This window comes from Mauremys mutica, chromosome 15 (assembly GCF_020497125.1).
Source record: "Mauremys mutica isolate MM-2020 ecotype Southern chromosome 15, ASM2049712v1, whole genome shotgun sequence".
In the NCBI taxonomy this organism is placed as follows: domain Eukaryota; kingdom Metazoa; phylum Chordata; order Testudines; family Geoemydidae; genus Mauremys; species Mauremys mutica.
The window spans coordinates 38,592,179-38,814,269 of NC_059086.1; the positions used below are offsets into that span (position 1 = coordinate 38,592,179).

At 63.8% G+C, this 222,091-nt stretch overlaps 9 protein-coding genes across 13 annotated transcripts; 5 read left to right on the forward strand and 4 right to left on the reverse strand.

The window, feature by feature from the left end:
• Positions 1-219: 219 nt before the first annotated feature.
• Positions 220-3,336, reverse strand: LOC123350049 (cation channel sperm-associated protein subunit gamma-like). The gene is made up of 3 exons (XM_044988378.1): positions 3,121-3,336; positions 1,895-1,948; positions 220-420 (listed from the first exon to the last, which is right to left on the reverse strand). Exons 1-3 carry the CDS (start codon positions 3,334-3,336, stop codon positions 220-222), a joined length of 471 nt encoding a protein of 156 aa, XP_044844313.1.
• A 2,061-nt stretch (positions 3,337-5,397) lies between these two features.
• LOC123349873 (26S proteasome non-ATPase regulatory subunit 8) lies at positions 5,398-14,028 on the forward strand. The gene is made up of 7 exons (XM_044988137.1): positions 5,398-5,582; positions 8,361-8,433; positions 8,864-8,966; positions 10,231-10,396; positions 11,007-11,107; positions 12,508-12,619; positions 13,352-14,028. The coding sequence occupies exons 1-7, from the start codon at positions 5,427-5,429 to the stop codon at positions 13,487-13,489; spliced, it is 849 nt and encodes a 282-aa protein (XP_044844072.1). The 5' UTR covers positions 5,398-5,426; the 3' UTR covers positions 13,490-14,028.
• A 2,659-nt stretch (positions 14,029-16,687) lies between these two features.
• Positions 16,688-21,135, reverse strand: LOC123349821 (gametogenetin-like). Its single transcript, XM_044988037.1, is given in 4 exon segments — positions 16,688-17,132; positions 17,971-19,483; positions 19,486-20,313; positions 20,993-21,135. Coding segments are annotated over 3 exon segments (2,457 nt in total). The 5' UTR covers positions 20,300-20,313; positions 20,993-21,135; the 3' UTR covers positions 16,688-17,002.
• Positions 21,136-24,980: 3,845 nt separating this feature from the next.
• LOC123349850 (sprouty-related, EVH1 domain-containing protein 1-like) lies at positions 24,981-46,001 on the forward strand. Of its 2 annotated transcripts, XM_044988091.1 has the most exons (7): positions 24,981-25,032; positions 27,630-27,681; positions 39,709-39,883; positions 39,972-40,140; positions 41,990-42,060; positions 43,685-43,855; positions 45,243-46,001. In XM_044988091.1, exons 3-7 carry the CDS (start codon positions 39,713-39,715, stop codon positions 45,918-45,920), a joined length of 1,260 nt encoding a protein of 419 aa, XP_044844026.1. In that variant the 5' UTR covers positions 24,981-25,032; positions 27,630-27,681; positions 39,709-39,712; the 3' UTR covers positions 45,921-46,001. The 2 variants fall into 2 exon arrangements, with proteins under 2 accessions (XP_044844026.1, XP_044844025.1); XM_044988090.1 differs by lacking the exons at positions 24,981-25,032; positions 27,630-27,681 and adding an exon at positions 28,869-28,929.
• A 6,334-nt stretch (positions 46,002-52,335) lies between these two features.
• LOC123349861 (protein FAM98A-like) lies at positions 52,336-61,538 on the forward strand. The gene is made up of 8 exons (XM_044988106.1): positions 52,336-52,452; positions 53,906-54,051; positions 56,540-56,674; positions 57,066-57,250; positions 58,218-58,301; positions 58,705-58,821; positions 59,915-60,082; positions 60,395-61,538. Exons 1-8 carry the CDS (start codon positions 52,433-52,435, stop codon positions 60,527-60,529), a joined length of 990 nt encoding a protein of 329 aa, XP_044844041.1. The 5' UTR covers positions 52,336-52,432; the 3' UTR covers positions 60,530-61,538.
• A 289-nt stretch (positions 61,539-61,827) lies between these two features.
• Positions 61,828-76,405, reverse strand: LOC123349823 (RAS guanyl-releasing protein 4-like). The gene is made up of 17 exons (XM_044988042.1): positions 76,294-76,405; positions 71,198-71,388; positions 70,476-70,581; positions 70,201-70,263; positions 69,794-69,922; positions 68,885-69,026; positions 68,192-68,365; positions 67,551-67,667; positions 67,037-67,309; positions 66,287-66,367; positions 65,628-65,732; positions 64,642-64,751; positions 64,310-64,454; positions 63,644-63,680; positions 63,205-63,339; positions 62,451-62,671; positions 61,828-62,256 (listed from the first exon to the last, which is right to left on the reverse strand). The coding sequence occupies exons 1-17, from the start codon at positions 76,314-76,316 to the stop codon at positions 62,056-62,058; spliced, it is 2,253 nt and encodes a 750-aa protein (XP_044843977.1). The 5' UTR covers positions 76,317-76,405; the 3' UTR covers positions 61,828-62,055.
• A 4,296-nt stretch (positions 76,406-80,701) lies between these two features.
• On the forward strand, positions 80,702-94,334 carry LOC123349822 (rho GTPase-activating protein 11A-like). 4 transcript variants are annotated; one of them, XM_044988038.1, is made up of 14 exons: positions 80,702-81,100; positions 83,107-83,279; positions 84,257-84,351; positions 84,902-84,998; positions 86,150-86,406; positions 86,694-86,851; positions 87,588-87,731; positions 88,006-88,068; positions 89,450-89,555; positions 90,314-90,393; positions 90,679-90,802; positions 91,317-91,419; positions 91,889-92,042; positions 92,897-94,334. In XM_044988038.1, the coding sequence occupies exons 2-14, from the start codon at positions 83,175-83,177 to the stop codon at positions 93,712-93,714; spliced, it is 2,304 nt and encodes a 767-aa protein (XP_044843973.1). In that variant the 5' UTR covers positions 80,702-81,100; positions 83,107-83,174; the 3' UTR covers positions 93,715-94,334. The 4 variants fall into 4 exon arrangements, with proteins under 4 accessions (XP_044843973.1, XP_044843975.1, XP_044843974.1 ...); XM_044988039.1 differs by lacking the exon at positions 80,702-81,100 and adding an exon at positions 82,661-82,767; XM_044988040.1 differs by lacking the exons at positions 84,257-84,351; positions 84,902-84,998.
• Positions 94,335-97,537: 3,203 nt separating this feature from the next.
• On the forward strand, positions 97,538-216,951 carry LOC123349812 (ryanodine receptor 1-like). The gene is given in 103 exon segments (XM_044988008.1): positions 97,538-97,660; positions 106,488-106,607; positions 106,929-107,033; positions 111,137-111,211; positions 113,513-113,591; positions 114,697-114,809; positions 115,227-115,320; positions 115,897-115,993; positions 116,276-116,350; positions 117,397-117,553; positions 119,052-119,216; positions 119,970-120,091; positions 124,706-124,892; positions 125,294-125,429; positions 125,627-125,722; positions 126,835-126,953; positions 127,296-127,429; positions 128,530-128,771; positions 130,125-130,317; positions 130,968-131,032; positions 131,035-131,183; positions 131,605-131,709; positions 132,801-132,904; positions 133,256-133,339; positions 134,118-134,277; positions 135,260-135,407; positions 136,824-137,029; positions 137,358-137,532; positions 140,257-140,465; positions 141,683-142,050; positions 142,347-142,476; positions 143,508-143,668; positions 143,947-144,112; positions 144,235-144,321; positions 144,972-145,198; positions 146,378-147,170; positions 148,576-148,776; positions 149,539-149,650; positions 150,080-150,226; positions 150,918-151,191; positions 151,754-151,868; positions 153,958-154,090; positions 154,362-154,456; positions 154,759-154,894; positions 156,095-156,281; positions 156,925-157,036; positions 157,117-157,237; positions 157,927-158,096; positions 159,283-159,503; positions 160,173-160,263; positions 161,037-161,177; positions 161,478-161,641; positions 161,920-161,998; positions 162,480-162,569; positions 162,858-162,998; positions 163,614-163,691; positions 163,985-164,060; positions 164,174-164,297; positions 164,606-164,721; positions 165,107-165,174; positions 168,332-168,453; positions 168,928-168,977; positions 169,320-169,380; positions 170,289-170,527; positions 170,826-170,907; positions 172,386-172,516; positions 172,819-173,133; positions 173,529-173,769; positions 174,124-174,211; positions 175,234-175,326; positions 177,326-177,496; positions 177,775-177,834; positions 178,203-178,340; positions 178,582-178,694; positions 179,336-179,432; positions 179,854-179,960; positions 180,338-180,389; positions 181,438-181,509; positions 181,591-181,690; positions 181,807-181,886; positions 183,167-183,243; positions 183,642-183,715; positions 191,571-191,651; positions 193,234-193,322; positions 193,588-193,716; positions 195,274-195,378; positions 205,735-205,816; positions 206,022-207,331; positions 207,788-207,861; positions 209,318-209,495; positions 209,598-209,684; positions 210,070-210,309; positions 211,159-211,289; positions 211,688-211,730; positions 212,599-212,729; positions 212,996-213,056; positions 213,572-213,718; positions 214,560-214,694; positions 214,858-215,014; positions 215,424-215,488; positions 215,663-215,763; positions 216,090-216,141; positions 216,553-216,951. Coding segments are annotated over 103 exon segments (14,943 nt in total). The 5' UTR covers positions 97,538-97,612; the 3' UTR covers positions 216,649-216,951.
• A 1,714-nt stretch (positions 216,952-218,665) lies between these two features.
• Positions 218,666-221,603, reverse strand: LOC123350677 (mitogen-activated protein kinase kinase kinase kinase 1-like). The gene is made up of 6 exons (XM_044989353.1): positions 221,411-221,603; positions 220,973-221,041; positions 220,492-220,581; positions 219,931-220,001; positions 219,490-219,545; positions 218,666-218,998 (listed from the first exon to the last, which is right to left on the reverse strand). Exons 1-6 carry the CDS (start codon positions 221,544-221,546, stop codon positions 218,935-218,937), a joined length of 486 nt encoding a protein of 161 aa, XP_044845288.1. The 5' UTR covers positions 221,547-221,603; the 3' UTR covers positions 218,666-218,934.
• Positions 221,604-222,091: the final 488 nt, after the last annotated feature.

Genomic DNA, 222,091 nt, shown 5'->3' on the forward strand with positions numbered 1-222,091 from the left:
GGTGGATTCCCAGCAAGGTTACGGACTCGGCTCTGGGGCCTGGCACAAAGCCTGATGAGCCATTTAAGTCCCATTTAAACCCTCAAAAGGAACCTTAAGCAGTGCCTGATCCTTGGCCAATCTCTCAGCCCCCGGGGGTGGGGGGCACGGGGTGGTAATTTCACCTCCTAGAGCAAAGTTAACTCAGGTAACAAGCCTGCCAGGCCGTAATACCAGCAATCACCTGCAGAGGGAACCCCTGTTATTTGCACTGAAATGGAAGAGAAGCAGGGTACCCTGGAGCCGGTAAGGGGCGCCTTTCATCTCAATCTGCAGCTCCTCGGGTTTCTGACGCTCTGTATTGACAGGCGCTTCAAACGTTACGGTCACAATAGGCCTCAGCCCCGTCAGGTGAGCATTGCGAATGACCTTCCCTGCATCCTGGAGAGAAGGAAGAGAGGAGAGAGAGGAGCTACCGTGCTGAGGGGCTGAGCTCCCCGCCCGAGCACTGAGCCAGCGCAGCTGTCGTCGGCTTGGAGGATCACATGCAATCGCTGCTTGAAGCCCTCTGGTGCAGTTCTTGGGGGGCGCTAGCCTGGGATGCTGGAGCCATGGGGTCAATTCCCTGCTCTGCCACTGCCTTGCTATGTGGCACCGGGCAAGTTGCTGCTCTGTGCCTCAGTTTCCCCACACATGAGATGAGGATCGAGACACTTACCCTTGTTGGTAAAGTGCCCTGAGACTGATGGAGGGGAGGAAGGAGGGCCAAGTGGTATGGGCAAAGACCTTAGCTAGGACTTGGGAGACATGAGTTTTGGTCCTGGCTCTGCCACAGACTCTTTATGTAACCTTGGTCAAGTCCCTTAGCTGCTCTGTGCCTCAATTTCCCCATCTGTACAATGGGGAAAATAGCCCTTCCCTGCCTCATAGAGGTGTTGTGGGGATGAACACATTAAAGATTATGAGATGCTCAGATACTCCAGTGATAGGCACCATATAAATACCTGAGGCCAGGCCATGCGGGTGGGAAGAGGGCTGATCCCTGACTGACAGAGTTGGGCCAGCAGAAGTCACTAGCGTAGATACAGCTCTGCCAACAAAACCATTCCCTTCCCACTACAGCCTGCTTCCCTTGCCGGCGGTGGTGGGTTTACTGTAACAAAACACAGCTCTGCCAGTATAGCTGCATCCACACTACAAGCGCCTTGTTGGTGTTGTGGACCTGTATTCCTATACTGTGGCGCAGGGGTAGACAACCCATGGCACGTGAGCCGAAGGCGACACGCGAGCTGATTTCCAGTGGCACTCACACTGCTCGGGTCCTGGCCACTGGTCCGGGGGGCTCTGCATTTTAATTTAATTTTAAATGAAGTTTCTTAAACATTTTAAAACCCTTATTTACTTTACATACAACAATGGTCTAGTTCTATATTATAGACTTATAGAAAGAGACCTAAAAACATTAAAATGTATGACTGGCACGTGAAACCTTAAATCAGAGTGAATAAATGAAGACTCGGCACAGCACTTCTGAAAGGTTGCCAACCCCTGCGTGGTGCAAAGCACTTCTAGCATCGACCGGGCCTGAAACCGATACCTCCAAAGAACACCAGGTGGGGCTGTTTTTTCAGTCATTTCCGGATTCACAGTGTTTTGCGGCCAGAGCAAATTCCCAGCCGCCGCAGTTGTGACAGTTAAAATGTTAGACTAGTGAGAGTCCAGTCACATGGTTATCTGGAAGTGTCATGTAAATAAAATAACAAACCCTTCCAGTGTAAAGAATAACATGTACTATGAATTATACCACAAACGTTTCACGGTTATTACTAATTATACCAACTTTTAAAAACAGCAGTGGCATGTGAAGACCCTGGTGGCTGCACACTCCAATTGCAAAGCAATCTCTTTACTGTACCTGAGTGATGCAGGTTAGACTAATTTTCAAGTAGTACGGGAAGCCCAGGTAGTGCTGTCAGAAAGGAGAAGCAGACAGTTCAGAAAAAAGCTTTGAAACTTTGGGTCGACAGGTGCTAACCAGGACTTTTCCTCTAGTTCAAAGACAAATTGCAGGGCTGTTTAATGGTCAAGGTGAAATTGGCTGTTGGTTCTCTGTCCACTTCCCAGCATCCATACCACGCTGCCCAAGTCATCAGAAGAGCTGGGAATAGACTCTGCAAATCCTGACTCCCGTTCCCCTGCCATGGACCACTCTCCTTAATACATCCTACTCCCCTGTTCCAACTAACAGACCACACTCTTCTCCAGTGGATCCCCTTCCACCATTCCAGTGGCAGAACAGGAACCAGAACCCAGGAGTCCCCCGCTCTAAAAACAGGCTTGGCAGAATTCGATTTTGATTTCTTTATAATTTTGACGGATAATATCAATGTGGATTTTTAAGCATTTTAAAATTTTTATTGATTTAAATTTTCACAGCTGCGGGAAATTACGGGAGGTCAACCAATGGGGCGGTCAGCCAATAATTACTTAATGACAGTAGATGTTGAGATTCAAAACACTGAAGCTTTCTAGCTGTTAAAACACAAACTGTCAACGTCACATGTCCAAATATGCAAAGTGCGTAGCCTTACCCCAAACTCCAACAAGTTCTCAAGCAGCTTTTTTCTTACTCTGCTGGTCTGTAAATTTCGATGTTATCAATGGCTGGTTTTGTCAGTTTATATGTGCATGATATTTACATTTATTGACATTTACCAACAGAAAATGAATCCTTCCAAGTCTATCTAAAAACTACACAGACCACACTGATCCTGCAGCCATTGTTAAGCATGAAGACTACTGGCGAAGCTTCTCCATGCTGCCACAGAAAAAATAAACTTTCAAAATCAATGACTTTTCGGGGGCTGTCACAGTTTTATAGCAGTGTAACTCCATTGACTTCAGTGGAGTTACTCCTGATTTACACCAAGGTAAGCGTGAAAAGAATCAGACTCCAGCTTTGTTCAAGAGTCAGGTAGGTAAAATTTACTAGTGGGAAGATTTAAATCTTACACAGGTAAATTTGCCTGTACAAAAATGGAGTATTAAGCCCAATGGATCAGAGCTGATGTGAGAGCAGAATCAAGCCCTGTGCTATATCCCTCATCCCCCCGCCAAGCCTTCTGAAAAAGTCACACTCACCGAATTTTTATCATTCAGGTCTATGGCCGAGTCCGTCAGATTCTGGAACACAGACGCTACGCTAGTGACCGGGTGCTGCCTAAAAAACACAGCTTGGTCCCCACCTAGATTATCAAAATCATTGAGCACAACTTTCCACTCACAGTCCTTCAACAGCAGGCAAACCTGCATGTGCAGCAGCACCAGCAGGACAAAAAGACGCTGCATATTCGGCATCTCTTGGTTTCTACACAGGGACCCTGAAGAATAAACGAAACATTGAAGCTTTCTGTCCACTTCATTGAGAATAATCATATTTAACCTTGATATAGTAAAACACTTGACTGATCTACCTATGAAACTGATATAAATACAGGGATTACTTCACACAGCACCAAAATGCAACCACCTCTGGAGTGGGACGTGGCAGCTCTTCTAGAAGGGAGCACTTTATCTACTAGTGAAAGGCAGTAGCTGTTTACATGGGTGCTCTCCCAGCAATGAAATGTAGCCAGCTCTGGGAGGGAGCATAGCAGCTGTTTTTACCAGCACACAGCAATAATACACAGCCGTTTGGGATGGGAAGTGAAGAAGAATGCCACTCTATCCAGCTGAAAGTGCATGAGGCTTTTTGGGAGGCAGTGTTTAAATACTGAATTGGAATGCAGTCAGGGAAGAGTTTCAGAGTGAACTGGAGGTCACAGCTTGGAAGAGTCTTTAGGCACTTAACCTAAATACTTCTGTGCATCTGGGCCTGGATTTAGAATTAACTGCCTCCCACTCCCTAGGATCCCCAGAGGGATTTCAGTTTTGGGGCCAGACGCTCAACTGGTGTCAATCAGCACAGCTCTATTGACAGCAATGGACCTATGTCAATTGACACCAGCTGGGGTTTGTGTTAAAACCATGAACACCCAGTTCTAGCTGGGTTTTGTCCTGAAATCATTTGAATTTAAACTCCCCTGTGTCTCAGGGGCTGTGAACCTAAACTCATCAAAAGCCCATGTGACCCTAAACCAGCTCTAAACTGGAGTTCTACATAAATCTTGTGGCTCTTTTCTAGGGATCAGAAACAAACCTCATACTGTGGTATTGGAGGGTGTTAATACAGGAGATAACTAAGCAGCACAAGTGTGTGAAATCCACTAAGTATTGGAAGATAGGAAGTTTTATATGAAATCTTCCCTACGGGTATGTGCAGAGAGCAGCTAGAATCAGGTGGCTGATGTTACGGCAGGTATGGGACGCCACCTGGTGGAAAACCATAGCGGAAAGACCAAAAGGAGATTCCGAAAAGTGTAGTTACAATGACAGCCTCAGTATCTCCCACCCAAGGGACCCAATACACCTTATAAATATTTAAGGAATGCAGCCTCACAAAATAATTTGGCATAGCACAGGATTAAGAGGGCACGTGTTGTACAGGTTAGAGCCGGGGGTTGGAACTGAGACTCCTGGGTTTTCTTCCTGGCTGTGCCACGGACTCAGAGACCCAGAGAAGGCAAGTCACACACACACCCTGTGCCTCAGTTTCCCATTGTGCTAATTCTCACAATTTCATCATGAGTCTCATGATAATTTATTAAAGCCCCTGGTCCTGAAGAATGGACTTACAGGAGAATCTCCACTTTCATTTTTAAAAAAACCCATTTTTAGCCTTCGCTTGTGGAGAACAGCTTGAAAGTGTGACCAGCGCACCTGCGATAGGCTCAAAAACTGCAGGAGCCCAGTAATTATCATTTCAAAAAAAGGTCATGATGCTCTGAAGCTGGATTCATGGTTTTGCAATTACCCAACATGATTATGCCCTGTGCCTCCCTATGATGTCACATCCCCTCCCCTCATGACATCACATCCCCCCTCCTTTCCATGTCACATTCCCCTATGACATCACATCCTCTTCCCTTCTGACACCAGCTCATCTCCCCCTCATGACATCACACCCCCTCATGACATCACATCCGCTCCCCTTAGGATCCCCTCAGGGTATTATTCCCCCCCTCTTTTCCCGCCCAATGATGTCACATCCGCTCCCCTCACGGTGGCACATCATATATGTGACGTCACACACTGCCCAAAAATGTGTCACACCCCAAGGCAAATGACTTCCTGCTTTCACTCTGCGCGCGCGCTCAGCGCCCGACCCTTTTTGATGACGTCAGACGCCGTGCGGGCTAGATCAGGCGTCTTCGTTGTGCGTCACCGAGGCGCCCGGCCGCCCTGTTGGCTGCCGGCCGCGGTTGCCATGGGGGGGGGCGCGGCGGCCGTAAAGCAGCGCGGCGCCGGCGGCCGTAAAGGGGGCGGTGCCGCGGCGCGGCTGCCGATTCATGGCAGCGATGGCGGCGGCCGGGCTGGTGGTGAACGGGGCGGACGCGGCCGCGGGGCTGAAGGCGGCGGCCGGGATGTACGAGCAGCTCAAGGGCGAGTGGAACCGCAAGAGCCCGAACCTCAGCAAGTGCGGCGAGGCGCTGGGCCGCCTCAAGGTGCGGGGGGCGGGGGGAGGGAGGTAGGAGCTGGGGCGGGGGGAGGGAACTGGGGGGGAGCTGGGGCCGGTGGGGGGGAGAGGGAAGGAGGAGCTGGGGGCCATGGGGGGGAGAGGCAGGATGGGGGGAGCTGGGTGGGAGGATGGGGGAGGGGAGATGGGGTGGGGAGGAGCTGGGAGGGAGGATGGGGGAGCTGCGTGGCGGGGGGAGCTGAGAGGGAGGATGGGGTTGGGGGGAGCTGCGGGCGGGGGGGAGGAGGGGGGGAGCTGCGGGCGGGGGGGAGGATGGGGGGAGCTGCGGGCGGGGGGGAGGATGGGGGGACCTGGGGGCCATGGGGGGGAGGGAGGGAACTGGAGGGGAGCTGGGGGCGGAGTGAGGGAAGAGCTGGGGGCCATGGGGGGGGAGAGGCAGGATGGGGGGCAGCTGGGGCCGGAGAGGGGGGGAGGAGCTGGGTGGGAGGATGGGGGAGGGGAGATGGGGTAGGGAGAAGCAGGAGAGAGGATGGGGGAGCTGTGTGGCGGGGGAGCTGAGAGGGAGGATGGGGTTGGGGGAGCTGTGGGCGGGGGGGAAGAGGGAGGGAGGATGGAGGGACCTGGGGGCCATGGGGGCGGAGGGAGGGAGGGAACTGGGGGGAGAGCTGGGGTCGGGGGAGGATGGTGAGGGAAGAGCTGGGGGCCATGGAGGGGGAGAGGCAGGATGGGGGGAGAGGGAGGGAAGATGGGAGGAGCTGGGGGCCATGGGAGGGAACTGGGGGGGAGAGCTGGGCGGGAGGATGGGGGAGGGGAGATGGGGGTGGGGGGAAGTGGGGGAGCTGCGTGGTGGGGGGGGAGCTGAGAGGGAGGATGGGGGGGGGGAAGCGGGGGGTGCAGGGATAGGGAGCCTGATTGGGCGAGGGGTTTTGGAGCTGGGGAGTGGGCTGGAATCCCCTGAATGGGGGGAGGAGGTGTCGGGTCTGGACTCCCCCCACCCCCGCCCTGGGATGGAGCTGGCTTATGGGGAGGTGCCGCTCCTCTGCCGAGGGGGAGGGTGGGGACTGTTCTGCCGCTGGAGGGGAGCCGGGGAACCCAGCAGCAGGGACAGGGGAGAGAAATTCTGGAATCTTCTAGTGGGGCGCAAGGGGGAGCCTGGAAACCTTCAAGCTGGAGCGATTGGGATGCCTTAATGGGGAACCCCCCACCTCACTTTTCCCCATTGGGGGCCCTGTTGTCATGCTCTAGGGGCTGGCGTCTCTCCACCCCCTGGGTTTATCTTTGCTCCTCTGTACCACCTTCGGCTTCACCCCTGTGATTTTGCCACTGCCCCAGTGGAGGGCAGGGTAGGAGGCTGGTGGGGCTCCTGGTCGGTCCTTGGCAGGGTGCTTGCCCCTCAGAGTAGTGAGGCTGGATGGCAGGCAAGGGAGAATTGGGACTGTGGGTTAGTTGGGGAGAGGGAAAGGTCATTGGGGAGGCAGTAGGAAAGAAGCCGTCTTGGGGGGTAGCATGTCTTGAACACATGGGGTCCAGGCAAGAATATTAATGTGGGCATCCACTGTGTTGTAAAATCCTCTGGCCCTGGTGTGGCTGCTGCTTCCGGGACAGAGTCTGGGTCCCAACAGAAGACCCTGTATATCCTGTGTTTCCGTAGGGTCCCTTGGACCGAACGATCCCAGAACACTGCGTGCAAAGTCCACTGAAATGCAGCCACCTGTGGGGTGGTAGCTGTTGAGCGACCCTATGGCAGTGCAGCACGGTAGCTTAGGACATGGGAGGTGAAGAAGAATCCTGTATTGGACTGAGGGCGAGCAGAATTTAGGGAGGCCAAGATGGAACTTGGAATCTGAGCTGGAACTTGGCCCAGTTGATTCCTTCTTAAAATACGTCTGAGAGATTTGGTGAATGATCCTCAAAGTGCCTCTTTTCCAAAGAGACTTGGCACCTTTGTCTCCACCTGAGCAGGCCAGAGCGTAGAGCTGTAGCCCTGTGTCAGAAATGGGGTGGGGGGAGAATTGTGGGATCCTGCAGGAGGTGGGGTTGGTGAGTCAGAAGGTGTTGTCTGCTTCCCACGGGCCATTTGTGCCTTAATATTTACAAATCTCTGCACAAGTGCTGCTGTCGTGCCCGCTGAGTCACTAGTGAGCCCAGTGCACCAGCATCATGCTAAGGTAGGATTGAGGCGAACCCAAGGTTGGGGCCGCCTGTTAAAGATCCCAAGGGACTGTTTGTAAGAATTGGGGTGTTTCCCAGGTTGGAATTCAGACAGGATTACTGTAGTGCTGGTAAGTGACTGTAGCGTTCCACCCCAGAAGTGGCTGACGTGAAGGAACCCCTGGTATTGCTGTAAGCGTTTGAGGCTTAGGATTATTCCGCAGAACTGAGGGCTTTGAAGAGGCCAGCTTTAAACAGAAAGCTGTTCTGCACCTCCGCTGTAGCAAGGCTGGTGCTTCTCCATAAGTGTGTGTGTGTTAAAGCTTCGGTTGAACATAGTGCTGCTGAAAGGGGCGAGTTGAGCGATACCAAGGACGGGTACAGCCAGCGTAAGCATGCCTGCCGTCCACCCCCTCCGCCAAGAGGGGCCCAACCTGGCAACTCCATTGCCGAAGACTCTGGTGTACTCAGCCTTAGCCTGCCAACCAGTTGTGTGGAGGGAGTCTCACGTGGTGGCCACCTGGGCTGCAAGGAACTGGAGTGATCCCCATTGCAGGAGAATGCGTTCCGGCCCCCACAGCCCTTGGTGGAATGCTAAGCCTTGGTTGTCCTAGCGTCCGGTGTCGTGTAACGCGTCTCTCCTTTTCTGTTCCAGCTAGCCCTGCTGGAGCTCAACTTCCTGCCTACTACAGGCACGAAACTGACGAAGCAGCAGCTTATATTAGCCAGTGAGTATCATCTCTGCATTCCCTAGAAGGAGCTGGTCCCGTCCTGTCTCTCCAACCCTTCTCTGCCCCCCGCCCCCCCCCCCCCCCGGCCCCAATAGCAGGCTGTGCGACTTAGCTGCAGTTTGTCTCTGTGTTGCATGGCAAATGGCCAGAATGCACTGGGTCTAATATCAGCCTCCTGACTGATCCTTCTAGTGAAAGGGCAGACTCCCCGATGAAGGGGGCTGGCTGCAGTGCTATATGTGGTGATGGTGATTTCCTTCCTGACCATGGGCCCCTGGCGAATGAGATTTGTTCAGCCCTGGCGTCGCTGCAGTGCTGTGAATAGAAAAGGGAGCCTTTTGAGATCTTGGTGAGGCGAGAAGCCCCACTGCCTGCTCTCCACCAGTCAAGCTCTCTTATTCTGCCTTTCCGTCTCTCTCTGTGCCAGGGGATATTCTCGAAATCGGAGCCCAGTGGAGCATCCTGAAGAAAGACATCCCATCATTCGAGAGATACATGGCTCAGCTGAAATGCTACTACTTTGACTACAAGTGAGTGTCGGACCCCTAGCGTCTTGTAGGGTAACCACTGACCCCTGTGGGGTGGGAAGCGTTCCCATCATACAACACCCGGTTGTACTGACCTCCTTAGACTGTCCTTGCTGGTAGTGTGAATGTGCATGGTTTGGTTCAGCTAGTCTGGTATATTGGATGCCAGTGGCTCCTTTGGTCCTAAATCCTGTCTCCTGCCATGCTGGATTGGATCCTGGTGGCGGCTCTGGTCCAATCTCCTGCTGCAGTGATTGGCTCAGATCAGTGGGCCCTCTAGTCAGGGAGCCCGTCTCTGATAGCAGCCCAGGAGGGGTGCCCCCCAAACAAACCCATTGCACGGGCACAACACAACTAGCAGCACCATGCTGTTCCCTGGGAGCGATCCTTTCCCAGTCCCGGGGTAATCAGGCCCCGGTAAGTCTCCCAGATATCTTAGTCCTCTTTTAATAATGAATGTTCTAAATGGGTGCAAAAAAGCCGAACAGAAAAACTGAATTAGACCAAACCCAAAGCTTCCTGCTATCGCTCAAGGACTGTGTTGACATAATGCCTGTTGAGCGAGAAAACATGGGCCTGGAATTAATAAAACCAAAATTGGTGTGTTGGAAACTAGTCCTAATTGGTGGCCCAATTAACGAGGGGATGGGCTATTCCACCCGTCATTCTCTTTCTTGGTCCTTAAAGAAAGAGATGGGGGCGGGGGAGAAAAAGGGGGGAATAAACAAAAACAGACAGAGGCTATTGGAGCGAGCTTCATCATAGCTGGTACCCCAGGGCTCCTCCATCCTGCTCCTGAGAGATGGCCGGGCTAGATAATATCACCACCTCTACCAGCTGCTGGAGCCCAGCCGCTGCCTGGGGTAAAACAGGATCAGACTTTGGCAGCGGCGGCGACTCCAGCACATCTCAGCGAACATCTTTGCTTTTCCCAGAAAGGACCGTTACCACCTACGATAGCGTTAAAAAACCCGGCTGAGCGCCTCGTTCCTTCTAAAAACTCTCCGGCTAGAGGCAAAGGGACCAGGGGATGCTGCTGGAATGGAAAGCCTTATTGAAAGCTTTACATTTCCAAGGCTTTCACGGTTTTTCCTTTTATCTGTACCAAAAGGTTAACAGGCTGCTTAATGGTGTGTGCGCCAGGGTACTAAGCAGGCTGGGCTCTTGGGATCCCTACCCCAGAGCCTTGTTTAATGTTAGACAGTGACTGGGTTCTGTTAACATCTTTGGGCCTCTGTTGAAATTCCTACACCGCTGTTCCTTGTAGGGATGAGTTGCCGGAGTCCGCTTACAAGCATCAGCTGCTAGGACTGAACCTGCTCTTCCTGCTGTCCCAGAACCGCGTGGCTGAGTTCCACACCGAGCTAGAGCGACTCCCAGCGAAGGACATCCAGACCAACGTGTACATCAAACACCCCGTCTCGCTAGAGCAGGTAGCTCCCGCCGCGGCCTGCTCATCCCGCCGCTGGCCCTGCCACTGCAGCGCTGGTGGCCTAACCCCTTTCTGCCCGTGGCTTTGGGTTACTGTTGTTTGTTGGCCTTTCCAGCCTACAGTGGGCTGGCATCAGGGCGTGGCTGTGTCCCTGCATGGATGGGAGCCATCCAGCCAAAGCCTGAGGGGTACTAACACAAGTAGCAGCTGCCTGGCAGCAGTGAGCCAACACCCCAGCCTGGTGCTAGGGGACACGGTGCTGCTACAGCTGCCAGCTTTTTGGATGAGCTGTAAAACAGGCCCTGACCGCTTATGAAAGATTCCCAGCATGCTCTTGGGTAGAACTGGAGCATTGCCCCTCAAAATATAGTGCCATCCTGCTTCCCTCGCTGTTTCACTGAGTCCTAGCTTCTGGGCCAGTGTTGTTGTGCGCCGTTAAACAGCAGCCACGCTGCAGCCTAGAGGTGGTTGCATCTTAGCGGTGGGTGGAGGCACGTGCGTGCATGGCCTAACTCCATTGAGGAGTAAGGTTAAAATGGGCCTGGCTCCAGGAGTGACTAATCCAGCCCCCGAGACAAACACCTTGAATCTCTGCTTCTCTCCCGGGCTAGTACTTGATGGAAGGCAGCTACAACAAAGTGTTCCTGGCCAAAGGCAATATCCCTGCTGAGAGTTACACTTTCTTCATCGACATCTTATTGGACACCATTCGGTGAGTCTTCCTTTTCCTATTGGCTGCTTGGATCCACCCTCAGCGTGGGCTGTTAAAGAGAAGCCATTAAAGGGAACCCAGAGCATGCAGGAAAGCACCTAATAAGATGAAGAGCAGCTAACGAGCTAGGGCATCGGCGTCTTGCCATCATGAATCAGTCCAGAGGAATTTATTTTCCCATTGGAACGTGTTGGGGAAATTGGAATTTTTCCAGGTGGTTGCAAGGTGCACGCTGCTATGGAAGTGGCTTCTCTTCCATTAGGTGTATTATGGTAGCAACGAGGTGCCCGAGTCATGGATCACTGTGCTAGGAGCTGTACAAACACAACAAAGCCCCTGGTCCTAAAAAGCATACAATCTAGCTGCTGTGAAGCAAACTCACATAGGAAATAGCATGTAATACATACTTCCTGTAACCTCCTAGCACTTTCCAAATCACCATCCCCTCCCGCCCAGCACATGCCCACAGCTCAGAAAGGTCTAACCTCAGGGAGCCCAAGCATGGAACGATCTAGGATCTGAGAAAGTTAGGAGCGGCTGGAATGCAAGGGTGGAGGGAGATCCTTTCGACTGGAAAGTACTTTAACATAACTGTGTGAATCCTGCCACAGCAGTATGGCAAAGATTCTCCTAAGTGCCCACTGATTCTGGGTGACCCACCTGAGCCCCCTTTTCAAAGGGCCCTTTAAAGTATCTGTCCATATCTGTGGTGTTTTTCTGGTCCCTTTTACCATAGTGTCTGAGCACCTCACAGGCTGTAATGGATTAATCTTCACATCCCCCCTTCTGGCAGGGCTGTTACCCCGGTGTTACAAATGGAGAAACTAAGGCACTGAGTGATTGAGTTCACGCAGCAAGTCTGTGGCTTGTGTTTCAGCCAGACACTGGGTCAGGAAGGGATTATTTTTTCCCCTTCTCTGGTGTGGGGTGTGGGTTCCTGGCCTGGTTTATCTGGGTCTATCTCAGTCACTTCGCTGCCGTTGCAGGGGCCTTGGGCTCTGATGCCCTCCTCTGGTACGCAATAGTTTAGTCTTCTATGGGCTGAGATACTTTGGTCTCATTTTGGTGTGTGCTGCTGGGTGGGGCTGAAGGCCTGTGCTAGACAGGTCAGACCAGCTGATCTAGTGGTCCTGCCTGCCCTTAAACCCTTTGACTGACTGAAAGGAATTGAACGCCAGTTTCCTGAGTCCCAGGCTAATCCCCTAACCACTGGGCCATCCTTTCTTGTCTCAGGTTGGGCTCTCCAAATCACCCCGTGTGTGTGAGCCTCTTGGCCTAGCTGCCTGCCTGCCTCCCCGCCTGTAGAAATCCAGAAAGCCCACTGAGTTCTGTTGCTGCTGTATGTCTCGTGCTGTTTTCGAAGGCAGAGATCTAACCACCTTGTTTCCCTCTGGTGTCAGGGATGAAATCGCTGGCTGCATCGAGAAGGCTTATGAGAAAATCCTCTTCAACGAAGCCACCAGGGTTCTGTTCTTCAACACCCCCAAGAAAATGACGGAATACGCCAAGAAGGTGTGTGAGCCACTGTCGCTGAAGAGAACCCCCGTCAGCTGACCTGCGGCCGTGTGGGCAGCAGAGTCCGACCTGCTGGCTTCGTTGACCAGTCCATTTCTCCTATTCTTTATTCTCGCTAGTCCTCTAAAGCTGCCACAGCTCTGGCAGGCTGAGCCAGATTTGAGCCTGACTCGTACATCGGCAGGATGGTTAGCCAGTAGAGCTGGCGGGAATACAGGGCTGTTTTTTTCCCCACAAAACACTTGGGCCAAAACCTTCTATCAAAACCAGTGCTGCAGTGCCTCATGGGAGTTGTAGTCCAGCCAGAAAGCCTGGCCCACATAGGAGGCTGGGAGCAAAAGACAGGCAAACTACACCTCCCATGATGCACCACTACCTCCCCTCTTGGTAAGGAGTGGTGAATTGCAGGAGTACCTGGCTGTGGTGTATCATGGGAGATGTAGTCCAGCCAGACTACTGAGCCATGAGCAGTTCCCCCTATGATCCCTGATGCTGACACAGAAGCCAGGATGGTGGTTCTTAAGATCTGAAATCCCCATGGTGTAACCTATCTGGAAGGGTTGAACTGGCTGGGATTCTGGCCTGCACCTCCTGGAAGGTGGAAGGGTTTCAAGCCACCCTCTAAAGAGGAAATAATGCACCGCAGCGAAAGCCTTGAAACCCATAAACCATGAGAGGGCTTGAAACTCTTAAAATTCTAATAAAATGTTCTTTTTCCCTTTATTTTAGCGCGGTTGGGTTCTGGGTCCACACAACTACTACAGCTTCAGCAGCCAGCAGCAGAAACCCGAAGATACCACCATCCCGTCGACAGAGTTAGCTAAACAAGTCATTGAATACGCCAGGCAGCTAGAAATGATCGTCTAGCTGAGCTCCGCCAGGACTCTTTCCCCACCCCCGCCCTGGTCCCCTTGTTGTTTTAGTGTCTTACTCCTGTTCCCAGCAACCTGTCCATTTTTTAAACTATTTAAAAGGTTTCTCCGGGACAGCACAGTTACAAATGGTGAGCAGCCAGCCTGCCTCGTTCCCTTATGCAGACATCTGTCCCGTGAGCAGGGAGGGCCCTCAGGGGTCACACTGCTGTGGGCTTCTCTCGTTCCTCGGCGTGGGTGGAGGGCAAGACCCTTTTTAAAACCCTTCTAAACCCAAACTCTTCTCCATGTGGTGGACCCACTTTCCAGCCCACAGCCATTAACACCCGTGTTCTGGATGCTGTGATACGGGTGATGGTCTCTATTCTACCCACCTCCATCGAGCAGGGTAGAAGGGGCACGTCAGATTCTAGTCAACAAATGGTTAAGCAGCCCCCGAGAGCCAACATTAAAGTGTTTTGCTTCGTGTTCCCTGCTCCAGTTGAGTCATTTAACGGGACTGTGTCAGTTTAAATAAAATGATCGTTTCTTGTACAGATGCATTTCTTCGGTTGTGGTAGCACGGAACCCCCTGAGCTTAACACTCCATAATGATAAGGTTGAAGAGAGTCGGGCACCCAGTTGACATGACTGGCAAGCAGACATCTAACACTTTAGGTGGCTGTGAAAGGTCAGCCTGGAAATCTCTGCTGCTCCCTGTTTGATCTTGTTTCTCTGGGCAATGAAATGCGACTCTAGAGGAAGGATGGTCTGGGGGTTAAGGTGCTTGGCTGGGATGTGGAAGACGCAGGTTCGTTCCCTGCTGTGCCACAGAATCCCTCTGTGACCGTGGCCACTTCACCTAAATACACCTTTTGAGGGGCTGGGCCTCAATGCCCCCTTTAAAAGGGAGATCACAGCGCTGCCCTGCCTCAGGGGTGGTGCGGGGCTCCGGGACTACGGTGACAGGGACCACGTAAGTACCGGAGATAGCTAGGCCAGTTCTCGGCATTCTCCAAGGCTGCAGGATTTGGCTACAGCAAGCACGGGGTCATGTTTCTAGCCAGACAGACTGGAGGAGTGTTTTTGTGGGACTTAAAATAAATATTGGAAATATTTGTGTTTGTAAAATCTTCTAGAGTTAAAACCTAACCCCCAAGCAGTCCTGGCTGGCTTCCTTCACAGTGTGGCAATCTGGCTCTGCCCAAACCATTCCTAGCGGGAATGCCAGACCGTAGCTTGCCCCCTCTGAGTTAACACACGAGTTTCAGCTAGTGCCCCTTTGCTGGGCCAGTTTCCTAGAGCTGGTGCCTTTCTCTGTTTGTCACATGACTAGACAGAAGGGAGGGGGTTTGTGACCAGGCCACAAATTCAGTATCAAATACAAGCGCAAGGGGCAGTTGTCTTAATTGTTCTGAGGGAGGGTGCTAATACCCTGGCAGGGGAAAGCTGCATGCATCAGATTACAGCCTTGGTTCGTGTAGGAGCTGCCGTGTCCAGCTGCAGAGCTCCCAGGGGGAGGCTGTACATGGCTACATCCACCCGGCATACACGGGGGTAAAGGCCCGACAGCACAGGAGCCATCCCCAGGTGCGCACCTTGCCCAGGCGAAAGCTAGTTACTCCACGACTGAATTTCACCTTGAGTCTGAAGATGAGTGTGAGCTGGCGTCTTCATTAACAGAAGGGGAACAAACCAGCCATCCTCCTCCTCCCCGTGAGGGCAGTTTCAAAGGACCTATCGTTTATTAGCTCCCTGTCTCTCTAAAGCACCTTTGCACGGGCACCTCTGTCACTCAGGTACTGCTGTCTGTGGTGCAAGGGAGCAAACACAAATTGCCGCTGTTAAAAGTCAGGCGTCCTGCTGAGGCAGAAACCTCACTGAAGGGAGCAATGCAAATGTTTAACTAAACTTTGGAACTCACCCCTGTGTGGAAGTAGCGAGGCCCAGAGGTTAGCAGGATTTTCACAGCATGGACCCAGCAAAGCGGGTGTGAAATGCTCCGTGGTCAGAAGTCACACTTTTTGCATGGGTGTCAGTGACTGCACCGGAGAACTGCTTCCCACTCCCCCACGATGCTGCAAAGAAAAAATTCAAATCCCCCCCCCCCCCATTTCAGTGAGATTTAAAACTGAAAATGTGAATCCTAAGGAGGTAAGTTCATCTGGGATAGGGCGTTGCTCCTTGGTCTGTTTGTACTACCACGGCTGGGTCCTAGCGGTCGTAGCTAGCAGGTGTGGGACTGAGCAGCTGAAATAATAATGCCTAGCTCTTATCTAGCACTTCTCAGCAGTAGCTCTCAAAGCGCTTTTCAGACTTTAATGTATTTATTCAAGCCTTGCAGCGGGGGAGAAATCTGGTATAACTATTGGAGGGGTAGCGGGGCACAGGGCCCCTGGCAACTGGGCCGTTATTCTGGAATAAAGTCACTTAGCCTGGAGTAACTACTCTGCTTTTATTCTGGAGCAGCGCCCACACCGTAGAGTGAACAGCAATAGCAGAAGAACTATTTTTCTATATTTGTGCTGGGAAATCTCTCCGGGTGGACACGTGCTTTGAAAATTCAGGCCCTTTTCAAGATCTTAAGCCAAAATGCAACATGAGGCCTGATTGTTTAATAAGGAGGTTTGCCCTGGGCCGTTGCGCTTTCCCTCTTTGCCGCTGGGGCGTGCTGCAGCTCTGTGAGAACAGCTGGGACTCCTGCCTAGGCCATGCAGGAACTTGTGCTGGGCTGAGAGGTGGTTTTAGCAGGTGGGGGACAGCAAGACTGGAGATTGCCCTTGCCTAGAGCTGGGTGCAGCTGGGCAAGCTTCTACGGGCTGGTTCTGCGAGTGCTCCTCACTCCCAACACACAGCCCCAGCTACGCCAGTCCCGGGCCCCAAAATGTCCCCGTTGCACCGTTCCTGCCTGGTCGGTTCTGCCAATGCACCTTCAATTCCCATTCCAGCACCTCCCACTGGGGGGGGGGGGGTGTCCCACGCTTTGTGGTGTCTGTCAGCCAAGCGCATTGCATGCACCTGGGGATCCTCCCAACCCTTCATTCCCTCCACAAGCCCCCTGCGTACCACCCTCCATTCCCCCTCTATTGCAAGGACTGCCTGCACCGCCCATGTCCCCAGGGACTGTGTGTGCCCCCATCTTCCCCTGGCACGGGCTGTATCCCCCATGTCCTCTCCCGCTGCCCCCCAGGGCCTCTGTGTCCTTCCCTTCCCCTTCCTCGTTCTCCCCTCACCAGGGTTTCTGTGTCATCATCCTCCCCGACGTGGCATCATAAGGGGTGAGAATTGCCAGGGGGCTGTTTCCACCCACTTTAAGACCCCTTTATATGGCCAGGAGTGGCCCAGCGGGGCCACTGTAGCTGAGAATCAGGCCGGCTGTCTCTGGGCTAGGAAAGTCACGTGAGGGGGAATTCACCCAAGATCCGTCCAGCCTGCTGCTGCTGCTGCTCCCACGCAGATGGGCGCGTGAATGAAGCCAATCCACAGAGTTGGCCCAATGCGGTTTATTGGCGGGAAAACTGGGGGATTCTCAGTCGTCGTCTCCTGTCTGCTGCTCGTATGAATCCAGGAAGAACCTGGTGCCGGCAACCAGCGATCCAGCCAGAATGGCAGTGGAGACCCAGGGCGGCTCAGCCAGGTGGTTGGCAGAGGGATTCAGCCTGCATTGAAGGGTTAAATGAGAGAACAGGCAGGGGCAGTAGTTTGGGTAGGGCGGGAACTCAGTCATCGCTGATCTGTCCCCAGGCACACACCCCCCACCCCCCAGTTCCACCACCTCTAGTGCTTTTTCCATTCGGGGCAATGTTGGCAAACACACATTTTTGCCAGTGGGAGCTGCCTCTCCAGTAGGATGGTTTGCCGGTCGAGCTCTATCAGCAAAGCTTTCCTGGTGCAGGCCTGGTCCCGCTCCCCATCAAGCCGGGGTGGTATCGCCAGGATCAGAGTGCTAGAGACAGGCCAGACAAGATTTCTGCTCCCCAGCTATCAGGGGGGCTGCTTGGCCAGCTAGGCCATTGTACAGCAGTCCAGGCTGCTTCTCTGCGAGCGTGTGGCTTGAAGGGATTGCTAACGGGCTAGTGAGCCTTAGAACGTAAGAACGGCCATACTGGGGCAGACCAATGGTCCAGCTAGCCCCGCATCCTGTCTCTGACAGCGGCCAGGGCCAGAACTTCAGGGGACTGGCTCCCTGACCATCCTCCTATTCAAGTCCAGCCAAGCTCCATGGTGGCTGAAAACCAGAGCTATCTCCGTGTGTGAAATTGTTTACCTGGGATTTTCAACCATGACCCCCCTGGGTTGGATCTGAACGGGCGACCTAGGGGTTATGGGTTCCCCAGTCTCCAAGGCCCAGATCCTCAGGTATTTAGGCGCCTACCTCCCATTGGCTTTGAGGACGTGGGCCCGGGTCACTGGCTCTCCTCCTTATGGAGGCAGGGCTGGGAGCAGCCGGCTCCGAGCGCTGGTGGTGTCTGGGATCCAGACCCCACGCCCACTCACCACGCAGAGATGTTCCTGGGCAGCTTCCTCTGATCCTGGTGCTTGCAGTAGCACTTCCTGGGGCACGAATCCATGATCTGGAACGGCGGCCAGTGGCGAGCGGACGCCTGGGGCTTGTCGTGCGAGCCATCTGGACCCTGCTCTGAGGCCGCGTCCTGGCAGGGCTCAGCTGGGGCAACCTGTGGCTCCGGGGTTTCCCGCCCCTGCCTCTGCGATTTGATCTTCTGCGCTTTGGCCTTCGGCTGTCCGTGGGCCTTGAGCTTCTCCTGCGGCTTCTGGACGGGGGGCTGCCACATGGACCGGGGCTGCAGCTTAGTCATGGCCTGTTTCCTTGCCTTCGGCCCGACATGGCCTGGCGCCCCTTTGGAGGCGCTGCTCTGCTCCAGTGCTGCCTGGCGCTGAGCTCCCACAGGGCAGGAGGGGCGGGGAGCCGCTGGGCACGTCCGCACCGGAGGGGCAGGGGTGGGAGGAATGGTCTCCTGCCCAGGCAGGGCCATGAGTTGGTCCTCTCCTTTGCCAGGCTGGACTGTACTGGCAGCTACAGCCCCTCCCGAAGGCAAGGCGGGCGAGTCTGGTGTGGGTAGACCAGGAGCCCTCGCTGGTGGATTTGCCTCTGGGGACGGTGTCTCTGGCTTCCGCTGCTGGGTCGCTCCAGCTTGTATTAGCTGCTCCGGCTCTGCCACGAAGGCAGGGCTAAGTTGAGGGGATTCTCTGGGAGGTTCTCCGTTGGGACCCACGTCCTTCCTAGTGTCGTCAGCCAGCCAGGCCCTGACGGGCTGCGGGTGGCCCTCGTCCTGCCTCAGCTCATCAAGCTTGGGGCCGTTGCCCAAGAAGGACGCCAGCCGAGACACGTCTGATCCGAACCTGGGGCTGTTTCTGCCCTGGCCTTTGCGCCGCTGCGGGTACGGGGTGGGCACTCTGGGCTTCTGACCCTCCAGGCTCCTGAAGTTGAAGGAGGTGAGGTCGTCCAGGATCTTGACCAGATGCAGCTGCTGCTTGGCCTGGCTCTGGGGCTGGGTGGCGGGTGAGGCCTGCTCCTTAGTGCCCATTTTCTGGAACTGCTCCAAAAAGGCCTGGGTCAAGGAGCTGAGATCCTCCTGATCTCTCCTTTCCAGCCCCTTGACTGATGGCAGCTTCTCAGCCACCTTGGGCGACCCCGAGACACTGGACGGGGCCTTCTTCTGGGGACACTGCTTCAGGGCGTCGGCATAGGAGATGCCGGAGGAGATCAGGCCGGCCCGGTGCTTTATCGCCTTGACACTAGGTGGCCGCTGCCCAGGCTGGATGGTGACCTTGTACAGGAAGCTCAGGCCATGTTCCAGCAGGGCCTGCACCCCCTCTGCGTTCACTCCATCCTCCTCACTCCCTGGGGGCTCCTTCGCTCTGCTGCCCTGGGTCTTGGCCTGGCCGGTGGGCGATTGGCAGGGACTGGCGGGTGCCTTTGAGTCACCGTGGCTGCCAGGTGAGCCTTCCTCATGAGGCGGGGGCTGTTTCTTCCCTCCTGACCCAGCCGGGGCTTTGGGGGAGCTGTCCTGGTCGGGTTCCTTTCTGCTGCATCTTTAGGCCCGCCCTGGTCACTGGGGTTTGGAGCATCCGAACGGGCGGGGTTGTCCAGGACTGAACTCTGTGTCTGTGTCTTGGTCAGGGCCGGCTGGCTGCAGCCGTCTGGTCCCGACGTGCCCTTGGGCATGCCGATCCCCTGTGCCCGCTCCAGCAGCACTGGGGCAGCGGCACTCTTGCCTGGAAGGTCGCCCTGGCCTCCTTGCTTCATGATGGAAACGGTCTCCCCTTTGCTCCTCCCCTTGGGCACTGGCTTTTTGGACCTCAGCAAGTCTTGCTCGGGGGGCAGGTTTTGAGACCTGGATGTTGCCTTCTGGCTCTTGGGTTCCCCTTGGTGGGTGCCTGGGATGCCCAGTGCCGGGCTCGGCTCTGTGGCCAAGCTGGCATCGCCACTTAGGCAGCTCAATCCGGCTTCCCCTGCCTTCCCTCGCCCCAATTCCTGAGCAGGGTCATTGTCTCCAAGGCCTGGTCCTCTGCGGAGGCTGCTGGAATTCTGAACCCCCACGGAAGGCAGCTTGAGCTTGGAGCAATTCTTGCAAATCTCTGAGGAAGCCGCCTGCTTTCCTCTTCTCGCCGGCTCTCTGTTGAGTGGCTGGGAAGGCTCTTTCGCTGCCAAGGTTTCGGGAGGAGGCGGGAGGGCTCCCGATTCGCTCCTGGCCCCGCTCGGCGTGCCAGCCAAGCACCCGTCGTCCGCTCCTGGCTTGCCTTCCTTGTCTTTGCCCTGCGCGGGGTCTACGTCTTGGGATGCTTCCGACTGCACGTTGCCCATTTTCAACGTTCATCCTGTGAGCGGGAGAAGAGAGAATGACAGCGCCGCCTAGCAGATGAAGACTTGGGAGGTGTGCAATCGAGTCTCACCTCTGCCCCTGGCCTGTCGAATGACCTTGCCTAAGTACTGTAGCTTCTCCTCCCCAGGCTGAGGCTTCTGATTCCCCTCCCTGCCCTTGTCTAGTTAGATTATTAACTCCTGCTCTAATGGGTCCCTTCTGGCCATAAGCTCTGTGAAGCTTGTGGGCAGAGACTGTCTCTTCCTAGCAGAATTGGGCCCGGAGGGCTGGTTATTTATCTGTCTACCGAAGGTACTTATATGAGCCCTGTCCCACTGTATCTGAGCTCCTTTCCATCTGTAACGGATTTATCCTCACAACACCCCATTGTGCAGATGGGGAAACTGAGGCACGCCATGGCTAAGACCCAGATCCTCACAGGGATTTCAGTTCAGTAGGACTTAAGGCCCCTAGATCTGTGGTAGAGCAGAGACTCAAACTCAGGTCTCCCAAGTTCCAGGTTCTTGCCCTAATGCTTGGGCAACCCTTCTTCTCTTGGGCGGAGCGGATACGCCCTTCTGGAATATACACAAGAATGACAATGCTAGTAGAAAACCATTCCAGCTGAGCACCTCAAACAGAAAGAAGGGGCACATTTTTAACAGGAAAGGCAATTAGCCAGTGGAACAACCTACCAAGCGTCAAGGCGGATTCTCCATCCCTGGCCATTTTGAAATCAAGACTGGCTGTTTTTCTACAGGATTAGCTCTAGTTCAAAGAGGAATTAATCCAGGGCAGTCCTATGCCCTGGGCTATGCAGGAGGTCTGACTCCTGGCCTTAGAAGCTATAAACAGTAATGAATTATGCCACCCAGGTCACAACAGCCACCCCCAGTTTACAGAGGGGGAAAATGGGGTGAACCAACTTGCTCGAGAGCAAAACTGTCACCCAGGTACTATGAGATGGTAGGAAGGTTAGACACAGATGTAGGGCAGGATCTGAAGCCTATTCAAATCCAGGGCAAGCTTTCCATTGACCTCCATGGCCACTGGATGAGGCCCAGGCAGAGTCACCATCCCCAGCGTTGCTCATTTTGCCTTATTTCAAAGGCAGATTTTTAAACTAACTTCCTCTAGCAAAAGGGATTCCTGTTATTCTTATTAGGTATATTACGGTAGCTCCTGGGAGCCCCAGGCATGGACTGGGACCCATTGGCTATTAGGTGTATTATGGTAGCACCAAGGAGCCCCAGGAATGTACCGGAACCCCACTGCGCTAGGTGCTGTACAAATACACAACAAAAAGATGGTCCCTGCCCCACAAAGAATTTACAAATGGGGTTCCACCCCTGGTTTGGGGTGCAAAGGATATTTTACAAACAGAAACTTTTTAGGGTCAATGTTAGGTTAAAAAAAGCAAGTTCGATTCTACCATAAATTACACTGGTGTCGCTCAGGAGTGACTCCACGGCAGCCAAGTTACACTGGTGTAAACCCAGCGTAAGGGAAATGATAATCAAGCCCCATATATAATCATCACAGGAGCTGGTGAAAGCTAGGGAGGCAGTGTTGCCTAGTGGATAGAACCCTACCCTGGGAGTCAGGACACCTGGGTTTTATTCCCAGCTCTGGCTTGCCGGGTGTCCTGGGGCAAGTTACTTTCCCTCTCTTGTGCTTCAGTTTCCCCATCTGTAAAATGGGATAATGAGCATTTTAGGGATAGTGAGTGGTTTTGTACAGCACTTTGAGCTCTCCCGATGATACAAACTAGGGATTGTTACGGGCGATTAACACCCTAGATTGTTACAAATTAAAAATCTAATTTCTTTCCCCACCTCCAATCCTCACCTTTCTTCAAGCCATTTTTTTTTAACCTGGGGAGGAGGTGGTGGTTTGTCTGTTGTTTGCATTTCTCTTTGCTTGGTAGAGACTTTTTGTCTCAGGGTTCTCTCACGGGGGGGCAGCTGAGCTGCATTGCCAATGGGGGGAGAAAGGTTACTTGTTTACAAAAAGAAGTTTGGTGATTAAAATTAAACCTGGCAACAGTTAGGCCGCTGGCGTGCTGGGACCACCGGTCGTCACCCAGACCACTGTGGTCTGTTTCCTTGTACTCCCGTCTGTCTGTCTGCACCTGCGGACTCTTGTCTTACACTTACATTGAGAGCCCTTTGGGGGCCAGGCCCATGTGTGTGTTGTATGTTTGTTCAGTGCCAGAGATTCCTAGGCACAACAGTGATACAAATAAATAATATAATGGGAACAATTTCTGCTGAGGCTTAGGTTTTGAAAAGCTGGTTTTTAACCAACCCTTCCACCCCTCATGTTAACCCATATTTGACCTTTTAAATATCAATCTGAATTATTATGAATGTATTGACTCCTATTATGTGTATGCTAGGCCAACAGAGATGGGGAACCCATTGGGATGGGCGCTACAGGGTAAGAGACAGTCCCTGCCCCCCAAGAACTTACAACCTAAAGAGACAAAGGGTGGGAGGGGAAACTGAGGCACAGAGAGGCGAGGGACATGCTCTAGGGCACCCAGCATGTCAGTGACAGAGCTGGGAATAGAACCCAGGAGTCCTGAGACTCTGAACGCTAATTATTATTGGATCACTCTGTAAGTCTGGCTCTCCATCATTCTCCTGTCTTGACGCCAGGGTTGAAAATGCTGGGGACTAGAGAGTGTGAATGCACATCCCCCTCCCCGGGGTAAGAAATGCCTTTTCCTCCAGCCGCCCGTATCCACCCCAGCCGCCCGTTCCTGAGCGAGCTGCCTCTGCCCCCAAACCCAGAGGGAAACAGCCTTGGAACCACCCCCCAACTCCAAGCTTAGTGCGTCTGCTGCCGGCCACCTGGGTACTGCCCCCAACGTAGACTGCCTCCCCCTGGCTGCGCCCAGATCCCTGCCCTGGCTCATAACCTCCGACCCCCCCCTTAGTGCCCCCGACTCCCTCTCCAGGGAATGTCCCCTTCCTGCCCCAACCCCTCCCTCAATCAATGCCCTCTGACCCCTCCCCCAGTTAATGCCCCCTGACCCCTCCCCTCTGACCTCTCCTCTGGTTAATGCCCCTGACCCCTCCCCTCTGACCCCTCCCCCAGTTAATGCCCCCTGACCCCTCCCCTCTGACCCCTCCCCCAGTTAATGCCCCTGCCCCCTCCCCCAGTTAATGCCCCCTGACCCCTCCCCTCTGACCCCTCCCCCAGTTAATGCCCCCTGACCCCACCCCACAGACCTCTCCTCTGGTTAATGCCCCCTGACCCCTCCCCCGCACTCACCGCCCGGCCGGGGGCTCTGTCCGGCGGCGCAGGGAGCGGCCGGGTCGGGCCGGAACCGCCGGGAGGCTGAAACCCAACGGCCGCGAGTCCCCTTCGAGCCCCGCCCCTCAGAACCCCCGCGAGCCCCCCCGAACCCCCCTTCGAGCCCCGCCCCTCAGAACCCCCGCGAGCCCCCCCGAACCCCCCTTCGAGCCCCGCCCCTCAGAACCCCCGCGAGCCCCCCCGAACCCCCCTTCGAGCCCCGCCCCTCAGAACCCCCGCGAGCCCCCCCGAACCCCCCTTCGAGCCCCGCCCCTCAGAACCCCCGCGAGACCCCCCGAACCCCCCTTCGAGCCCCGCCCCCTCAGAACCCCGCGAGCCCCCCCGAACCCCCCGCCTTCGAGCCCCGCCCCTCAGAACCCCCGCGAGCCCCCCCGAACCCCGCTTCGAACCCCCCACGTCCTTCGAGCGCTGCCCCTCTGAACCCCCATGACCCCCCCGCCCCCCAAAGCCCCCTTCGAACCCCCCACGTCCTTCGAGCCCCGCCCCCTCAGAACCCCCATGAACCCCCCGCCTCCCCACATCCTCCTTTGAACCCCCTTCGAGCCCTGCCCCCTCACAACCCCTGTGAGCCCCCCACCCCCTCACAGCCCCCCGGTGAGCCCCCCTGTGAGCCCCCCACGTCCTTCGAGCCCCACCTTCTCACAGCCCCCGCAAATGCCCCCTGAGAACCTCCCGTGTCCTGTTAGCTCCACTCCCTCAGAATCCCCCACACCCCGTGAGCCCCCCCTTTCAGAACCCCTGCAAGCCCTCCACCCCCTCAGGCCCCCCATGTCCTTCCAGCCCCCGCTCCGAATCCCCACAAGCCCCCTCCACAGAGCCCTCCTGCGACCACCCCCATCAGAACCCCCCTGCCCTCCAAGCTCCCCCTGCCTCTATAGCCTCTCTGCGAGCCCCTCACAGCCGCCCTGCCCCCTCAGACTCTCCCCTCACTGGCTCCCCCACCCTTTCAGCATCCCCTGGGCACCACCCAGGCCAGAGCCCCCCCTTCATGCAACATGCCTGAGCCAGAGCCCCTCCTACGGTCCTCCTGGTCCAGAGCCTCCCCCCATCCTCAGAGTCCCACTTCATGCAGCCCCCTCCCAGGCTAGAGTGCCCCCCTTCCATGCAGCCCCCAGGGCACAGCCAGCCCCCGCCCCCCGTGTGTCCTCCCCACCCCTTGGGGGCAGAGTTGCCCCTCATGTGACTCCTGCTCAACTCCGGTGTTGCCCACCCACAGCATCCCCTGGTGCACCCTCTCCTGGGGGGGAAGGGCAATCCTCCCCCCAGCAAGATGCAGACCTCCCCCCAGTATCTTCCTCAGGACCAGTTACCACCCCCCAAGTATTTCCTCTCCCCAAATGCCAGACGTTGCCCCCCTCCCCACGAGCACAGCGCATCTGTCTGCCCTTCCTGGAAGATGACTCCCGCCTTCCAGGTAGGTGCACCCCCTCTTGTTCCCTCACGGTACAGACACCCCCATCCCAGGACCAGGTGCATCCCCCTATACAATGAGACTGACCCCCCCGAAGTCCAGTGCAGTCCCCCTGCATCTGCCCTTCCTTGGGCACCAGAGACAGGAGATCCCTCACCCAGTGTAAAATCCACCCCTTCCCCAGAACCATCTCCTCCACATTACAAAGTCCCCGGGGGCTGTGTATCCCCCATACAATGGCCTGCTGCCCCTGCCCCCCACATCCCATGCAGTGCCCAGGGCACCATGGACAGAAGCTTTCCACCCCAGCCAAGACCACAGCAGGCAGCACTAACTGCGGGGAGGCGTTAGCTGCATACTGGCTGGGGAGCCACGCCTGGGACAGCAGATCCAGGGAAAGTGCAGCTGCTCGGGGGAAGACGTTCGCCTGGGACTTGGGAGGCCGGCCTTGGGTTCCCTGCTCTGCTGTACACCTTGAGCAGGTCCTTCAAGGCCAGATTTTTAAAGGTATTTAGGTGTTGCAAGGCCTAGAGGATTGGATATAGGCTCCGAAGCGCCGACACGATGATGAGATACGGGCTCCTGAATCTGCAAGGTATTAAGACACCGTTTACAATCTGGGCTGTAACCTTCTTGTGCCTCGGTTTCCTCATCTGTACAATAGGGATAATAGATCTGTCCTGCCTACCAGGGGCATTGTGGAGCTAACAAGAGGAAAGATTGTGAGGTGCGCAGGTACCATTGGGAGGAGGAGGAATGTGTAATACAATGTCTGTACTTTGACCCATCAACCTTTTACCTCCCGCCGGGGATATTGCAGATTATGTATTCCTTATGCCACCTGATCTTAAACCAAACTTTGCACCCTCTGATAACCAGAAACTTCTATGCTTAAACTCTGTACCGGTCACTTTTTTTAACATCATCTTAATACATTTTTAAAATCCCCAACCCTTATCAGTAGATGTTGATACTGATCTCCTTTGTGAAGTGCATTATTATCCCTATTTCATGGATGGGGAAACTGAGGCACAGAACAAGGCAGTGACTTGGCCAAGGTCACCCAGCAGGCCAGTGCTAGGAATAGAACCCCGGTCTCCTGCCTCCTCGTGTAAGCACCGTGGGTAGGTAGCCAGATTGTCCCGGGCAGTGTTAAATGCCAGGCTAAATCTTTTGCCCGCTCTAAGCACACCCCTGTGAATCCATGTGGTTCCCCAGTAGGAACATCAAGTCCCACTCATTTAGCCCTCTCCCGGGGCTTCGACCCTTGTTGTGCCAATAACCAAACCTCCTGTTCTTCTTGTGCGTTTAAAAGAAAAGAGGATTTGGGGGTTGGTTTGTTTAGAATTTAAATTCCCCTGAGGGGCTGAGAATCTGGGTTAATTTTTTTCAGTTGATCGATTTAGTATTAACAGGAGCTGGAGACTGGTCTAGGGTCCTAGGCGCAAAGCCTGGATCTAGAACCAAACTTTCCCACTGCTGGGAAAACCAGTTTGGCTCATGAGTTGCAAAATTAGGATCAAGGTAGGTTCTTCTCTGGCATCACCATAGTAACCAAGCCTCAGAAACACTGATGGGTTTATCCTCACACTCCCTCTCTGAAGGGACTCAGCTTCACTCTCTCGGTTTTATAGCTAGGGAACTGACGCACACAGAGAAGCCCAGACTCAGGAAGCTACTTAAGCACATGCCTGCTGTCCTTCAGCAAGTCTGTAGCAACACCTGGGCAGTGAACCCAGAGCGCTGGTGCCCAAGTCAGTTCTTTACCCACAGGACTGTCCTTCCTCTTGCATGAGAAATTTAATTCCGATCAGGCATGTTCCGGGCATGTTCCGGGCCACAGTTCCGGTTCTGGCCTGCTAGAGCTGGAGATGACATACAAAATTTGGATCGGGACTTCCGTTTGCATTCCGATCCACTCCATCGTTTGGATCTAGTGCTTCGGTACCAGCCAGTTAGAGATAACAAGACAAGCTGTGAAATTCAGACTGGATCCGGGTTTGCAAGCTGATCCCTCCCATTGTTCTGACCTGGGATTCTGCTTTGGCTTGTTGGGACAGGATATAGAATCATAGAAATGTGAGGCTGGAAGGGACCATGAGAAGTCATCAAGTCCAGCCTCCTATGCTGAGGCAGGACCTTGTAAACCCTAGACCATCCCTGACAGGTGTTTGTCCAACATGCTCTTGGGACATTAGAATTTGGACTGGCTCTGGGTTTGCGTGCGGATCCTCCCCAGTGTTCTGATCTCGGATTCTGCTTGGGCTCAGTGGGACGAGAGATGCGACTGGGATCGGATCTTGGTTTGTGTCCTCCCTCAACTTCAAACCCGAGATTCTGGTTCTGGCCCATTATAGAGCCAAGGCGAGAAATTCAGCGCTGGATCTGGGTTTGCTTGGCAATCTGCCCGAGGCTCTTCTGATCCCGGTTCCGACCCACGTCCTCTTACCTCCGTAACCATCGACTGATGATTAATGTTCAGGCGCGTTGATTTCTCCTCCCCTAATCCTATAGGGGCATTAGGACCAAGTGGAATCCACTTTTCTCTGTTCCTTTTCCCTTTTCCCAGCTCAGCTTTGGATTCTCTCTTCTCTCCCCAGCTCCTGGTTCTCCACTCCCGGTGTAAGAAATCAGTCCAGGCCCCCAGCTGTGGTCAGTATTAACCAAGGCAGGTGCAGTGCGGGGGAGGGAGGGTGGGTTGGGAAGGTGGGGGGTAGGAAAAAAGGGGAAGGAGGGATTAGAAATGTTACTTGCTGAAAAATGGCTGCTGGATCTTCATTCTCCTTATAATGATGAACAACGAAAAAGAAAAGAAATTTTTAAAAAATTGAAAATCCTGCCAACATATAAAACACGCACAAGCCACACACACAGAGCAGCTGCACCAGCCATGGAACTAGAGTGAGTCGGTCTTCATCCACCATCTGCCCCCCCCCCCCATTAAAAAAAAATCCCCATAAAAGCAAGAAGGGGGGGGGGGATATTTTAACCCAATTTATGCCCCTCCCCTTTTTTTGGCAAAACAATCGAGATTTTAAAATTTTGTTTTGCTGCCTAAAAAAATAATAATTTTCATTTAAGGAGGCAAAATAAAATGACATCTCTAAAAACATCCTGCATACTTTCATTTCTCCATTCTCCTTCTTCCCAGCTGCTGCTGCTGCTTTTAATTTAATTTCTTCTCTCCATCCTCTTTTAGTTTTAATCATTTTTTAAAGCCCAAACCATTTTATTATGATATTTTTTATGAATGAAATTAGCTGTCCCCCCTCCCTAAAAGGGGGGGGGGATGTGAAGGGTATTTGTTTGTGAATCAATCCTATTTGCATCTGGATTCATTCATAAAAAAAAAAAAGACAGGGTTCACCTAGAGGATCCATCATGGTGGGTTTAATTTCCTTCCCTTCTTGGCATGTCAGTTTTTTGGTTGGGGAGGGGGATGTAAGGAGGGGGAGGGGGTCCTTTAAATCTGGCACTGTCACACAGTGGGAATTGGTGACTGTTTAAAAGGGAGATGTGGAGTGAAACTGACACATCCTGTGACTATATTTCCCCCCTTATATATCTTGGATTCTTTTTTTTTCTTGTTCACCTGTTGTTTATTGAAGGGAGAGGGACAAAGAGCCTAGCTTGGGTCATGTGACCCTCCATTCACAAAAATCCCATGGTTTCCATTGAGATGGGCTGAAAGGATCAAGCAGTTGGGCCATAGATAAGCATTTTCAACATACCTTTTTGCATGCATGTTGTCCAGTGCCTACAGCATTGGCAGAGGGGAAGCCAGTGGTGCTGGGGGGTGGGGGGGTTACAGATCACATCTGGGGTGTTTCTTTCTACAAAATAAATCCTACTGTTTTGATTCCATAAATATATGCACCAGCAGACAGCTTCTGCAAGAAGGTTCGCAACTGGACAGTATGTATCTGGGCATGATCTGTATCCATTGTATGTTTGTTTGGGTTGGATTTTGATTTGTGTGTGTGTGTTGCAGGAAAAGAGTGCTTAGAAGATGCTGTGATGGTGAATTTTAAAATATTGTGATCTAGGAATATTTCATGTATTTGTTCGGAAGGATGTGGGATTTTTTTTTTAAATGTAGTTCCTGCAAATAGGGAGGCCAGGGTATGGGTAAGAGAATCGACTTTCCAATGTGTATTATACAGGTCTATAATTTTAGGCTTTGGTTGTGTTTGGGGCGGTGGGGGTGGGGAATGAGACATGCATTTTAAGCCCTGGCAAAAGGTCTGCTTGATTTTTAGTCATAGTGGGTAATATGTATATTTAATTCATGGTTGTGTGAGCAGAAGGGTTTGGGTTTATTTATTTATTATTTTAAAATCTTCCTCCCCGTGTTAAATAAATAAAAACCCTGCAGTGAAAAACCCCAGATCTGATATTTTTTTAATTATTATTTTTTTGAAGTGTTATGATGGTGGGGCTTAGAGAAAAATGCTCAGTTGTGTGGACTGGAAAATGGGGAATGGCTGCCTTGGGGTGTTTGTAGGGATGTTTTATGTCTTTGAACAGTGTTGTCCTTTTCGTGTCTGTAGCCCCCCCATTTCTCCCTTATTTTCCTCCCCCCACCCTCCTAAAAACCAGGAATCTGTAGATCCACTTTGCTTCAGCATCTTTGATCTTCTAATACATAATGTCGTTTCCCATGGCAACGCATTGTGATGTCATGTATATGCTTAAAACACTCTTAATTATTGTATTATTATATTTTTAGAGGGGGCAATCTGGTGTTCTTTTCTGATTTTTGACTTTATTAAGGAGATGGTCTTAAAAGGGTCTTCATTCATATTCGGAATTATTGGAAATGCATTGCACTGTCTTCTGATTGGTGGAGAGAGCTTCTTTCATTACATACTGGTGGTCTGTTGATTTTATTTAAGCAGGAAAGTTTTCATTCTTGTTTTTTTGTTACAAAAGTTGACCATTTATTTCAGAGGAAAATTGAGAAGCAAATTTGTGTGCGTATGTGTGTAATGAGGCAAAATATCAATAGCTGCAAAATGTAACTTTTTCACAGAGGAGTGGGCTCTGCTGGATAGAACAGGGGTGGGACTGAGAATCAGGACTCCTGGGTTTCATTCCCAGCTCTGCCACAACTATGCTGCGTATCGTTTAGTGAGCCAGTTCCCCAGCTCTGTGCCTCAGTTCCTCCATCTGTAAAATGGAAATAATGAATCTGATCCATTTCTCAGAGGAACCAGGAGCTCTCAGCCACTCAGAGGGAAGGGACGTTCACCACACTTAGCGCATTTGTGGCTGGCAAAGGGCATGCCTGCTTGGCTACAACTTGCAGCACCTCCTGTTGGCTCTTCTGTCATCAGGCGTTCTTGCTGTGGGAGGGGTGGGTCAGCCTTGCTATTTCCATTTTATAGATGGGGAAATGGGGACAGAGCTGGGGAAGGTGACTTTCTCGACAATGCCTAACAATGGCAGAGCTGCGAATAGATTTGAGGAACCCTGACTCCCAGATTCCCTTGCCCAAACTATTAGACCCCATTCCTTCCCCAGTGCTGGGACAGTACCCAGGAGTCCTAGCTCCCAACTCCCCTGTCCTAACCACTCCTCTGCTCCCAGAGCTGGGGATAGAACCCAGGAGTCCTGACTCCCAGCCCCCACTGCTCTAACTACTAGACCCCACTCCCTTCCCAGCACTGGGACAGAACCTAGGCGTCCGGACTCCCTGTCTCCCCGCTTGTTAAACAGTAAACCCAGAAAAAGCATGCAGCATTTATCCCAGTAGTAGGCCCTACACTTTTCCATTCTGGGAGCCCCCTCCTGTATAGCCCAGCCCTCCCCTTCCCAGGTAACGATAAGAGACCCCTGAAAACCTGCTTGCGACCCTAGCTGGGTAACAATCATTGTAACATTTGCCCAATTGCAGGGGGTTTTATCTGATTGGTTTTGTAGGGCCCTTTGGTTTAGCATGAAATGATACAAAGCCATCCCAAACGTCATTCTAAACTTGACGCAGCAATCTGTATTCTTTTAATACACACCTATATTTTAATATGATTTTATTTTAAGTAAAACAGTCATAGCTGGTGAATAAAGACAAATGAGTAATTGCTGTTGGGTTTTAGCAGGGGGGCCTGTGTCAGATGGATCATGTGAAATATTATTTACGCCTCCAGCTCCATTAATGTGTTAAAGGCAGAGTGGGGCAGTGGTTAGAGTTCTGGATGGGAAGTCAGTAGGCCTGGGCTCTGTGCCTAGAAATGTCGGCTAGTGGTTAGAGCAGGGCGGGCCTGGGAGCCAGGACTCCTGGATTCTGGGAGAGGTAGGGGGGTCTAGTGGTTAGAACATGGCGGGGCTGGGAGTCGGGACTCTTGTGTTTTATTCCTCCTTCTTAGAGGGAAATAGTGAAGCCTGGGAGTCAGGATGCCTGGGTTTTTTTCCTGGAGTAGGGGTCTGAGTTCCGATCTGGCTCTGGGGTGGGAGTGGTTAGAGTGGGGGTGGGGAGTCAGGACTGGTGGGTTCTATCCTGCTCTGGGAGAGGAGTGGGGTGTGTGGGACTCAGGGCTCTGGGTTCTGTTTGGCTTCGTGGGAATCACTTCCCTTCAGTGTACCTTTCCCTGTCTGTAAAATGGGGATAATTACATGATCCTCCTTCCTAAAAGGTTTGAGAGACTCCCATGAAATTGGGCTGTGGAAGCCGAGTGCAATTGTTGTTATCGTATTTCTAGAGAAATACAACACGGCCCCTGGCCGGAGGAGTTTACCAGCCAAGTTAAATAAGGAGCAGTGTGACAACAGAGGACTTGCACAGGATGAGAACATGAGGTAGTGGATTTCTTACTTGGATGGCAGCATGATTGAGTGGTTAGAGCAAGGCACGGTGATGCTATTCTCTGTCCTGGGTGCTGTCCCTGGCTTTGCCCCTGATTCACTGTATGGGTTTGGTAAATCACTCCCACTATGTGTGTCTTGGGAATAGAGACTTTGTGACGTGCTTCGAGATCCTCGGGTGAAAACCTCTGCATAGATGTAGAGAATCATTATTGTTGCACTGTGTGAATTGTGTGAGCGTTCAGTAATAGCCTGTCGTCTGCCTTAGTATTTATCCTTTGTTTTACAGTCGTGCGTGGGCACCCCCCAGCCATAGACAAGGACCCTGTTGCACTAGGTCCTGACCCAATGCAGAACAAAAAGATAGTCTCTGCCCTCGATGAGCTTCCAGTCTAAGTATCCCGTATTACTTCTGTCTAATCAGTGTAATATAACCTTTATCTTTATAAATGTCTAATACTTTTTTTTTTTTTGCAATCCTGCTAGGCTCTTTGGCCTTCAGGATAATCTTGTGGCAATGAGTTTCACAGGTGAACAGTCCATTGTATATAACAATGCCTTTCCCAAGTATCAGCTTTACATTTGTCGCCGATCGCTGTCCCCTTATTCCGCTGTGACAGGCGAAAAATTGGCACGGTGAACTGGGGGTTGATTTCCAGAGGAAGCCCAAAAGAGCTAAATCTTCCTGGTCTTGGTAGCTGGCAGATGAAGCAACAAAGAACCATCTTCCTAGATATGAAGATTTAAACCCCTGGGAAGGATGGACTGATTTTTAGGGTGGGAGAAGCGGTTAGAACTAGCTGTCTATGGGTGAGATTGTGGAAGAACTGGAGAGGGCTGGGGAAAATGCCTTAGTGACGTCAGGAACTCATCCGGGTAGTTATCAAAAAGATGATCGAGAGCACGCTTGATCGAGGTGTCTGTATCCCTTCGTGGGGAGAAAATACTGGCTCCAAAGGGCTCTTTAATCTAACAGAGAAGAGCAGAACGAGAAGTTAAAGCCAGACAAATTCCAGCTAGAAACCAGGCACTGATTTTTACCAGTGCGGGTGACTGGTGAGTGAAGCAAGCTCCCAAGGGAAGTGGTGGATTCACTCGCTGCCTTGCTGGAAGAGATGCTCAATTTACTGGGCCAAACGCAAGGGTAAGTGGGTGCAGTTCTGTGGCCTGGCCAGTCTAGGTGATCCGATTGTCCCTTCTGGCCTTGAACTCCACAACATTGAAGAAAGGGTAAATCTTGACTGAACACAAGGCCGGTCGTTCGATGGGGAGATCCTCTGGAGAATTAACTCCTGGTGGGGAGGGACATTTTAAAACGAGGCTGGAGAAACCACTGACGATGAGGAATAATATTGTACTGGCAGGCCCCTGGGTGAGGTACATGAATGGCTGGATGGAGCTGTGCTAGCTGCAGGCTTTGGTGAGGATAGTATCTGAGGATTTAAAGTTATGCCTCATCCTCTAGCCTCTGTGTGGGGGAGTTGAGGTTACCAGGAGAGCCTTGGCAACTCGGATTGTAGTATCGTTTTTAGTATCTTCCCGGGCCTGACTTCCTCTTGCACTGGAGTAAACTGGGAAAATCAGATTAGCTCTAAAGCAACCCCGTCTAGCCTACGTGCTTGGTAATGGACAGATCTTGCAATTCTAGGTGCCATGTATGTTGTTGTATTTGCAGTAGTCCCAAGAAGCCCTAGTTGAGGACTAGCACCCCATTGTGCTTGGAGCTGCACAAATATAGACCAAAAAGATGGTCCCTGCTACAGCTGGGCAATTGGGGGGGGGAATATAGTGAAGATGGATGAAATTCAGCAGATGGTTTCATCCCAGGGGAGTGGGAGGGCGCAATCAAAAAGGTTGAACCGGTTTGTTCAGCTGTTTCCGAACACAGTGGTTTGAGTTCTCGTTTCGAAACAGCGTTTCGTTTTGCAATGCGACTGGTTTTTTAAAGGTGAAAAACACCCAAAATGACCCCCCCAAAATGAACTTTTCTTTTTACTAGGAAAAAAACAAACAAGCAAAATCCGTTTGGGCTCAACCCGAACCAGTCTCGTCATTTCTCAGTTCAGCTTCGGAACCGAAAAATCAGGTGTTCACAGTTCTAGTCCTTGCCCCAAAGACCTTCCACTCTGTGCACAGCAGAAGGTACAGCCCTTGGGGCCTGGTGTCGGCATAAAACTGATACCAGCAGAGCTGTGTCAGCCAGGAGCATGGAAACAGAGTCCCATCTCAGCTGACACAGCTCTGCCAGAAAACCCCCAATGTAGACCCCGCTATGCTAACAACAGAGGGCTTCTGCCCATGGGGCTAACGGTGGTGTTACAATGCTGACCGAAAATCCTTTCTATTGGCATAAACGGCGTCTACACTAGGGGGCTATCCCAGCACAGGCTCCGTCGCACAGACACAGCCTGAGTTTCATTCATAGATTCAGGGCTAGAGGGAATCATTCAGTCATCTAGTCTGACCTCTTGTATAGCACAGGCTGGAGAATGTCACACAGTCATCCCTGTGTTGAGCCCGGCTGCGTGTGTGGCTACAGCATCTCCTCCAGAAAGGCAGCCAGTCTGGAGCTGAAGACTTCAAGAGATGGAAAATCCACCTTGGATGGATTTGGTGGAAATTTCCCAGGAACATTCCCTTGTGGGCTGGAGGTGAGCTTGGAAAATGCCAGGTGGAGAGCAGAGGGAAATTAGGAGTGTGGGAACGTGGGCAGTGGTTGCCTTGCCCAGTCTGGTAGCACCGAGAGCCCTGACTCGAGACTGAAGGGTACCCACTGCTCAGATGCTCGCTGACGTCAGGGGGTCTCCCGTTGTGTCAGGTGTGGCACAGCCCCCGCCGACACTGGAGGGCCGTCCGTCATGCAAACGCTGCACAGGCCCTGGCTGACATCAGGTGGGCGGAAGAAGCCGCTGCCCCAGGCACTGCATGGACCCGAGCAGAAATTGGGGGCAGGCCGGGGCGGCGGCGGCTGGTCTGTCAGACCAGCATGGTACAGACCCCAGTTGTGCTGGGCGCGGCACGGACACCTAGTGAGGCCTGGTCCACACCCAGGTTTTGCACCTGCTCCCCCCGTTTCGATTAGGGGGGTGATGTTTGGTGGTTTAATAGAAATAGTTAAAGTGGCCAGTTACACCAGGACCTTTTATGTAGCTTGTACTGGGAGCAGCTCCTCTGTACTGGGAGAATGGCCCTCGTGAGAGGTTGCATTTGTACTGCTTTCACCACAGGGCAATGGGCACAACTTCTGTGTGTGGGCACCGCCTGGGAGACAGCCCCTGCCCAGCAGTCTGAGAAGAGAGGGAGGGTCCTTCTCCCCAGGCCATAGAGGAGAGGCAAAGTGGGTCACCCAGGAGAGCCTGTGACAGAGATGGGACTCGAACCCAGAGCCCCGTCCCAGTGCCCACACCCCGAACCGGCTTCCCTCCTTCAGCCTGGCCTTTAGGTGCTGCTCCCTGCTGCAAATTCTGCCCTCCTGGGTGCAGCTGGGAGTGCAACGGGCCCTGCCTGAACCAACACCACCCGCCCCCGGGGGCCCAGCTGTAAACTGTCACTGATTAACTTCTGGAGATGGAAGCCAAACGCATTGGCTTTTAAAGTCAGATTAGCACCATGTTTGTGTAACACCTGGGCAGCTGAGGCAGGCGTGGGAGGGAACGGTTAATCAGTTGCCAATCCAGTTGGTTGGCATCATGGTGGGAGTGGGAGGATGGGGATTGTGCAAAGAAAGGGGAGGACTGGGATAGCAGGGGGCTGTGGTTGGGGTTGAGGGACACCAGAACAGCTGGGGGGGAGCCTGGGGGCTGGGACAGCAGGGGGCTGTGGTTGGGATTGAGGGGCACCGGAAGTGCTGGGGGGAGGGGGGGAGCCTGGGGGCTGGGATAGCAGGGGGCTGTGGTTGGGATTGAGGGACACCGGAAGAGCTGGGGGGGAGGGGGGGAGCCTGGGGGCTGGGATAGCAGGGGGCTGTGGTTGGGATTGAGGGACACCGGAAGAGCTGGGGGGGAGGGGGGGAGCCTGGGGGCTGGGATAGCAGGGGCCTGCAGGTCAGGATTGAGGGGTGTGGGCAGAGCAGGGAGCAGGTAGGGGACAGGGGGGATGAAATAGGCACTGGGAGTCTTTGGCAGCATTCAAGGAAGGGAACTAGCGATTCCTCCAGGGCTGATACTGGGGGTGCCCATCATCTGGTCGGTGCCAGCACTTTTCAGAGTGAACATGAGCTTTTCCTAGGCCGGGGCCCTGGGCTGTGGCAGGGATGGGCGTAAAATCCTTCCAGCCACTGGGATCAGGCTTTGCTTTCCGTCCCCTTCATGAGAATCGCATGCTGGAATGGCAGCCCGCAGGGCCACCCTGTCTTGGAGCATCTCCGTGACCCACGCCACCCTGGGCCTCTACTCGGCAAAGCAGCCAGCTGGCTGGTTGAGCCCCTACCCAGACCAGGAAGCCAGCCACAATCGGCAGCATCCCGCGGGCGTTCAGGGTCTCCCAGGACAGGCTGGGCCTTGCAGACTGAAATCCCCCAGGAAAGAGGGTGTCCTCAAGGACAAGGCGGGGCTGCGTGTGGGGGGGGGGTCACTGCACAGGGGATACGTGGGGGGATCTGCTCTTCAGAGCTCCCAGTCCAGACCCTCCCACGTCATGGAATTCAGTTTAAATATGGCCCCTCAAAAGCAGGAGGGGCAGTAAGCAGCCCATCGCTAGGGTGTCCGGGCAGGTGGGGATAAGGAATCTTAACACAGCCAGGTGCACCGTTCCGGGACCCCGGACACCTGGGTTCTGTTACTAACACAGCCAGGTGCACCGTTCCGGGACCCCGGACACCTGGGTTCTGTTCTTAACACAGCCAGGTGCACCGTTCCGGGACCCCGGACACCTGGGTTCTGTTCTGAACACAGCCAGGTGCACCGTTCCGGGACCCCGGACACCTGGGTTCTGTTCTTAACACAGCCAGGTGCACCGTTCCGGGACCCCGGACACCTGGGTTCTGTTCTGAACACAGCCAGGTGCACCGTTCCGGGACCCCGGACACCTGGGTTCTGTTCTTAACACAGCCAGGTGCACCGTTCCGGGACCCCGGACACCTGGGTTCTGTTCTTAACACAGCCAGGTGCACCGTTCCGGGACCCCGGACACCTGGGTTCTGTTCTTAACACAGCTAGGTGCACCGTTCCGAGACTCCGGACACCTGGGTTCTGTTACTAACACAGCCAGGTGCACCGTTCCGAGACTCCGGACACCTGGGTTCTGCTCAAGAGCTGGTTGGGATTTTTTCAGTTTTTCAATATAATTTTTTTCCTGCCAAAACCTGCAGACTCATGGAAGCTGTCCGTGCAGTAGGGTGGGTTCTGACGACTCGACAAACGTTTGGAAGAAGGAGAGCTGAAATGGTCCAAACGACGGCATTCCGTTTCTTCCGCTTCAGTGACTTTTCAGTTTGAAATTTCAGCTCATTAGACCAAAACCTGTTAAAGGACAAAAAACAAAGAGAAAAAAGGTCAAAATTGAAACACGACATTTTGATGGACCCAAACTGACAGTTTTTCAGTTTGCAAAAAAAAAAGTGAGATTTTGACGTTTTGTCCTGATGCGAGATGGGTGTGTGCGGGGGTGGGATGTTGAACTACTGACAATTCTCTTCGGATAGGAAAACTGTTTCCTTCCCAACTCTCTTCTGTTGCCACTGGGGACCCTGATCTTTGTCAGCACCCTGATTCTGGGCCCGGTGGTGCGGGGTGCCGCGCAGACCCCAGCTGAGATCAGGGCCTGCTGGGCCACGCAGTCTCCTGCACACACGCGGGTGTTATTTCTCCATTAAGCTCTTTCCTCTCCATCTCGCTGCATTTGCTTTTCGCTTCCTTCCACCACCCGTCCCCCACTATCGCACCCCCCCCTTCCATTCCCTCTCAATTCTCAGTAACTGGCGCTGTTCAGGCCCCCTCCCAGTGCCCGCTGGGTCCAGCCTCTGAGCCCCGTGGCATCGGAACAGAGCTGCCCATTCACACTGGGCCACGAGGAGCACTGGGCTAGGATGTTGCAGTAAAGGGGGCTGGCTGGGAGGATTGGGGATCAGATGGGAGGGGGGCCAGAATTCAGCTGGGGTGGGTTGGGATCAGCTGGGGAGGGCAGGTGGAGTGGGAGGTTGAGGATTGACTAGGGGTGCAGACTGGGGAGAGGGATGGGGATCAGCTGGGGGTGCATATGGGAGAGTGGGGCTGGGGATCAGTTGGGGGGCACATGGGAGAGTGGGGGTGTCACAGGGGGATGGGGATCGGCTGGGGGGAAGAGAAGGGGGAATGGTCTCAGGCTGTGAGTAGGCTGCTTGAGGTGGGATAATGTCATCACATGCCCCACGGCTACAAAATCAAAAGCCTCCTCTCTCCACTCGGGGTGGCATGGTGGGGGGCACAGTGGGAGACTCTTTTAGCAGGGCACGCAGTGAACGTGCAATGGGTGCACGAGACAGGCTGTACAATGGTAGAGCGTGCAGTGCCCGTGCGGCAGGGTGTACGGTGATTGTGCTATGAGGCATGCAGTACCTGTGCAATAGGTGCACAAGGGAGACACATTGTACTTGGCAAGGTCTGCCTTGCCCAAGCGATGGGGGTGTGCAGTGCCCGTGTGATGGATGGCGTGCAGCACTCATGCGATGGGTGCTTGTGAGACAGGCTGTGTGACAGATGGTGTGCAGTGCCCGTGTGATGGATGGTGTGCAGTGCCCGTGCGATGGGTGCTCGTGAGACAGGCTGTGTGACGAATGGCATGCAGTGTCTGTGTGATGGATGGTATGCAGCGCCCGTGTGATGGTTGTTCGTGAGACAGGCTGTGTGATGGATGCTGTGCAGCGCCCCTGCAATGAATGGTGTGCAGCGCCCATGCGATGGGTGCTCAGGAGACAGCCCGTGTGACAGATGGTGTGCAGTGCCCGTGTGACGGATGGCATGCAGTGTCTGTGCGACAGATGGCGTGCAACGCCTGTGTGATGGGTGCTCGTGAGACAGACTGTGTGATGGATGGCGTGCAGTGCCCGTGTGATGACGGATGGTGTGCAGTGCCCGTGCAATGGGTGCTTGTGAGACAGGCCATGCGACGGATGGCATGCAGTGCCTGTGTGACGGATGGTGTGCAGTATCCGTGTGATGGGTGCTCGTGAGACAGGCCACGTGACAGATGGCATGCAGTGCCTGTGTGACGGATGGTGTGCAGTACCCGTGCGATGGGTGCTCGCGAGACAGGCCATGCGACGGATGGCGTGCAGTGGCCGTGCGATGGGTGCTCGTGAGACAGGCCACGCGATGGATGGCATGCAGTGCCCGTGTGACGGATGGTGTGCAGTACCCGTGCGATGGGTGCTCGTGAGACAGGCCACATGACAGATGGCATGCAGTGCCCATGTGACGGATGGTGTGCAGTACCCGTGCGATGGGTGCTCGTGAGACAGGCCACGCGACGGATGGTGTGCAGTGGCCGTGCGATGGGTGCTCGTGAGACAGGCCACGCGACGGATGGCATGCAGTGCCCGTGTGACGGATGGTGTGCAGTACCCGTGCGATGGGTGCTCGTGAGACAGGCCACGCGACGGATGGCATGCAGTGGCCGTGCGATGGGTGCTTGTGAGACAGGCCACGCGATGGATGGCGTGCAGTGGCCGTGCGATGGGTGCTCGTGAGACAGGCCACGCGACGGATGGTGTGCAGTGGCCGTGCGATGGGTGCTCGTGAGACAGGCCACGCGACGGATGGCGTGCAGTGCCCATGTGACGGATGGTGTGCAGTACCCGTGCGATGGGTGCTCGTGAGACAGGCCACGCGACGGATGGCGTGGACACACAGACTGCGTGTGGGGAGCCGAGCCTCTAACTGAGCCTCCTTGTGCCCCCCGCAGTTACATGCTTCGGGTGCGAGCTGTGGTGATGACCCGAGACGACTCGAGCGGGGGATGGGTGCCCATGGGCGGGGGCGGCCTGAGCCACGTCACGATCGGCAAGGTCCGGCGCCCAGAGGAGGGCGGGCGACGGCGCCAATACCTGATCTGCGGGGAGCGCCTGCGCGACCAGACCGTAAGCGTGACTCCTGGGGAGGGGCTGGATGGGGGGCAGCTTGTGGGGGGGCCCCCGCCTGCCCTTAATCTCCCCTTCTCCATTGCAGACCATCCTGGAGTGCGTGCTGAAGAAGGACCTCGTCTACAACAAGGTGAACCCCATCTTCCACCACTGGAAAGTCGGCGACAGCAAGTTTGGCCTGACCTTCCAGAGCCCGGCCGACGCCGCAGCCTTCGAGCGGAGCGTGCAGGCCGCCCTGGAGGAGCTCGCCGAAGGTGGGGCACCAGCGCCCCGGGGCTGCAGAGATTCAGGGGGCCAGGGCTTGGCCTGCTGCCCCCAGGGGGGTGCGGGGCCCAGGGGGTATGAGGCCGGCCGGCTGCCCCATGGGACTTGCTGGCTGGGGTCCTGAGCCTGTCTGGCTCCCCCTTGGGGGTTCTGGTCTGCAGGGGTTTGGGGATGGACTGATGGGAGATGCGGGCACTGGTTGGTGGCATGGGTCTGCCTGTTGCTGCCGCCCCTTAGCCTGATGCTGGAAGCGACCTGAGTTCACCTTAGCACGGCCCTGTGGCTAGGACAGCCGGCTGCAGGGAACCAGACGTGGGGTCGGTTCCCAGCTCAGCCACCGACTCTACCTGCGTGACCTCAGGCGTCTCTCTCTCGGCCTCGGTTTCCCCCATCTGTGCCATGGAGATATGAACCCTCTGTGGCCAGTCAGAGGGGGCGGGGGCGGGGGTGGGGATGTTCGGGATGCGCCGATATCCCAGTGCTGTCGCCGCCCTGCGGTGGGTGACATTCCACGTCAGAGCGGCCAAATCTAGAGCTCTGGGAGTCCCAGCCGAAGGTCCCAGCACTGCAGGGGAACGGTCTTCCCAACCCTCCCCGCCTCCCTCTCCCCCGCCCCGCCGTCCCCTGGTCCCCCTCTGCCGGGTAAGTTCCCTAGAGAGCTCCCAGTGATCTAAAGGCCTGGGCACTGCCCCGGAGCCTGGCTCCCTATCCCCCCTCCCTCCGCGCTCTGGGGGTTATTCTTAACTCCTCCCTCTCCTTTGCCCCCATAACTGATTCCTGCCTGTCTCCCCCACCCCGCCCCAGTCCAGTCTCTGCTACACATCCTCTCTCCTGGCTGGGGGCTGCTTCGTTCTCCTCTCTGGCACGCTGCCCCCCTCTGATCCATGCTGCCGGGCCTGGTAGTATCCTTTTCCCCCGACCGCCCCGGCGTTTCCCGCCCCCCCATCCGCTAGCACATCAGATTTTAAATGTCCCGGTGCTGCATCACTCCACCCCTCTGCCAGTCCTCCCTGCACGTCGCCCCTCGGCGGTGCCAGCATTCACACCATTCACACTCCACCCCGTCCCCGCCGGCCCCCTACGCATAGTACGGCCTTCCCGCCTGCCCCAAACCCCGCCTGCCCTCTGCAGCCTGGAACGCAGTGAGTGCTGCTGCAGGGCTTCCCGGCTATTTAAAGGGACACTACTCTGCACTGGCCCGCTGCTGCTATGCCACCTCAAGCGAACTGATCCACGTAGAAGACCCCCTTTGCATTTCCCCCCTCCAGCCTACCTGCCCCTGGGATGGAACCATCCCTTCTGCTCTGTCTGGAAAGCGCCTGGCACCCCCCGTGGGGATCGAACCCAGGAACTCTGGAGCTAAAAGCCCAAGGGACAGCTGCCTGAGCGAATGATCCCCAGCCTACCTTAGGGCTACGATTCAGAAACCGCTATCCGTGCCACAGCCACTGGAGGGAGACAGAGAGCGCCCGTATATGTTTCTGTGTCACCCCCACACAGAGGGGTCTGGGGCTCGGCCCCAGACATCCCCTTTTCTTTTGAGGCGTCGCTCCAGCTGCAAAGCTCTGGTGCCCTCAGGTCCCCGCGGGGTGGGTGGGGATGGAGCACCAGGCACTGGGCCTGCTTGAGGCAATGGGGGTGCCCTTATGTCCCTCCCCCCTGGGATCCCAGCCCCGGAGTCCCACCTGGACAGACCCCAACACAGGTCCTTTGCATTCTCAGCACTGAATGCTTTTCCCCAGCTCTGCCCCCAGTAACCGGAATCGGACGCCCTACTGGGTCCATGTCCTTCCTGGGGGGACTGACTTTCATGTACCTTCCTCTGTTTTCCCTTCCCAGGTTCTCTCTCCTCCTCCTCCTCTTCCTCCTCGTCTCAGGATGACGCCGACAGGACGGATGACGCAGGGTTGGTAAGTTGAGCACTGGGCAGAAGTACCTTCTAGGGGAGAACCTCCTGGATGCTGAAGGGCTCCTTGGTCCGGCGGAGAGAGGCAGAACCAACGGCTGGAAGTGAAAGCCAGGCCCATTCCAGGGGGTAACTGGGCGCAATGCAGGTCAGACTAGATGATCTAATGGTCCCTTATTATAATCAGCTGAAGACGAGCTTCTGGTGCGACACTGCAGCCGAAAAAGCGAACGCCATACTGGGATGCATCAACGGGAATCTCCGATAGGAGCAGAGAGATTATTTTCCCTCTGTGTTTGGCACTGCTGGGATCCTGCCTCCAGTTGTGGTGCCCGCAACACAAGAAGGATGTTGATAAAGGGGAGAGAGCTCAGAGAAGAGCCAGGAGTGAGATCAAAGGATTAGAAAACCTGCCTGATGTTGATAGACTCCAGGAGTTCAATCTGCTTAATTTAGCAAAGAGAAGGTGAAGTCTATAAGTACCTGCATGGGAACAGATATTTAATCATCGGCTCGTCAGTCTAGCCGAGGAAGGTCGAACACAGCCCAGTGGTTGGAAGCTGAAGTTAGACAAATTCAGACTGGAAATAAGGTGTAAATTTATAAGGATGAGAGGAATTAATCTCTGGAACAATTTCCCAAGGGTCGTGGTGGATTCTCCATCACTGACCAGTTTTAAGTCAAGATGGGATGTTTTTCTAGAAGATCTGCTCCAGGAATTATTTTGGGGCCGTTCTCTGGGTCGTGCTATCCAGCAGGTCAAACTAGATGATCTAGGTAAACTTCTGGCCTTGAAATCTTCACCTTAGTTCTAGCAGCGGAAAGCCCTCGCCGTCAAAATGCCTGAGAACTTCACAAGTAGATGGTAAGAGACCCCGTGTCCCACGGGTGATTGGACCTGGTGATCTTCTGAACAAAAAGAGCTCCCAGCCAGGCTTGAGGCTGTTTCCATCACTTCACACTGCCTCAACAGACACTTTAGTCTTGCGTGACGATCCTGTAATAAACATGATTAATAATCTAGAGAATAAGGTTCCGACAGGGTTTTCGGGCCAGCCAGAGAAGCAGCCCATTCGTTAGGTGCTGTACAGATTAGCACAGAGCCCACAATCGAAATAAGTGAGACAGGCCTTAAAATCCGTGGAAGTCCTTTGTGATGCCATGCCGCTCTGGGACACTTCCCGTCTGATTCCATGGTTTCCCCCTGCCCAGGGTGGGGCGTGATACCAGCTGGGAGCAGATGTTGTGGATTTCCATTGTCCCCATTCCCACAAGGAGGGGAGGGGGCATAGGGGACCCAAGCCAGGGTCCAAGAGGGAGATGTTGGCTGATAAAGGTCTGGACTAGTGCTAGGAAAACAGACCCCTTCCCAGCTTGACCAGCGGTCTCCTTATCTGGGATCATGGCAGGCCGCGTGCTGGGTGCTGTAGGCAGCAGGCTGGGGGCGCTCTCCCCTCCCAGTCAGTGCTGACCCCAAGGGCCCCGATGCGGTGCTGGGGGCACTGAGCTGCAGGGAGCAGGGCGGGGGCTCAGTAGGGGGCGCTCTCTGCCCGCAGAGTCAGTGCTGACCCCTGTGCAGCACGAGGGGGTGCTTCTTTCTCAATGACAGCCACCGCCTTTGTCCCCAGATGCACACGGACAGCGAATCCTCCTCGAACAGCCGGAAGGAAATGCTCCCCAAACACATCACCATTGTGACCAGCGAGTCCTCCTCCAGCTGCTACATCCGCTCTCCCGCCTCCGAGGAGTTTGCCTTCAGCACGGCCCAGGGGTCGACGCCAACCAGCCAGGGAGGGCAGGTGGGTCTGGGCGGGGAGGGGCAGGGGTCCGTGGCCCTGGGCGCGATGGGGAAGGGCGCTGCGTATCCCGAGGAAAGAGATGGGAGAGAGAAACTCTTCCATGAGCTGATGGCGCCTTCTCAGCTTGTCCTGCCTGGGGGCGGGGTGGGGCGGAACTGGGTTTGTACCTTTGGAAATCCCAGGCACGTCAGCTCCACCCCCTAGTCTTGCTGGTGGCTTTTTGGAGAACTTGAGAACATGTGTTGTGAGCTTTCCCAGCCCTGCATAGAATCTGCAGGGAGGGGGGAGTGATCTTTAACAGAGAGCACATTTTTCCCACCTGTTTGTAGAGTGTCTGAGTTAAGCAGGGGTTAATTAACTCTCTTGTTTTCTCTGGTATCTGGGGGTCTTTGTTGTGCACAGGGAGGATGGGCTTGGGGTTAGCACGCTGAGCTGGGGCTCTGCCGCAGAATCACCTATGTGAGATGGGCTGTGGCATCGCTCCATGCCTCAGTTTCCCCATGGGTGACATGGGAGTAATGATCCTCTCTCTCCAACCCTTTGTCTGTTAAGACTGGGAGTTCTTCAGGGTAGAGTTAGTCTCTCCCTCTGTGTGTCTGCGGTGCCCGGCACAACGGGACCCCGATCTCAGTCGGGGTCTGGGCAGCGCCCGGCACGATGGGGCCCTGATCTCGTTTGGGGTCTGGGCAGCGCCCGGCGCGACGGGGCCCTGATCTCAGTCGGGGTCTGGGCAGCGCCCAGCACAACGGGGCCCTGATCTTGGTCGGGGTCTAGGCAGCGACTGGCACAATGGGGCCCTGATCTCGGTTGGGGTCTGGGCAGCGCCCAGCACGACGGGGCTTCAATCTCGGTTGGGGTCTGAGCAGTGCCCAGCACAACGGGGCCCTGATCTCAATCTGCTCCTCTAGGCTTTGAGATTTGGTCTGCACCCACTACATGGTGCAGGGATCTGTTCCCTACGGATAGGGGCCCCCAAGTTCCAGGGCACAGGGAGGGGATGTGATGGGCAGCTGGGCTGTTGGCAATGCCCTTGTCTTGGTGGACTGGGTCTGCAGCAGAGGGCTCCTGCCCAGGGGCCTGAGGATATGGTTCCTTTTCCTCTGCCAGCTCTCAGATTATGGGAGTGGGATCTTTGGGTTACAGCATCTGGCCTCCTCGGTTCTGTTCCCAGCACTAGAAGGGCAGTGCGGTCTGGTGGCTAGAGCAGGTCAGGGAGGCTGGGAGCCAGGACTCCTGAGTTCTGTTTCCAAGAGCCCTGTACTGCTGGCTCCAGGGTTGATCCTTCGGTTCCCGGCCTCAGTGACGTCCTGCTGTGGCAAGTCCCACAGGTTAACGAGGCTGAGGCGGGAGAACGGTGCTGGCTATACCTCTGTCTCCCCCTGCCCAGGTGCAGCCCCAGCCCCTGCAGCACGTCACCCTGCATGACGAGGAGGAGCTGGAGAGCATCAACCCGTGCAAGGACCTGTGGGTGAGCAAGGGCTATGAGGACTACAGGCGGGCGGCGGTGCAGAAGCGGGAAGCCGACCCCGACAAGGTCGGCATGTGCGTGCACTTCGAGAAGGAGCGCCGCTTCCCGGCAGCGGGGGGCGGCGGCGAGGGCCGCCTCAGAGACCCCAAGGGTTCCCCGTCCTGCCGGATCCACGCCGCCCCTTCGCCCCCCAAGCAGAAGCACGCCAAGGAGCCGGGGGCCAGCGGCGGGGCAGGCGCGGAGGAAGACGCCGTGCCCTCCCGCTGCGTCTATTGCCGGGACGTCTTTAACCACGAGGAGAACGGGCGGGGCCAGTGCCAGGACGCGCCGGACCCCATCGGGCGCTGCGTCTACCAGCTCACCTGCATGTGGTGTGCCGAGAGCATGCTCTACCACTGCATGTCGGACTCGGAGGGCGAGTACTCGGACCCTTGCTCCTGCGATCTGGGACACCCGCACTTCTGCGTCCGCTGGATGGCGCTGGTGGCTCTCTCCCTCGTCGTGCCCTGCATGTGCTGCTACCTGCCGCTCCGCGCCTGCCACTGGTGCGGGGAGCACTGCGGCTGCTGTGGCGGGAAACACAAGGCCGTGCGGTGAAGCCAGCCGGCGTGCGGCGCTCTTCTTGGCTTGGCTGGGGCGGGAGAGAGGCGAGGAGATGGAGGCAGAGTCTTAAGTGGCGGCAGGGGGTCTGAGTCCCCCTTCTCTTGCACGCCCCACCCCCGTGTCCCGTGTTTGGAGGGGGAGGGGCTAGGCGGTTTTATTCCGAGTGTCGGGCGTGGCCGGTGAGTTTCATTATTTTTTTTCCTTTAAAATTTCAACATTTTGGGTCCTTTTTTTATAAAAAATAAATACATGAAAAAGAAATGAAAGAAAAAGAAACCAAACAAAATGATCGAACGACAGTCTCAGGAGAGATGGGTAGATGGTCGTGGGGGGGGCAGTTTTATATCCTCCCTTCCTCCTAGCTGGGGGAGGGGGGGACACACTCAGAAAATTTAACCCCTCCTTCACCCAATCCAGCTGTGTCCACACACCTGTTTGTGTGTGTGTGTGTGGGCGGGGGGACGACCAATAGACTATGTAACCCCCTCCTTCCTTTACCCAGCCTGGGTGAGTCACAGGGATTTCTTTTCAGTTTTAAAAAAGGAATACAAAGAACAACAGAAGGAAAGAAAATATCATAAATGGATACTCGTTGGATTTTTATTTTGTACTCAGGAGGGAGTCCAGGGAGCAAGAGAAACTAATTTGTGCTGAAAATGCCCATATTTAAAAAACAGAAAAACCAAAAAAACCCACCCTTCCCTGCTGTATTATATAGTAAACTGGATGGGGAGAAGTTTGTTAACTTGTGGAACTGCCCGCAACATGATTTTTCCACCGGAGCACGGTCCGAGATCCTGCAGCTTTATAACCGCACAATACTGGGGTGTCCTTTTAACAAGGACGACGGGCAGACAGGGTTCGATTTACAGGGTACACAAGCTGCAGCCTCCCTCCAATTTTTGTCCCCCGTGCTCACCCCCAAGTACAGTTCCCGTGGTTTATTTCTGGGGCCCAGACTGAACAATGGGGCTCCCCTTGAAGTGTTTGGCAGGCTACCATATCCAGGGAAGTTAGGGAAGGGTTTCTGCAGCTCCCATGTGACACCCCCTTCCCCGTTCATGTCTGGCACCGACCTCTGTTTTACCCCAGTCACCACAGAGCAGAGAGCTTGTACAATTCCCCTCTCTCCCAGCAGGACAGGGGTAAGACCGCGAGGCCAGCCTGGCCCCCGAGGCGATGGATTGGGGAGGTCTCTGGACTCCATGGGAATCTCCTCCCCCACCCAGTGGGCAAAGATGGGTTGGGTTTTGAGCCCACCTGATACCACGCAGAGGGAGATAGATGCTGCAGGGGTGCCAGGCAAAATCTCTTGGGCAAAGCACCAGTGGCAGGGCAGAGTATACCTAGATCATAGCTTCTTAAGCCCAGGGTCGCGCCCGGCCTCCCTGTCGTTGGGGCAGGACGGGAAGGGGAGTCAGACCCCGAAACTGTTATTTACGAGCTGTTGTAATGTGAGGTTGTGGTGCTCGCCCAAGTCCAAAACAAATGGGAGCCGTGCGGCCGCTGCTCTCTTTGTATTAAACCCATTTGGGACGTCTTACTGCCGAAAAGAGGAGCTGGATTCCTAAGGAGTTCGGGGTGGAAGAAGTACTGGACTTGGGAGTCAGGACTCCTGGGTTCTCTTCCCAAATCGGAGAGAGGGTATGATCTAGTCAGTGAGTTAGAGCAGCGGGGCTGGAAGCCAGGACTCCTGGGTCCTGTTACCAATTCGGGGGAGGGGGGGAGGCAGGATGATCTAGTGGATTAGATCTGTGGGACTGGGAGTCTAGACTCTCTGTGTTGGGTGGGGAGTGGGGTCTAGTGGTTAGAGCAAAGGACTGGGAGTCAGGACTCCCGGGGTCTGTTCCCAGCTCTGCAAGTGTCTTGCTGTATAACCTTGGGCAGGTCATTTCATCCTGATGTCCCTCTAGTCTCATACCATTCCTCCACCTCCGTGTTTGCGCTGCCTAGCAGTGAAGTATCATTATCAAGCCTCCCTGAGGGACGGGACAGGAGCTGACCCTGCCCTGGGAGCTGGTGAGTGTGGCATAGAGGGGCCCATCTCCCCCAATCCAATGGGGGTGAAGCAGGGCTGCCTGAAAGCACTGTGATCTCTGGCCCGGGGCCCCACAGTCAGCGGGAGAGGAGGGGAAAGGAAAGAAAATCCAGGACCAGAAACCAGTGGGAGCCTCGGAGTCTTACCCCAGCTGAGTCATCCCCCCCCCTCCTGCCCCACGCTGGCTGTTCAGGGGCCCCCTGTGTGACACGAGTTTGATGGAGCTCAGCCCACCTCCCGCCAGGACGAGGCATCAGCCTTCCCACTGGGCACAACAGGCCCCACCTCCGCCCCTTGCTGCCAGGCGTGAAAGAAAGCCAGGTACCTCTGGCCAAGGGACGCTCCTGGGCAGGTTCTTTTATAGCAGCTGCATCCAGCTGACTCGGGGGTTCTGGGAGGGGCTTGCAACAAGCCCCACCTCTTATTTATTTACTTTTCTCATTTTCCCCTAAGTTGGACAACTGATTTGTGGGGGGGGGGGGTCCCTGCAGCGCACAGTGGGGCAGAAAACCAGTCTGATGTGGGGGCAGGTTGGGACCCTCCACATCTGCTAGCACAGATTCTCCTCTCGCTTAAATCGGGAGTCACGCTAGTTCAGATCAGTGGAGTGACAGTGGTGTAAGTCAGGAGTATCTGGATCAATGGCATTGCACCAGTGTAAATCAGGAGTGATTCCATTTAGATCAGTGGCGCTACGGTGGTATAAACGAGGGATAACTCTGGATCAGTGGTGTCCGCTGGTGTAAATCAGGAATAACTTGGTTTAGATGAATGGAATTACTCTGGTTTAGATCACTGGGGTATCATGGGTGTAAAACAGATGTAATTCTGTTTGGATCAATAGCATTACACTGGTGTAAATCAGGAGTATCTTGGTTTAGATCAATGGCGTTACACTGGTTTAGAACATTTAAGTTACATCAGTGTAAATCAGGAGTAACTTGATTTGAATCACTGGAATAAATCAGGAGTAACTGGATTAAAGGTGTAATTGCAAGGAGGGTGGGGTTTATGGGGCTAAATTATGATCTCTTTACACTGCTGTAAATCTGGAGTAACCACAGAAAGGCAGCAAATTGAGGCTGGGCTATTTCTAAGGGAATGGGGTGCCTGATACAATGGGAGCCTGGCACCTAAATCCCTTCAGCTCCTTTGAAAATTCCCAGCCTTAAAACCAATAGATGAACGTATTTATTTTACCTACTGCACAGTTAGCCTAGGGAACTCAATGCCACAGGTTCTCTGAGGCCAAAAGTTTAACATCCTTCAAAACAAGGACTGGATGTTTTATACAGATAACTAAACCCAGAATTAGAATATTAAATATCTTTAAAATAACCAAGCGTTTTGGCAGGGCTATAAAACCTCATGCTATAGGGCACGACCCAACCTCTGACTATCAGAGGTCAGGAAGGACCTGACCCTAGGGGCCAGCTATACCCTAATTACCCGTAGGGGGCACCTCTTTCTGAATCAGCTATTTATTGGCCTCTGTTGGAGACAAGAGACTGAACTAGAAAGACACTAGGTTTGACCTGACTGTCCATGTGAGCCCAATAGAGTGACCCTAGTTTTACCCCAATGGAAACAAGATTAGGGCTTGGCCTGGCAGGATTTGAGAGTGGTCAATAGAACACTGGGTCCTAGTCCCATTTCTCCATCCTTGTTCTTTTTTTCAAAACCTTCCCAAAAAACGAAACAAGACAAATCGTTAACTGTATAAAACCTGGCAAAGCTGTGTGTGCCAATGACCCTATGATAATCTTGGGGCCGATGCAGCAGGGAGCCTACTGAAATACAGAAGGGTGCAGAGAGCGGCTCTTGTATATTACCACTGGAATGAGATTCTTTTAATGCTATTTTATATATAAAAAAGTGTGGAGGGGGGCAGAGAGAAAAAAACCCAACCAAACAAAGAAAAAAAGTTAATATTAAAATAATAATTTTTTTGTGGTTGCCAAACTTTTTTTTCCTTGTTTAAGTATTTTATCAGATTTGTATATTCAATATTGTAATTTCTGTGTATTTAAAAAAAATTAAAAAGGGGGGAATGGAATCAGAGGAGAATGTTCTATTTAAAAGTGTATGTTGTATATTAAATCTTAGCAAAAGTGACTCTTAAATGTTTTCCCCTCCTTCTGTGGTGGGGTTTGGAGGTGCTGGTTCGAGCTTCCTAGATTTATAGGGCCAGAAAGGGATCGTTCTGATCAGCTAGAGCCAGATTCAAGAGATGCAAATAGTTTTCAGACACTGAAATGTGCCAGTCACACACAGCCCAGAGTGTCCGATTGTTTTATTGCAACACCAACAGGAGATACTTTGCTCTAGAAAAGGAGATATAAGATGTTTCAAGCAGGGCTAAGTTGCAGCTGCCCTTAATGATTTTAAAACTAGAGTAAAATAAAAATAATTGAATATTTCTGCTGTTGTTATATATTATATCTATTAGGACACATCAGTGGGAGATGGCATATTATGACAAAGGCCCTTTGTTTTCAGGTTTTATTCTGTTTAAAATGTCCTGGGAATTTATAAATGTTTATGACAGAAATTAAACTGTGCAAAAAATTAACTTCACAATTTTCTGGGTAAATATCAGAGTGAATAGGGGGATGGAGGACAGGAAAAAAAAGCAACAACTAGGGAAGAATTTATTTCCTGAACTGCACATTAACAGTAAAGACATATATGCATGTGTGTATCTTCCACTCCACCGCCTTACTTAGACAAACAGCCTGGCATGTCCGCTTCAGCTAATTTGTTTTTAGCATCAGTGCATCTACCAGATGTAATGGGCTGGATTTGCTTAACGTAATCAGTATTTTCATGTACTTGAGCGGTCCAAACGCTGGGTGAAAATCAGTAAAAATGGCCTAATAGCTTTTGTAAAAGCTGGGGGTTTGTTGGTTGAAAACCAAAAACGAAGGGCCTTAATTATGATTCATTGTAATAAAAATAATCTCAAAATGGAAAAAAACACATTTCAAAATGAAATTTAAAGGCGCCAAATGAAAATTCCCAATCAGTTTTGTCTTGTTTGTTTCCCAGAGCTCTGTGAAAACGTTTGTTTTTCTAACTGGGAATGAAACCAAATTTGAAATGTCAACATTTCCCACCCAATGGAAATTCCGAGTTCCAGGGGGAGAATGTGCTGCTACTTTAGACCTATAGCAACTTCCTCTCTACGTAGCGGGTAGAGCAGTGGACACCAGGAGACTTGGGCTCTGTTCCCAAGTCTGCAGCTGGCCTGCTGGGTAGCTTTGGGAAAGCCACTTGCCTCGTTGTGCCTCAGTTTTGCCCCTCTATAAAATGGGGAGAATGGTAGTGCCCTCTTTTTGTAAAGTGCTTTGAGATCTCCAGATGAAAAGAGCTAGCGATTAGCAGGGAGAAGGAATCCAGGGGCTCGACCGCTGTGGCCAAAGAGCTGGGCCAACACTTTGCCAACACTGCTGCTACCTGGTGTTTTTCCTCAAGTCCCCGCTCCTGGAGTCACGACACTCCTGAAATACTGGCATTCGTTTTAACAGGAAAGTGCAGTAAAACAACCCCAAAACTGGGGGGGGGGAGGGAGGGAGGGTGTTTGGGTTTTTAAAAATCTCCTGGTTGGCTGGGAGGGAAACAAACCTCCTGCTGTCAGGACCCAGCTTGTAGGGTCTGAGCCCGTGGCGCTGGCCCCGCTGCGGTTTCACCAGCATGGCAGGTAGGTTGCGGCCCCGGCGAGGGGGCCCAGCCTGTGGGATGGGGGACAGAGCTGCGTGGCCAGCACAAAACCAGCAGCGTCTCTGGCAACAATGAAGGAGGAAGAGGCTCTCGGCTTGGCCCGGAGGAAGGAAAGACTCTGGTTGAGAGGCGGGTTATATAGGGGACAGACTGATTGGCTGGGAGGTGGGTTAGATGGGAAGAGGGGGCTCTGATTGGCTGGGAGGCAGGTTATATGGTGGGACAGAGGCTCTGATTGGCTGGGAGGCTGGTTATATTGGGGAAAGAGGCTCTGATTGGTGGGGAGGCAGGGTCTATGGGAAGAGGGGGCTCTGATTGGCTGGGAGGCGGGCTATATGGGAAGAGGGGGCTCTGATTGGCTGGGAGGCGGGCTATATGGGAAGAGGGGGCTCTGATTGGCTGGGAGGCTGGTTATATGGGGGAAAGAGGCTCTGATTGGCTGGGAGGCAGGCTCTATGGGAAGAGGGGGCTCTGATTGGCTGAGTAATGGGTGACAGCAGCGGGGAGGTGTGGTTTGCTACGTGATGGGAGATTGGCTGGGGGGCGGGGCTGATAGTGAAAGGGGAGGCTCTCATTGGCTAGGAGACGTTATTCTAGCGTCAGCCAATGAGCATTTTAGCCTCCAGAGCCCCGCCCTCTCCGCCCCCTAAGCCAATCGGGGTTCAGAGAGGGCGGGGCCCGTGCGTGGCTGATCTTCGCCCTGCTGGAGACTTTGAATTTGGGGCCTGAGCCAGGCGGGGCCCAGGCCATGGATCGCCGGGCGGCGGGGTAGGGGCGGCGGGGAGCGGGGCTCCGGGGAGGGGGCAAGGCAGCGGGAGGATGTGGGAGCAGGGGGTAGAGGCTCTGGGGGGGCAGGGGGCAGGGAAGCAATGGGTGGGGGGGGAGCAGAGGCTCTGGGGGGGCAGGGGGCAGGGAAGCAGTGGGTGGGGGGGAGCAGAGGCTCTGGGGGGGCAGGGGGCAGGGAAGCAGTGGGTGGGGGGTCCAGAGGCTCTGGGGGTGCGTGGGGGCAGGGGGCCGGGAAGCAGTGGGTGTGGGGGGAGCAGAGGCTCTGGGGGGGCAGGGAGCAGGGGGCAGGGAAGCAATGGGTGTGGGGGGGGCAGAGGCTCTGGGGGTGTGGGGGGGCAGGGGGCAGGGAAGCAATGGGTGGGGGGGGAGCAGAGGCTCTGGGGGGGCAGGGGGCAGGGAAGCAATGGGTGTGGGGGGGCAGGGGGCAGGGAAGCAGTGGGTGGGGGGGTGCAGAGGCTCTGAGGGGGCAGGGGGCAGGGAAGCAATGGGTGTGGGGGGGCAGAGGCTCTGGGGGGGCAGGGGGCAGGGAAGCAGTGGGTGGGGGGGGGCAGAGGCTCTGGGGGGGCAGGGGGAGGGAAGCAGTGGGTGTGGGGGGTGCAGAGGCTCTGGGGGGGCAGGGGGCAGGGAAGCAATGGGTGTGGGGGGGCAGAGGCTCTGGGGGGCCAGGGGGCAGGGAAGCAATGGGTGTGGGGGGTGCAGAGGCTCTGCGGGGGCAGGGAGCAGGGGGCAGGGAAGCAATGGGTGGGGGGGCAGAGGCTCTGGGGGTGTGTGGGGGCAGGGGGCAGGGAAGCAATGGGGGGGGACAGAGGCTCTGGGGGGGCAGGGGGTATGGGGGGTGCAGAGGCTCTGGGGGTGCGTGGGGGCAGGGAAGCAGCGGGAGGGGGGGAGCAGAGGCTCTGGGGGTGCTGGGGGCAGGGGGCAGGGAAGCAATGGGTGTGGGGGGGCAGAGGCTCTGGGGGGGCAGGGGGTATGGGGGGTGCAGAGGCTCTGGGGGGCAGGGGGCAGGGAAGCAATGGGTGTGGGGGGAGCAGAGGCGCTGGGGGGGCAGGGGGAAGGGAAGCAAGGGGTGGGGGGTGCAGAGGCTCTGGGGGGGCAGGGGGCAGGGAAGCAGGGGGTGTGGGGGGGCAGAGGCTCTGGGGGGGCAGGGGGCAGGGAAGCAGGGGGTGTGGGGGGAGCAGAGGCTCTGGGGGGGCAGGGAAGCAGGGGGTGTGGGGGTGCAGAGGCTCTGGGGGTGCTGGGGGGATGGATGGTGGGGGGAGCAGGGAGAGCTAAATGCCCCAGGATGAACAGGGAGGTGGGTGCAGTGGGGGGAAGAGTTGGGGGGTGGGTGGGGGGCCTGGCACACCGGCAGGGGGAGCGGTTGGCCGGATCTGGGCTGGGCTGCCAGGTCCATGGGGGAGGCTGTTGGGCACTGACCCCTGCCCCGTGTGCCCAGGTCCCTGGGGCCACTCTCTGAGGAGAACTTCCAGCGCCTGGCCGAGGCCGGGGTGCGGAGCCCCGAGTTCACCGCACTCTGCGCCCAGCTGGTGGCGGAGCTCCGAGCCCTCTGCCCCCTGGAGGAGGATGTCAGTCCCACCAGCGGTGAGTTACCTGCAGAGAAATGGGGGTGGGGGGGGAGACTGACTGGCCGGGGGTGGCTAGTGGGACACGGGGCTTTCCTCCATGGGCCCTGGTGATGCTGTGACACAGGTAACATGCCTAACACAACCCTGGAGTGACAGGGGAGCTCCACTCCCAGCCGGGTCCTCTGGGTTCGTTATCACTCAATAATTAATCATACCAGCAGCGTCATTCCTCCCTGGGGAGGAAGTGTAGCCCAGTGGTTCCTGCCCTGCCACAGACTCCCTGTGTGACCGTGGCCAAGTCACCTAGCCTCTCTGTGCCTCAGTTTCCCCATCTGTTCAACAGGAATGATAGCTCTGCCCTGCCCCCCAGCAGGGTTGTGAGAATAGATACACTCTAGGGTGCTCAGATGCTATGGTTATGGGGGACACAGATCTGCCCTAGAGAGAGAGAGGAGTCAACCTGCAGAACTGGCTGCAGCAGGATGTCATGGAGGCAGATACGCCCCAGTTAGTGATCCAATGTTTTATTACAAGAGTAATCCCATTTCCCCCCACTCCTCCTCCCCCAAGCCAGCCAGTCCCCTGCCCTGGGGCTGGATGGGAGCCCAGTGCCCCATAGGGGGAAAGGCCTGTGCCCCATTCCCCACCCCCTCCCTGGGGCGTTCCCTCCTGAGGAGGTTAAGAACATAAGAACGGCCATACCGGGTCAGACCAAAGGTCCATCCAGCCCAGTATCCTGTCTGCTGACAGTGGCCAGTGCCAGGTGCCCCAGAGGGAGTGAACCGAACAGGCAATGATCAAGTGATCTCTCTCCTGCCGTCCATCTCCACCCTCTGACAGACAGAGGCTGGGGCCACCATTCCTTACCCAGCCTGGCTAATAGCCATTAATGGACCTAACCTCCACGAATTTATCCAGTTCTCTTTAAACCCTGTTATAGTCCAGCCTTCACAACCTCCTCAGGCAAGGAGTTCCACAGGTTGACTGTGCGCTGAGTGAAGAAGAAATTCCTTTTATTTGTTTTAAACCTGCTGCCCATTGATTTCTTTGGTGACCCCTAGTTCTAATGGGAACAAGTAAATAACTTTTCCTTATCCACTTTCTCCACATCACTCATGATTTTATAGACTTCTATCATATCCCCCCTTAGTCTCCTCTTTTCCAAGCTGAAAAGTCCCAGCCTCTTTAATCTCGCCTCATATGGGACCCGTTCCAACCCCCTAATCATTTTAGTTTCCCTTCTCTGAACCTTTTCTAATGCCAGTAGATCTTTTCCGAGATGAGGAGACCACATCTGTACGCAGTATTCGAGATGTGGGCGTCCCATGGATTTATAGAAGGGCAATAAGATATTCTCCGTCTTATTCTCTGTCCCTTTTTGAATGATTCCTAACATCCTGTTTGCTTTTTTGACCGCCTCTGCACACTGCGTGGACGTCTTCAGAGCACTATCCACGATGACTCCCAGATCTCTTTCCTGATTAGTTGTAGCTAAATTAGCCCCCATATAGTTGGAGTTATTTTTTTTACTTTACATTTATCCACATTAAATTTCATTTGCCATTTTGTTGCCCAGTCACTTAGTTTTGTGAGATCTTTTTGAAGTTCTTCACAGTCTGCTTTGCTCTTAACTATCTTCAGCAGTTTAGTATCATCTGCAAACTTTGCCACCTCACTGTTTACCCCTTTCTCCAGATCATTTATGACTAAGTTGAATAGGATTGGTCCTAGGACTGACCCTTGGGGAACACCACTAGTTACCCCTTTCCATCCTGAAAATTTACCATTTATTCCTACGCTTTGTTCCCTGTCCTTTAATCAGTTCTCAACCCATGAAAGGACCTTCCCTCTTATCCATGACAACTTAATTTACATAACAGCCTTTGGTGAGGGACCTTGTCAAAATCGTTCTGGAAATCTAAGTACACTATGTCCACCGGATCCCCTTGTCCACATGTTTGTTGACCCCTTCAAAGAATTCTAATAGATTAGTAAGACACGATTTCCCTTTACAGAAACCATGTTGACTTTTGCCCAACAGTTTGTTTTTCTATGTGTCTGACAATTTTATTCTTTACTATTGTTTCGACTAATTTGCCCGGTACTGACGTTAGACTTTCCGGTCTGTAATTGCCAGGATCACCTCTAGAGCCCTTTTTAAATATTGGCGTTACATTAGCTAACTTCCAGTCGCTGGGTACCGAAGCCGATTTAAAGGACAGGTTACAAACCTTAGTTAATAGTTCCGCAACTTCACATTTGAGTTCTTTCAGCACTCTTGGCTGAATGCCGTCCGGTCCCGGTGACTTGTTACTGTCGAGTTTATCAATTAATTCCAAAACCTCCTCTAGTGACGTCTCAATCTGTGACAGTTCCTCAGATTTGTCACCTACGAAGGACGGCTCCAGGACACCAAAGGTTGCTCCAGGAGTGGGGTGTTGGCCGGGCGGGGGGGCAGCACGTCGGGGCCCAGGGATTCATCCGTCTCTCCTGTTCCGGTCCAGGCCCTGAAGATGCCGAGACCTTCCAGATTGAGCTGAGCGGGCTGCTGCAGGAGCTGCACTGCCCCTATGCCGCGCTCACCACGGGGGACGTGACCGCCCGGCTGGGCAGCGCCCACAGCTGCCTCCAGCTGCTGTGTAGGTGACGGCCGGAAAGTCAGATGGAGCAGCCTGTGGGGCCTCTGAACGGCAGGGCTGGGAGACAGGACTCCTGGGTCCCATTCCCAACTCTCCCAGAGGAGTGGGGTCTAGTGGTTGGAGGAGGGGGGTAGCTAGGACTCCTGGGTCCTATTCCCGATTCTCCCAGGGGAGTGGAGTCGGGAGAGGGGGGGATCCAGGACTCCTGGGTTCTATCCCAGCTCTGGGAGGGGACTGGAGCATAGAACGCAGGAGTCCTACTAGCCCTGGACCAGATAAAGATCCCCTCTCCAGGACACCCTGGGCAGGGCTGGCCCTGGAGCCCAGAGCGTCCCCACCAGCCGCAGCCAGAAGAGCCCAGTGTCTCTCTCACCCCGTATTCTCTCCCAAGACTTCCTGAGCTCGGAGCTGCAGGCCGCCCGGCTCCTGAGCTGGAAACGCCCCCCTTCGCCGCGGCAGGGAGCGGGGACCGACGCTGCCTGGCGGGAGCTGCAGCTAATCAACCAGGCGCTGGGCAGGCCGGAGCCGGCCCCGACCTGCCCCATCCCCCAGCTCCTGGAGGACATAAAATCCAAGGTGAGGAGTCAGATGTGCCGATTGCTAGGGGAGCTTCAGGGAGCCTGGGGCATGGGGCCTGTCCCCTGTAGGGGGTGCCAGCCCCGATCCGGTACCGTGGCAGGGGACCGGCTGGCTCGGGGGGCAGGGAGTGGGGCCTGGGGCCTGTCCCTTCTAGGGGGTTCCAGCCCCGATCTGGCACCATGGCAGGGGACCGGCTGGCTCGGGGGGCAGGGAGTGGGGCCTGGGGCCTGTCCCTTCTAGGGGGTTCCAGCCCCGATCCGGCACCATGGCAGGGGACCGGCTGGCTCGGGGGGCAGGGAGTGGGGCCTGGGGCCTGTCCCTTCTAGGGGGTTCCAGCCCCGATCCGGCACCATGGCAGGGGACCGGCTGGCTCGGGGGGCAGGGAGTGGGGCCTGGGGCCTGTCCCTTCTAGGGGGTGCCAGCCCCGATCCGGCACCATGGCGGGGGACCGGCTGGCTCGGGGGGCAGGGAGTGGGGCCTGGGGCCTGTCCCTTCTAGGGGGTTCCAGCCCCGATCCGGCACCATGGCAGGGGACCGGCTGGCTCGGGGGGCAGGGAGTGGGGCCTGGGGCCTGTCCCTTCTAGGGGGTTCCAGCCCCGATCCGGCACCATGGCGGGGGACCGGCTGGCTCGGGGGGCAGGGAGTGGGGCCTGTCCCCTCTATGGGGTTCCAGCCTCGATCTGGCACCATGGCGGGGGACGGGCTGGTACAGGGGGGCAGGGAGTGGGGCCTGGGGCGCGTCCGCTCTACGGGGTTCCAGCCCTGATCCATCCTCAGGGCAGGGGTTTGGCTGCAGCTCCGAGGCACCAGTGCCGTACAGTGAATAAACAGGGCACCTCAGCTGCAGGACGACAAGCCGCTGTTGGTGTCTCGTGGTGCAGGGAGCCGCCCGGCAGGTGTCACCTTTCCCTAACCACGGTGCCCGCGCCGCGTCTCCCCGCTGAACTTGCGCTCTCCCTCCTAGGTAGCGGAGGCCCTGTCCGCGCTGCCTGCCGGCCACCAGGAGATGGCGCCGCTGCTGAGGGCGCCGCTGACGGCTCGGCAATGGGTACGGGTGTGGTTCTGCTCCTGGCTCAGGGCCGGCCCTGGGTCCCGGCCTGGGCTGCAGCTTTCAAAAGCAGCCAGAGGGAGTTAGGCGCCTGATTGAATCCCGGCCCCTGACCCATCCTGTTTCTGCCAAAGAATCCCGGTGCCTAACCACCCCGCACAGCCCCATTGCATAGAGCTCTTAACAGACCTGGGTTCGATCCCTGGCAGGGAGTGGGGTCGGGCGGGGGGCCGGGAGTCAGGATTCCTGGGTTCCACCCCTGCCTCCCTCTTTGGCTTGGAACAAGTAGCACCCCTCCCCGTGCCTCAGTTTCTCCCCTCAAGGGGGCCAGTGCAGCGGGGCTGGGTGGGGCGTGGCTTTCTGGCGGCCGGTGGCTGAGCGGCTCTCTGTCCCTCCCGGCTAGGAGACGCTGGAGGGGATCCGGCAAGCCCTGTGTGCCGAGTACGAATGCCGCAAGCGCATGATGGTCACACGCTTCAACGTCACCCTGCAGTCCTTCCACTGGTCCGAGAGGGCGAAGGTGAGGGGTCGGGGGCCGGGGGAGTTCCAGTGAGGGGAGGGGACTGGCGCCAGGGAATGGGGCCCGGGGCCGTTCCCCTAGGGGTGCTGGTGCCAGTCCCTCCCCAGGGTAGGGTTGCCAACTTTCTACTTCCACAAAACCGAACCCCCGCCCCCCCCCTCCTCTGAGGCCCCGTCCCTGCTCACCCCATCCTCCCTCGCTCATTTTCACTGGACTGGCTCAAGGGGTTGGGGTGCGAGAGGGGGTTCGGGCTCTGAGCTGGGGGGGGGGTTCTGGGGTGGGGCCAGAAATGAGGGATGTGGGGTGCAGGAGAGGGTTCCGGGCAGGGGGGTGGAGGGGTTTGGCGTATGGGAGGGGGCTCTAGGCTAGGGCAGGAGGTTGGGATGTGGGAGGAGGTACAGGCTCTGGCTGGGAGTACAGACTCTGGGGTGGGGCTGGCGATGAGGGGTTTGGGGTGCAGGAGGGGGCTCCAGACTGGGATTGAGGGGTTTGGAGGGTGGGAGGGGGATCAGGGCAGGGGGTTGAGGTTCAGGAGGGGGCCTGGGGTGCTTACCTCAAGCAGCTCCCAGAAGCAGCGGCACGTCCCTCCTCGGGCTCCTACGCGGAGGCGCGGCCAGGCGGCCCTGCCTGCTGCCCCATCTGCAGGTGCTGCCCCCTCTGCTCCTGTTGGCTGCGGTTGCCGGCCAATGGGAGCTGCAGAGCTGGCACTAGGGGCGGGGGCAGTGTGCAGAGTCCCCTGACTGCCCCTATGCGTAGGAGCCGGGGGGGGGGGGGATGTGCCGCTGCTTCTGGGAGCCACACAGAGCCCGGGCAGGCAGACAGCCTGTCTTAGCCCCTCTGTGCCGCCGGCTGGACTTTTAACAGCCTGGTCAGCGGCAGTGACCGGAGTCGCCAGGGTCCTTTTAAACCAGGTACCTGGCAACCCTACCCCAGGGCAGGGGCTGGCTGGCTGGGGGGAATGGGACGTGGGGCCTCTCCCCTCTAGGGGGTGCCGGCTCCCGTCTGGAGTTGCTGATGCTGAGGAGGGGCCGGGTCCCAGGGACCCTGTGCCAGGGCTGATGCCATCTAACAGGGAGGGATTCGTCTCCCACAGGCCCAGGGCGCCGCCCTGCTGGCCGCCGTCTCCCCGCTGCGGCAGGCTGAGTCGGTCGCCTCCGGCGTCACCCCGGCCCGGCTGCTGGCCGCCCGCGCGGACGCCTCGCGCATCGTCAGCACCAGCAGCGGCCACTGCCGCCACCGGACCAGCTGCGCCATCAACAAGGTACGGGCAGCGCCCAGGCCAGGGGGGAGACGAACACGCTGCTGGGTCCGGCCACAAACTACTGCCCCGCAGCCCCTCCCCCATGCAGAGCAGCCTGCGGGGGGGGGGAGCTTCTCTCCCCCCCCCTTGCTGCCAGGGCATGAGACACCCCCCCGCCCCTTGCATCACGCCAGGACCACAGACCCAGCAGGGCCGGGCCCTTCCCACCCCCCGTTACCTCCCTTTGGGGGTGGGTGGAGCACGGGGCACTGGGGGTCTCTCTTGCCATTTACCTCTGCTCCTGTTTCCCCCCCCCTCCCCACCTCCGGGCAGGTGCTGATGGGCAGCGTCCCGGACCGAGGGGGCCGCCCCAAGGAGATCGAGCCCCCCATGCCCACCTGGGAGAAGAGGCGCGAGGGGGAGGGAGGCCAGCAGCGCTGGGGCCGACGGAGCAAGAAGAAGAAATGAAGCCTGCGCCGGCTCTGCCGGGAGCTCCCCCCCCACACTGCAGGGGGGCGGGGAGAGCATCTGGGGGGGCAAAGACCCAAGGACTCAGAGCCCAGCTAGGCAGAGTGGGCGGTGGAGGGGAGTTGGGGCTCAGAGGGGCTGCGCCCCCCTACAGCCAAGGGGTGATAGAGCAGCTACTGATCAGAGGCCAGGACGCCTGGGTTCTGGTCCCAGCTCTGGGAGGGGAGTGGGGTTTAGAGTTGGGGGGTGGGGGGGCTGGGAGCCAGGTATCCTGGGTTCTGGTCCCAGCTCTGGGAGGGGAGTGGGGTCTGGTGGCTAGAGCAGAGGGGGCTGGGAGCCAGGACTCCTGGGTTCTGGGAAGGGAAGTGCATGGAGTGCACCATGTTGCACTTAACACATTCCCCAGCAGGGGGTGCTGCAGCTTTTGCTTTGGCAATTGGAATTTGGAGCAGATGGTTTTAGAAGAGGCTGCGGGGAGGGGGCGGGCGGGGGCTCGGGGGCTGGGCGTGGCTTGTTGATTGTCCTTTGTAAACTGAGGCACGAGGCGGTTGCCTTGCTGGCGTGGAGGGGGGGACCCTGCGGGGCTGCGTTCAGGGGCTCTGCAGGGGGCTGGCAGGTTGATCTGTGCTGTTGTAAATGTCAGGCTTGGGTGTCAATCGAGGGGTCGGTTTGTACCGTGATCGAAGGGCCCTTCCGAGGGGATTAAAGTGTCGAAGCAAAAGGCTGCTCCAGCAGACGCGCCGGGGCGCGGGGAGGGGGTTTGGCCGCACCCGCGGGGGCTGCAGCCGGGGAGCGTGAGGTGGGTTTGGGCCAAGCAGAGAGGGGCCGTGTGAGAGTCCCCCGGGCCCCGACCCGGCAGTGCTGCACCCCTCTCCCCAGCCCGGGGCTCCCCTCCCCCAACAGCTCTGCCGATGCCCCCTCCTGGGAGGGGACCAGGTGCATGGAGAGGGTGGAGCTGGGCTGAAGCTCTGAGCTGGCCTCACCCTGGCCCCTTGATCCCCTTCCCCCTAAGTGCAGGGAGTGGACCCCAGGCCCCATTCACCTCTCCCCACAGCCGACGGGCAGTGACTCCATTGGCGTCAAGGGACCCGAATCCTGGGGTTCAGGGCTTTTGACTTTCAGGGGGTTGTTTGGGGATCCCCCCGTCATGCTCGTTGTTCCCCCGGGCGATGCTGATGGACGCTCTCGCCGGTACCCCGCCCCCATCTCCATAATTATCTTCACAGCCTAACAAAGGCCAGGAGGGGAAACTGAGGCAAGGCCGGCGGCGGAGCGGTCGACAGGCGCCCGGCAACGCGGTGGCCTGGAGCAGAGAGGGGGCCGCTGTTGTCCTCGCCCAGGCCTGGCAAAGATGCATTCCCTTTATTGGGGCCGTGCCCAGGTATAGTCCGGGATCGTGGGTGCCCAGCTTGGCTTGCAGGGGCCGGAGGGCGTGGGATTGCGCCGCCGGCTTTGAGTCCCTTGGCGGTGCCGGGCGACGCGGGCGCTCTGGGAGCCGGAGGGGGCGAGCGGCGAGTCCGGCCGGTTCATGCCTTGGAGTCGCGCTGCAGGTGCAGGGAGTCCATCCCTTCCAGGAGCAGGGTGAGCGAAGCCTGGCCGTGCCCCCCCTCCTCCACCTTCCCCCGGCGCCCCTCGGCCTCGCCCGTCAGCAGCCGCCCGTTCTCCGCCTCCAGCTGGGCGTTGCGGCAGTGCAGGCCGATGTTCTCCAGCAGCAGCTGGTTCCGCTCCTGCAGTGGGGGGGAGCAGAGTCCCAGGGGGGTGGGTTGGGGGGCCAGAGCAGGGACCCTGCAGAGCTGTGCAAGGGAAGCCCCCAGCCAGCTCCACCCGTGGGTGGCCCGATTTGCATGCCCAGCCACGTTGGGGGGGGGGCAGGTCTCCAACCTCCCCCATCCCTTATCGTACCCCTGTTTTGGGGTCTCACCTTCTCCATCTCCTGCAGCTGCTCCAGGAGCTTCTGGTCCCTGCTGCAGCCTCCCGCCCCGCCGTGGGGCTCGTGGCCCTCCGCCGTGGGGCTGGTGCCGTCCGTCTGCGTCCAGGCGTCCCGGGTGCGCCGCCGCCCGGCTGGCACCCCTGCCAGCACCACGGCCCGCTCCTCCGCCTGCTCGCCCACCGGGGGAAAGGGGAAGGCCTCTTCCTCCGACCCTGCCGTGGCGAGAGGGGGCCCTTTAAATGGGGCTGGCCACGGGCTGTGCCACTGCCTGGGTGGGGTGGGGGGGAGATATGGACAGCAACGGGCCGTTCCACTGACCCTGCCACGGGGGGAAACCGGTGGAGAGGGGGCCCTTTAAATGGGGCTGGCCATGGACTGTGCCACTGCCTGGGGCGGGGGGAGATATGGACAGCAATGGGCCGTTCCACTGACCCTGCCACGGGGGGAAACTGGTGGAGAGGGGGCCCTTTAAATGGGGCTGGCCACGGGCTGTGCCACTGCCTGGAAGGAGGGGGGGAGACAGTACAGAGTGTTTCACTGAACCAGTAAAAGGGGGGAGGGTTAGGGTTAGCATGTTTGTGGCCATTTAAAATGGATCATGCCACGGGCCAGTCCACTGCCTTGGGGGGAAGAGGGGAGGCCCACGGGTTGTTCCACTGTCCTGGTGAGGGCAGGAGGGGGAGGGACTGTTCCATTGTTGGAGAGAGGGGAGGGAGTAGCATGAAGATTCCCCCCCCCCGCATACCTGAGCTGGGGTGCTGCGTGGCGGCAGGCGTGGCGGCCCGGGGCGTGCCCCCCTCGGAGGCTCTGGCGTGGAACCTCTTCTTGCACTCCAGCTCCACCAGGTCTTTGCACTGCTTGTGGCAGCTCATGCCACAGTCTGGGGGGCGGGGTGAAGACACAGGATGTAAGCTGGGGGGCCTGCCATTACCCCCCCCCATCTAGGGGGAACCCAGCCCTCCCACTGCCTGCAGGGCCAGGAGAATCCCTCTCCGTGGTGAGCAGTGCAGGGCTCAGGACACACGCCTGAGCAGTGCTATCTCCAGCCAGCAGGGGGCAGCGCTCAGGCGGAGGGGCACATACACCCTGCCCCAGGGGCTGCTTAGTCCCATGGGCCCATTGCCCCTCCCTAGCCCTGTTACCAGCATTCTCCCCCCACGTCGCCCCATCAGGGCTGCACTTACCCCGACATCTGTACCCCTGCTTGGAGACACCCCAGAGCTAGAGGAGAGAGAGCGGAGCCTGTTAGCCGCAGCCTTTGCGGGGGGGGGGGGGGGGGTTTCATTGTCCCTGTAGAGGGGGGAGGAGATTTTGCAATGGGGGGGGATTGCTGGGGTGGACCCCCACACACATTGGCACTGTCCGTGAATATAGGGGATGTCTAGGGGACAATGGGTGGGGGGGGGTAACCTCCCCCACTGCTGCCCCCTGGGAGAGTGATGTGGGGCAGGGTCTCCAGCAGGCCTGGGATGTGGGGCACCCCTATCCCGGCTGCTGGGGGGCAGGGTCTCCAGCAGGTCTGGGATTTGGGGCACCCCTGTCCCGGCTGCCGGGGGCAGGGTCTCCGGCAGGTCTGGGATTTGGGGCACCCCTGTCCTGGCTGCTGGGGGGCAGGGTCTATGGCAGGTCTGGGATTTGGGGCACCCCTGTCCTGGCTGCTGGGGGGCAGGGTCTACGGCAGGTCTGGGATTTGGGGCACCCCTGTCCCGGCGGCCGGGGGCAGGGTCTCTGGCAGGTCTGGGATTTGGGGCACCCCTGTCCTGCTGCCGGGGGCAGGGTCTCCGGCAGGCCTGGGATTTGGGGCACCCCTGTCCCGGCTGCTGGGGACGCTGTGGAACATGGTCACTTACGAAGCCGTTGCAGCTGTGGCAGAAGGTGGGTTTCTTGAAGGTGGCCTCCTGGAAGTCGTGCAGGAAGCCGAGGCCCAGCTTGGAGAAGACGGCGCAGGCCCGCATGAAGTAGTCGGTGATCTCCTGGCGGCTGTAGGGTCCCTCGCTGCCGGGGGGGAACGGGATAGTGAGGGGGCTGCCTCGGAAACGGGGGTAGGAGGGAGTGATACTGACAAAGGGGCCTTGTGGGGGAAACTGAGGCACAGAGCCAGGGAGCGACTTGCAGTGAGTCAGAGCTGGGGATAGAACCCAGGCGTCCTGGCTCCCAGCCGCCTCCCCCGGCACACACTCACCGGTCTTTCCCCAGGCCGTAGTAGGAGAAGGGGAAACTGGCCACAATCTTTTCAAAGTCCTCGGGGGAGATGCAGCCGCGCTGGTCGTGGTCGTAATTCTTAAATACAGACTGGGGGGCGGGGGGAGAGGAGCATTAACTTGTGGCAGCACAGCCTTGGCTTGTCCCCAACACCCCCTGGGAGCCCCCCCTCGATCTAGGGTGACACCCCATTCTGACCTGTCAGCCCTGCCGGGTGGGGTGGGGTGTGGCTGGGGGGAATTGCTTTGTGTCTCGGCATCAAATGGACAGATACCCCCCCCCCCTTTTCCTGCTGGGGGTGGGCCGAATCCTATACGGTCCTGAGTGCACCCCCTCCCCTGAGACGGGCTGCAGGTGGCCGTGACTGGGCCGTATAAAGGGATAACAACCTCACTGCTGCAGCCAGCCAGGGGAGCTGCTCCCCTGAAGGGCCCTGGTTTGAGTCCTGCCTAGTCCCCGCCCGGGGGCTGGGCCCTGGCGGACGCCCCCTGCCCATGGGGGGCTGGGCCCTGGGAAGTGGTGGGGCTGGCTAGAGCCGGCTGATGCCTTTGCTGCTGCCCTGGGAGGGGAATGGGGGTGATGCACACCGTGACACGCCCCCCCGGTGACTGCACACCGTGACGCCCCATGGTGACTGCACACCGTGACACGCCCCCCGGTGACTGCACACCATGACATGCTCCCCGGCAACTGCACACCATGACACACCCCATGACAACTGCACACCATGACACCCCCCCCCCGGCAACTGCACACCGTAACCATGACACGCCATGGCAACTGCACACTGTGACCCACCCAGCAACTGCACACCTATCCAACACACGTGGCAAATGCACCCCACGCCCAGCTGGGGCCTTGGCACAGGGCAGATGCCCCCTGCTGGCTTGGGGGCAGGTAGCTACCGGCCGTGTTACGCTGCCCAAGGCCCAGGGGGCTGCGCTGGGGGGTGGGCGCCTGGCTCACCTCCACCATCTGCTGGACGTGTTTGCTGATGGTGAGCCGGTCCGGTTTCGGGGCCACGCCCGGCGCCCACTCCACCACCACGGGGGGCTTGAAGGGTGTGACCGGCTGCAGGAGGGCAGAAGACGGAGGGTCAGACACGAGTGCCTCGAAAGAGGGAGAGGAGGGGGTGGCAAAGGGGGGGGGGTTCTTGGGTTTTTCTGTGTGTCCCAGTGGGTTGCATGCAGAGGGGGTGGGACTCAGTGTCCCCGGGTGTTACTGGTTTAACGAGGGGAGGGGAGAGGGAACCTGGGACCCCGGCCGATGGGCTGGAGGATGGAGACCCCAGCGGCTGGTGACCTGGAGACGCAGCTCAGGAGTCGCAGCCGGTTGTGGCCAGTGGGGGACAATGGGCTGCGGGGAGAGGACCCCGGGGACCTGACCAGCTGGTTCCAGCCAGAGGAGGGTGGAGAGGAGAGGAGACCCAGGCGACCCTGTTTACTGGAGAGAGGACAATGGACGGAGGCTCCGGGAGGCGGAGGGGCCTGACCCGGAGGGAGAGTGGCCCCCCGGGAAGGGCTGTCGCACTGAAGGGGATTCCCCATGGGGCCACGAGTGGGCCCAACCTGTGAGTCCGTGACAGAGCGTTGGGGGGGTCCCCGTTCAGCTCCCCCCCAGCTTACCAGGGACTTGGGGCAGCGGGGTTCCCGGGCGTAGGAGAGCTCGTAGATTTCGTCGTCCGTGTAGTACAGGTCGAGGGAGAGCTGGGGGCAGAGAATGGGGTTAGAGGGTCCTGCTGGGAATGGCCTTCCCGTACCTACTGGAGAGGGGGTAATGGGCTGGGCTGGGATCGCTGCCCCCTGCTAGCCAGGGGCCGAGCCCTTTGCACGGGGTGCAGGCGTGCGATGGCACGGGGGGGTAATTGTGCGATTGCACCACTGTTCCCTGCTGGCAGGTCTGTGTGTGCTGCCACGCTCGGCTCGCTGGGCACAGCGAGTGTGTGCGCATTTGCACCAGCGCCCTGTTTGCACGTGTGGTGGGGGAAGCTAGCCAGTGCCCCGGTGCACCTGACCCACTGCTCCCTGCAGGGCGGGGGGGCGGGAAGACGGCTGGATGCAGCCCTGCGACTGGCAGGTTGGGCCAAGGGTGGGGGAAGGGGAGATCTGGGGCATTCCCCTGAGCCCCACCCCCTCCTGACTCCTCTTGCACCTACACCGTCTTGCACACCCACCCTTGCACACTTCTGCCCATTGCACACCCAGCCGCTTGCACATTAAATCCTGGCCTGTCACACATTTCACACCACCCTCCTCGCACTCCCAGCCCCACCCACTTCCACACCTCACCCCCAGTCTCCTGCACACCCAACCATACCCCCTTGCACGACCAGCCCCGCTCTCTCGCACGCCGGCTCCGGGGGAGGGAGGGCTCACCGTGAGCAGGTGCACCAGGTCCTTGTTGGCGGCGAAGGGCGGCGTGGCCTGCTGCAGCGCCTGCAGCTCCTGCGCCTGCTGGTACAGGCCCTGCAGCTTGCTGAGGTTCAGCTGCCCCCCCAGGCGGTCGGGCAGGGCCTCGTGCAGGGACACCAGGTCCTTGAGGTGCACCCCCACGATGGGGATCTTGAACCCGCTGCACTCGCCGTAGGCCCGCCGGTAGGCGCTGTAGTTGCAGCAGGAGGAGAGCAGCTCGGTCATCTCCGCCAGCGTCTGGGGGGCAGGGCGGGGCGGGGGAGAAGTCAGAGATCAGGCCCCCAGCCCCAGCTCTGCGGAGGCCCCTGGCTGGGGGGGGGCGGCCCCCATGTGGGGAGGAGGAGAAATGGCCCTGGGGGGCGAGCGATGGTCGGGGGGGCAGCTGGGACCCCCCCCCCTCGCTAGCTAGGGCCAGTTGTAGGGGAGCTGTCAAGGGCGCCCCGGGGGGTTGTGGGTGCGCGGGGCGGCCTGGGCCCACCTTGGTGACCTCCTGCGGCAGCAGCGCGTGGGTGTCCTTCAGGCGGGAGATCGCGCTGTGGCACAGGCCGCCCAGCACTGCCATCAGCGTGTTGAAGTTCTGCAGCTGGCGCAGCTTCTGCGGGGGAGAGAGTTGGGGGGGGGGTGTCAGGCATCTGGCCCAGTGTCATCCCCCCCCCCCGGCTCCAACTACCCAGGCCCCTGCTGTGTCACATGTGCACACTTCCACGCACACGTGCTCATGCACGTGTACTCCCTTGCACACACGAGTATTTTCATGCACATACCCTTGCACACTCATGCCCTTGCGCTGCCTCACACACGTATAGATGTGCACACGCCTGTACTTTCCTGCATGCACCCTCTCATGCCCTCTCACACACACTTGTGCATGCACACGCGTGTGCATGCACACACCCGTGCACACCCACATGCATGTAGACACACCTGCACTGTCACACGCACCTCCGTGCATTCACACACACGCCCCTGCATGCACGTGCACACGTTCACATGTGCGTGCTCACACAACCCCCTGGCACGCCCCGATTCCCCCACCCCTCCTGGGCCTGCTTCCCCCTTCCCCACAGTGCCCCCTTCAGCCCCCATCCCTGGTGGCAGCTAGCAGGAGGGCACCCTCACCTGTGTGACGCGGATGAATTTGGTGAAGACCTCGGCTCGCTGCTGCGGCGTGGGCCGGTTGAGGATCATGACCTGCACCCACTGGGAGATGCTGTTGCAAAGGGCCACAGAGCGTTCCAGGGCCAGGTTTTCCCGCACGGAGCCCTGCAGCACGTAGCTCCTGTAATCCACGTACTGCCCAGGGCAGCGGGGAGAGAGGGAGAGACGGAGGGGAACTCAGTAACCGAGGCAGCCGTTCCACCGAGCCGCTCTCCGACCCGGGGAGGCAGAGCTGGCCGAGGCCGAGGAGCTGGTGTCAGTAGTGGGATCCACTGAGCTGCTCTGCAGGGGCTGGTGGGAGCAGTGGGATCTACTCTGCCGCTCTCCGACCCGGGGAGGCAGAGCTGAACGAGGCCCAGGGGCTGGTGTTAGCAGTGGGATCCACTGAGCTGCTCTGCAGGGGCTGGTGGGAGCAGTGGGATCTACGCTGCCGCTCTCCGACCCGGGGAGGCAGAGCTGGCCGAGGCCCAGAGGCTGGTGTGAGCGTTGGGATCTCTCCTGACCCTTCCTCTTTCCAGCGCTGCTCAATCCCTCCGGCGCGAGCTTAGCGCGATCGCCGCTGGTGCAGCCATTCGCCCCAAAGAGGCGTGGGCGGGGGGGCTGGGGAGGCTGCAGGGGGCAGGCGAGGCGCAGGGCCGGGGGCAGGGCGCTCACCGAGATGCGGCAGAAGGCTTTGAACTCCAGGTAGCTGAGGTGCTCGGCCAGCTCCGCCGCGTCCAGGTGGTCGAAGAGCAGAGACACTTTCCGCTTCTTGTTGCAGCTGGGGCTGCTCTGGTAGCTGAGCTTGCGGGTCCAGCTGCGAGGGGGGGGGAGCAGGTTAGACGGGCCGGGGCACTGGTGCCTGCACAATCGCCCCCTGTCTGTGCAGGCCCCACATACCGGTGCACACACACCCCATGGGCCCATGCACACCCACACCCTGTGTGCAAACACACTCACTCGTGCACACCCCACACACTGGTGCACACACACCCATGTGCCCAGGCACACCTACACCGCACACACTCGTGCACACACCCCCATGTGCCCGTGCACACCTACACCCTGTGCACAAACACACTCGTGCACACCCCGCACACTGGTGCACACACACCCACGTGCCTGTGCACACCTATACCCCATGTACAAATACACTCACTTGTGTACACCCTGCACACTGGTGCACACCCACCCACGTGCCCAGGCATACCTACACCCTGCACACTGGTGCACACCCCACACACTGGTGCACACACCCCATGTGCCCATGCACACCTACACCCTGTGCACAAACACACTCGTGCACACCCCACACACTTGTGCACACCCCCATGTGCCCATTCACACCTACACCCCATGCACAAACACACTCACTTGTGTACACCCTGCACACTTGTGCACGCACCCCCATGTGCCTAGGCACACCCACACCCTGTGCACAAACACACCCACCTGTGCCCAGCCCCACCCACCTATGCAATCCTACCAGCTCCAGATGCCCGGGCACAGGGCCCGTGGGGAGGACAGGGATGTGGGGGAAGGGGAGGCAGGGAGCAGGAGTGGCCGGGCAGGGTCTGTCCTTACACGTGGGTCGTGTCCGCTGGCTGGCACCGCCCATGGGCCTTGGCCTGCACGGCCTGCCAGAGCTCGCCCATGGCCTCCTCCAGCCGGGGCTCCAGGCGAAAGGCCTCGGGGTGATGCGTGATCCAGTACCTGGGGGGGCAGGGAGCGCGGGGCGGGTTAGGGCATCGGCTGCAGGGTGGGGCAGGGAGCGTTGGGGGAGGAGGGGGAGCACTGGGGGAACGGGGTGCATTGGAGGGGTTGGGAATGTTGGTGTGTGGGGGCAGCGGAGCAGCGGGGGAGCGATGGGGGGATGCGGGGTGGGGGAGCAGTGGGGGAGGGGGGAGCGATGGGGGAGCAGTGGGGGGCACAGGGGGAGCAGCGGGGGCGGGGGAGCGATGGGGGAGCAGCGGGGGGCGGGGGGCTCGCACCTGACGAAGTTGCAGATCCGTTGGCGTCTTTCCATCTGACCCTCCCCAGACGCCTCCCGGTAGGTGGCTGCGAGTTAAGGCTCCATCCCCCTTGGAATCCCCGGGAATAGAACCCAGGAGTCCTGAGAGCCCCCCCGCCGCCCCCCCGGCTTGCAGCGCCCCCTGCTGGGGGTGACCCGCCCCCCTCAGTGCAGCGCCCAGGGGCCCCTCCCTGCCCCAGCCCGAGCTCAGCCCCCTCCCGGCCTGGCCGGGCCCCGGGCCGCGGGGGAGGATATAGCGCCAGCAGGCAGCGGGCGAGGTCAGCCGAGGGCACCACCCAGCTGTGCACGGTCAGGGTCATGTTCACCGTGTAGTCGCTCCGGCACAGGCTCCCGTCCAGGTCTGGGGAGGCAAAGGCAGGGGAAGGGTTAACGGCACGGGGGGGGGGGGGGGCGGCGGTGAGGACCAGTAATGGGGCAGGGGGGACATTGGCCGCATGGGACGGGGCAGCTGGATTCCACCCCATTGGGAGTCACAGGTTCTCAGCCCTTCTCCTCTGGGGGGGGGGGGGTAACTGGCAGGGCCGGGGGCTGCGGGTCGGGAGTGAGGGGCACCGGCAGAGCTGGGGGGGGCTGGGCTGGGTACCAGGGGGCTGCGGGTCGGGAGTGAGTGGCACCGGCAGAGCTGGGGGCGGCTGGGCTGGGTACCAGGGGGCTGCAGGTCGGGAGTGAGGGGCACCGGCAGAGCTGGGGGGGGGGGGCTGGGCTGGGTACCAGGGGGCTGCGGGTCGGGAGTGAGGGGCACCGGCAGAGCTGGGGGGGGCAGGGCTGGGCTAGCAGGGGCTGCGGGTCAGGAGTGAGGGGCACCGGCAGAGCTGGCGGGGGCTGGGCTGGGTACCAGGGGGCTGCGGGTCGGGAGTGAGAGGCACCGGCAGAGCTGGGGGAGCCCAGCCCAGAGTACCAGGGGGCTGCGGGTCAGGAGTGAGGGGCACCGGCGGGGGGGCGGGGAGCCCCGTTACCGAAGGAGTTGAGACACTTCTCGATGAGCTGCTCCAGGCTGCAGGTCTTGGTGAGCTCCCCCAGGGCCAGGCTGGCCATGACCGTGTTGATCTCCCTGGGGGTGGGGCAGGTCATTCGACGCCGGCTCTGCCGTGAGCGGATCTTGCCGGGGCTGGGGCTGGCGGGGCCGGGACATTCCACCCGCGACTTCCTGAGAGGGAGGGGGCCAGTCGGAGAGTCACGTCAGGACCAAACCGGCATCCTGGCTCCCAGCCCCCCCCTGCTCTAACCACTAGCCCCCACTCCCCTCCCAGAGCCGGGGAGAGAACCCAGGAGTCCTAGCTCCCAGCCCACCCCCGCTCTAACCACCAGCCCCCACTCCCCTCCCCGAGCTGGGGAGAGAACCCAGGAGTCCTAGCTACCAGCCCCCCCCCGCTCTAACCACTAGCCCCCACTCCCCTCCCAGTGCTGGGGAGCGAACCCAGGAGTCCTGGCTCCCAGCCCCCCCCCCCCTCTAACCACTAGCCCCCACTCCCCTCCCCGAGTTGGGATAGAACCCAGGAGTCCTAGCTCCCAGCCCCCTCCCCCGCTCTAACCACTAGCCCCCACTCCCCTCCCCGAGCTGGGGAGAGAACCCAGGAGTCCTGGCTCCCAGCCCCCCCCTGCTCTAACCACTAGCCCCCACTCCCCTCCCCGAGCTGGGGAGAGAACCCAGGAGTCCTGGCTCCCACCCCCCCCCCCGCTCTAACCACTAGCCCCCACTCCCCTCCCCGAGCTGGGAGAGAACCCAGGAGTCCTGGGTCCCGGCCCCCTCCCCCCGTCATTAGGCCCGGAGCCCCTCCTGGGCTCCTCGCAGTGCTAAAGCCACATTAAAAGAAAACAAAAAAAAAGGGAAACTGAGGGCAGGAAAGGGGAAGTGTGCAGCTGGCTCTGTCGGCAGCAGAACAGCCCCGCAGGGGCTTCCCCCGGCCAGGCAGACCCGGGGCCCTGGCACACAGGCCCCTCGCTGGCTGGGTCTCCCCCAGAGCCCCCCACCCTGCTAGGGGATTCGGGAGCTGGGCAGCCCGGTGGTTGCCCCGGCACGCGGCTCAAAGTGGCGAGGCCCAGAGACGACCATGGTGTTGGAGCCAGACCCATGCCAGGGTGGGGGAGCCCGGCTGGCGAGGGTTTGCCAGGCAGGCCTGGCACTAATGCAACGAGTAATCGGTAATGCAGGTCGTGTGACACAAGGCGTGTGGGCAGACCGGGCACTGCTGTGGTGGGTGCTTTCCAACCACTACACCCCACTCCCCTCCCAGAGCCGGGAGAGAACCCAGGAGTCCTGGCTCCCAGCCCCCCTGCTCTGACCACTAGACCCCACTCCCCTCCCAGAGCCAGGAGAGAACCCAGGAGTCCTGTCTCTGAGCCCCCCCTGCTCTGACCACTAGCCCCCACTCCCCTCCCAGAGCCGGGAGAGAACCCAGGAGTCCTGGCTCCCAGCCCCCCTGCTCTGACCACTAGACCCCACTCCCCTCCCAGAGCCAGGAGAGAACCCAGGAGTCCTGTCTCTGAGCCCCCCTGCTCTGACCACTAGCCCCCACTCCCCTCCCAGCGCTGGGGAGGGAACCCAGGAGTCCTAGCTCCCAGCCCCCCTGCTCTGACCACTAGCCCCCACTCCCCTCCCAGCCCTGGGGAAGGAACCCAGGAGTCCTGGCTCCCAGCCCCTGCTTTAAGCATGTTTCTCTGTGTTAACCTCACAAGTGGATCCTACAGATTCGGCTCCACATTGGCACCGTTTGGCTCAGCGTTTGCCGTGCCCCTCTTGGACATGGCAGCGCCCCCATGTGCCCCTCTCAGCCCCAAACTCGGGGCGCCCAGAGGGGGGAGCAGCCCTGCAGCCTTCCCGTGCCCGCAAAGCCAGGCTCCGGGCGGCTTCCTGCCCCTTTCCTGGCAGGGGCAGCGGCCCTGCTTCTGCATTTCCAGCAGCCGCATTGCGCCACGGCCCCAGCGCCGGGCCCCCACCCCCCCGTGGGCAGGGCCTGGAGGTGCCCAGAGCCCGTCACATCCCCCCACCAGCGCCTCTTGCCCAATCCCCTGCCATGCTGCAGGGCTGCACTGCCGGGAAGGCTGCCGCTGCCTGGTGCTTTGGGGGGCTTCTCTCTGTGCCGCCCAGTGCCCCCGCTCTAACCCCACTCCCCTCCCAGCGCTGGGGAGAGAACCCAGGAGTCCTGGCCCCCAGCCCCCTGATCTCACCGCTAGACCCCACTCCCCTCCCTGAGCCGGGAGAGAACCCAGGAGTCCTGGCCCCCAGCCCCCTGCTCTAACCGCTAGACCCCACTCCCCTCCCTGAGCCAGGAGAGAACCCAGGAGTCCTGGCTCCCAGCCCCCTGCTCTAGCCACTAAATCCCACTCCCCTCCCAGCGCTGGGGAGAGAACCCAGGAGTCCTGGCTCCCAGCCCCCTGCTCTAACCACTAGACCCCACTCCCCTCCCAGCGCTGGGGAGAGAACCCAGGAGTCCTGGCTCCCAGCCCCCTGCTCTAGCCACTAAATCCCACTCCCCTCCCAGTGCTGGGGAGAGATCCCAGGAGTCCTGGCTCCCAGCCCCCCGCTCTAACCACTAGACCCCACTCCCCTCCCAGAGCCAGGAGAGAACCCAGGAGTCCTGGCTCCCAGCCCCCTGCTCTAGCCACTAAATCCCACTCCCCTCCCAGCGCTGGGGAGAGAACCCAGGAGTCCTGGCTCCCAGCCCCCTGCTCTAACCACTAGACCCCACTCCCCTCCCAGCGCTGGGGAGAGAACCCAGGAGTCCTGGCTCCCAGCCCCCTGCTCTAGCCACTAGACTCCACTCCCCTCCCAGAGCCCAGACGAGGGACTAGCTGGACGGTAACGGACCTTTTCTCTCTCCAGGTTCTAGCCAAGGTTCTAAGTCACCCTCACAGTCACCAGCTTCTATCATCAGTTCAGTGATCTGCAGCCAGCCTGGCCCCCGGCCCACGTCCCCCCAGCCCCTCTATAGCCAGTCCCACGGCCCAACCAGCCCCCTCTACGGCCAGTCCCACCGCCCCCCCAGCCCCCTCTACGGCCAGTCCCACGGCCCAACCAGCCCCCTCTACGGCCAGTCCCACGGCCCCCCTAGCCCCCCTATAGCCAGTCCCACGGCCCAACCAGCCCCTCTACAGCCAGTCCCACGGCCCAACCAACCCCCTCTACGGCCAGTCCCACCACCCCCCCAGCCCCCTCTACGGCCAGTCCCACGGCCCAACCAGCCCCCTCTACGGCCAGTCCCACGGCCCAACCAGCCCCCTCTACGGCCAGTCCCACCGCCCCCCCAGCCCCCTCTACGGCCAGTCTCACGGCCCAACCAGCCCCCTCTACGGCCAGTCCCACGGCCCAACCAGCCCCCTCTACGGCCAGTCCCACCGCCCCCCCAGCCCCCTCTACGGCCAGTCCCACCGCCCCCCCAGCCCCCTCTACGGCCAGTCCCACGGCCCAACCAGCCCCCTCTACGGCCAGTCCCACCGCCCCCCCAGCCCCCTCTACGGCCAGTCCCACGGCCCAACCAGCCCCCTCTACGGCCAGTCCCACGGCCCAACCAGCCCCCTCTACGGCCAGTCCCACCGCCCCCCCAGCCCCCTCTACGGCCAGTCCCACGGCCCAACCAGCCCCCTCTACGGCCAGTCCCACGGCCCCCCCTGCCCCCCTATAGCCAGTCCCACGGCCCACCCCGCCCCTCTAGGGCCAGTCCCACCGCCCCCCCTGCCCACCTATAGCCTGTCCCACGGCCCCCCTCGCCCCCCTCTAGCCAGTCCCACGGCCCAACCAGCCCCTCTACGGCCAGTCCCACCGCCCCCCCAGCCCACCTATAGCCAGTCCCACGGCCCAACCAGCCCCCTCTACGGCCAGTCCCACCGCCCCCCCAGCCCCCTCTACGGCCAGTCCCACCGCCCCCCCAGGCCCCTCTACGGCCAGTCCCACGGCCCAACCAGCCCCCCTATAGCCAGTCCCACGGCCCAACCAGCCCCCTCTACGGCCAGTCCCACGGCCCAACCAGCCCCCTCTACGGCCAGTCCCACGGCCTCCCCAGTCCCCCTATAGCCAGTCCCACGGCCCACGGCCCCCCAGCCCCCTCTATGGCCAGTCCCACGGCCCAACCAGCCCCCTCCACGGCCAGTCCCAGGGCCCACTGAACGAGCTCTACAGCCAGTGCAACCAACCAATCCCCTGTCTGCCCGGTGCCCCCAGCAGTGACGCACCGAAGTCTGGGACAGCTGCACCCGCCATGCATCCAGCTCTGGGGATGGTGGTTCTCCCTCCACTCACACCTCACTCAGTGATGGGCTTGGGCAAATGGGCGGCGGGGGGTGGGTGTCTCTTCCCTTCCCTTCCCTTCCAGCTAGGATTGCCCAGGAATCTGCAAGCCCTGAGATGCTCAGAAACAGGCAACTAAATCCACCACCAAGAACAAGATGGGTGGGGGGGACCGGCTGGCTTTTGGGGGGCAGGGAATGGGGCACGGGGCCTGTCCCCTCTAGGCGGCGCTGGCTCTGATCTGGCCCCAGGGCGGGGACTGGCTGGCGCGGGGGGATCGGGAATGGGACCCCCTTTCCCCATAGGCAGCGCTGGTCGCAATCCATCCTCAGGTCGGGTCCTCTGGCATAAGCCGACTGTAAGTTCCTGGGCAGCATCCGCTGCAACCCGGTCCCGGGCCCGCAGGGCTGAGCTCCTTACCACGGGGCTGGCTTGGCCGGCCAAGCGTCAGGCTGCTCCCTCTCGTCTCACCAGCCCTCCTGCGCCAGGCCAGCCGAGGCCCGAGCGGCTTCCGACCAGCGCTGCCCCGCCCGGGCCCCTGGCTGCCCCAGGAACATGGCAGAGCCTGTCCCGTGCCCTGCCCCAGAGGTGGCTGCATTCGACGTTCGCCGCCCGCTGGCTGTGGCCGCGGCCAGCCATTGGCAGCGCCATCTCGGGAAGTGAGACGCCGATGTTTGGAGTGGGTGGGTGGGTGGGGGAATCGCTACTGAGCCGACTGAAAAGGAGAAGCCGCGCAGACTGAACCGGCCGCCCGTGGCCACAAGGAAAGCCCCGGCGATGACAGGAGCCAGCGTCTTTCGGCCCGGCCCGGCCCGGCCCCCTGCTTACCTCTTGCTCTCTTTTCTGTTCATGGCCAAGCCGAGCGGGGGCTAGCGAGGGTGTGCGACCGCTCCCCCGGCGTGCAGCTGCTAGGCCCGCTGGCTGGCCTGCCCCGCGGGCACTGGCGTCCTTGTGCACGACAGAAAGAAAAGAAAACTCATGAACAAGCTCCCGGCTGCGGGCCCCGGGGCGGGACCTGTCCTGCGGCCGAGCTGAGTCAAAAGGAACTGGTAACATTTGTGCTGATGGGTGATAAAAAAAGGAACTGGCTTGTATGTGTGATGTCAGGACAGTGGGCTGTGAGAGAGAGACAGAGCGCCAATGTGTCTGTCCACAACAGGGGAAAGAACCCAGGAGTCCTGCCTCTCTTTCCCCCTTTAACCACCTAATCATGCTCCCCTTCCAAATCCAGGAAGAGAACCCAGGAGTCCTGACTCCCGGTCACCTGCTCTAACCACTAGGCCCCACTCCTGAGCTGGGACCAGGACCCAGGAGTCCTGACTCCCGGTCACCTGCTCTAACCACTAGGGCCCATGCCCTACCCAGAACCCATGAGTCCTGATTCTCAGTCCCCCCTGCTCTAACCACTAGGCCCCACTCCTGAGCTGGGACCAGGACCCGGGAGTCCTGACGCCCGGTCACCTGCTCTAACCACTAGACCCCACTCCCCAAGCTGGGAACAGAACCCAGGAGTCCTGACTCCCGGTCACCTGCTCTAACCACGAGACACCACTCCCCGAGCTGGGAACAGGACCCATGAGTCCTGACACCCAGTCACCAGGTTTGATAACTAAACCCCACTCCTCTCCCCGAGCGGCCATTGGCTAATCAGAACTAAACACACTGACCTAGAACCAGTTTTGTCAGCTAAGCCTAACAGAGGCTGAGTCTAGGAGCAGCGCTTTTTTCCTTTAGCACTAAGAAGATCATAAGAATAATGACTAGGCAGATGATCAGCTAGTGCCTTTCGTCAGAAAGGAGCCAAATGCTCATTATAAACACTTCATAAATATCACTCAAATGCAGCCACTTCTGGGGCATGGGGAGGGAGCTGTTTACACGGAGATCCCTCACCCAGGACAGAGGTGCAGCCATCTCTGGAGTGGGGCATGGCAGCCATTTATACAGGGAGCCCTCATCCGGCGCTAAGATGCAGCTGCCTCTGGGGTGAGGCACCACAGCAGTTTAACAGCTCACAGCAATGCTGCACAACAGCTTAGAGGAGATGATGACCCCCCGATCTGATTGAGAGTTGAAGAGCGCCTCCTGCTGACCCCGCTCACCTACTCCCCGCAGCGCAGCACCCCTGGCATTGCCGCAGGGTTTGGGGGTCAGCACTGACTGTGGAGGGAGCACTCCCCCTACTGACCACGCACCCTATTCCCTGTCCTTAGAGGACGCCCGTCTGGGCCTGGGTGAGATCCAGCCCAGCTCGCGGGAGCTCGGCTGCTGCGTCTGCAGAAGTGAAGAAAAGGGGCTTTTTTTTTAGCTGAGGGAGGAAGGAAGGAAGAATATATAAAAATGCCGTGGTGAGCGAGAGCGACTGTTCCCCGGGGGCCCTGCGGGGGGTTACGGGGTGTCTGAGAGAGAGAGAGAGAGAGAGAGATGATAGAGGGGGTGTATGGAAGGAGGGATGGATGGACGGGGTGTGTGGGAAGGAGGGATGGATGGACGGGGTGTATGGGAAGGAGGGATGGATGGATGGGGTGTGTGGGAAGGAGGGATGGATGGACGGGCTGTATGAGAAGGAGGGATGGATGGACGGGGTGTATGGAAGGAGGGATGGATGGACTGGGTGTGTGGGATGGAGGGATGGATGGACGGGGTGTGTGGGATGGAGGGATGGATGGATGGGATGGTGGGTTGGATGGACGGGGTTTTTGGGGAAGGAGGGATGGATGGATGGGGTGTATGGGGAAGGAGGGACGGATGGATGGGATGTATGGGAAGGAGGGATGGATGGACGGGGTGTATGGGATGGAGGGATGGATGGACGAGGTGTATGGGGAAGGAGGGATGGATGGACGGGGTGTGTGGGAAGGAGGGATGGATGGACGGGGTGTGTGGGAAGGAGGGATGGATGGACGAGGTGTGTGGGAAGGAGGGATGGATGGACGGGGTGTATGGGAAGGAGGGATGGATGGACGGGGTGTATGGGAAGGAGGGATGGATGGATGGGGTGTATGGAAGGAGGGATGGATGGACGGGGTGTATGAGAAGGAGGGATGGATGGACGGGGTGTATGGAAGGAGGGATGGATGGACGGGGTGTGTGGGATGGAGGGATGGATGGACGGGGTGTGTGGGATGGAGGGATGGATGGATGGGAAGGAGGGATGGATGGACGGGGTGTATGGGGAAGGAGGGATGGATGGATGGGGTGTATGGGGAAGGAGGGATGGATGGATGGGATGTATGGGAAGGAGGGATGGATGGACGGGGTGTATGGGATGGAGGGATGGATGGACGAGGTGTATGGGGAAGGAGGGATGGATGGACGGGGTGTGTGGGAAGGAGGGATGGATGGACGAGGTGTGTGGGAAGGAGGGATGGATGGATGGGGTGTATGGGAAGGAGGGATGGATGGATGGGGTGTGTGGGAAGGAGGGATGGATGGATGGGATGGATGGGAAGGAGGGATGGATGGACGGGGTGTGTGGGGAAGGAGGGATGGATGGATGGGATGGATGGCAGTGAGGGAGGGTTGGCCGGGGTGTGTGGGGAAGGAGGGATGGATGGATGGGGTGTATGGGAAGGAAGGATGGATGGACGGGGTGTATGGGATGGAGGGATGGATGGACGAGGTGTATGGGGAAGGAGGGATGGATGGACGGGGTGTGTGGGGAAGGAGGGATGGATGGATGGGATGGATGGGAAGGAGGGATGGATGGACGAGGTGTGTGGGGAAGGAGGGATGGATGGACGGGGTGTATGGGATGGAGGGATGGATGGACGAGGTGTATGGGAAGGAGGGATGGATGGATGGGGTGTATGGAAGGAGGGATGGATGGACGGGGTGTATGGAAGGAGGGATGGATGGACGGGGTGTATGGGAAGGAGGGATGGATGGACGGGGTGTGTGGAAGGAGGGATGGATGGACGGGGTGTATGGAAGGAGGGATGGATGGACGGGGTGTATGGAAGGAGGGATGGATGGACGGGGTGTATGGGAAGGAGGGATGGATGGACGGGGTGTATGGAAGGAGGGATGGATGGACGGGGTGTATGGGAAGGAGGGATGGATGGACGGGGTGTGTGGGGAAGGAGGGATGGATGGACGGGGTGTATGGGGAAGGAGGGATGGATGGATGGGATGGATGGGAAGGAGGGATGGATGGACGGGGTGTGTGGGGAAGGAGGGATGGATGGACGGGGTGTATGGAAGGAGGGATGGATGGATGGATGGGATGGATGGGAAGGAGGGATGGATGGATGGGGTGTGTGGGAAGGAGGGATGGATGGACGGGGTGTGTGGGGAAGGAGGGATGGATGGATGGGGTGTGTGGGAAGGAGGGATGGATGGACGGGGTGTGTGGGGAAGGAGGGATGGATGGATGGGGTGTGTGGGGAAGGAGGGATGGATGGATGGGGTGTGTGGGGAAGGAGGGATGGATGGAAGGGGTGTGTGGGAAGGAGGGATGGATGGATGGGGTGTATGGGAAGGAGGGATGGATGGACGAGGTGTATGGGAAGGAGGGATGGATGGATGGGATGGATGGGAAGGAGGGATGGATGGACGAGGTGTGTGGGGAAGGAGGGATGGATGGATGGGGTGTATGGAAGGAGGGATGGATGGATGGGGTGTGTGGGAAGGAGGGATGGATGGACGAGGTGTATGGGGAAGGAGGGATGGATGGACGGGGTGTATGGGAAGGAGGGATGGATGGAGGAGGTGTATGGGAAGGAGGGATGGATGGATGGGATGGATGGGAAGGAGGGATGGATGGACGAGGTGTGTGGGGAAGGAGGGATGGATGGATGGGGTGTATGGGAAGGAGGGATGGATGGACGAGGTGTGTGGGGAAGGAGGGATGGATGGACGGGGTGTATGGGAAGGAGGGATGGATGGACGGGGTGTATGGAAGGAGGGATGGATGGACGAGGTGTATGGGAAGGAGGGATGGATGGATGGGATGGATGGGAAGGAGGGATGGATGGACGAGGTGTGTGGGGAAGGAGGGATGGATGGACGGGGTGTATGGAAGGAGGGATGGATGGATGGGGTGTGTGGGAAGGAGGGATGGATGGATGGGGTGTATGGAAGGAGGGATGGATGGACGGGGTGTGTGGGAAGGAGGGATGGATGGATGGGATGGATGGGAAGGAGGGATGGATGGACGGGGTGTGTGGGAAGGAGGGATGGATGGATGGGGTGTGTGGGGAAGGAGGGATGGATGGATGGGGTGTGTGGGGAAGGAGGGATGGGTAGCTCGACCCAAGGGTCACAGACAGGCAGAGTGTCTCTGGTGCAGTTTTCCTTCAGGGGCCCTGGTGGGAAGTCAGCTGAGCTCCCGGTGCGACGCTGCAGCCAGAAGCGCGACCCCCATCCTGGGCTGCACAAACAGGGGAATCTCCCGCCGGAGCAGAGAGGATATTTTCCCCCCCGTGTCTGGCCCTGGTGCGACCGCTGCTGGGACCCGGCGTCCAGTTCTGGTGCCCACAACTCCAGAAGGGGGTTGACCAATGGGAGAGGGGTCGGAGAAGAGCCGCGAGAACGATCGAAGGGTTAGAAAAGCTGCCTTGGAGAGACAGACTCTCGGAGCTCGGCCCGTCGAGCTGAGCAAAGGGCCGGCTCGGGGGTGGCTTGGGCTCTGTCGGTAAGTAGCTGCCCGGGGAAGAAATATTTAATAACGGGCTGGTGAGTCAGCGGCGGCAGGTTGAACAGGACCCAGTGGCTGGGCGGTGACGCTGGACAGACTCCGACTGGGCAGGAGATGTGCGGATCTGCTCTGGGAATTGGGATCACAATGGGTCTTGGCTCAGAATCTAGGAATTTGACACCTCAATTTCTGCTGTCGCGTTGGTTCCTTCCCCATCCCCGATGGGCGGTGCAGGGGGCCGTTCGCCCAGAGCCCACGCAGCTGTGCCAGCTCTGCCCCAGCGGTGCCCTCTGCCAGTGGCCTGGCCCAGCGGGGCCGCAGCTCTGCCCGAGTCGCTCCCCCCCCGCCCCCCGGCCCAGCAGAGTCGGGGCGGGGATGATGGGGCTTTTCTAGGTTTCAGGGCAGGGCAGGGCTGAAAACAGCCCAGGGGCCCAGCTTTCTTCCCCCCTGTCACGGAGTGGGGGGGAGTCAGGGCCCGGCCCCCCCCCCCCGGCTCCCTGCGATTCACCAGGACTCTCAGCCAGCCAGGAAAGCAGAAGGTTTATTTAGATGCCAGGAACACAGTCCAGGACTGGGTCTTGCAGGCACAGATAACAGGATCCCCCCTTGTTAGGTCCATCTTGGGGCCCCAGGAGCCCCACAGCCCCCAGTGGGGAATCAGAGCCCTGTGTGTCCTTCCCCAGCCAGCCCCAGTCTGCCCCCCCGCCCCTTTCCTGGGCCAGGAGGTCACCTGACCCCTTTGTCTCCAACACCTCCAGCCGGCACCTTTGCAGGGAGGGGCCCCGGCCATCAGTTGCCAGGAGACAGAGTGCCAGGCATTCGGGTGCACTGGCCTTTTGCTTTGCTAGATACTTAAGAACTGCACTGGGGACACTGAGGCACCAACCCAGCATTCCCAGCCCCCAGTGAGAACAGTCCCCCCTCGTCACACCCTCCGGTGCTGGGGGAGCTGCGGGGGGAGTCCGGGGCCAGCCCTGCTTCTCTCTCCATGTGCCGGGGGCAGGACCCTGGGGGCTGGTGGGTGCAACCGCCTCTGGAGCTGCGCACATGCCGTGGGGTGTGGGGGGCAAGCACGGCCCAGATCCCCACAGCTACGCCGGTGCCAACCCCCTTGGAGGCTCTGCGCCCAGGCCCGAGCCACAGAGACCCTGGGGCTGGAACGGGCAATTTAACCCCAGTTTGGGGGATCCACCCCCCAGTTAGCCAGCACCATCGCTGGACGGCTGCAGGGGAGGGGGGTGGAAAACCCCCTAGCGGTGGGACAATACAGGGGTCTTGGAGACTGTAACAGATCCCCTCAGAGCTGGGGCCGATAATTGGTTAATTCCAACCCTCTGCTCTTAATTAGCACTGACTGGGGGGCAGGGGCTGGTCCATGGCAGGACTGTGACTTCTCTAGATTCAGCTTTAACGACGGAAGCGCCTGGAAAGGGTTAATTGCGGGGGGGGGGTTGATCTGTCTCTGGGGTGGGGGGAGTATTTTGAGGCGCTGCTACACATTCAAAGGGGGAAGGATCCCCAGACAAATTGACTCGTTAGCGTATCAGCCAGCACCTGGAAAAGGTGCGGCTAACGAGCACCACCTCCCCCCCAACAGGGGAATTTATAAATAGATCAAAGGGTGCCTCCTTTCCTCTCTCCAGCGGGTCCCCCATGGGCTGCAGGTCAGGGGAGCACCTGGGACCAGCAGATGTTTTCCCTGCTTCTTTGGGGGGCTACAGATTAGAGGGGGTGACAGGGTCGGATTGGGGGCACCCAAACCTGGAGGGGTCTGGGAGGAAAGGAATGGCCAGGATTCGGGGTGGGGACTGGCTGGTGAGGGGACAGGCTGAGACTGAGGGGCAGAGTAAAGGGGATTGTGCCTGCTAGCCAGGCATCTTGCAAAGCTGTAGTTGGGTGAATCCAAGGGGGGGGGGGGGTCTCCATTTAAAAATGAAACAGGGAGGCTGTGTCGGGTGCTGGGACAGAGCCAGGCTCAGTCGTTCCCTCTCCTCCTTGCCCAGTTGTGGGGTGTCCCTTGGGCCCATGCTGGGGCCGCGTGATGTGACGCCTCGGCCGTGACCCCGGAGCCATGCCGAGCCTGGAGAGAAGGGAGCTGGCAGAGGCTGTTGTCCGCCACCTGCGGCGCGCTGGCGTGAGGCTCAAGCACTGGAAACCCGCCCTGAGCGACTCGCCTGTAAGTGGGGGAGCAGTGGGCCCCCTCTGGCCTCCAGGCAGCTGTGGCTGGGGTGGAGCCCGTTGCCAGCCCTGCGACGTCTCCGCGCGAGTTTCATTAACAGGGGGGAGTGTTTGTGGTCCGATTGTCGGGACTCCTGGGTTCCCCTCCCAGCTTGGGAGGAGGGGGTGGGGCCTAGTAGTTGGAACCAGAGGGGTGGGGAAGCCAGGACTCCTGGGTTCCATTCCCAGCTCTGGTTGGCAAAGTAGGGGCACCTTTATGCCTCAGTTTCCCCACCTGCCATGGAAATTGGGGGGGGGGGGCTTTTGCGAAGCTCTTCGCCAAGCTGCCCCCCCCCGAACCAGCCTTGGGGCGTCCTGGGAGCAGAGCGCCGGGGGAGCCCCCCCGTAACCAGGTCACACTGGCAGCAGTTCCCTTGTTGTGGGCGCCGAGTGCGTGAAACCGGATGCGCCGCTTGCACTTCAAAGCAGCAGCAGCTTCTGTGACCCTGTTTCTCCCCCTGTAAGCCCTGCCCCGCTGCCTAGCCCCACAGGCATGGAGCTCCCCCCTTTGAGAGCTCTGCCCTGGGGGCCACACGGGCTTTCCCCAGAGAGGGCAGATATTGGGGGGGGGAATGAGGGGGCCCCCTTTTATCTTCAGCTCTGTGGTGAGGTTTCACTGTGGGGTATTGGGATGAACCAAGCTGCCTTCTGCTGACTCCAATCAGACCTGCTGCTCTGTGTCTCATACGCCCTCTACTGCCCGCAGCTAGGGGGGAGTCGTCTTTAGGCCCGGGGCAATGGGTCAGCTGGCAGGGAGGCTGCCTGCTCTTGGCCACAGCTCTTCCACGCTGGCCGCACGGGCACTGACCCCATCCTCTGCCCTCCAGTCTGATGCCCAGAGGCCGCGGTGATGGGCACCAGGGGGAGGGGCCTAAGCCGGACAGCTCAGAGCAGCGGCCCAGTGCCAAGTCCCGTCTCTTCTCTCTCCTCTCTCAGCACCAGGAGAAATCGCCCCTGGCGGCGCCCGCCGGCCCGTTCGGGACCCCGCTGCAGGCGCTGCCCCTGTCGGAGAGCGTGGAGGGAGTCCCGCGGTGAGTGGGGGGGGCGAAGGGGGAGCTCGCACCAGCCGGCACCGGGATTGGATCTGGATCTTAGGAAATGCGCCTCCAATAACTTCATGGCTGGGCTGGAGGGAGGAGGGGCTAGAGACCCCCCCCCGCCCAGCTCGCAATGGCCCCGCCCCTGCGTTCAGTAGCCCTGGCCCCACCTCATTTGAAGCGTCAGGGGCAGCTACACAGACCCCCCCCCCCCCCTTGGGGGCGACGCCCCTCCCAGGAGCAGAGCCGTGGGGGGGTCCAGCCCCTTGCTCACAGAGACCCCCGCTGTGGGGGTGTCGGTAGAGAGGCCCCATGGAGCAGTGGGTTTCAGAGAGGGGTAAATGGGGCAGTCCCTTCCCCCCAGGGCAATTGTCTCAGGCTCTCGGCAGACTCAGGCCGACGTGCTGGGGGGCGCTGACCCAGAGAGGTTCGGCCCCAAGACCCCCAAAGGGTTAAGGGGGGAGGGGCTGATGCGGACTGAGAACCACCCCCCACACACACTGCTGCCTCCTTAGCGCCCCCCCTCCCCCGGGTCTGCCCCCAGGTTCCTGGTGCAGATCTGCGAGGCCCTGCGGCGGCATCTGCACACGGAGGGGCTGTTCCGGAAATCCGGCTCCGTGACCCGCGTCAAGGCCTTAAAGGTACGTGGCCCCCTCCCTGCTCAGGGGCAGGCTCCCCCCCACCCCCGCTCAGCCGTGATAACGAACCTCCTCCCCCACCCCGTCGCAGGCTGACTCGGCACGTACGTCTCGGCCGGCAAGCAGGCCCTGGCGTGTGGCTGATGGTGGTTAGTGATTGTGCTCCAGGCAGGGCGAGATCCGGCGCCTGTGTGTGTGTGTGTGGGGGGGGGGGGGGGATGGGAGCCCTCCCCATGAACACTGCACCCCTGGAGTGTGAGGAGGCGCTCGGGGCCGGCAGCAGTAGTAGGCTGTTCAGCTCGGTCTGGGCCAGATGCAGGAGGATGCGCTTGGAAAGCATGTTGAACTTGCAGTGGATGGGATGATCATCCCCCGTGTCCCCCTGATACAGACATGCACCCTGCTCTAACCACTAGGCACCACTCCCCTCACAGAGCTGCAGAGAGAACCCAGGAGTCCTGGCTCTCAGCCCCCCCTGCTCTAACCACTAGACCCCACTCCCCTCTGAGAACTGCGGAGAGAACCCCGGAGTCCTGGCTTCCCCCTCCCACCACACACACAAGTCAACCTCTCCCTTCTTCAGTTTCACTTCCAAAGCTCCCTTCTCTCCCAGTGCCTGCTCTCGGGGGAGGAGGGAACACTGGGGATTGGGGGGACTTTTTGGGAGGCTGGGGGCCAGCAGCATCCCTGTGCCCCGGGTTTCCTGCTGCCACAGGCTGATGAAATCCAAGGGATGTTGCCACAGACCCAGGCTGGAGTCTTGGGTAGCGCCCCTGCTCCAAGCCTGTCCCCCTCCCACAGCTTGGTGGGGATCTGGGGTCTTTGCTCAGCCCCTCCCTTGGCCTCCAGGGGGCAGGCAGGAGAGAGCATGGGGAGCCAAAGGGGAACCCACCCTCATGCTCCAGGGCTGGAGGGGTCAGGCAGGGGGATCTGGTCCATGCCCAGTGAGGCCTGGCTGGCTGATCCACGGGCTTCAGCGGGGAGCGGGTGAGAGAACGGGCCGGGCCAGGCTCTGCAGCTGAGCCTTCTGCCTGGCCCTAGCGCCCATCAGCCCTGGAACGACGCCGGCCAGGTGGGTGGGGAAACTGAGGCACGGGGTGGGGCGTGAGTCCCCTGGGGTGTTGGTGGCAGATCTGCCCCCCCTGTCGTTCCAGGCCCAGCTGGAGGCCGGGGAGAGGTGCCTGGACTCGGCTGCCCCCTGCGACCTGGCCGCGCTGCTCAAGCAATTCCTGCGGCACCTGCCCGAGCCCCTGATCCCGGCCGCGCTGCAGGACCCCTTGTGCCGCGCCCAGCAGCACCCAGCCGAGGGCGAGCGCGGCCCCCTCACCCTGCTGCTGAGCTGCCTGCTGCCCCGCCACAGCGCCCGCGCCCTCCGCTACTTCTGCACCTTCCTGCGCGATGTGGCAGCCAGGTGGGTGTGCGCCGGTGCCCCTCACTCCCGACCCGCAGCCCCTGCTACCCCGGCCCTGGGCTCCCCCAGCTCTGCCGGTGCCCCTCACTCCCGACCCGCAGCCCCTGCTACCCCGGCCCTGGGCCTCTCCAGAGACTGCTCTCCCTGCTGGGCTGTGCAGTGATATTCAGATGGGGCTGAGACTGGAGGCACTTGGGACCCGGCTGGGTTTGAACGCCCAGCAACATGGGTCTGCTTCTGGCCAAGCCCTCGCGTCCGGCTCAGCTCACCTCCCCCCTCCCCCGCAGGTGCCAGGAGAACAAGATGGACGAGGCCAACCTGGCCGTGATCTTCGCCCCCAACCTCTTCCCCAGCTGTGCGCTGAGTGACGTGCCGGGCACCGAGCGGCGGCTGCTGCTCCAGGCGGGTGCTGTGCAGGCCCTGATCAGCCACGCGCCCCACATCGGTGTGTGCACGGCCGACCCTTCCGAGCGTCTGTGTCCTATGCCCTGTACTGCTAATGGGGATTCCCCCAGAGCCCTGGACTGGCTCAGTGTCCTGGGGAAGCTGTGAAATCGTTTCAGTCCCTGCTGAAATGTCTCTAGCGCTTTGCATCCAGACGTATCTTGCAAGCGGTTTACACGGGTCAATGCAGCCACCTCTGGGGAGGGGCACGGGGGCTGTTTATGGAGGGACCCTTCGCCCAGTGCTGGGATGCAGCCACCTCTGGGGTGGGGCACGGGGGCTGTTTATGGAGGGCCCCCTCACCCGATGCTGGGATGCAGCCACCTCTGGGGTGGGGCGCGGGGGCTGCTGACTGGCAGCAGGACGCTGCTCTGGGACAGGCAGCGAAGGAGGCTGCATCCCAGTGTCAGTGCAGGGGGTGACCAGAGGAGGCAGCAGCTCAGGACACTGGGGTCAGGGCCTCCCAGCTGTGTCCTATCCCAGAATCCCCTGCTCTGCTGACTGCCCCATGTCCAGTGGGCTGGTCTGACCCCCGCAGCGTGGCAGGGTGCTGGGGCTGCTGGGGGCTCTGCCCCCCTGCGATGCTGGTCCCCCCCCATGCTGTAGGGGCTGGGTGGCAGCGAAGAGGCACCTGACGGATGGGAGTGTCCGGGGGCTGCAGGCAGGTGGCTCTGGGGTGACAGGAAGGGGATTCTTAGGGTGTCTTGGCTCTAACCCCCCCTGTGTCTCCCCTCTAGGCAGAGTCCCCCAGTTCCTCCTGGACAAACTCCCAGCTCCTGCCCCTGAGCCAGACAGCGGCCGCCAGAGCCCGGCGGGGCCGGGGGATGCCGGAGACGGGCTGGCGGAGCGGAGCCAGAGACTTCGCCGGAGGAGCGTTGGTGGTGAGCGTTGCTGGGGACAGGCAGAGAACCCAGGAGTCCTGGTGCCCGGTCCCCTGTTCTGACCACTAGTCCCCACTCCCCTGCCAGAGATGGGGCGAGAACCCAGGAGTCCTGACACCCTACCCATGGAACAAGCCCCCTGCCCTGTCACTATGCCCCACCCCCCAAGGGGTGTTCAGGAAGCTTCCTCGGGGGTGGGGGGGTTTGGCCCTAGTGGGCGGGGATGTGATAGGGGGACGCTATGGGGTTAAATCTGCCGTTTTCCGTCTTGCAGACATTGTGAACGGGGCCCTGACCAAACTGCGAGTGGGGCGTGGCGCTGTGGGGCCGGGAGTGGGTGAGTGCAGGGCTGCTGGGCGGGAGCATGGGGGTGGGGGCTGGCTCGAGGGGGGCAGCTGGGTACCGTGGGGCTTGGATGAGTATAAGGCGACTCGCAACCCCCCAGCTCCCCCCCACATATATTGGGTGTCCCCAGATCCTCATCTGAGCAGCTGTGGAAAGGGCTCTGGGCATCCTAAAGTGCTTTACGCTGCGTGCGTAGAGACCCTTTGCCTGGCACTGGGATGCGGCCACCTCTGGGGTGGGGCGCGGGGGCTGGTTCACAGCCATGCAGCAGGTTAGGACTGAAACAAAGAGCAACTCTGGGCCTGAGGGGGTGGCTACGAAAAGCCACGCTGGGTTTGCACCTTGTCTGAGCAATGGCACCTCCTGCAACGCTGGCCCCCGGGGGCTATCGGCCACCTCTGCTGGCCAGGGGAGAGCGCCCCCTGCTGCCCCCCGCTCTGCTCCTTGCAGCACAGCGCCCCCTAGTGCTGCCCTGGGGCAATGGGGCAGGCCCTGACCGCCAGGGGAGAGCGCCCCCTGCTGCCCCCGCCCTGCTCCTTGCAGCACAGCGCCCCCTAGTGCTGCCCTGGGGCAATGGGGCAGGCCCTGACCGCCAGGGGAGAGTCCCCTGCTGCCCCCCTGCTCCTTGCAGCACAGCGCCCCCTAGCGCTGCCCTGGGGCAATGGGGCAGGCCCTGACCGCCAGGGGAGAGCGCCCCCTGCTGCCCCCGCCCTGCTCCTTGCAGCACAGCGCCCCCTAGTGCCGCCCTGGGGCAATGGGGCAGGCCCTGACTGCCAGGGGAGAGTCCCCTGCTGCCCCAGCCCTGCTCCTTGCAGCACAGCGCCCCCTAGCGCTGCCCTGGGGCAATGGGGCAGGCCCTGACTGCCAGGGGAGAGCGCCCCCTGCTGCCCCAGCCCTGCTCCTTGCAGCACAGCGCCCCCTAGTGCCCCCCGGGGCAATGGGGCAGGCCCTGACTGCCAGGGGAGAGTCCCCTGCTGCCCCAGCCCTGCTCCTTGCAGCACAGCGCCCCCTAGCGCTGCCCTGGGGCAATGGGGCAGGCCCTGACTGCCAGGGGAGAGCGCCCCCTGCTGCCCCCCTGCTCCTTGCAGCACAGCGCCCCCTAGTGCCGCCCTGGGGCAATGGGGCAGGCCCTGACTGCCAGGGGAGAGCCCCCTGCTGCCCCCCCGCTCCTTGCAGCACAGCGCCCCCTGGGGCAGTGGGGCAGGCCCTGACTGCCGGGGAGAGCGCCCCCCGCTGCCTCCACAGGGTCTCTTCCATGCAGCGATGGGGTGCATGAGTGGGGGGGGGTGCCCTGCTGGGTCGGGGAGAGCCCAGGGCAAACATAGGGGACCTCCCCCAGCCTGTGTGGACCCCAGCCCCCCTCCTCTCCCTAGACTCCCCGAGCGGCTCCAGCCTGGTGCCCCAGACGACCCCCTGCAGCGCCAAGCGCAAGGCCTTGGAGGAGCTGGCCCGGGAGGCGCAGCTGGGCACCAAGAAATGGTAGGCGGCTCCGTGCCGTTCCCCTGGGGGGCCCCGGGGAGCTCAGAGCGGGGGGGAGTTTGGGGTCGGACGGGGGGGCACCGGGGAGCTCAGAGGGGGGGGCGTTTGCGGTGGGAGGGGGGGCACCAGGGAGCTCAGAGCGGGGGGAGTTTGGGGTCGGACGGGGGGGCACCGGGGACCTCGGAGCGGGGGGCGTTTGGGGTCGGACGGGGGGAGCACTGGGGAGCTCGGAGCGGGGGGAGTTTGGGGTCGGACGGGGGTGCACCGGGGAGCTCGGAGCGGGGGGAGTTTGGGGTCGGACGGGGGAGCACCGGGGAGCTCGGAGCGGGGGGCGTTTGGGGTCGGACGGGGGGGGCACCGGGGAGCTCGGAGCGGGGGGCGTTTGGGGTCGGACGGGGGGGGCCCCGGGGAGCTCGGAGCGGGGGGCGTTTGGGGTCGGACGGGGGGGGCACCGGGGAGCTCGGAGCGGGGGGCGTTTGGGGTCGGACGGGGGGGGCACCGGGGAGCTCGGAGCGGGGGGCGTTTGGGGTCGGACGGGGGGGGCACCGGGGAGCTCGGAGCGGGGGGCGTTTGGGGTCGGACGGGGGGGGCACCGGGGAGTGTGGTGTGGATGCAGCCGGGTGATGCCAGATGGGGGGAGGAGCCAAGCTTTGGGGGGCACCCACTTTCCCGGGCGCGTCCTCCAATGCACGCTGGGAACTCCGGGGGGCGAGCCGGTTCCGGCCCCCGCTAACGCTGCCCACACCTGCCCCTTGCAGGAGACCCGCCGTGGGGCTGGCTGGCTCGGATCTGTCCACGGACGAGGCCGGGGACCCCTTGGACCAGCCCCCGGAAGATGGTACGGCCGGGGGGGCCGACTGCACCGTGGGGTGGTAGGATAAGAGGGGTGGTGGAAAGAGAACCCAGGAGTCCTGGCTCCCAGCCCCTGCTGCTCTAGCCACTAGAACCCACTCCCCTTCCAGAGCTGAGAAGAGAACCCAGGAGTCCTGGCTTCCAGCCCCCCCCTGCTGTAATCACACCCCTCTCACCTATCTCTTCCCCCCGTAATAGACAAGCATCTATTCTCGCCCCCAAACACCAGCCCCCCACCTCTTGGCTGATCCCTCTGTCTCCCCTCCCCCAGCTCCTGCCAACCTCCCCGATGTCTTCACCGACAGCCCCCCAGAGCTGCCCCCCACCGCAGGGACTCCGCCCCCCAGTGTCGGCCTGCACCGAAGGAAAAGCAGCTGCAAGAGGCGTCCTCAGAGGTAAGGGCGGGGGGGTCTCCCCACTGGTAACTGCACCATGTTGGGATGCCTGCTCCTGCCCCACAGGTGTATCCCGGGGCAATGGCTGGAAATGCTGGTTCCTGAGCTGGGGACCTCTGTGGGGCCGGGTGCTGCTCAGACCCCCCTACTGAGACTCGGGCTGCTCATTGTGCCTGGCACTGCAGACATTCCCCCCCCGCAACAGCTGGGGAAACTGAGGCCCAGGAGATGGGGGGGGGGGGGGTTGCCCAAGGCGTCCCCCAGGGAGGTGGTGGCAGAGTCTGGAATTGAACCTTGATCTCCTGGGTCCCAGCGCAATGCCTGACACACAAACCCCACCCCGGGGTGTGTGTGTGTAATCGGCTCATCCCTGCTCAGTTCGCGGGCAGCATTCGAGGCCCGGTGGACGTCTCTGGCGGTGCCTTGGGCAGAGCCTGGCTCTGGGGTCTCCCCTGGAGCCCGCTTGGTGCCGTGCCTGGGCAGCTCTCCTGACGCCGAGCTTCTTCCTGTCCAGGAAGCTCCCCGCCCGATCCCCCCACGGCTCCCCAGCCCCATTCGAGCGGCAGGACGCGGGGCGCAAATCCTTGCGCATCTTCGCCCGTAGCGGGAAGGAGCTGGTGAGTAACTCCAGACGCACGGGCCCCTCTTTGGCCTAGAGGTGAATCCCCGTTAGCAGTATAGGGCCTAAGATGCGTGACGCTGCAGCGCAGGGTCCACCCAGCAGGGGGCAGTAGTGATCGTGGCAGTGCAGCCCCCCCAGGCCTACCAGCAGGGGGCAGCAGTTCCACACACCTGGGCCAGCTCATTAGCAATGCCATAGCTTGGGTTGTGGAAAAGAACTTGGGCATCCGGGGCTGGGGTGGGGGTGGGGGGAGTTTAAAGGGACACGGGGGAGAACCCAGTGTCCCCGCGCTGCTTGAAAGGGGCCGGCCTCCTAGTGCCACGTGCCAGCTTGCTCCCGGGGGTCGGGTCAGACCTCGGAGGCCTCCCCTGGCACCTAGTCGCGGGCCCCTCCAGGCGCTTTCTAGCTGCGGCGCCGGCCCACGGAGCAAAGCCGCAGCCCTTCTCCCTTTCTCCCCCCTGCAGCCTCCCCCGGACCTCGCCAAGCGGGACGCCAAGGCCCCCGAAGCCAGCGGCTGGCACCTGCTGAAGAGGGTGGTGGCAGACGGCCTGGAGGGGCACCGAGCCCCACAGAGCTGGGTCCCGCTGCCCTTGTGCAGGCCCACGGAGCCGGATGATGGTACAGCCCATGCCCTACAAAGCCCCCCCCATCTTCTAGGGGTGCGGGGGGTAGATAAAGGGAGTGGGGTTTGGATCAGAGCTGGGGGAGGCACGACCCAGACACCATGGTGATGGGCTTGGGTGGGAGCAACAGGGGGTTCCTCTGTTCTCCCCAGAGGGACCCCCATCAGCATCCTCGGCTGGCACCCGTCCTGCCTGCCCCACCATTGACCCGGCTTCCCCTTCCCAGTCTGTGGGGCGGGAGGGTTGCACCCCGTAACCCCAGACCGCCCCTCCCCACTGCAGCAGCCGCGCTGCATCTCAGCCCAATGGCGAAATAGCTTCCCGGCCCCGTCGTCTGTGTTGTAATCGGCTGGTTTCAACAGAGCCGGGCGGGGCGGGGCGGGCCGGGGTGGGTGGGGGGTGAGTGGTTGCTGGACCTGCAGGCTCATCTTCACCCCGCCCCCGTCCCAGGGCCAGAGAGCCTCGGCGCGCCGTGGGTCTGTTTGCACGATGCCGCCACGGCCGCCGGGTCGAAGATCCCAACCGCGTAGAGATCAGGGTTTGCCCATATCCAGCCCTGTCAGCGCATTAGCTGCTGTGCCTCACCCCAGCGGTGGCTGCATCTCCGTGCCGGGTGAGGGGTCCCTGTGTAACCAGCCCCTGCACCCCACCCCACCCCAGCGGTGGCTGCATCTCCGTGCCGGGTGAGGGATCCCTCACAAACAATCCTCGTGCCCTGCCCCACAGCGAGGGAACCCGGTACAAACAGCTGCCACGCTGTGCCCCCGAGGTGGCTGCATCTCACTGCCGTGTCTGATGCCGCCTCCCATGACGCGGGTGGGCCGTGACGGGGCCATGTCTGTGTTCCAGGGACACGTGCTGTCGAAGACCCCGCTGCCGGGCAGAGCAAGCGAGACCCCGTGCCCGCTGCGGGATCCGCGGATGCCGGCAAGAAGCCGTGCACCGCGGAGCTGGACCTGGAGGCCTGGTTCGGAAGCCGCACTGGGGTCCCCTGCAGGCAGCAGCGGGCCCTGCGCAGGTCCCTGAGCTGGCCGGAGGGCAGCGTCAACGACCCCCCAGGAGCAGCCGGGGCGGGGAGCTCCCCATCCCGCCCTGGAGGAGGTGAGACAGAGCCGCTGGATGACGCGCCGGGGAGCCGACCTGGCCTGGAGCCGCTGGGCAGCCGCATGCTGTGTGTCACGCTGGCCCCGGGCGGTGCTGTGCCCGGCTGCCTGGGGGCTGGGGGGGGTGGCCCGGAGGAGGAGCCGGCTCCTGGCTCTCTTGCCCAGCGTCTGCCCGGCCCCGCCGGTGCCCCCAAGCGCCAGGTGAAGCGACTGACCCTGGCCTTCCCGCGCTCCCCCGCCCAGCCCGCCGGAGCCGGAGCCGGCACCCCCAAGCGGGCAGCCCGGGGCCGGCGCTTCGGGCGCTCGCTCAGCCATGAGAGCGCCCTGCCCCTGCCCGGCGGGGCCGGGGCCCAGGCCTCGGGGCGGGGCGACCCTGCCCTGCAGCCCCCCAAGAGTCCACTGAGCTACTTCCGGGCCTGTGGGCGGCAGATCTTGGTGGGCCACAAGCACCTCACCCTGGCCTTCGCGGGGCTGCGGGGCCGGAGGGAGCCCACCGCCAGCCCCCGGGACATGGCCCCCGCCGGCCCCTCCTGCGACCCCCAGATCTCCCCTGCTGGCTACTAAACTCACCGCCAGCCGGGACTCCCTGGATCTGTGAGGGGGGGGGGGCACAGTCTGTCTGCTTGGGCTGGTGCCCTCCCTTGATGTGCCGCATTCCCCTCCCTTCCAGGGAGCAAACTGGGGCCGGAAGTTTGGAATCCCCTGGGCTGCGGCTGAGCGCTCCCCTCACCCTCCGGGTGACCCAAACCGGGTGGGGCTGACGGCCGGGCACCCCTGGGCACCGCGGCTGCCTCCCCTTAGCAGCCGTGTCCTCGCCTGGTCCTGGCAGGCAGAATTCTGTGCATTTCGTCCCCCGGCCGGCACTTCCCAAGCTGCTCTGCACCCTCGCTCGCTGGCCTCTGGGAACTGGCTCGTCCTGGGTTCAAATGCCCGGCGGAGAAATCGGCCTCGGGTTTTTTTTACCCTGTAATCTCCTGGTACCAGCTCCTCGCGCCTGGGTTTCTGCTGCCGGCTCTTTCACGCCTTGGGCTGCAGTTCCTGCGTTTCGCTGTGGGGTGGAGGGGGGGTGAGAGCACACTGCTTGTTTCTGGAGACGGGCCCTGATACCTATACAAAGTGTAGGGACTGTGGTGTCTTTTTCCCGAGCCCGGGGCGGGCGGGGTCTCCCCTCTAGTCACACTCAATACTTCCGAAAGCCAGAAGGCCCACGGGGTCGATGTTTCTTTCCTTTCAAATGTTTAAATTTCTTCCAGAATAAAAGGTTTTTAAAAAACTTGTTTCCCCCTTTTTTCCACCCAAAGAAGTGGTGGGGTCGGCCCAGATTGTGGCGCCCCCGGGGTGTTGGCCGCTGGGTTTCCTGCACAGGGTGGGATCTCGCTGCTGCTGGATTGAGGGGGCTGGGATTGGGGGGGGGGGGGGGGAATTGTTTGATGTTTGTAACCGAGGGGAGGCTGGATTTTTACAGGCCAGGGGACGTGGATGGACAGAGCTGTGCCACCGGCAGTGAGATTAGGGCTCCTGGGAGATCTGCACGCACCTGAAACTTCAACCAAACCCGCTGGCCTCCTTAATGTACCATGAGCCGGGCCCCCCAGCGCTCTGAGCCCCTGGGGGGGTGAGGAATTAACCCCCCTCCCTGGGTATAGATGAGGAAACTGAGGCAAAGCAACTTCCCCGACTGCCCAGTTCCCCTTCTGGGGCTGAAACGCAGGAGCTTAGAGCAGGGGGCTGGGCACCAGGACTCCTGGGTTCCAGTCCCAGCTCCAGAAGGGGAACTGGGCCTTAGGGGGAAGTGGGGGTGGGGGGTGAGCTGGGAAAAGATTCCAGGAGTCCTGGCTCCCTGCCCACCCCCACTAGACCCCCCCCTCCCAAAGCTGGGGGAGAAGCCAGGGGTCTTTGGTCTCTTGCCCCTTGAATGTGGGGAGAGGTGTGGAGCTGTAGGGCGGGGGTGGGGCCCCCCATCTCATCCAGTCCCAGGGTTGGCCCCAGGGCCGGGCTGGTGGGGTCCATCTTGGGCTGTCCCGCTGGAGCCTGGTGGCTCTGGGGTCTGGCTGTGCCCTGAGATCTCTGCAGCAGACAGCTGCCTGGGCGCGTTACCCAGCTGCCCCTGCTCCTAGCATGCTGGGGCTGGCCATGTTTTCCCCCCCCCGGGGGGGGGGAGAGGGGGTGTGTCTCCCTGCCCCATGGCCAGGACCCAGGGCAGCTTTGCAGCAAGCCACGAAAAAGCCCCATGACCTGGGTTGTACTAAAGGGCTGATGGGGGGGGGGGGTGCACCATAAATCCAGCTTTGCACTATCCCATCTTCCTGCCCCAGCGCTGGGAGAGGAATGGGCCTAGAGCCCATGGGGCGGCCTTGATCCCAGCTGGGCGGGGGTGTGTTTCTGGGCAGCGCCTGGCATGCGGGGGCCCTGATCCCAGCTGGGGGGGTGTTTCTGGGCAGCGCCTGGCATGCGGGGGCCCTGATCCCAGCTGGGGGGGGTCGCCCTGTGTCTTCCTGCCAGGCATGTTGATGGGCAGCCCAGAGCTGGGGGCCAGGATGGATTTATTTGATTTCGGCTGCTGATCTGCAGCATCACCCAATTAGCACCCGGTGCCCCACGACTGTCCTTGGCTCCCTTCTCCTAGGCTGCTAATTAACGACCCAGCCTGATGGATTCCACCCCGGGCGCCCTCTAGCGACCTGCCCTGCAGAGCAACCTGCATCGCCCGGGCAGGAACCGGAGGCCGGCTCTGTATTCAGGCCCCAGTTTTCATAGCTGTGAGGGGCACCTGCCAGCCCCCTGGGACCCGGTTCAACGCTGAGTGGGGTGTGAGCGTATTTCTCCCCCCCCCCCGTGACTTTTCTCTGATGTTGCAATGTGAAGACAATATTTTTGTATTATTTCGGGCTCACTCTCCGTATTACTGGAGCCCCAGGGCGCCAGGCCCTGTACAAACAGAACAAAACTCCGCTCCCCTTCCCTGAGCCCTTCCGGTTGTCGCCGCCGCCAGGGACCAAGAGCTGGGTGCGTGTGGCCAGCTGGGAAACTGAGGCAAGGCTGAATGGCAGGTCTGCCTCTCCAGCGTGTGGCAAAAAGCAACCCAGCCGGGGGTGCTGAGCAGGGGTGGGATCTGTTCCCAGACGCCCTTCTCTGCTGCATCATCGTGTTGTGCCTCAGTTTCCACATCTACGCATAGAACAGCCTCAGGCTGGAGCCTGATTTTTAGCAGAATTTCTCTCTCTACGCCTGCTACTCCGGCCGCCCCTGGACTGGCGTCAAGGGACGTGTGTGTGTTTCCCTTTCCCGGGTGGGAAGAAGCCCTTGTCATTGATCCCCAGGGCGGGGGTGCTGGGACAGCCCCTAGGAGGACCCCTTCCATCTGTCAGCCCCCCTCTGGGTCACTGGGGTCAGCCCCTCGGTTTCAGCGCCTCCAGCCCCCCTGCGTCCTGCCGTGAGCTCCCCTCAGAGCCGCACCCCCAGCACCTCTGGGCCGGCGGTGTGAAAACGGCCGAGGAGCCGGGACGCAGCGCAGGGAGCTCTGAGCTTGGCAGAGGGAAGGGGACGCTGCAGCCACTCCAGCAGGAGCTGAGCAGAGCCCGGGCCTGTGTCTCTGCCTCCTGCCCCACAGTGCCCCTAATTCCAGCCGACTAAGCCACCCTCCCCGGCCTCAGTCCTTTGCTCCTCTTCCCGGCTAGCGAAAGGTCTGGCCTAGGTCTTTGTTCTCCAGGGGCGGTGGTCCCAGCGGGGCATGGGGCCCAGCACCCAGCCCTCCATTGCACCCTGCAGCCATTAAGCCACCGTTTCCCCTCACCTAGTTAAACACTCAGTCTATTGGGGAAACTGAGGCAGGCAGGCACGAAGGGCCCGGTGGGGTCCGTGCAGCAGGGGAACACCCGCGACGGGGGCGAGGGAGCTGCTGGCCAGGTGAGGCACCTGCCTTAGCTCCTAAACCAGGGGGGGAGCTGAGAATAGAACCCAGGAGTCCTGGCTCCCACACCTCCCCCGCCCCAGCTTTCTTTCCCAGAGCAGGGGAGAGAACCCAGGAGTCCTGGGCTCTAAGAGGGGATTTCCTGCAGTCCCACTAGACTAGGGCAGCCGGGGGGGGGGGCAGAGGAGCCCCTCCCCCTCCCCACACTGGGGACCAGGGGCCCCCCTCCCCTCAGTCATTGGTTTTCTCCTTCCCTCCCTCTGCACCCGCTCTCTGGCCACCTGCCCCCCCTTCTCTGGGCCTGTTTCCCCCTCCCCCTCCTGCCCCGCCCCTTCCCCCCTCCCTCCAGCTCCCCCCCAGACTCCCCCCCCATCCCGTCTCTCAGCCTTGCCCCCCCCCCCCGAGCTCCCCCCTCCAATCGGCGGCGGCCGGGGGCGGGTCCAGGGCCGCTCCCCCGCCCGCTGCGGGCAGCCCAGCCCGGCCCGGCCCGGCCCCTCACTCCCGGCTCTCCCCGCTGAGCGGCCGGCCCGAGCCCCGCAGCCCCCCGCAGCCATGGCCGAGGGTGGGGAAGGGGAGGATGATGTGCAGTTCCTGCGCACCGTGAGTGGGGGGGGAGGGGGGAAGTGGGAAGGGATGAAGGGGGAGCGGTGGGGACGGGGGAAGGGGCAGAGGGGGAAGGGGTGAGGGAGGGGGAGCAGTGGGGAAGGGGGAAGGGGTGAGGGAGGGGGAGCAGTGGGGAAGGGGGGAAGGGGTGAGGGAGGGGGGCAGTGGGGAAGGGGCAGAGGGGTGAGGGAGGGGGGAAGGGGGGAAGGCGTGAGGGAGGGGGGCAGTGGGGAAGGGGCAGAGGGGGAAGGGGTGAGGGAGGGGGAGCAGTGGGGAAGGGGGGAAGGGGTGAGGGAGGGGGGCAGTGGGGAAGGGGGGAAGGGGTGAGGGAGGGGGAGCAGGGCGGAAGGGGGGAAGGGGGGAGGGAGGGGGAGCAGTGGGGAAGGGGGAAGGGGTGAGGGAGGGGGAGCAGGGGGGAAGGGGGGAAGGCGTGAGGGAGGGGGGCAGTGGGGAAGGGGCAGAGGGGTGAGGGAGGGGGGCAGAGGGGAAGGGGGGAAGTGGGGAGGGAGGTGAGCAGAGGGGACGGGGCGAATGGGGGAGGGAGGGGGAGCAGTGGGGAAGGGGTGAGGGAGGGGGGCAGTGGGGAAGGGGGGAAGGGGTGAGGGAGGGGGGCAGTGGGGAAGGGGCAGAGGGGTGAGGGAGCAGTGGGGAAGGGGGAAGGGTGTGAGGGAGGGGGAGCAGTGGGGAAGGGGCAGAGGGGGGAAGGGGTGAGGGAGGGGGGCGGTGGGGAAGGGGCAGAGGGGGGAAGGGGTGAGGGAGGGGGGCAGCGGGGAAGGGGGGAAGGGGTGAGGGAGGGGGGGAAGGGGGGAAGGGGTGAGGGAGGGGGGCAGTGGGGACGGGGCAAAGGGGTGAGGGAGGGGAGCAGTGGGGAAGGGGGCAGGGGGGAGCAGCGGGGAAGGGGGCACTCGGGACAGGGCACAAGCAGGAGAGTGGCCAGAGGAGATGGGGGCAGGGCGAGCCCGGCGTGTCCTTGGGGTCCCTCTCTGCCTAGCGGCGGGGGGGAGGGGCGCATGGGGCCGGGAGAAGAGACAGGGTGGCGGGGTGGGGGGTGTAGCCAGTGTATGGGGGGGAGGGGAAGGAGCCTGGGGGGCAGAGATGGGGGAGGGGACAGTCGGCGGAGTTGCCTTGAGCCCCGTCATAACCAGCCCCTCCATGGTGACATGGGCTAATTAGCTGAGTTTAGCGGGGGGGCAGAGGCAGTGTAAATCCCATGGGAGTGTGGAGAAAGCAGCCCTGGGGGGGCAGGGTTTGGCTCAGCCTCTCCCCTCCATTCTCCCCCCACCCCTGGTCCTCTCGCTCAGGGCCAGTGGCTGCCAACAGGTGTCATTGGCCTGGGGGGGGGGGCGGCTGGTTCCCACCCATCCCCCTGTTTGGCTCCCACCCACCCAGGGGCTTTCCAGAGCTGAGCTGTGTTCCTGGGAGAGCTGTGGGGTGTCTTGCACCCTGGCTGTGCAGCGCCTGGCACAACGGGGGCTGATCTCTGTCCGGGCCTCTGGGGGCTACCGTGAAACACCTAGTAATAGCCCTGTGCAATCCCCTGGGTGGATACTATAGGCACCCGGTGTCACTTCTCCCCGGGTTGTGCTATTTGGTTTGTGCAAGGAAGGAGGGGTGTGCAAAGCAGGGCACGTGTGGGAGGAAGGAGGGGTGCACGAAGCAGGGTACGTGTGCGAGGAAGGAGGGGTGCACGGAGTGGGGTGTGTGCGAGGAAGGAGGGGTGCATGAAGCGGGATGTGTGTGAGGAAGGAGGGGTGCACGGAGTGGGGTGCATGTGCAAAGAAGGAGGGGTGTGTGAAGCAGGGTGTGTGTGCAAGGACCCTCAGCCGCCCGGGGTTAACGCTGACTCCAGCTCCCCGAGCTCTCAGGTTTCCCGAGCTTTATATAACCGGGCTGACAGCTGGCTCCATTCGTCAGGATGGCTGGAATCTGGGGGGGGGAGGGGGTCACTCGTTCACCCAGCTGGGGGGAGGGGAGCTCTGGGGGGCAGCCCCATGGAAGCGTTGAAGGGCCCGCGGGTGTCGGAGCCCCAGTCTGGGTTGTGGCCCGTCCGGGGGGCGCCTTGGCTGGGGCTGGAACCGTCTGGCTCCCGGGCCCCGGCTCGGGGGATGTCGGTCCCTGGTTGCGCCCTGGGGCAGGGCCGAGGACGGCCCGGGTGGGGGGACCTGTACCAATTAATAACCAATCTAAAGTGAAATGAAACCGATGGGGGGGGCGGAGCATACGGAGGGGCGGAGCTTGGGACAGGGTGTGGCATGTGGGGGTGGAGCTTGGGACTTGGGGGTGAGATGTGGTGTGGGGGGTGCATAGGGCTTGGGGGGGCAGGGAAAGGGGGCACATTGGGAGTGGATGGGTGGGGTGTGTGGGTGGGGCTTGCCCCACGGAGGCAGGAGGCAAGGCGGTGGGGAAGGGGTGAAGAAAGGAGCAGGACGGGTGGGGGGGCGAACAGAGGGGGAGGAGGGAGGTGTGAGGCCACCTGTGCTGGCGGGGGAGGGGAATCCCCAGGGCCTGTCCTCTGGTTTTGGTAGCCGGCCTTTCTTTGTTTGGGAAATGGCTTTCCTGGGCCGCAGTGTGATTGGGGATGCAGTGGGGGAGCAGGGCTGGGATGCAGTGCGGTGGGGAGGGGATGCAGTGGAGGGAGCGGGGCTGGCTGAGATGCAGTGTGGTGAGGAGGGGATGCAGTGGAGGGAGCGGGGCTGGCTGAGATGCAGTGTGGTGAGGAGGGGATACAGTGGAGGGAGCGGGGCTGTGATGTGGGGAGGTGATGCAGTGAGATGGGGAGGGGATGCAGTGGAGGAGGGGGGCTGGTTGGGATGCAGTGAGATGGGGAGGGGATGCAGTGGCAGAGCGGGGCTGGGATGCTGTTATGTGGGGAGAGGATGCAGTGGAGGAGTGGGGCTGGTTGGGATGCAGTGTAGTAGGGGAGGGGATGCAGTGGAGGGAGTGGGGCTGGGATGCTGTTATGTGGGGAGAGGATGCAGTGAAGTATTGCGGCTGTTTGGGATGCAGTGTGGTAGGGGAGGGGATGCAGTGGAGGAGTGGGGCTGGTTGGGATGCAGTGAGATGGGGAAGGGATGCAGTGGTGGAGCGGGGCTGGGATGCTGTGAGGTGGGGAGAGGATGCAGTGAAGGAGTGGGGCTGGTTGGGGTGCAGTGTGGTGGGGGAGGGGATGCAGTGGAGGGAGTGGGGCTGGTTGGGGTGCAGTGTGGTGGGGGAGGGGATGCAGTGGAGGTAGTGGGGCTGGTAGGGGTGCAGTGTGTTGGGGGAGGTGATGCAGTGGAGGTAGTGGGGCTGGTTGGGGTGCAGTGTGGTGGGGGAGGGGATGCAGTGGAGGGAGTGGGGCTGGGATGTGGGGAGGTGATGCAGTGTGGTAGCGGAGGGGATGCAGTGGAGGGAGTGGGGCTGGTTGGGGTGCAGTGTGGTGGGGGAGGGGATGCAGTGGAGGGAGTGGGGCTGGTTGGGGTGCAGTGTGGTGGGGGAGGGGATGCAGTGGAGGGAGTGGGGCTGGGATGTGGGGAGGTGATGCAGTGTGGTAGGGGAGGGGATGCAGTGGAGGGAGTGGGGCTGGGATGTGGGGAGGTGATGCAGTGTGGTAGGGGAGGGGATGCAGTGGTGGGAGTGGGGCTGGGATGTGGGGAGGTGATGCAGTGTGGTAGGGGAGGGGATGCAGTGGAGGGAGTGGGGCTGGGATGTGGGGAGGTGATGCAGTGTGGTAGGGGAGGGGATGCAGTGCAGGGAGTGGGGCTGGGATGTGGGGAGGTGATGCAGTGTGGTAGGGGAGGGGATGCAGTGGTGGAGCGGGGCTGGGATGCTGTGAGGTGGGGTGGAGATGAGGTGGGGGAGGGGGTTCAGCATGGGGCGTGGTCCCATGCCCCCCCCCCGGCAGACACACTGCCTCCTCCAGCGCCCGATGGCACCAAGCAGCCCCGACCCCCCCCCATTCCCCATGGCCTCGTGCGCTCTGCCCCCACCATAACTGATGCCCCTCTGGCCTGGCACCCTGTCGGCCCCCGCCCCATGGCATGCACAGGGGCCAGCCCTCAGCTCCACCCCAGCCCCCTGGCTCACTCCCTGCTCCGGCCAGTTCCCCAGCCCTGTGCTAAGACCAGGCTGCCGGGGAGCGGGTGGGAGCCCGTTCCGCATCAGCAGGGGACGCAGGGCCACGGCCGGGGCTGGGCTCCCCCTGCCCCTGCTGGTCACCGCTAGCGGCTCCTGGTCCCAGCGAAATCCCCGCGGGGCGACAAGGCTGCGGCTAAACTCACAGGGCCCAGGAAATAACCCGGAGGGAGCATGGGAGCCAGGACTCCTGGGTTCTCTCCCCAGCTCTGGGAGGGGAGTGGGGTCTAGTGGCTAGAGCACAGGGGCACGGGCTGGGAGCCAGGACTCCTGGGTTCTCTCCCCAGCTCTGGGAAGGGAGTGGGGTCTAGTGGTTAGAGCGGGGGGGCTGGGAGCCAGGACTCCTGGGTTCTCTCCCCAGCTCTGGGAAGGGAGTGGGGTCTAGTGGTCAGAGCGGGGGGGCTGGGAGCCAGGACTCCTGGGTTCTCTCCCCAGCTCTGGGAAGGGAGTGGGGTCTAGTGGTTAGAGTGGGGGGCTGGGAGCCAGGACTCCTGGGTTCTCTCCCCAGCTCTGGGGGGGAATGGGGTCTGGTGGGTTAGAGCAGGGGGGGCTCGGGGCCAGGACTCCTGGGTTCTCTCCCCAGCTCTGGGAAGGGAGTGGGGTCTAGTGGTTAGAGCAGGGGGCTGGGAGCCAGGACTCCTGGGTTCTCTCCTCAGCTCTGGGCAGGGAGCAGGATCTAGTGGTTAGAGCAGGGGGGGCTGGGAGCCAGGACGCCTGGATTCTATCCCAGCTCTGGGAGAGGAGTGGGGTCTAGTGGTTAGAGCAGGGAGCTGGGAGCCAGGACTCCTGGGTTCTGGCCCCGGCTCTGGGAGGGGAGTGGGGTCTAGTGGTCAGAGCGGGGGGGGGGCTGGGAGCCAGGACTCCTGGGTTCTCTCCCAGCTCTGGGAGGGGAGTGGGGGCTAGTGGTTAGAGCAGGGGGGCTGGCTCAGAGGTGGGGTGTACACCATATTCTCACAGCTTGCATTCAGCTGCGTCTGTGCAGGTCTCCGGTCGGCCGGCTGCTGCCCTGGTGCTGGGTGCCCCCAGCAGGAAATACAAGGACTTTGTTTCGTTCTCTGAAAAACGACAGGGCTTGGGGGGGGGGCTGTGTCCTAAATTCAGCTCAGCTGTTGGGGGGGGAGCAGCAGGGAGAGGAGGAATCTGCTGCTGCCTTTATTTTTCCTACCAGTTTGTGTATGAAACCAAATATCCCGCCTGCCACCCGCCCGTGTGACACTGCCACACAACCCCGGGAGCAGCCGCAGCTAGCGGGAGGGGTGTGGGGACCAGTGGTCAAAGCAGGGGGGCTGGGAGCCAGGACTCCTGGGTTCTATTCCCAGCGCTGGGAGGGGAGTGGGGTCTAGTGAGTTAGAACCGGGTGGGGCTAGGAGCCAGGACTCCTGGGTTCTCTCCCATCTCTGGGAGGGAAGTGGGGTCTAGTGGTTAGAACAGGGGGCTGGGAGCCAGGACCCCTGGGTTCTGTCCTCGGCTCTGGGAGGGGAGTGGGGCCAAGCAGGAGCCAGGACTGTGTGAATGTCAGTGGGGAGGGCTCGGGGGGGTCCCCCCATAGGCACAGACCGCACCAGCAGCAATGCGCTTAGCTGGGTTTGCAGGAATGTGTCTGACAGGTGCAGGCTCCCAAAATAAGCTCCTGGCCTGAGCTGGGGGGGATGGGAGCAATTGGGGGGGGGATCCCATTTCCTCCCAGAAACCCCCCCAGACACCTCTGCCCTTAAAAGCCCGGCACACCCCTTATTTCTCAAGGGCGCGGGGAGGGCGCAGCCGCTGCCCCATTTCCTTCCATCTTGTCCTCAAAACCCGTTCCCTGGCGGTGCCGCCCCTGGGGCCAGCGGGGGGGCCAGCGGGGGGGCCAGGCTGGGGCTCGGTAATTGCTTCGTGGCGCTGATAATAGCTGCCCCCCCCTCCCCAGAGAGGAGCCGTCTATTTTGAGCCGCGTGCGTCTCTTTAAAAGCCGCCGCGGGGGGAGTGGGGGGGCCGGGCGGCCTTTTCCAGGCCGGGGATCTGCCCTCGCTGGGGCATTTTCTGGGCAGTGCGGAGGTGGGGCTGGGGCGGGAACGGCCCCACCTTGGCCCCCTGCTTCTGTGCCACCTGCTTGGTCCTGCCGGCCCGGAGCTGGGTTCTCAGCCGGCTCCCGCAGCACGGCTGGAGTCTGGCTGCCGAGGGGCCTGGGGGGCAGGGCAGTCTGGAGATCTGGCTGCTGGGGCTCAGGCCAGGGTGGGGGGCACCCGCTGTTCCTGGGGGGCTGGGGAGGGCTCGGGCCGGGCCATGGGATGCTGGACGTTCCCTTCCCTGCCCTCGGGCGGCCGCTTTGCCTCCCGGGGCTGGGTTCTCGTCCCCCTCGCAGGCGGCTGAAGCCCCGAGGGGGCCCGGCCTTCGTCACGGAGACACCAGGGCTCCTGCTGGGCCCCCGTTGCCCCCATCGCCCCCTGGGGCCACCCTCCGCCCACTAGTTCAGGGACCCGCTGCACCCCCATCCCCTCCTCCATGCCGGGGTCCCCCGTTCCCCCATGCCAGGGGCTCCGTGTGCCCCTCCCGCCCGGGGTTCTGGGCTGAGAGGGGAGGTGGCCTGGGGGTTACGGCATCAGACTGGGGCCAAGGGATCTCAGTTCAATCCCCGGCTCTGCCACTAACTCCCTGGCTGACCTTGGCTAAGTCACTTGGCCTTCACGGGCCTCAGTTTCTCCATCTATGAAATGGGGATGATCATCCTTCCTCTGGCTGCCAGAGCTCTATAGATGTGGGGCAGGGACTGTCTCTGCAACGCCCGACACGAGGGGACGCTGACCTCGGTGGGGGTCTGAGCGATGGGGCCCTGATCTTGGTGGGGGACTCGGGGTGCTACCGTCCTACACACAACACCCCCCCCCCCGAGTATGTGCCATTGACCTGGCATCTTGAGGACCCAGAGGCTCTGGAGGAGGCAGGGGCGGGGTGTGTGGATGGGGCAGGATGCCAGCTGGGTGCAGATGCTGGGCTGCACAGCCTGCATGGCGTGGGTAGGGCTCTGGAAATGTAGGAGCCACCGGTGCCACCCCTCTCCCTAGGCCAGGGGGCAGGGGATGGGCCCCCCCATTGCTGTGCCCTGGCTCGGTGGGGGTGCGGGGGGCTGATCTCCCCGCAGGGGGGGGAATGGTAGCACGGCGGGGGCTGACCCGGCACATTCCCCTGTGGAAATAGCACCTGTCTTGTAACCTGAGTTGGCCCAGGCAGGGCAATGCGGAGGGAGCACCCTATGTGGGTGGGGGGGCAGTTGGGGGGTGGGGATGCACCTCGAGGGAGGTGGGGGGGGAGCAGAGCAGTGGGGAGGGCCGGGGGGGGCAGTCATATCTGGGGGTGGCCGTGGGGCCTGGCTGGGACATGTGGAGGGAACTGCATCTCCCTGCCCGTCATGAGAGCCCCAGGGTGCTGGCGGGTCACTGAGCTCTGCCCCCCGATGGCAGGGGGCTCCCCCCCCCGAATGAAGCGCCACCCCCACCCCCATCCTCAGTGCTGTGTCTTCGGCTGCTCTGCCTGCCTGGCCGTTTTAAGAGGCTGTTGTATCCCGCCACTTCCGGTCTTCAAATGCAGGGCAGCTGCTCCCCAGCCCCTGCGCCCCACCCCAGAGGTGGCTGCATCCCAGTGCCAGAGGAGGGTTCCCGGTATAAACAGCCCCCGCGCTTCACCCCAGGAGTGAAGTGGGGGTGGGGGGTGGGGAATGGGAAGAACCCAGGAGTCCCCTGCGCTAACCACTGCCAGAGCTGGGGAGAGAACCCAGGAGACCTGACTCCCAGCCCATCCCCCCCCCCCCCCCCCGGCTCGAACTCCCAGCGTGTGCGGCTAATGAGCGCCTGTAGGCAGGAGGCGAGGTGCCCGCTGGCACTGTGTGGGGGCCCCGGGCAATGAATTCTGCTCCCTGAGTCGTTCTCCTGACACCTGGTTGAATGTGCCCCCCCAACAGGGTCTGAGCCTTCGCCCGCCCCCGCAGCCCCGGGCGGCTAATTAGCCCTGGCAGAGCAGGCTGAACGCAGCCGGGCCTGCCCCTGCCAGCACTGGGGTAGATCCGGAGTGACTCCGGTTTGACGCTGCTGGAGCGGCCGGCTGTCTCTCCAAGTGCAGTGTGTAGGGGAGAGCCAGCCTGCGGGGGGGGGGGGGGGATCCCCCCACTGACGGGCAGGGCCAGGTGCCCGCGGGTCCTGGAGCCTCTCAGAGGCTTGTTCACCCCTGGCCTGAGGGGCGGAACCTGCCCTGATCCCCCCGGGCGGAGCGGAGGGGGCACTTTGGGGGCACCTGCAGGGTCTGTTCACTGTGTTGCATGGGGGGCGGGGCTGTGGCTCTGCAGGAATCTGCCCCCCCCCCAGCACCAAAGGGGAGCGGGGTCTAGGGGGTGGAGCAAGGGGCTGCAAGTCGGGACTCCTGGGGTCGATTCCTGACGACAGCACAGTCACGAGTGGGGGGAGATCCAACCCCTCCCCCCAGCTGTCAGCCCCCCTCCCCCGCGGCCCTGTCAGCCCCCGAGGCCCTTCCCATGTTACAGGGTGGGGGACGGGGGCACGGAGGGGTTCGGCCCAGTGAGCCAGTGGCAGAACCTGGGATAGAACCCAGGTGTCCTGGCTCTCGGACTTCCCCCACCACCATTGCCCCCCCCCCCCCGTGCTAACCACTAGACCCCTCCTTGAGCCTGGAATAGAACCCAGGAGTCCTGAGCGCCCCCCCCCATGTCTCCCTGCCCCAGGAGGATGAAGTCGTCCTGCAGTGCTCCGCCACCATCCTCAAGGAGCAACTGAAGCTGTGCCTGGCGGCCGAGGGCTTCGGCAACCGCCTCTGCTTCCTGGAGTCGACCTCCAACGCCCAGGTGAGCCCCCGGAGCCCCGTCCCCCCCGTCCTCGCTGAGCCCCAGGCCGGGGAGGGGTGAGCGACCCTGCAGCCCGAACCCCTCCCCATCTCCCACCCCCCTTTGCAGACACAATCCCAGCTGCCTCAGCCCCTTCCTCTCCCCCAAGCGCCAGCCCCCTGCGGGAGAATCTCCCTGGGCGGGTGCTATGACACACACACCCCCTCCAGTCCTCTCCGGCTTCCCCCACCGCTCCCCTTGGGCCGTGGCTCCAGGGCCGCGTGTCTGGTTCCCCATGGGGGGCGGCAGACCCCCTCTGACCCTGTTCCCGTCTCCCTGCAGAATGTCCCCCCGGACCTGGCTATCTGCTGCTTCATCCTGGAGCAGTCGCTCTCCGTCCGCGCCCTGCAGGAGATGCTGGCGAACACCATGGAGGTGGGCAGCGAGGTGAGTGTGGGGGGACGAGCCGGGGGGGCATTGCCTGGGGGAGAAAGGGGAGGCCCTCTCTCCGTCCCATGGCTGTGCCCGTCGGCCCTACGGGTGTCTGGGGCTCCCTGGGGTGTACAGCGGACGCTGGGGGGCAGTGGGGGAGATGGGGGGCCAGGGGGCCGGGGAAGGGGGAATGAAGTGATCTGGGAAGGGAAATGCAGGACGAGTCTCGGGGCTGGGTAGAACGGGCTGGAGCAGAACCAGGGACCCATCCAGCCCAGGGGCCCGTCACCGGCTGCTTCTGAGGAATGGCCCAGAACCCCTGCCCCATGGGACGTTCCCTCCTGACCCCCATGACGAGCTGCCCTCGGAGGCCCCCTGGCTCCTCTGGGTCCCCTCTCCATTCCCTCTCTCAGACTGGGCCCCGCCTTTTCGGTAGCCCTGCCGAGCACAGGAATGTCTAGTGGTGGGGAGTTCCCCAGGCCGCCGGCGAGTTGGGAGGAAAAGGCCTGGCCCAGGCAGCGATTTTGACTGTCCCCGCTTGTCCCCTCACCCTCTGCCCGTGGCTTATCCTGTGCCCTTTGCTCAGGGAGAGGCGGAGCTGGGGGGGGGTCCCAGCCAGCCCCACCCCAGGCAGGCGGTCGGTTCATCTCTTCTCTTCTCCCTTTCTCTCTCCTTTGCTTCTCCACCCATCTGCCGACGCTCTAGGGTGTCGACTTGGACAAGTGGGTATGTGCCGATTTCACTGCAGTGACCCCCCCCTTCCTAAACACCCCCCACCATCTCCCACGTGCATCCGCTGGGGTTCCCACCTGCTCCCCCCGGCAGCCGCTCTGGAGAACACAGCGCCCCCTTGGGAGCTAGGGTGGCCAAACGGGACCCCCACTGTCTCGGCTAGAGCCCCCCAAGGGCCGTTCCCATGAGGCCAGGGCAGACACTGTCTCCTGAAGCTCCCACAAGCCCCCTTGATTTGCGTCCCGGAGGGCGATGCTGATCATGTCCCTATGCTCAGCCGCCGGAGGGTCCCCGAGTGCTTTGCCAATCGGATGCTGCCCCACGGCTTCTGCGCCAGGCGAGTGTTTGCCTGACTCCACACACTGAGTACGTGGAAAACTAGAAAGGGGACCCAGGAGTCCTGACTCTCAATCCTCTTGCTCTAACCACTAACTCCCAGTGCCAGGCAAGGGGTCCCTGTTTAACTAGCCCCAGTGCCCCACCCCAGAGCTGGGTGCATCTCAGCAGTGGGCGAGGGGTCCCTGTGTAACCAACCCCTATGCCCCACCCCAGAGGCGGCTGCATCTCAGTGCTGGGCGAGGGGTCCTTGTGTAAACGGCCCCCAAGCCCTACCCCAGAGGCAGCTGCATCCCAGCGCCAGGCGAGGGGTCCCTCACATACCATGCAGCGCAATGGCCGGGTTTGGGCCGTGCTTCGAGATCCCTGGGTGGAGTTGGGTGGCGGGAACAAAGGAGCCTCCATGATTCCCCTTTTACCCCGATTCAGACAAGGTGGAAACCCCAGCGCCTCCCCTGAGTAACCCTTTCCTTCCTGGCAGCCCCCTCCCCCCCCCGACACCCCCTCCATCCTTCGCTCCATCTCCCCATGACCCCTCCTCCCTCACTAGCCCCTCCCATTCCCAGTTGCGGTGCTGTTTTGATGCCATCCTCCACCATCCCTCCCTTCACCGCATGGTCCCTAAATGCCAACAGGCCGGGCCCCCCGGCGTGGGGCACTGTGCAGAGTTGGGGGGTGTCTGCCCCATGGCCTCGCTCGGCATGCTGGGAGTGGAGGTTTCTGACGCAGGGTCTCTCTGAGCCTCTTTACCTCACTAGCCGTGGGTTGAGACGGTGCACGACAGAGGGGCCAGGAGTGCTCATATAACAGAGCGGTACCATGCCCATATACAACAATATGGCCCTTGCGACCAGCAGCTTCTTATAGTGAAATAAGGAGCGTGCCAGGCCCACATAATACTGATCATATTACTTCAATACGGCCCAGGCAATATTGACTGTATGAGATGGCTCACGTAACACTGACCATATATATACAGCAATACGGCCTGGGCAATATTGACTATATGAGATGGCCTGCGTAACACTGACCATATACAGCAATACAGCCTGGGCAATATTGACTATATGAGATGGCCTGCGTAACACTGACCATATACAGCAATATGGCCCAGCCAATATTGACTGTATGAGATGGCCCATGTAACACTGACCATATACAGCAATACGGCCTGGGCAATGTTAACTGTATGAGATGGCTCACGTAATACTGACCATATACAGCAATACGGCCTGGGCAATATTGACTATATGAGATGGCCTGCATAACACTGACCATATACAGCAATACGGCCCAGCCAATATTGACTATATGAGATGGCCCATGTAACACTGATCATATACAGCAATACGGCCTGGGCAATATTGACTATATGAGATGGCCTGCATAACACTGACCATATACAGCAATACGGCCCAGCCAATATTGACTATATGAGATGGCTCGCGTAACACTGACCATATACAGCAATACGGCCTGGGCAATATTGACTATATGAGATGGCCTGCATAACACTGACCATATACAGCAATACGGCCCGGGCAATATTGACTATATGAGATGGCCTGCATAACACTGACCATATACAGCAATACGGCCCAGCCAATATTGACTATATGAGATGGCCCATGTAACACTGATCATATACAGCAATACGTCCTGGGCAATATTGACTATATGAGATGGCCTGCATAACACTGACCATATACAGCAATACAGCCCAGCCAATATTGACTATATGAGATGGTCTGCATAACACTGACCATATACAGCAATACAGCCTGGGCAATATTGACTATATGAGATGGCCCATGTAACACTGATCATATACAGCAATAAGGCCCGGGCAATAATGTGGACATAATGTGCACAGTCCTCATATATGGTAATATTCCTGTTTAATAATCATATAATAGGCCATGTTATATGATTATACATGGTAATAGGGCACATGTAGTGACCACGTGCCATGGCCCATGTTATCATGATCATACACAGTGGGATGGCCCTATAACTGGCCCTTGCAATAATCGCCATATTGACACTAGTAATAAGGCCTGTACAATAATGACCATGTGTAGTCGAGTAATATGGCCCATGCAATAGGGACCACATATGCTCTCACAATATGGCCTGCCCAGTAGTGACCGTATATATTCTAGTAATATGATCTGTAAAACAATGACCGTATATGCTCTACTAATTCGGCCTATGGACTGTAGAACCGGAGCCGCTATTATTCATGGTACCAATTGATACTGTTCGGTTGGCAGGTGCCAGGCAATAACAGCAATCGCATGCGGCCCAGGTGGGCCAGTGGGCGTAGGGGGGTGTCACCTGGTATCCAGCATTTCCCATGCCAGACGAGATCCGTACCTGGGCTCCAGCCTGCAGGGCGCGGCCTTTCCGTCGGACAGTGTGGGGGTTGGGGGCGGGAGCGGCACTGGCTCTCATGGGGGGCGGGGGAGCTGACTTAGGATGGATGCCCCCCCCGTTCCCGGAGCGGGGTGGGGGGTTCCCAGCTGCCGGGCTGTGCCGCCGTGGGGTGAGGCCCAGCCCTGTTGCAGTCCAGTGGGGCCAGGTTCCTGAGTTGTGCCCTGGGCTGGCGGGAGGGTCCAGGGCAGGGTGGTCCCCACGTTCCAGCCTTCGCGGTGCCCAAGGAGGTGCAGCGGGGGGGGTTTCGAATCGGGAGGGGGGCCAGGGCTACCAGCCGCACTCCTCGGTGCCTGGGGAGAGAGACGAGGGCTCGATGCCACGTCAGGTCGGCCGGGCAGTGCCCTGTCCTGGCCCGTTAAACCAGGGCTGGATTCTCGGGGCTGGATTCTCGGGGCTATGGGGGGGGCGGCGTTGCTCATGGGCTGTGGCACCCGGGAGCCCTGAGTCGCTGGTCTGAATCCAGCTCCGGTCAGCGGTAAGTGGGTCCCCAGTGAGATGAGTTGAGCTGTAATTAGCCCCTCCGGCAGCTCCCCGAGTTGTTGGTCTCACCCGGCCTTCGGCGGGTGCTGAGTTCCCTCGCTGACGGCCACCTCCTCTTGTCTGCTTCACCCCAGTCTTCACAGGGCGGCGGGCACAGGACCCTGCTCTACGGCCATGCCATCCTGCTCTGCCATTCCCACAGCGCCATGGTGAGTGAGGGGGCGTGGGGGGCAGGGGGCGGGCAGAGCGGGAGCAGTGCAAAGCAGGGCGGGACGCCAGGGTGATGGGCCCAGCAGCTGGGGTGCAGTGCATGCTGGGTACGTGTGCTGGGTGGGACGCCGGGGTGATGGGCACGGGGCAGGGGGTGCAATGTATGCTGGGTACGTGTGCCGGGTGGGACGCCGGGGTGATGGGCCGGGGGTGCAATGCATGCTGGGTACGTGTGCTGGGTGGGACGCCAGGGTGATGGGCACGGGGCAGGGGGTGCAATGTATGCTGGGTACGTGTGCCGGGTGGGACGCCGGGGTGATGGGCCGGGGGTGCAATGCATGCTGGGTACGTGTGCTGGGCGGGACGCCGGGGTGATGGGCACGGGGCGGGGGGTGCAGTGTATGCTGGGTACGTGTGCCGGGTGGGACGCCGGGGTGATGGGCCGGGGGTGCAATGCATGCTGGGTACGTGTGCCGGGTGGGATGCCGGGGTGATGGGCCGGGGTGCAGCTGGTTACGTGTGCCGGGTGGGACACCGGGGTGATGGGCCGGGGTGCAATGCATGCTGGGTATGTGTGCTGGGCGGGACGCCGGGGTAATGGGCACGGGGCGGGGGGTGCAGTGCATGCTGGGTACGTGTGCTGGACGGGACGCCAGGGTGATGGGCATGGGGTGGGGAGTGCAGTGCATGCTGGGTACATGTGCCGGGTGGGACACCGGGGTGATGGGCCGGGGTGCAATGCATGCTGGGTACGTGTGCTGGGCAGGATGCCGGGGTGATGGGCTGGGGTGCAATGCATGCTGGGTACGTGTGCTGGGCGGGACGCCGGGGTGATGGGCACGGGGCGGGGGGTGCAGTGCATGCTGGGTACGTGTGCCAGGTGGGACACCGGGGTGATGGGCACGGGGCGGGGGGTGCAGTGCATGCTGGGTACGTGTGCCGGGTGGGACGCCGGGGTGATGGGCACGGGGCGGGGGGTGCAGTGCATGCTGGGTACGTGTGCTGGGCGTCACGCCGGGGTGATGGGCCCAGCAGCTGGGGTCACTCCTTTCCCCGGGGCAGCACGGCAGACACCGCTCCTTCCTGCAGCTCCCCCGGGCGCCCTAGGCACTGGGCACTCGCCCGGCGCAGGAGATGGTGCCGTTGTGCCGTTTTCCGGTGCTGCTCCTCCAGCGGCTCCGGCCTTTCGCTGCCTCATTTTCCTCCACTGGCTTCTTTCTGTGCCCAAACGCTCTGCTGGCACTGCCCCGAATGCCCTTCTGCCCATGCCCCTGCCAGGGCCCTGCAACCTTTTGCCTTCCAGGGTCCTGCCGACAGCTGGGGCTGTTTTGCGTCACAGGCTTCCAGGCCGGGCGGCTCTATTTTAAACCCCCGCGTCATGCGTCCCATGCCCGCGCGGGGGGGCACGTTCCAGGGAATGCCAAGGGGCGACGGGGCGCAGCACGGGTCTGCCAGGAGCCAATGCCAGATGTGAGCCGTCCCGGGGCAGCTCTCCGGCCCCGTTCCGCAGCCCTGCGTCTCTCTGCAGCGCGTCCGTACGGAGCCCCCTTCGTGTGACGCCCTTCTCGGCCCTTCTCCAGCCGGCCTCTCTCTCCCGCGGGCCCCCTCAGGGAGTCCCCTCGCTCTGGGCCCCCGGACCCCTCCCCATCTCCAGACTGCACGGCCTCTCCGCCGGCATCAAACAGGTTTATTGAACGTCTGGACGCAGCCCCCCGGGCAGTTCTCAGGGCCCTTGGGCCTGGCCACTCTCAGCCCCGACCAGCTGGGTCTGGCCCAGCTCAGGTGGGCTCCAGCTGCTCCTTGTCCCCAGTCCAGCCGACCCCCCCATGTCCCCTCCCCCAACTGCTCCTCCTCCGTCCTTTGTCTTAGGTCCCAGGTAAACAGGCCTTTGTTCCCCTGCTGGCTGGACCCAGCTGGGCTGGGCAGGTCACGGGGTCCTCTCCGCTCAGCCTGTTTTCAGCCCACTGGCCAGAACCGGCTGGGGGGCGGGGGGGCTCCCGGGCACTAGTTGCTGGGTACCCAATTTCCAGGCTGTTGTCAGGGTCCCGCTGCCAGGTGAGGTCACACCTGGTCCTGCACCACAACAACCCCCCTCCCAGCCCCTCGTTACACACGCAGCACCCAGGGAAACTGAGGCGCACGCCGTGTTCGTGCAAAGCTGTAAGAAACCCCCCCGCTCCGTCAGACCCTCCGAAAGACGGGGATGGAACCCAGGAGTCCTGGCTCCCACGCCAACGTCCTCCCCGCCAGGCGGTGTCAGCTCCGCTCCCTACTAACCCTGCTGCCTCCTGCCCTGACAGTACCTGAGCTGCCTGACCACGTCCCGCTCCCTGACGGACAAACTGGCCTTCGACGTGGGGCTCCAGGAGGACGCCTCAGGTAGGGGCGGCACGACCGACAATGCAGAGGTTCTTGGTTAGGTGTATTACGGTAGCACCTGGGAGCCCCAGCCATGGACCAGAACCCACTGCGATGCTGGACATTTTCATTGCTCTTAATTAAGTGTATTATGGTAGTACCTGGAAACCACACCCCTGGACTGGGACTCGGTTGTGCATGGTGCTGCACAGACACTGCTGTTGGGGAAACAGAGGCACATACAGGGGCAGTGACTTGTCCAAGCTGAGCCAGCAAGCCAGGGGGAATAGAACCCTGGAGTCCTGGCTCCTGGTCCCCCTTCTGTAACCCCTAGACCTTACCCCCCACAGCAGGGGTTAGAACCTAGGAGTCCTGGCTCCCAGTCTCCCACCCCCCCACTCTAACCACTAGACCCCACTCCCAGCCCAGAGCTGGGGGTAGAACTCAGGAATCCTGGCTCCCAGCACTAGGCCCCACCCCTTCTCAGACCCAGATCACCATGTGACCTGGGGCAAGTCCCTGCCCCGCTCTGTGCCTCAGTTTCCCCATCTGCCCAGCATGCAGCGCTGTGTCGCCGCCAAGTGTTTCCATTCATACCGTCATGGTTCGTCCGCATTTGCCCGGCCCAGGGGCCTGTGCCAGCTGCAGACACCTGCCACCTTCCTGCTGGGTTGGCAACGCCTCCCTGCTCGGATGCCCCTTAAGCCCTGGCTCCCTGACCCCAGGGGTTCAGATGCAGGGCCCCATGGTCAGTGACAAACCCTCCAGGGGGCTTGGTCGGCGCCTGCCTGTGATCAGCCTAAAGAGAGGAGGAGGAGTGGGGGCACCACAGTTCTCAGAGCGCGGTGGGGGGTTCCCAACTGCCGGGCTGTGCCGCCGTGGGGTGAGGCCCAGCCCTGCTGCAGTCCGGTGGGGCCAGGTTCCTGCCCAGGTGCTCTGGGCTGGCGGGAGGGTCCAGGGCAGGGTGGCCCCCACGTTCCAGCCTTCACGGTGCCCAAGGGGGTGCAGCAGGTGAGGGGGGGCCCTGTGAATCGGGAGGGGGGCCAGGGCTGTCCCTGGGCCTATCCCCTCCCTGCCCCCCCTGGCTGCCGGCCGCACCTGTGCCCTGTCTGTGTCCTGACCCCAGGGGAAGCCTGCTGGTGGATCATCCACCCCGCCTCCAAGCAGCGGTCGGAGGGCGAAAAAGTTCGAGTCGGGGACGACCTCATCTTAGTCAGCGTCTCCTCCGAGCGCTACCTGGTGAGTAGGTCTGTGCGCACGTGTGTGTGTGCCTGGGTGTACATGCGTGTTGTGTGCGTGCACACGTGTGGGGCATGGATGTGTTTGCACGTGTGCAAGGGGTTGTGTCTGTGGATGTCCAAGGGAGCGTGCGTGTGTGTACCAGAGTGGGTGTGTGGCTGCATCCGTGCATGGATGTGCAAGCCCCCCCGTGCGTGTATGTGGCTACATCCATGTGTGTGTGCATGGGTGTACAAGCCCCCTGTATGTGTGTGTGGCTGCATCCGTGCATGGGTGTGCCAGCCCCTCATGCATGGGTCTGCTGACCCAATGAGACGACCTCAGGTACAGGTATGTGGGAGAGGCAGGTGGTTCTGGGCCCGGACTCCTGGGTTTGTGCCGACCCCCCCACCTTTCTGTCTCTCTCCCCCCACCCAGCACCTCTCCACGGCCAGCGGGGACCTGCAGGCCGACGCCTCCTTCATGCAGACGCTCTGGAACATGAACCCCATCTGCTCGGGCTGCGAGGAAGGTCAGTTTCCCCCCGCCCTGCTCCCAGGGGTTTTGGGTTCCTGCCGCCGGCCCCGGGATCCCCTGCCCCATGCCAGCCCTGTGGGCGGCCCCTGAGCCCATGGCCATGACACTAGGAGCTGGGGGGTTGCAGGTCCCTGGGTGGAGGCGACTCCCTGCCCCTCTGATAGAAGGGAGAGGGCCAGGACATTTGGGTTCTACCCTTCTCTGGGAGGGGAGTGGGGTCCATTGGTTACAGCAGGGGGGCTGGGAGCCAGGACTCCTGGGTTCTTTCCCCAGCTCTGGGAGGGGAGTGGGGTCTAGTGGTTAGAGCAGGGGGGGCTGGGAGCCAGGACTCCTGGGTTCTACCCCAGCTCTGGGAACGGAGTGGGGTCCATTGATTAAACCGGGTGTGGGGGGGTGCTGGGTGCCAGGACTCCTGGGTTCTATCTCTGGTTCTGGGAGGGGAGTGGGGTCTGGTGGTTACAGCGGGGGGTGTGGGGAGGGAATGGTTGGGAGCCAGAACTCCTGGGTTCCCTGCGTCACTGGCCCTCCCCGCCCCGGCACTGACATTCGCTGGTTTCTCCTCTCCTGCCAGGGTACGTGACGGGGGGTCATGTCCTGCGTCTCTTCCACGGGCACATGGACGAATGCCTCACCATCTCCTCCAGCGAGCAGGGCGAGGAGGAGCGCAGGTACGGCCCGGAGGACGATTCGACACCCACCCCAGCGGGGCGCGAACCCGTGGCCTTTGGCACTGGGAGCTCTAGCTAAGGGCGTGGCCTGGGGGTCCCTGCCTGGGCCGGGGGATGGAGAGTGACGTGGTCGTGTAACCCAGGGGAGGGGGGAGCAGGCTCCTGGGCTCTGTTCCTGGCTCTGCCACACCCTGCTGGGCAACCTCAGGCGAGTCACAGCCCTCTCCATGCCTCAGTTTCCCCTCCCACCCACCCCCAACGCTCCCCCTCTCTCGTCGGCAGGGTGGTGAACTACGAGGGCGGCGGTGTTTGCACCCACGCCCGCTCCCTCTGGAGGCTGGAGCCGTTGCGCATCAGGTAGGGGAATTGCGGGTTCTGCCCCCCCTCCCCCCCGGCCTGGAGAAAGGGGGCGCCGGCCTGGGACGATGGTGCTGGATGATGTGGGGTGGGGGCAGGGACTGTATGGACAGGGAAGTGAGTGACTGTATAGGCCGGGGGGGGGGGAAACTATATAGACCAGGGGGTTGGGGACTGTATTGACCGGGGGTTGGGAGTGTACGGACCTGGGGGACTGTATGGACAGGGAAGTGAGTGACCGTATAGGCCGGGGGGGGGGAACTATATAGACCAGGGGGTTGGGGACCGGGGGGGACTGTATTGACCGGGGCTTGGGAGTGTATGGACCAGGGGGTTGGGAACTATATGGACCAAGGGGACTGTATGGACAGGGAAGTGAGTGACTGTATAGGCTGGGGTGGGGGGGGATAGTATTGACCAGGGGGTTGGGGACTGTATGGACCAAGGGAACTGTATGGACCAGAGGGTCGGGGACTGTATTGACCAGGGGGTGGGAGACTGTATGGACCAAGGGGACTGTATGGACCAGAGGATTGGGGACTGTATGGAGCAGGGGGTGGGGACTGTATGAACCAGGGGGACTGTACGGACCAGGGGGTTGGGGACTGTATGGAGCAGGGGGTGGGGACTGTATGGACCAAGGGGACTGTATGGACCAGAGGGTCGGGGACTGTATGGAGCAGGGGGTGGGGACTGTATGGACCAGGGGGTTTGGGACTGTATGGACCAAGGGGATGTATGGACCAGAGGGTCGGGGACTGTATGGACCAAGGGGACTGTATGGACCAGAGGGTCGGGGACTGTATGGACCAGGGGGACTGTACGGAGCAGGGGGTTGGGGACTGTGTGGACGAGGGAGGAATTATGGACCGGGGGAGGTTGGGGACTGTATGTATGTGGACGGGGGGTGGGTTCGAATCCAGCCACAATCGTTGCATCCGGTGGGCGGGAAGTGGGGGGGTCTGGGATGACCCGGCCTCCCGTGGAGCTGGGGGGCCCGGAGCCGGGGTGCGGCGCCAGCGCTGGGTTTCTCTGCCCCCCGGCAGCTGGAGCGGGAGCTACATGCGATGGGGGCAGCAGTTCCGGGTGCGGCACGTCACCACCGGGCGCTACCTGGGCCTGACGGAGGACAAGGGGCTGGTGGTGGTGGACGCTGAGAAAGCCAACACCAAGGCCACGGCCTTCTGCTTCCGCGCCTCCAAGGTGAGAGCGGGGCTGGGGGGCGCCCGGGGGGCGGGGCCACTAACATCTGTCTTGAAGGTGGGATTTTCCCTCACTTCCCCTCCCATAGTGTTGAGTGTGGGAGAGCAAACAGCCCCCACGCCCCACCCCAGAGGCAGCCGCATCTCAGCGCAGGGTGGACTGTCCGGCTGGGGGGCTGACGGCTGGACGCCCCCTCGCCTGCCCCCAGGTGCCAGGACAGGCAGCACTGACTCCCCTGGCGTGAGAGCAGGGGCAGTGTGGGGGGTGACCCCCGGAGACAGCTGAGCCGAGAGTCGGGGGCTGCGGCTCGTCCTTCTACGGCCGGGGGGGGGGGGGCCGGGCCCGAGCCGAGGCCCTTCCCTTCTCCCCACCCCGTTCCCCCAGTGGCAGCCACCCCCCCAGTCCCTGCATTCCCAGCCCCTCCCCCCGTTCACCCCACATTCACAGCCTCCTTTGTGCCTGCCCCCACCAGCCCCCATGTTTTCATTACCCCCCCCAGCTACGGCCCCCCCCCATTCCCAGCATCCCCATCCCCCACACTCACAGCCCCCCCCACACTCACGCCCCCCCATTCCCAGCATCCCCATCCCCCACACTCACAGCCCCCCCACACTCACGCCCCCCCATTCCCAGCATCCCCATCCCCCACACTCACAGCCCCCCCCCACACTCACGCCCCCCCCATTCCCAGCATCCCCATCCCCCACACTCACGGCAACCCCCATTCCCAGCATCCCCATCCCCCACACTCACAGCCCCCCCCACACTCACGCCCCCCCCCATTCCCAGCCTCCCCATCCCCCACACTCACCTGCCCCCCCACACTAACGCCCCCCCTTTTCCGAGCATACCCTTCCCCCATACTCACAGCCCCCCCCACACTCACGCCCCCCCCATTCCCAGCATCCCCATCCCCCACACTCACAGCCACCCCACACTCTCGCCCCCCCATTCCCAGCATCCCCCTCCCCCACACTCACAGCCCCCCCCCACACTGACGGCAACCCCCATTCCCAGCATCCCCATCCCCCACACTGACGGCTCCCCCCACACTCACGGCAACCCCCATTCCCAGCATCCCCATCCCCCACACTCACAGCCCCCCCCACTCACGCCCCCCCATTCCCAGCATGCCCATCCCCCACACTCACAGCCCCCCCACTCACGCCCCCCCATTCCCAGCAACCCCATCCCCCACACTCACGCCCCCCCACACTCACGCCCCCCCATTCCCAGCATCCCCATCCCCCACACTCACGCCCCCCCCCACTCACGCCCCCCCATTCCCAGCATCCCCATCCCCCACACTCACGCCCCCCCACTCACGGCCCCCCCATTCCCAGCATCCCCATCCCCCCCACTCACGGCCCCCCCACACTCACGGCAACCCCCATTCCCAGTATCCCCATCCCCCACACTCACGGCCCCCCACCCCCCACATTCCTGGTGCCCCCCTCTCCTCACGGCGCCCCCTCTCCCCCATTCTCCCCCCCCGCAGGAGAAGCTGGACGTGGCGCCCAAGCGGGATGTGGAGGGCATGGGGGCCGCCGAGATCAAGTACGGGGAGACCATGTGCTTCGTGCAGCACGCGGCCAGCGGCCTGTGGCTGACCTACGCCGCGCCCGACGCCAAGGCCCTGCGCCTGGGGCTGCTCAAGAGGAAGGTGGGTGTGGGGCGGGACGCACCGGGGGGGCCCCAGGGGCCGCCCAGAGGGGGGGCGGGACGCACCGGGAGGGGGGTTCCTGGGGCCGCCCAGAGGGGGGGGCGGGACGCACCGGGGGGGCGGGACGCGCCGGGGGGGTCCCAGGGGCCGCCCAGAGGGGGGGCGGGACGCACCGGGGAGTCTCAGGGGCCGCCCAGAAGGGGGGCGGGATGCACCGGGGGGTTCCCTGGGGCCGCCCAGAGTGGGGGCGGGACGCACCGGGGGGGGTCCCCGGGGCCGCCCAGAGGGGGGGAGGGACGCACCGGGGGGTTCCCTGGGGCCGCCCAGAGGGGGGGCGGGACGCACCGGGGGGGTCCCCGGGGCCGCCCAGAGGGGGAGCGGGATGCACTGGGGGGTACCCTGGGGCTGCCCAGAGGGGGGCAGGTGGCCGGGTTGGGGGGCTTCCCTGGGGCCGCCCAGAGGGGGGATGGGGGACCAGGTTGGGGGGGTTTTCTGGAGCTGCCCGGGGGGAGGGGCGGGACGCACCAGGGGGTCCCCGGGGCCGCCCAGAGAGGGGGGCGGGACGCACCGGGGGGCTCCCAGGGGCCGCCCAGAGGGGGGGGCGGGACGCACCGGGGGGGTCCCAGGGCTGCCCAGAGGGGGGGCGGGTGGCTGGGTTGGGGGGGTTCCCTGGGGCTGCCCAGAGGGGGGGCGGGTGGCCGGGTTGGGGGGTTCCTGTTCCCCGCTCACCCCACGGCTCTGCCCGCCCCCCAGGCCATCCTGCACCAGGAGGGGCACATGGACGACGCCCTGTCCCTGACCCGCTGCCAGCACGAGGAGTCGCAGGCCGCCCGCATCATCTACAGCACCAGCGGCCTCTACAGCCACTTCGTCCGGTGGGCCGGGGGCCGAACCGGGGGGCACTGGGGGGGCTGGGGGTTGCACCCTGGGGGCACTGGGGGGAAGGGGCCAAACCGGGGGGTACCAGGGGTTGAACCCAGGGGAATTCGGAGGGGCTGGGGGTTGAACCCTAGGGCACTGGGGGGAGGGGGCCGAATCTGGGGACACCAGGGGGCCCCGGGGGCTGGGGTTGAACCCTGGGGGAAGGTCATGGGGAGGGGGCTGTGTCCCTGGGGGGGCCTGGGAAATGGGAGGCTGAACCCTGGGGGGCATTGGAGATCGGGGGTGCAGAACCTAGGGAGAGGTTGGAGATGGGGGGGGCTGATGCCCCCCCCATTTGGCTGGGTGGATGCTCTGGTTCCCCCCCACACACACTTTGCCCCCCCCAGCCTGCCGACCAGCCTGGCTGATGCCCCTTGCTGGCTCCGCGGGCCAGTCTCCAGGGGCGGGTGACGGGTCTGGGTGTCTGCAGGGGGGGGCAGGAGCAGGTCGCGCTCTGGGGACCCCTGAGCTGGGGAGGAAGTGGGCGCGGTCTCTCCCTGCCCCTGAGCTGGCCCCGTTCCTAGGCACCCCCTCGCCACTGCCCCTAGCGCCCTCCCCCTGCCCCCGCAGCTCCCTGTCACGGAGTGTGGGGGAGTCAGGTCCTGCACCCCCGCACTCCCTGCAGATTCATCAGGACTCTCAGCCAGCCAGTAAAGCAGAAGGTTTATTTAGACGACAGGAACACAGTCCAACACAGGTCTTGCAGGCACAGATAACCGGATCCCCCGGATAGGTCCATCTTGGGGGGCCCCACAGCCCCCCTTGGGGATCAGAGCTCGGTCTCCCTGCCTCCCCTCTGTTCTCCAGCCAGCACTCGTCTGCCCATTCCCTCCGGCCCCTCCTCTTTCCTCAGCTCCTTTCCTTTGTCTCCCCTGGCCAGAGGTGTCATCTCCCCTCCCCCAGGCCAAGCTCAGCTCACAGTTGAATTCCTGCATCTTCACCTAAACCTCTGGCTCTCCCCTCCCCCGCACAGACAGTCTGTGCTTCCTACTCCTTCACACCTCTCCCCCCTCCGAGACTGAACTGAGCGGGGTCACTCCAGCCAGTGACCCGGGGAAGTTCGGACCCACCTACAACCTTATGCCGCCCGCGCCCTCTCCCCACCCCAGTACCCCTGGGGTGCACCCTGGGCTGGGGCCTTCTCCCCACGTTCCAGTCTGGGGGGCTGTGATTCAGGCTCTCTCGGTTCAGAGCCCCCCTCCTGACCCTGGCCCCCCTCCGGACAGGCTCCTCGGGGTGGGGCCCGGGCCTTACACCCATCTCCCCCCTGTCCCGGGCCTTCCTCCCCCTCTGGCAGAGGTCACAGGAGCGGCAGTGCTGCCGGACATGGGCAAAGACCCCAGGCCAGTAATAGTTCTGCAGCAGCCTCTGCTGGGTACGCCAGGCTCCCTGGTGCCCTGAGGGGGACATGTCATGGGCCTGGCACAGCAGCTGGCGGCGATACTCCTGGGGTACCACCAGCTGCCTCCTGATCCCTCCTGACTCCATCTTCCCTGGGGGAGCCCATTCTCGGTACAGGAGCCCCTTCTCCCACAGGAACCTTTTCCGGCCACCTCGTCCCATGGTCTGTCCCCCCCCGAGGTTGGCCAGGTCCCTTATCCTCCGCAAGGAGGGGTCTTCCCGCACCGCGGCCTGGTACTCAGCCGCTGGGGCAGGGACGGGGATCTGCTCTCTCTCCCCGGCTGGGTCTGGGGCCACAGCCTCTCTGAGCCCTGTCCCTGGGCGTTCCCTCCCTACCGGGTCAGGGTCCGGTGTCTCGGCCAGAGTACGTTCCCCGGGGTCAGGGTGCAGAGCCCTGCGTCGACCCTGACTACGGTTCACGGACAGGGTACCCTGAGTGTTACTTGGCCAGTCCTCGAGGTCCCCCCCCATTAACACCTCCGTGGGCAAATGTGGGTGCACCCCCACGTCCTTGAGGCCCTCCTTGTCCCCCCACTTTAGGTGCACCCTCGCTACAGGCACCTTGAATGGGGTCCCGATCACACCCCTCAGGTTCAGGTAGGTGTTGGGCACCATCCGATCTGGGCCCACCACCTGCGGCCGGGCCAGCGTCACCTCTGCGCCCGTATCCCAGTACCCAGTGACCTCCTTCCCGTCTACCTCCAGGGGAACAAGGCACTCGCTCCGGAGGGGTAGTCCCGTGCCCACCCTGTAAACCCCAAACTCAGGGCTGGGAGCATCCAGCCCCTCGGAGGGGTCCACCCGGGGCCCCCCTCCCTCCTTCGCAGGGGGTACGCGGCCCACCCCCCTTTCCTGCGAACGCTGCCCCTCATCCGGCTGGGTCTCTACCAAGTTGACCCAGTGTGGGGTTGGTCTGCTCAGTTTGTCCCGGAGCTTGGGGCACTGGCCCCGTACGTGGCCCGGTTGGCCACATTGATAGCAGCCCATGTCTCGTGGGTCCCCTCGAGTGGGACGGCTGGACCTGACGCCAGATGCTTCCCTTTGGTGGGGGCCCTCCCTCGGCTCCTTCTGGGAGGTCCCATGGTGACTCTCTCTCTGCGTTGAGGCAGACCTGCTCCCTCGAGACTCCTCCCTGCCATCCCCCGCCCGACTGTCCATGTATTGGTCGGCCAGCCGGCCTGCATGCTGCGGGTTCTCCGGCTTCCGGTCCATCAGCCACTGCTTCAGGTCAGATGGGCACTGCGCATACAGGTGCTCCAGTACAACTAGGTCAAGCAGGTCCTCTCTAGTTTGGGCCCCAGCCGTCCACTTGCGGGCGTACCCCTGCGCCCGGTTGACCAGTTGCAGGTATGTGACCTCCCGGGTCTTACGTTGACCCCGGAACCTCTTCCGGTACATCTCCGGGGTCAGCCCAAACTCGCGGAGCAGGGCCTCTTTGAACAGGTTGTAGTCCCGCGCCTCCTCCCCTCTCATTCGGCTGTACACCTCCACGGCGGTGGAGTCCAGTAAGGGGGTGAGGCACCGGATCCTGTCTGCAGGGTCCACCTGGTGCAGCTCGCAGGCATTCTCAAAGGCCGTCAGGAAGGTGTCTATGTCCTCCCCCTCCTTACGCGGGGCCAGGAAGCTCTTACCGAAGCTCTTTGTAGGCTTGGGCCCCCCCTCACTCACCGCAGCCGGGGCCTCCCTGTTGTTCAGCTGGGCCATGGCCAGCTCATGACTGCGCTGCTTCTCCTTCTCCCTCTCATCGTATTCCCGTTGCTTCTGCCGGTCCTCCATCTCCATCTCCTTCAGTTTGATCTCTCTCTCCAAGTCCAGCCGCCTGCGCTCCACGGAGGCCGAGCGTCGCCGGGACGATCCCCTGCCGGCCGGGGGGGTCACGGTGCCCTCCGTAGCTGGGCTCCTCCTCCCCCTCCCTCTAGGCCTAGGGGTGGGGGGTCTCGGGACGCCCTCAGCGGCCGGCTGACCACTCCCAGCGGGGACAGACACTGGTGCCTGCGCTGCATCTGCCCGGCTGCTTCCCTCAGAGACAGGGACCGGTTCATTCCTGCGATCTCTCTCCTCCAGCCGGGCAATCAGCTGGGCCTTGGTGAGCTTCCCACAGTGCAGCCCCCTCTGCTTGCACAGCTCCACCAGGTCACACTTGCGCTGCGTGGCATACATCTTCCTGCTGGCCACTCGCAGGCTGGGGTGCTCGCCGCTCCCCACGGGTTCCAGGGGGACCCCTAGTGTGCCAGTCCTTGAGCTCACCACCTCTCTGCCAGGGTCGAGCTGCAGACTCCTCCGCCCCTGGGATCGCTCGCTGTGATCCCCCGGGGGACCCTGTTACTGCAAAGTCCTGCTCTCTGGCCACACTCGCCCAGGGGTGACTCGCCCCTTCGTTTTACTGCTCCCCAGTCACTTACTGCAGGAAGCGCCGTCCACGGGGTGCCGCTGATCCCACCACTGCCACCAGTTGTCACGGAGTGTGGGGGAGTCAGGTCCTGCACCCCCGCACTCCCTGCAGATTCATCAGGACTCTCAGCCAGCCAGTAAAGCAGAAGGTTTATTTAGACGACAGGAACACAGTCCAACACAGGTCTTGCAGGCACAGATAACCGGATCCCCCGGATAGGTCCATCTTGGGGGGCCCCACAGCCCCCCTTGGGGATCAGAGCTCGGTCTCCCTGCCTCCCCTCTGTTCTCCAGCCAGCACTCGTCTGCCCATTCCCTCCGGCCCCTCCTCTTTCCTCAGCTCCTTTCCTTTGTCTCCCCTGGCCAGAGGTGTCATCTCCCCTCCCCCAGGCCAAGCTCAGCTCACAGTTGAATTCCTGCATCTTCACCTAAACCTCTGGCTCTCCCCTCCCCCGCACAGACAGTCTGTGCTTCCTACTCCTTCACACTCCCTCGTACCCCCCCTCGTTAACTCCTCTCCTTCCCCAGCAAAGCCCCTGGGCCCCCCCAGCTCCTCTTCTCTCTGCCTCCCATCCTGGCCTCCTCCCACTGCTGCTGCCCTCCCCCGCTGGGCCCCCTCCCGATTGGTCTCCTGTCTCCCTCAGCTCCCCCAAATCCGTCCCCCGCCCTGCTGGGGGGCTCCGGCCCTTTGCCTGCTGGTGGCAGCGGTGGGATCTGCCCCGAGCAGGGTTGGGCAGTGGGGCTAGGCTGACCCCCTCCCTCCGCGGTGCTGGCAGGGGCCTGGACAGCCTGAGCGGGAAGGGCAAGGCGGGCGCCGGGGCCGCGCTGCCCATCGACGGGATGATCCTGAGCCTGCGGGACCTGATCATCTACTTCCAGCACCCGGAGGAGGAGCTGCGGCACGAGGAGAAGCAGGGCCGGCTGCGCTCACTCAAGAGCCGCCAGAACCTCTTCCAGGAGGAGGTCGGTGGGAGCGGGGCAGCAAAGGGAGGGGGTGGGGCCAGCGTGGGGTGGGACAGGCGCTCTCCCCTGGCAGTCTAGGGCTATGGGGGGCTGAGCTATGGGGAGCTGGTGTGGGGCTCAGTAGGGGCCGCTGTCCCCTCGCAGTCAGTGCCAGCTCCAACGCGGTGCCAGGGGGCGCTGTGCAGCAGGAAGCAACGTTCAGCCCTGGGCGAGTGATCCCTGTATAAACAGCTGCCCCGCCCCACCCCAGAGGTGGCTGCATCTCAGTGGCAGGGTAAGTGATCCCATGCTTTGGGCTGGGCAGGAAGGGACAGGAGCTGGCTGGGGGGGGGGGGTTCTGCTGGTGGGGGGAGGTCAGGCTGGTGCCCTGGGGTGTGACGGCGGCGCTCGGCTCCCCACAGGGCATGATCACGCTGGTGCTGGACTGCATCGACCGCCTCAACCTGTACAGCACGGCCGCCCACTTCGCCGAGTTCGCCGGCGAGGAGGCGGCCGAGTCCTGGAAGGAGATCGTCAACCTGCTGTACGAGCTGCTGGGTGCGTGGGGCCCACGGAGCGGGGGGCGGCCGGGGGCTGCGATGGGGCTTGTCCTGACCCGGGCGGGGCAGGGCAGAAACCAGCCCCCGCTGCTGAGCCGTGGGCCTGGCCGCCGGACGGAGGAGTGGGAGGGAGGGTCCTGCTCTGGGGTGGGGGAGGCGGCACCCCCGGCTGACGGCCCGTCTCTCGCCCCGCAGCCTCGCTGATCCGCGGCAACCGCTCCAACTGCGCCCTCTTCTCCAACAACCTGGACTGGCTGGTCAGCAAGCTCGACCGGCTGGAGGCCTCCTCCGGTGAGACTGGGCTGAGGGGCGCGGGGCCGGGGGGCGGGTCTCATGGGCCGCGTCCGGGGCGGCGAGGCCAGCGGCTGGGCCCTCCCTGGGGCCTGGAGAACGTCCCCGGCCTGGCCCACAGACGCACGCGTGCGCTCCCCGCAGACCCGTGCGGCGCACGTGTGGACACGCCCAGCGGCCGGTGTACATACGTGAGCAGATACATGAATCCAGACGTGTGCTCGTGGCAGCGGCGGATCCGGGTGCATGTTCGCCCGCGCGGCCACACCACGCGGTGCACACGGCCCACCCCAGGTGTGCGTGTTACACTTTGTCACGGACTCACAGATCGTGTCCACTTGTGGCCCCGTGCGGTCCCTGGGGGGGACCCCCCTTCAGTGCGACAGCCCTTCTCGGGGGGCCGCTCTCCCTCGGGGTCAGGCCCCTCCGCCTCCTGGAGCCTCAGCACGTCTGTCTCTGCCGTGGGGCCCTCAGGGAGTCCCCTCGCTCTGGGCCCCTGGGGCCTCCGCCCCCAAAGGGGTTAATGCTCCACCCCCCACCCTGCTCTCTAGCCCGGAGCGACTCTCAGCCAGCGTAACACAGGAGAGTGTCGTGCGCATCGGACCCCCGCACAGGAAACGCTCAGGGCCTCAGGCCTGGCCTCCCTCAGCCCAGCACATCCCAGTCCCCCTGCAGCCAGGGGGGCTCTGCCTGCTCCCCCCCTCCAGCCCCGAGCCCCCCTGCTCCCAGCTGGGCAGCTGAGACCCCCGGCCCCAGGCCCCGCCTCTGTCCATTGTCCTCTCTCCAGGTAAACAGGGTCGCCTGGGCCTCCTCTCCGCCCCCACTGGCCAGAACCGGCTGCGACTCCTGAGCTGGGCCTGTGGGTCACCAGCCGCTGGGGTCTCCCTCCTCCAGCCCATCGGCCGGGGTCCCAGGCTCCCTCTCCGGTCCTGTGTCCCAACAAACTCCCCCTCCCCTCCCCTCGTTAAACCAGTGACACCCGGGGACACTGAGTCCCACCCCCTCGGCCTGCAACCCCCTGGGAAACAAGGGAAAAACAAGACCCCCCCCACTTCGCCACACGCTTGCCCGGTCACGCGTGCACTCACGCCCGGCCCGGTGCCCCCCGCCAGGGATCCTGGAGGTGCTGTACTGCGTCCTCATCGAGAGCCCTGAGGTGCTGAACATCATCCAGGAGAACCACATCAAATCCATCATCTCCCTGCTGGACAAGCACGGCCGCAACCACAAGGTGAGGGAGTCGCCCGCAGCCCCGGGGCTGAATCCTCGGCTCTTCTGGGGACGGGTGGTAAGGCCCCATTGTGGTTCCACGCTGGGGGCCCTGTCTGCTCCCTGCTGTCACTTAGAGCAACCCCCGGGCTGCTGTAACTCACGCTGCCCCCCCCCAGGCCCTGGGGGGCAGGGACTAGCCACAGCGCAGTGCGCTCTGACCACGCCCCGATCTGCCCCCCTCTGTTCGGAAATGGCACTCGATCCCTGCCCTGGGGCGTCCAGCAGCTGGCTGGCAGGGCCAGGCTGGGGTCCCGCATCCCAGGGGAAACCCCAGCGCTGTCTCCTCTCCCCGTCCCGGCAGGTCCTCGACGTGCTCTGCTCTCTGTGCGTCTGCAACGGGGTGGCCGTGCGCTCCAACCAGAACCTCATCACCGAGAACCTGCTCCCCCGCCGCGACCTGCTCCTGCAGACCAGCCTCATTAACTACGTCACCAGGTGAGGGCAGGGCTGACTCACTTCCTGCCCTGTACAGCTGTTAAACAGCCCCCGCGCCCCACCCCAGAGGCGGCCGCATCCCAGCGCCGGGCAAGGGGTCCCTGTACAGACGGCCCCCGCGCCCCACCCCAGAGGCGGCCGCATCCCAGCCCCGGGCAAGGGGTCCCTGTACAGACAGCCCAAGCGCCACACCCCAGAGGCGGCCGCATCCCAGCGCCGGGCGAGGGGTCCCTGTACAAACAGCCCTCGCGCCCCACCCCAGAGGTGGCCGCATCCCAGCGCCGGGCAAGGGGTCCCTGTACAGACAGCCCAAGCGCCACACCCCAGAGGTGGCCGCATCCCAGCGCTGGGCGAGGGGTCCCTGTACAGACGGCCCCCGCACCCCACCCCAGAGGTGGCCGCATCCCAGCGCTGGCGAGGGGTCCCTGTACAGACGGCCCCCGCGCCCCACCCCAGAGGCGGCCGCATCCCAGCGTTGGGCGAGGGGTCCCTGTACAAACAGCCCCCGCGCCCCACCCCAGAGGTGGCCGCATCCCAGCGCCGGGCAAGGGGTCCCTGTACAGACGGCCCCCGCGCCCCACCCCAGAGGCGGCCTCATCCCAGCGCCGGGCAAGGGGTCCCTGTACAAACAGCCCCCGCGCCCCACCCCAGAGGTGGCCGCATCCCAGCGCCGGGCAAGGGGTCCCTGTACAGACAGCCCAAGTGCCACACCCCAGAGGTGGCCGCATCCCAGCGCTGGGCGAGGGGTCCCTGTACAGACGGCCCCCGCGCCCCACCCCAGAGGCGGCCGCATCCCAGCGCCGGGCGAGGGGTCCCTGTACAGACGGCCCCCGCGCCCCACCCCAGAGGCGGCCGCATCCCAGCGCCGGGCAAGGGGTCCCTGTACAAACAGCCCCCGCGCCCCACCCCAGAGGCGGCCGCATCCCAGCGCCGGGCCAGGGGTCCCTGTACCAACAGCCCCCGCGCCCCACCCCAGAGGTGGTCGTACCCTGTAGTTTGCAAGGTGCATAACGTGCGTTGGGGAAGTGGGGGGGGTTCTTTCCTGCCCCCCCAGCCCCTCCCTCCCCAGTGCTGACCCCCCCCCCCTCTCTGCCCTGCAGCATGCGCCCCAACATCTTCCTGGGCACGCACGAGGGCTCGACGCAGTACAAGAAGTGGTACTACGAGCTGATCGTGGATTACGTGGAGCCCTTCGTCACGGCGCAGGCCACCCACCTGCGCGTGGGCTGGGCCATTACCGAGGGCTACAGCCCCTACCCCGGGGGCGGGGAGGGCTGGGGCGGCAACGGCGTGGGGGACGACCTGTCCTCCTTCGGCTTCGACGGCCTGCACCTCTGGTCAGGTACGAGCCCCGCAGGGCGCTGGCGGGCGTGCAAAGGGGCCGGCGGGGGGGTGCTGCAGAGGGAGCGCCCAGGCCCCCTCTTGCACACTCACATGCTCTTTTTGGCACGTGATTTTGCACGGCCTCCTGCACGCACCTATGCACGCCCTTGCACGCGCTGGCTTGTGCATGCTCTTTTCGCACTCCGGTTCTTGCACACTCTTTGCACATGAACACACCCTTATGCATGCACATTAGCTTGTGTGTACTGCCTTGCACGCTTGTTGCATGCTCACTTTTATGCGCACCCTGTTTCTCTTTTGCACACTTCTGTGCACATCGACATTCACTTGTTCTTGCACACATGTTCAGTGCACACGCACTCGTCCATCCTCGTACACACATTCTGTTGTGTGTTCTCTTTTGCACACTTGCTCACGCACATATTCTCTCGTGCTGACACATTGTCTTGCACACTTGTTGCACACTGAGTCGTGCACACTTATGCCCACACTGTTTCTCTTGCACATTCTTTTGCACTCTGATGTGCACGCGGATGCTCTTGCACGGCCTGCACATTCGTTACTCAGGTCCTCACACAAATGGACACTCTCTTGTGTATTCTCTCTGGCACACTTGCACACTTCTGCCTACTCTTTGCACCCTGTGGGAAACTGCACCGTCTGTTGCTTGAGCTCGCTTTGGCTCGGTATGAAATAGATTCAGGGGCTGAAATCTCCAGTGTCAGTCTGGGGGATAGCGAAAAGTCAGTGAGGAGCTAGTGGAGGAACAGAGGCTCGGTAGGATCCCAGTGGCCGGGAAGCCGTGCAGCGTCGTTACGTTCACCTTGCACAGGTTTGCTCCCCGGATGACACCCCTAAAGCCACCTGTTTATGCTTAACCTGTGGACGAGTCTAGGGTCTGCAACTGCGTTTACCCAGCCAGCTTCCCAGCTCGGCTCTCTGGTGTCCCGGCGCCCTGCTTCTCTCCGTCGCTGGCTCCAACGGGCGCGAAGGCAGCTCCTCACCTGGGGCCAGGCCAGAGCAGTCATACGTCTTGTCTTTCTCCTTTGGGACATGCCAGGGCGACCGCTCCCTGCCCGTCACGATGGGAGAACACCCGCGTGCCCCGAGCCCCTAGCGGCGGCGAAGAGCCTAGGCCAGGTTCGGCTCGGGAGCGGCTGCTTGCGCCGAATGCAGACGTGTGGCCGCGGGGCGCGGAGGTTACTAGCCAGCATGCCTCGGTCAGCACCCGCCGCCCCCTCCTTGCACCCGCCTTTCCCTCCCTCCCGGCCTCTCGCCGGGTCTGTTTGCACCCGCCCTGCGCCCGCCCTCGCCCGCCGCTCAGCCTGGCCTCCCGTCTCCGCCCGCCCAGGTCGCGTGGCCCGCGCCGTGGCCTCGCCCGGCCAGCACACGCTGGCGGCCGACGACGTGGTGAGCTGCTGCCTGGACCTGAGCGTGCCCAGCATGTCCTTCCGCATCAACGGCTTCCCCGTGCAAGGCATGTTCGAGAACTTCAACGTGGACGGGCTCTTCTTCCCCGTGGTCAGCTTCTCCGCGGGCATCAAGTGAGCCCGGCCGGGGGCGGGGAGGGGAGGACGAAGAGGGGGCTGACCAGGGAGGGCAGGGGTTGGCGGGAGGGAGCTGATGGGGGTGGGGGATTAGGGGACTGCCGGGGGAGGAGAGGGCGGTTGTGGGGGACGGGGTGGGAGAATTGGTGGGGGAGGAGCGGGGGGAGAGAATGGGGGTGGGGGCCAGCAGGGAGGGGGAATCCAGGGAGGGGGGCTGCCGGGGGAGGAGAGGGCAGTTGGGGGAGACGGGGGGAGAATTGGTGGGGGGAGGAGTGGGGAGACAGAAGGGGGGTGGGGGCCAGCAGGGAGGGGGGCTGCCGGGGGAGGAGAGGGCAGTTGCGGGGGACGGGGGGGGAGAATTGGTGGGGGGAGGAGCGGGGGGAGAGAAGGGGGGTGGGGGCCATCAGGTAGGTGGTCTTCCGTTGCCGGAGAGGGCGGTTGGGGGGGACGGGGGGGGAGAATTGGTTGTTGGAGGAGCGGGGGCCCAGAAGGGGGTTGGGGCCCACCAGGGAGGGGGAATCCAGGGAGGGGGGCTGCCGGGGGAGAGGGCAGTTGGGGGAGACGGGGGAGAATTGGTGGGGGGAGGAGCGGGGAGGGGTCCGGCGGGCGGGGGGGGAGGGGTCCAGCCTTCACCGTCCCCCCCACAGGGTTCGCTTCCTCCTGGGGGGCCGCCACGGCGACTTCAAGTTCCTGCCCCCCCCGGGCTACGCGCCGGGTTCGAGGCCCTGCTGCCCCGCGAGCGGATGCGGGTGGAGCCCATCAAGGAGCACAGGCAGGACGCGGGCAGCGTCCGCAGCCTGCTGGGGCCCACCCAGGCCCTGTCCCACACGGCCTTCACCCCCTGCCCCGTCGACACCCAGCAGGTAGCGCCCCCCGAGCCCCGGCCTGGGAGGGAGGGGCCCTGCCTGGCTGGGGGGGGGAGGGGACCCACCTGGCCCTGAGGGGAGGGGCCCTGCCTGGCTGGGGGGGGGGGCCCTGCCTGGCTCGGGGGGGGGGGGGTTCGGGGTAAGGGCCCCACCTGGCTTTGGGGGGACTTGTGGGAAGAGACCCCCCCCCAGTCTGGGGGCAGGGGTTGGGAGGCTGTGGGGGGGCTCTCAACCTGTCCCAGCCTGGGGTGGGGGTGGGTCCAGCCTGGCCTCGGCCGTGGGGAGCCGCCCAGTGCACGTGGCGCTGACCCCCCCCCTTGCCAGGAGTCCCCATGGGGAGGCCGGGACCCACTCGGGAGTGTCCCCCGAGGCCGGGCTGGGCAGGCTGGGGGGCCCCGTCTAACCCCTGTCCCCACAGATCGTCCTCCCCCCGCACCTGGAGAGGATCCGTGAGAAGCTGGCGGAGAACATCCACGAGCTGTGGGCGCTGACCCGGATCGAGCAGGGCTGGACCTATGGGCCCGTGAGTGCCCCCCATAGCTCCCTACAGGGCCCATGAGTGCCCCCCTGTACTCCCCCGTGGGCCTGCGAGTGCCCCCCATAGCTCCTACAGGGCCCCGAGTGCTCCCCTGTACCCCCCCGTGGGCCTGCAAGTGCCCCCCATAGCTCCTACAGGGCCCACGAGTGCCCCTCTGTACTCCCCTATGGGCCCGCGAGTGCCCCCACATACCCCCCATGGGCCTGCGAGTGCCCCCCCATAGCTCCCTACTGGGCCATGAGTGCCCCCCTGTACCCCCCTGTGGGCATGCGAGTGCCCCCCATAGCTCCTACAGGGCCCACGAGTGCCCCCCTGTACTCCCCTGTGGGCCTGCGAGTGCCCCCCATAGCTCCTACAGGGTTCACGAGTGCCCCCCCTTACCCCCCTGTGGGCCCTCGAGTGCCCCCATAGCTCCCTACAGGGCCACGAGTGCCCCCCTGTACTCCCCCATGGGCCTGCGAGTGCCCCCCATAGCTCCTACAGGGCCCACGAGTGCCCCCCTGTACCCCCCGTGGGCCTGCGAGTGCCCCCCTGTACCCCCCTGTGGGCCGTGAGTGCCCCCCATAGCTCCCTACAGGGTTCACGAGTGCCCCCCCATGCCCCCCTGTGGGCCGCGAGTGCCCCCCATAGCTCCCTACAGGGCCATGAGTGCCCCCCCGTACTCCCCCCGTACCCTCCTGTGGGCCGCGAGTGCCCCCCCCCATAGCTCCCTACAGGCCCCTGCCTACCCCCCATCCATCCCTCCTGCTTCTCACCAGGGAGCCTCTCTGCTCCTGCTCTGACTTTCCCCTCCCCCCTGTGACTGGCAGCCGCCCCCGGGCGGGAGAGGGGGTGTCGCTGAGGGGTGGGCACCAGCTACCCACCGGTTGCCAGCCCTTGGGTCCTGCTTTTCAAGTGGGTTGCCTGGCAGCCGGCCCAGCCCAGCCCCTGCCCCCCAGAACCCCCCAGCCTGGCCCAGCCCCTGCCCCCCCGAATACCCCAGCTCAGCCCCTTTCCCAGAACCCGCTGCTGGTGGGGGTTGGGAGGGACTCGGGTCGGGGTGTCAGTGGGTCGCTGACCCCTCGTCCCCTTGTCAGATCCGGGACGACAACAAGCGGCTTCACCCCTGCCTGCTGGATTTCCACAGCCTGCCCGAGCCGGAGAGGAACTACAACCTGCAGATGTCGGGGGAGACGCTGAAGTGAGCGGGGGGACGGGGGGAGATGGGGGGGGACGTCGGCGGGGACTCGGAAACACGGGGGAGGGCGGGCTGTCACGTGGGGCCTGAGACCCCTCTCCACGCTAGGGGTGAGTGAGGGAGGTCCGGCTGGGATGGGGGAGAGGGGGTGGCCGCTGAGCAGGGGGACAGGATGGGGGGGCAGCAGCGGAGGGAGGGGGGACTTGTCCATTGAGGGTGGGGGGGAGTCTCATCTCTTGCGGGGGTGGCAGCGGAGGGAAGGGATGTGGGACTCGTCTCCTGGGGGGCGGCGGCAGGGCAGGAGGCTCTGTTGGGGAGCTGACACCCCCCCACTGCTGTCCCCCCCCCCCACAGGACGCTGCTGGCGCTGGGCTGCCACGTGGGCATGGCCGACGAGAAGGCCGAGGAGAACCTCAAGAAGACCAAGCTGCCCAAAACGTGGGTGTTCGGGGGGGGGGAGAGCCTGGGGGCACGTGACCCCCATGGAGCCGCCCGAGGCTCCACCGGCCCCGGGACGTCGCCCCCGGGCAGTGCTTGGCCTGGGCTTGTTGAACCTTTGAGCTCCAGGGTGACCAAATAAATCGGGGGTGGCGGGGGGGGCAGGCTGGAGGTCTGGGGCACGGGTGTCATGGAGCTGCAGAGCCGGTGCTCTCAGGCGGGGACCCCGTCAGTGTGCCAGACCCCCCAGGGTCACGCGCTGTCACTGGGGCAAGCCACGTGGTCCCCCCGCCTCCTGGGACCGGCCCTCGGGGCCACCAGCTCCCCCGCTTCACGCCGGGAGCTCCTGCAACCAGCCCCCCCGACCCCGTTCCCGGCTCCGGAGCGACTCGCAGCCGTCTGGGTCGGTCCGAGCCCCCTGAGTCCTCTCCCCTGCCTCCAGCTGCCCCCACTTAACAACCCCCTGGCCCCCCTCAGGCCTTCGTCCCCCCGGCTCCGTAAGGCAGGTGGGGCTGTCCAGCTGCTCTAGGTGCCTGGCAATTGGAGTGGCCAGTGTCTTCTGGGACTCTCCATGGGCCCCAGGCGGGGGGTCTCTGCCCACTGCCTCCTTAACCAGGCAGCACACATGGGGAAACTGAGGCACACACCGGGGAAATTTCCCGCTCCGTCACTGGGGGTGGGGATACCAGGCTAGATCAGCTGGGGAGGGGGAGATACTGGGCTAGGTGGAGAGGGAGGTAGATTGGCAGGTCCTAGCGCGAAGCCCCTCGCCCGGCAGGTACATGATGTCCAATGGCTACAAGCCGGCCCCGCTGGACCTGACCCACGTCAAACTGACCCCGGCCCAGAACACGCTGGTGGACAAGCTGGCCGAGAACGGGCACAACGTGTGGGCCCGGGACCGTGTCAGCCAGGGCTGGACCTACAGCATCGTGCAGGTAGGGGGCTGGGGCTGGGGCCGGGGGAGGGGACTGCTGGGGGGCCAGGCTGAGGGACCAGGGTAGGGGGGCGCTGGGGAGGTTCTTGGGGTGGGCTGGGGGATTGTTATCGCCCGCTCTGTGCCAGGGTGAGCGGGCGTTGGGCTGTCTTAGGTTTCGTGATGGAACCAGGCGTTGTATCCAGTGGTTAGACTGGGTGGGGGGTTGAGAGTCAGGACTCCTGGGTTCTCTCCCTGGCTCTGGGAGGGGAGTGAGGGCTGGTGGTTAGAGCAGGGGGGGGCTGGGAGCCAGGACTCCTGGGTTCTCTCCCTGGCTCTGGGAGGGGAGTGGGGGCTGGTAGTTAGAGCAGGGGGGGGCTGGGAGCCAGGACTCCTGGGTTCTCTCCCTGGCTCTGGGAGGGGAGTGGGGGCTGGTGGTTAGAGCAGGGGGGGCTGGGAGCCAGGACTCCTGGGTTCTCTCCCTGGCTCTGGGAGGGGAGTGGGGGCTGGTGGTTCGAGCAGGGGGCTGGGAGCCAGGAGTCCTGGGTTCTCTCCCAGCTCTGGGAGGGGAGTGGGGTCTAGTGGTTAGAGCAGGGGGCTGGGAGCCAGGACTCCTGGGTTCTCTCCCTGGCTCTGGGAGGGGAGTGGGGGCTGGTGGTTAGAGCAGGGGGCTGGGAGCCAGGACTCCTGGGTTCTCTCCCTGGCTCTGGGAGGGGAGTGGGGGCTGGTGGTTAGAGCAAGGGGGGCTGGGAGCCAGGACTCCTGGGTTCTCCCCCTTCCTCGTTCCCTTCAGTGACCCAGGGCCATAGTCCATCCTGCTTCGCAAGTGGCTGTGTGGGGGCGGGGTGGGAGCGACATGAGTTCGGTGCTTTGAGATCCGCAGAGGGACGGGCAGCAGCCGGAGCAGCCCCTCCCCGCTGGGCCCAGGCCATCGGCTGGGTTTGGACGGGCGCGAGAGCCGCTCCTCTTGGTTTCCCTTGTCCCTGGCGTGTGCGTGTCACCAGGACATCAAGAACAAGCGGAACCCGCGCCTGGTGCCCTACAACCTGCTGGACGAACGGACCAAGAAGACGAATCGCAACAGCCTGTGCGAGGCCGTGCGCACGCTGATCGGCTACGGCTACAACATCGAGCCCCCCGACCAGGAGACCTGTGAGTGCCCGGGGCCCCTCCCCCGGGCCCCTCCCCCGGACCCCTCCTGCCCTCCCCTGGGCCCCTCCCCTGGGCCCCTCCTGCCCTCCCCTGGGCCCCCCTTCTCTCCCCCTCCGGGGGCCCCTCCCCCGGACCCCTCCTGCCCTCCCCTGGGGCCCCTCCCCCGGACCCCTCCTGCCCTCCCCTGGGGCCCCTCCCCCAGACCCCTCCTGCCCTCCCCAGGGCCCCCCTTCTCTCCCCCTCCGGGGGCCACTCCCCCGGACCCCTCCTGCCCTCCCCTGGGCCCCTCCCCCGGACCCCTCCTGCCCTCCCCTGGGCCCCTCCCCCGGGCCCCTCCTGCCCTCCCCTGGGCCCCCCTTCTCTCCCCCTCCGGAGCCCCTCCCCCGGACCCCTCCTGCCCTCCCCTGGGGCCCCTCCCCCGGACCCCTCCTGCCCGCCCCTGGGGCCCCTCCCCAGGACCCCTCCTGCCCTCCCCAGGGCCCCCCTTCTCTCCCCCTCCGGAGGCCCCTCCCCCGGGCCCCTCCTGCCCTCCCCTGGGCCCCCCTTCTCTCCCCCTCTGGGGGCCCCTCCCCCGGACCCCTCCTGCCCTCCCCGGGGCCCCTCCCCCGGACCCCTCCTGCCCTCCCCAGGGCCCCTCCCCCGGGCCCCTCCTGCCCTCCCCTGGGCTCCCCTTCTCTCCCCCTCCCTGGGCCCCTCCCCCGGGCCCCTCCTGCCCTCCCCTGGGCCCCCCTTCTCTCCCCCTCCGGGGGCCCCTCCCCCGGACCCCTCCTGCCCTCCCCTGGGCCTTCTCTCCCCCTCCCTGGGCCCCTCCCCCGACCCTCCTGCCCTCCCCTGGGCCTTCTCTCCCCCTCCCAGGGCCCCTCCCCTGGGCCTCCCTTTCTCTCCTCCTGGGGCCCCTCCTGCCCTCCCCTGGGGCCCCCTTCTCTCCTCCTCCAGGGCCCCTCCCCCACACGCCCTCCTGCCCTCCCCTGGGGCTCCCCTTCTCCGGTCCCCCTGAAGCCCCCTCCTGCCCTCCCCTGGGTCCCCTCCTCTGGACCCCTCCTGCCTTCCCCCAGGCCCCCCTTGTCTCCTCCACTCCTCTTCCCCCTCCCCCGTGGAGAGGGGGTTGTCGGGGGGTGAGTGAGTGGTGGAGGGCACAGGGCTAGTAGGGAGGGCAGGGAGGGGGTGGTGAGGTGTGGGGGAGGGGAGTGATGTGTGAGGGTGGGGATGGGGCGGGCGGGAGAGGGGGCAGGGGGCAGGGGAGGTGTGGGGGAGGGGGCTGGGGGAGGGGCGGTGAGGTGTCGGGGAGACAAGCGATGTGTGAGGGTGGGGATGGGACGGGGGAGGGGGCAGGGGGGAGGGGAGCAATGTGGGAGGGTGGGGAGGGGTCCGGGGGGGCAGGCAGACCCTGACCCTGCCCCTGCCCTCGCCCCGCAGCGGCCCAGGGGGTGCCCACGGCGCGCTCGGAGCGGGTGCGGGTGTTCCGGGCGGAGCAGTGCTACGCCGTGCGGGCCGGCAGGTGGTACTTCGAGTTCGAGGCAGTGACCACGGGCGAGATGCGCGTGGGCTGGGCCCGGCCGGACGTGCGCCCCGACGTGGAGCTGGGGGCCGACGAGCTCGCCTACGTCTTCAACGGCCACCGGGTGAGTGGGGGAGGGACCGGCCCCCCCAGCCTGGTATCCGCCTGCCCCCCGGGTCACCCGACGGGCCCCCCTGATCAGCCCAGCAGGACCCCGCAGCCCGTTGTCCCCCTGTCCCCTGGATCAAACCAACAGCATGAAAACCCTGTATCCCCCCCCCCCGCCATGCCAGGCCAGGTCCCCCCATGGGCCCATCTAGCCTGGAGTCCTGCCCTTTGGTGTGGTGCCCTCTGGCCTCCTGCCCCCCCCCACCCCGGCCATTGCGCCCCATGTCACCAGCCTGGGCCCCGGCGCCTTTCCCGGCCGCTGACCCTCCCCCCCGCCCCCCCAGGGCCAGCGCTGGCACGTCGGCAGCGAGCCCTTCGGCCGCTCCTGGCAGCCGGGCGACGTGGTCGGCTGCATGATCGACCTGACCGAGAACCACATCATGTTCACGCTCAACGGGGAGATGCTGATCAGCGACTCGGGTTCCGAGCTGGCCTTCAAGGACATCGAGATCGGAGAAGGTGAGGGGCTGGCTGCCCGGACGCCTGGGTTCTCCCTGGCTCTGGGAGGGGAGTCAGTGCTAGTGGTTAGAGCAGAGGGGCTGGGTGCCAGGACACCTGGGTTCTATCCCTGGCTCTGGGAAGAGAGTGATGTCTAGTGGTTAGAGCAGAGGGCTGGGAGCCAGGATGCCTGGGTTCTCCCCAGCTCTGGGAGGGGAGTGGGGGGCTATTGGCTGGAGGGGGGGGCTGGGTGCTAGTACAGCTGGGTTTTTTCCTGGTGTGGGCACGGACGTGTCTGATGTCCCCTCTCTGCACCCTCCTTCCCCCTGTGTGGGGGGTGTGACAGTGCTGCCCGTGGGCGCCAGCTGAGGTCACTCATTCAGGGTGAACTGCAAACCAAACAGGGCAGACAAAGCCCAGAAGCTGGTGGTTATTCCAGTGCTCAGATTTACCGCCCAGCCCCGAACAGCGTCTGTATCACCTCACTGGTTACTCAGGAGTCCAAATAGTGCAGCTCCCTTAAAGTGCCCAGCCGCAGGCTCCCTCCAGACACACACGGCAGGTGAGGTTTTCAGGCATCGTCCTCCTATCTCATCACATAAAGAAAAGGTTCTTCCAGCCCCAGAGGCTCAGCCACACACCCGGGTCCAGTTATAACTTAGATCTTACCCCAGATACACACTCGAGTCGACTCTTGTTCACTAAACTAACATTTCTTGTAAAAGAAGCGAGCGAGAGTGTTGGTTAACTAGACAGACAGACGTGAATTCAGTTCTTGAGGTCCGGATGCCGAGCAGAGATGAGCTTGTAGTTGCCAAACGTCCTTTTAGAAACAGTCCCATAGGCGCCAACTTTCTCCAGTGTCTGTGGGTGCCCGCACCCCTCCCCCCCCCGCCCCTGGCCCCGCCCCCATACCAACCCCATCCCGAACGTCCCTGCCCTAACTCCGCCCCCTCCCTGCCCCTATTGGATCCCTTCCCCAAATGCCCGCCCCGGCCCCGCCTCTTCCCCCAGCGCGCCACGTTCCCCCTCCTCCCTCCTTGCCCTGCTCGCGGCACAAGCGCTGGGAGGGAGGGAGGGGGGAGAAGCAGGATGCGGTGGCGCGCTCACGGAGGAGGGGGAGGTGAGCTGGAGCGGGGGGGGGCGAGGCGAGGAGCTGCCAGTGGGTGCTGAGCACCCACCAGTTTTTTTCCATGGGTGCTCCAGCCCCGGAGCACCCACGGAGTCGGCGCCTGTGAATAGTCCATAGGTTCTAGTCCAATGTCCATATTCAGGGTGGCTCCAGTCAGTGACTGGGGATCTCAATCCTTATGGCTTAAGGTTTCCTCTTCTTGAAACTCAAAGCAGATCTGAGATGAAGCCGGATCGTGTCCCAGGGTTTTTATACATTTCCAGCAGCCTTTTGGCCTGAGAAAACAATCGGGTTCAGTCTCCTTCTCCCAAACATCCTGGCAATTAGCCCAGGGTAATTTATCCATTAAACAGTTCAGCTACAGGTGACCACAACCTTCAAAGAGACACACAGACAATAATACTATTTCTCTCAAGTGCCTTCCTACATATTAATACAGTAACTCCTCACTGAGTGTTGTAGTTCTGGTCCTGAAAAATGCAACTTTAAGTGAAACAATGTTAAACGAATCCAGTTTTCCCATAAGATTTAATGTAAATGCGGGGGGGTAGGTTCCAAGGAAGTTTTTGGGTGCAGACAGAAGGCATTATACTGTACGGTACGGTACTGTACTGTGGTTGGGAGGTGCCCCGGCTTACCCCACACAGGCACAGCCCCCTGCAGCCAAGGACGCTAGGAAGCACCTTTGCTGCAGCAGCGGCAGCTTCCCCGGAGAAGAACAGGCTCGGACTTCGCTGGGGCTGCTCCAGGCCTGTCTCTTCCCGTCCACAGTCCAGGCCCACCTCTTCCCACCCCCACTCCACCTCCTCTCCGGAGAACGCCACATCCCTCCCCCCCCCCAAAGTCCTATGGACTTTCTGGGAGGAAGGGGGAGGAGCGGAGAAGCCCCGTGTCTCCACTCCTCCCCCTCCCTCCCTCCCTCCCAGAAAATCCTGAGTGCCGCTAAACAGCTGTTTGGCGGCACTTAGGACTTTCTGGGAGGGAGGGGGAGGAGCAGAGACACAGCGCTTCCCCGCTCCTGCCCCTCCCTCCCAGAAAGTCCTCAGCGCCTAAGAAAGTCCACGGCTGTTTGGCGGTGGGGGAAGTGCTGGGAGGGAGCGGGAGGAGGCGGAGAAGCAGAACGTGTGCAATGCTCCCTTGTAAAGTCGCAGCCCTGCCACAGACTCTTACAGCCAAACGACCTTATAAGGGAGCATTGCACAACTTTAAACGAGCATGTCCCCTAACCGAGCAGGGAGGTGGCACTGACACAGCGTGAAGCGGGACGACGTTAAAGGAGGAGCTACCGGGTTCCCTTTTTGATCTTTGAATCAGAGTCGTAGCACTAGACAAGGCTTGTTTGCTTACATCCCAAGCCCTGAGCAAACATCTCCCCTTCCATCGCTAACAGTGCCGGCTGCATTTCCCCGCCCTGTTCATTTACAGATCTTCCTGACGGCCAGGGCTCAGGTCAGCCTGGGAGTTAATTAACTCTTTCTGGCCCTGTCACCTTTCAGTGGTGATAATGTCCCGGGGGGCATGCCGACCTGGGGGGAGGGGGAGGGGTGCTGTCCCGGGGCGTGGGGGGGGTGCTAGGCCGTGCTGACCCTGCTGGGCCCTGCCCTGTCTTGCAGGCTTCCTCCCGGTGTGTAGCCTGGGCCTGGGCCAGGTGGGGCGGCTGAACCTGGGCCAGGAGGTCAGCAGCCTGCGGTACTTCCCCATCTGCGGGCTGCAGGAGGGATTCGAGCCCTTCGCCATCAACATGAAACGCGACATCAGCATGTGGTTCAGCAAGAGCCTGCCGCAGTTCTCGCCCATCCCCCCCGAGCACCCCCACTACGAGGTGAGGGGCCAGCCCCGGGGGGGTCGGCCCGGAGCCCCATGGGGAGGGGGGAGCCACCGGGGGGGTCGGCCCGGAGCCCCATGGGGAGGGGGGAGCCACCGGGGGGCTCGTCCCGGAGCCCAGTGGGGAGGGAGGACCCCCCCGGGAGGCTTGGCCGGAGCCCCAGGGGGTTCGGCCCGGTGCCCCATGGGGAGGGGGGAGCCACCGGGGGGCTCGTCCCGGAGCCCCATGGGGAGGGGGGAGCCACCGGGGGGCTCGTCCCGGAGCCCAGTGGGGAGGGAGGACCCCCCGGGAGGCTTGGCCGGAGCCCCAGGGGGTTCGGCCCGGTGCCCCATGGGGAGGGGGGAGCCACCGGGGGGCTCGTCCCGGAGCCCCATGGGGAGGGGGGAGCCACCAGGGGGGTCGGCCCGGAGCCCAGTGGGGAGGGAGGACCCCCCGGGAGGCTTGGCCGGAGCCCCAGGGGGTTCGGCCCGGTGCCCCATGGGGAGGGGGGAGCCACCAGGGGGCTCGTCCCGGAGCCCAGTGGGGAGAGAGGAGCCATGGGGGGGGCTGAGCCCAGAGCCCAGTGGGGAGGGGCTCCCTGCCCCAGGGCCGAGAGGGAAGCTGCTGGTGCACCGGGTGGTACCCTTCGGAGTGCAGACCTCACGGGCTGCCCGTCGGCGAGCTGTAGTGCCGATACCTGCCGCGGGGGATCCCTGGGAACCCCAGTGCCCCCTGTTCTCCGTCCCCCCCTCCGTGCCAGCTGGCACCAAGGGCTCCCTGGCTTGCAGCGTGAGCCCCTCTCTCTTGAGACCGGGCAGGGGCCAGGTTATGGGCTGCTCCGGGACTCCTGCCCCGCCCGGTTCCAAACCAGACCCTCTCCCAGATCTGCAGGGTCGGGGCCATGGCCTCAGCTTCGGAACAGGCTCTTGAAGGAATCTTTCCGTGGGCCGGCCCCCCACTTTCCCCCAGGGCAGGCCACGTCCCGCCCCCTGGCTCCAGCCTGCTCCCCTTGGCAGCTCTGCCCGCCGGCCCCTGGGGGAGACCCACCCGCTCTACGGGGCCCCGTGCACCCAGCCCGGACGTGCAGCCGCGCCCAGGCGGGGTTTAGCATCCCCCTGGCTCAGGACGTCCTGAGGGTGGCGCAGAGACCGGCGGGTTAAAGTCGGACCAGGCTCCGCCTCCACGTGCCGCGACCCGGCTCGTCCCCTCCTGACTCCTCCGCTCCCCCCGGCCAGGTGTCGCGCATCGACGGCACGGTGGACAACCCGCCCTGCCTGAAGCTGACGCACCGGACCTTCGGCTCGCAGAACGCGGTGAGCGAGCTGCTCTTCCTGCGGCTCAGCATGCCGGTGGAGTTCCACGAGACGTTCAAGTGCACGGCGGGGACCACGCCCCTCACCCGCGCCCTCACCATTCCCGAGGAGGACGTCAAGGACGTGGACCTCGACTCCGAGTTCGAGGTGCTCCGCAAGTCGGCCGGGCGTAAGGAGGCCGAGGAGGCCGAGAAGGAGAAACAGGGGGGGCCCCTGGCCTCCCCCAAGGAGCCCCCCAGGGCGGAGAATGAGAAGGATGCGGCATCGGAGAAGAGCAAGATCAAGAGGGGGTGAGAGCCTCTAGGAGACGGGGGTGGGGAATAGGATATGGGGCCTTTCCCCTCCGGGGGCACTGGCCCTGATCCAGCTCCAGGACAGGGATCGGGGGGCAGGGAATGGGGCACAGGGCCTCTGTCTTAGCCCAGGTCTCTAACGAGCGGAGCCCATCCCCCCAGTTCCCAGCCACTGGGCCCCCCGCGGCGCCCGCCTGCCCCGCACTGGACACAGGCTTGTTCCCTGGCTGGGCCGGGCTGAGCGGCGTCAGGGGGGTGGGCACTCACCCCCGGCTCCCCCCATCTTCGTCCAGCTTCCTGTTCAAGGCGAAGAAGGCCACGTTCATCACCCCGCCCCCGGTGGTGCCCTCCGTGCAGCGGCTGGAGGAAGACGTGGTGCCTGACGACCGCGACGACCCCGAGATCATCATGAACACCACCACGGTACCGGGCCATGTGGGCTAGGGGGCGCTGCGCTGCCGGGAGCGGGGGCTCGGCAGGGGGCGCTGTGAGGCAGGGAGTGGGGGGCTCAGCAGGGGGCGCCGTGCTGCCGGGAGCGGGGGGCTCAGCAGGGGGCGCTGTGCTGCAGGGAGCAGGGGGCTCAGTAGGGGGCGCTGTGAGGCAGGGAGCGGGGGGCTCAGCAGGGGGCGCCGTGCTGCCGGGAGCGGGGGGCTCAGCAGGGGGCGCTGTGCTGCAGGGAGTGGGGGGTTCAGCAGGGGGCGCTGTGCTGCAGGGAGCAGGGGGCTCAGTAGGGGGTGCTCTCCCCAGTCCGTGCTGACCCCGATGCAGCGCTAGGGGGCGCTGTCCTGCAGGGAGTGGGGGCTCAGCAGGGGGTGCTGTGGGGCAGGGAGTGGGGGGCTCAGCAGGGGGCGCCGTGCTGCAGGGAGGGGGGGGCTCAGCAGGGGGCGCCGTGCTGCAGGGAGTGGGGGCTCAGCAGGGGGTGCTGTGGGGCAGGGAGTGGGGGGCTCAGCAGGGGGCGCCGTGCTGCAGGGAGCGGGGGGCTCAGCAGGGGGCGCTGTGGGGCAGGGAGCGGGGGGCTCAGCAGGGGGCGCCGTGGGGCAGGGAGCGGGGGGCTCAGCAGGGGGCGCTGTTCTGCAGGGAGCAGGGTGCTCAGCAGGGGGTGCTGTGCTGCAGGGAGCGGGGGGCTCAGCAGGGGGTGCTGTGCTGCAGGGAGCGGGGGGCTCAGCAGGGGGCGCGGTGGGGCAGGGAGCGGGGGGCTCAGCAGGGGGCGCTGTGGGGCAGGGAGCGGGTGGGGGCTCAGCAGGGGGCGCTGTGGGGCAGGGAGCGGGGGGCTCAGCAGGGGGTTCTGTGCTGCAGGGAGCGGGGGGCTCAGCAGGGGGCGCTCTGCCCCGTCCGTGCTGACCCCGATGTGGCGCTGGGGCAGGCGCTGCGGGGGGCGGGCGTGGACTCTCCTCTCTCAGTCTGGGGGGTTGGTGCCCGCCGGGCTGACGGCCCCTTCCCCTGCCCCCCCCCAGTACTACCACTCGGTGCGGATCTTCGCGGGCCAGGAGCCCACCTGCGTCTGGGTGGGCTGGGTCACCCCCGACTACCATCAGCATGACATGACTTTCGACCTGAGCAAGGTGCGCACCGTCACCGTCACCATGGGCGACGACCAGGGCCACATCCACGACAGGTATGGGGGGCCGGCCTCCGCCGCTCAGCACCGGGGGGCTCGGGGGGGCGACCCTCCGCGGGCGCTGCAGGGAGCAGCCTGCCCTCCGGGGCCTTGAACTGGGGAGGGCTGGGTGGGGGCCACGGAGCGGGTGTGTCACGGGGATGTGGGGTGGGAGGCCCTGTCGTGGGAGGCCATGGGGTGGACGAAAGGCCCCAGGAGGCCGTGGGGCCGTGGAGTAGGTGGCTGGGGGGCGGGGACTGGGTCAGTTACCCCCGGGCCCACCCCTCTCCCTACAGCATCAAGCGCAGCAATTGCTACCTGGTGTGGGGCGGGGAGTTCGTGAGCAGCGGGCAGCAGACCCGGGTCAGCACTGTGGACCTGGTGCTCGGCTGCCTGGTCGACCTGGCCACGGGGCTCATGACCTTCACGGCCAACGGCAAGGAGATCAACACCTTCTACCAGGTGAGCGGCCCCCCGGGGCACAGCCGGGGTCCCCCACCCCCGCAGCCAGCGCCCCTTAGCGGGGACAGGCCCCGCAGACCCCCTGGCTCCGGGCCGTCTCTCACTCCCTGTGGTTGGTCCAGGTGGAGCCGAACACCAAACTCTTCCCAGCCGTCTTCGTCCTTCCCACGAGCCAGAATGTCGTCCAGTTCGAGCTGGGCAAGATGAAGGTAGGGGCGGCCCTGGGGTGCCCCCTCCCCACCCCCCGGCACAGCTGGGCTCCCTCCAACCTGCCCTGTCCTCTCCCCATGGCACAGCTGGAGTCCTCCACCCCATCCCCCGGCACAGCTGGGCTCCCTCCATCCTACCTTGCCCCCACCCCCGGCACAGCTGAGATCCTCCACCCCACGCCCTGGCACATCTGGGCTCCCTCCAACCTGCCCTGTCCTCTCCCCATGGCACAGCTGGAGTCCTCCACCCCATCCCCCGGCACAGCTGGGCTCCCTCCATCCTGCCCTGCCCCCGCCCCCGGCACAGCTGGGATCCTCCACCCCACGCCCTGGCACATCTGGGCTCCCTCCAACCTGCCCTGCCCCATGGCACACCTGGGCTCCCCCACCCCCCTGGCACAGCTGGGCAGGTTGTGCCAATGAGTGTCCAGAAGGGATTTGCTTTGAGATTTAAGCGCAATCGTGCTGCCTGTTCTGTGTGGGGACTAGTGGGTCGGAACAAGGGATTGGGTCTCAGACTCCTGGGTTCTCTCCCCAGCCCTGGGAGGGGAGTGCGGTCTAGTGGCTAGAGCAGGGGGGGCTGGGAGCCAGGACTCCTGGGTTCTCCCCCAGCTCTGACACTGATTCTCAGCCTCTCTCTGTCCCGGCAGAACATCATGCCCCTCTCAGCCGCCATGTTCCACAGCGAGCGGAAGAACCCCGAGCCGCAGTGCCCGCCGCGCCTCGTCATCCAGATGCTGACGCCGGTGACCTGGAGCCGCGTGCCCAACGAGTTCCTGACCGTGGAGACAGCCCGCATCAGTGACCGGCACGGCTGGATGGTGGAGTGCGGTGACCCCCTGGTCATGATGGCCTTACACATCCCCGAGGAGAGCCGGTGAGTGCCCCCTGCTGGCACAGGCCCCCGGGAAGAGAGACGGTGGGGGGAACCCTGTCACCTCCAGCTCTGTGCTTGTACTAAAGCCCTGCAGCCGAGGGGCCGACTCCATGAGCTGGCAGCAGTAGTAGGCTATTAACCTCTTGTATCACTTCCTAGTGGCCGGTCCACTTTGGAATCTATCTCGGTGCAAGCTAGGGAATGGCTCTGCTTTCCTGGCCCAAACCCCCCCTCCAGGGACCGTTCTGTCCCCTGCACCTGGGCTCCCTGCCAGAAGTGTGCTGCGTGGCTGCCAAACAGCTGCCGTGCCCCAGCTCAGAGGTGGATGCATCTCAGTGGTGGAGGAAGCAATAACTGAAGCACAGAGCGGCGGGAAATTACTTTCTCCAAGGACGATTCATTGTCTCCCTGTCAGACCCTGCTCTAACTACTAGACCCACTCTCCGCCCAGAGCTGGGGAGAGAACCCAGGAGTCCGGGCTTCCAGCCCCCCGCTCTAACCACTAGACCCCATTCCCCTCCCAGAGCTGGGATAGAACCCAGGAGTCCGGGCTCCTAGCCCCCCCGCTCTAACCACTAGACCCCATTCCCCTCCCAGAGCTGGGATAGAACCCAGGAGTCCAGGCTCCTAGCCCCCCTGCTCTAACCACTGGACCCCATTCCCCTCCTAGAGCTGGGATAGAACCCAGGAGTCCGGGCTCCCAGCCCCCGCTCTAACCACTGGACCCCATTCCCCTCCCAGAGCTGGGATAGAACCCAGGAGTCCGGGCTCCCAGCCCCCCTGCTCTAACCAGCAGGCCCCATTCCCCTCCCAGAGCTGGGATAGAACCCAGGAATCCGGGCTCCCAGCCCCCTTGCTCTAACCACTAGACCCCGTTCCCCTCCCAGAGCTGGGATAGAACCCAGGAGTCCTGACTCCCAGCCCTCCCTGCTCTAACCACTAGACCCCATTCCCCTCCCAGAGCTGGGATAGAACCCAGGAGTCCGGGCTCCCAGCCCCCTTGCTCTAACCACTAGACCCCGTTCCCCTCCCAGAGCTGGGGAGAGAACCCAGGAGTCCAGGCTCCCAGCCCCCTTGCTCTAACCACTAGACCCCATTCCCCTCCCAGAGCTGGGGTAGAACCCAGGAGTCCGGGCTCCCAGCCCCCCTGCTCTAACCAGCCGGCCCCGTTCCCGGCAGGTGCATCGACATCCTGGAGCTGTCGGAGCAGCTGGCCCTGCTGACGTTCCAGCACCACTCGCTGCAGCTGTACTGCGCCGTGTGCGCCCTGGGCAACAACCGGGTGGCCCACGCCCTGTGCAGCCACGTGGACGAGTCCCAGCTGCTGTACGCCATCGAGAGCCCCCACCTGCCCGGCCCGCTGCGCAGCGGCTACTACGACCTGCTCATGAGCATGCACCTGGAGTCGGCCAAGCGGGCCCGGCTCACCATGAACAGCGAGTTCATCGTGCCCATGACGGACGCCACCAAGAGCATCCGGCTCTTCCCCGAGGGCAGCCAGATTCCCGGCCTGCCCGGCGTCGGCACCAGCACCTGCCTGCGCCCGCCCCTGCACTTCGCCCCGCCCTGCTTCGTCAGCACCAGCCCCGAGCGGTACCAGCTGAGCCCCGCGCTGCCGCTGGAGGCGCTGAAGCTGAAGGCGCTGGCCATGCTGACGGAGGCGGTGCAGGACGGCGGGCAGCACAGCCGGGACCCGGTGGGGGGCAGCGTGCAGTTCCACTTCGTGCCCGTCCTCAAGCTGGTCTCCACCCTGCTGATCATGGGCGTCTTCGGGGACGAGGACGTGCGGCACATCCTGCGCATGATCGAGCCGGCCGTCTTCGGGGAGCCCGCCCAGGAGGAGCGGGGCGAGGCGGAGAAGCCGGAGCAGGAGGAGGGGGAGAAGGCCGGGGCGAGGGCCGGCGAGGAGGAGGCCGAGGGGCTGGAGGAGGGGCTGCTGCAGATGAAGCTGCCCGAGTCGGTGAAGCTGCAGGTGAGAGACCCGTGGAGCAGGGGGACCCTGATCCCGCCCCCTTCTTCTCACAGTGTGGTGTGGGGGGTCCCAGCCCCTGGCCCCCGTCTCCTCACAGCGCAGAGCAGGGGGACCCTGATCCTGTCCCCTTCTTCTCACTGTGCGGAGTGGGGGGTCCCTGATCCCGCCCCCTCCATCTCACAGTGCGGTGTGGGGGGTCCCAGCCCCTGGCCCCCGTCTCCTCACAGTGTGGAGCAGGGGGACCCTGATCCCGCCCCCTCCATCTCACAGCGCGGAGCAGGGTGAACCCTGATCCCGTCCCCTTCTTCTCACAGTGCAGAGTGGGGGGTCCCTGATCCCACCCCCTCCATCTCACAGTGCGGAGTGGGGGGTCCCTGATCCCGCCCCCTCCATCTCACAGTGCGGAGTGCGGGATCCCTGATCCTGCCCCCTCCATCTCACAGTGCGGAGTGGGGCGTCCTAGCCCCCGGCCCCCATCTCCTCACAGCGCGGAGCAGGGGGACCCTGATCCCGTCCCCCTTCTTCTCACTGTGCGGAGTGGGGGGTCCCTGATCCCACCCCCTTCTTCTCACAGTGCGGAGTGGGGGGACCCTGATCCTGCCCCCCTCCATCTCACAGTGCGGAGTGGGGGGTCCCAGCCCCTGGCCCCCATCTCCTCACAGCACGTGGCAGGGGGACCCTGATCCCGCCCCCCTCCATCTCACAGTGCGGTGTGGGGGGTCCCAGCCCCTGGCCCCCATCTCCTCACAGCGCAGAGCAGGGGGTCCCTGATCCCGCCCCCCTCCATCTCACAGTGTGGTGTGGGGGGTCCCTGATCCCGCCCCCTCCATCTCACAGTGCGGAGTGGGGCGTCCCAGCCCCCGGCCCCCATCTCCTCACAGCGTGGAGCAGGGGGACCCTGATCCTGCCCCCCTCCATCTCACAGTGTGGAGTGGGGGGTCCCAGCCCCTGGCCCCCGTCTCCTCACAGCGCAGAGCAGGGGGACCCTGATCCCGTCCCCCTTCTTCTCACTGTGCGGAGTGGGGGGTCCCTGTCCCCATCTCCCCATAGCACAGAGTGGGGGGACGCTGCCCCCGTCCCCCATCTCCTTGTGGTGCAGAGTGGGGGAACCCTGATCCTGCCCCCCTTCTTCTCACGGCACAGAGCAGAGGGTCCCTGCCCCTGTCTCCTCATAGCATGCGGGGGGAGGTCCCTGCCCCCATCCCCCATCTCCTGACGGCACAGAGTGGGGAATCCCTGCCCCTCTCTCCCCATAGTGCAGAGTGGGGGGGGGGTCCCTGCCCCTGTCTCCCCATGACACGGAGTGGGGGATCCCCATCTCTCCACAGCATAGATGGCCTGGCCTTCCCTGCCATACCCCTGCCCCCCACGTCCCCCCAGCGCTGACAGCCCATCCTCCCCCCAGATGTGCCACCTGCTGCAGTACTTCTGTGACCGGGAGCTGCAGCACCGGGTGGAGGCGATCATCGCCTTCTCGGAGCGCTACATGGACCGGCTCCAGAGCAATCAGCGCCAGCGCTACGGGCTCCTCATGCAGGCTTTCACCATGTCGGCCGCCGAGACCGCCCGGCGCACCCGCGAGTTCCGCTCGCCCCCGCAGGAGCAGGTACGGCGCCCGGCTCCGGCACGCTGCCCGGCACTGCCCGGCTCCGGCACGCTGCCCGGCACTGCCCGGCTCCAGCACGCCGCCTGGCACCGCCCGGCTCCGGCACACCGCCTGGCACCTCACTGGCCCTGGCACCCTGCCCGGCCCCGGCACCCCGCCCGGCACCTTACCAGCCCCGGCACGCCGCCCGGCACCTTACCAGCCCCGGCACACCGCCCGGCACCGCCCAGCCCTGGCACATCGCCTGGCACCTCACTGGCTCCGGCACCCCGCCCAGCCCTGGCATGCCACCCGGCACCTTACCAGCCCCAGCACGCTGCCTGGCACCGCCCAGCCCTGGCACACCGCCTGGCACCTCACTGGCTCCGGCACCCCGCCCAGCCCCGGCACGCCGCCCGGCACCTTACCAGCCCCGGCACGCCGCCTGGCACCGCCCAGCCCTGGCACACCGCCTGGCACCTCACTGGCTCCGGCACCCCGCCCAGCCCCGGCACGCTGCCTGGCACTGCCCGGCCCTGGCACACTGCCTGGCACCTCACTGGCATTGCCAAGCCCTGGCACACTGCCCGGCTGCTGGCCAGCCCCGGGATGTCCGTGGGGCAGGGACGTGTGGGGGGAAGAGTTGGGAGGGGGGCAGGGACTGCACCAGCCCATGGGGCAAGGGGACCAGGAGCTGGAACAGCAGCAGGTCCAGCCCCGGCCCCTGCCTGCTCATCCTCCCCTTCCCCCCGTGTTCCCTGCCCCTCACCGTCTCGCCCCCAGATCAACATGCTGCTGCACTTCAAGCTCGGGGCGGACGAGGAGGAGTGTCCGGTGCCCGAGGGGATCCGCGACGAGCTGCTGGATTTCCACACCGACCTGCTGAGCCACTGCGGTGAGGGGCCCCACGCCCCGTCCCGCCGGGTGTCCCCCCACCCCCAGGGCCCGGGGCCCCGTCGCGCCGGGTGTCCCCCCACCCCCAGGGCCCCGTCCCGCCCCATGTCTCCCCCCACCCCCAGTGCCCAGGGCCCCGTCCCGCCGGGAGTCCCCCCACCCCCAGGGCCCGGGGCCCCGTCCCGCCAGGTGTCCCCCCACCCGCAGTGCCCGGGGCCCCGCCCCCCGGGTGTCCCCCCACCCCCAGGCCCCCATCCCGCCCCATGGCTCCCCCCAATGCCCAGGGCCCCGTCCCGCCGGGTGTCCCCCCCACCCCCAGGGCCCGGGGCCCCGTCCCGCCGGGTGTCCCCCCCCCATCCGCAGTGCCCCGCGCCCCGTCCCGCCGGGTGCCCCCCCACCCCTAGGGCCCATTCGTGCTGTGTCCCCCCAGGCATCGAGGCCGAAGGGGGGGAGGAGGAGGAGGAGGAGGACACGTCCCTGCAGCACCGGCTCAGGACCCTGGTGGAGAAGGTGCTGAGCTTCCGCAAGAAGAAGGAGCAGGAGGAGGAGCTGCCCCCCGAGGAGGAGCCGGCGCCCAGTGAGCTGGGCGGGAGCTGCGGGGCTGGCTGGGGAGGGGAGCTGGGGGGCTGGCTGGGGGGCAGTGGCCGGGGGGCTGGCTGGGGAGGGGAGCTGGGGGGCTGGCTGGGGAGGGAGCCTGAGTGCTGGCTGGGGGGCAGTGGCCGGGGGGCTGGCTGGGGAGGGGAGCTGGGGGGCTGGTACCTATGGCATCCCCTCTGTGGGTGGGGTGGTGCCAGGCATGCCCTGCCCCCAATGCAGGGGTGTCACACTGGGGGGAAGGGACCCCCAGTGACCTCCAAGCTTCTTGTTGTAGGCCCCCATTGCAGAGGGCCCCTGAGCTCTGGGTCCCATGATGCCCCAGTCTTGGTGTGCAGGCCCCCGGCACTACCCCATGTGCCCCAGCGGCCTGGCACTGCCCCCAGCCCCCCCATGGCCTGGCACTGCCCCCTGTCCCCCCGTGGCCTGGCACTGCCCCCCCGTGGCATGGCGCTGACCCCGCCCCCCCCATGGTCTGGCGCTGCCCTCTGCCCCCCAGCGGCCTGGAACTGCCCCCTCCTGTGGCCAGGCCCTGACCCCCCCCCCCGGCCTGGCACTGCCCCTCCAAACCCCCCATGGCCTGGCCCTGACCCCCCCCAGCCTGGCGCTGCCCCCCCATGGCCTGGCACTGCCCCCTGCCCCCCCGGCCTGGCGCTGACCCCCGCCCCCCTCAGGCACGCTGCAGGAGCTGATCTCCCACACCATGGTGCACTGGGCGCAGGAGTCCTTCATCCAGAGCCCGGCGCTGGTGCGCGTCATGTTCAGCCTGCTGCACCGGCAGTACGACGCCATCGGGGAGCTGCTGCGCGCCCTGCCCCGGGCCTACACCATCAACGCCGTCTCCGTGGGCGACGCCATGAGCCTGCTCGAGAGCCTGGGCCAGATCCGCTCGCTGCTCATCGTGCAGATGGGCCCGGAGGAGGAGACGCTCATGATCCAGAGCATCGGGTATCCCGCTCGCCGCCTGCCCCCCGGGCCCGGGGTCCCCTCGCCGCCCGTCCCCCCCCGGCCCTGGGGTCCCCTCGCCGCCCGTCCCCCCCCGGCCCTGGGGTCCCCTCACCACCCGCCCCCCTGGGCCCTGGAGTCCCCCTTGCCGCCCGCCCCCCCCCCCGGCCCTGGGGTCCCGCTCGCCGCCTGCCCCCCCCCCGCCCTGGGGTCCCCTCGCCGCCTGCCCCTCCCGGCCTGGGGTCCCCTCACCTCCTGCCCCCCTCTGGCCCTGGGGTCCCCTTGCTGCTTGTGTCCTGCCCCCCTCCCGGCCTGGGGTCCCCACCCCTGATCCACAGCCCCCTGCTCTCCCAGCGCTGGGCTCCCCACCCCCATCTCTGCCATAGGGCCTGCCCCACACCTCCCTGCTCCCAATCATGAGAGGCCAGTGGGGGGCGGGGCGAGGCGTGTGCCAGGAACCCCCCCCCCACTCCCTTCACCAGCGTGGCAAGAGCCCGTGGCACCAGCCCGGTGCCGCCCGCTCCGCAGGGTCCATATCCCCCCCCGTCCCCTTCTCCCTCCGCAGAAACATCATGAACAACAAAGTCTTCTACCAGCACCCCAACCTGATGCGCGCGCTGGGCATGCACGAGACGGTCATGGAGGTCATGGTCAACGTGCTGGGAGGGGGCGAGTCCAAGGTGAGCTCGACGTCACCCCAGCTCCTAGCGGGACCCCCCGGATAACCCAGGCCAGAGACCTGCCCCCAAACAGTTCCTAGAGCAGATCCTTTCCGAGAACAGCCAGCCCTGGCCTTGGGGTCCCCCTGCTCCACCGGAGCCCCGGCCCCGGGGTCCCCCTGCTCTGCCGGAGCCCCATGCCCCGCGTCCCCCGGCCCCGGGGTCCCCCCGCTCCGCCAGAGCCCCCTGCCCCGCGTCCCCCGGCCCTGGGGGACCCCTGCTCTGCCGGAGCCCCCTGCCCCGCCTCCCCCGGCCCTGGGGGACCCCTGCTCTGCCGGAGCCCCCTGCCCCGCCTCCCCCGGCCCCGGGGTCCCCCCACTCTGCCGGAGCCCCCTGCCCCGCCTCCCCCCGCCCTGGGGGACCCCTGCTCTGCCGGAGCCCCCTGCCCCGCCTCCCCCGGCCCTGGGGGACCCCTGCTCTGCCGGAGCCCCCTGCCCCGCCTCCCCCGGCCCCGGGGTCCCCCCACTCTGCCGGAGCCCCCTGCCCCGCCTCCCCCGGCCCGGGGGTACCCCTGCTCTGCCGGAGCCCCCTGCCCCGCCTCCCCCGGCCCCGGGGTCCCCCCCCTCCGCCGGAGCCCCCTGCCCCGCCTCCCCCGGCCCCGGGGTCCCCCTGCTCCGCCGGAACCCCCTGCCCCGCGTCCCCCGGCCCCAGGGTCCCCCTGCTCTGCCGGAGCCCCATGCCCCCCGGCCCCGGGGTCCCCCCACTCCACCGGAGCCCCCTACCCTGCCTCCCCCGGCCCTGGGGGACCCCCGCTCCGCCGGAGCCCCCTGCCCCGCCTCCCCCGGCCCCGGGGTCCCCCAGCTCCGCCGGAGCCCCACGCCCCGCGTCCCCTGGCCCTGGGGGACCCCTGCTCCGCCGGAGCCCCCTGCCCTGCGTCCCCCGGCCCCGGGGTCCCCCTGCTCTGCCGGAGCCCCATGCCCTGCATCCCCTGGCCCTGGGGTCCTCTCACCACTGGCATCTCCTGGCCCTGGGGTCCCCCTGCTTCACTGCCAGCACCCCTCCCCCCAGCCCTGGGGTCCCCCTGCTTCACTGCCAGCCCCCCTCCCTCCCAGCCCTGGGGTCCCCCTGCCTTGCTGCCAGCACCCCACCCCCAATCCACAGCCCCCTGCTTTCCTAGCCCTGGGCTCCCCACCCCCAGCTCTGCCATAGGGCCCGCCCCACACCTCCCTGCTCCCTCTGAGCAGTGTCCGATCGTGGGGGGAAGGGAAGTGTGTGTCGGGGTTGGATGTCCAGGACCCGCCCTTGAATGCCTAGGCTGTGTGGGGCGTAGCTCAGAAACCGCTGAGCCGAGCATTGCAAAGCACTGAGACCGGGCGCAGAAACCCCCGGCCTTAAAGAAATGCAACGAATGGGAGTTATTTGACACTGACCGCACACGATGCACCAAGTTGTATTCAGTAACCAAAGACAGCTGCCTCTGGGGCGGGGCGCGGGGGCTGGTTATACAGGAACCCCCTCCCCTGGTGCTGAGATGCAGCCGCCTCTGGGGCGGGGCGCGGGGGCTGGTTATACAGGGATCCCTCGCCTGGTGCTGAGATGCAGCCGCCTCTGGGGCGGGGCGCGGGGGCTGGTTATACAGGAACCCCCTCCCCTGGTGCTGAGATGCAGCCGCCTCTGGGGCGGGGCGCGGGGGCTGGTTATACAGGGATCCCTCGCCTGGTGCTGAGATGCAGCCGCCTCTGGGGCGGGGCGTGGGGGCTGTTTATACAGGGCCCCCTCCCCTGGTGCTGAGATGCAGCCACCTCTGGGGTGGCGCAAAGGGGAGGAGGCTCTTGTGCCCCCATTGTGGGGGGTGGCAGGGTGGCCCGGAGATGGGGCTGCTGCTGCAGGGCCAGAGGAGGCAGGGAGGAGAGAGACCCCTCCCCTCCCCTCCCCCCGGCTGTGAGAGCTGCAGAGGAGGAGACTCCGGCCCCGGCAGCGGGTAGAAATAGGGGGAGGGTGGGGGAAGGGCCTGTTGCCCCTGAGCAGAGCGGGGAGGTGGGGGTTGGCTGAGCAGGGATGGGGGGGGGGATTTACTGGCATCTCCAATGCCCTGTTTCCCCCCCCCCAGGAGATTCGCTTCCCTAAGATGGTCACCAACTGCTGCCGCTTCCTCTGCTACTTCTGCCGCATCAGCCGCCAGAACCAGCGCTCCATGTTCGACCACCTCAGCTACCTGCTGGAGAACAGCGGCATCGGGCTGGGTGAGCTCCCCACAGCCGCTGGCAGTACGGGGCTCAGGACACAGAGCTGGTGGGGTGCGATCTCATCCAGCAGGGGGCAGCCAGGGACACACACCCTCAGAGCAGGGCTCAGCCCCTCCAGCAGGGGGCAGCGTGACACGCACACACACACACACGTGTGCAAACACCAGGCAGCTCCTCGCACGCTGCCCTGCTCACGCCCGGCCCCCTTCCTGAGCCCCCGGGTGCTAACCCCTCTGCCCCCCCCGGGCGGGCCCCTCTTCTCCCCTAGGCATGCGGGGATCCACTCCCCTGGATGTGGCTGCTGCCTCCGTCATCGACAACAACGAGCTGGCGCTGGCACTGCAGGAGCAGGACCTGGAGAAGGTGGGGGGCGGGGCGGGGCGGGGGGCCTGTGGTGATGGGGGGTGAGAGGCTTGCAGGGTAGGGGACAGAGCGCAACTGACCAGGGAGGGAGGGTGAAACTGACCGGGCTGGTGGGGGTGAGGGGGAGATTTTTGCGGGGGGACAGGTTTGGGGCCAGATCCCAGCTGGTGTAAATGGGCATCGTTTCACCGAGCACCGTCAGCCCTCTGGCCCTTTCCCTGCCACCCCCGCTCCTTGGCTGCTTCGGGAGGACACGTACCCCCCCCCCCACACGGTCTGCGTGTTCTCTCCCCCCCCCCCAGGTGGTGACGTACCTGGCGAGCTGCGGCCTGCAGAGCTGCCCCATGCTGCTGGCCAAGGGCTACCCCGACATCGGCTGGAACCCCTGCGGGGGGGAGCGCTACCTGGACTTCCTGCGCTTCGCCGTCTTCGTCAACGGTGAGCCACGGGGCGCGGCAGGGATGGGGGCATCCCTGTATGCGGAGCCCCCCGGCTCGGGGCAGGGCGGGTCGTGGTGCAAAGACCCCCCCCCCGGCTCGGTGCAGGGCGAGTCGTGGTGCAAAGACACCCCCCCGGCTCGGTGCAGGGCGAGTCGTGGTGCAAAGACACCCCCCCCGGCTCGGGGCAGGATGGGTCGTGGTGCAAAGACCCCCCCCCAGCTCGGTGCAGGGCGGGTCATGATGCAAAGACCCCCCCCCGGCTCGGTGCAGGGCGGGTCGTGGTGCATAGACACCCCCCCGGCTCGGTGCAGGGCGAGTCGTGGTGCAAAGACCCCCCCCCCGGCTCGGTGCAGGGCGAGTCGTGGTGCAAAGACACCCCCCCGGCTCGGTGCAGGGCGGGTTGTGGTGCAAAGACCCGCCCCGGCTCGGTGCAGGGCGGGTCGTGGTGCAAAGACACCCCCCCCCGCTCGGTGCAGGGCGGGTCGTGGTGCAAAGACCCCCCCCCCCGGCTCGGGGCCGCGGGGGTTGTGGTCCAAAGACCCCCCCCGGCTCGGTGCAGGGCGGGTCGTGGTGCAAAGACCCCCCCCCGGCTCGGGGCAGGGCGGGTTGTGGTGCAAAGACCCCCCCCGGCTCGGTGCAGGGTGGGTTGTGGTGCAAAGACCCCCCCCCGGCGCGGTGCAGGGCGGGTCGTGGTGCAAAGACCCCCCCCGGCTCGGTGCAGGGCGGGTCGTGGTGCAAAGACACCCCCCCCCTCTCGGTGCAGGCCGGGTCGTGGTGCTATGACCCCCCCCCCCGGCTCGGTGCAGGGCGAGTCGTGGTGCAAAGACACCCCCCCCCCCGCTCGGTGCAGGCCGGGTCGTGGTGCAAAGACACCCCCCCCCCGGCTCAGTGCAGGGCGGGTCGTGGTGCAAAGACACCCCCCCCCCCCCCGCTCGGTGCAGGCCGGGTCGTGGTGCAAAGACCTCCCCTCCCCCCCGGCTCAGTGCAGGGCGGGAACATGTCTCTTGCTAGGTGAGCCTGGCTTGGATCGAAGAGCCCTGGGAGGTGCCAGCCCTCCCGCCCCCCGTTACCTCTCCCCCTCCCTTGGCACCGAGAGGTCCCAGCCAGATCTCCCCCTGGGTCAGGGCTCCCCTCTCCTGCACCCAGCAGTGAGGCAGGGCGCGCCGGGTCTGAGCGCGGTGCCCTCCCGCCCCTGCAGGCGAGAGCGTGGAGGAAAACGCCAACGTGGTGGTGCGGCTGCTGATCCGCCGGCCCGAGTGCTTCGGACCCGCCCTGCGTGGCGAGGGCGGCAGCGGGCTGCTGGCCGCCATCGAAGAGGCCATCAAGATCTCGGAGGACCCGGCCCGGGACGGGCCCACCGTGAAGAAGGACCGTCGGCGGGAGCTGTGCGTGCGGGGGTGGATTTGCACGGGCAGTGTCGAGTGTGTGCGTGCGTGCGGACAAGGGCCGTGCCGCGGGCACAGAGCTCTGTGCTATGCCGCGGGGGTGCATAGACCGTGGTGGACACCGTGTATTCTGGGTGTGCAGCTGTGTGTGTGTGTTTGCACGGTTGGTGCGCAGTACACGTTTGCGCCAACGCTGTGTGTGTGGGCACGCAGGTGTGTAGCTGTGAGCACGTGGGCAGTGTGTGTGTGCGTGCCGTGGTGTGTACCTCACACTCTGCGTGTGCACAGGGGGTCTGTGTGTGCCCTCCCCGTGGCCCCCACCAGGGCGAACGCTGGCTTGCAGAGCGCCGCTCCACAGGGGCTGCACTGCGTGTCGTCCCGCTGAGACCCGCCCATCCCTTCCCCGGTCACCCCGCCAGCCCTGCACGCTCCCCTCTTCCTGCGCCCCCCTCCCCGGGCCCCCCACGCCCCCACCCACGGGTGTCCTCCAGCCTTCCCGTCTTCTCTGCCCGCCTCCCAACCCTGGCCTCCGCCCACGCCAACACCCCAGGCCCCCGTGTGCCCAGCCCAGTGACGCGCTGTCCCTCCCTGGCGGGGGCTGGCAGGATCCCCGCCCCCCCTCACACTTTCTGTGCCCCGGCAGGTTCGGGGGGGAGGAGACGCACGAGGAGAACCGGGTGCACCTGGGCAACGCCATCATGTCCTTCTACGCGGCGCTGATCGACCTGCTGGGGCGCTGTGCCCCCGAGATGCACGTAAGCGCCCGGCTGGGGGCGGGGGAGGGCTGGGGGCGCGGGGGTGCCCGGTGGGTGACGCCTGCGCTCTCTGCCCACAGCTGATTCAGGCCGGGAAGGGCGAGGCGCTGCGGATCCGGGCCATCCTGCGCTCCCTGGTGCCCCTGGACGACCTGGTCGGCATCATCAGCCTCCCGCTGCAGATCCCTGCCTTTGGCAAGGGTACGGGCCGGGGGCCTCTCCCCTCGAGGGGGGCGGCTCGCATCAGCCCTGGGCGGGGGGCTGGCTGGTTCGGGGGGACTCGGGGCCTCTCCCCTCTGGGGGGGCAGCGCTCATCAGCCCTGGGCGGGGGGCTGGCTAGTTCGGGGGGACCTGGGGCCTCTCCCCTCTGGGGGCACCAGCTCCCATCGGCCCTGGGCGTGGGGCTGGCTGGTTTGGGGGGACCCGGGGCCTCTCCCCTCGGGGGGCCAGCTCCCATCAGCCCTGGGCGGGGGGCTGGCTGGTTCGGGGGACCCGGGGCCTCTCCCCTCTGGGGGGCGGCGCCCATCAGCCCTGGGCGGGGGGCTGGCTGGTTCGGGGGGACCCGGGGCCTCTCCCCTCTGGGGGCCGGCTCCCATCGACCTGGGGTGGGGGGCTGGCTGGTTTGGGGGGCGGGGAATGGCCCTTGGGGAGCACTGGCTCTGGTCTGGCCCCGGGGCGGGGTTGGGACTGGCTGGCTAAAGGGGTGGGAATGGGGAACGGGGCACAGGGCAGGCAGGCCCAGGACCAGCTGGCTGGGGGCGAGGGGCTGATATTCGGGGTCTCCGCCGAGAGGCCAAGGAGACTGAGCCTCTTTCTTCCCAAGGGGGACCCTGGAGACTCCCATGTTTGGGGGGCGGGTGGGGCAGGGCTGAGCCGGTGTCTCCCCCCAGACGGGAACGTGGTGGAGCCCCGGATGTCGGCCAGCTTCGTGCCAGATCACAAGGCCCCCATGGTGCTGTTCCTGGACCGCGTCTACGGCATCGAGAGCCAGGACTTCCTGCTGCACGTGCTGGAGGTCGGCTTCCTGCCCGACATGCGGGCCGCCGCCTCGCTCGACACCGTGAGTGGGACAGGGCCGTGGGGCAGCCGGCCGGGATCCCCACCACCACCTGGGGGCAGGGCCGTGGGGCAGCCGGCCGGGATCCCCCCCACCACCTGGGGGCAGGGCCGTGGGGCAGCCGGCCGGGATCCCCCCCACCACCTGGGGGCAGGGCCGTGGGGCAGCCGGCCGGGATCCCCCCCACCACCTGGGGGCAGGGCCGTGGGGCAGCCGTCTGGGATCCCCCCCACCACCTGGGGGCAGGGCCGTGGGGCAGCCGTCTGGGATCCCCACCACCACCACCTGGGGGCAGGGCCGTGGGGCAGCCGGCTGGGATCCTCCACCACCACCACTACCTGGGGGCAGGGGCGTGGGGCAGCCGTCTGGGATCCCCACCACCACCTGGGGGCAGGGCCGTGGGGCAGCCGGCTGGGATCCCCACCACCACCACCTGGGGGCAGGGCCGTGGGGCAGCCGGCTGGGATCCTCCACCACCACCACTACCTGGGGGCAGGGGCGTGGGGCAGCCGTCTGGGATCCCCACCACCACCTGGGGGCAGGGCCGTGGGGCAGCCGGCTGGGATCCCCACCACCACCACCTGGGGGCAGGGCCGTGGGGCAGCCGGCTGGGATCCCCACCACCACCACCTGGGGGCAGGGCCGTGGGGCAGCCGGCTGGGATCCTCCACCACCACCACTACCTGGGGGCAGGGGTGTGGGGCAGCCGTCTGGGATCCCCACCACCACCTGGGGGCAGGGCCGTGGGGCAGCCGGCTGGGATCCCCACCACCACCTGGGGGCAGGGCCGTGGGGCAGCCGGCCGGGATCCCCCCACCACCACCTGGGGGCAGGGCCGTGGGGCAGCCGGCCGGGATCCCCCCACCACCACCTGGGGGCAGGGCCGTGGGGCAGCCGGCTGGGATCCCCCCCACGCAGCCTGGGGGCAGGGCCGTGGGGCAGCCGGCTGGGATCCCCACCACGCAGCCTGGGGGCAGGGCCGTGGGGCAGCCGGCTGGGATCCCCACCACCACCTGGGGGCAGGGGCGTGGGGCAGCCGTCTGGGATCCCCACCACCACCTGGGGGCAGGGCCGTGGGGCAGCCGGCTGGGATCCCCACCACGCAGCCTGGGGGCAGGGCCGTGGGGCAGCCGGCCGGGATCCCCCCCATGCCCGTGCCCCTCCTCCGCTGTAACCTGCCTCCCCCCAGGCGGCGTTCAGCACCACGGAGATGGCGCTGGCCCTGAACCGGTACCTGTGCTGCGCCGTGCTGCCCCTCGTCACCAAGTGCGCGCCCCTCTTCGCGGGCACCGAGCACCGCGCCATCATGGTGGACTCCATGCTGCACACCATCTACCGGCTCTCCCGCGGGCGCTCCCTCACCAAGGCCCAGCGCGACGTCATCGAGGAGTGTCTCATGGCGCTGTGCCGGTACGGCCCGGCGAGCCCTGGGGCTGGGGCCTGGCCCCTCGGGCCCCCCTCAGGACACGGGGCCTGGCCCCACAGACCCCCCTCGGGACACAGGGCCTGGCCCCTCGGGCCCCCATCAGGACATGGGGCCTGGCCCCTCGGGCCCCCCTCGGGACACGGGGCCTGGCCCCACAGACCCCCCTCGGGACACGGGGCCTGGCCCCTCGGGACACGGGGCCTGGCCCCACAGAGCAGCCTCAGGACACGGGGCCTGGCCCCTCGGGCCCCCATCAGGGTGCCCCTGTCTTGATTTCGCTGGAGCCAGCTGGGCCGTGGGACCCGAGCCCTTCCCTTGCTAGGGGCCACAGGCTCTGAGTGGAACCAGCTGGGTCTGTGGCCCTGCGGCCCCGGCTCCCACCGATGCCAGGTGTCGAGCCCCCATCCACGGCGGAGGCCGTACCGGGCTGCCAGCCCTATTCGGGGCGTCCCCAGCTGTCCCAGCAGGGGGGGGCCTTCCTGACCCCCAGCCGCTGGTCAGCTCCCGCCCTGAGGCCTGAGGACTGAGACACGCCAAGCCGGCACTGCCATTTGCCTTGGGGATACCCTGCAGCGGGGGGTTCCGCAGGTTCACCCCCCCCCCCCGTGTCTCGGGCAGCCTGTCCCGTTGTGAGAGCGGCTCTCTCCCCCCAGGTACATCCGGCCCTCCATGCTGCAGCACCTGCTGCGCCGGCTGGTCTTCGACGTGCCCATCCTCAACGAGTTTGCCAAGATGCCCCTGAAGGTGAGGGGTGCAGCGTGGGGGGGCTGCGGGGCTGCTGCGCGGGCCGGGCGCCGGCTCCCTGCTCGGTGGGGAACACTGGGGAACAAGGGGCCCTGGGACGCGCCTCTGGGGGGCCGGCCGGGCCGCGGGGCCCTGGGACGCGCCTCTGGGGGGCCGGCCGGGCCGCGGGGCCCTGGGACGCGCCTCTGGGGGGGCCGGCCGGGCCGCGGGGCCCTGGGACGCGCCTCTGCGGGGCCGGCCGGGCCGCGGGGCCCTGGGACGCGCCTCTGCGGGGCCGGCCGGGCCGCGGGGCCCTGGGACGCGCCTCTGCGGGGCCGGCCGGGCCGCGGGGCCCTGGGACGCGCCTCTGCGGGGCCGGCCGGGCCGCGGGGCCCTGGGACGCGCCTCTGCGGGGCCGGCCGGGCCGCGGGGCCCTGGGACGCGCCTCTGGGGGGCCGGCCGGGCCGCGGGGCCCTGGGACGCGCCTCTGGGGGGCCGGCCGGGCCGCGGGGCCCTGGGACGCGCCTCTGGACGCCCTGGGGACGCGCCCAGTGAGCTCAGTGCAGCAGAGCGTGACGCCGTCCTGCAGAAAGTGGGGCGCTCCCCAGCCACGGCTGCTGTGGGGTCCCCCAGCTCAGGGGGCTGCGCCAGGGGAGGGCGGTGCCCAGGGCCGCGATGCCCCCCCCCGGGCGTAGGGCGGGGTGTCCTGCCCTGCGTGCGGGGGGCAGCGCTGTGGCCTGCGACCCAGCGGGCTCCCCCAGCTCCTGTATCCATCCCCCCCCCCCCCCCCCCAGCTCCTGAACAACCACTACGAGCGGTGCTGGAAGTATTACTGCCTGCCCACGGGCTGGGCCAGCTACGGCGTCAGCTCCGAGGAGGAGCTGCACCTCACCCGCAAGCTCTTCTGGGGCATCTTCGACTCCCTGGCCCACAAGGTGGGGTGGGATACGACGGTGTGATTAGGGGAGGCAGCGGGGGGGGGGGGGGGACAAGATGGGGGAGGGGTGATCGGGGAGGGGAGGGGGGCTGGAGGGCAGAATGGGGGAGGGAAGGGGGGCTGAGAAGGATGGGGAGGAGAGGGGGCTCTGGGGGGCAGAACGGGGGAGGGAATGGGGGGCTGGGAAGGAGGATGGGGAGGAGAGGGGGCTCTGGGGGGCAGAACGGGGGAGGGAATGGGGGGGCTGGGGGCAGGGTGCCGGCTGGGCCCCCCTGACCCCGCCCCCACCCCCCCCCAGAAGTTCAAGGCGGAGCTGTACAAGCTGGCCATGCCCTGCCTGTGCGCCATCGCCGGCGCCCTGCCCCCCGACTACGTGGACGCCAGCTACTCCTCCAAGATGGAGAAGAAGGCCTCCGTAGACGCCGAGGGCAACTTCGACCCCAAGCCCGTCGAGACCCTCAAGTGAGGAGCCCCCGGACTGGGGTCATGGAGGGGGCCCTGGGTGGCGTAGATCCTCCCGCCCCCTGGGAGTGCCCCTCACTCCCGACCCGCAGCCCCCTGCTGTTCCCGTCCCAGAGCTCTGTGGGGCAGGCACCCGCATTGGGAGTGCAGGGCTGCGGGGCAGCACCCCTTTGGGATGGAGTTTGCCCCCCCCCCGCCAGGCCCTGCCCCCCCAAAGCCACGTGTGCCCAGGCCCAGCTTGGAAGCTCCCCCCTGAGCACTGCTCCTCCCCCCCACAGCGTCATCATCCCCGAGAAGCTGGACGCGTTTATCAACAAATACGCCGAGCACACGCACGAGAAGTGGGCCTTTGACAAGGTACGGGGCCCGCGGCCCACAATGCACTGCTTCCCCCACCGGCCCATAATGCACTGCTCCCCCTGCCAGCCCACAATGCACTGCTTCCCCACCGGCCCACAATGCACTGCTCCACCGGCCAGCCCACAATGCACTGCTTCCCCACCGGCCCACAATGCACTGCTCCACCTGCCAACCCACAATGCACTGCTCCCCCTACCCTGCTGGCCCACAATGCACTGCTCCCCCCATGCCTGCCAGCCCACAATGCACTGCTTCCCCTATGTGACCTCCCCATGACCCCTGTGACTCTACCCTTGCTGTGAACCCTCAGGACCTCCTGACCTCCTCGTGACCTCAGTGTGACCTCCCCATGACCTCCAGGTCCACGTTATGACCTCCGCCCTCTGTGTGACTTCCCTTGTTACCCCCCAACCCCCACCCCTCTGTCCGTGACCCCTGTGACCCCTGGGGCCAACATCTGGGATCTTTCCTCCGGCAGATCCAGAACAACTGGACCTTCGGGGAGACGATCGATGAGGAGGCCAAGACCCACCCCATGCTGCGTCCCTACAAGACCTTCTCTGAAAAGGTACCCGCCCCTCCCCCTCCTGGCCCCAGCCCATTGGTCCCCCACCTGCACCCCCCACCCACTCCAGCCACCCCCCCGCCAGCCAAACTCCCACAACGCACCTGCCAGGATGCACAGGTTGGGGACGAAGACCCTGGGAACCCACCGGTTTCCCCCCCGCATCCCCCTGCGTCTCCCCGGCGGTGCAGATCTCAGCCCTCAGTCCAAGGGGGGTGTCTTTCCGTCCCGCTACCCGCCTCCCCCCCCACCCAACCAAGCCCTGAGCCAGCACCCGGCTTGGCCCCGCAGGACAAGGAGATCTACCGCTGGCCCATCAAGGAGTCGCTCAAAGCCATGATCGCCTGGGAGTGGATGGTGGAGAAGCCCCACGAAGGCGAGGAGGAGAAGACCGAGAAGAAGAAGACGCGAAAGATCTCGCAGTCGGCCCAGGTGAGGGCAGCGCGGCTCGTGGGGGGGCTCAGGACTCCTGGGTTCTGTTCCGGCTCTAGGAGAGGGGTGGGGTCTAGTGGTTAGAGCGGGGGATGGGGTTTTTGGGGATCAGGACTCCCCAGCTCTGGGAGGGGAGTGGGGTCCAGTGGTCAGAGCAGGTGGCTGAGAGCCAGGACTCCTGGGTTCCTCCAGCTCTGCCCTTGGGAGCAGGCTCCGTGGGGGGAGGGGAGCACTGAGCTGCCCATCCAGCGAAGTGAGCAGTGCCTAGGGTGGGTTTGTAGGGGGCGTCGAAGCTGAGTTCACCCCCGAGGAGCGGCTTGGCCTCTGTGGCCAGCCTGACACTCTGAGGGACGCCCCCTATCCCCTGGAATGAACCTGCAGCCCTCTAGCCACACAGCACGGGCATTTGGAGCTGGGTGGGCGAGAGCACCAGCCCGTGAACCACAGAGGATCCCCACCAGCCGGGAGCAGTAGAGGGCCCATGACACACAGAGGGAGAGGCTGCAGATCCAGCCAGCATGGAGGTGTGACTGGGGGAGCGGAAACGCGGGTCAGTGATGGTACAACCTGGGCGGGGACACACTGCCCCTCTGAATTCCAATCCCTCCCCCACAGGCGACCTACGACCCCAGCCATGGATACAACCCCCAGCCCATCGACCTGTCGGGGGTGACGCTGTCCCGGGAGCTGCAGGTGAGACACGTTCCCCCCACCACCACCACCACCGATCTGGGCCCTTTACCCCCCGGGCCAGCTGGCGTGGAAGTCAGGTGTGGGAGGGGTAGCTGTGCTCGGATTGGTACATCTGCGTGTGCCCCATGGAGTGAAATAGGTCACGCTCCCTGGCTGGGTGTGCCCCATGGAGTGAAATAGGTCACGCTCCCTGGCTGGGTGTGCCCCATGGAGTGAAATAGGTCACGCTCCCTGGCTGGGTGGGCCCCACAGCACCCCACGAGGGGATGAATATCTCACCCCCCCCCCCACAGGCCATGGCGGAGCAGCTGGCTGAGAACTATCACAACACCTGGGGCCGTAAGAAGAAGCAGGAGCTGGAGGCCAAAGGTGAGTGTGTCCCTCCGTCCATCCCCCCCCGGGGAGCGTCTCTGTCTGTGCCTCCCCCAGCTCAGAGTCTGCCCCCGGCTGGGCGGGGCGCCGGCTAACGTCTCTCTCGGCAGGGGGGGGCTCCCACCCGCTGCTGGTGCCCTACGACACGCTGACGGCCAAGGAGAAGGCACGGGACCGGGAGAAGGCCCAGGAGCTGCTCAGATTCCTACAGATGAACGGCTACGCTGTGACCAGGTGGGGGCGGGGGGGAGGACACCTCTCCGTGGCTCACTCTGCTTCTGGGATCCCTGGGCCCCCTTCCCCCCCCCCATCCCATGGGCTGCCTGGCAGGCCTCATCCCCGCTTCGGGGGGATCACCCCATCAAGTCCATTGCCCCTGGGGGCCAGACTGTCGCCCTCACCTGTTCCCCCTAAGGGCGGGATTGTCCCCGCCAGTCTATTCCCTTCCCCAGGAGTGGGTCTGTCCCCGTCTGTTCCCCCGGGGCGGGGGGGGGTCCGTCACCCTGTCTGTTCTCAGTGCCCCTGACCCTGCTCTCCCACAGAGGGCTGAAGGACATGGAGCTCGACTCATCTTCCATCGAGAAGCGATTTGCCTACGGCTTCCTGCAGCAGCTGCTCAAGTGGATGGACATTTCGCAAGAGTTCATCGCCCACCTGGGTAGGGCGCGCACACCCCACCATGCGCCCCTGGCAGCCCCCTCCCAGTAGCATTGGGACCCACAGCGGCTCGACCGCGCCCTGTGTCCCTGGGGCGGGCAGTAAATCCGGGATCGGAGGAGGGGCTGGGAGCCAGGGCTCCTGGGTTCTGTGCCCAGCTCTGGGAGGGGAGTGGGGTCTAGGGGTTAGAGCAGGGGAATTTGGAACCAGGACTCCTGGGTTCTCCTGGGTGCCAGCTGCTCCCCAGGGGCTTGCAGGCATCTGCAGAAATATGGAAAAGTTGCATGAACGTATTAAAGCTTGAATCTACCCAGAGTCCCGGGGTCAGGAAGGGAGAAAAATCCCCACAGCCCCCCAGGTGCTCACAGCATCTTGTCTCCTTGCAGAGGCTGTGGTGAGCAGCGGGCGGGTGGAGAAATCCCCCCACGAGCAGGAGATCAAGTTCTTTGCCAAGGTAAGTTTGTCCAGACTGGTCCGTCCCCCTGCAGTGGGGAGCGGGTGCCTGAGCCATGGGGGTGTGGAGGGAGGGGTTTTGATCCTGGGGAAGGGGTATCTGAGCCGTGGGGGAGTATTAAGTGCTGGAGGCTGGGATATTATTGCCTTTGTAACGCAGTTCAGGTTGTCCAGTGCATCTGTCCTTGGAGCTCCAGTGTTATCGGCACTAGCAGGCAGCGCGGGCTGCCCGGTGGGTCTGTCCTTGGAGCTCCGGTGTTATCGGCACTAGCAGGTAGCGCAGGCTGCCCGGTGCGTCTGTCCTTGGAGCTCCAGTGTTATCGGCACTAGCAGGTAGCGCAGGCTGCCCGGTGGGTCTGTCCTTGGAGCTCCGGTGTTATCGGCACTAGCGGGTAGCGCAGGCTGCCCGGTGGGTCTGTCCTTGGAGCCCCAGTGTTATCGGCACTACCGGGTAGCCCAGGCTGCCCGGTGCGTCTGTCCTTGGAGCCCCGGTGTTATCGGCACTAGCGGGTAGCGCAGGCTGCCCGGTGGGTCTGTCCTTGGAGCTCTGGTGCTATCGGCACTAGCAGGCAGCGCAGGCTGCCCGGTGGGTCTGTCCTTGGAGCCCCGGTGTTATCGGCACTAGCGGGTAGCGCAGGCTGCCTGGTGGGTCTGTCCATGGAGCTCTGGTGCTATCGGCACTAGCGGGTAGCACAGGCTGCCCGGTGGGTCTGTCCTTGGAGCTCCGGTGCTATCGGCACTAGCAGGTAGTGCAGGGTGCCTGGTGGGTCTGTCCATGGAGCCCCGGTGTTATCGGCACTAGCGGGTAGCCCAGGCTGCCCGGTGGGTCTGTCCTTGGAGCTCCGGTGCTATCGGCACTAGCGGGTAGCGCAGGCTGCCCGGTGCGTCTGTCCTTGGAGCCCTGGTGTTATCGGCACTAGCAGGTAGCGCAGGCTGCCCGGTGCGTCTGTCCATGGAGCTCCGGTGCTATCGGCACTAGCGGGTAGCGCAGGCTTCCCGGTGCGTCTGTCCTTGGAGCCCTGGTGTTATCGGCACTAGCAGGTAGCGCGGGCTGCCCGGTGGGTCTGTCCTTGGAGCTCCGGTGTTATCGGCACTAGCAGGTAGCCCGGGCTGCCCGGTGGGTCTGTCCTTGGAGCTCCGGTGTTATCGGCACTAGCAGGTAGCCCGGGCTGCCCGGTGGGTCTGTCCTTGGAGCTCCGGTGTTATCGGCACTAGCAGGTAGCCCGGGCTGCCCGGTGGGTCTGTCCTTAGAGCTCCGGTGTTATCGGCACTAGCGGGCAGCGCAGGCTGCCCGGTGGGTCTGTCCTTGGAGCTCTGGTATTATCGGCACTAGCAGGCAGCGCGGGCTGCCCGGTGCGTCTGTCCTTGGAGCTCCGGTGTTATCGGCACTAGCGGGTAGCGCAGGCTGCCCGGTGCGTCTGTCCTTGGAGCTCCGGTGTTATCGGCACTAGCGGGTAGCCCAGGCTGCCTGGTGCGTCTGTCCTTGGAGCCCCGGTGTTATCAACACTAGCAGGTAGCGCAGGCTGCCCGGTGCGTCTGTCCATGGAGCTCCGGTGTTATCGGCACTAGCGGGTAGCGCAGGGTGCCCGATGGGTCTGTCCATGGAGCTCCGGTGTTATCGGCACTAGCGGGTAGCGCAGGCTGCCTGGTGCGTCTGTCCTTGGAGCTCCGGTGTTATCGGCACTAGCAGGCAGCGCAGGCTGCCCGGTGGGTCTGTCCTTGGAGCCCCAGTGTTATCGGCACTAGCGGGTAGCCCAGGCTGCCCGGTGCGTCTGTCCTTGGAGCCCCAGTGTTATCGGCACTAGCAGGTAGCGCGGGCTGCCCGGTGCGTCTGTCCTTGGAGCTCCGGTGTTATCGGCACTAACGGGTAGCGAAGGCTGTCCGGTGCGTCTGTCCTTGGAGCTCCGGTGCTATCGGCACTAGCAGGTAGCGCGGGCTGCCCGGTGCGTCTGTCCTTGGAGCCCCAGTGTTATCGGCACTAGCAGGTAGCGCAGGCTGTCCGGTGCGTCTGTCCTTGGAGCTCCGGTGTTATCGGCACTAGCAGGCAGCGCAGGCTGCCCGGTGGGTCTGTCCTTGGAGCTCCGGTGTTATCGGCACTAGCAGGCAGCGCAGGCTGCCCGGTGGGTCTGTCCTTGGAGCTCCGGTGTTATCGGCACTAGCGGGTAGCCCAGGCTGCCCGGTGGGTCTGTCCTTGGAGCTCCGGTGTTATCGGCACTAGCGGGTAGCGCGGGCTGCCCGGTGGGTCTGTCCTTGGAGCTCCGGTGTTATCGGCACTAGCAGGCAGCGCAGGCTGCCCGGTGGGTCTGTCCTTGGAGCCCCGGTGTTATCGGCACTAGCGGGTAGCCCAGGCTGCCCGGTGCGTCTGTCCTTGGAGCCCCAGTGTTATCGGCACTAGCAGGTAGCGCGGGCTGCCCGGTGCCTCTGTCCTTGGAGCCCCAGTGTTATCGGCACTAGCAGGTAGCGCAGGCTGTCCGGTGCGTCTGTCCTTGGAGCTCCGGTGTTATCGGCACTAGCGGGTAGCCCAGGCTGCCCGGTGCGTCTGTCCTTGGAGCTCCGGTGTTATCGGCACTAGCAGGCAGCGCAGGCTGCCCGGTGCGTCTGTCCTTGGAGCTCCGGTGTTATCGGCACTAGCAGGTAGCGCAGGCTGCCCGGTGGGTCTGTCCTTGGAGCTCCGGTGTTATCGGCACTAGCGGGTAGCGCAGGCTGCCCGGTGGGTCTGTCCTTGGAGCTCCGGTGTTATCGGCACTAGCAGGTAGCGCAGGCTGCCCGGTGGGTCTGTCCTTGGAGCTCCGGTGTTATCGGCACTAGCAGGCAGCGCGGGCTGCCCGGTGGGTCTGTCCATGGAGCTCCGGTGTTATCGGCAGTAGCGGGTAGTGGGGGAAAGGGAGCAAAGCCAGGCTGAGCTAACGCCACTGTTACTCTGACTCCCCATCGTCCCCAGTCACCGTCCGTCTCCTGGGTGTGGTGCCCGGCTCGGGGTGTGTGTGTGTGTGGGGGGGGGTGTCTCTGTCCCAGGTCACTGTCTGTGCCATGTGGGGTGAGGTCACATTCTCTCCCTCTGGGGGCCCTGACATTCACGTGAAGGGGGTGGGCAGCGGTTCAGGGTGCTGCCAGCCATGGTGATGTCTCCCCCCCTCCAATGACCCACCTCCCCCCAGATCCTGCTGCCTCTCATCAACCAGTACTTCCACAACCACTGCCTCTACTTCCTGTCCACACCCGCCAAGGTGCTGGGCAGCGGGGGCCACGCCTCCAACAAGGAGAAGGAGATGATCACCAGGTGAGTGGGGAGTGAAGTGGGGGGGGGGTCTGGGCTGGTGGGGGGGGGCATACCCAGGAGTCACCCTCAGTGCTGCCTGGCCCCAGGTGTGCGCTGGACCAGATGCCCCCATCCAGCCACGTGGCAGCCGGAGGCTTAAACCGCCCGTGCCCCCCCCCCGCTCTCCCCCGCATGGTGACTCAGAGCTCCAGGTGTGGGGCTTGGCTGGTGCCCCTCACTCCTGACCTGCCGCCCCTGCTATCCCAGCCCTGGGCTTCCCCCACCCCAGCTCTGCCAGTGCCCCTCACTCCCAACCTGCCGCCCCTGCCATCCCACCCTGGGCTCCCTACCCCCAAGTGCTATTAATGGGGGCGTGAGGAGAGCCCCACTGACCCGCCCTCCGTCTCTGCCTCCTGTCTCCGCCCTGTGCGCGCTCGTCCTCTGCAGTGTCTCTCGCTTTCACTCTCTCTTTCCTCTCTCCCGCTCTCCCGTCAGCCTTTTCTGCAAGCTTGCGGCCCTGGTCAGGCACCGGGTCTCTCTGTTCGGTAAGCGCCCCTCGCCGTGGGGCTGGGCTCTCTGGGGGAGGGGGGGACGCCGGGCCTTGCCCATCGCCCGGCCGTGAGGGACGGGGCCTGGCCTGAGCCAAAGCCCAGAGGGAGCAGTTGTGACCCCTCCCAGATGGCCCTGGGCTCGTCGGAGGCTGTCCTGCCCCCCAGCCCCTTTCCTCTCCCCCTTGTATCCCTGCCCCCCACGCTGGGGCCCTTCCTCTCTCCCAGCCCGTGCAGGGCCCAGGCTTGTAGCTTATCAGGTGTCACTTGGACCCCCTGCCCCAGAGGCCTGGATCCCCCCTGCCCCAGTGGGTGCCTGAGCAGGCTCTCTCTCCCCAGGCACGGACGCTGCCGCCGTGGTGAATTGCCTGCACATCCTGGCTCGCTCCTTGGATGCCAGGTGAGCCCCTCGGGCTGGGTCCCCTCCCCTCTGGGGTGGGGCGCGGGGCAGCTTACACAGGGACCCCTTGCCCGGTGGGGGGTTGCGTCCCCTCTGGGGTGGGGCGCGGGGCAGCTTACGCAGGGACCCCTCGCCGGCACGGAGATGCGTCCCCTCTGGGGTGGGGCGCGGGGCAGCTTACGCAGGGACCCCTCGCCCGGTGGGGGGTTGCGTCCCCTCTGGGGTGGGGCGCGGGGCAGCTTACACAGGGGCCCCTTGCCCGGTGGGGGGATGCGTCCCCTCTGGGGTGGGGCGCGGGGCAGCTTACGCAGGGACCCCTCGCCCGGTGGGGGGTTGCGTCCCCTCTGGGGTGGGGCGCGGGGCAGCTTACACAGGGGCCCCTTGCCCGGTGGGGGGATGCGTCCCCTCTGGGGTGGGGCGCGGGGCAGCTTACACAGGGACCCCTCGCCCGGTGGGGGGATGCGTCCCCTCTGGTGTGGGGCGCGGGGCTAGTTACGCGGGGACCCCTCGCCCGGTGGGGGGATGCGTCCCCTCTGGGGTGGGGCGCGGGGCAGCTTACACAGGGACCCCTCGCCCGGTGGGGGGATGCGTCCCCTCTGGGGTGGGGCGCGGGGCTAGTTACACAGGGACTCCTCGCCGGCACGGAGATGCGTCCCCTCTGGGGTGGGGCGCGGGGCAGCTTACACAGGGACCCCTCGCCCGGTGGGGGGATGCGTCCCCTCTGGGGTGGGGCACGGGGCTAGTTACACAGGGACCCCTCGCCTGGTGGGGGGATGCGTCCCCTCTGGGGTGGGGCGCGGGGCTAGTTACACAGGGACCCCTCGCCCGGTGGGGGGATGCGTCCCCTCTGGGGTGGGGCGCGGCGCAGCTTACGCAGGGACCCCACGGCTGAGCCGCTCTCGTGGCAGGACGGTGATGAAGTCCGGGCCGGAGATCGTCAAGGCCGGGCTGCGCTCGTTCTTCGAGAGCGCCTCGGAGGACATCGAGAAGATGGTGGAGAACCTCAAGCTGGGCAAGGTGTCGCAGTCCCGCACCCAGGTGAAGGGCGTGGCGCAGAACATCAACTACACCACGGTGGTGCTGCTGCCCGTGCTCACCTCCCTCTTCGAGCACATCGCCCAGCACCAGTTCGGGGACGACGTCATCCGTAAGGGGGAGCTGGGGCCTCGGGGGGGGGAGCACCAGGGGGTGGGGGGTGCTAGTGGGCGCCAGGGGAGAGGGGGGGACTGGGGATTGGGGACGGGGGGCACCGGGGGGGGGAGGGAATTTGGAGGGGTGCCAGGGGTGCGGCCGGACCCCCATGGCCCGGCACCAAGTGGCAGCGCCCGGCGCCTCCCCACCCCACACGGGGGCCGCCCCAGCCGCAGGGCCGCCGTTTCCATGGTGAATCATCCCAAGAGCCAGGCAGTGCCCCCCTCTCTGATCTGCCCCCTCCCCACCCCCAGTGGACGACGTCCAGGTCTCCTGCTACCGGACCCTGTGTAGCATCTACTCCCTGGGCACCACCAGGAACCCCTACGTGGAGCGGTGAGTTGGGGGGCTGGGGCGGAGGGGGCGGGGGCGGAGGGGTTGGGGTCGGAGGGGAGGGCGCAGGGGCAATGGAGGCCGTGGGGGGGGAGTCAGAGGGGAGGGCGCAGGGGCGATGGATCTGGGGGTGGATCGGATCGGAGGGCGCAGGGGCGATGGAGCCGGGGGTGGGGGTCAGAGCGGCGATGGAGGCTGTGGTGGGGGGGTCGGAGGGGAGGGCGCAGGGGCGATGGAGCTGGGGGGGGGGTCGGAGGGGAGGGCGTGGGGGCGATGGAGCCGGGGGTGGGGGTCAGAGAGGCGATGGAGGCTGTGGTGGGGGGGTCGGAGGGGAGGGCGCAGGGGCGATGGAGCGGGGGGGGGGTCGGAGGGGAGGGCGATGGATCGGGGGGGTCGGAGGGGAGGGCGTGGGGGCGATGGAGCCGGGGGTGGGGGTCAGAGAGGCGATGGAGCTGGGGGGGGTGGAGGGGAGGGCGCAGGGGCGATGGAGCTGGGGGGGTTGGAGGGGAGGGCGCAGGGGCGATGGAGGCTGTGGGGGGGGTCGGAGGGGAGGGCGCAGGGGCGATGGATCTGGGGGTGGGGGTCAGAGCGGCGATGGAGGCTGTGGGGGGGGTCGGAGGGGAGGGCGCAGGGGCGATGGAGCCGGGGGTGGGGGTCAGAGAAGCGATGGAGCTGGGGGGGGTCGGAGGGGAGGGCGATGGAGGCTGTGGGGGGGGTCGGAGGGGAGGGTGCAGGGGCAATGGATCGGGGGGGGTCGGAGGGGAGGGCGATGGAGCCGGGGGGGTCGGAGGGGAGGGTGCAGGGGCGATGCAGAGGGGGGGTCGGAGGGGAGGGCGCAGGGGCGATGGAGCCGGGGGGGGGTCGGAGGGGAGGGAGCAGGTGCGATGGAGCCGGGGGGGGTCAGAGCGGCAATGGAACTGGGGGGGGGGATTGGATCGGAGGGTGCAGAGGTGATGGAGCTGGGGGGGGGTCAGAGCAGCAATGGAACTGGGGGGGGGATCGGATCGGAGGGCGCAGGGGCGATGGAGCCAGGGGGTCGGAGGGGAGGGCGCAGGGGCGATGGACACGGGGGGGACGGAGGGGAGGGCGCAGGGGCGATGGAGCCGGGGGGGGGTCGGAGGGGAGGGCGCAGGGGCGATGGAGCCGGGGGGGTCGGAGGGGAGGGCGCAGGGGCGATGGAGCCGGGGGGGTCGGAGGGGAGGGCGCAGGGGCGATGGATCGGGGGGGTCGGAGGGGAGGGCGCAGGGGCGATGGAGCCAGGGGGGGTCGGAGGGGAGGGCGCAGGGGCGATGGAGCCAGGGGGGGTCGGAGGGGAGGGCGCAGGGGCGATGGAGCCGGGGGGATCGGAGGGGAGGGCGCAGGGGCGATGGATCGGGGGGGTCGGGGGGAGGGCGCAGGGGCGATGGATCGGGGTTGGTGTGTGGGACGGAGCCGGGATGGGGACGAGTGTCCAGCTGAAGGGTCTCTGATTCGCCCCCCAGGCAGCGCCCCGCCCTGGGCGAGTGCCTGGCCCGGTTGGCAGCCGCGATGCCTGTGGCCTTCCTGGAGCCGCACCTGAACATGCACAACCCCTGCTCCGTCTACACCACCAAGTCGCCGCGGGAGCGCGCCAGTGAGTGCCCCCACCCCCCTCATTGCCCCCCCACACCCCGTCGGCCCCCCCACCCCATCGGCCCCCCCATACCCCGTCAGCCCCCCACAGACACAGGGGTGGCCCCCACAGTGTCTGCAGTTCGAGGCTTCTCCTTGGGAAGGGCCCAGAGGCCAAGGGGCCCCCCACTCTGTGCCTCCACCCCCCCCGTGGGGATGTGGCTGGGTCTCAGGAATCCCAGGGGACCCCCTCCCCCCCAGGGGTTCCCCTGTCACTCCGCCCGCCCCATGGGATCCCCGGGTAACGCTCCCGCCCCCCCCCAGTCCTGGGGCTGCCCAGCTGCGTGGAGGAGATGTGCCCCGACATCCCGGAGCTGGAGCGGCTCATGAGGGAGATCAGCGGCCTGGCTGAGTCGGGCGCCCGCTACACCGAGATGCCGCACGTCATCGAGGTCACGCTGCCCATGCTCTGCAACTACCTACCCCGCTGGTGGGAGCGGGGCCCCGAGACCCTCCCCCAGGGGCCCTGGTGCACCCAGGTGACCTCCGAGCACCTCAACACCCTGCTGGGGAACATCCTGCGCATCATCGTCAACAACCTGGGCATTGACGAGGCCTCCTGGATGAAGAGGCTGGCAGGTACCGGGGGAGGGGCAGGGGCTGGGGGGGGGCACCAGCTCAGACCCAGGGGACAGGCTGGCTCAGGGGGGTGGGGAATGGGACACGGGACCTTTCCCCTCGAGGGGGCACCAGCCCTGACCCAGCCCCAGGGCAGGGACTGGCTGGATCAAGGGGGTGGGGAATGGGACATGGGTCCTTTCCCCCTGGGGGGCACCGGCTCGGATCCGGGGGAGGGGGCAAGGAAGGAGGTGCTGGCTCCCATGTGGGGGGCTGACTGGCTCGGGGTGGGGGCGGTGAATGGCACACGAGGCTCCAATCCGGCCCCCGGGCGGGGGCTGGCTGGCTCAGGGGGGCGGGGAATGGAGCCCCGGGGGGACACCAGCTGGCTCACCCCCCACCCGCGTCCCGCCCAGTCTTCGCCCAGCCCATCGTGAGCAAGGCGCGGCCCGAGCTGCTGCGCTCGCATTTCATCCCCACCATGGAGAAGCTGAAGAAGCGCTCGGGGAAGGTGGTGGCCGAGGAGGAGCAGCTGCGGCTGGAGGCCAAGACCGAGTCGGAGGACGCGGAGCTGCTGATCCGGGACGAGTTCTCGGTGCTCTGCCGGGACCTGTACGCCCTCTACCCGCTGCTCATCCGCTACGTGGACAACAACAGGTGGGCGGGGCCTGGCCTGGGAAAGCCACGGCAGGGGGCGGGGCCTGGCCTGGGAGAGCCACGGCAGGGGGTGGGGCCTGGCCTGGGAGAGCCATGGTAGAGGGTGGGGCCTGCTGCATGTGCCACAGGAAGGGGCGGGGCCTGGCCAGGGCATGCCATGGAAGGGGGCGGGGCCCAGCCTGGGGGAGCCACGCCCCCTCAGAACTCCAGCAGCTCCAGCCTTGGGTAGCAGGGTCCCTGGTTCAAATCCTGCCGGAGCTCGGAACGCACCCCCTCCCCCGCCCTGGCACAGGGGGCCCTGTCAGTGCCAGGTGGAGGTCGGGCATCAGCTGATGGTGCCCTGTGTGTCTCCAGGGCCAAGTGGCTGATGGAGCCCAACTCGGACGCCGAGGAGCTGTTCCGCATGGTGGGCGAGGTGTTCATCTACTGGTCCAAGTCGCATGTAAGTGGGGGCAGGTGGGAGGTGCCAGGAGCCAGCCGCAGGGACGGGCGGGGAAGTGCTGGGGGCGCTGGGCTGGGGGGAGCGGGGCGGGGGCTCGGCGGGGGGCGCTGGGCTGCGGGGAGCGGGGCAGGGGCTTGGCGGAGGGCTCCAGGCTGCGGGGAGCGGGGCCGGGGCTCGGCGCAGGGCTCCAGGCTGCGGGGAGCGGGGCGGGGGCTCGGCGCAGGGCTCCAGGGAGTGGGGCAGGGGCTTGGCGCAGGGCTCCAGGCTGCGGGGAGCGGGGCGGGGGCTCGGCGGAGGGCTCCAGGCTGCGGGGAGCGGGGCGGGGGCTCGGCGCAGGGCTCCAGGGAGTGGGGCAGGGGCTTGGCGCAGGGCTCCAGGCTGCGGGGAGTGGGGCGGGGGCTCGGCGCAGGGCTCCAGGCTGCGGGGAGCAGGGCAGGGGCTCGGCGCAGGGCTCCAGGCTGCAGGGAGTGGGGCGGGGGCTCGGCGCAGGGCTCCAGGCTGCGGGGAGCAGGGCAGGGGCTCGGCGCAGGGCTCCAGGCTGCGGGGAGTGGGGCGGGGGCTTGGCGCAGGGCTCCAGGCTGCCGGGAGCGGGACGGGGGCTCGGCTGGTGGCTCCAGGCTGCCGGGAGCGGGACGGGGGCTCGCCTGGGGGCTCCAGGCTGCGGGGAGCGGGGCAGGGGCTCAGCGCAGGGCTCCAGGGAGTGGGGCGGGGGCTCGGCGCAGGGCTCCAGGGAGTGGGGCGGGGGCTCGGCTGGGGGCGCTCGGCTGCGGGGAGCGGGGCGGGGGCTCGGCGCAGGGCTCCAGGGAGCGGGGCGGGGGCTCGGCTGGGGGCGCTCGGCTGCGGGGAGCGGGGCGGGGGCTCGGCTGGGGGCGCTCGCCTGCGGGGAGCGGGGTGGGGGCTCGGCGCAGGGCTCCAGGGAGTGGGGCGGGGGCTCGGCTGGGGGCGCTCGGCTGCGGGGAGCAGGGCGGGGGCTCGGCAGTGGATGCTGGGCTCCGGGAGGACAACTCTGTCCCTTCCCCCAGAATTTCAAGCGGGAGGAGCAGAACTTCGTGGTGCAGAACGAAATTAACAACATGTCCTTCCTGACGGCCGACAGCAAAAGCAAAATGTCCAAGGTGAGGCGCCGTGGGGCGCAGGGGAGCCCTGCCCGGGGCCTGTGGGGCAGGGCAATCGCGAGGGATTCACCTGGACGCTGCCCGACCCGGCTCCCCGGCAGCCCCTGCTCCAGACGTGCAAACGCTCGTGTGACTCCGGGCGCCGACGTTCGGTGCCAGATCCCGTCCCGAGGGCTCTCGGGTCCGGCTGGGAGGGCGGGGGGGCAGCCCTGCTGTATGGTCGTCTGCACGCTGGTTCCCCGGGGGGCCCAGAGCTCACGGCGCCGGCGGAGAAGGGGGCCCGGGGCGCAGATTCTCCCTGTGTGTTGGGCTGGCGGGGGGCTTCCTGGTGACTCCGTGAGCCACTGTGATGGGTGCTGGGGGCTGGTCCCATGAGCCCCCTGATCCAGTCTACAGGGTGCTGTCCTGCCACCACCGATCTACCCACCGGGCCATCCTCCCCCCACGTAACCGCTGTCTTATATCTGTGCTGGGGGCACCGTGCCCTGGGCGGCCCCGCTCTCATCCCGGGCGTGCGCTGCAGCCGCCGGGGGGCTCGTGGCCCGTCTAACGTGTCTCTTCTGTCTTGTCTCCCCTTCTCTCCTGGCCCGGTTCCTTTAGTCTGGAGAAGGCCAGGTAGCGTCTCACTTCTCTTCGGCCGCACAGAGACCGCATGGCGCCTTGTGTCTGTGTCTGATCTGCCAGCCCCCCGCCCGCCCCCGCCCAGTGGTGGGGTCCTCCCCAGCTCCCCGTGTGCCCCCGGAACCCTGCGTCGCACGTCCCAGCAGGCTGGGCGAGCTATGGTGCCCGCTGCACCCGGCCCACGGGCTCTGTAGGCACCCGGCCCGTCGGCTATCAGCGCACCCAGCCCACCGGTCCCCGGGGTTCGCAGCCGTGCGGTAGGCCTGGTGGTGCAGCCCCGCGCCACCTTCCCTCTGCCAGGGCTTTTCACCGGCGACGTGGGGCCCAGCATGGGGGATCTCTGCCCCCCCCCGGCATTTTCTCCTTGCCCCCAGCTGTCTCTCAGCCCCGAAGCCGCATGCGCCAGGCCAGCTGTCTCTGGCTCCTGATCCGAACCGGTTGGGTTTCTCTGGGCTCTCGCTCTGCAAAGCTGGGCAGTGGGGGGCGGGGAGGGTTCTGCCAGCCCCGGATCACGGATCTCATAATCACCCCTCGTGACATCCCAGCCGGAGGGGAGGGGAGGAGGCGGGGCCCAGGGATGTCGCAGGCAGATTATGCTGCCCTGCCTGCCTGCCGGATTGCGTGTGCTGTGGGGTGGGGCGCAGCTGTTGGGGTGCAGGGGAGCTGTCTGCGCCGTCCCCTCCCTGGTTTGTGCCCCCTCCAGGGGTCTGGCTCCCCCCTCTCTAAGCTGGGCAGGGGCCGCCCCAGGAAGAGCTGTGGTGTCCCTGGGGGGGTGTCTCCGCCCCTGCCCAGAGTACCCCCGAACAGCCCGTGACAGCTCCCTCGGACCCTGTGTTTCCCGGCGGCTCGCCGGGTCCACTGCCCCCCGCTGAGGTGACCCTGGGCTCCCGCGGCCTGAGCTCACCGGCCGTTCCCAGGTGAATTCGGGGAGCCCTGAGCCTCCCGCTGTACCAGAGTGGGGGGTGACATGGAGGGGCTGGGCCGGGCGGCTGGTTCAGAACTGGAGATTCCTGAATTGTCAGCGTCCGTGACTGAGCGATCGTGTCCCCTGGCGGGGGGGGGGGGGGCCACCAGCTGAGCTATGCTAGTCCCTGAGGGTGCCCCCCCGAACCCTCCATCTTTGCCCTTTCTCCCTTTTCAAGTGGCCCTGCTCCTCCCCTCCCCCACGGAGGTGGGAAGCCCCGCCCCCCTTGGGAAGCCCCACCCCTCTAGCTTGGTGGGGGTGTGGCTAGCCAGGTACCCCTCTCAGGGCGGGAGGGGCACTGCTGTGGCCGGACGCTTCTGCCTTGGCATGTTGGCTGGAGGCAGAGGACCGGGGGGGGCTGGGGGGGTTGCTGCCGGGGCCCCGCCCTGACACACACACCCCGGACCCCCCCAGGCGGGCAGCTCAGAGCAGGAGCGGACCAAGAAGAAGCGGCGGGGGGATCGCTACTCCGTGCAGACCTCGCTCATCGTGGCCACGCTGAAGAAGATGCTGCCCATCGGCCTCAACATGTGCTCGCCCACCGACCAGGAGCTCATCACCCTGGCCAAGGGCCGCTACGCCCTGGTGAGCCGGGGGGAGCAGGGGGAGCAGGGGGCGGAGCCAGGGAGAGAAGGGGCGGAGCCAGGGAGAGAAGGGGCGGAGCCAGGGAGAGTGGGGGAGGAGCCGGGGTGAGCAGGGGGAGGAGCCAGTGGTGGAACCAGGTGGGGCTGTTGTCCTTGGGGGTGCAGTGAGTTGGGGGGGGTTCTGGCGGGGGGCGGAGCTGGAGGGGTGGCGATGAACTGCTGGGGTGGGAGCGGCTCCTCACCCTGGGTGACGAACTCTGCACCCCCCCCCCCCCACAGAAAGACACCGACGAGGAGGTGCGGGATGTTCTGAACAACAACCTGCACCTGCAGGGCAAGGTGAGGGTCCCCCCCAGGCCGGCTCCCCCCTCCCCCCCGGGCAGCGCGGGCCAGCCCCCATTTCCCCTCCCCCGGGTGCCACGGACCAGCCCCCCTTTTCCTCTCCGGTGCCATGGGCTGGCCCCACCTTCTCCCCTCTCTGGGTGCCCCAGGCCAGCCGCTCCCTCCCCCCTGGGTGCTACGGGCCCGTCCCCCTTTCTCAGCCCCTCCGGGCGCCATGGGCCCTCTCCCATTCTGCTCCCCCGGTGCCATGCCCTAGCCCAGGACACCCGGGCTCCGGCCTGCCCCCCATTGCCCCATGGACCGATGTACGTCTCCCCCCTCCCCCGCCCCGAGGCGCCGTGTCTGACAGCCCCTCCCCCCGGCAGTGCGAGAACCCCGCGTCCATGCGCTGGCAGATGGCCCTGTACCGCGAGATGTCCGGCAAGGCCGAGGACGCCAACCGGCCCGAGAAGATTGTGCGGCGGGTGCAGGAGGTGTCGGCTGTGCTCTTCCACCTGGAGCAGGTGAGGGGCTGCAGGGCGGGGGGCATAGCGCGGGGGAGGGGCTGCAGGGCGGGGGGCATAGCGCGGGGGAGGGGCTGTGCGGCGGGGGAGGGGCTGCAGGGCGGGGGGCATAGCGCGGGGGAGGGGCTGTGTGGTGGGGGAGGGGCTGCAGGGCGGGGGGCTGCGGGGTGGGAGGCGTAGTGCGGGGGAGGGGCTGTGCGGGGGGCCCCCCGGCCCTAACCCCCCCCCCGTGGCCCCGCAGACCGAGCACCCCTACAAGTCGAAGAAGGCCGTGTGGCACAAGCTGCTGTCCAAGCAGCGCCGTCGCGCCGTGGTCGCCTGCTTCCGCATGACGCCGCTGTACAACATGCCCAGGTCAGCACCGGATCCGGGCCCCCCAACCTCCCCCCCCAGCCGGGGGATCCGGGCCCCCCAACCTCCCCCCCCGGCCGGGGGATCCGGGCCCCCCAACCTCCCCCCGGCCGGGGGATCCAGGCCCCCCAACCTGCCCCCGGCCAGGGGATCCGGGCCCCCCCACCTGCCCCCGCCCAGGGGATCCGGGCCCCCCAACCTCCCCCCCCGGCCGGGGGATCCAGGCCCCCCAACCTCCCCCCCCGGCCGGGGGATCCGGGCCCCCCAACCTCCCCCCGGCCGGGGGATCCGGGCCCCCCACCCCCCCCCCCCGGCCTGGGGATCCGGGCCCCCCAACCTCCCCCCGGCCGGGGGATCCGGGCCCCCCAACTTTCTCCTGCTGGGGGAGCCACAGCCCCTGCCGTGTGGCCCATGCCCCCCCCATTGTATGGGCTCGAGCTTCCTGTACAACCCACCCCCCTGATCCACAGTGCCCCCCACCCCCACCCCCACCCCCACCCCTGCCCTGCAGGATCCATGCCCTCCCCAGAACGGCTCCAGGCGGGATGCTGGCTGCTCAGTGGATGCAGCCGGGGGAGGGGGGTGTCTGGGTCAGTCCCTGCCCCCCAGCCCCTGCCAGGCCTCTGATCTGCCCCTTCCCCCAGGCACCGGGCCTGTAACATGTTCCTGGAGAGCTACAAGCTGGCCTGGATCGTCACGGAGGAACACGCCTTCGAGGACAGGATGATCGACGACCTGGCCGTGAGCCAGGGGCACTGGGGGAGGCAGGGACTCAGGGGAGGTCTGAGCTTTCCATATCCCACAGCCGGGACGCCTGGGTCTCGTCCCTGCCTGGGTCCCAGGTCACCTGGGTCCCAGGACGCCTGGGTCCCGTCCCTGCCCAGGCCCCATCCACACCCAGGCACCGGTTTCCAGTCCCTCCTGCTCCCTGCTCTCTCACCATCGGCCCGGAGGCTTGGGGGCAGCAGGACGTCAGCGGTGGGGGGGCCGTGGGGGAGGGAGTGACGGAGGAAAGGCTGGAAGTGGGGCTGGGGCAGGCCCCTGGGCCTATGGGCTGGGTGTGGGAAAAGCCGGGCGCACCAGGCTCTCTCTGGCGGGGACGCGTGGGGCCCCCAGCGGGTTCACAGCTGCTGACTCTCCGCTGTCCTGCTGGGGGGAGTAGAAACCGGGCGAGGAGGAGGAGGAGGAGGAAGAGCAGATGGAGAAGAATCCCGACCCCCTGCACCAGCTCATCCTGCACTTCAGCCGCACGGCGCTGACGGAGAAGAGGTGGGCGCCGGGGCGGGGGGCAGCATCCACATCTAGCCACCCAACCTGGGGAGTGAATCGCCTGCTGGGCCCCAGAGTGGGTGGGGGGCTGGGAGCCAGGACTCCTGGGTTCTCTCCCCAGCTCTGGGAGGGGAGTGGGGGCTAGTGGTTAGAGCGGGGGCCGGGCTGGGAGCCAGGACTCCTGGGTTCTCTCCCCAGCTCTGGGAGGGGAGTGGGGGCTAGTGGTTAGAGCGGGGGCCGGGCTGGGAGCCAGGACTCCTGGGTTCTATCCCCGGCTTGGCGAGGGGAGGGTCCAGGCTCCGTTGTAGAACTGTTCCGCTGGCCTCTCTGGAGCGTGTGGTCTTGGATCTGACTGTGGCCCGTGCGCTGCCTTTCAGCAAACTGGACGAGGACTATCTGTACATGGCCTACGCCGACATCATGGCGAAGGTGAGTGACCCCAAGTCCACACCAGCTTCTCACAGCCCGTCTCACCCCCTGGCCCCTCCCAGCACACGTCCCACCCAGCGCCCCCTTCCCTCCCCAGTGTGTCCCCCCATTTCCCCTCCCCATCATTTACCGGGGCTGGTTTGAGCATTCTCAGGAGAGCCCATCGCACTTGTGAGCAGAGCCGGATTCGAACCCGGCTCTCTGGGTATTAAATCAGCAGAGGATTTGAATCCTCCCCTCCCGGACTCTCCCCTCACACCAGCTTTGCAGTAAGGGGGAGTTTACCCTTCCCCAGCACCTTCACAAACTTCTGTTCCTGCTACTCTGGAGTGGCCGCAGGAAAACGCCCAGGTCACAGCCCTGTGGGCAGTAGTAACAATGTAGTAACTTGAGAATAATGGCAAAATATCTTTGGAGTAGCAATGCCATAGCAGCTGTATAATATTTTTGGAATAACTGTGTGGTATCTTTGGAGCAGTGATGTAGCAACAGTGTAGTAGCTTTGGGGTATCTAGGTAGTGTCACTTTGTAATATTGTAGTATCTCTGTAGCAATGATGGAGTAATGGCTTCGTATCTCCAGAGTAGTAGCATGTGTCTTTGGAGTATATAGTATTAATGTAGTGTTGCTGGAGTAACAAAGTACTAACAATTGTCGTGTTGCTGGAGTAACAGCGCCATATACCCGGAGTAACAATAGAGTAACAGCAGAATGTCTCTGGAGTAACAATGTACTAATGGAACAGTATCCCTGGAGTAACATTATAATGTCTCTGGAGTAATGATGTACTAACTTTGTAGTATCTCTGGAGTAGTGGTGTAGTATATCTGGAGTAACAGTGTACTGACAGTGTGGTATCTCCAGAGTAATAATGTAGTATCTCCCGAATAATGGTGTTGTGTCTCTAGAGTAACAGTGTACTGACAGTGTGGTATCTCCAGAGTGACGACATAGTATCTCCAGAGTACCGGTGTAGTATTACTGGAGTAATGCCATAGTATCTGGATTGGAAGGGGAGCCCCTCACTCTGGCTCCCTCTCACTTCCAGAGCTGTCACATTGAAGAAGGTGAAGAGGAAGGTGGTGAGAAAGACGAGGAGGAGGCCGAAGGCTCCTTTGAGGTAGGTGATCCCCCCCGCCCCCCACCTCCGGTCCTGGCCCCAGCTCCTGCCTGCGCTGACCCTTGTGTCTCCACCCCGCAGGAGAAGGAGATGGAGAAGCAGAAGTTGCTCTACCAGCAGTCACGGCTGCACAACCGTGGGGCGGCCGAGATGGTGCTGCAGATGATCAGCGCCTGCAAAGGTGAGATCGGACCCTCGCCTGGGGAGGGACAGTGGGGTGGCTTGACGGGGGGCTGGCAGGTTGAGGGGGGTGCCATGTGCCAGGCTGGTAACCAGCATTGCCTTGGTTGTCGGCAGGGGAGCCAGGCGCCATGGTGTCCTCCACCCTCAAGCTGGGCATCTCCATCCTGAACGGAGGCAACGTAGAAGTGCAGCAGGTACGGCTGGGCCGGTGTCACTCCCAGGGCCAGGTCCCCAGCACTTCACTCAGTCCTTACGCAGGCAAAGATCCCTCTGAGCCTGGGAGTAAAGGCTGAGTCATGGCCGAGGAGCTCGGCCACCTGCTAAGTAACCAGATAGTCATGTCCAAGTAACACATTAGTAACCACTGAGTAACAGGTGAAGTAGTGTGGGGTAAAGAGAGCTTATGCCCTGAGTAACAAGGGGAGTATGCAGTGAGTAATGGCTGAGTAATGAGTGAATGTGCACTGAGTAATGATGGACAACGTGCTGTGTAATGGCTGAATAACAATGGAGTAAGTGCTGAGTAACTAATGGGTACACACTGAGTAATGAGGGAGGATGTGCTGAGTACAGCTGAGTAGCTAACAGGCATGCAGAGTAACGAGGCAGGACAGGCTGAGTAACGGGCTGAGTAATGAGCCAGGACAGGCTGAGTAACGGGCTGAGTAACAGGCTGAGTAAAGAGGGAGGACAGGCTGAGTAACGGGCTGAGTAACGAGGGAGGATAGGCTGAATAATGAGCTGAGTAATGAGGGAGGACAGGTTGAGTAATGGGCTGAGTAACAGGCTGAGTAATGGTCTGAGTAACAAGGGAGAACAGGCTGAGTAATGGGCTGAGTAACAGGCTGAGTAACGAGGGAGGACAGGCTGAGTAACGGGCTGAATAACAGGCTGGGTAACGAGGGAGGACAGGTTGAGTAATGGGCTGAGTAACAAGGGAGGACGGGCTGAGTAACAAGCTGAGTAACGAGGGAGGACAGGTTGAGTAACGGGCTGAGTAACAGGCTGAGTAATGGTCTGAGTAACAAGGAAGGATGGGCTGAGTAACAGGCTGAGTAACAGGCTGAGTAACAAGGGAGGACAGGCTGAGTAATGGGCTGAGTAACGAGGGAGGACAGGCTGAGTAACGGGCTGAGTAACAGGCTGGGTAACGAGGGAGGACAGGTTGAGTAATGGGCTGAGTAACAAGGGAGGACGGGCTGAGTAACAAGCTGAGTAACAGGCTGGGTAACGAGGGAGGACAGGCTGAGTAATGGGCTGAGTAACAAGGGAGGGCGGGCTGAGTAACAAGCTGAGTAACAGGCTGAGTAACGAGGGAGGACAGACTGAGTAATGGGCTGAGTAACAAGGGAGGACGGGCTGAGTAACAAGCTGAGTAACGAGGGAGGACAGGTTGAGTAACTAACGGGTATGCTGAGTAACGAGTGAGTAGTTGCTGAGTAGCCACTCAGCGTCGCTGCCTTTGTCCCCGCAGAAGATGCTGGACTACCTGAAGGAGAAGCGGGAGGTGGGTTTCTTCCAGAGCGTGCAGGCCCTGATGCAGACCTGCAGGTGAGCGGGGCCGTCCGTCGTGTGTCCCCGTCTGTCCCGGCCTGCGTCCCTTCCTCCCGCCCCACAGGCCGAGCTGGTCCCTGCCGGTCTCCTTCTCCTTCCTGCGTCCGGCCCGTCTCCGTCTCTCCTTGTGGTGCCAGCTGGTCCCCGTCCCTGCCCTGTTCCCACGGAGAGCCAGCCGTGGGGGGGACCCCCAGGGGAACCGATCCCCTTTGCCCAGAGCGGCATCGCACGGCCCTGTCCCCATCCCCCAGCAGCGGCCCCCTGCTCCCTACCCCCGGGGGGGGGGCTGGGCCCCTCCGTCGTGCTGCACTGGGGGGTGGAGGGTTGATGTTGATGGCAGGGTCACTCCACACCCCTCCCCACTGGGCTCTCCTGACCCCCATTTCTCCCTGCAGCGTCCTGGACCTCAACGCCTTCGAGCGGCAGAACAAGGCCGAGGGGCTGGGCATGGTGACGGAGGAAGGAACAAGTGAGTCCGCGCTGCCCCCACCCCCGTCACCCTGGCTGCTGCCCTGCAGCTCTCTGCCCCCCATCCCTCCCCGGCCCAGGCCCCACATCTCACCCCCGACCCTGCAGATCTCTGCCCCCCATCCCTCCCCGGCCCAGGCCCCCCCCACATCTCAGCCCCAGCCCAGCAGATCTCTGCCCCTCACCCTCTTGGCCAGGGCTGCTGGGGGTGGCGGGGTGCTGCCACAGCGAGGGAGTGATGGCCTCAGGGGACCTCAGCCCCCAATCCCAGCAGCCCCTGGGGCAGGGTCACTCACGCTAAGGAAGCACCTAGCGGCCGGTGCTGGGACTGTGGCTGCTGGAGCCTCTAAGCTAACGGGCCTGAGTCGGAGCCGGGGTGTGTAGATCCACAGGTCCCGGGTTCGATCCCCTCTCGGGGCAGGTGGCGGGGGCTGGGAGGGCAGGCTCTGGGGGCACCGCCCAGTGAAAGGGGGACGTCTAGGGCAGGTTATGGGGGGCACAATGAGATGAGTCGGGGCCGCCCTGCCCCCAGGGGAAGTCTGGGGAGGGAGCTGATCCTGCAGTGGCTGCTGGGAAGGGCTGGATTAGCCGCTCTCACGGGGCTGGGCCCATCTAGCCCGGCCTCCCGTCTCCGCTGGGGGAACCCTGCAGCTAGAGCTGACGGGGCACCAGGGGCCCCTCCCCCTCTTTCCGCCGCGGCCCCTCCCCGCCCTCGGTTTGTGTTCATAGCTGCCGTGTGGTTGCGGGCTCCCCCCCAGAGTGAGGCACTGCTATTAATCCGGATTGTAATAACGCCCCTCCCCCCTTCCCGTCCCACCTGGGGCGGCTCCGACTCCACATTAATGGCGTTAATCTGGTTTTAATCATCTCCTTTTCCTTTGTGCGGTGACGTGTTGCACTCACCTCCTCTCTCCTCCCCTTCTCTTCCCTCCCCCTCCCCGCTCCCCCATCCCCCTCTCACCGGCGCCCCCAGTCATCCGTCGGGAAAATGGTAAATAACCCACGGCTGTGGTGGTTTCTTTTTCCGGGCATTTTCTTGGTCTGTTTTCTAACCCGGCGGGCTTGTCCCGACGCCAATGGCTGATCAGAACCCCCTGCCCCCCTACATGGGCCCTGCCCATCCGTCGCGGGGTGGGGAGTCGCCGACAGGCATGTTGGGGCCGGAGGGGGAGGGGCAGCTCCCTCTTTGTTATTGTAGGGTTGCTAGTGAGCACCGGCCTGCCTGTGCTGATGTGTTTCTCGGAGGGAGCTGAGACAGGCCTCGTGGGTTTGTTATCATAGGGTTGCTTGGCTGGGGGAGGAAACACAAGCTAAGCATGTCGGTTGATTATTCTAGGGTCTCTCAAGCACGGAGCTGTGCTCACAGGTTGTTGTGTTGCACGTGGGTGCTAGGCTGCTGTATTACCGCACGTACACTCGAGGTTACTTAGCTGCACACGCTCACTTGTTATCATTGCGGGGGCCTGTGCGCTGCCGGGTTGTGTACGTCGGCTTGTTATGGTAGGGTCGCCCCTTGCCAAGTCTGCGTTGCTCTCAGTCTGAGGGAGCATCAGGAAACGCCCATTTCAATCAGTGCTGTGAATCAGGTTTTGCACTTGTACTTTTTAGTTATTTCCCTGCCGAGGTCTTGATTCCCATCAACCTTTTATGGCATTCAGGACGACTTCTGCCAGTTAGGACAATACCCCCCAGCTACAGGCGTCGGTTGACGGTTTGTGCGGCTTAACTTGCCCGGAGTCAGAGTCTACCATTCTATGGTTGTGATTTTTCCAGAGAAGGGCGAACGGTGCCTTTCTCGTTTGCTAGACGACGACGCCATTTCTACGGGTGATTTGCGTCGAGCTCCGTTTGGGTGGAAATGTTCAACTCAGTGACAATTGCACAAAACCAGCGTTTGAATGAAAGCAAACGGGCTGGAAACATTAAAAATTAAAAAGTTTATCAGGCGGCGTTTTGCAGTGAAAACTAGCTGATCTAATCAGCAAAGGAAGCGTCTGTGGCTAGTGAAATGTAGCGGCCGTTTCTGGTTACCATGGCCTTCAGGATTGTAGAACTAGTAGATCTCGTCCTCTCCAAGACTGGGGAAGGAAACAGTCTCCCAGTCGGTCACTGAACTTGGGTGGCCTGGCCAGTGAATTGAACTAGTTGAATAAACTGAAAAGGCTAAAATATTCTCTCTGCCCTTCCCGAAGCCGGCTTAGCCCATCGGCAAACCCGGGCTCCTGGGACTCATCTGGGGACTTGCACCAGTTCAGTGCTGCGACTTGCTGGGAAATTCGGCAGCAAATATGGACGGGCTGAATCTTCGTTTCTGTATTTGGGTTAAAATGTTTTAACAGTTTATAAACTTAGGTTGTGATGTTGATTATCAGTTTCCAATTTAATTTTAAATAGGTTTATTGTTTAAAAATAAACCAGTATTTAATTTATATTTTTAAAAAATCTGATTTAATTTTTAAAATACCCTTTTGGGTTTTTTTAACAATCAAGGTTATCGACCCTGTTGCACATGCTGGTTTTTTATGGAAGGCAGACCCAGCAGGGGGCGCTTGTTTGTTATGGTAGGGTCTCCCTGCGGGGGGGGCTGGTTTGTTATGGTGGGCAGACCCAGCTGTGAATGCTGGTTTGTTATGGTAGGTCTCCCTGGGGATGCTGGTTTGTTATGGTAGGGTCTCCCGGGGGCGGGGGCTGGTTTGTTATGGTAGGGTCTCTCTGGAGGGGCTGGTTTGTTATGGTGGGTAGACCCAGCTGGAGATGCTGATTTGTTATGGTAGGGTCTCCCCGGGGGGGCTGGTTTGTTATGGTGGGCAGACCCAGCTGTGAATGCTGGTTTGTTATGGTAGGGTCTTTCTGGGGGGGCTGGTTTGTTATGGTGGGTAGACCCAGCTGGCGATGCTGGTTTGTTATGGTACGGTCTCCCTGGGGATGCTGGTTTGTTATGGTAGGGTCTCCTGGGGGCGGTGGCTGGTTTGTTATGGTAGGGTCTCCCCGGGGGGGCTGGTTTGTTATGGTGGGCAGACCCAGCCAGGGATGCTGGTTTGTTATGGTAGGGTCTCCCCAGGGGGATGCTTTGTTATGGTAGGGTCTCTGGGGGGGGAGCTGGTTTGTTATGGTGGGCAGACCCAGCCTGGGAGCTGTGGTGACTGCTGTGCCGTGCTGTCTCCCCCCTCCCCGGGGTGTGTCAGGCTCGGGGGTTCTGATCAGCCTTGCAGGGGAGGGGGAGAGTGTTTCCGTGGCTCCACGTGGCATGTCCTGCAGCTTAGGCCCCGCCCCCAGCGTGCCCCTGGCAGCCTGGAACCGGTGCCTGCCGGGCGCGGCCTCTCCCGATCTGCACTGAATACTAACCGCACCCCTTGCCCCCGCCCCCTGCGCTGGAACCAGGGTGCTCCGGTGCCCTCGCCATGAGCCACGTTCCCCACTCTCCTAGGGACTCGCCCGCCCCATCTGATACCCTGTCACGGACCCTTCTCCTCCCCCAGCCCTCTCGGGTCTGTTGGGGCTACGGGCGTGTGCAGGGCTGAGCGACCCTCTTATTGACCAGACTCCAGCCTGCTCAACGCCCTGGGTAGGCGTCTTTGTGTTACCGACGTGGCGGCCTGTAGCCCCTGAACTGGAGAGGAGCGACGTGCCGTCTCTGTAGTAACACCGGTGTCTTTCTTCTTCGGGTGCTTGGTCATGTCCAGTGCAATCAGGTGTGCGTGGCAGCTGGAAGATTTCCCCCCTAGCAGCGGCCGTAGGGTCGGCCTGGGCACCCCCGGGAGTCGCGCCTTCATGGCACCCAATATGGGACCCTGCCGACCCGCCACCCGCTCAGTTCCTCCTTGCGGCTTTGCAGGATCTAGCCTAGTGTACAGAGTTAGCACAGTAGTTATCACTGGTGTAGATTTCTTATCAGTTTCCTTTGGGGGGGCCTTCCCCCGACGTCTTCCCCCGGCACCGGCGTATGCCTCGGTCCCCAGGCTTTAAACCGGGCTCGGACTCTGTCAAGACGCGACCCGCACTCATAGGGCCTTAAGTGTCTGGGCAAAGGGCATCCCTGACACCGCTGCAAGATCTGTAAAGGGTTTTGCCCAAGGACCCTTGAGGACAGAGAGCAGCGCCTCCGGGCATGACTTGTGGAGGTGGCTTTTCAGCCCCAGTGGGAGCCCACCGTGCCTGACGCAGCCTTGAGCGCCGCGTCCTCGGTGTGCAGTGCACCGGTGCTGTCGGTGCACGAACCGGTGCCGAGGAAGGACTCAGTCAGAGACCCTCGGCGCCGGCATCAGTGAGGCCGCTCTTCCCGGCCGTCTCCAGCACCCGAAGCTGGAGTCGTTGCACCTCACAACATGCAAGCTGAACCCAATGGAGCTTGCCTGCTCAGACCAGGTTAGACAAGTCCTCCTGGGCAGTAGGAAACCCTCCACCAGGGCTACCTACCTTGTGAAGTGGAAGAGATTTTTAACCTGGATGGCGCAGCATCATTCATCCCCAACGCTCGCCTTGGAGCCATGAATACTGGACTGTCTTCTCCAGCTCAAACAGCAGGGGCTGTCCATGTCGTTAGTAAGGGTTCACCTCACTGCCATTTCAGCCTTCCATCCAGACGCCGACCCTACGGTCAGTCATTTTCTGAAAGGTCTCGACAGGCAATATGCACACATGAGGCAGCCGATCCCGCCTTGGGACCTTAACTTGGTCCTTTCCAAACTGACGGGGCCGCCATATGAACCACTGGCAACGTTCTCCCTGCTCCCTCTCTCGTACAAGGTGACGTTCCTGGTAGCCATAACCTCAGCTAGGAGGATGTCTGAGCTCAGGGCCTTAACATCCGACCCTCCCTACACTGTGTTCTGTAAGGACACGGTGTCGCTCAGGCCTCTCCCGGCTTTTCTCCCGAAAGTCGTCTCCCATTTTCACATCAGCCAGGACATCTTCCTTCCGGTGTTCTATCCTAAGCCGCACTTGAGCGGCGGGGAGCAGAGGCTTCTCTTGTTGGATGTCCCGCAGAGCGTTCGCCTTCTACATCAAGAGAACAAAGCCATTTCGAAAGTCCATTCAACTCTCCGTGGCTGTGGCGGACAGAATGAAAGGTCTTCCTGTTTCCTCTCAGCGGATTTCGTCATGGATCATGTCGTGCATACGTGAGTGCGACAACCTGCTCCTTCGATCACTGCGCACTCCACCACGCTTTCACCACGCACTGTGCGCTCACCCAGTAGGCCTGAGACCACGCAGCCTTTGGTAGAGCGGTGCTCCAATCAGAGAACAACGAACCTTGGGCTTGGGAGTCGCCTGGTTGGAATGGACAGGAACAAGCACTCGAAGAAGAAAAAACAGTTACTCAGCTTCTCTAGCTGTTGTTCTTCAAGATGTGTTGTTCATGCCCAGTCCAACACCCACCCTCCAACCCCTCTGTCGGGGTAGCCGGCAAGAAGGAACTGAGGGGGTGGTGGGTCGGCAGGGTCCCATATTGGGCGCCATGAAGGCTTGATTCCAAGGGGCGCCCAGGCCGACCCTATGGATGCTGCTGGGGGAAAATCTTCCTGGTTGGCGTGCACGCGCCGCGCACACACCTGATTGCAATGGACATGAACAACACGTCTCGGAGAACAACAGTTACAAGAAGGCGAGTAGCCGTTCCTTGTAGCAGCACCATAGTAGTGATGTATCCTCATAGAAACTTTGTGGTCACTTTCTAGTAAAGCTGTGGCGTCTTTGGGGTGTCAGTGAAATTGAATGTTGTGGTGTCTTTCTAGAAATTATATGGTGTCTCTGTAGTATCTTTGTAGTAACAATGTGGTGTCCTGTAATAACAATGCAGTAGTATCTTCATAGGACCTTCGTGGTGGTTTTGTAATAGCTATATGGTGCTTCTGTAGTCTGTTTGGCGTATCAGTGTGGTGTCCTTGGAGTAACAATGTAAAAGTATTTTCATAGTATCTTTGTAGTAGTATCTTCAGAGGATCTGTGTAGTAACAATATAGTAACAACCCTTGCTACATCTCTGTACTAATATTGTAATAGTAACTTTGTAGTATCTTTGTGTTAACAGTGGGGTCGTGACTTTGTAGTATCTGTGTGGTCACAGTGAGGTAGTATCTGGGTAGTAACAATGTAGTTCTTTTGTAGTGTCTCTGTTCTAATATTGTGGTAGTATCTGTGTGGTAACCATATGCAAGTATCCGTGTAGTAACAATGTAATAGCATCTTTGCAGTATCCTTGTAGTAACAATGTAGTAGCATCTTTGCAGTATCTCTGTTCTAATATTGTGATAGTATCTGTGTAGTACCTTCAGGAAGTGGTGGCTTGGGAATCGTAACTGTCACACGCACACACTAGCGTCTCTCTAAACAGCACAGCAGCAGACACAACTGGGGGCAAATCTCCCTAGACCTGGGTGAGACGACCTCAGGTGACCTCTTCCTACCCCCTGCCCTGCTCCCTGCCCCCCAGCGCCGTGATCTCCAGTGATCAGGGGAGAGGAAGGGGGAGTCGGCAATGGGGAGAATCCTAGCTGCAAAGGGGAGGAAGTGAACGGTGGAAAAGGGGCTGGTCATTAACGCCACGTGGGGCGATATGAATCTGCCTGGGGGCCGGGCACACAGCCCCTGCCCGCAACGGCATTAACGCCCAGTGCCGCAGTGTGGCTGGTGTGACTGACCCTCTGATCCTGTTAACCAGCCAGGAGTCACATCCAGCTGGGGCCAGATGTGGCAGCTGTTACTCTGACTCGACTCTTACGATAGTCCTGTGTTTATTCCTACATTACTCCGACATTACTGGACTGCTCCTGCATTATTCCAGCAGTACCCTGATTTTACTCCTAGTCACTCTAGTTACTCTGACTTTACTTCTCATTAGCCTGACTTGTGCCTACATGACTCAGACTTAACTCTTGCAAAACTCCCACCTCTCTCTTTGCCTGAGTTCAGATGTCAGGATTTGGCCCCAACAGAATTTTTTAAACGTTAATACTGGTCCCTCTCCCCCAATACCCTCCCCTCCTCCCTCTGAATTCTCTTGATCCTCCCACCCTACCGCCCGCCACACCGGCCAGGCAGGGACCCTGCCGGGACCAGCTCTGCTGGCACCAGGATGTCGGCGGTGAGGATATTGTTCTCCAGCTGGTAAAAAGAAACAATATCCCGCCCGCCCCATCCGCCACGGGCGACAACTCAGAGGAGCCCTGCGGGTCCCTAATGAGACGCATGCTGCCTGAACCCACTAACCTGAGCTGAATCCTGCAGGCCTTCTTCAGGCTCAACTCCCATGCGAACCAGTGGGCCAGATCCTGAGCTCCTTACTCGGGGGTTACTCCTTACTTACTCAGGGTGGGGGTTGCTCCCTCCCCGCTTGGGGGTTACTACCTCCTTACTGAGGGATTACGCTCTCCCGACTTGGGGGTTACTCCCTCCTTACTTGGGGCGGGGGTTACTCTCTCCCTACTCGGGGTTTACTCCATCCTTACTCAGGGTGGGGGTTGCTCCCTCCCCGCTTGGGGGTTACTACCTCCTTACTGAGGGATTACTCTCTCCCGACTTGGGGCGGGGGTTACTCCCTCCTTACTTGGGGCGGGGGTTACTCTCTCCCTACTCCGGGTTTACTCCATCCTTACTCGGGGTTTACTCCATCCTTACTCGGGGTGGGGGTTACTCCCTCTTATGATCTCATAGTGTTGAGCCCTGAGCAAGGCCTTCGAGGTGGTGCCCCCGTGTGCTGTGTCCCAGAGTGTGGGCTGCCTGGCTGCCACTGGCCCCTCTCCCCATGCCCCCTGCGTGTGCTAACCCGGGTGGCGCTGCACCCAGGCCCCCTCGCCCGGTCGCGGCTGCTAACGTTGGCCAGTTCTGTCTCTCCCCCTCCCCTTGCCCCGCTCTAGGAGAGAAGGTGATGGCAGACGACGAGTTCACACAGGATCTCTTCCGGTTCCTGCAGCTCCTGTGTGAGGGCCACAACAACGGTACGGCTGGCTGGCTCGGCTTGGGGGCCGCACGGAGCCCAGGGGGCGAGGGGAAGGCATGGCTCCTCGGGGGCGGGCAGTGGGGGGGTGCAGCTGGCTGGCTGGGTACTCTGTGGGTAGCAGGGCAGGAGGGCGGGTGCCGGGGTGGGCGCATGGACAGGTAGATGGGGGATGGGAAGCCGGGGATGGATGAAGAGGCAGGCGGAGGGGGGGGGCCCTGCAGACGGGTATGTGGATGGGGGGTGGATTGTGGGTGGGTACCTGGGTCGATGGGAGCCTGGGTGGGCCGTGGGCACTGTGGGTAGGTGGGGGGGGTGCTGTGGGGGGGCGCTGTAGGGGGGGCCTCTGGGCACTATGGGTAGGTGGGAGGGTGGGTGCTGCGGGTGGGGGGGCCGTGGGCACTATGGGTAGGTGGGGGGGTGGGCTCTGTGAGGGGGATAAGTAGGGGGGCCGTGGGCACTATGGGTAGGTGGGGGGGAGGGTGCAGCGGGTGGGGGGGCAGGGGGGCTGTGAGCACTATGGGTAGGTGGGGGGGCGGGCGCTGTGGGGGGGGCATGGGCACAATGGGTAGGTGGGGGGGCTGGTGCTGCGGGTGGGGTGGGTAAGTGGGGGAGCGGGGGGGCTGTGGGCACTATGGGTAGGTGGGGGGGGCGGGCGCTGGGGGTAGGTGGGGGGAGGGTGCTGTGGGTGGGGGGGCCGTGGGCACTATGGGTAGGTGGGGGGGGCGGGCGCTGTGGGGGGGGCCGTGGGCACTATGGGTAGGTGGGGGGGCGGGCGCTGCGGATGGGTGGGGTGGTAAGTGGGGGGGCGGGGGGGCTGTGGGCACTATGGGTAGGTGGGGGGGGCGGGCGCTGTGGGTAGGTGGGGGGAGGGTGCTGCGGGCGGGGGGGCCATGGGCACTATGGGTAGGTGGGGGGGCGCTGTGGGTGGGGGGGCCGTGGGCACTATGGGTAGGTGGGGGGGCGGGCGCTATGGGGGGGCCATGGGCACTATGGGTCGGTGGGGGGGCGGGCGCTGTGGGGGGGGGCGTGGGCACTATGGGTAGGTGGGGGGGGCGCTGTGGGTGGGGGGGCCGTGGGCACTATGGGTAGGTGGGGGGGCGGGCGCTGCGGATGGGGTGGGTAAGTGGGGGGGCGGGGGGGCCATGGGCACTATGGGTAGGTGGGGGGGCGCTGTGGGTGGGGGGGCCGTGGGCACTATGGGTAGGTTGGGGGGGGCGGGCGCTATGGAGGGGGCCGTGGGCACTATGGGTAGGTGGGGGGGCGGGCGCTGTGGGGGGGGGCCGTGGGCACTATGGGTAGGTGGGGGGGGCGCTGTGGGTGGGGGGGCCGTGGGCACTATGGGTAGGTGGGGGGGCGGGCGCTATGGGAGGGGGCCGTGGGCACTATGGGTAGGTGGGGGGGCGGGCGCTGCTGGTGGACAGAGGCAGAGTCCCACGCGTGACCAAGACATTGTGGGTGGGGAGCAAAGCCCCCCCGCCCGGCCCGGCCCCCCCCCGGCCCGGCCCCCCCGTGCCAAGGGCTCTGGCAGCGCTCGGCAGCGGGTCGCTGACAGGGCCTGACCCGGCGTCTCCCCCCTGCAGATTTCCAGAACTACCTGCGCACGCAGACGGGCAACACGACCACCGTCAACATCATCATCTGCACCGTGGACTATCTGCTGCGACTGCAGGTCAGCCCCACCGCCCCACCCCACCCTGCCCGGGGCCCCCCGCCCCGTCAGTGGCACCGGCCCCCGGAGACCCCCCTGTGGGCACCGGCCCCCGGAGACCCCTCCCTGCCAGGCAGCCGTCTCCAGCAGCGTCCCCCTAGCCGGCCCATGGCCCAGACGGCCTGGGGGCGGGGGGACGGTACCTGCTCAGCCTGCCGGCCCTGCAGCCGATGGGGGACGGGGGGCTTAGCCCCGGGATCAGCACTAACCCCCCTGCCGCCCCCAGGAGTCCATCAGTGACTTCTACTGGTACTACTCGGGCAAGGACGTCATCGACGAGCAGGGCAAGCGCAACTTCTCCAAGGCCATGGCTGTGGCCAAGCAGGTCTTCAACAGCCTGACGGAGTATATCCAGGTACGGCCCGGCGCTGCCCCCTGGCGCTGCCCCCAGTATATCCAGGTACGGCCCGGCGCTGCCCCCAGGACATCTAGGTACAGCCCGGCGCTGCCCCCAGTACAGCCAGGTACGGCCCGGTGCTGCCCCCAGTACAGCCAGGTACGGCCCGGCGCTGCCCCCAGGCGCTGCCCCCAGTACAGCCAGGTACGGCCCGGTGCTGCCCCCAGTACAGCCAGGTACGGCCCGGTGCTGCCCCCAGTACAGCCAGGTACGGCCCGGCGCTGCCCCCAGGCGCTGCCCCCAGGACATCCAGGTACGGCCCGGCGCTGCCCCCGGGCGCTGCCCCCAGTACAGCCAGGTACGGCCCGGCGCTGCCCCCGGGCGCTGCCCCCAGGACATCCAGGTACGGCCCAGGCGCTGCCTCTGGGCGCTGCCCCCCGGTGCTGCCCCCAGTACAGCCAGGTATGGCCCGGCGCTGCCCCCAGGACATCCAGGTACGGCCCAGGCGCTGCCTCTGGGCGCTGCCCCCGGCGCTGCCCCCAGTACAGCCAGGTATGGCCCGGCGCTGCCCCCGGCGCTGCCCCCAGGACATCCAGGTACGGCCCAGGCGCTGCCTCTGGGCGCTGCCCCCGGCGCTGCCCCCAGTACAGCCAGGTATGGCCCGGCGCTGCCCCCGGCGCTGCCCCCAGTATATCCAGGTACGGCCCGGCGCTGCCCCCAGTATATCCGGGTACGGCCCGGCGCTGCCCCCAGGCGCTGCCCCCAGTATATCCAGGTACGGCCCGGCGCTGCCCCCAGTATATCTGGGTACGGCCCGGCGCTGCCCCCCGGTGCTGCCCCCGGGCGCTGCTCCCAGGACATCAAGGTACAGCCCAGGCGCTGCCCCCTGGCGCTGCCCCCAGGACATCCAGGTACGGCCCGGGCGCTGCCCCCAGTATATCTAGGTACGGCCCCCAGTGCTGCCCCAGTACATCCAGGTACGGCTGCATCTGCACCCTGCCTGCTCCCATTCTCTGCACCAGCAAGGAAATAAATAGATGCAGCTGTGACCCTGTGGGTGGACAGGATCCCTGTATAACCAGCCGACGCCCCACCCCAGAGGTGGCTGCGTCCCCGCACTGGGTGACGGGTTCCTGTATAACCAGCCGACGCCCCACCCCAGAGGTGGCTGCGTCCCCGCACTGGGTGAGGGATCCCTGTATAATCAGCCGACGCCCCACCCCAGAGGTGGCTGCGTCCCTGCACTGGGTGACGGGTTCCTATATAACCAGCTGACGCCCCACCCCAGAGGTGGCTGCGTCTCCGCACTGGGTGACGGGTTCCTGTATAACCAGCCGACGCCCCACCCCAGAGGTGGCTGCATCCCCGCACTGGGTGAGGGATCCCTGTATAACCAGCCCCACGCCCCACCCCAGAGGGGGCTGCGTCCCCGCACTGGGTGACGGGTTCCTATATAACCAGCCGACGCCCCACCCCAGAGGTGGCTGCATCTCCGGGCCGGGCGAGGGTCCCCGTGGGCGGTTAGTGCAGGGTTGGGTTCTGCGGCTGCCCAGTGACTCTGTCTCTCCCCCGCAGGGCCCGTGCACGGGGAACCAGCAGAGCCTGGCGCACAGCAGGCTCTGGGACGCCGTGGTCGGCTTCCTCCACGTCTTTGCCCACATGATGATGAAGCTGGCTCAGGTAACCCAGCTGCCGGCGCGGGGCGGGGGGGGCATGTAGGGGGACGTCTGTCTCCCCCCCAAGGGGTCGCCCGGCTCCTCGGGGCTCGCCGGGCTTGGGGCAAGCGTTCGGTGGCCAGCCGCAGACGTGCCCTCACCAGTCTCCAAGGACGTCGGTAGCCACCCTGGCCCGTTCGGTAGCCAGCTGCTCCAGGTCGATTTCCGCCACCTGGGGCAGCCCCCGTGAGCGTCCGCTGGGGCTGGGCCGCCCACCTGGGTCCCGATCTGGGGCTGGGGCCCCCCCGCCTGTGCTCATCCAAGGCTTCCCTCCCCCGATCGCTGGTTCCGAGCTGCCCCCCCGCCCCCGCTGGTTCCCATCCGGCTGCGGGGGGCGGGAATGGAGACCAGGGAGAAGGATTTGGAGTTCAGCTAAGTGCCCCCCAAACCTAACCCCTCCCCCCAGCAGGTCTCGTAGTTGCCGAGTTGGGGGGAGAGTCTGTGACCCCTTCAGTGGCCGCACTAACCCAGATCGCTCTGTGCCCTGCCTGTCCTCCCCTCCCCCGATCCGCGGCACCAGCTTGGGGTGTCTCTGTATTTCCCCGTCTCGCCTTCCTTTATGAGCCGCGCCCGGCAGAGCGGGGCCCCCAGGGCTGGCCCCCCTCCCCCTCCCCCTCCAGGCCGGGTGCAGCTCCCTGCGCGGCAGGGCAGAGGTAGGGACCCCCATGCAGCCCTGCTGGGGCAGAATCAGGCCGTGGGCCAGGGGCCTGGCCCCCCAGACGCCCACTCTGCAGATGGCAAAGGGAGGGCCCAGGCCCAGCGCTGCCGCAGGGCAAAGTGTGACCATGAATGAGGGGAAGCAGGGGAAGGATCCTGGGACGGGGGCTGGGCGCAAGCAGGACTCTTGTCCACCCGTCTGTCCGTTCACCCGTCCTATCCGTCCACCCAGCCCTTCATCCTCCTGCATCCCACCCAGCCCTTCATCCTCCTACAGCCCTATCCATCCATCCATCCTCCTGCATCCCACCCAGCCCTTCATCCTCCTGCATCCCACCCAGCCCTTCATCCTCCTGCATCCCACCCAGCCCTTCATCCTCCTACAGCCCATCCATCCATCATCCTCCTACACCCCCATCCATCCATCCATCCATCCATCCATCCATCCTCCTACAGCCCTATCCATCCATCCATCCTCCTACAGCCCTATCCATCCATCCATCCTCCTACACCTGCATCCAGCCATCCATCCATCCTCCTACACCCCCATCCATCCGTCCGTCCATCCATCCATCCATCTGTCCACCCAGCCCTTCATCCTCCTGCATCCCACCCAGCCCTTCATCCTCCTGCATCCCACCCAGCCCTTCATCCTCCTGCAGCCCTATCCATCCATCCATCCTCCTACAGCCCTATCCATCCATCCATCCATCCATCCTCCTACACCCGCATCCAGCCATCCATCATCCTCCTACACCCCCATCCATCCATCCATCCATCCATCCATCCGTCCATCCAGCCCTTCATCCTCCTGCATCCCACCCAGCCCTTCATCCTCCTGCAGCCCACCCAGCCCTTCATCCTCCTGCATCCCACCCAGCCCTTCATCCTCCTGCATCCCACCCAGCCCTTCATCCTCCTACAGCCCATCCAGCCCTTCATCCTCCTGCAGCCCACCCAGCCCTTCATCCTCCTACAGCCCTATCCATCCATCCATCCTCCTACAGCCCTATCCATCCATCCATCCATCCATCCTCCTACACCCGCATCCAGCCATCCATCATCCTCCTACACCCCCATCCATCCATCCATCCATCCATCCATCCATCCATCCATCCGTCCATCCAGCCCTTCATCCTCCTGCATCCCACCCAGCCCTTCATCCTCCTACAGCCCACCCAGCCCTTCATCCTCCTGCATCCCACCCAGCCCTTCATCCTCCTGCATCCCATCCAGCCCTTCATCCTCCTGCATCCCACCCAGCCCTTCATCCTCCTGCATCCCACCCAGCCCTACATCCTCCTCCAGCCCACCCAGCCCTTCATCCTCCTGCAGCCCACCCAGCCCTTCATCCTCCTGCATCCCACCCAGCCCTTCATCCTCCTGCATCCCACCCAGCCCTTCATCCTCCTGCATCCCACCCAGCCCTTCATCCTCCTACAGCCCTATCCATCCATCCATCCATCCTCCTACACCCCCATCCATCCGTCCGTCCATCCATCCGTCCGTCCATCCATCCATCCATCCATCCGTCCATCCAGCCCTTCATCCTCCTGCATCCCACCCAGCCCTTCATCCTCCTACAGCCCTATCCATCCATCCTCCTACACCCGCATCCAGCCATCCATCCATCCTCCTACACTCCCATCCATCCGTCCGTCCATCCATCCATCCATCTGTCCACCCAGCCCTTCATCCTCCTACAGCCCACCCAGCCCTTCATCCTCCTGCATCCCACCCAGCCCTTCATCCTCCTGCATCCCACCCAGCCCTTCATCCTCCTGCATCCCACCCAGCCCTTCATCCTCCTGCATCCCACCCAGCCCTTCATCCTCCTGCATCCCACCCAGTCCTTCATCCTCCTGCAGCCCACCCAGCCCTTCATCCTCCTGCATCCCATCCAGCCCTTCATCCTCCTGCATCCCACCCAGCCCTTCATCCTCCTGCAGCCCACCCAGCCCTTCATCCTCCTCAATCCCACCCAGCCCTTCATCCTCCTTCAGCCCACCCAGCCCTTCATCCTCCTGCATCCCACCCAGCCCTTCATCCTCCTGCATCCCACCCAGCCCTTCATCCTCCTGCATCCCACCCAGCCCTTCATCCTCCTACAGCCCACCCAGCCCTTCATCCTCCTACAGCCCATCCAGCCCTTCATCCTCCTGCATCCCACCCAGCCCTTCATCCTCCTGCATCCCACCCAGCCCTTCATCCTCTTGCATCCCACCCAGCCCTTCATCCTCCTAAAGCCCACCCAGCCCTTCATCCTCCTTCATCCCACCCAGCCCTTCATCCTCCTGCATCCCACCCAGCCCTTCATCCTCCTGCATCCCACCCAGCCCTTCATCCTCCTACAGCCCTATCCATCCATCCATCCATCCTCCTACACCCCCATCCATCCGTCCGTCCATCCATCCGTCCGTCCATCCATCCATCCATCCATCTGTCCACCCAGCCCTTCATCCTCCTGCATCCCATCCAGCCCTTCATCCTCCTACAGCCCACCCAGCCCTTCATCCTCCTGCATCCCACCCAGCCCTTCATCCTCCTGCATCCCACCCAGCCCTTCATCCTCCTGCATCCCACCCAGCCCTTCATCCTCCTGCATCCCATCCAGCCCTTCATCCTCCTGCATCCCATCCAGCCCTTCATCCTCCTGCATCCCACCCAGCCCTTCATCCTCCTGCATCCCACCCAGCCCTTCATCCTCCTGCATCCCACCCAGCCCTTCATCCTCCTGCAGCCCACCCAGCCCTTCATCCTCCTGCAGCCCACCCAGCCCTTCATCCTCCTGCAGCCCACCCAGCCCTTCATCCTCCTGCAGCCCACCCAGCCCTTCATCCTCCTGCAGCCCACCCAGCCCTTCATCCTCCTGCATCCCACCCAGCCCTTCATCCTCCTACAGCCCATCCAGCCCTTCATCCTCCTACACCTGCATCCAGCCATCCATCCTCCTACAGCCCTATCCATCCATCCATCCTCCTACACCTGCATCCATCCATCCATCCATCCTCCTACACCCGCATCCAGCCATCCAGCCATCCTCCTACACCCCCATCCATCCATCCATCTGTCCACCCAGCCCTTCATCCACCCATTCAGCCCTTCATCCTCCTACAGCCCTATCCATCCATCCATCCTCCTACACCCGCATCCAGCCATCCGTCCTCCTACATCCCATCCATCCATCCATCCTCCTACACCTGCATCCAGCCATCCGTCCTCCTACAGCCCATCCATCCATCCATCCATCCTCCTACACCTGCATCCAGCCATCCGTCCTCCTACAGCCCTATCCATCCATCCATCATCCTCCTACACCCCCATCCATCCATCCATCCATCCACTTACACCCCCATCCATCCATCCATCCATCCATCCATCCATCATCCTCCTACACCCCATCCACATCCTTCTACACCTCCATCCATCCATCCATCCATCCATCATCCTCCTACACCCCCATCCATCCATCCATCCATCCATCCATCATCCTCCTACACTCCCATCCATCCATCATCCTCCTACACCCCCATCCATCCATCATCCTCCTACACCCCCATCCACATCCTTCTACACCCCCATCCATCCATCATCCTCCTACACCCCCATCCATCCATCCATCCATCCATCATCCTCCTACACCCCCATCCATCCATCCATCCATCCATCCATCCTCCTACACCCCCATCCATCCATCCATCCATCCATCCATCCATCCATCCTCCTACACCCCCATCCATCCATCCATCCATCCACTTACACACCCATCCATCCATCCATCCATCCATCCACTTACACCCCCATCCATCCATCCATCCATCCATCCACTTACACCACCATCCATCCATCCATCCATCCATCCATCCACTTACACCCCATCCACATCCTTCTACACCCCCATCCATCCATCCATCCATCCATCCATCCATCATCCTCCTACACCCCCATCCATCCATCCATCCACTTACACCCCCATCCATCCAGCCCTTCATCCATCCATCCATCCACTTACACCCCTATCCATCCATCCATCCACTTACACCCCCATCCATCCATCCATCCATCCACCCAGCCCTCCATCCATCCATCCGTCCGTCCCCCCAGCCCTTCATCCATCCATCCATCCATCCATCCACTTACACCCCCATCCATCCATCCACCCAGCCCTTCATCCATCCATCCATCCATCCGTCCTCCTACACCCCCATCCATCCATCCGTCCACCCAGCCCTTCATCCATCCATCCATCCACTTACACCCCCATCTAGCCAGCCAGCCCTTCATCCATCCATCCACTTACACCCCCATCCATCCATCCACCGAGCCCTTCATCCATCCATCCATCCACTTACACCCCCATCTAGCCAGCCAGCCCTTCATCCATCCATCCACTTATACCCCCATCCATCCGTCCACCCAGCCCTTCATCCATCCATCTGTCCACCGAGCCATTCATCCATCCATCCGTCCTCCTACATCCCCATCCATCCATCCGTCCACCCAGCCCTTCATCCATCCATCCATCCATCCGTCCACCGAGCCCTTCATCCATCCATCCTCCTACACCCCCATCCATCCACCTACCCAGTCCTTATCCACCTGTCACGGAGTCACCGGGCGATGTTCTGGAACTGCTCCATACGAAGCCAGGCAGGACTCTTGGGAAGCCTCCTCTCTGAGCAGACCATCTCCAGGGCAAGACGCTTACGCAGCTTCCACCTTCCTGGGTCTGACCTCGGAGCACTCAGCCCCTCCGTGCGCTTCCCGCAGCGAGTCCGCCCGGGCGGGGTCCCTGGGGAAGCCAGAGGGCCCTGCCCCCCAACTCCGCAGTCAGATGTGACTCTCAGCCAGCCAGTAAAACAGGTGTATTAGTCGACAGGACCACAGCGTAGGGCAGAACTTGCTATCGCAGAAATCAGTGACTTTCAGGCAAGTCCATTTTGGGGGGAGAGGAGCCCAGAGCCAGGTCTCTGCCCTCCCACTGAGCCCCAAGCCAGCTGCTTCCAGCCGCCTGGCCCCTGCCCTTCCCATTGCTCCTCCTCCGGCCTTTGTCTCGCTTCCTGGGCCAAGAGTCACCTGCTTGCATCCCCCTCCTGGGTCTCAGGTTCTGAAGGGGCGGCCATAGCGTCCCTGCAGGCAGCTGCAGCAACCCCCCCAAAGGTCACACCCCCTTATTCCCATCACCTAGACAGTGGTGCAATACACAGGGAAACTGAGGCACACACCGCATTCATGCAAAACAGTAAGACTCACATACAACATAACAAGGGAAAACTCTCACTTGGTCACACCACCCACCCAGCCTTCCCTTCGTCCTTCAACCCCCCACAGCTCTCCATCCTTCGCTTCATCCTGCTTGTCCTCACACTCATGATACCACCCCTCACGGAAAATAGATTCACATATAATTTCGAGTGATGCGTTCCAGTGGTTAGAGCAGGGGGCTGGGAGCCAGGATTCCTGGGTTCTAGCCCTGGCTCTGGGAGCGGAGTGGGGGCTAGGAGCCAGGACTCCTGAGTTCTCTCCCTGGCTCTGGGAGGGGAGTGGGGGCTAGTGGTTAGAGCGGGGGGGGGCAGGAGCTCCTGCTTGTAGACGTGTCCTTAGCTCAGTCCTTTCCCTGCTGCCCTGTAGACTCCGTTAGGTCTGGAAACCCCAGCCCCTGTAGCTGCCCCTGCTGCCAGGCCCAGCCTGGGGGTCGTGGAGCGGGCCCCCTGCCAGCCCAGGCAATAAAGGAAGGGGCCGGACATACAAAAATGCTCTTAAAAATGTTGCTGAATAACATTTTTATTCTGATGTGTGACAGATGAGCCAGCCGGCCGGACTCCGAAATGGCGTAAGAACCTGTGTGTGGCACGCGCCATCTCACGCCCGCGCTCGCCCCGCTCCGCCGCCTCCTCTGCTCCCCTCCTCTCCTCTGGCTCCCGCTCTGTGCCCAGTCCGGTCCTCCGGCCTTTTCCCTGGCCCCGTCCGTCCTTCCTTCCTTCCTCCCTCCCACCCCCACCCAGGCCAGACCAAACTAACAGCACCAGCCCACCCCCCCAGCTTGATTCCCGCCACACCTGCAAGCTCCCCCCAGCTCCCCAGGCCCGAGCCCCCGTAGCTAGGGCCCTAGGAAATCCATTTGATTAGTGCGGATTTGGGGATTTATTATTTTCTGATTTGGTTTATTTCCATTTTTGTAAAGAGTGAATTCCGTCTTTATGGGGTTTTTAATGAGAATAGCTGGCTCCATTGACAACAATGAAGTAGCCTTACTGGAAAGGCGTAAAAATGGCCAGAACTGGAAAACCTGATTTCACAAAAACCAAATCCTGCAATTGAAATGAGCCCTCCCGCCGCTCCGCAGTGACCCGGTCCGGGCCGCGGGCCACAGGGGCACTCGGGAATGCGGCCACACGGCTGTGGCTGAATAGTAACTCTGTGTGTGTGTGTGTGTGTGTGAGAGCAGGGGACACCCCGACATCAGCCTCTCCCCCCTGGCTCTGTGCAGCACAATAAATCCGGGCCCCCGAGCCGGAGCAGGTGTGTGTGGCTGCAGGTAGCTCTGTCCTGGGGGTCCCAGCACCAGGGGGAGCTGGGCTCTGCCATTCCATGGGGCTTTCGAGGGCCCCACATAACGAGTCCCAGGCGGCCCCTCCCCCACCCAGTGTGGGCAGAGGGGTCTGAACCCCGTGGGTTATCCCACCCCGAGTCCCTGGTCTAGGGCGGGTGGCCCATAGCCCATATGCGGGGGGGCGTAGCTCATGGGATTCTCCATGGGCTGTACTGTGCTGTAATCCCTCTAGGGGGCCAAGGGGGCAGATAGGGCCCTTCCCGAGCCCACGGAGGTGTCACGGAGTTGGGGGAGACCAGGCCCTGCCCCCCCCCCCGGCTTCCTGCAATTCACCCGACTCTCAGCCAGCCAGCGAAGCAGAAGGTTTAGACAGACGCCAGGAACACAGTCCCAGACAGGTCTTGCAGGTACAGACAACAGGAGCCCCTCAGTCAGGTCCAGCTTGGGGGGCCCGTCTGGGCTCCCCTCCGTTTTCCCAGCCAGCCCCCCCCACCCTGGGCCAGGAGGTCACTTGATCTCTCTGTTCTCCAACACCTTCAGTGGGCGCCTTTGCAGAGCAGGGGCCCCGGCCATTCGTTGCCAGGAGACAGGGTGTCGGCCCTTCTCCGTGCAGGCAGGATCACGCTGGCCCCCCCAGGGCTTCGCAACAATTCCCCCCCCCAGACACTTGAGAAATGCATAGGGGAAACTGAGGCACCCACCCAGCACCCAGGGAAAACACCAAGAACACTTCCACCTCGTCACGTCTCTGTCCCGCTTCATCACAGGGCGGGTCCCTGGAAAGTGCGGGGGGATGGTCTGGCCTGGATCCCCCCATCTGGCACATCTCCCGCCCCCCCCCGTATAACAATCTCCCCCCCCCTCGTCCTCCTTCCCTCCCCCCCCAGGTATCTCGGGGGAGCTGGGCGAGCAGGCTGGCACCGTGCTTGGCTGGTGCTTCTGTTTGCTCTGAGCGCAGGGGGAGGTTCCGGGTTCTGGTCTCTAGCGGGTGCTGATGGGGGACGACGGCGGCTGCTGGGCTGGTTCTGCGCCCCCCCCCCAGTGCACCAGGAAACGGGCCTCGACTCCAGGAGCGTGTGGTTGGTGGGGGGATGGGAACGCTACCCCCTCGGAGCGGCCGTACGCTCGTCCCCAGGCCTGTGAGTGCCATCGCACGCGCGTTCGCACACAGGCCCGGGCACACCAACGTGGAACGTGATTCGACGTGGCCACGCGTGGCGCAGGCCGCTGACCTAAGCACACGAGCTGTCATGCACACGCACACCTGGGTGCACACCTGCATCTACGCACAAGCTCTTGTGCACACGCCCCAGATCACATGCACAAGAGCGCGTGTGCAAGATCTTGTTCATATGCAAGGATGCGCCGCACGAGATCGCATGCCCACGCGATCACACCCCTGAGAGCTTGCACGCACACATGGCCTCTTGCACACCCACACATGCACATGCACGAGGGGGACACGCATGCAATCACATGCACGAGGGCTTGTGCACATGTTCCACCCTGGGGCCGAAGTAGGGGGCGATTTCCCCTGCCCGTCTCCGTGCTGTAGTTTTTGCTCGGGGGGGGGGTGGATCTCTGCACTCTGTCTCGGCTCTGCACCCTAGAACAAGCTGTGGGGGTGCTGGGGACACATTTGGGGGGTGTTTTTCTGCACCCAAACTCTCTCTTTGTTGCGCTGCCCGTGAGGACCATTTCCGGAGCAGGCGGTACCCCGAGGTAAGAGGGGGAGGGGTGCGGCTCCCCCTCCCCCGCTTGGTCCCCGTGCAGCCCCCGCCCGTCACTCCGCTTAGGGGGAGGCTGGCGGGGAGCTGATGGGGCGTCTGCCTGCAGTGCCAGGCCCTGGGGCAGCGGCGACCCTGCCCGGGGATGGGGTAGAAGGGGTCCCCCCACTGTGCGGTGTTTTCCAGACCAGGCATCGGGGCGCAGCCCCCGTTGGCGCGGTGCAAGGCGGCTTCAGCTGGGGTCGGCCCGGCCCGCCAGGCGCGTCGTAGCAGCCAGGGGTTCGGCAACTCAGCTGCTCCAAAGTGCCTGGCGCGCGGGCCTGGGGAGCGTGAGGCTGGGCAGCCCTGCCAGGCGCACATGGGGGGTCGAGGGCACAGACCCCGGGCGAGACTCACGGTGCCCAGGCTGGGGTCTGAGTTAGGGGCGTATCCCTGGTCTCCCCTTGCCCCATAGCACAGAGGGGCTGGGAACCCTGATCCTGCTGAGTCAGGGAGCGCAGCTTGCAGCTTCCAGCCAGAGACACTCATGGGAAAGCGCCGTGCGAGGGCAGGGACGTGCGTATGTGCAGGGGAGCCGTGCGAGGGCAGGGGCATGTGTATGTGCAGGGGCGCCGTGTGAGGGCTGGGGCGTGCGTATATGGGGGGGGCATGTGAGGGCAGGAGCGTCTGTATGTGCGGCGGCGCCATGGGAGGGCTGGGACGTGCTATGTGCAGAGGGGGGGCATGCGAACACAAGGACATGTGTATGTGCTGGGGAGCCGTGCGAGGGAAGGGGCGTCTGTGCTGGGGAGCCGTGCGAGGGCTGGGGCGTCTGTATGTGCAGGGGAGCCGTGCGAGGGCTGGGGCGTCTGTATGTGCAGGGGAGCCGTGCGAGGGCTGGGGCATCTGTATGTGCTGGGGAGTCGTGCGAGGGCTGGGGCGTCTGTATGTGTAGGGGAGCCGTGCGAGGGCAGGGGTGTCTGTATGTGCAGGGGAGCCGTGCGAGGGCTGGGGCGTCTGTATGTGCAGGGGAGCCGTGCGAGGGCTGGGGCGTCTGTATGTGCAGGGGAGCCGTGCGAGGGCTGGGGCGTCTGTATGTGCAGGGGAGCCGTGCGAGGGAAGGGGCATCTGTATGTGCAGGGGAGCCGTGCGAGGGAAGGGGCGTCTGTATGTGCAGGGGAGCCGTGCGAGGGCTGGGGCGTCTGTATGTGCAGGGGAGCCGTGCGAGGGCAGGGGCGTCTGTATGTGCAGGGGAGCCGTGCGAGGGCTGGGGCGTCTGTATGTGCAGGGGAGCCGTGCGAGGGCTGGGGCGTCTGTATGTGCGGGGACGTGCGTATGTGCAGGGGAGCCGTGCTGGTACGGCGGGAATCTCGCCCGTCTCACGTCGCTCCCCGTGTCTCCTCAGGACTCCAGCCAGATCGGGCTGCTGAAGGAGCTGCTGGACCTGCAGAAGGACATGGTGGTGATGCTGCTGTCCCTGCTGGAGGGTGAGAGGCACTGGGCAGGGGCTCGAGATCCCCCACCCCAGCCGGGCAGGTGGCAGCGCCTCTCGCCGGCCCCTCTGGGCGGGGAATCCCAGCCTGGCACGTGTGGGGGCGGTTCAGGGCACCACAACCCCTGTCCATCCATCCCTCCTGCCTCCCCCCACCTGCCTGTCCCTCCGTCTAACCCACTCTCCTCCTGCCCGGCCAGGGAACGTGGTGAACGGCACCATCGCGCGGCAGATGGTGGACATGCTGGTGGAGTCGTCCAGCAACGTGGAGATGATCCTCAAGTTCTTCGACATGTTCCTGAAGCTGAAGGACATCGTGGCGTCGGACGCCTTCCTGGACTATATCACCGACCCGCGGGGGCTCATCTCCAAGAAGGACTTCCAGAAGGCCATGGACAGCCAGAAGCAATACGCGCCCTCCGAGATCCAGTTCCTGCTCTCCTGCTCCGAGGCGGACGAGAACGAGATGATCGACTACGAGGAGTTCGCCAACCGCTTCCAAGAGCCGGCCAAGGACATCGGCTTCAACGTGGCCGTGCTGCTGACCAACCTCTCGGAGCACGTGCCCCACGACAGCCGGCTCAAGACCTTCCTGGAGCTGGCCGAGAGCATCCTCAACTACTTCCGGCCCTACCTGGGCCGCATCGAGATCATGGGGGCCAGCAAGCGCATCGAACGCATCTACTTCGAGATCAGCGAGACCAACAAGGCCCAGTGGGAGATGCCCCAGGTTAAGGAGTCCAAGCGGCAGTTCATCTTCGACGTGGTCAACGAGGGCGGTGAGTCGGAGAAGATGGAGCTCTTCGTCAACTTCTGCGAGGACACCATCTTCGAGATGCAGATCGCGGCGCAGATCTCGGAGGAGGAAGCGGGGAAGGAAGAGGAGGAGGAGGAGGAGGCCGAAGGCGGGGAGGGGACCGAGGCAGAGAAGGCGGCCGGGGCTCCTCCGGAGGCGACCTCAGCTTTCGGGGAGTTCCTGGCGGGGGTGCTGGACTTCTTCCACATGTTCACCTACCGCAACCTGCGCCGCCAGCTCCGCCGGCTGAAGAAGATGACGGTCAAGGAGCTGGCGGTGGGCGTGAGTTGCTGCGTCTACGCCGTCCTCCTGGGAACGCTGCTTTTCTTCTCCGGCGTCCTCAGGGGCCTCTTGCTCCTCCTCTGGAACGTGCTCTTCGGCGGCGGGCTGGTGGAAGGCGCCAAGAAGCTGACGGTGACCGAGCTGCTGGCCAGCATGCCCGACCCCACGCAGGACGAGGTCCACGGGGACCTGGGGCCGGCCGAGGATGGGCAGGAGGCGGCCGAGGGCGGGCAGGCAACCGAGTTTGTGGAGGCCGGCAAGGAGGAGGCCCCTGACGAGGCGGGGGAGGTCTTCAGGCTGGAGATGAAGGACACCGGGCATTACCGAGCGACCGCCCCCGATGCCCCTGGGGGGCTGGGGGATGTGGGGGACACCACGGCGGTGGAACCGCCTACCCCCGAGGGGACTCCCATCCTTAAGAGGAAGCTGGGGGTACGTTGGGGGTTGGGGAGGGGCTGGCCTTTTGACAGCAGTCAGGACTCCTGGGTTCTCTCCCTGGCTCTGGGGGCAGGCGGGGGTATCTAGTGGTTAGAGCGGGTGGGTTGGGAGGCAGGACTCCTGGGTTCTCTCCTCAGCTCTGGGAGGGGAGTGGGGTCTAGTGGTTACAGCAGGGGGCTGGGAACCTGGACACTTGGGTTCTATGCCCAGCTCTGCGAGGGGAGTGGGGTGTAGTAGTTAGAGCAGTGGGGGGCTGGGAGCCAGGACTCCTGGGTTTGATCCCATTGTGTGGCATTAGAGACAGGTTCCCAGCCCAGCTAGACCAGGGCTCGGGCCTGGTATCAGGTCTCCTGTCTCAGCCCGGGGGGTGGGGCTGCTCCCCATGTACCAGGGGCCCCTTTTCCCTCTGTCCGGGGTCCCTGACGCGGGATCTGTTGTGTTGCTCCTCAGCTGGAAGGGGAGGAGGCGGCCGAGCCGGAGCCCGAGAAGATCGAAGAGCCGCCTGCGGAGGCTGAGAAGGCCGAGTGAGTGGGGCTGGGGGAAACTGGGGGGAGTGGGGCCCATGGTCAGAGGTGATGGGGCCTACGGGGGGCGGTTCTCCTCAGAGCTCTGGGAGGGGGGTACAAAGGGTAGGAATTAATGGTAAATTCTCAGAATGGAGAGGGGTAACTAGTGGTGTTCCCCAAGGGTCAGTCCTCGGACCAATCCTGTTCAACTTAGTCATTAATGATCTGGAGAAAGGGGTAAACAGTGAGGTGGCAAAGTTTGCAGATGATACTAAACTACTCAAGATAGTTAATCTGCTTTGGTCTTGTGAAGAACTTCAAAAAGATCTCACAAAACTAAGTGACTGGGCAACAAAATGGCAAATGAAATTTAATGTGGATAAATGTAAAGTAATGCATGTTGGAAAAATTAAGCCCAACTATACATACAACATGATGGGGGCTAATTTAGCTACAACGAGTCAGGAAAAAGATCTTGGCGTCATCATGGATAGTTCTCTGAAGATGTCCACGCAGTGTGCAGAGGCGGTCAAAAAAGCAAACAGGATGTTAGGAATCATTAAAAAGGGGATAGAGAATAAGACTGAGAATATATTATTGCCCTTATATAAATCCATGGTACGCCCACATCTCGAATACTGTGTACAGATGTGGTCTCCTCACCTCAAAAAAGTTATTCTAGCACTAGAAAAGGTTCAGAAAAGGGCAACTAAAATGATTAGGGGTTTGGAGAGGGTCCCATACGAGGAAAGATTAAAGAGGCTAGGACTCTTCAGCTTGGAAAAGAGAAGAATAAGGGGGGACATGATAGAGGTATATAAAATCATGAGTGATGTTGAGAAAGTGGATAAGGAAAAGTTATTTACTTATTCCCATAATACAAGAACTAGGGGTCACCAAATGAAATTAATAGGCAGCAGGTTTAAAACAAATAAAAGGAAGTTCTTCTTCACGCAGCGCACAGTCAACTTGTGGAACTCCTTGCCTGAGGAGGTTGTGAAGGCTAGGACTATAACAATGTTTAAAAGGGGACTGGATAAATTCATGGTGGCTAAGTCCATAAATGGCTATTAGCCAGGCTGGGTAAGGAATGGTGTCCCTAGCCTCTGTTCGTCAGAGGATGGAGATGGACGGCAGGAGAGAGATCACTTGAGCATTGCCTGTTAGGTTCACTCCCTCTGGGGCACCTGGCATTGGCCACTGTTGGTAGACAGGATACTGGGCTGGATGGACCTTTGGTCTGACCCGGTACGGCCGTTCTTATGTTCTGGGTAGCTTAGGCCATGAGGGGAATGGCAGGGCAGGCCTGCCCCACCCGTCCCCACCAGGGTGCCCCTGCCCCAGCGAGGGGGCTGCTCCGCAGGCTGGGGGCAGTTTGGGGCAAGGGAAGGGGCTTGGCGTGGGGGAGGGGTTGGATACGTGAGGGTGGGGGGTGCATACCCCGCATTGCCCACCCCCCCTGCCCCCCCCGCAGCACGGAGAACGGGGAGAAGGCAGGGCCGGAGGAGCCGGAGGCCCCCCAGGAGCCGGCGGCCGAGGCCCCGAGGAAGCACCGGAGGAAGTCGGCCACCCCGCGGGAGCGCAAGGAGGAGCCGGCCGGCGGCAGCTCGGAGTTCTGGGCTGAGCTGGAGATCCAGAGGGTCAAGTTCCTGGTACCGTGGGGCTGGGGGAGGGGGGAGTCGGGCCGGGGGGCGGGGAGGGGAGGGCCCCCCACGGCCCAGCCACCTCGGCGCTGACCCGCTCTGTCCTTCCAGAACTACCTGTCCCGGAACTTCTACAACCTGCGTTTCCTGGCTCTGTTCCTGGCCTTCGCCATCAACTTCATCCTCCTCTTCTACAAGGTCCGGCGCCGGGGGGGGGCGGGGGGGTCTAGTGGTGAGAGCAGGGGGGGCTGGGAGCCAGGACGCCTGGGTTCTCTCCCGGCTCTGGGAGGGGAGTGGGGGCTAGTGGCTAGAGCAGGGGGGCTGGGAGCCAGGACGCCTGGGTTCTATCCTGACTGTGGGAGGGGAGTGGGGGGCTGGTGGTTAGAGCAGGGTGGGCTGGGAGGCAGGACTCCTGGGTTCTATCTGTGGCTCTGGGAGGGGAATGGGGGCTAGTGGTTAGGGCAGGGAGGGCTGGGAGCCAGGACGCCCGGGTTGGGACTTGGGTCTGGGGGGGTTCGTGGTGCGGGGTTGGAGGGGGCGTGGCTCCCCTCGGCCCCGCCCCCACGCTGTCCCTGCCGCGCAGGTGTCGGACTCCCCGCCGGGCGAGGAGGAGCTGGAGGACTCCGGCTTGCTGGAGGAGCTGGCCGGGGGCTCGGGCTTCGGGGCCAGCGGCGAGGGGGCCGGGGAGGACGAGGAGGAGGACAGCGTGGTCTATTTCTTCCTGGAGGAGAGCACGGGCTACATGCAGCCCACGCTGCGGTTCCTGTCCATCACCCACACCCTGGTCGCCTTCCTCTGCATCATTGGCTACAACTGCCTCAAGGTGAGCCCCGGAGCCCCGCCCACCCGCCGCGTGGCCCCGCCCACCTGCCACGTGGTCCCGCCCACCTGCCACGTGGTCCCGCCCACTGGCCCCAGGGCCGTGTCCAGCCACCTGCCACGTGGCCACGCCCACCTGGCACAGGGACCCGCCCATGCGCCATGGGGCCACGCCTACCACAGGCTATGGGCATATCCCTGGGCCATGGCCCCTCCCCCCCAGACCGAGGGGCCAGCGGGTGTCCCCTCCTCAGCCAGGACCCCCCCCACACCCCATCGGCCCCTCAGCTGGGAGCCCCCCGCAATGCCCTGAGCCCCATTGGCCAGGAGCCCCCCGCGATGCCCTGACCCCCTTTGGGCCAGCGACGCCGGGAGCCCCCGGCGACGCCCTGAGCCCCCCTTGGCCGGGAGCCCCCGGCAACGCCCTGAGCCCCCCTTGGCCGGGAGCCCCCGGCAACGCCCTGACCCCCCTTGGCCGGGAGCCCCCCGCGATGCCCTGACCCCCCTTCGCTGGGAGCCCCCCGCGATGCCCTGACCCCCTTTGGGCCAGTGACATCGGGAGCCCCCCGCGATGCCCTGAGCCCCCCTTGGCCGGGAGCCCCCGGCGACGCCCTGACCCCCCTTGGCCGGGAGCCCCCGGCGACGCCCTGACCCCCCTTGGCCGGGAGCCCCCCGCGATGCCCTGACCCCCCTTAGCTGGGAGCCCCCCGCGATGCCCTGACCCCCTTTGGGCCAGTGACATCGGGAGCCCCCCGCGATGCCCTGAGCCCCCTTGGCCGGGAGCCCCCGGCGACGCCCTGACCCCCTTTGGGCCAGGACCCCCCGGCGACGCCCTGACCCCCTCTCCCGGCAGGTCCCGCTGGTGATTTTCAAGCGGGAGAAGGAGCTGGCCCGCAAGCTGGAGTTCGACGGGCTCTACATCACCGACCAGCCCGAGGACGACGACATCAAGGGCCAGTGGGACCGGCTGGTGCTGAACACCCCGTGCGTGGGGGGCTGGGCCTGCGGGGGGGGGCTGGGCCTGCGGGGGCGGGTCTCTGGGTTGGGGATCTGGATCTCCTGGCTCTGGAGAAGCCCCTTCCCTGCGTCAGTGCCCGGCCGCCCTGATCCCCCCCCCACCATCCATCCCAGCTGCACCCTGCCGCTCTGAGCATGGGGGGAGGGGGGCAGAAACTTGCCGGTGTCCATCCCGCCACACCAGCATCTCCCCACTGGGCCCTTTGGGGTGGCTCAAGACTGGGGGGGCTTCCCCCCACCAGCCCCTCTCGCCTACCCCTGCACCCCTCCCACCCCCAGGCCTGCAGGGGGAGCAGAGCCCGACCCCGAGGAGCACTGCCCCCCCCAGAACCCCCCTGACACTGGGTCTCACCTCCCCACACCAGGTCCTTCCCGAGCAACTACTGGGATAAATTCGTCAAGAGAAAGGTGAGTCCCTCAATGACCCGGGCGCGGGGCCTTTCCCCCATTGGGTGCCGGCTCCCACCCAGCCCCGGGGCGGGGCGCGGGGCACTTCCCCCAGGGGGCGCCGGCTCCCATCCGGCCCCGGGACGGGGCGCGGGGCCCTTCCCCCATTGGGCGCCGGCTCCCACCCGGCCCCGGGGCGGGGCGCGGGGCCCTTCCCCCAGGGGGCGCCGGCTCCCGTCCGGCCCAGGTGCGGGGCACGGGGCCCTTCCCCCAGGGGGCGCCGGCTCCCGTCCGGCCCCGGGACGGGGCGCGGGGCCCTTCCCCCAGGGGGCGCCGGCTCCCACCCGGCCCCGGAGCGGGACACAGGGCCCTTCCCCCAGGGGGCGCCGGCTCCCACCCGGCCCCGGGGCGGGACGCGGGGCCCTTCCCCCAGGGGGCGCCGGCTCCCACCCGGCCCCGGGGCGGGGCGCGGGGCCCTTCCCCCAGGGGGCGCCGGCTCCCGTCCGGCCCCGGAGCGGGGCACGGGGCCCTTCCCCCAGGGGGCGCCGGCTCCCACCCGGCCCCGGGGCGGGACGCGGGGCCCTTCCCCCATTGGGCGCCGGCTCCCACCCGGCCCTGGGGCGGGGCGCGGGGCCCTTCCCCCCAGGGGGCGCCGGCTCCCGTCCGGCCCCGGGACGGAGCGCGGGGCCTTTCCCCCAGGGGGCGCCAGCTCCCATCTGGCCCCAGGGGCCGCCGGTCCCACATGGCCCCTGCGTGGGGAAGGGGGACACGGGGCCTTTCCCCCAGGGGGTGCCAGGGCAGGGGCCTGGCTGGCTGGCTGTGGGGGGGACCAGGCCTTTCTCCCTTTGCATTTGCCCTGGGGGTTCCCTCTGCCCCCCGCCCTCCGCAGGTGCTGGAGAAATACGGCGACATCTACGGGCGGGAGCGGATCGCGGAGTTACTGGGCATGGACCTGGCCAGCCTGGAGATCAGCGCCCAGACCGAGAGGAAACCCCAGCCCGACAAGTCCCTGCTGATGTGGTGAGGGGGCTGGGGGGGTGGGACTGGGAGGCCTAGGGGGCAGGGGGGGGATCCGGGGGGCGGGAGGCTCAGGGAACGGGGGGTATCCGGGGGGCGGGAGGCTCAGGGGGTGGGGGGATCTGGGTGTGTGGGAGGCTCAGGGAGTAGGGGAGATTCAGGGGGTGGGGGGATCTGGGAGGAGGAAAGCTCCCGGGGGGCTCTGGGAGCGGGGGGGCTCTGGGGGGGCTCAGGGGGCTGCGGCCCGGCTCACCCTGCCGCTCCCACAGGATCACGTCCATCGACATCAAGTATCAGCTCTGGAAGTTTGGCGTCATCTTCACCAACAACGTGAGTGCAGGGCCTGGGGTGGGGGGGTCGTGGGACCTGGGGGGAGGGGTCATGGGGCCCAGGGGGGAGTCGTGGGATGAAGTCGTGGCACCCGGGGGGGGCCGCGGGGCCCAGGGGGGGAAGTCGTGGGACCCAGGGGGGGAGTCGTGGGATGAAGTCGTGGCACCCGGGGGGGTCGTGGGGCCCAGGGGGGGAAGTCGTGGGACCCAGGGGGGGAGTCATGGGATGAAGTCGTGACACCCGGGGGGGCAGCGGGGCCCAGCGAGGGGGGCTCATGGCCGCGGGGCAGAAGGGGGGCAGGAGCCGGGGGGCAGAGGGCGCCTGTCCTGCGCTCGGCTGCAGCGGGAGTGGAGGAGGCCGGGACCAGATGCCGGGGTGAGGGGCACAGCGGTGCCGGCGGAAGGGCTGGGTCTCTCCTGGCCCTCAGCCACGCGGCCCGTCCCTGCCCTGAGCTGGGGGGAGACCTGGGGATCCCCCCCACCCCCCCGTCCCAGCCCCTGTCCCCTCCCCCGCAGTCCTTCCTCTACCTGGTCTGGTACATGGTCATGTCCCTGCTCGGCCACTACAACAACTTCTTCTTCGCCGCCCACCTGCTGGACATCGCCATGGGCGTCAAGACGCTGCGCACCATCCTCTCCTCCGTCACCCACAACGGCAAGCAGGTGGGGCCGGGCCGGGGGCACCGGGCGGGGGGGCCACGCGGGGGACCCCTGGCGCCCGCCCCCAGCTGGCGATGAGCATGGGGGGCCATGCTGGCAGGCAGGCAGGGGCCCGGCCGGGTGCTCTCCGGCGGCAGTACCAGCCCCCCCGTGCCCCCCCAGTGGGCAGTGGGGGTGGGGGGGCAGGCGGGGGGCAGGGCAGGCTCTCTCCGGCGGCAGTACCAGCCCCCCAGTGGGCGAGGGGGGTGGGGGTGGGGGGCAGGCGGGGGGCAGGCTGGGTTCTCTCCGGCGGCAGTACCAGACCCCAGTGGGCGATGGGGGTGGGGGGGTAGGCGGGGGGCAGGCCGGGCTCTCTCAGGCGGCAGTACCAGCCCCCCCATGCCCCCCCAGTGGGCGATGGGGGTGGGGGTTGGGGGGGCAGGCTGGGTTCTCTCCGGCAGCAGTACCAGCCCCCCCAGTGGGCAGTGGGGGCGGGGGGCAGGCGGGGGGCAGGCCGGGCTCTCTCCGGCGGCAGTACCAGCCCCCCAGTGGGCGATGGGGGGGGGGGGTGGGGGGGCGGGCGGGGGGCAGGCTGGGTTCTCTCCGGCGGCAGTACCAGCCCCCCAGTGGGCGATGGGGGTGGGGGTTGGGGGGGCAGGCGGGGGGCAGGCCGGGCTCTCTCCGGCGGCAGTACCAGCCCCCCAGTGGGCGATAGGGGTGGGGGTTGGGGGGGCAGGCGGGGGGCAGGCCGGGCTCTCTCCGGCGGCAGTACCAGCCCCCCAGTGGGCGATGGGGGTGGGGGGGTAGGCGGGGGGCAGGCCGGGCTCTCTCAGGCGGCAGTACCAGCCCCCCCGTGCCCCCCCAGCTGGCGATGACGGTGGGGCTGCTGGCCGTGGTCGTCTACCTCTACACCGTGGTGGCCTTTAACTTCTTCCGCAAGTTCTACAACAAGAGCGAGGACGAGGACGAGCCGGACATGAAATGTGACGACATGATGACGGTGAGCGGGGGGGGGGGTTACTCCGGGGTGGGGGGGACCTTGTCCTGGGGATCCACTGCCCTGTGCATGGGGGGGGGTTGCTCTGATGGCTCCAGGGGAGGCCTCTAGGTCCCCCCCGTCTGACCCGTCGGGCACCCCTCACCCCACTGTGTCTCCCCCCCAGTGCTACCTGTTCCACATGTACGTGGGGGTGCGGGCGGGCGGGGGCATCGGAGACGAGATCGAGGACCCGGCCGGCGACGAGTACGAGCTTTACCGCGTGGTGTTCGACATCACCTTCTTCTTCTTCGTCATTGTCATCCTGCTGGCCATCATCCAGGGTGAGCGGGGAGCCGGGAGTGGGGCTGAGCTGGGGGCTGCATGGGGGTGAGTGGGGCGGGGGTGCTGGGCTGGAGGGTGAATGGAGTGGGGGCGCCGGGCTGGGGGCTGCATGGGGGGTGAGTGGGGTGGGGGCGCTGGGTGGGGGGGTGAGCCAGGAGGGGTGCTGAGCTGGGGGCTGCATGAGGGTGAGTGGGGTGGGGGCGCTGGGCTGGGGGCTCCATGGGGGGTGAACAGGGTGGGGGTGCCAGGCTCGGGGGGTGGACGGGACGGGACGCTGTGCCTGGGGCACCATGTCAGCTGTGGGCGCAGGGGTGTGAGGGGGGGCCGGCCCCCGCTCCTGCGTGGGGGGGGTTGGGTAGGCTGCCCCCCAGGCGACTCGGGGGGCCCTCACCCCCTCTCTCTGCCCAGGCCTGATCATCGACGCCTTCGGGGAGCTGCGCGACCAGCAGGAGCAGGTGAAGGAGGACATGGAGGTGAGTGACACCCCCACCCGTACCGGGTCTGTGGGAGCGGCCGGCTCAGCCCCCGGGTGGGTTCCGTGTCTGGGGGGCCGGCGCTGAGCCCTAGCCAATCCCCACCCTGCCCCTTAGAGGGGGGAGGGGGAGCCAGGACACCTGGGTTCTCATCCCTGCGCCCCCCCCCCACAGACCAAGTGCTTCATCTGCGGCATCGGCAGCGACTATTTCGACACGACGCCGCACGGCTTCGAGAGCCACACGCTGGAGGAGCACAACCTGGCCAACTACATGTGAGCGGGGGCGGGGCCTGGGGCAGGGGGTGGAGCCTTGGGCGGGGCCTGGGAGAGGCAGGGGCGGGGCCAAGATCATGGGGGGCAGGGGGTGGGGCAAGACCAGGGGCGGAGCCTTGGGCGGGGCCTGGGAGAGGCAGGGGTGGGGCTATCTCTGTGTGACTGCGGGGCCCTGCCCCCTCCACCCCCCAAAAACCTGGGGCATGTTAACCCCTTCCTGGCCCTGCAGCTCCCAAGTGTGTGATGCTCATGGGGTTAAATTGGGGGGGACGGGGGGGGCTGTGCCTTGAGCCCCTGGGATCTGACCCCCCCCCTCGCTCCCCCAGGTTCTTCCTGATGTATCTCATCAACAAGGACGAGACGGAGCACACGGGCCAGGTGAGCCCCCCCACACCAGGGAGCTGGGGGTACGGGGAAGGGGGGTACGGGCTGGAGGATCCCGTGGGTCGGCCCCACAGGTGGGGGGAGGGGGATACGGGCTGGAGGATCCCGTGGGTCGGCCCCACCGGGCGGGAGAGGAGGATACGGGCTGGAGGATCCCACGGGTCGGCCCCACGGGGGGGGAGGGGGATACAGGCTGGAGGATCCCACGGGTCGGCCCCACGGGGGGGAAGGGGGATACGGGCTGGAGGATCCTGTGGGTCGGCCCCACGGAGGACGGGGATACGGGCTGGAGGATCCTGCGGGTCTGACCCCTAGGCTCTGAGAGGGGCCACCTGCCCCAGGTAAGGATTGGGGTGTAGCTGAGGGAGCTGCCCCCCAGCCCCCTAACCCCCCTGCCCCCCGCAGGAGTCCTACGTCTGGAAGATGTACCAGGAGCGCTGCTGGGATTTCTTCCCCGCCGGCGACTGCTTCCGCAAGCAATACGAAGACCAGCTGGGCTAGGGACGCCTGCCCCCCCCCAGCACAGACCCCCCCAGTGCCCCCTTGGGGGGCGCCAGGGCTAGGGGGCGGCTGGTCCTCGGGGGGGCACCGCTGCTGCTAATCTCCCCCCACGACCCCTCCTGCCGGCGTCTCCCCCCGGCAGGGCCAGACACTGAACCCACCCGGGGGGGCAGAGTGTGGGGCAGAGGCCAGGTGGGGGTTGGGCTGTCGCTGACACCCCCTGGGCCCACCTTGATCCCCCCGGTCTCTGCCTGTGGGTGTTCCTGGGGGGGGGGGCTGATCCCAAGTGCCTTTTTATAGCTGCCCCCCATCAGGGGCCCGTGCAGGGACACCCCCTACGTGGGGGGGGGGGGGTGAGATGGGCCGGGGCCTGCAGGGGGCAGCGCCGGGCCCAACCCCCGTTTCCTGGTCAATAAACGAGGTGATTGATGGCTGCACTCGCCCTGAGCCGCCTCCTTCCTGCAGCTGCGGGGAGCGGCACGGACCCCCCCCCCTTTGCACGGCGACCGCGCCTGGGTTCCGTCGCTGGAGGGGATGGGCGCCCGGACGCCTGGGTTCCGTCGCTGGAGGGGATGGACGCCCGGATGCCTGGGTTCCGTCGCTGGAGCGGGATGGACGCCCGGACGCCTGGGTTCCGTCCCTGGAGCGGGATGGGCGCCCGGGCGCCTGGGCTCCGTCGCTGGAGGGGGATGGGCGCCCGGACGCCTGGGTTCCGTCGCTGGAGCGGGATGGGCGCCCGGGCGCCCGGGTTCCGTCGCTGGAGCGGGATGGGAGCCGGACGCCTGGGTTCTGTTGCTGGAGTGGGATGGGAGCCGGACGCCTGGGTTCTGTTGCTGGAGCGGGATGGGTGCCCAGGCGCCTGGGTTCCATCGCTGGCGGGGGATGGGTACCTGGACTCCTGGGTTCCGTCGCTGGAGGGGATGGGTACCTGGACTCCTGGGTTCCGTCGCTGGAGCGGGATGGGCGCCCGGGCGCCTGGGTTCCGTCTCTGGTGGGGATGGGAGCCGGACGCCTGGGTTCTGTTGCTGGAGCGGGATGGGCGCCCGGGCGCCTGGGTTCCATCGCTGGAGGGGGATGGGAGCCCGGACTCCTGGGTTCCGTCGCTGGAGCGGGATGGGCACCCGGGCGCCTGGGTTCCATCGCTGGAGGGGGATGGGAGCCCGGACTCCTGGGTTCCATCGCTGGAGGGGTTGGGTGCCCGGGCACCTGGGCTCCGTCGCTGGGAGAGGAGGAGCGCCCGGATGCCTGGGTTCTGTTTTTGACACACATATCCCGGAGGGGGATGGGCACCCAGATCCCTGGGTTCTGTCGCTGACCCCTTGGGAGGGATGAGCCCAGACACCTGTCGCTGGAAGGCGATGGGCACCCGGATGCCTGGGTTCTGTCGTGGAGGGGGATGGGCGCCCGGACACCTGGGTTCTGGCTCTGCTGTCATTTTACAAATGGCCCCCCCACCCCAGCCTGCCTAGTCCCCTACTGGGTCCACCCCCGAGTGAGGCAGCCCAGCAGCCTTGGGGGGGGGTGGGGGGGGTGTATCTGGGCATTTGCTGCAGAAGAGCTGGGGGGGGGGGGATGGCCTGCCACCCCCCCGACACACATGGCCCAGGGTTGGGGGGTGCATTACTGGGGACCACCCAGCAGCTTGGGGGGGGTGCACACAGGCTGGGGGTGTCTCCTGTGCTGAGGGCTCTGACCACTGTAGTGAGGGAGGGGTGGTGGGTTGCCCCCCCCTTTATCCGGGGGGGGGGGGAGAAAACAGCCAAGTGAGGATTTTCCTACTTTTTTCCTGAATAATTACAGACACAGTATGGAAAATGGGGTGAAACGGTGACATCCCTGGGGCACGCTCAGCCCCCCCAGTCCGTGCAGCGTGGGGGCACGCTCAGCCCCCCCCTGTCCGTGCAGCGTGGGGGCACGCTCAGCCCCCCCCAGTCCGTGCAGCGTGGGGGCACGCTCAGCCCCCCCCCAGTCTGCAGGGTGGGGTGCACTCAGCCCCCCCCAGTCCGTGCAGCGTGGGGGCATGCTCAGCCCCCCCCAGACTGCAGGGTGGGGTGCACTCAGCCCCCCCCAGTCCGTGCAGCGTGGGGGCATGCTCAGCCCCCCCCCCAGTCTGCAGGGTGGGGTGCACTCAGCCCCCCCCAGTCCGTGCAGCGTGGGGGCACCGGGGGCCGATTCTCCGTCGTGGCCCACATGGCTGGGTGGGTCCTTGGCCCGGGGGGGGGGGTGGCTCGCTGGGGAAGATCAGCTTCTCGGGGGGTGAGGCCGACCCCCCCACGGCTGGGGCTGTCACTCCTGGACGTAGAGGTTGCTGTGGGTGTCGTCCATGGGGCGCGTCTCCAAAACGACGGTGCTGGGGGGGGTAGAGCGGGGTCAGGCAGCCGATGGCCCCTGACACCCCCACAGCCCCCTGTTCTTATGAGCCAGGGCCCCAGAGGGTTGTGGCCATTGGATTTGTTCCCCCCAAAACCAGGCTAGTTGGGGGACCCCTGCCAACGGGTGCCCGGGGGGGGTGACCCTGAGCTGTAGGTGCCCCAGGGGGGTGTGGATCCCCTATCTGGGGGTGCCCGGGGAGGGGGGGTTGACCCCTACCTGTGGGTGCCCGGGGAGGGGAGGGGGGTTGGCCCCTACCTGTGGGTGCCCAGGGGGGAGGGGGGGTTGGCCCCTATCTGTGGGTGCCCAGGGGGGAGGGGGGGTTGGCCCCTACCTGTGGGTGCCTGGGGGGGGCGTGTGGATCCCCTATCTGTGGGTGCCCGGGGGGGTGACCCTGAGCTGTAGGTGCCCCAGGGGGGTGTGGATCCCCTATCTGGGGGTGCCCGGAGGGGGAGGGGGGTTGGCCCCTACCTGTGGGTGCCCAGCAGGCGGAAGGTGCAGCGTTGGTCCCGCAGCTCCTTGATCAGCTACAAGAGACAGCAGGGCATGGGGGGGGCACTGCCGGGAGGGGCCGTCGCAATGACCCCCCCCCCCCCCACAGACACCCCCACCTTCTCCCACCCGCTGCCACTGCCCCGGGAGCTGGATCATCCCCTGCCCCCCCTCCTTGGCCCTGTCCGCCCAAGCGACCCACACTGGGGCGGGGGTGCCTGGCACGAGGAGTGTTCCCTGGGGGGGGAGGCCTCAGCACAGAGTGGGGGGGGTGTTAGGGGGAGCCGAGTCCGTGGGCCAGTCAGGGCTGGGGGGGATTCGGGGGGGGGCTGGGTTGGGAGGAGCCGAGTCCATGGGCCAGTCCGGGCTGGGAGGGGCTCAAGGGGGCAGGGGGTGACACGGGGGGGCAGGGTGCCGTACCTGTGCCGATGCGAAGTCCCACACCTGCACCCCGTGGCGCCAGAAAGCCTGCAGGCAGTTCTGCCCCAGCGCTGCGGGAGAGGGGAGCTGGGTCAGCCCATGTGCCCAGCACCCCCCAGCTCACCCCCAATGCAGCATCCAGAGGGCAGAGCACGGAGCTGCAGCCAAGATGCAGCTGGCTCTGGGGCATGGGGCCGGTCACCCAGGGCCCCCGCCCCCGCCGCTGAAATGCGGCCGGCTCTGGGGCGTGGGGCCGCTCACCCCGGGCCCCCGCCCCCGACGCTGAAATGCGGCCGGCTCTGGGGTGTGGGGCCGGTAACCCAGGGGCCCCGCCCCCGATGCTGAAATGCGGCCGGCTCTGGGGCGTGGGGCCGGTCGCCCAGGGCCCCCGCCCCCGACGCTGAAATGCGGCCGGCTCTGGGGCGTGGGGCTGGTTAGAGGGGGCCCCGCTCGCTGAGACACAGCCCTTGGGGGGGGCAGCACTGTCCAACAGCCCCCCCAGTCCCACTGCCCGGCTGGCGGAGACAGGAAGTGGGGGGCCCGCAGCCCACCCCAGCCCACCTATGGTCTCCACGGCGACGTCGAAGGTGATGTTGGGGGCCGGCAACTTCCGCAGCAGGGTGCCCTGCAGGGTGACGATCCTCACGCTCCCTGGGGGGCAGAGCGGGGGGGGGGATCAGGGTCTGGAGCTGGTGCCCCTCCCTCCCCAGCCCCCCCCATATGCAACCGATGACCCCCCACCACCAATGTGCACGGCCTCCCCCCCCTCGCGCTCCATCCCCCCCCACCAGACCCCCCCAATGTGCACGGCCTCCCCCCTCTCGTGCTCCGTCCCCCCGCACCAGACCCCGCAATGTGCACGGCCTCCCCCCTCTCGCGCTCCATCCCCCCCCACCAGACCCCCCCAATGTGCACGGCCTCCTCCCCCTCGTGCTCCGTTCCCCCCGTCCCCCAGCCGGACCCCCCCATATGCGACCAATGCCCCCCCCTGCCCCCAATGTACATGGCCGCCTCCTCCCCCACACGCTCTGCCCCCACTCACTGTCCAGCAGCACCAGCACCGTCTCGCTGTCCACCTGGCTCACCTGGACCGGCCCGGGGCAGGACACGTCTGTGGAGAGACCGGGCCGGGCTGAGCCGAGACGGGGCCTGGACCGAGGGGGGGGGTCGCACACGTGGCCCCCCCCAGCCCCCCTGTGTCCCCCACACCTGGCACATGGCACCTGCAGCCCCCACACAGCCCCCCCCCCCGCAGCCCTGGCCCCTGAATCAGCCACCCCCACACAGCCCCACCCCCCCCATCAGCCCAGCCCCCCCACCTGACACAGCCCCTCCCCACTGCCCCTGTGTCCCCCACACCTGGCACACGGCACCTGCAGCCCCCCCGCAGCCCCTGAATCAGCCCCCCCCACACAGCCCCCCCCCGGCTGGCACACAGCCCCCCAGCCCCGCCCCGCCCCGCCCCGCGGCGCCCCCTTACCGGCGCCGGTGTGGGTGAACCCGGAGGTGAGGGAGTTGAGGTTGATGGTGTGGAAGTGGACGGGCTGGGCGGGCGAGGGGCCCGGGCTCACCCCGATGCACACGGCCGGGTACTCGTCCCCCGGCGCCACCAGCATCGCGAAGACGGGCAGGGGGGTGGGCAGCGGGAAGTCGAAGTGCTGGGGGGGGACGGGTGCCCGGGTGAGAGGGGCAGAGAGGGGCCCCTGGGGCCCTGAGAGCAGGAGGGGCCAAGGAACCTCGTGGGGGGGGGCGCTGGGAGCACAGGGGGGGCGAGGGCCCAAGCGGTGACAGCCCCCAGCCTCCACCCCCCCTACCCGCCACCCCCAGCCCCACTCCCACCCCCCAGCCCCTACCTCACCCCACTCCCACCCCCACCCCCCTTACCCACCACCCTCAGCCCCACTCCCACCCCCCAGCCCCTCACCTCACCCCCCTTACCCGCCACCCTCAGCCCCACTCCCACCCCCCAGCCCCTCACCTCACCCCCCCTTACCCGCCACCCTCAGCCCCACTCCCACCCCCCAGCCCCTACCTCACCCCACCCCCACCCCCACCCCCCTTACCCACCACCTTCCAGCCCCACTCCCACCCCCCAGCCCCTACCTCACCCCCAGCCCCACTCCCACCCCATGCCCTACCTCACACCCACTCCCCCCCCCCC

Excerpts from the sequence above, each read along its gene's own strand:
- LOC123349861 (XM_044988106.1), top strand. The coding sequence starts at position 52,433 with ATGGATCGCCGGGCGGCGGG. Across the intron at positions 52,453-53,905 it reads ATGGATCGCCGGGCGGCGGG|GTCCCTGGGGCCACTCTCTG; the intron begins GTAGGGGCGGCG and ends CCGTGTGCCCAG. Across the intron at positions 58,302-58,704 it reads CGCTGACGGCTCGGCAATGG|GAGACGCTGGAGGGGATCCG; the intron begins GTACGGGTGTGG and ends CCTCCCGGCTAG.
- LOC123349822 (XM_044988038.1), top strand. The coding sequence starts at position 83,175 with ATGCCGAGCCTGGAGAGAAGGGAGCTGGCAGAGGCTGTTGTCCGCCAC. Across the intron at positions 86,407-86,693 it reads CTGCGCGATGTGGCAGCCAG|GTGCCAGGAGAACAAGATGG; the intron begins GTGGGTGTGCGC and ends CCTCCCCCGCAG. Across the intron at positions 92,043-92,896 it reads GCCCACGGAGCCGGATGATG|GGACACGTGCTGTCGAAGAC; the intron begins GTACAGCCCATG and ends TCTGTGTTCCAG.
- LOC123349850 (XM_044988090.1), top strand. The coding sequence starts at position 28,901 with ATGCACCAGCAGACAGCTTCTGCAAGAAG. Across the intron at positions 39,884-39,971 it reads AGCGCCTGCGCGACCAGACC|ACCATCCTGGAGTGCGTGCT; the intron begins GTAAGCGTGACT and ends TCTCCATTGCAG. Across the intron at positions 42,061-43,684 it reads GGACGGATGACGCAGGGTTG|ATGCACACGGACAGCGAATC; the intron begins GTAAGTTGAGCA and ends CTTTGTCCCCAG.
- LOC123349823 (XM_044988042.1), bottom strand. The coding sequence starts at position 76,316 with ATGAACAGAAAAGAGAGCAAGAG. Across the intron at positions 70,582-71,197 it reads GAAGTGTCTCAACTCCTTCG|ACCTGGACGGGAGCCTGTGC; the intron begins GTAACGGGGCTC and ends TTGCCTCCCCAG. Across the intron at positions 63,340-63,643 it reads GCAGGGGTACAGATGTCGGG|ACTGTGGCATGAGCTGCCAC; the intron begins GTAAGTGCAGCC and ends CCCGCCCCCCAG.
- LOC123350049 (XM_044988378.1), bottom strand. The coding sequence starts at position 3,336 with ATGCCGAATATGCAGCGTCTTTTTGTCCTGCTGGTGCTGCTGCACATG. Across the intron at positions 1,949-3,120 it reads ACCTGAATGATAAAAATTCG|CACTACCTGGGCTTCCCGTA; the intron begins GTGAGTGTGACT and ends CCTTTCTGACAG. Across the intron at positions 421-1,894 it reads GTCTAACCTGCATCACTCAG|GATGCAGGGAAGGTCATTCG; the intron begins GTACAGTAAAGA and ends CCTTCTCTCCAG.
- LOC123350677 (XM_044989353.1), bottom strand. The coding sequence starts at position 221,546 with ATGCTGGTGGCGCCGGGGGACGAGTACCCGGCCGTGTGCATCGGGGTG. Across the intron at positions 220,582-220,972 it reads GGTGCTGGTGCTGCTGGACA|GGAGCGTGAGGATCGTCACC; the intron begins GTGAGTGGGGGC and ends TCTGCCCCCCAG. Across the intron at positions 220,002-220,491 it reads CGTCGCCGTGGAGACCATAG|CGCTGGGGCAGAACTGCCTG; the intron begins GTGGGCTGGGGT and ends CCTCTCCCGCAG.
- LOC123349873 (XM_044988137.1), top strand. The coding sequence starts at position 5,427 with ATGGCAGCGATGGCGGCGGCCGGGCTGGTGGTGAACGGGGCGGACGCG. Across the intron at positions 8,967-10,230 it reads TGCTACTACTTTGACTACAA|GGATGAGTTGCCGGAGTCCG; the intron begins GTGAGTGTCGGA and ends TGTTCCTTGTAG. Across the intron at positions 12,620-13,351 it reads TGACGGAATACGCCAAGAAG|CGCGGTTGGGTTCTGGGTCC; the intron begins GTGTGTGAGCCA and ends CCTTTATTTTAG.